Source organism: Pan paniscus, chromosome 4, assembly GCF_029289425.2.
Source record: "Pan paniscus chromosome 4, NHGRI_mPanPan1-v2.0_pri, whole genome shotgun sequence".
Classification (NCBI taxonomy): Eukaryota; Metazoa; Chordata; class Mammalia; order Primates; family Hominidae; genus Pan; species Pan paniscus.
In genome coordinates, this window is record NC_073253.2 from 1,573,675 (window position 1) to 1,858,501 (window position 284,827).

Here is a 284,827-nt window from a genome sequence, read left to right on the forward strand (position 1 = left end):
GACTGGAGTACTCCAAAGAGTCATCATGCCAAGATAATTGACGTTTGGGCTGGGCGTGGTGGCTCACGCCTGTAGTCCCATCACTTTGGGAGGCTGAGGTAGGTGGATCAGGATCACTTGAGCCCAGGAGTTTGAGACCAGCCTGGGCAACATGGTGCAACTCTGTCTCTACAAAAAATATAAAAATTAGCCACATGGGGTGGCATGTGCCTGTGGTCCCAGCTACTTGGGAGGCTGAGGTGAGAGGATCACCTGTGCCTGGGAAGGTCATAGCTGCAGTAAGCCAAGGTCGCACCCCTGTACTCCAGCCTTGGTGACAGTGAGACCCTGTCTCTGAGGCCAGGCTCTACTGAGTACTCCAGTCAATACCTGGTGAATTAGGGCTGGGGGCGGTGGCTCATGCCTGTAATCCCAGCACTTTGGGAGGCTGAGATGGGTGGATAACTTGAGGCCAAGAGTTTGAGACCAGCCTGGTCAACATGGTGAAACCCTGTCTCTACTAAAAATACAAAAATTAGCCAGGCATGGTAGCATGCACCTGTACTCCCAGCTACTCAGGAGGTTGAGGCAGGAGAATTGCTTGAACCTGGGAGGAAGACATTGCAGTGAGTCAAGATCGCACCACTGCACTCCAGCCTTAGCAACAGAGTAAGACCTTGTCTCAAAAACAAACGAACAAAAACAAAAACAAAACAAAATAAATAACAACAAAAAAACCTGGTGAATTAGAAGCTTTTCTACTCTGGCTAATTAGAACCGGCACTATTGTTGTGCGAGCACCATTCCTTCCAATCCTATTGGGTGGTTCTTATTTGGACCTTTTCCTGTAATCCAGTCCTTTTTCTGACACACATGCCGACCAGCCATCAGCCACATATCCTGAAGCCCAGTTTCCACACAGTTCACTCCTCCAGTGCTTTCTCAGACCTCAGCCACCTTGGCCTCCCTGGTCTCCAGCTCCATCTCCTCGCCCCAGGGAGACGACCAGGTCCAGCCTCAGGTGGACACCATTGCCCGGACAGTCTTCCCAGGTAAGTGATTGTAGGCTTGCAGCATTTGGCTCCTGCCTTTTGAGGTTCACCTTCTTTCCTTGGCCGAGCTTCAGGATCTTTAGGGCTGTGATTTCATACATTTTGTCTAGTCTATTGTTGGTGGTGTTGTCATGTCAAATGGGAGGACGAATCCCGTTCCTGTTGCTTCATTTTGTCCAGAAGTGAAAGTTCCTAGAACAAGGCTAAAGATTAATGAGCTCACTAACCAGCTCTAAAGGTACGAAATGAAATATGAAAATAGACCAATGAATGTACAAAGAAACAAGTAATGGATCTGAGCAGAAATTAGTGAAGGAGAAAACAAAATATCAACAATCAGCAAAGCTAAACATTTAACATTTACTCTTCTAAGAAAAACTAATAAAAATGAAAATGACAAAAACAGGTCATTCCAGAAAAATAAAGATACAAGTAACTATGTAAGTGATGCAGGACACGCAAGCCCCAAAGTGGGGCTTAGCAGGTGAGGGTTCTTGGCTTCACTCAAGGATGAGCCAGTGGTAGTGTTACCGGTGGAGGGTGTCCAGGTTCTTGGTGTTTTGAACTAAGAATTGGACAAAATCCACAAAGCAATGAAAAAAAAAAGCACAGATTTATTAAAACAAAAGTACACTCCACAGAGTGGGAGTGGGCTCAAGCAAGTGGCCCAAGAGCCCAGGTACAGAATTTTGGGGGTTTAAATACCCTCTAGAGGTTTCCCATTGGTTACTTGGTGTATGCCTATGTAAATGAAGTAGTGACCCACAGTTGGTTGGCTTGGTTGTGGGAAGCGAACAATCAGAGGCTGAAGTGAAGTTACAGCATTATATTCCCATACAAATGAAGACTTGGCCCACAACCAGTCTGATTGGTTGCAGGAGGGGACTCATCAGAGGTACTTTCAATTTTTCATCTGCCACTCAGAAAAAAGGGGGAGGTGTTGCAGAGGGAATAGCTTCTGGTTCTTTGGTAACTTGGGCATGGAAAGTTGGGGTTTTCCTTTTGATTTAGTTCTAGGAAGTCAGCATGAATCAGCCTTAGGTTCCCCACCTCCAGACCCTATTCTCCTGCCTCAGTAGGGTGGAAGGAAACAGCTGTATGGAAGCAGCAGGGTTACAGGTCAGGCAGTGTGACAGCCCCAGGACTGCTCCCGTGGGGCAGGGCTCCCCACAGGCGGCGCACCGAGGCCAGGGTTCCCGAAGTCAGTGCGTCCAGGGCAGGGCTCCCCACAGGTGGTGTGACAGCCCCGGGGCTGCTCCTGCCAGGCAGGGCTCCTCATAGGTGGTGTGCTGAGAGCAGCAGCTCAGGGCAGGTCTGCAGTCAGGTTTGTACCCACTTTTAATTACATGTAGACTAAGGGGCGGTTTATGCAGAAATTTCTAGGGAAGGGGTAGTAACCGTTGGGTAGTGGGGTCATTGCCATGGAAGTGGGTGGTAATGCCTGGGGGTTGCCACGGCAATGGTAAACACTGGTGGGCGTGTCTCATGGAAAGCCGCTTCCGCCCTGGCCGTGTTTCAGCTAGTCCTCAATTGGGTCCGGGTTCCAAGTCCCACCTCTGATCTCATAAGAAGTTGTTACGGATTGTACTGTGTCCTCCCCAAAATCTACGTGTTAAAGTCCTAACCCCCAGAACTTCAGAATGTGCCCTTATTTGGAAATAGGATCTTTGCACGTGTGATTAGTTAAGATGGGGTCATTAGGGTGGCCCTAAGCCAGTGACTGGTGTCCTTATAAGAAGGAGAAATCTGGACACAGAGACAGATGGGCATCAAGGGAAGGTGATGTGAGGACACAGGGAGAAGACGGCCATGTACAAGCCAAGGAGAGGCTGACACAGAGCATCACTCGCAGCCTCAGAGGGAGCCAGTCCTGCCCACACCTGATCTGGGACCGTGGCCTCCAGAACTGAGTTGGCCAATGTCTGCTATTGAAGCTGCCAGCCGCAGTGCTTTGTTGTGGCCGCCCCCACAAGCTCACACAGGGGTGGAGAAGCAGACGTTGCCACAGGTGTCACGTAAATCAAGAGAGTGCTATGCCAACGTCATGCCAAGGCAGTTGATATTTGGGCCAGGCGCAGTGGTGCACACCTGTAGTCCTAGCACTTTGGGAGGCCGAGGTGGGTGGTGGATTGCTTGAGCCCAGGAGTTCGAGATTAGCCTAAGCAACATGGCAAGACCCCATTGCTACAAAAAAATACAAAAATTGGCTGGGCATGGTGGCTCAGGCCTGTAATCCCAGCAATTTGGGGAGCTGAGGTGGACAGATCAATTGAGGTCAGGAGTTCAAGACCACCCTGGCCAATATGGTGAAACCGCCTCTACTAAAAATACAAAAATTAGCCCGGTGTGCCTGTAGTCCCAGCTACTCAGGAGGCTGAGGTGGGAGGATCACCTGTGCCCAGGGAGGCTGAGACTGCAGTGAGCCGAGATTGCACCACTGCACTCCAGCCTGGACAACAGAGTTAGACCTTGTCTTGAAAAAAAAAAAAAAGACAGTTGTCATTTTAGGTCAAACGGACAAATTCTTTAAACAAAATATAATAAAACATCAAGGGGAAATAGAAAATCTGCATGGTATTATTATCACAGAAGTTACAAAAATTAAAACAGTAGTGAAAAAAATATCCCACAAAGGAAACCGCAGACTTAGGCGGTTTCATCAGTTGCATCCACAAATGCCTTAGGGGATGATTTTAGACAACAGACAGGAGGAAATGGTCTCAGCCTCACCGTCCGTGGCCACGGCAGCTTCAGTGAGCCAGCCCTGCACAATCAGCTCTGCAAGGTGTGATTGGAGGGAACAGGAAACAGAAAACACAAAGAGAAGCCACCCAGATGGTTAGTGAGGATACAAAGGGTTTTCAACGCCGCTAGTCAGCAGGGAAATGCATATTTAAACCGCGAAAAGGCTCCACTACACACCCACCAGAGTGGCTAAAATTAGACAGCAGCATTGTGTGCTGGAGAAGGGGTGATGCCATGGGGCTCACATGCCACGGTGCACAGCCAGAGTGGCACAGACCCCTTAGAACACGGGTGACATGTACTGGAGCTCAGCACACACGCACAACAGCCATGTCCCCCCTGGGTCTGTGCCCAAAGGCAGGCACAGCCACGTGCATGATTTGATCCGTAACGGCCCCGGTTCGTGCCATGGAATGCCACATGGAAGAAAGTCACAATGAGCGCCGCTTGCGACAACACAGATGGACGCCAGACAGAGCCCAGCCGGAGAACCTGGGTACCAGAGCTCCCAGCATGACTGTTCATGTGTGGGACTTGGACCCGGTGTCCCATGGGCTGGGTTCACCCGCCTGGTTTCCACTGAGAGGGCCCCGTGGGGCCGGGGTCTGTCTGTAGCCTGACTCGGGTGCTTGGTGCTGGAGTCTGGAAGCATGCAGGGCTTGTTGAGCTGCACGGGGTGCATCTGCCATGACACTGTGTGGAAATTGTATAGCAACAAGTTTTTTAAAAGTGCCTGCCGGCCAGGTGCAGTAACTCATGCCTGTAATCCCAGCACGTTGGGAGGCCAAGGTGGGCAGATCACCTGAGGTCAGGAGTTCAATACCAGCCTGGCAACATAGTGAAACCCCATCTCTACTAAAAATACAAAAATGAGCTGGGCGTGGTGGCAGATGTCTGTAACCCCAGCTACTCGAGAGGCTGAGGCAGGAGAATCGCTTGAACCCGGGCGGCAGAGGTTGCAGTGCCAGCCTGGGTGACAGAACGAGACTCTGTCTCAAAAAAAAAAAAAAAAAAAAGTGTCTGCCTCTCAGTGCACCAGCTGAGTCCAGCCAGCAGGACAGAAGCCACTGGGACATCACAACTGAAGGTTCAACAAGGGAAATGGCAGGATGAGGGGGAGGTGGGCATGTCCCCCCAGACATCCCGGTTCAGCCCCAGAACCGCGGATGTGATCACACGTGCCAGAGTGGACTCGGTGGCCACCATCACACTTGGATCTTGGATGGGAGATGATGCTGGGTAATCGTCTGGGACTGATGGAACTACGGAGGGTCGGGGTGAGAATCAGGGATATGACCACGGAGGCAAAGGTTAGGGTGAGGCGAAGAAGGCCACAAGCCCGGGAATGCAAGGAGCACAGCTCTCGAGGTGATGAGCGCGAGGAACGGAGCACCTGGAGCCCCTGGAGGGCACGGCCTGCCCACACCCCAGCGGCCGCCCAGGGAGGTCTGGTCTGGACTCCTGGCCTCCAGAACCATCAGAGAACAAATATGCTGCTTGAAGCATGAAAGCTGTGGGGATTGTGGCCGTGGCTGGGGGACACTCAGGCGGTGGCTTTTCTGGGACCAGTGTCTCTGCAGAGGCTGCTGCTCTGAAAGCATGGTGGGCCACAGGGCGCCACGCCACCTTGGGTCCTGTGCCTGCTTCAGGAAAGGGGTAAGCAGTGTGGTATACGCCAAGACCTCCTCCTGGTTTCCCTCCTGTGCATGGATCACTCCTCTAACACAGCCCCTGCTTTGTCAGGGTTCCATAGCCTCACCTATTGCAGGCCGCACCCCATCCTTCCTCCAGACCCCTGGCCTGTGGGGCTTACCAGGGCCGAGGCCAACAGACTGATCTCGATGCCAAAGACCCGACAGCCACCAACCTGGCTTCAACAGGGCTATGTGTGGCAGGTACTTCACAGGGGGACGTGTTCTCATTTTCCTTGGCTTTCTAATAAACTCTGGTCTAAAGAAAATCTCTTCTATAAAATGAGTGGCCAGTGCCAAGGGGTAGAGACAGAAGCTCCTTCTGGACACTGGCTGCTCCAGTAGAGCCCGTCCTGCCCGGGTACGGAGCCCACCAGCTGCGATCAGGACACTACAGTTCCACCGTGGGGGACCCCGGGCCCTCGCCATGTCAGTCCTCTGTTTCAGCTTCGAGGGCTTTGACACATTCTAAAATCCACAGGTACTTAGCGCATTTCTAAGTCTCACCTCATGATCAATCATAAGACAGGGCTTTGATGGTATGCAGAAATATCAATGAAATCCAAGAGGAAAACAGAACTAAACTCATCGGGATGAATGACGGATAAACCCTTTAAGCATGTTTCAAGTCGCCCAGGTGGAGCCTCTGTTGGTCAGTGAAGCTTCAGGGTTCCCATGAGATGGATCTGCATGAGGCTCAGTCCTCTCTTGAAACACTGCCCATTTGCAGGAGCGCCGGCCCACAGGGCAGAAGTCAGACTGTCAGAGCAAGTGCTGGTCCTGAAGCTGGAAGGACTTTCAAGGCTCATTCCCCAAACTCATTTTTTTTTTTAAACCTCTGCTCATCTTAAAGAATGGAGAGGCAGGCGCCCCAGCAAGCTCTCAGGAGTAACTGACACACGTGACTTGCGGTGTCTTCAAAGGAACACTCTGCAACTTGCTACTGTTTAAACAGAGCAAGACTAACAGTCGCCAGCAGCTGGTTCACGCATTAAGGCCCTTTGCAGGTGAAAGAAAACGGCACTGGAGGGCCGACTGCAGAAGCAGACGCAGTGCATGGTGGACATCTGCCCCTTTGGGGGGCCTGCCACGGTGCTTCCTGAAAACTCAGGTTAAGCTGACTCTGCTGTCAGGCTGATGAGGCGCCTGCACCCACCTTTGCTCAGCACGCCAGCCCAAATGGAAGAGCAGGTGCTATGACAAAAATCAGTTCTTGTAGCAACTATTTTTGATACTGAAAGTGAAAAGCGAGAGCAGCAAAGCTGTCCACGGAGCTCCTGACAGTTAGGCCCGGCTTTGGCTGCTGATGCAGGGGCTGAATGACGCTATTTCAGCAGCAGCCGGCGGCAGGCGCTGACCCACCGCGGGATGTGCCCCAGGAGGCAAAAGAAACGCTGGGAACCGCACCTGACCTTGCCAGCATCCCCCAGGCAAAGCCAGGCACTTTGAGTTCATCGGTGGAGTTGGGCGATACTCCTTTCCCGTTTGTGTGCTTAGCTGCTGCCAACAGGATGTGCTGGGTGAAGCCTTACAGAACACAGCCAGTTGTGTGTTTTATAAAGCAAGGCTCCCCTCCCCCAAAGACAAATAAAACCACAGGTGTGGAAGGGACACCCTCCACCACACCCCGCCCTAGTAATCTGACACCGCAGGCAAAGATCCATTGTAAACGTTTAAAACTTCCTGTTCCCTGATGCCTCAACTTCCCCGCAGACCGACGCACCTGTGATGAGCAGGGCCGTATGACCTCGTGACCTTCACACACACCAATGAAGACCCTCACGCCTTCTGCTGTCTTTCCCCCACTGCTGACTTGCCTGCAGGCCCCCACTATCTGCCCTGCCTCTGGAGCCGCCTCCTGTGTGCCCCCCCAGGCCCCTTAAGGTGCTGTGCGTCCCATCTGGAACCGGCAGTTCACCCACTCTCCCAGCCACCCTTCCAGACCCCACTTACAACACACGACTAAGTAACACAGTACAGGCCGTGTATTCGTATTTGTTTTCCTGTGCCAACTCATCTGGTATCTTCGTATTTTAATGAATAAAACTGAAAGATGACAACTTGAAGCCCCAGTGCATTCCTCTCAAATCGAGTGAAGTTTACAACACCTTAATTATAAAAGATTTATCTGATCCGAAAGAAAGCAGAGTGTACAGAAACTTCACTGTCATCTGCGAATGGACTGAGAGCATCTGGATTTGGTTCTCAGCCTGAATGAGCATCCTGGAATGGTGTGTCTCGTCCATTTACGTGGAGACACATGGAACAGGCCTCCTGCAGGCTTGGGGCTCTGAGCAGGGCTCCCAAAGCCCCTCAGCTGCAAGGAAGCCAGGCCCATGAGAGGGGAGCCTGTTCCAGAAACACAAGAGGATGAAAGCTGTTATTGGCAAAGGAGACTTAGAGCAAGGAAATGACCAGGAATAAAAAAAGATTATATATTTAGAGGCCAGGTGTGGTGGCTCATGCCTGTACTCCCAGCACTTCAAAAGGCCGAGGCGGGTGATCACTTGAGATCAGGAGTTCGAGACCAGCCTGGACAACATGACAAAACCCCATCTCTACTAAAAATATTAATACAAAAAAGCTGGATGTGGTGGTGCACACTTGTAGTCGCAGCTACTCAGGAGGCTGAGGCAAGAGGATCAATTGTGTGAACATGGGAGGTGGAGGCTGCTGTGAGCTGAGAACAACAAACCCCACAAAAACTAACTTCAACAAACATTAAACTTCACTACACACTGAGTCCAGCAGTTCTCCACCCATCTTTCTATTCCATTTCTCTCTCTCTGCCTCAACCTAGGGCAAGATAAGCTTGACCTGATGGGTCATGGCTCTGTACAATAGTTTAGTCTTAAAAAACTGAGATGCTACGTATTTAAGAACACTCATGACTCAAAGGCTTGGGAAGGGCTCTTTAAATTTGCTCTTTTAATGCATAAATAAATCCATATCATGTATTACTTTCTGGAAAAGGGTTAAACTCAAATATCTGAAATACTTTCATTATACCAGGTCAAGAAAAATGCCACAGCCAGAAAAATTTATTTTAAAATAGAAACATACATTAAGCTTTAAAACAACCAACTCTCAAACAAAAGAGGAAAGAGCCTTTGATCCCAGAGTCCATGCGGAATGAATTCCATACGTGTTTGAAATTCACATAAGGAGCACTTAGAAAACCACCTGAAATGGAAATCCAACAGCCCCCTTGCCTGTGAGGGCTCCCACCCCTGCCTGCGTGAGGACATGGCCGAACCCCGGACACTCATGTGCCAGGAGCCACCACAGCTCAAGGTGACCGGCAGCACCCACCTCTGTGACCAAGACAGATGTTCACACGTGGGGGCATCGTAAGCGCTACCAGCTCCAAATCTGACGTGATGGGAACTTGGGAGATATCTGAGAAATGTCCGAAGGGATTTTGGCAACACAGAAAACGCAATGTCTAGGAGTTCCTCCAAATGCTTCCAAAAATACTCATTGACAATTCAAGTTGCACTTGGCTGGCGGCAGCCCGGGCGGCCTTCAGTCCGTGTGGGGCGCCCGCGTGGCCTTCTCCTCGTAGGACTCCCCAAACTCGTTCACTCTGCGTTTATCCACAGGATAAAGCCTGCAACGACACAAATGAGCACATCAGCAAACCCTACTGCAGGGGCTATTTTTCTAAGAGGAGGACTTGGCATCCTCGATTTATTTTCCAGTGAGCTGCCACAGTGAGCAAATTAACTAAAAAGTCGAATCCTCAGAAGTTTTACTGCCGAGGGCTGAGGAGGGATTTCTGAGTTGTGTTTTGTTCTGCATGGCCAGGCCAGCGCGCTGCTCTCAAGGAAAGGGAAGCTTGGCCGAAGGGGGGACCCGGAGGCCGCACGGGCTGCCACGGCTGAAGGGGGGACCCGGAGGCCGCACGGGCTGCCACGGCTGAAGGGGGGACCCGGAGGCCGCACGGGCTGCCACGGCTGAAGGGGGGACCCGGAGGCCGCACGGGCTGCCTTCTGGGAACGGTGGCATCACGGAGACTCGAGTGATCAGAACAGGAACTGCCGTGTTCAGGGACCGCGTCTCCTCAGCTGTGAACACTTGGCAGGACACTGCCGCCGCCTTTGGTCCTGAGCGCCCCGGAGGCCTTGCCAACATCACCCCTACGTATGGATGAGGAAGCTGTGGCGTAAGGGGCAGCTCTACACGGCCGCGAACAGAAGTACAGGGTTTCAGCTTAAAAACAGACCTGCTGCCCACCAAGGGCCCTGTGATCCTGGCCAAACACCCTTTGCAGGTCTGGAGCCAGAAACACAGAGCCTGAGTACAGCACAGTTTCAGGCACGCCCCGGGCCACCTGCGAGGACTTGGGAGCCACTCGAAGGGCTCACAGTTGAGACAACCACACCAGGCGCAGCAGCGTCCGGGGCTCCATGGCTTGGACAACTTCAAGCTCTGCAGGGGGCAGGAGACCAGCTGGGGGATCTGAGAATGGTGAACGGGGGACAGGAACCAAGCCCCGTGTGAGTGTGAGTGTTGCTTATGGTGAAATAGCCCTTCCCGCTGACACAAGCTGGAGCTCCAGTGCAGGGGCTGCACGAGACAGCAACAGGGTTGGGGGGCAGCCGGCGGCCAGGCCTGGAGAGCTAGGCAAGGGCGGCCATGAGCCACTGTGTGGATGTGCCAACTGCACCCGAACAAAGAGTTAAAACAGGCAGAACAATACCAGCCTCACATCGGCTGGGACAGAGGCTCTGAAACACCTGGCGAGGTTGAGTGTGGAGACAGGGCGGGGACGGGAGCACTGCGCTCCCCAAGGGCCGGCACCCCGGACCTAGACAGGACCCACCAGGATGGCCTGGGGGAAGAGGATCCCTCTCCTGCACTAGTAGGATGGCCCCAGGCCCTGAGGGGGGCCATGGCCTGGGAAGGGCACAGGGAAGTGTCACAGCCGTGGTGTGTGAGGTGGCCTCCTGGTCGGGGGAGGGAGATGGGAAAAGGGACCTCGAGGGCCAGAGAAAGGACATAGCCAGGAGGCTCTGAGACACTTGGCAGCAGGCCTTGGGGGTGACACACACTCCTTCCACCCCTGGACAAGGCCCTGGGGCCGGGACTGGAGGTGAGGGCAGTGCTTGCAGTGGTCCAGATGCAACCCTCCCGAGGGGAGCCCCAGATCCCTGGCTCCTACCCTGGCACAGCAGAGCTGGAGGGAGCTTTTGCTGACTGAGAGGGCAGATGTCAGCCCTGGAGGGAAGCGGGAGGCCCAGGGTGGGGCCTGAGCCTCCGCGTTTAGAAAATTCCGAGGCCCGGGGTGGGGCCTGAGCCTCCGCGTTTAGAAAATTCCACAAAGCCTTTTCCTCAGCCATCAGCCTTCAACCTGAAGGCCAAGCTGAGAGGTCAACACAATGTCGTCTTCAGAGGCCCTGGTGGCTGGTTTAAGGGGTGTGGCCAATGTTGGGGTGAGTGAGCTCCCCAGTGACATTCTGCCCTGCAGGTCCACACTGCTGGCTGGACACTTCAAGGCTAGCGCCAAGTATGGATTAGCCGTGCTACGGTCTCTGTTCTGCTCAATAGCAATGACTGTGAATAGGTAAATAAATCGCTTAAGGAGAGACATTTGCTTTCAGTGGCTCATCAATAATTCACATAGAAACGAGCATTTCTAAAGCACAATGAGGAGACAGAGCTGGAACAGTTTCTTGCCAGGACATATCATGGGCAACTGGAACCCAAGTTTAGGCAAGACAGGAAAAACCACCACCTGCAAATTATCTTTTCCCTCAAATGGATAAACAGGCGCAGGGTGCGGTGAAAGCCGTCATTCCGTTCAGCAGCAGCCACGCCGCTGAGACGGAGCAACGGCCGAGCATACGCAGCCACACTCACCACCGCTGGTACAGGTAGACCAGAAACACCACGTCGTCCCGGAAGCAGGCCAGCCGGTGAGACGTGGGCATGGTGATGATGAAGGCAAAGACGTCATCAATGAAGGTGTTGAAAGCCTGCAGGGCCAGACGGGAGGAGGGTGAACCCCAGTTGCTGGGGCTGGAATCCTACTGTTTTTGGTAACCTAACCAAGCAAACGGCTTTTGGCAGATGCTTGGAACTAACTGGAACTCCTCACAGCAACAACAAAAAGAGCAGAAAGCCGGCAAGTGGAGACACGGAGCTCTGTTCCCTCCTGGGCTCCCCACAGCTGCTGGCACCCGACACACTGCGGGTCTTGCCCAGGCTCCCACATCGGGGAACCCAAAGGGAATGGCCTGAAACCAGAGCCAAGGGCAGAGCCAAGGCTGGAGCCGCCCGAGACAGAGCCAAGGGCAGAGCCGCCCGAGATCACAGCCAAGGGGAGAGCCAAGGGCAGAGCCACCTGAGCATTGCCCTTTCCTCTGGGAGCTTGTAATTGACTTCAGAAAAGTGCAAATCATGTCCCATTAACTCAGCTCCGCCTGCAATGCTGAGGCACTTCTAATCCCACACGGAGCCAAGGGGGCCTCCACAGCTCTGCCAGCGGGGAATGGCCACGGCCCATGGGGGCTTCCATTCCTGCCTGGGAGGCCTGAATCCGTTGTCCCCAGACACCGGTTACTGGGCCACAGGGGGTCTGTGTCTTGACACATGTGCTAAGAAGAAACATAAACACTAAAAAAGAAAAAGAAAAAGAAAAAGAAAACCAAATCTGTGACAAGTGAGAGAACCACCCCAGTCTTTCAGGGTCTGAAGTTACTCTACAGCTCTTCGCTTTTTTTTAAAGGAGCCTCCTCAATATTCTTCAATGAAAGGGACAGCTGCAGATGCACTCTGGGCAGAGATGGCCCCAGTAATGCTGTTGGCTGGAAGACGCCCTTGCTCACGCTCTGCTCAGTGAGAAGGGACTCCTCACCGGCTGTCACACTCACCTTGTAGGTGAAGGCCTTCCAGGGCAGATGTGCCACTGACTTCAACTGCAACAGGAGAGACAGGCCCAGGTCAGCTGTGGGCAGCACAGGAGACGGGGGCCGGGCCGCGGGCAGCACACACCGCCTTACCTTGTAGTTCACAAAGAGCTGGGGCAGCATGAAGAGGAAACCAAAGGCATAGACCCCTGCAGAAAGACAGACAGCACTCACGAGGTGCGGAGGGCTGGGCTGCCACATCTACGCACAGACGGCACTCACGAGGCGTGGAGGGCCGAGCTGCCACGTCTATGCATAGTGGGCAGAAAACAAGGTCTGCTATCCAGACAACTTCAGAGTCTATCATGGTGTGAAGCAGCTTTCTGGCTGGTAAGTTTATCAAGAGTCTACGACAACTTTGGAGAGCAAAGCTCTTCTATTTATTTATCAGTGTAACTGCTGCCCACGGGGTCAAGTCAGTGAGAGCACTGGAGCACCCTGGGGCTATGAGGACACGGCCTCCTGACCCACAAGGTCCTGCCCCAGGGGTCAGGTGTGGGACTCCTACCAGGGAGGACGGCAGTGCAGGACCCACCTGCTCTGCACCAGACAGGCCCTCGCCCTTAATGCTCACGGGACCACTTCCCCAAGAGACCACAAAGCTGCGATCGGGGCTGGTCTGGTGGGGCCGGGGGATGGACACAGCAGCCCATGCAGCTGAAGGTGCCACCTGGGGCAGGCGGGCCTCCCAGGACATGTGGCCCCGAGCACAGGGCCCTGCAGGGTCCCCACACTGCATCGGCAGGAGGGGGTGCGCCGTGCACCAGAGCCTGGTGCTTCCATTTGCTCTAAGGAACCAGACGTGGATGGTGGTGTTTTAATGCTTAGGTTTCCTTGTTTCCATGAAGAAAACAGACAACAGTCATGCACCACACAACGCTGTTTTCATCAGTGATGGACACATATACCAGGCGGCTGCACCACACAGCCTGGCGTGGAGGGGCTGCCACAGCTGGTGTGAGCACTCCCTGTCGCTTGTACAAGGACCTGTTTCTCAGAACCAGTCACTGTTGTGAAGCCACGCAGGGCTTTATCTGCTCACAGCCTGGGGGGAGCCCTGGGCACCGCACATGTGCCAGAACAGGGTGGGGAGGGATTAGCCTCAAATCACAGGGGGGCTTGCCACACTGGGTTTCAATGCAAGAACAATTAAATCGGTGCCTGCTGGAAACACTATTACTGAAGCAGGGAAGCACATGGACTCACCGTTGACGAAGCTGTTGATTAACCAGGAGTACCAGCTGAAACGGAAAAAAAAGGAGAAGTCCCATTTCTCGCATAGCTTAATATCTGTATTAAATTGACGAAAAATAATTCTTTCATTAAAAATCCTCTGAAAATACCCAGGTGCTCTCACGGCAGCTCGGCAGCCAAGAGCAGCAGTGCTGAGCCTGGTTCTCAAGCTGGAGACAGCACTGAGCACCCCTGGCCAGGCAGCAGAGGCCGGGGGCTCCAGAACCCCTCTCAGCTCAAGGCCAGCACCCCACCTGGGCAGCAGAGGCTGGGGGCTCCAGGACCCCTCTCAGCTCAGGGCCAGCACCCCGCCCGGGCAGCAGAGGCCAGGCACTCCAGGAACCCCTCAGCTCAGGGCCAGCACCCCACCCAGGCAGCAAAGGCCAGGGACTCCGGGACACTTCTCAGCTCAGGGCCAGCACCCTGTCCGGGCAGCAGAGGCTGGAGGCTCCGGGATCCCTCTTGGCCCAGGGCCAGCACCCCACCCGGGCAACAGAGGCTGGGGGCTCCAGGACCCCTCTCAGCTCAGGCCCAAGCCTCCCATGAAGCCTGGTGGCTGGAGTCAGTCCTCTCAGCTACACCTTACCAGGGGGACACTGAGGCCCAGAGCCCACCGTGTGCAGCTGCAGGGGCAGGACCCCTCCCAGGCGCTCGCCCAAGTGCCCCGGCCCCGAGTTTGCCCTCTAGTCGCACCCTACTCTGGCTCAGTCATCCAAATGGCTTTCTCAGGGGAAAGACGCAGCAGGGGAAGCGTGTGCGGCCTCCTACCTCTTATATTTGATATTCAGGAGTGAATAGACAGCACCCCCGACACAGAGAGGGTACAGCAGGTATGACAAGTACTTCATGGCCTGCAGGGAACAAAGATGGCTTCCAGTTAGAGGCCCAAACGCCAAGCCTCTGTAAACACACTGCATGGAGCTCACCCCGACAGGGACAGACAGAACGAGCTACAGCACTCGGGGTGGCAGGGCTGTTCTGCAGGGGGCGGCGTGAGGGGCACAGGCAGGGCATCGCGCACTCGCCACAGCCCCAGGAGGCACCGCACACGCCAGAGCCCGGGTGTAACTTCAGGCGCTAGTTAACAATAATAGATCAATTCCGGTTGGTCAAAACCAACCAACCCACAACAGATCGATAAACATAATGGAAAGAAACCTGAAAAAACTGCCTACTAAGTAATGTAGTTACATCGCCAACGTATCTATTCTGATTTCAGCTTTACCACTCCATGAAAATTGGATGTAAGCTGGTGAAGATTAAACCAAACTAAAATCATTCCTGTGCAGAAATGTTCTATTAACTTGAACTGAGAATTCCAGCTCCCCCAACAGCAATGGGGAAAGGTGACGCCCTGTGCTGCTGGGGCCATTCCTCCAGGCCACTGTGCGGCCGCAGCCGTTATGCCCTTGGTGACAGCAAGTGCGTTCCCAGCAACCACAGCAGACACCATGGCCTGTGTCAGCTGCCTGGCGAATGTGACTTACAAACGATGAAAATATCCCTACTATACGGTGACACAGGCAGGCTGTGCCTGTAAGAACTGGGAAATGAGTCTCTGCGAGCCCCCGCCCTTCCCAGTAAGAAATTTGGGTTTTATATGTTCACTCTTGGGATCCCTGCTCAAGGCGGGCTGACCCGTACTCCAAGGAGACTTCCGCACTGAGCAATGACAGTAAAAGCCCCGTCTCTGAGGGTGTTGGATTTGCCTGGCATGCACGTGCCCTGAATCACACGTGACTTACCTGAGTATCGTACTCCTCGGTTTTCCTCTCAGATTCGCTGTAAGTGCCAAACTGTTGTGAAATTCAACACAGTGATATTAATAGACTCAGGGAGGATCTGAGCACAGCTGAGCTGTGACTAAGGGGCGTCACATATGGCTGCAGAGCTGACCCAGGCCTCACTACAGAGGGCGCTCAGGTCCCTACCGGGCGAGGAGAGGACCCAGAGGACAGGGATCCGCATGGATCCTTCCCGCCTCACCCTGGCCCTGGGTCCCGCAAGCCTGACGGGGGCAACGCGGCCTCACTGCTGTTCCTCGCTCAGGCGGCTCAGTTTTCAGTGCCACCGCTTCAGTGAGAACACTGCAGAGCACACAGGCACAGCCAACACTGCTCCCAACCAGCCGGCCAGGAGCCATGGGGCCAGGTGGAACACAGTGGCTGCGCTGCGTCTGCTGGGCTTCCCAACCCCCCTGCCCACAGCATGGAAAATCTCAGCCTGTGACTGCTGAGGGTCCCGCCTCAATCAAGGTCCATCCGTGGGCACTGAGATTCAACTCCAGCTGTGCCCCAGCCCTCATCTGCCTAGGGGCCTTATGAGCGCCCAGGCACTGGGGCAACCACCAGCTCAGGGCAGGGGCTCACTCACTTCAGGACTGCCAGGACTGTACGGACCCCAGTCAGCACCAGCCTCAGGAGCGCCTCTGGACAAGGTGCCAAAACGAAGCACCCACGCTGGCCAGCCAGCATCCTTCCTCCCAGAGGCCGGCTCAGGCCCAGAAGTGCTGCCGTCTGCACTGAAGACGGTCAGAACTAGGTATATGACCAGGGAATCCTCAGGCGAAGAGAGTGGCTGCGATCAGAAACCAGTGCTGCCTCCACCACGGAGGCTCCCCCGACAGAGGCCCGCAGTGACTCATCTGCAGGTGGCCATCGTACTCTTTGCGCAGGGGGCAAAACCACACTCTTCAGAGAGGCTTGGGGTTCAGCCACTACAACATAATCCTACCTGAAATTCGGGCATCAGGCCTCTCCAAAGAATAGTCATCTTCAATGCCTTCTTCACTTTCCACAGCTGAGGGGAGAAATCAGGAAATAGTTCCTTTCATATTCGAAGGCCAGGAGCCACGAATGAACGACCCAGACAGTAACGGGTAGGACCCGCTGCCCATGGCCCCGTGCAGCCCACTGTCCTCTTCCTGTCCCTCAAACAGCTCAGGCCAGAGCGCTGGACGCTGGACCTGGGCCTCTAATTCACACACGGGAGGCGTACCTGGTCAGCTGGGCTGCACACCCACCGCCCAGCAGACAACAAACACAGCATGTGAGTGCGGTTCTTTACGCCACACTACATGCACCCAAATAAGCCGCCACCTACTTCTGCCTGGCACTCGGACAGCCCTGGAGCCAGTTTTGGGACCGCTCTGAGAGCCGCCACCTCATGGCTAAATCCTTGGAAGGCATCACCCACGGAGCTCAGGACGGGTGCCAGAGCCGGGCATGGCACTGTGACTAGTACCTATGGAGGGACCCTGCCTGTGGAGCTCCAGCGTCATTCCATCCAGCTCCTCCTCCACAGACACATTCCATCCAGCTCCTCCTCTACAGACACATTCCATCCAGCTCCTCCTCTACAGGGACATTCCATCGAGCTCCTCCTCTACAGACACATTCCATCCAGCTCCTCCTCTACAGATACATTCCATCCAGCTCCTCCTCTACAGACACATTCCATCCAGCTCCTCCTCTACAGACACATTCCATCCAGCTCCTCCTCTACAGACACATTCCATCCAGCTCCTCCTCTACAGACACATTCCATCCAGCTCCTCCTCTACAGGGACATTCCATCCAGCTCCTCCTCTACAGACACATTCCATCCAGCTCCTCCTCTACAGACACATTCCATCCAGCTCCTCCTATACAGACACATTCCATCCAGCTCCTCCTCTACAGGGACATTCCATCCAGCTCCTCCTCTACAGACACATTCCATCCAGCTCCTCCTCTAGAGACACATTCCATCCAGTTCCTCCTCTACAGACACATTCCATCCAGCTCCTCCTCTACAGGGACATTCCATCCAGCTCCTCCTCTACAGACACATTCCATCCAGCTCCTCTACAGACACATTCCATCCAGCTCCTCCTCTACAGGGACATTCCATCCAGCTCCTCCTCTGCAGGCACATTCCATCCAGCTCCTCCTCTACAGACACATTCCATCCAGCTCCTCCTCTACAGACACATTCCATCCAGCTCCTCCTCTACAGGCACATTCCATCCAGCTCCTCCTCTACAGACACATTCCATCCAGCTCCTCCTCTACAGACACATTCCATCCAGCTCCTCCTCTACAGACACATTCCATCCAGCTCCTCCTCTATAGGGACATTCCATCCAGCTCCTCCTCTACAGACACATTCCATCCAGCTCCTCCTCTACAGACACACTTCATCCAGCTCCTCCTCTACAGACACACTTCATCCAGCTCCTCCTCTACAGACACACTTCATCCAGCTCCTCCTCTACAGACACATTCCATCCAGCTCCTCCTCTACAGACACATTCTATCCAGCTCCTCCTCTACAAGGACATTCCATCCAGCTCCTCCTCTACAGACACCTTCCATCCAGCTCCTCCTCTGCAGACACATTCCATCCAGCTCCTCCTCTACAGGGACATTCCATCCAGCTCCTCCTCTACAGACACATTTCATCCAGCTCCTCCTCTGCAAGCACATTCCATCCAGCTCCTCCTCTACAGGCACATTCCATCCAGCTCCTCCTCTACAGACACATTCCATCCAGCTCCTCCTCTACAGACACATTCCATCCAGCTCCACCTCTACAGACACATTCCATCCAGCTCCTCCTCTACAGACACATTCCATGCAGCTCCTCCTCTACAGACACATTCCATCCAGCTCCACCTCTACAGACACATTCCATCCAGCTCCACCTCTACAGGGACATTCCATCCAGCTCCTCCTCTACAGGGACATTCCATCCAGCTCCTCCTCTACAGGGACATTCCATCCAGCTCCTCCTCTACAGACACACTTCATCCAGCTCCTCCTCTACAGACACACTTCATCCAGCTCCTCCTCTACAGACACATTCCATCCAGCTCCTCCTCTACAGGGACATTCCATCCAGCTCCTCCTCTACAGGGACATTCCATCCAGCTCCTCCTCTACAGGCACATTCCATCCAGCTCCTCCTCTACAGACACATTCCATCCAGCTCCTCCTCTACAGGGACATTCCATCTAGCTCCTCCTCTACAGACACATTCCATCCAGCTCCTCCTCTACAGGGACATTCCATCCAGCTCCTCCTCTACAGGGACATTTCATCCAGCTCCTCCTCTACAGGGACATTCCATCCAGCTCCTCCTCTACAGAGACATTCCATCCAGCTCCTCCTCTACAGACACATTCCATCCAGCTCCTCCTCTACAGACACATTCCATCCAGCTCCTCCTCTACAGACACATTCCATCCAGCTCCTCCTCTACAGGGACATTCCATCCAGCTCCTCCTCTACAGGGACATTCCATCCAGCTCCTCCTCTACAGACACATTCCATCCAGCTCCTCCTCTACAGACACATTCCATCCAGCTCCTCCTCTACAGACACATTCCATCCAGCTCCTCCTCTACAGGGACATTTCATCCAGCTCCTCCTCTACAGACACATTCCATCCAGCTCCTCCTCTACAGGGACATTCCATCCAGCTCCTCCTCTACAGACACATTCCATCCAGCTCCTCCTCTACAGACACATTCCATCCAGCTCCTCCTCTACAGGGACATTCCATCCAGCTCCTCCTCTACAGACACATTCCATCCAGCTCCTCCTCTACAGAGACATTCCATCCAGCTCCTCCTCTACAGACACATTCCATCCAGCTCCTCCTCTACAGACACACTTCATCCAGCTCCTCCTCTACAGACACACTTCATCCAGCTCCTCCTCTACAGGGACATTCCATCCAGCTCCTCCTCTACAGACACATTCCATCCAGCTCCTCCTCTACAGACACATTCCATCCAGCTCCTCCTCTACAGACACATTCCATCCAGCTCCTCCTCTACAGGGACATTCCATCCAGCTCCTCCTCTACAGACACATTCCATCCAGCTCCTCCTCTACAAGGACATTCCATCCAGCTCCTCCTCTACAGGGACATTCCATCCAGCTCCTCCTCTACAGACACATTCCATCCAGCTCCTCCTCTACAGACACATTCCATCCAGCTCCTCCTCTAAAGACACATTCCATCCAGCTCCTCCTCTACAGGGACATTCCATCCAGCTCCTCCTCTACAGGGACATTCCATCCAGCTCCTCCTCTACAGGGACATTCCATCCAGCTCCTCCTCTACAGACACACTTCATCCAGCTCCTCCTCTACAGACACACTTCATCCAGCTCCTCCTCTACAGACACACTTCATCCAGCTCCTCCTCTACAGACACACTTCATCCAGCTCCTCCTCTACAGACACATTCCATCCAGCTCCTCCTCTACAGACACATTCCATCCAGCTCCTCCTCTACAGGGACATTCCATCCAGCTCCTCCTCTACAGACACATTCCATCCAGCTCCTCCTCTACAGACACATAACATCCAGCTCCTCCTCTACAGGGACATTCCATTCAGCTCCTCCTCTACAGACACATTTCATCCAGCTCCTCCTCTACAGGCACATTCCATCCAGCTCCTCCTCTACAGACACATTCCATCGAGCTCCTCCTCTACAGACACATTCCATCCAGCTCCTCCTCTACAGACACATTCCATCCAGCTCCTCCTCTACAGACACATTCCATCGAGCTCCTCCTCTACAGGGACATTCCATCCAGCTCCTCCTCCACAGACACATTCCATCCAGCTCCTCCTCCACAGACACATTCCATCCAGCTCCTCCTCCACAGACACATTCCATCCAGCTCCTCCTCTACAGACACATTCCATCCAGCTCCTCCTCTACAGACACATTCCATCCAGCTCCTCCTCTACAGACACATTCCATCCAGCTCCTCCTCTATAGGGACATTCCATCCAGCTCCTCCTCTACAGACACATTCCATCCAGCTCCTCCTCTACAGGGACATTCCATCCAGCTCCTCCTCTACAGACACACTTCATCCAGCTCCTCCTCTACAGACACACTTCATCCAGCTCCTCCTCTACAGACACATTCCATCCAGCTCCTCCTCTACAGACACATTCCATCCAGCTCCTCCTCTACAAGGACATTCCATCCAGCTCCTCCTCTACAGACACCTTCCATCCAGCTCCTCCTCTGCAGACACATTCCATCCAGCTCCTCCTCTACAGACACATTTCATCCAGCTCCTCCTCTACAGACACATTTCATCCAGCTCCTCCTCTGCAGGCACATTCCATCCAGCTCCTCCTATACAGGCACATTCCATCCAGCTCCTCCTCTACAGACACATTCCATCCAGCTCCACCTCTACAGACACATTCCATCCAGCTCCTCCTCTACAGACACATTCCATGCAGCTCCTCCTCTACAGACACATTCCATCCAGCTCCACCTCTACAGACACATTCCATCCAGCTCCTCCTCTACAGGGACATTCCATCCAGCTCCTCCTCTACAGGGACATTCCATCCAGCTCCTCCTCTACAGACACACTTCATCCAGCTCCTCCTCTACAGACACACTTCATCCAGCTCCTCCTCTACAGACACACTTCATCCAGCTCCTCCTCTACAGACACATTCCATCCAGCTCCTCCTCTACAGACACATTCCATCCAGCTCCTCCTCTACAGACACATTCCATCCAGCTCCTCCTCTACAGGCACATTCCATCCAGCTCCTCCTCTACAGACACATTCCATCCAGCTCCTCCTCTACAGGGACATTTCATCTAGCTCCTCCTCTACAGACACATTCCATCCAGCTCCTCCTCTACAGACACATTCCATCCAGCTCCTCCTCTACAGGGACATTTCATCCAGCTCCTCCTCTACAGGGACATTCCATCGAGCTCCTCCTCTACAGAGACATTCCATCCAGCTCCTCCTCTACAGACACATTCCATCCAGCTCCTCCTCTACAGACACATTCCATCCAGCTCCTCCTCTGCAGGGACATTTCATCCAGCTCCTCCTCTGCAGGGACATTCCATCCAGCTCCTCCTCTACAGGGACATTCCATCCAGCTCCTCCTCTACAGACACATTCCATCCAGCTCCTCCTCTACAGACACATTCCATCCAGCTCCTCCTCTACACGCACATTTCATCCAGCTCCTCCCCTACAGGCACATTCCACCCAGCTCCTCCTCTACAGACACATTCCACCCAGCTCCTCCTCTACAGACACATTCCATCCAGCTCCTCCTCTACACGCACATTTCATCCAGCTCCTCCTCTACAGGCACATTCCATCCAGCTCCTCCTCTACAGGCACATTCCATCCAGCTCCTCCTCTACAGACACATTCCATCCAGCTCCTCCTCTACAGACACATTCCATCCAGCTCCTCCTCTACAGACACATTCCATCCAGCTCCTCCTCTACAGACACATTCCATCCAGCTCCTCCTCTACAGACACATTCCATCCAGCTCCTCCTCTACAGACACATTCCATCCAGCTCCTCCTCTACAGACACATTCCATCCAGCTCCTCCTCTACAGACACATTCCATCCAGCTCCTCCTCTACAGACACATTCCATCCAGCTCCTCCTCTACAGACACATTCCATCCAGCTCCTCCTCTACAGACACATTCCATCCAGCTCCTCCTCTACAGACACATTCCATCCAGCTCCTCCTCTACAGACACATTCCATCCAGCTCCTCCTCTACAGACACATTCCATCCAGCTCCTCCTCTACAGACACATTCCATCCAGCTCCTCCTCTACAGACACATTCCATCCAGCTCCTCCTCTACAGACACATTCCATCCAGCTCCTCCTCTACAGACACATTCCATCCAGCTCCTCCTCTACAGACACATTCCATCCAGCTCCTCCTCTACAGACACATTCCATCCAGCTCCTCCTCTGCGGGTGTGTTTCATCCAGCTCGTTCTCTGTGGTTGCGTTTCATCCAGCTCCTCCACTGGGGGCGCGTTTCATCCAGCTTCTCCTCTGCCGGCACGTTTAATCCAGCTCCTTCTTTACAGGCATGACGGTCGCAGAGGCCCCCACCCACAGGTGGGCCACCAACTGTGGAGACCTCAGACTCCGGCTCCCGCCGGTGTGGCACAGAGCTCAGGGAGGAGCTAGGCTGAAGTCTGGGCCCTCTCACCCTGACGCCATCACCCCCCTCAAGGGTTTGCTCCTGAGCTGGTCTTGCCCCACGAGGCTCCCTTTTGGCCGGCTTTTCTGAGCTCTGGAACAACCAAGGCTGGACCACAGGGCACCGAGTGATTTCCGTCACTGCCTACCTGGCCGCTGTGCTCAGATCTCCAGCCACAGCACAAGCCTCTCAAGGCCCCACGGTTTACACCTCTGCTTTGCACATGGTGGGATTTCTCAAGCACATGAAAACACTCTGCTTGGTGGAGAGGGCCTCAGGACTCTCTGCTTGGAGGAAAGTGCCTCAGGACTCTCTGCTTGGAGGAAAGTGCCTCAGGACTCTCTGCTTGGTGGACAGGGCCTCAGGACTCTCTGCTTGGTGGAGAGGGCCTCAGGACTCTCTGCTTGAAGGAAAGTGCCTCAGGACTCTCTTGCTTGGAGGAAAGTGCCTCAGGACTCTCTGCTTGGAGGAAAGTGCCTCAGGACTCTCTGCTTGGTGGAGAGGGCCTCAGGACTCTCTTGCTTGGAGGAAAGTGCCTCAGGACTCTCTGCTTGGTGGAGAGGGCCTCAGGACTCTCTTGCTTGGAGGAAAGTGCCTCAGGACTCTCTGCTTGGTGGACAGGGCCTCAGGACTCTCTGCTTGAAGGAAAGTGCCTCAGGACTCTCTGCTTGGTGGACAGGGCCTCAGGACTCTCTGCTTGGAGGAAAGGGCCTCAGGACTCTCTGCTTGGTGGACAGGGCCTCAGGACTCTCTGCTTGGTGGACAGGGCCTCAGGACTCTCTGCTTGGTGGACAGGGCCTCAGGACTATCTGCCTGGTGGACAGGGCCTCAGGACACTCTGCTTGGTGGACAGGGCCTCATGAGCTGATACCATCCGAACACCCATTTCCTTGCTCTCCACTTGTTTAAAGCCTTTACACCCACTGCCTGCCCTCCCACAGCTTCCAGAACACTGAGGCCATCAGGAACAAGCACACAGGCTTCCACAGAAGGTCTCATGTCCCGGGGCTGAAAGCCTTTCCTGAGTGTGTGGAGGCACATGGACCTCAGACAGTTCAGGTCACTGCCTGGGACTCACCTCAATGGCGGCTCCAACGCCCGCCGGGACCAGCACCAGCAGGCTCGTCTGCTCGTCCAGCAGGAACAGGAAGATGACCACGGTGCTGAAGCAGCGCCAGAGCACTGAGGACAGGATGGTCGGGCTGGGAGGGGGTGCAGGGCAGACCCCACCTGTGTTCCCCAAGTCACACACATACCCCCAGTCCCCCATCCCAACCCACCACGCCCAAGAAGCTTCAGGTACTCCCCAGTCCACGTCACCCCGTTTAAAAAGAACAATGAGGCATTCAGCAGCTAGGAAAGTGTTTGGAAGGCTGCTGAACTGAACAGCTGGCCCCACACCAGCTCCACAAACACGTGTCTGAGCCACACTTGCAAATGAGCATGGAACGTGGGCAGAGGTCGGATGACGGGGCCAGCACAGCTTTGCTTCCGGGCGTGTCTTATGCCAGTTCTGTGATAAGCGCGTGGCTTTTCAAGTCTGGATTTGTTTCCTCCCCAGCTGTACCTCAAGAACCACTCCAGCTTATTCAACACGTCTCCTCCTCCTGCAAGCCCCGAGGGCACGCAGGGGAAGCAGATCCATGGAGCCACAGGACAAACAGTGGTCAAGGCCACAGCCGCTGTCTGCTGGCCACTCCAACCCGGGACGCCAGGAAAGGCATTAGGGTTAGGAGACAACAACACAGAACACGGCAGGGCCCCCAGGCAGCCAGGGCCACCTGCTTGGGCGTCTTTTCCATGCGAGAAAAACAACTTGTTCGGGTCTGATACTGGAGCCAAACGCTCCTCACTCCTAACCAACAGGACACACCCACTCCTCGTCCTCACACCCATCAACCCCTCACCCCTGTCCAGACCGCCGCTCCCCACCCCACTGTGACAACCTCCACCCCTGCAAGGTCAGGAGGACCCCTCACTCACTTGGGCCCCTTAAACCATGGCAGGCACCCTTGGCCAGGAACACTGGTCCCAGATCTTGGCAGGCCTCCTGCCTGGGCTGCCTGGCCTCAGGGGTCCCTGACTGCCCTACCTAACAGCTGCACACTGCCTGTCACTGCTGGGCACAGCACCACGGGCCTATCAACTGCCATCACCTGGCAGGCCCCACACGCCCAGGCCTGCGCTGGTCGGGGAAGGAACACCGGCAGGAGGACGGGGCGAGGGAACCAAGACAGGAGATGTGAGGCCCCAGCCCTGCTCAGCGCCCATGAGCAGCCAGGAAGGCTCGAGAGGTCCATGCATCTCACTCTCCACAGCCCAGACCCAGACCCCATGCACGCCAGAGTCCACAGCCAGGCCCTGAGCTGTGCAGCCTCTGGAAGCCCTGAGACGCGCAGCCGCTGGAGGCCCTGAGCCGTGCAGCCTCTGATGGTCCCACCACAATTGCCGCAACGGCTCCCTGGGCTTTACGGTGCCTGGTCTCAGAGGCTTCTCAAGTGCCAAGCACACACCCGGGGCTGTGTCTGCAGCCAGCAGCGAGGCAGGCAGCCCTCTACTGCGGGCTCCAGTGAGCTCCCCAGGGCAGAGTATCTGAGCAGGGCCACGCTCGGGGCGCCTACCTGCCTTGGTGGACATGCCGATCATGCTCTTCTTCTTCTTCCAGAAACTGATGTCATTTTTAAAGGCCAGGAAATCAAAGAGAAGCTAGAGAGAACACACACGACAGCAACTCACATCTCCTGCTGTTTCTATCTCCTGTGAGACAGAGATAGAGGCTTCGTGTGTGACCGTTGAGACTGCAGGTGTACTCAGCCTCAGAACGCATCAGGATAAGTGTCTACACTCGGGACCCATGCCTCTACGCACCTGGCCTGCCATGTCAGAACCTAGAGTGCCCAGGCGGGCTTTGCAGGGGCACTTCTGAAATAATATGTATCTTTGACTTGAACTGCTGGAAAGGCCCCCAGGCAATTGGAGGCTCTGGATTCCCCTGGATCATGGGCCTGGCTGGGCACCCCTGCTCTCGGGTTGTGCCCACTCAGGGCAGCCTCATCTCTCAACTGTGCTAAAAACGCAAGGGCTGGGCATGGTGGCCCATGCCTGTGGTCCCAGCTACTGCAAGGCCAAGGCCAGAGGACCACCTAAGCCCAGGGGTTTGAGACCAGCCTGGGCAACGTACTGAGACCTGTCTCCAAAAAAAACTTAAAAAAACCTAACCATGCATGAGCTCATCCTTAGAGACACTGACCTTTTAATAAAAATCGTTTAATTCTCTAGTACGGCTTTGGAAAGTTTTAGCTTGACTGGCAGCCAAACTCCCAGGCACTCAGAACCAGTGCCGGCCGCACTCCTGGGTGCCGCCTAACCACAGGCAAGCCTAACAGCCACAAGGATGGCTCTCCCTAGCAGCTCAGCTCCACGAACGACAGTAAGAGCACAGCAGCCTTGCTTTACCCATGGTTTACTGTCCATGGTTTCGGTTAGCACGGAGCAGTGCGATGAGATAGATATTCTGAGAGTGAGACCACACCCACGTAACTTTATCACACTGTCCTGTCCTGTTTCCGTTACCAGTTATTGTGGGTAATCTCTTACCGTGCTTAACTTATAAATTGAACTTTATCATAACCATTACATAATACATATATTCATTCATTACGTTATTTGATATATATCCAGACATCCAATGAGGGTCTTTGAACACACCCCCTGAGGATGAGGGACTACTGTATAACACCAGATGAGGATAAGGGGGGGACTACTGTATATACACCGGATGAGGATAAGGGGGGACTACTGTATACACACCGGATGAGGATAAGGGGGGACTACTGTATGCACATGGGATGAGGATGAGGGACTATTGTATACACACCGGATGAGGATAAGGGGGGACTACTGTATACACACCGGATGAGGATAAGGGGGGACTACTGTATACACACCGGATGAGGATAAGGGGGGACTACTGTATGCACACGGGATGAGGATGAGGGACTATTGTATACACACCGGATGAGGATAAGGGGGGACTACTGTATACACACCGGATGAGGATAGGGGGGACTACTGTATACACACCGGATGAGGATAAGGGGGGACTACTGTATACACACCAGATGAGAATAAGGGGGGACTACTGTATACACACGGGATGAGGATGAGGGACTATTGTATATACACCAGATGAGGATAAGGGGGGACTACTGTATACACACCGGATGAGGATAAGGGGGGACTACTGTATACACACCGGATGAGGATAAGGGGGGACTACTGTATACACATCGAGTAAGGGGGAACTACTGTATACACACAGGACTGACTTTTTACATTTAAAAATCAGTGTGTTAGAATTTATACAAGAGAACTACTTTCTGCTAGAGGCTGCCCAGCTCCGCCCCTGGCTCTGCATGGGGTCGGGGCCTGGGCAGGGGAGAGTGAGATGCCTGCACCTATTCATCTCCCTGGTGTGGACACTGCTCAGAGTACCCTGGATCCTTTTCAAAACCGCCCCCAAAGCCAGCACAGCCCAAGTCGCCAAGGCTGTGGATGGAGCTTTATGGTCCCTCCCTTTTCAGAACTGGAAGAAACCGCCCACTGGGACAATGGTCGCCTGGTATCAGGCGTGCTGGCTGCTGAGTGATGGGAGTGGACACTTGAGGGCCACAGGGCTAGACGGCGCCCACAAACCCCAGGTCCAGGACCCCTGCAGGAGGCCCGGGGCCCAGGGAGCCCCCCAAGTGCCTGCGGCAAGCCCCTCGGTGGACGACTCACATGGAACGCTGCGACAAAGAAGGTCAGCGCCAGGAAGTATAAGTTGGTATCTACAAAAATTCCTTTCACCTCATCAGCATCTTTCTCTGAAAACCCTGTCAAGGAAAAAAAACATACAATATAAAACAGGCAATGTCAATCTTACCTAACATTACAAATACAGTTTTCAATATAAAAATTTAGGCCGGGCGCAGTGGCTCATGCCTGTAAACCCAGCACTTTGGGAATCTCAGGCAGGCAGATCACTTGAAGTCAGGAGTTCAAGACCAGCCTGGTAAACACGGTGAAACTCCATCTCTACTAAAAATATAAAAATTAGCCAGGCGTGGGGGCACGCGCCTGTAATCCTAGCTACTGGGGGGACTGAGGAACGAGAATCGCTTGAATCCGGGGGACGGAGGCTGCAGTAAGCAGAGATTGCGCCACTGTACTCCAGCCTGGGCAACAGAGCGTGACTCTGTCTCAAAACAAACAAACAAACAAATAAAAGTCAATCTCGTCAACAGTTAAGGTTCATTTGACCAAACTCATGGCATTTCACATATTATGTTCTTAATAAAGCCAATTTCCAGACAATCAACAGGTCATCTCCAAGGAGAAAAGTGAGGCAGGCGCTACTAGCCTCTGATTCAACGTCTGTGCAAGGATCTGCAGCAGGAGGCGAGGAGGCCCCGGCCTGTGTCAGGATTCGCACTTGGACGCCCGAGTGGCTCCAGGGCGGCCTCACCCAGACGCCGGCTGTGTGCGGCACATACCGAACTGCTGCAGGGAGTACACGGCGTCCTGCATGTGGATCCAGAAGCGCAGCCGCCCCAGTGAGACCTTGTCATAGGACACGGTGAGGGGCAGCTCGGTGGTGGAGCGGTTTATGACCTGATGAAGAAAGCCACACTGAGGGCCCTGCCCTCATACCCTTGCACCCAGCTGCCTGGCAGCCCTCGCCAACCCTGCCATCCCCCTTCCCATCCCCGTGTGGCCCCAGGTCAGCCATGACTGGGCCCAGCAAGCGTTGTCCCCCGGTCCCTCCTTCTGTCACCACAGGCCTCAGGCCCCAGCGTGCTGCGTTCCAGCACAGGGAGGTTCCCACCCCCACCAGGACCCCGTGAGCTCAGCAGCGCTAGCAGTGCCTGGTCTGTTTTGCTGCACGTGCCCCTTCAATTTCAAGCCGCACAAGTCCTGGTGCTCCAGAGGTGGCGCCTGCCACCCAGCTGCTAGGAATCCATGGCGCAGCATACGGCGCTGAGCTTGGCCTGCAGAGCCCTGGCCTGTCCTAAGAGTTGGAGACCACGGGACAAGCACAGCCCTGCAGCACATGGGCAAAGTGCCCTCAGGGCCTAAAGCACAGAGCAGGGGGTGGCCGTGGGGAGAACAGAAAGCTTCTGGAATGCAAAGCTAGCACGGGCAGTAGGGTGGATGTGTAGGCCTCAGAACCACGAGCTTAGTCCTGCAGCCTGCCGGGGCCTCACGCACACAGGCTGCGGGCCAGGTCCCAGGGTGCCGAGGTAGGAGGGTGAGGAACGGGTTCACAAGCGCGAGCCCACACCCTACAGCACGTGGGCAGTGACCACACCCAGTGAGCACCACCCTCCACGTGCTAGAACATCCAGCGAGGGCTGTGCTCTAATCCGCCTGCTCTGCCATGGCAGGCACGGCTGGTGTCAGGGTGTGGTGGAATCAGAGCCACAACCAGCAGGTGCCAGGTTGTCCTGAGAGCGGCTGTCAGGGTGCCCCACGCAGCCAAGTGGCATCAGTGAACGTGGACGGTGGCCTCCAGGCACCCCTCGAGCTGCCAAGTGTGTCCGAAGGGTGTCACTGCCTCCTCCATCTGGCAGTGCTGGGCCCAGCCACAGAAGGTGCCGACTTCCTGCACCTGCTGCATCCCAGCTGCCTGCTTCCTCTCTCAAGACAGCACCTATCGAATCTGGCCCCAAGTGAGACACAGCAACAGCGACACATGAGACAGACTGTGATTCGGGGGAAAAGCTGCTATTGGCACACGTGTTTCCATAACCACTGGAGCGCAGGCCACCACTGGCACAGCTGCGCCGCAAAGCCTGCCCCGGGCCTCTAACGAGACAGATCTGCAGACAGACACACAGGGTAGCCTTCTGCAGCTGCCTGCCCCTGTCCACCATCTCCTGAATGCCTGCAAGGAGTCAGCGGCATGAGGCTTCACAAGAGGTGACCACGAGCTGGTGCCACAGCTCACACAGCTCTGTATGGGGCATTTTAGCAGAACTTGCTGTCCTGAGGTTTGTCAGCAGCACACCAGCAAACTCCAGCAAACAGAGAAAGAGGTTGGAATTGCAGGGGCCGACAGAGAAACTATTCAGGGACAGGCTGGAGTGCCAGACCTGCTCGCCAGCCACTGCCTGCGCAGCCCCCAGCCTGCAGGTTGTATAGGAGCAATCAGTGACCCCAGAAGTGAAGGAGTCAGTATGTTAGGGACTGCAAGGGGTCTGAGGGAACAGCAGTACAGAGGGACTGTTCTGAGAGCCGCAGTCAGCAGGAGGCAGCAGGGCCTGGGCACAGATCAAAGCAGCCAGGTGCTCGCTTCTCCGTTTCCCAGCTGCACCCCCCCGCCAGCAAGCAAGCCCTCTGCTCTCCCCAGGACTGTTTCCTCATCAACAAAAAAGGGGAAAGGGCCCGCCTCAGAGGTCACAGGTGCCGAGAGCCTTAAGTGGAAGTGGCCGGCTCCTAGTGGGTGGTCCGGAGTGACAGTGATGGCTTGAAGGCAGGCAGGGCAGGGCGGCGATCCTGCAGGGCCCCAGCTGAGCGTTCACCTCTGAACCCCAAATAACCTCATCCGTGAAACAACGCCACAGCTTCCAGCACCACGATTACAGAAAGGTTCACAAAGTGCTTAGCACAGTGCCTCATGTGCAGTAAGAGACATTAAATATTAACCGCTTCTGTGAGTCTCAATACTGGCCAAAGGTTGGCCACATTTCATCTCCTCTCAAAGCAACTCTGGGAGAGCAGGCGCTGTCACTGCCCGTAACCACAGGGCGCCAGAGCCCAGAGAGCAGCCACTTCTATTCGCATAGGCCTTCCGCCTTGCCAGGGGCCACCCCGGGGGCTCCAGCTCCGAGGAAGGGCTGTCACCCGCTCCTCTGGCCGCCTGTGCAGGACCAGCCCTGGTGGGGAAAGCAGGAGTTTGCTCAGGACACTGTGAATTAATCTACATGGCACACCAGGAACTCACACGCAGACGCTGTTTCACACGGTGCTCATGTGCCTGCCCTCTAAGCGCTGCCCTCTACGCGCTGCATAAACAATCTTCCAGGGGCCTTTCACCAGTGACAGTCCAGAGGTTCAGCAGGACCCCGCAGCCAGCCAACGGCAAACCCAGCGCACCACCAGGGCCCCCCGCGTCACAACCCTCGCACACTCGAAGGCAGTGCTTCCCAGCATGGGTAAAAGCTCCGTGTCAAATGTCAGCAGTGGCCTGGTCCATTAGGGTGCGGGGGCTGCGGGGCCAGTCTTGGGGTCAGTGTCTCGCCAGCTGCACGACCAGCGGGCAGAGGTGTCACTCACCATCAGGTCCTTCACGCGGTTGCTGAGCTGGTCGATGAACAGGATGGGCAGGTAATGCACGGTTTTCCCCAGCTGGATCCTGGGATTAAAGCACAACTTTCCAAAGTCAGCACCAAGGCTTTTACCTTTCAATGAATCAACACATCCAGACACTGGGTTTACCCCAGAGAAGTGCCCCCAGCACCACCCTCAACTGCTTCTCAGTCACAATGACCCCAGGGCACAGCCTCCCCAAACGGAAGCAGAGAGCCTGACAACATATGCACGCTTGTGAGACCCACTCCCCACGAAGTGATGGCCACAGGTGGGAAAATGCCTCCACGGCCACTAGGAGCGGGGGAATTACAGGGACACGGCCGTACAGCAGAACCCAGGGCCCTCTGCGCACTGACACGGAGCAATCCCAGGACGCACTGACACGGAGCAATCCCAGGATGTGGCCGCTACACTTGGAAGGGCGAGTCACCTGCAGCCACCTGGGAGGCAGAGCTGTGGCGTGGGAGTTGGGGGGGGATCCCCAACACATGGGAGAGACGAGGTGAGCTCAGGTGGCCAAACACGTGAATTCCAATAATTGTATTTAACTGATGGCAAGTAATACTAAATAATCTAAAGATTAACTTTTAAGTAAATCTAAATGAGCCAAGTTAAAAAATCACAAGGGGAGCAAAGCAACCCGTTCCCATCAGCGCCTTCCGTTTTCTCTCCATGGAAGCCTTCGCCAGCCAGGAGCAAAGGGCAGGATGCTCCAGCTTGAATTCCTTTCTTCCCCCTTCCAGCCCTGTGGTAGCAGCACAACCTCAACGAGGGAGTGGGAAAGAGCTGGGAGGCCCGGGCAGCAAGTGCCTCCCCACAGAGGGGACTCCAGGGTGCAGGAGTGGCCTGCTGGCGAGTTCTGGCCAGCCAGGGTCCCAGCACCCTCCCCCCGGCGCTCCAGCTCTGGGGCCCCACTTACATCTTCATGTACCGATGCACATCGGCAGGCAGGGAGGACCCGTCGAAGACAAAGTTGTCCGCCATCACGTTCAGCGCCAGCCGCGGTCGCCAGTGGGACACTGGCTCATCCAGGGCACTCGTCGGCTTCTTCTCCGCCTCGATCTGCTGTTAAGTGAGGAAAACAGAGGCCAATGCTGGGACAGAAAACCATGCCCGGGACAGCAGGGTCAGCACCCTAACCTGTGAACAGAACAGCCACACAGACGGGCAAACTGTGCCCGGGACAGCAGGGTCAGCGCCCTAACCTGTGAACAGACGGCCACGCACGGGCACAACTGGGGGAGAGTCCAGCAGAGAGGGCAGAGCGGCCCCACAGCTGCCAATTCCCCCAGACTCTCGCCAAACACCTCCCCCCATCCTTATCTCCACGGAAGCCAGGGGGTGCTGCTTTGCAACATGTGGTCACGGACTTCACCAATTCCTTTTTTGGGGTCCTCAAACTAAGTGGGCCCACTTCTCGGAAGTTGAGAGGGTGAGAGCCCCCTGACCTTGGCAGAAGACTGTGCAAGTCCAGAGCTCACACAGCCCTGTGGCTGTAAGGAGACTGAGAGGGAGTCAGCTTCTAAAACCAAGCATGTGGGACTGCCTAAAGGAGACACACTGAGGATTACGCATGGCTCTTACATGAAGTTAAACTTAAATGGGACACGGACTGACAGGGAAATCTTAGTTCGGTTCAGATCTGATACATCCTAGAAAACACTATCGCCTTACCCATTTCCTACCTAAAGATACAGTTTAGCAATAATTTACATTACAAACGGTTTTCCACACCTCCTCACATTTGCTACCTGCAAGGGAGGCTTCCTGCGCTACATGCTACATACCCATCACCCCACCCACTTTTCAGGACACTGGAGAGGAGGGATGGGGGCCCCAGATGAGGGGGACACGGAGAGGGGCAGGTGAGGGATGTTCCTAAGGAGACAGATGCAAACTGGGGAGAGGCAGGAGCAGGTGTTGGTAGGGCTTTCAAAACCCCATCAACTCCGAGAGACCTCTCTCTCTCTCTGTCTGGAACAATTTCACAGCCTCTTCCTGGAAAGCTGCCATCTTTCTTGTTTTGTAAATTTTTCTGAGGCAGAGTCTCCCTCTGTCGCCCAGGCTGGAATGCAGTGGCATCATCTCACCTCACAGGTTCAAACGATTCTCCTCCCTCAGCCTCCCGAGTAGCTGGGATTACAGGCGTGTGCCACCACGTCCAGCTAATTTTTGTATTTTTAGTAGAGACGGGGTTTCACCATGTTGGCCAGGCTAGTCTCGAACTCCTGACTGCAGGTGATCCACCTGCCTCAGCCTCCCAAAGTGCTGGGATTACAGGCATGAGCCGCTGCGCCCGGCCTTGTTTTGTAAATTATCTCACCTTCCACTCAACACAAAGGTGGGTGTCAGAATTCCCTTGCTTTATCCTTGGCCTGTATTCATGATCACTTAAGTGACTTCCAGTTTTTACTTGCGCATCCACCTTTCTACAGATGTACAAACTACAACTTGTACCTCTACCTTTTCCATAATCTCCAATTACATTCTTAGAATAAACATCTAGGAATAGTCCAGTCCTACACAGAGTGCAGAATGAGCCCAGCTCTCATCTCCAGAGCTCCTGGTGAGAAGCTGCAGGCCAGCTCTGCAGGACCAGCGCTCCATCCCACCAGGTGCAGTAGGTGCCCCCAGAGACTGAGAGGGCCCACTCCCCGAGGGACTCTGCATCAAGAATGCCAGCGATCACTTCAACTGTCCCTAATTTTAGATAAAACTTGTCTGCAAATTCATGGATATGATTCAGCTGAAAGTCAGAAATGCACGCCAGTAACATTCCAATGGCTTTTGGCTTTACTCCCAACAAAGTCACTGGAGCCCTAGACATCGCCCGCCTGTGTGGAGAAAGACATGTCCGTTCTGACAGAGAGGCACAGCCTGTTATCAGTAACCCATGAAGACCCTCACCTGTGTATCAGACTCCCCGGTGAGCAGGTTGATTTCTTCTGGCTTGGGGACCATGTAGGTGGTCAGAGGACTGACCAGGTGCACCTGTTTCCCGTCGTGCCACGGCAGGACCCCAGCGTGATGGAGGAAGATGTAGGCATACAGCGTCCCATTGTTTCTCGTTTTCTTTGGTACAGAAACATTAACTGTCCTGAAACAGAACAATCATTTCCACTACATACATATTATATTCTGGGTCTCTAGAGCCTATTCAAATACCTTTATAAAGCGGCTTCAATAAACTAATTTTAGCTCAGAAGTACTAAAAATGAAACCCACCTGCCCAGGGCTTCACGAGTCGTGTGTGCGTGTGCGTTGTGTGTGTGTGTCCTGAGAACTCGGCACAGGTGTGGGCGCCTACAGCCGAAAGCAAAACAGCCCGCACTTCCTGCCTCCATCTCAGGAGGCTGAGAGGTCAATAACCCACCTGAGGCCACAAGGCTGAAGCAGCCAGATGGAAAGCAGCTTCTGGGCCTGGCCAGGGTACCAGCTGACCACACACATTGAATCACCCAACTCCGAAGCGACAGAAGCGAAGAGCAGCAGCCGCGAGGGCTCCAGGTGCCTCGGCCCACACTACTGGAACCTCAGAAATTTAATGTGGGTAGTTTTTTTGGGTGTTGTAGTTTTAAGGATAGAAAGATGATCAGCCACAAAGGACTGACTTTCAAGGCTGTCCGTCCTGACTGTGCGGCATCCAGCACGAGCTGAGGAAAGGTCCGGCGAGCTGCTACAACTGTAGGCCTCGGACCAGGCGCCTGGCTCTTCACCCGCACACCAGGGCCTGAAGTCCATACTCCAGCCCCATGGAAAAACCTCGCATTCCACCTGTTTATGGTTACATGAGTTCTTCTTCCTCTTTAAAAGTCTCTTTTTTGAGACAAGGTCTCGCTGTCACCAGGCTGAAAGTGCAGGGGTGCAATCACAGCTCACTGCATCCTCAACCTCCCGAGCTCAAGTGACCTCCTGCCTCAGTCTCCCGAGCAGCTGGGGCTACAGGTGGGCGTGCCACCATGCCTTGCTAACTTGGAAAACTGTTGTAGAGATGGGGTTTTGTCACATTGCCTAGGCTGGTCTTGAACTGCTGGGCTCAAGTGATCCTCCCGCCTTGGCCTCCCGAACTGCTGGGATTATAGGCATGAGTCACTGTGCCCGGCCTCTCCTTAAAAATCTTACGGTTGGCCAGGTGCGGCGGCTCACGCATGTAATCCCAGCACTTTGGGAGGCCGAGCCGGGTGGATCACGAGGTCAGGAGTTTCAGACCAGCCCGGTCAACATGGTGAAACCCCGTCTCTACTAAAAATAAAAAAATTAGCCAGGCGTGGTGGCGGGTGCCTGTAGTCTCAGCTACTTTGGAGGCTAAGGCAGGAGAATCGCTTGAACCCGGGAACCGGAGGTTGCAGTGAGCAGAGATCGCGCCACTGCACTCCAGCCTGGCAACAGAGCAAGACTCCATCTCAAAAAAAAAAAAAAAAAAAAATCTTACGGCCAAGGTTGTAACGAAAAACACAAAGGCATCTATGGCTCCTCACTACCCAGGAAAGAGTACGTCTCCACCAGGACATCTTAAGTGTCTCTCTTCAGGCAGAGGGTGCAGGGCTGTGTATTTCTGGTGGAATGTGCACTTGGAGACACTTGAGGGGGAGCTGTGTTAGAGTGCTCATTCTCCCCACTTCCTCCAGGCTGACGCTGTGCCAGGTCAAATGGAAAACCTCACTAGCTGTCCTTGGTAACTGGTACAGGGCCCGGCACGGAAGAGGCAGTATTCATGTCTGGGAAATTAAACCCAGTGCAGATGAATCCTGAGCATTTTTGAAAGGTGTGGGCAGCCACAACCGAGCGGGCAGCTTGGTCACCAGCACTTCTGGCCTCCCTTTCATGGAGGCAGAGAGAGGGCAGGAACTGGCTTGAGGTCACAGGCCCAAAGAGGCCAGGCAGAAACCGGCTTGCCAGTGCCTCCAGCTACCCACAGGGACTGGCTGCCTAGAGGGCGTGGAGTCCAGCATGAGTCTCAAACTTTCATTATTCTCTCCTCAGATACCTCCCAGGCAATGAAGGGAAATGGTTGACTTGTGAGAAGCAAATCATATTTAAAATTATACTTATTCAATTAAAAAAAATTAGGCCATGTCAGATGTAATTTTTAAGGTATTCTACATATTTGGACATTGATCTATTCTAACGTCACATGTCATTCATTTACGATTTTCTACAAAATTGCTCCCTCTATCCTCATCTCTTTTCCCTCACAAGTAACTTAAGTGAACTACTTCCACCAGGAAAAGACAAGTTGGTCCCCGGTAGTGAAACTGCAGAGTTGTCTGCTCTCCACTGGTTCACCAAGCAAGCGTGGCCCCTGCTCCTTCGGAGCCTCCCCCTCCAGGACATCCCACTGCCATCACACTCTGCTGAGAACTACTTCTTAAACGACATTCATCACCTGTCACCTTCCAGGCTGAATGTTTACAGGCCACGCATAGGCCTCCAGTTACGATATTCTACCACTTCAAGACATTCGGTAAGACTAGTTCTCTAAAATAAACATGTTATGTACAGAAAGCCAACTTTTAAACAGTCTGAACATGAGTAATGTTTTCCCTTTCACTGGCATTTTGTCCTACGCCCATACCTTTCAAATTTGGACTCCACATCAAAGTCTTCCACATTCAAGACCAGGTCGATGTTGTTCTCAGCACCCAGGTGGGACCTCGTCGCGGTGTACACGCTCAGCTGGAAAGGAGGGGGCGTCGAGACTCAGCTCGGCCAGGCCCTGGCAGGACGCACTCGCATCCCACGGCCAGCTGGAGGGCGGAAGACCTGGCCGCTGGGGAACCAGGAAAGGTTCCATCTCGACTCGCGCGGCCACAGCTCCGAACTGGGACGGGACGGCGACGTCTGGGGCCTGGAGGAGAGGCCCCCACCCCAACCCGCCCGGCCCCCGGCCCCGCGGACGCTCACCTGCAGCTTGGGCCGCCGCGCCAGGTAGGGCTGGATGCAGTTGGCGTCGCCGGAGCACGGGCGGGTGTAGACGATGCCGTACATGACCCAGCAGGTGTGCACCACGTAGACCACGAACACGCCCACCACCAGGCTGGTGAAGGAGCTGCGGCCGCTCCACATGGCGGCCCCGCGCCCGGCGCCCCCGGCCCGCCCGCCTCTCAGCCGCGAGCCCCGCCCGCCCGGCGCCCAGCCCGCCGCTCCGGGCTCCGCCGCTCACTGGAGAGCCGCCGCGCGCCGCCGCCACCGCCGCGGGGGAACGAATGCGCCGCGCGCCGCAGACCGCCGGCCGCCCCGCATGCTCCGGCCCCGCTCCCACCTGGCGCCGCGGGATTCGCCGGCCCCGCGCGCCGCTTCCGGGCCCCGCCGCCTGCCGGAAGTGGACGCGCCGCGCGGCTCCCTGGGAAACGGAGTCTCGGGATGCGGCGCGTGTGTGACGTTACCCGCCCGCGCCGCCCTCCTGGCGTGCCTCTCAGGGACCCAGGCGCTCAGCTGCTGGGGCCGCGGAGGGCGTTCGCGGGGCGCCGGGGAAGGCTACGGCCGCGGGGTCCCCGGGGCGCCGTCCCCAACCGCCGACGCCTGCCAGACCACCAAGTGGGGGCCATGTGGACGTGTGGGGAGCCTGGTGGAAGGTGATACTGGAATTCCGGCACTGGGCCTGCAACCCTTCTAGTCCACAGTTGTCAGAATCAAAAGGGAAGAAAAACGAAGTGCTCAGAACCCTCACGGAAGCCGGGCACCTCATCCCGTGTGTGGGTTTTTTCCCCAGTACAAACCCATTGTGGGGACAGGCGCTTTTGAAGAAAAAAATTCAAATTCCCAGGCTGAAGTGGCTCCTCACAGCCTTGAACCTGACCCCCCAGCTCCCCGCTAAAGCCGAGCGTGCCCAGCACGGCGAGGTCAGCAGAGGCCCCTCGGAGGGCGGCCGGGGAAGTCAGTGGGAGGCCCTCGGGCAGCCGGTGGATGGGCCGGCGACCTCCCCGACTCCATCAGAAGCGCTCAGTCTGTGCCCTTCAGTTACTGGAGCAGCTCCCGTCCTTTGGCCAGTTCTCTGGAAGTTCGTTTCCGTTTCTGTGTCTGCCACACGTGCAGCACAATCGAAAAACCTTGTTCGACATTTCTAGAAAGAGTAGATGCTACTGAAGACCCAATAGATTGCTGAGGGTTTTCAGAGCAGGGACAATTGCATCAGGGTGCTGGGCTCCGGGAAGAACTCAGAGGACTTGGCTGACTGGCGGATGGGACAGTGATTGGTGCCGAGACTGGGCCAGAGAAGCAGGTCTGCCTGGAGCAGGCACCCGAGGCCGCGTGCAGGGGCGGTCCTGGGCCACCAACCCCTGGAAGCTGGGCCAGGAGCTTCGGAGCCATCCGAGGCTTTTTTCGCCCCTCTCACGCTCATGCACTTAGTTACCCTCCCCACAGAGTCTTCTCACGGCGCGGTTTTCGTCTACCATTGCAGTGGTGTCTGACTGCACCCAGTGCCTCTATCGTTCCCCCCTCAGTCTGTTCTCGCTTCTTGGCAAACCTGTCCTTGGAAAGCCCTCTGCTGACTCCTGTTACCCTGATCAAATGCATCCTCCTGAGGAGGCTCGTGAGCCCTTTGCAGGGTGGCCCGAGAGGCATCACGCCCTGCTCTCCAGCCACTCTTGGGGTCCCCTACAGGGCCAGGCGTCCCACACCGGCAGCGGGTGCTGGTCCTGCCACAGTCTGTGCGATGTGTGAATGAAGGCTATAGACGTGTGGTCTGCGGGAGGCAAATTCCAACTCCAGCTGTCAAACATAAGGGGACTGGTAGGCTATCCAGGGTGGATTGTCTCACGGCATCCAGAGGCAGGAACCGAGGCAGGGACCTAGCCAGGCCTCCGGAAGGAGCTGCAAACCCAGGAGCTCTGGGGTGTGGCTTCATCTCCCTCCCTCCCTACCACCCTACCCCCATCTCTCCGTGTTCTTCAGATGCCTCATTTTCCTGTCAGGCACCTGGCCAGCTCTAGGAGCTGGAATCAGGTTGGTGCCTCCTTGGTCAGTGTCCACCCCTAGTGTCATCCACAGTGACCAACGGAAGGGGTGGCCGGTGGTGCAGGACATTGGCCATCTTGGGAAAGATCACAGAGACAGGAAGGGCCTCTCCAGCTGAGCAGATGAGAGGTTCTGCAGTGGTCTGGACACATTTGCACACTCATGGCCGTCCCCCTGCCCTGTTGAGAGACCCGATGAGGAAAGGGAGCCCTGCATCTGTCGCCTTCCGACTCCGACCGCCTGAGGCTGGGCTGCCGGCAAGCCGCGGCAGCATATGACAGCACTTGAAAGAAAGTCCCTGGAAAGAATGTGGATCATTGCAGAACTCCCTCAAGAAAGCGCCAGAGGAGGACCCCATCCAGCACCCCGCAGAACTCCTCAAACTCCTGCGTCCACACTCCCCCAGCGTGGTGGCTGTCTCTATCTCCCCAGGCTTAGCTGGCCTGGGTCTTGAAGGCCTCTCCTCCTGCTGTCCCCACGCAGCATCCTCTCTGCCACTGCACAGCTGGATGCAGTGAAGGCCAGGCGGCTGCGGCTGCTTGGGCAACAGGAGCTGCTTGACCCTGTTCTGCTGGCCTTGTTGGCCTCACTCCTGTGGAGAGCCAAGGTTACCCACGTCTCTGAAGCTAAGGCTTTCTTTCTAGGCCTGGGGGAGTCACATCTTGCATTCGTACCCACTGAGCTCCACGTCTATGGTTAGAGAATTTATCAACATTTTATAATGCTTTTATCAATTCCATCATTTGAGGGCCCTCTGGCAAGGAACCTGTTAGTACATGGAGTGCCTGGAATGTTCCAGAAAGCTAACATGAACAGCTGGCCCTTGCTGTCTTTATACACTGAGGACTCCAAAGGCCACTAAGGATGACAGGAAATGCAGGCTCCAAAAGATTTGGTTCCTTTGTGAGGCCCTCGGGCAGTGGTCAGACACGAAGGAAATAGGAAATCACCCCCAAACCACACCTCTCCCTACGAGGCCACAGCTGCCGATGCAGCCTTAGGAGGGGGATGGAGGGAGAGAGGAGGGCATCTGAATGTGGACACACCCTGCTGTGAGGGCTGTGGGCGGTCCTCAGACTGGAGCCAGCCCCCAGGCTCAGCTCAGCTCAGGGACCTCGTGCCCAGGCTTTCCTGGGGAGGAAGGTGTTGGATCTCCTGCCTCTCTGTATTCATTCACACTTTGGGTTTCTCTCTCTTCCGCGCATTCTAACATCTGCAGGATTTTTTTTTTTTTTTTTTTGAGACAGTCTCGCTCTGTCGCCCAGGCTGGAGTGGAGTGGCGCGATCTCAGCTCGCTGCAAGCTCCGCCTCCTGGGTTCACGCCATTCTCGTGCCTCAGCCTCCAGAGTAACAGGGACCACAGGCGCCCGCCACCACGCCCAGGTAATTTTTTGTATTTTTAGTAGAGACGGGGTTTCACCGTGTTAGCCAGGATGGTCTCGAGCTCCTGACCTTGTGATCCACCCGCCTCGGCCTCCCAAAGTGCTGGGATTACAGGCGTGAGCCACCGGGCCTGGCACATCTGCAGGATTTATGGATGAAGGGCCACAAACCCACATTTGGTCTCATTCAACAGATGTTGTGTCAGCAGGGCGAGGTGGGACTCTGTCTCTGCCCACACTACCTGCCCCTGGGGTTGTAGTTCTAGGAAAGGAAGTCTCAGACTGAGTTTTGATCTGGATTAAATTCTGTCCCAGGTGCAGATATTTATAGGCAAGCAGGGACAAGAGCCCTCAGGCAAAGCTGGGTATCCTGCGATGGGTGCCTCTGGGAGTTCGCAGATAACAAGGCCTTTTCCTGGAGGCAAAGCAGAAGCGTTCTGTGGCAGACCAGTCAGCTTTCTAGCAGGTCAGGGGCAGGGACATCTAGGCCCAAGGTGTCACCCCTGTGCCCGGCTGCTGGCTCTCCTCTTGCAAGGACACAGCTCTTACAGGACTTCCTAGCCCACCCAAGAACATCTTTCCATCATCGAAAAGTTATTGATAAGATTTTTCCATCATTGAAAAGTTATTGATAAGTGCCACCATGTGCATGAGCAGCCCTCCAGGTGCTGGCTTGTGGGCCGGTGTTTGAGAATCTCGCCAGTTGAATGTGGGCATCTGTTGCGGGTTTCCCAAAGGCTAACCGTTCGTGCCAGAGGGAGGCCGTGGCTCATTCCTAGGGCCCTGGGTGAGACTGGGGCTCATGCACACACAGGTATCGATGGCATGGGCTGTAACGAGCTGAGTGCCTGCTGCCCTTTCCTAGTGGGCGGGGGGGGGGGGGGTCCTGGAGAAAGAGGGGAGGCTGCTACTCTCCAGGGCCACAGGGAGCCCAGAACGCCATCTCCTGGTGTCAGCAGCAGCAAATCCGTATAAGTCTGCAGCAACTTAGCTTTTGCCTCCTCAGAGGAAATAATTCATCCAGGGGGCACAAGGCAGGGTCAGAGACTGAGGTAAGTTTCAGAGCAAGAGTGAAAGTTTATTAAAAAAGTGTTAGAGCAGGAACGAAAGGAAGTAAAGTACACTTGCAGGAGGGCCAGGTGGGCATCTTGAGAGAGCAAGTACAGAGTTTTGACCTTTGACTTGGGGTTTATATGTTGGCATGCTTCTGGGGGGCTGCGTCCCTTCTCCCCTGATTCTTCCCTTGGGGTGGGCTGTCCGCATGCGCAGTGGCCTGCCGGCACTTGGGAGGGCCGCGTGCACAGTGTGCTTACTGGAGTTGTGCGGTGCCCTCTTGAGGCAGTCTTCCCTTACCAGTTCCTAGGGGAAGGTCACACGCTGGTTAAACTTTGCCACTTTGCCTCGTAGTGTGCATGCTTGACCTCACTCACCAACTCCTAAGATTTTTTTTTAATTTTTTAATTTAAGTTCTAGGGTACATGTACACAACGTGCAGGTTTGTTACATAGGTATGCATGTGCCATGTTGGTTTGCTGCACCCATTAACTCGTCATTTACATTAGGTATTTCTCCTAATGCTATCCCTCCCACCCCACGACAGGCCCTGGTGTGTGATGTTGCCCGCACTGTGTCCAAGTGTTCTCATTGTTCAATTCCCACCTGTGCCAACTCCTGAGATCTTATCGGGAAGTGGCTCATCACCAGCTTTAGGTGTTTTCTATCTATTGGGAGCCTGCCTTTCTCTGGCACCAGCTGCAACCAATAATTATTTTAGACAGTTTAACAACCGCTTGACCATCACCTGATGATCGCCTGACATTTCTGTTGGGGCGCGGGCCCATCTCCTGCCCTGCTCATGTGGGGCTCAGTCTGCCCAACCTTTCCCCAAGGGCCTGTCTTTACTTCATTTGTGGTAAGACCCAAGCAGAATGGACTCTTGTTATGATCCCAGGAACTGCTCACGGCCACCTCTGTGGATGAACACCTAGCGGCTGCTCTAAATACATGCTGTGAAAGTTGTCAGAATCAAAATGGAGTCACTAATGTTAAGAAAGCCCTGACAAAGAGTGGTGGGGAAGGCCATGAAGAGAGGACACTTATGCTTGCGTGCCTGATACCAGAAAGGACTACAAAAACCACAACCCGGCACAGAGGCCATCACACCCTTACACAAAAAAATATTTCTGCAGGGACAACTGCCCAGCAATTGCCTGTCCAACCTCAGACTGGAATGACCTTTGTTATTGATGTTTGTAGCCAAGGAGAATTATCTCAAAACCATTGTGATCCTGCTCATTTTTCCTTTAAAGACCTTTGTCTTCCTTGACCTCCCTGAATAGGCATATGGTTTACTATGGCGTGTGTACTCTCCTTGTAATGTTCTGTTCTCAAGCTAATATCTGTTCTTCTAGAGAACCTCTCTCTTAGGCTGACAACGCTGTGGATCTGGGCTCCCAGGAACTGGGGCTGACATCAGAGGGGTGGAAAGAGAACAGCAGCTCTCCCTGAGGGGATGCTTGCCAAGGATAAGGAGATGATGGTTCTCTAAGGATTATTTTATATTCATCTAAAAGGGTATTTTTGTTGTTACCCCTAGCCTTTTTTCCCTTTTAATTTTCTGATGAATAATTTATATAAAGAAAACCCATTCTAAGTGTGCAATTCTATGAGTTTTGACAAATGTCTTCACCCATGCAAATCCTGTTACAACGGAGATATAGAACATTTCCATTACTTAAAAACAGCCAGGTGCTGTAGCTCATGCCTGTAATCCCAGCACTTTGGGAGGTCAAGGCGAGAGGATTACTTGAGCCCAGGAGTTCAAGACCAGCCTGGGCAACATAGTGATGCCCCATCTCTACAAAAATAGAAGAAATTAGCTGGGCATGGTGGTACATGCCTGTGATCCCAGCTACTTGGGAGGCTGAGGTAAGAGGATTGCTTGAGCCTGGGAGGTGGAGGCTGCAGTGAGCCACAATCTCACCACTGCACTCCAGCCTGGGTGACAGAGTCAGACCCTGACTCCAAACAAAAACCAAAACTTCCTTCTTGCCCCTTTGCAGCCAGACTGTTTTCTGTCATTGTGGATGCATCTGTTCTAGAAATTTACATGGATGGAATCACTCAGTCTTTTGTATCTGGCTTCTTTTACTTGGCACAGTGTTTGTGAAACTCATCATTGTTCCACTTAACAGTAGTTCCTTTTAATTGCCAAGTGGCATTCCTTGGTGTGAATGCACCACAGCTGGGCTAGCCACCCAGATGCTGATGGGCAGTCGATAGGCAGTAGGATGTCCCCATTTTCAGTCACTATGAATTGGTCTGCTGTAAGCACTAGAGTAGAAATTTTTTTTTAGAGACAGGGTCTCGCACTGTCATCCAGGCTGGAGGGCAGTGGCTCATAGCTCACTGCAGCCCCAAACTCCTGAGCTCGGGCAATCCTCCCACCTCAGCCTCCCAAGTAACTGAAACTACAGGCACACACCACTACACTTGGCTAATTTTTAAACTTTTTGTAGAGACGGGGTCTTGCTGTGTTGCCCAGGCTGGTCTTGAACTCCTGGGCACAAGCAATCCTCCCACCTCTCAAGTAGCTGTAATAGGTGTGAGCCACTGCCCAGCACCATTTATTGAAGAATCTGTCCTTTCCACAGTGAGTGTGCTTAGCACCTTTGTTGGAAATCAGTCGGCTGTAGAAAGTGGATTAATTTCTGGGCCCTCTGTTCTGTTCCATTGGTCTGTGTGTCTGTTTTTATGCCAGTTCCATGCTGTTTTGGTTACTGTAGCTTTGTAGTATATTTTGAGTCTGGGAGTGTGATGCCTCCAGCTTTGTTCTTTTTGTTCAGGATGGCTTTGGCTGTTTGGGGTCTTTTGTGGTTCCATACAAATTTTAATATTATTTCTTTTTCTACAAAGAATGCCATTGGTATTTTGATAGGCATTGCCTTAAATGTGTAGATTACCTTGGGTAGCACAATCGTTTTAACAATATTAGATCTTCCGATCCTTGAGCATGAGATGTCTTCTCATTTGTTCATATCCTCTTCAGTTTCTTGCGTCAGTTTTTTGTAGTTTTCCTTGTAGAGGTCCTTCCCCTCTTTTGTTAAATTTATCCCTAGGTATTTTATATTTTTTGTTGCTATTGGAAATAGGATTGCCTTCTTGATCTCTTTTTCAGCTAGGTTTTTGTTTGTGTATAGAAATGCTACTAATTTTTGTATATCGCCAGGGGCAGCCTGTGGGACTTTTTCTTAGGCCCTTATTGGAGGCACAGAGCCATTGGGCAGGCCAGGGGCGTACCTGCAGGTGGGGGTGCTGTGGGGCTGATTTATCAGGCCCTGAGCTCCTGCTGTCAGTTGCTTGGAGGCTGGTGGGTCCTATGTGGGGAGACCTGCAGCTGTTTGGCTCAAGGGTGGGTTTGCTGCAGGTGGGAGGAGCAGACAGCTGGAAGAGCTGCGGTGGGGATGGGTTTCCCTGCTGTGCAGGACCAGAGCCACAGCTAAGCCTGGGCCCAAGCTCTATGCAGCTGGGGTTGTGGTGTTCAGCTGCTCACGTGGGCTTGGTGGCATGAAAGTGGAGCCCCAGTGCTGGAGAGGTGCAGGTGCTACTGGCCCCAGGGCAGAGCCCCTCCAGATGCAATAGCAGCTTGGCTCATGGCATGGGCGTGGGGTGGGAGGTGCACACCTTTTGCTCCTAATCGGGGGAACACTGCTGTGAGAATTCCCTGCAGTGCTCCCAACTGGGCTCAGGGCTTGCAAGGACTGTGCATTCTCCTGCAGCAAGGACTGCCAGCATTTGCTGTAGCAGTGGCAGCTGGTGGAGATCTGCTTACCTTTTCCTTGCCACAGGAAGTCCCTCTTTGCTTCTAGGTCAAACTGGTGGGTGAGAAAGACTGGGCAGCAGAGGCCACCTGGGCTTCCGAGCACCACAGGGGTGTCTCCGGCCTCTGCTGCAGTCCAGCACTCTGCCTTCGACGCTCCAGTCAAATTGTCACTGTCAACTTGTTGCCTTGATCCTTCCTTGTGGGGAGGAGGGGATGAGTGCCAGACAGTTCTAGTCAGCCCTGTTGCCAACACCACTCTCCTTCTGGTGACTTTCAAAGAGAAAAGCTGAACATTTTTACTACATCCAACGTAATCATGGTTCAGTGATAAAAGTTTTTGAATTTTGCTGTATGTGTTTTGAATTTCTGTTAGTAGGAGCATACTCATTTGGGGTCATTGTGTCCTCTTGATGACTTGACCCTGTTGTCTTTCTTTATCCCTGGTGATGTTCTTTGTTCTGACATCTGCTTTGTGTCGTGTCAACATAACTACTTCAGCTTTCTTTTGACAGTGCTTCCCTGGCATGCCCTTTTCTCTCCTTTAACTTTTAACCTACCTGTGTTTTAAATATACATATGTATCTATCTATCTATCTACACATTTTTTTTTGAGATGGAGTTTTGCTCTTGTCACCCAGGCTGGAGTGCAATGGCACTATCTCTCACTGCAACCTGTGCCTCTTAGGTTCAAGTGATTCTCCTGCCTCAGCCTCCCGAGTAGCTGGGATTATAGGCACCTGCCACCATGCCCAGCTAATTTTGTAGTTTTAGTAAAGTCAGGTTTTCACCATGTTGGCCAGGGTGGTCTCGAACTCCTGACCTCAGATGATCCACCTGCCTTGGCCTCCCAAAGTGCTGGGATTATAGGTGTGAGCCACCACGCCCAGCCTATTTTCTTTTTTTTTAAGTAAAATTTTGAGACAGGGTTTTGCTCTATCACCCAGGCTGGAGTGCAGTGGTGCCATCTTGGCTCACTGCAGCGTCACCCTCCCAGGCTCAAGCAATCCTCCCACCTCAGCCTCCCAAGTAGCTGGGACCACAGGGGTTCACCACCACACCCAGGTAATATTTGTATTTCTTGTAGAGATGGAGTTCCACCATGTTTCCCAGGCTGGTCTTGAACTCCTGGACTCAAGCAATCCTCCCACCTCAGCCTCCCAAAGTGCTGAGATTACAGGCATGAGCCACCATGCTTGGCCTTAACCTGTGTATTTATATTTAAAACGGGTTTCTGGTAGGCAGCTTAGAGTTAGTTCTGTATTTCAATCAACAATCTCTGCCATTTAATTAGAGTGTTACATCATTTAAATTTAATTTAATTATCAATGTTTTCTCATTTGTCCTATTCATTCTTTGTTCTTTTTCCTCTTTTTTCTTCCTTCTTTTAGAATTATAAATTTATCTTTTTTGGATTCAAATATGTCTTCTTATTGGCTTTTCAGCTAGATCTTTTTGCTTTACTTGTTCAGTGTTTTTTTCTACAATTGTCAATTTGCAGCTTAAACTTAAGCTAGTCTACTTCCAGATATTATAACACTTCATGTGGATTTTAATGACTTTAAACAGTAACGTTCCATTTCTGTTCTATTCCTTTCTTTATTGTCATACATTTCACTTTCACGTGAAATACAGCTGATATATACTCCTTTAGCCTCAATAACTTCCTTTAGCATTTTGTGTTATGCAGATCTACTGAAAATGGATTCTACCAATTGTCATTTGTATGGAAATATCCTTAATTTGCCCTCGTTTTTTGAAAGATATTTTCACTAATTCTCTAGGTTGATGGGCACTTTTTCTTCTGTCATGTTAAATCACATGTTCAGTCCATTGTCTTCTGACTTGCATTGCTTCTGATGACAGATTGGCAGCTGTTCTTCTGTGTTTCTTTGTGTTTTGTGTGTATTTGTCTGGCTGCTTTTGCCTTGTTTGTCCTGCTTGGGGCTTACTGGGCTTATCAATCTGTGAGATTCAAGTTTGAAAATGTTGCAGTGAAGGTTTCTTCAAATATTTCTCTGCCTGCCTCTTCCTTTTGGGACTCCAGTTATATGTATATGAGCTGCTTGATGCTGTTTCAATGTCAGTGAGGTTCTGTTTATTTTTATGTTGAAACTTTTCTCCCGTCTCCGTGCTTAGGTTTGAATACTTTCTAATGCTTGTATTCAAGTTCTCACTTTTATTCAAGTTCACTGGTATTTTTCTGCAGTTTTCAAACTGCTGCTCATTTTATGAATTTTTCATTTCAAAGGTATTTTTCATCTCAGAGGTTCCATTTAGTTATATACATACATAATATATTTTGCCAGAATATATCCTTTGGTTAAAAAAATGTCTGTAGGTATTAAAAGCAGGGTTACGTTGAATGACCTTGAACATCCATTTTCTGATATTTTGTGACTTTAAGGTAGCTGCTTAGAAGTGGAATTGAAGGATGCAGTTGTGAATGTACACAGGTCTTTCCGGGCATCTCTGAGCTTCTTCCCGCAGGGGCTGTGCTGTTTGCATCCCAGCAGCAAAGCATGAGGTTGTGTGTTTCCCTGCAGCCTCCCCATCAGGGTGTGCTGGTGACCTTGTGGAGTTTTGCCAACCTGATAGGGGAGATGTTGTAACTCAGTGTTTTCATTTCTAATTCTCGGATCATGAAAACTAACAGGCTTGGCTTGGTGTGGTGGCTCATGTCTGTAATCCCAGCACTTTAGGAGGCCAAGGCGGGTGTAACACCTGAGGTCAGGAGTTCAAGACCAGCCTGGCCAGCATGGTGAAACCCCGTCTCTACTAAAAAATACAAAAAATTAGCCGGGCGTGATGGTAGGCGCCTGTAATCCCAGCTACTCAGGAGACTGAGGCAGGAGAACTGCCTGAATCTGGAATGTGGAAGTTGCAGTGAGCCGAGATCGTGCCACTGCACTCCAGCCTGGGCAAGAGAGAGAGACTCCATCTCAAAAAAAAAAAAAGAAAAAAGAAAACAACGGGCTTATTTGCAGCAGGAGCTGTGTGTGGTGCCCTTGGGGGATGTGTGAGCTCCAGGGATGACAGCAACCATCATCTGTTCATCTCAGCACTTGGGAGACAAGCCCTGTAGGATTCATTCAGTAAAAATAAAATCCTACGAAGTGAATTTGTAGGCTTGGGGAAGTGTGGACAATGCAGTTTGGGCGTCACCTACGTACAAGCAGAATTCGCAGGAACAGCTCTTGGGCGTTGGGATGAAACACGGCCCCTGCCATCTGCGTCTTGGTGTCAGGCCGGCCTCCTGCTTCCCGCCTTTGTTGCCAGCGTGGAGGAAGCAGAGGTCAGGGAGGCAGTCACTGCTTGTCCCTGACACGGGACTCAGTCTCCAGACAAGGCGGCTGGTCTCAGTGTCCTGTCTCATGACTCCAGGAAGGCCCCTCTCTGTAGAGTGTCAGGAAGTGCCCACGACCCACAGAGCAGCTGAGCAGTGCCCAGCGCGCAGGGCAGGCCACACGGTGCCACCATCAGAGCACGAGGACAGAAGGGCTGGGAGGCGTGGGAGCCTGGGCGGGCCAGGGTAACAAAGAGCCCGCCGTCGGTCTCTGCATCCATCGGCTCACGTGGCCATGGAGCAGCACCGTGTTACAGCAAAGCGGTCCTGATCCAGAACCCAAGAGAGGGTTCTTGGATCTCGCACAAGGTAGAATTCAGGGGGAGTCCGCAGTACCATGTGAAAGTGAGTTTATTAAGAGAGTAAAGTGGTGAAAGGACGGCTGCTCCATAGACAGAGCAGGGCATTCCCGAAACTAAGAGGAGAAAGGCACCCACCTGGGGTACAATCCTGGTATATATGGGGAGATGTGCTCTGCTACGAGGGTTGATGATAAAGAATTAATTTTCTTAATTAGTATATTTTGCAAGAATCAATATTATTTATCTTTAAAGCAAAATTAGGAATGCCTTTGTTCTCTGGGTATCGGGGTATCTGGACTCCCAAGTCTGGGTCTGTTTAGTAAACATTATTTATTTGTTCCCTTATCCCTAAACGTCTAGAGGCTGGGAATGCCCGACTCTCTGGGAGTGGAGCCTAGCAAGCCCTAGCCTCGTTTTCCAGCCCTCACTCGAGGTGGAGTCGCTCTGGTTCCAGCGCCTCTGATGACCGCAGGCTGGGGCTTAGACAGGACATTTATTGCTCAAAGTACAGTCCATGAGGCTGGTGGTCCCAGATCGAGGTGTAGCAGGGCTACTTCCTCCTGAGGCCTCTCCTTGGCTTCCAGACACCGTCTTCTCCCTGAGTCCTCACTGGGTCGCCCCTCTCTGCATGTCCGCCTCCTGATCTCCTGTTCTTACAAGGACACCAGTCACAACGGGCCCACCCTCTTGATCTCATTTAACTGAAATCCTTTCTGTAAAGACCCCATCTCCAAATACCGTCACATTCTGAGGTCCTGGGGGTCAGGACTTGAACATCTAAACTTGGAGGCAGGCACAGTCCCACCCATCACAGCCCATTGTCCTCCACAGCCCTCCAATCTCACTTCGAGTCTTCCCCAAGGGTCAGCACAGGCTCTGCCCTTGTGAGCTTCGTGGGAATGAGGGTCAAGGGGGTAATGAGGGCCGGAAGTGATCGGAGGGAGGCAGGAAGAGGGAGGACCTTGGACTCCGCCCACGGGGTCCCCACCTGGGCATGGCTGTAGGGAGGGGCATCGTGCTGCCCTTGTCCTTACTGGGGGCCAGTGTCAGGAGGAGGAAGGGATGGGTGGCAGGCACTGCGGGGAGGAGAGGGCTCTCCAGCACTCATATTTTCATCCTTTGACCGTGCTGCCTGGGCAGTGAGCATAGGAGGATGTCGCTGGCTGGCAGGGCTGTCACCCTCATCGATGGCCCAGTTTCCCAGGAGGAAATGGATGAGATGGCAGGTTTCAGCAGAGAGCACACGAGCCCTGCTATTATCTTACAAAAAGCCAGGCCAGCCTCCCGCAGCTCTCCATGTGACTTAGCATCAATATTGGGGGTTTTGTAGTTACCTCAGGAAACCTACTTTTGAACAAATAATAGATTATGTTCTTTGGAACACAGGGGGAGCTAAATGCCTTTTGACAGCCAGCAGCTTATGGAAATAGCCCTTTTCCTGGCAGAAGAAGTCGGTTCCCCACGGCCGCGCCCGCTGCTTCATCCAGCTTCCCCTCGCTCTGTGCCGACGGGTGCCCCGGAGTTCAGCCCCTGGCCTGTTGCTGTCACTGCCCCCTTGACCACTGCAATGGTGACAGCTGTGATGTACGATTACAAAGCGGGACACAGAGCCCTCCCAGAGCAAGGCAGCTCCCCTGTGGGCCAAGCGGACCAGGCTACTGGGGGACCCTGGGCTCCTGGGACATGGGGTGCAGGTGCAGACAGGGCCTGAAGCGCTCCTAGGTGCATGCCAGTGGCAGGAAGCCCCATGTCACAGAGATGTGGCCCAAGCGCTTGACAAGAGATGGCGTCAGATGATGTAAAAGAAACCAATGGACCTAAGTGGGTGCCATCCTGAGCCCCGCTGGTGGATTAACTCAGTTCCATGCCCACGACTGCCCGAGGCGGAGCGATGGTCATGCCCGCTGCACAGATGAGGAGCCGAGGCCAGGAAGGGTTTTGCCAGATGCCTGGGCTGGGGCCAGGGCTCAGGACCACCCACTGAACTGCCTGCTCGGCCCACCCTGGCAAGTGTGTGCAAGGGCCCGGTGGTGCCGACGAGGAGGGCCGTGGGGAGGAGATGTTGTTGTCCTGAGACTCCCAGCCCCACCTGAGGGGGAAGAGGGTGGGAGAGCAAGGCTGGGAGCCACCCTTGGGGGCTGTGCATGTGCCCCCTGACGTTGGAGGACACAGGCCACGCCACACCTGTGCCATCCAGGGAGTGGGAAGGAAGCACGTGGCCGTGGAGAGGCCAGCAGGTGGCAGGAAGGGCTGCAAGCCCCCAACCACGGGGTCACATAGGGGACCCAGCACCCCATGCAGGAGCTGGGCTGTGCCCCTGCATCTGCACAGGCCGAGGCATGAACTCATCATCAGCACCGCCCTCCCATGGAGACAAGGACCCATGCCCGCGTGGTGCAGGAGCTGTGCACTGGGCAACCCCACGGGCAACTCCAGCCTGCAGTGCCAGGAGCAGGGCCAGGCCTTGCGGCAGGGGTGCAGGCTGGCTCCTGGCGGTCGCTCAGCTCTCGGGGATAGGTGAGGACGCGTGGAGAGGGGATAGCATGGGCATCAAGGCCGAGGCACTGGCCCCTCCCAGAATGACCTCTAGGACCACCCTGCCTGCCCCTGGGTGCCCTGCTGTGCCTGGGGAGGGCAAGGGTCACTTCGGGTTTACGGCTCCAGGGTCGCTGTCTTGAAATTCTTACCAATTTTATCACTAAGCTTATGTTTTTCAAGCAAGATAGGACGGGCATGGAGCCCCTGCAAGAGCAAGCCACGGGCGCCCTCTGAGCCCATCGCCGCTCAGAACCTGAACAGAGCACATAAGCAAGGCTCACGGCGGCCACAGGGCTGGTCGCAGCCAGGACGGGGTGAGGAGCTGCAGCCCCAGCCTCGCCTTCCCTTCAAGCCGAGCAGCTTCCAGTGGGAGGAAACGCCAGCGACCGGGCCCCCATCCTTCCTCCTCAGGCGGTCCTGTGGAGGGTGCGGTGCTGATGGAATGTGGCAACAGAGTGTGTGGAACGTGGTGACTGGGAGGTGGAATAAAAGCAGCCACTGCGCTGGTTTTGTGGGACCTTTCCTCCTTTCTGGGGGTCCCTGAGGACAGGTGCATGTGCGAACTGTGAAACAGAAACTGAGATTTCACCTTCTGGATGAGTTCCATGCTTTCTTTTTTGCATTTAAAACTGGACAATGTCATATTGGCAAAGATCTAGAGTTTTCTGCTGTCTTAGCTGGAAATGAGCTGCAAGTTTTTCTCAAGATGTAGCGCGTAATCGTTCAGAGCAAAACACGGAGAGCCCTTGGCAGAAGCCCACTTCAATGTATTTTCTTCATATCCCTGAAGTTCCTTGAAAATAGGTGACGATGTATTGGGAAGAGGAGAACTGAGGAGTAGAAGCTCCCTTGCAGGTTTTGTATCAGTGACATGTAAATGAGCAATTCACAGATGAGCGCGGGCAGAGCTGTGTGTGCTGCGTACATATGGGCCGGGCTATGATGTCTCACATTGGATGATATTCCACCTTCGGAATTTTAGTGTTTGAATACAGAAAATGGGTTTAATAACTCACCGTGGTTTTATCTTATATTCATTTCTTAAAACTCGTTTCTTATAAAATTTAAAGTAAAAAAAAAAAAAAAACTGGACAATATAAGATGGCAGATCCATGCTAATGATTCTAATTTTCAGAATTTCTTTACTTAGAATGACATAAAATAACTAAAAAATAACATTACAAGTTGAGAAACTGTGGAAAAAGAAAAAGCTAGGCCAGGCACGGTGGCTCATGCCTGTAATCCCAGCACTTTGAGAGGCCAAGGCGGGCAGATCACCTGAGGTCAGGAGTTCAAGACCAGCCTGACCAACATGGCGAAACCCCGTCTCTACTAAAAATACTAAAATTAGCTGGGCTTGGTGGCTCATGCCTGTAGTCCCAGCTACCTGGCAGGCTGAGGCAGGAGAATCGCTTGAACCCAGGAGGGAGAAGTTGCAGTGAGCTGAGATGGCGACATTGCAGTGCAGCCTGGGCGACAGAGCAAGACTCTGATAAAAAAGAAAAACTTGTATATTTTACTACCTTGCACAGCACTTTCCCCTGCTTTTTAATGAGGCACTCCACATTTTCACTTTGCACAGTGCCCTGAGTGGGCCAGATGGAGGGACCCTTCTTCTGGGGTCTGACCCTCATGTGGCTTCTGGTTCATGCGGGCCCTGACAGTGGCTCTCGGGGTGATCACAGCCTGAGGCTCCTTTCTCAGGCCCTGGTCACTCAAAGGATTCCTGGCAGGGTCCCTCCAGTCGACACCCAGCTCCTGCTTCAGAGCATGAGGGGTGTGAGAAGAGTTTCCCAAAGGCACCAGCTTTGGACAGATGGGGTGAGATGGTGGCCAAGGGGTCCCTGCAAGGGCCCCTCATGGTCCTGGTGACACCCTGGAATCTTCTGGCCGGGTGGCGCACAGCCCTAGCTACCTTTGCACTCTCCAAGGTCCCAGGGGCACCCAGGCTACTGAGTGTCCCAGACATCCACACGCAGGGATTGGGGGACCAGAAGCTGGGGAGCCCTAGGGGTTTTGAGGGCAGAGGGCAGGAGGAGGGTGTGGTTAATGGTGTCCAATGCAGGTGCTAAGCCACGGGAGGAGTGGGCTGTGGCGTGGATGATGCAGGTAGCTGCCAGCATCAATGAGATGTGCAGTGGGCTCATTGCGGGGTGGGGTTAAGAAAAAAGCCTCAGGGTGTGGCTGCTGGTGGGTCACCCTGTCAGAGAAGAGAAAGCTGGTGAGGACACAAGGCTGGCGTGCACAGGCCTGGGACCAATCAGGGCAGGGTGGAGGGCAGGTCTGCGGGTTCCAGTGGGCACACTGGAGGGGACACTCAGGGGCTGGACAGGGCTGGAGGCTGTCTTGGGACTGAGGCTGGTTTGGGGTCTTCTGCAGGCTGGGACTCATGGTGGGGCTGGGTTCAGGGGTGGGAAGTTGGAGGGGGATGCTGGGAATATCTGCTGTGAGAGTAGAAAATGTATATTCAGGATTGGCCTAGTGGCTCACGCCTGTAATCCCAGCACTTTGGGAGGCCGAGATGGGTGGATCACTTGAGGCCAGGAGTTTGAGACCAGCCTGGCCAACGTGGTGATACCCCGTCTCTACTAAAAAAATAATAAAATCAGCTGGGTGTGGTGGCACGCGCCTGTAATCCCAACTACTCCGAAAGCTGAAGCAGGAGAATTGCTTGAACCTGGGCGGTGGAAGTTGTAGTGAGCCGAGATTGCACCATTGCACTCCAGCCTGTGCAACAGAGCAACACCCCGTCTCAAAAAATATATATTTATTCTATTTTGTCCCCAGTTCCTGACACAGTGCTTCTCGGAATGTCCTGCATGGTAGGAGGTGAGTATTCATAACAAGCCCCTTTCAACCTCTCCTGAGCTTATGCTATGAGGGGACTCTTAGGTAGGCCCCTAGATAGCTTGAGGGTGCGGCTGGTTACTAGGGGAACCAGCCGTGTGATTGAAGGCTGAAACTTTCAGCCCCATTCCTCAATCTCTGGGGCCAGGGGTTGGAGATGGAGGCCAATGAACAATCACCAGTGATGTCACCAATTGTGTCCACGTGATGATACCTCCATCAGAAACCCTTGCCCATGGGATTTGGAGAGCTTCAGAGTTGGTGAACACGTCCGTGTGTGGGAAGGGGTGCACCCCAAGTCCACGGCAACAACGGAATCTCCTGTGCCAGGGACCCCTCCAGCCCTCGCCCCAGGCACCAGACCTTGGCCCAGGCACCTCCACATCTGGATGTTCGCTCGTATTCTTCACAATATCTTCTCCAAGAAAGCAGTAACGGTAAGCAAAGTGTTTCCCTGATTTCCACGAGCCATCCCAGCAAATTACTGAATTTAAGGAGGGGATGGTGGGACTCTCCATTTGCAGCCACGTTGGACAGACATGTGGGCGGCCTGGGGACACGATGCTTGTGACTGGCAGAGTGGGGGTAGCCTCGTGGGCAAAGCCTTCAACCTTCTGGGTCTGCGCTAGCGCCGGGCAGTGTTGGAGCTGAATTAAATTGCAGGACACTCGGGTGGTGTCTGCAGAGACCCGGAGAATTGGCTGGTGTGCAAAACCCACACGCTTGTTGTCGGCCGTGTCGTGAATCGAGGAACAGCTTTCCTTTATCCACAAAAAAAGCGAGTTTTCATTCCCTATTCTTAAGTGCGTGGCTCCAGCTTTTGCAATAATTCTAGTCCTTATCATGGTGAGGAGGGTAATGTGAGCGAGGCTGAGAAAGCTCCGGAGGAGTCCACACGGCCATCCTCTTTCTAGTTCAGCGACAAGAGCCAATATCAGGTTTCCACGGAAAGTGACTGGCGTTGGCTCTCCATAGGGAAATGAAAGTAAAAGCAGCAGTTTGGCCAGGCGCAGTGGCTCACACCTGTAATCCCAGCACTTCGGGAGGCTGAGGAGGGTGAATCACCTGAAGTCAGGAGTTTGAGACCAGCCTGGTAAACACGGGGGAAACCCTGTCTCTACTAAAAATACAAAAATTAGCCAGGCATGGTGGCGGGTGCCTGTAGTCCCAGCTACTCGGAAGGCTGAGGCAGGAGAGTCATTGGAACCGTGGAGGTAGAGGTTGCAAGTGAGCCGAGATCACACCACTGCACTCCAGCCTGGGCGACAGAGCAAGACTCTGTCTCAAAAGAAAAAGAAAAGCAGTTTGGGCCATGCAGTGAGCGCTCTGTGGACCAGTGGACTCATCTGCTGGGGTCCAGGCAGGCTGGGCTGCTCCTGGTTCTTCCCTCCTCCCTGCATGCACGGCCCTGCACTGCCCTCCCCAGGGGCTGCTGTGGGAGTTCTTGGGGCTCTCGCTGGTTGTCCTGCTGGCTGGGAAGGGCTGTGGTGTGTTGGGTGCTGCCTACCCTGAAGTACACGAATTAGGGCTGTGCTGTGTTGGGTGCTGCCCTCCCCAGGGGCTGCTGTGGTGTGGTGCTGGGTGCTGGCTGCCCTCAAGTACATGAATTAAAAATTGCTTCTCCTCTTGCCAGATGCAGGGAGGAGGCGGAGCAAAGCCCTAGCTCATTTACGTAGAGACAGACACAGAGAGTTTTTGCAGGAATTTAACGCACTCTGATTTTTCCGGAGATCTAACAATAGCGCACATCAAAGTGGGTGGCACTGTGCTCTGTTCAGAACATTCCAGCAACTGGTCGCTGTGCAGCAGCGCACTCACATGGCGATGGGCGCTTGGGCTGACCTCACCTTCTGGAAGGTGCACCTGGGTGCGCAGGCATCCGAGTCCATGTCACGTGCTGGCACGGCAATCGCCATCCTTTCAAAACAGATCACGAAGCCGATTGATTTTGAATGGCTGTGTGGGTAATACTGCCCATGACCTTCATTCCAGAGAGCAACAGGCATCAGGAAATGTCTGTCACAACAGGCAGGGCTGGAGCTTGACGCGGTTGAGAATCCCTGATGCTCAACCCGTATTTTCTGGCTACCAGTTGAAGGAAAGGGTGAGAGGATGCTTGGCTCCGAGCAGGTGTCTGAGAAGCGCAGCCGTAACATTCAGCTCCTTCTCACCAAATTCTTTACCCCAAAGAACCCGGGAGGAAGACACATTTGCTAGGAGCTGGGTACCTGAAATGAAGGTAAGGAAAGGACGCCAGGTTCTTTCCTCCAAACGGCGCTCTGGGCGTCTCCCCTACAATCAGAGAGAGGAACGAAACTTACACGGACCTTAAACTTCTGTTAGAGGTAAAATAGAATAATAATAATAAATCCTAGTTCAGTGAATTCAGGTTAACCACAAAGCTCATCTGTTTGGAGAGACGAGCTCTGACCTTTGTGAAATTTTGTGCACAAACAACCTGGAACACGGCTGTGAGAGAGAGGGCTGTGTCCTGGCCAGTGTCAGCCCCACCTGCAGGAAGTGCTTATCTGTTTCATCGGTGAGGTTTGCTGGCTGGGCTTGGGGAATAATGGGTTCCCACTTTCTCAATTGTCTCCATGGTTTGGAACACAGGGCTCTGCGCCTCTTTCTTCACTTGCTGTTCCACAGAGAGAAGGTGACCCGAGCTGCACAGTCCAAACCGAAGGACACTTAGCCCCCAACTGGATGAAACAGGGAAGAAGCGAAAGCATCTTCATCTATCGGTGTCAGTATTTGAAATTTTGCTTTTTAGATAGGCAGACCAACGGAATAGAACATAAAGTCTACAAATAGAACCAAATATATGTAGAGATTAGGTATACGATGAGGTGGAAAAAGACAGACTTTTGACAATAATTTTTGGGGACAGTTGGGTAGCCACATAGAAAATGATACAACTGGCCAGGCACAGTGGCTCACACCTGTAATCCCAGCACTTTGGGAGGCCGAGGAGGGCGGATCACGAGGTCAAGAATTCGAGACCAGCCTGGTCGATGTGGCGAAACCCATACGTCTACTAAAAATACAAAAGTGGCCAGGCACAGTGGCTCACACCTGTAATCCCAGCACTTTGGGAGGCCGAGGAGGGCGGATCACGAGGCCAGGAGTTTGAGACCATCCTGGCCAACACAGTGAAACCCCATTTCTACTAAAAATACAAAAATTAGCCGGGTGTGGTGGCGGGTGCCTGCAATCCTAGCTACTTGGGAGGCTGAGGCAGGAGAATTGCTTGAACCTGGGAAGCGGAGGTTGCAGTGAGCTGAGATCATGCCACTGCACTCCAGCCTGAGTGACAGAGCAAGACTATCTCGAAAAAAATAAAACTAAAAGATACAACTTAACCTTTAGCTTATTTTCCACACCAGAATAATCCCCAAAGACCAGAGATCTTCATGCGAGAAGAAAGTAAGGTCTGGCTGAAAACACAGCTGCAGGAAGTCACAGGAGAGGAAAAGGCTTTCTAACCATATCTTATAATTCAGAAGAACAAATACAAGATTGCCAAAATTTATCACTTAAAATAACGTATACTCAGGCCTGGCACAGTGGCTCACACCTATAATCCCAGCATTTTGGGAGGCCGGGGCAGGAGGATCAGCTGAGGTCAGCAGATTGAGACCAGCCTGGCCAACATTGTGAAACCGTATCTCTACTAAAAATACAAAAATTAGCCAGGCCTGGTGGCACACGCCTGTAACCCCAGCTACTAGGGAGGGCTGAGGCAGGAGAATTGCATGAATCCGGGAGGTGGAGGTTGCAGTGAGCCGAGATCGCATCACTGCACTCCAGGAGCATCTCAAATATATGTATGTGTGTGTGCGCGCGCACGCGCGTGTGTGTGTGTGTGTGTGTGTGTGTATACTCAATCAAAATCCTAGCAAGTTATTTTGTGGCTATTGAGAAATGATTCTGAAGTTTACATAGAGAAAGGAAAGACCCAGCACAACCAACACAAAATTGAAGAAGAACAAAGTCACGGGACTCATGCTGCCCGGCTCCTAGGCTCCTGATGAAGCTGCACTAATCAAAGCAGGGTGGTGAATGAAAGATGGATGAGGGAGCAGGTAGGGGGTGGATAAGGGGGCAGGTAGGGGGCGGATAAGGGGGCGGGTAGGGGCAGATAAGCGGGCGGGCGGGTAGGGGGCAGATAAGGGGGCAGGTAAGGGTGCAGATAAGGGGACGGGTAAGGGGCGTGGGTAAGGGGGTGGGTAAGGGGGCAGAGTGCAGAACCCAGAAACAGACCCATGTGGATGCAGTCAGAGGAGCAAAGCCAATTCCATGGGGCAAACAGTCTTTTCAACAAATGGTGCTGGGACAACAGGACACCCATGTGCAGGAAAGCAAATCCAGACACAGACTTCCCACCCTTCACAAAAACGAACTCAAAATGGATCACAGACCTCGATGTAAAACACAAAACTATAAAGCTCCTAGAAGATAACATAGAATAAAACCTAGGTGGCCTTGGGCATGAGATGACCTTTTAGATTCAACATTCAACATGCCTGTTGGATCTAAAAGGCATGATCCATGAGAGAAATAATGGGTAAGTTGGACTTGATTAATGTGAGAAACTTCTGCTCCGCAAGAGACTCTGTCAAGAGAAGACAAGCCACAGACTGGGAGAAAATACTTGCAAAAGACTTACCTGATAGAGGACAGTACTGAAAATATGCAAACAACTCTTAAAACTCAACAATAACAAATGGACAATAGATTTTAAAAGTGAGCAAAATACTGGAATGTAAATCTCACCGAAGAAGTTCTGCGCATGGCAATACGTGCGTGAGAATGTTCAGCGTCAAGCATCGTCGGAGAAATGCAAATTACACCAACACTGAGACACCACACACACCTACTAGCGTGGCCAAAACCCAGGGACTGGCAACATCAAATGCTGACAAGGATGCGGAACAGCAGGAACTCTTGTTCATCGCTGGTGGGAATGCAAAATGGGGCCGCCGCTGTGGAAGACAGTTTGGCGGTTTCTCACAAAACTAGACATGATCTCACCGTACGGTCCAGTAATCATGTTCCTCGGTATATACCCAAAGGGACTGAAAACTTCTGTCTGCACAAAACCTGTACATGGGTGTTTATAGCAGTTTTATTCCTAAGTTTCAAAACCTGGAAGCAACCGAGATGCCCTTCAGTAGGTGAATGGGTAAGCAAGCTGTGGCACATCCAGACAGTGGACTCAGCACTAAAAGGAAATGAGCTCCCAAACTATGAAAAGGCAGGGAAAGAACTTAAATACTTATCACTGAGTGAAAGTGGCCAATTTGAAAAGGCTACACCCTGTGGGGTTCCAACTCTAGGACATTTGGGAAACGGCAAAACCACGGAGACGTTAAATAGATCAGTGGTTGCCAGAGGCTGGGGGGAGGGAAGGTTGAACAAGAGGAACATAGAGGATTTTTAGGGCAGTGAAACTCCTCTATGTGATGCTATAATTGTAGACACGTGTTAGGTATTTGTCCAAACCCTTAGAGAGTACAGCACCGAGACTGAGCCTGAATGAATGTAGGCTTCAGGCGCTGGGTGATGACGACAGGGGTCAGTGCAGGAGAATCAGCTGTAACACATGCACCGCTGGTGGGGAAGTTCATCGTGGGGAGGCTGTAGTTGGGGAGGGGGGCTATAGGAAATCTCTGTACCTTCGTCTTAATTTTACTGTGAACCTAAAACTGCTCTAAAAAATAAAACATTAAAAATGAAATATACAGGCTGGGCACAGTGGCTCATGCCTGTAATACCAGCACTTTGGGAGGCCAAGGAGGGTGGATCACCTGAGGTGGGAATTCAAGACCAGCCTGGCCAACATGGTGAAACCCCGTCTCTACTAAAAATATAAAAATTAGCTGGGCATGGTGGCGCATGCCTGTAATCCCAGCTACTCAGGAGGCTGAGGCAGGAGAATTGTTTGAACCCAGGAGGCAGAGGTTGTGGTGAGCCAAGATGGTGCCATTGCACTCCAGCCTGGGCAACAAGAGCGAAACTCCGTCTCAAAAACAAAACAAAACAAAAAACCAAAAAATATACATTTTTGCATGAACAAAAGCCCATGAAGAAAATCAAAGGTGTAGCACATGGGGAAATGAAAGCCATAGCACATGAGAAAATGCTTCCAACTTATCGCACAAAGGATCAAGCTCTGCAAACTATAACAAGCTCCTAAAAATCAAGGCAAAAACCCAATTATCTGTTGGAAAAATGGGCAGAAAAAGAAAGGCAATGGGCTCTCCCCTGTGAAGACACACTCAGCCTCACTTACAGTAAAAGTGCACACCCCAGGTCCTCCGCACGCCATTTCCCACCCATCAGATAGTCCGAGAGGCAGACTTCCAACAGCGCCTCTGCATCCCCAAGGAGATGGGCGGCTCATCGGGCGCCGCTGCCTGGGAGGGGAGGTGGCTTTTGTTGGGGGGCCTCCCACTTACCCAGCTACAGCAACAAATGTGACATCTGTCCCTGAGATGGCCAGACACGCAGCAAGTGCTCCATGCTGTTCACCGTGGCATCACATGTAGTGGCAAAGGTTTGGAAACACCCAAATATCAAAGAGCAGAAGGTTTAATGAGTAACTGAGACACACCCACAAAATGCATCTGTAAAGAAGAATAAAAAAGGTATCTCTGTGCTGATAAGCAGTTATCTTCCAGAAGTGGCGTTAAGTGCAAGGGAGGTGGGAGAGTGGTGGGGTTTGTTTCTTGGTCACAGCCTTGCTGACCAAAGCCGGACCCGGTCCAGATGAGGTGAAGTGGAGAAGCTGGCAGAGACCAGCAGATGGTAAGAGGGCGAACCCTGGCTGCCCTTGTTGGTCACTAGCATAAGACATGCCTACCAGTGCCATGACAGTTTACAAATGCCATGGCAATGACCCAGAAATTACCACTGCTTTTTATGGCAATGACCTGGAAGTTATCACCCCTTTCCTAGAAAGTTCTATATAACCTGCCCCTCAATTTGCATTGACCTGTCCCTTAAGTTGCATGTAATTGAAAGTGGGTATAAATACAATTGCCAACAACCCATATGCTGTGGACTCTGAGCACGCTGCCTATGAGTCAGCCCCACTCTGCAAGGAACAGTGCTGGTCAATAAAATTTTGCTGCCTAACACTGCCGGATAGCCGTTGAATTCTTTCCTGGGCAAAGCCAAGAACCCTCCTGGGCTAAGCCCCAGTTTTGGCCTGCATCACCTGGCAGCCATGAAGATGAAACAGTGGGGATGGCAGTGGTGGGTGGAGGGGTGGTGAGACAGCAGAGAGGTGATGGTCCGCAGTGCGTAGGAGAACTGCCATCTCTTGAAAGAAGTGGTGAGGTGGCAATTGACAAGAAGGCTGGACAGTGGAGAGGTAGCAAGATGGCAACCAGCCATCTGGTGACTGGTGAGATGGGAAGAAGCAGCGATCAGAGAGATGGCAATTGGCTCTGCAGCGATCAAAGCAAATCAAAGTCATAGAGCAGCTATTGCAGCAGAGCTGTAACCTCAGCCAAAGGCTCTCTTCAGAGCCGTCATCTTTCCTGGTAGGCAGCAGAGCCAAGTGGTTGGGGAGTGGCCACAGTGCCACCACCACGCATGGGACTCCTGCCCTGGCCGGCAGGTCACCAGTCCATGTGCCAGTCCCCTCGCAGCAGCCGAGCCTGCCCAAGCTGGGGAAACCCTGGGAGGAGACCTTTACCTAGGGATTAAGGTGGAGAATGATCAGCACCATTTTGGCCCCTGCGGTTGGGTGAGTGTCCTCCCCTCTGCCCGCCCCTGCCAATATGAGCCAGGAAATTAGGCCTCTGGCTAGATGGTCAGTTTGAAGTCCCCGTAGCATGCCTGACCAGCCACATCCTTGTCATTCCTTCTCTCGATCCTTTCTCCTCTAATGCCATTTTATTGCCTGTTGGCCATTTTGTTTTAATTCCTGCTTTGAAATGTACGTTTCATCTGCAGTTTTTGCTTTGGCTCCCTGCTAACTCTACTTGGGCAGTTACTTAAGGCAGGACCCTTGGTTGTGGGAGGTTCCCTGTTGTGCTGACCCTAGGACAGCAGGGTCATGTTGTTCTGTGGCCCCAGCTTGCCCTTTGGGGTTCACTGTGGGCCACCAGCTAGATGCTCTGGGGTTTTCGACATTGGTGTGGGGACCCTTGTTGGCTGACACGCGACTGCTCTGGGTTTTTGGCATTTGGGATTGTAGGCCACCCCCCAGACGCTCCAGAGTTTTTGGCACTGGTATTCCCTCTAGGACTGTGGCGTTAGAGGCCACCCTAGGGGAATCTTGGCCTTGCCTTTTCTTGTTTCGTACCGAAAGTTATTTCCTAAAACAGCATTTTCTTATTGACACTTTATCTACACTTTTCCTTCTATGCTTTGCTTAGTAAAAATACTTGTTTTGTCGTATTTTGTTTGCCAGCACTTTTTTAATGACTTGCTACCTTGACTTATTCCTTCTCTGCAGGACATGGGAATCTGAAAGGGGATGACAGCAAAGGTCCAGCTGCTTCTGCTCTTGCTAGACTTAGAAAAATGCCTGTGCCCAGTAGAAATCCTTGCTAGACATAAGGATGATGATGAGCATCCCAGAACACTTGCAGCTGGAGTGTCTTTTATGCTGGCCAGTGTTTGATGTTCTTCAGGGTACTTAGTTCTAGCCCAAGAACCATTGGCATAAAGCTGTGGTTAGACCTGCAGATTTCTGAGCATTGGTCGTGGTAAAGGCCTGGTGGTGTAGACATTAAGGTTGCTTGGTTTCAATGTTCTGGAATTGCATCTGTTTTCAGGCCCGGTGACGGTACGGCTCATGAACGTAAAACGTCTTCTGATGAAATTAGTATATAAATGGATATTTCTATAGGGAAGACTACTCAATTGTCAACTTCATCATAGCTCATAGTAATCAATAGCTCTCCCGGCTTTAGATCTGTTGAGTATGGAAGAGTCAAAATTTAAGTCTTCATAATCTGCATATTCATAGCATCAGTGTCCTGTAGTTTTGATGGTAAGCGAAGGGCTGTTAATTTCATCTTTGATGTATAGAATATGTAATAGATGAAATTCGACTTAAATTCATTTTCTATTGCAAGACCATTTGGGTCCAATACAAAAATTAGAAAATCAAGAGAATTGGTCTAAACATGGTTCTACACATTATAATGCTATTTCACAATTGGACTTATTCCATAAAAAAGAAGAAAAGTGGGAGGAGGTCCTGCATGTACAGGCTTTTATGGCCCTTTACTGGCTCGTTACTTCCAGGCACCAGGAAGGCACATCTAAGGGAACCCCTCGTAGCTGCTCCCCCTAGAAGGCCTGTGCCCCCATTGGACCCTCCTCAGTTCCCCAATTCTGAGGGTTCAGCCAGCGCAGGATTCCACCCAGGGCCATCAGGCCCCCACTCCCCTTATCCAACTAGCCCCAGCCTATACCCCTGACTGCCAAGAAAGTCCAACAGGCACCCCCAGAAGCAGGGCCCCATATCAGCCCTTCAAGTCAAACTTGTGTCTGTGGCAAGAGGCAGCTGATGGAAATGGGGGCACTTGGAGTGCAGGTGCCATTTTCTATGTCTGACTTGGCTTCATGCAAGGAGGCATGTGGCCGGTTTTCAGATAATCCGGGGTTTTATGGAAGAATCAAGTCTACCATGCTCTTTCACTTGTCATGACTTACAAGCATTGTTGCTCACTTGCTGTGACGTGAGGGAGAAGCAGAGGGAGAAGTGTGAGATTAAGCCAGTCAGTTATGACAAGGTTAGAGAAATAACCCATGGAAGGATGAAAATCACACTGTTTCAAGGTAGTTTGGTTGAGGCACTCAGGAAACGTATTGACGCAGACCCCAACTCCCCCAGAAGGGCAAGGTCTCCTGGGTATATGTTTTATCCCTGAACCTGCCTCCGACACGAGGAGGAAGCTACAGAAAGCAGAAATGGGACCGGAAACCCCTATGAGCCAACTCCTAAACACGCCCTTTAAAGTTTGCAACAATACGAACAGGGCAAAAGAGTAGAATTAAAAGCAAGATAAATAGCCAAAATGTGCAATTGCTAACAGTTGCTGTCAGTGCCTTGCCCCTCAGCCTTACCCATCCTGAGAGTGTGTTTTAAGATTGGCATCTGACATGCCCAGACAAGAGCTCTTGACTTGCTGGCCCCTGGGTCAGAATCAGTGTGCCTACCATAAGCAAAAGGGCCATTGGCAATGAGAATGTCCTAACCCTCCCTGGTGAGAAAGATAAAAGCTGCCTGTCAATACTAGAGTTAACCTTCTGCTAGTCCCAACGAGGTGTTTTGAGATTTAGTCTCGCTCTGTCACCCAGGCTGGAGTGCAGTGGTGCAATCTTGGCTCACTGCAGCCTCCATCTCCTGGGTTCCAGCGATTCTCCTGCCTCAGCCTTCCAAGTAGCTGGGACTACAGGTGTGCGCCACCACGCCTGGCTAATATTTTGTATTTTTAGTAGAGACGGGGTTTCACCGTGTTAGCAAGGATGGTCTCTAACTCCTGACCCCAATGAGGTGTTCTGCTCAAGTCAGTGTACTGGGGACTGGGGGCCTCAGACCCTTGGCCTGGTGGATGGCTTCCTGCAGGCAGACAAGTGGCCACTTCAGCATTTTTCTTTGGTGTCTCTGCTGCTGGGTGAGCTCTCTGGTGGCTCAGGGACTGCAAGGTTTCACACTGAGCCATGTAATTCCCTCCCCCCCCCCTTTCCTACAGAATCTTTCTCCACTTCCCCTTGTCTTTCATACTTATCAGGGCAAATAAAATTTGGTCAGGTAAACAGGTCCCAATTTTATAAATAATTTGGGTCCAGCTGTCTTGTACGGGTCACTTCATTTGCATGATATGTGTTGTGACTAGCATGCTATCACACTGGCTTATAAATAAAAGAGTGCTCATAAATTAAACAAATAAGTCTAAACATGTTAGTTTGAAGGGAATATTGTGTCTTCTAAAATTTAACTTAATTTTTACCTAGGTAAACCACTGATGTTCATAGGTTTTGCAATGGTTAAAACGGCTTTAAGTAGTGAACTTTTTTGTATGCTTAAAAATCTTGAAACTGTAGAATGCTTCTCATCTACAGGATGCTAATGTCCGTTGGGCAGTTGAGGATTTCTTGCTTCCTACCTGTATATAAAATGTGCTAGAGAAGATATATTCTTTATTGGGAAAAGAATAACTTTTGTCCAGAAAGTATTAAATGAGAGGCTCAAAATATGAGGGAACCAGTACGAGTAGAAAAGAGAGAAGTGGGGAGAGTTATACATACATACATTTTTTTTTTCAGGAGGGATATGAAGGGTGACTTACAAGTGCCCGCCACCATGCCTGGCTAATTTTTGTATTTTTAGTGGAGACGGGGTTTCACCATGTTGGCCAGGCTGGTCTCAAACTCCTGACCTCAGGTGATCCACCCGCCCCAGCCTCCCAAAGTGTTGGGATTACAGGCGTGAGCCACTGCGCCCGGCCAAGAAAGAGTGACTTTGTATGAGAAAGGATCTCTGGTCCCAGAATAAAGAGACTGGTTGCGAGGGAGGTGTACAACAGGTCAGAGAGTGCAGGCATGTCATGGGTGGTCTGTGTGGGTTGTAATAGGGTTTGTGAAGGGGAACTTCTGAGAGTAGTTTTGTGTGCAATTAAGGCTGCTGTGATTAAAGAATTTTTTTTTTTTTGAGACAGTCTCACTCTGTCACCCAGGCTACAGTGCAGTGGCATGATCTAGGCTCACTGCAACCTCTGCCTCCCGGGTTCAAGTGATTCTCCTGCCTCAGCCTCCTGAGTAGCTGGGACTACAGGTGCCCACCACCACGCCTGGCTAATTTTTGTATTTTTAGTGGAGACAGAGTTGCACCATATTGGCCAGGCTGGTCTCGAACTTCTGACCTTGTGATCTGCCCGCCTTGGCCTCCTAAAGTGCTAGGATTACAGGCATGAGCCACTGCACCCTGCCGATTAAAGAAAAATGGTTTGTGGTAGACTTTCTAGGGAATGGTCTATGTATTGGAACTGGGTTTTCTTAAAGTATTGATTTATTAAGTTATGAGAATTTTTGCTTTTAATGCTATAACCAGCTTCTTCTAAAACTTCTTTGGGCTGAGTGCAGTGGCTCACGCCTGTAATCCCAGCACTTCGGGAGGCCAAGGCAGGTGGATCACTTGAGCCTAGGAGTTCACAACCAGCCTGGGCAACATGGCAAAAACCCATCTCTACAAAAACAAAACGAAACAAAAACAAACAAACAAACAAAAAAAACACTTAAAAAAAAAAATGTAGTGTGGATGTGGCGCACATCTGCAGTCCCAGCCACTTGGGAGGCTGAGGTGGGAAGATCACTTGAGGCCGGGAAGTCAAGGCTGCAGTGAGCTGTGATCACACCACTGCACTCCAGCCTGGGCGAGAGCGCGAAACCCTGTCCCACGAAACAAAAACTGCTTGGGTTGGTGTCCCAGAGGTTCAGCTGTTGTGTGTCTCTGCTGTCAGCTTTCTCCCTTTGAAAAGGTCTGGGATGGTGGCTCTTTCCTTTAGCTTCTTGGTCAGCTCCAGTAATTTTTCTCTTCCAGTTCTAACTGATGTTGTGGCCTGATGCTAAAGGTTTCATCTTAGAGGCTGTGGGAGCAGCGTCTTCCCCAGTACAGCCTGATGCTATGCTCCTGGATTTTCTTATAACCTTATTTTTGGCTTTTAGTTTTTAACTCTTATTGCTCTAAAGGGTTTTGAGGACTAATGCATGCCTGCCCCCCTCTATTCTTGTCTGGCCTAGAATGTTTTATTGGCTAGAAGTCTTTTGATTCTAAGTCCTTTGGTCAAAGGAAATGCCCTCCCTGCTCCCCCCACCAAAAAAAACCCCTAAAGAACTAATTCAGGCCATGACAGGAAACAGGGGTTGGACACGCCTCACTATGCTCCCCTGCCTGGCATTTAGGCCAGGCACAAAGGCCCTTCAAAAATTATAAGGCAGCCAGGAGCAGTGGCTCACGCCTGTAATCTCAGCACTCTGGGAGGGTGAGGAGGGCAGATCACCTGAAGTCAGGAGTTGGAGACCAGCCTAGACAACATGGTGAAACCCCATCTCTACAAAAAATACAAAAATTTGCCAGGCATGATGGCAGGCTAATGATGGCAAATAGCTCCCTGTTCAGCCAGAAGACTCAGTCTTATTAAAACCTTAAAGAGGATCCCGTAAGGATCAATTACAACCAAAATAAAAGGGCCTATGTCGGGCGTTAAGTGTTCCCACTGCTGTTAAACTGCAGGAAGTCACTCACTGGGTACACCTGTCCAGGGTTAAACCTGCGTCTTCTGCGTCCCTGCAGGCATGAGGGGAGGACAGCATGCCCTTCACCTGCGAGCCCCTGGAAGGCGTAAAGCTGTTTTGCAAATACACAAATCACATGGCGAGGAGCACGTGCAGTCGTCAGCCATACCGATTCTTCTCGCCTGGTTTTGACCTTTCTCAGGGCCTTTAATAACATCTCATCATTACTAACTTTTGGCTCCCTTATTGGATTTTGGGTTTCTTCCCACCCAACCTTCATTTCCCCCATGATCAGACCAATGGTAAAGCAGCCTCATCTTCCTTTTTGATGCAGGAAAGATGAGCCCTAAAATTGGGGTTTAGCCAGGAGGGTTCTTGGCTTCACCCAGGAACGAGTTACAGGGCAAGCTGGCGGTGTTAGCTGCTCCCTGTGGAGCGGGGCTGACTCACAGGCAGTGTGCGCCCAGAGTCCACGGCGTATGGGCTGTTGGCAACCATGTGGGCTGTAGGAAAGGCAAAGGAACTTTCCCAGGACCGTTAATAACTATCTTATCATTATTAACTTTTGGTTCCTACCAAAGCTCGAGTCCTATAGATTGCAACAATTCCACACAAAGACAACACTGGTACAGGCTTCAACCCATCCTATCGTCTGACCTGGAGAATTAAAGCGTCTGGCCTCTGGGGCCCTTAGATCAGAGATTTTCCCTACTCCAACGTTACGCAGGACCTATGCCCATGAACACAGCAGGAAGCAATCCCAGAAGACAGACCCTGCCCTTCTGCACCCCCTTAAGATTAAGGGGAACGATCTCATCTCTGAAGACAGGGGATGACGTAGGAAGGTGGCAGGACTTGTTTTCTGGTCACTGACCCACTGACCAAAACAGGATCTGGGCTGGATGGGATGAAGTGGAGACAGGAATCAGGGGACAGCGAGGAGGGTGATCCCTGGCTGCCATCATTGCTCATTGGCATAAGACCCTCCCACCAGGGCCATGATGGTTTGCAAATGCCATGGCAACGACCTGGAAGTTACCACTTTTCATTGCAACGACCCAGAAGTTGTCACTCCTTTCCTAGACAATTCTAAATAACCCACCCCTCAATTTGCATTGATCTCTACTTAATCTGCATGTAAAAGAAGTGGGTATAAATACAGTTGCCAACAGCCCATACACTGTGGACTCTGGGCGCACTGCCTGTGAGTCAACCCCGCTCCACAGGGAGCAGCTAATACCTCCAGCTTGCCCTCAAACTCTTTCCTGGGTGAAGTCAAGAACCCTCCCGGCAAAACCCCAATTTTAGGGTTCATCTTTCCTGCATTAAAGGACGAAGGGGTAGAAAGGGTGAGGCTGCCTTACCGTTGGTCTGATCATGGGGGAAATGAAGGTTGGGTGGGAAGGAACCTAAAATCTAATAAAGCAGTTATCTGTACAGCAGCTAGACCTCTCCGAAGGAATCCTGCTTTGTGGTTTTGGCTTCCGAGCATGTACGTCTTCCACGTCTGCAGAATGCCGTCCTCGCCATCGAAAGAAGAAGGTGAACTCTGAAGTGGAGACGTGAGCTGGTGATGTTGGTCTCCTGTGGCTGCCGTAACAAGGTGCTGCACACCACACGGCTCAGGACAACAGGCACCTGCCGTCTCAGAGACCACAGTCTGACAGTGACGCGTAGGCAGAGTGGGCTCCTCCCAACCCCTTCTGCCACACAGTGGCTGCTGGTGACCCTGGGTGTGCCCTGGCTGTTGGCTGCATGCCTCCGGTCTGCTCCCTCTTAGCGTGGGGCTCTTCCTCTGTGCTGGTCTGTCTGATATCTTCTCATAAGACATCAGCGATAGCATTTAGGGCCCACCCTAATCCAGAATGACTTCACTTTAAACTCATTGCATCTGCAAAGAGCCTGTTTCCAAACAAGTTCACATTCTGAAGTTGTGGGCGGACATGTGTTTGGAGGGCACCGTTTGCCACAGGACAACTACATATCACAGTGCTGGTGATGCAACCACACAAGTGAAATTATTTCAAGTAACTGTCTCAAAAAAACAAAACAAAACAAAAAAACAAAAAAGAACAAGGTGTCTCGCTCTGTTGCCCAGGCTGGAGTGCAGTGACGTGGTCTCGGCTCACGGCAACCTCCACCTCCCGGGTTCCAGCAATTCTGTTTCAGCCTCCTGAGTAGCTGGGATACCATGCCGGAATAATTTCTGCATTTTTAGTAGAGATGGGGTTTCACCACGTTGGTCAGGCTGGTCTTCAACTCCTGACCTCAGGTGACCCGCCCGCCTTAGCCTCCCGAAGTGCTGGGATTACAAGCGTGAGTCACCACGCCCAGCCTTCAGGTGACTTGTAAGCACAGCACTCACACTGTTTATACTTAGAAGGATATTCTCTGAGGACAAAAGATCTTGTTTTCATTTTTAATTTCTAAATAGTCATTTTGAAATGAGTTCAGTCATGAAAAAAGTTACAAAAAAACAAAAACAGTGCAAAGAATTCCAGCATATCCTGTAAGCAGTTTCCCTAGAAGTTATCTCATATAGAACCATGGTGCAATGTTCAAAATTAGGAAATTAACACCCACGCAATACTACTTTTAACAAATTATTTGAAATGCAATACTATTAACTATCTACAGGCCCCATCCCAGTGTCTTTCTGGCCCACAGCCCAGTCCAGGACCACACATTGCATTTGGTCGTCATTCTCCCTGGCTGGCTCCCAGTGGGGACAGCTTGGAGTGTGGGGCCATTGCCCAGCACACAGCTGCTTCTCATGACTGCGTTTAGGACACGTCCTCTGGGCAGGACCCACAGAAGCTATGCCAGGCTGACTTCAGGGCATCTCCTCAGGAGACCTACGACCTGGGCCTGTTACTGGTCTGTTAAGCTCGGGTGCTGGGAGCAGGGGCATCTGCCAGCCCTCTCTGCCACAGTTACATTTTCCCTTTAATTATCTTGTCGGGAGATAGTTCGAGGCCAAGAAATATCCCATTTCTCATCCTAATTTTGCCTACTAATCGCAACATCCCTCAATGATTCCTGTGTTGTTGGCCAAATGGCCATTCTCTGTTGCCATCATTCCTTCTACATTGACTGCAATTCGGAGGAGACGAGCATTTCACCCTCTTCCCCCTTATTTATCTATGCATTTATGTATGGACTTGTGGGCATTTAGCCTTATGAATTATCAACTATTATTATAATTTTCTTTTTTGAGACAGGGTCTCGCTCTGTCACCCAGACTGGAGTGCAGCGGCATGATCTCAGCTCACTGCAACCTCTGCCTCCTGGGTTCAGATGATCCTCCCACCTCAGCCTGCTGAGTAGCTGGGACCACAGGCATGCACCACCATGCCTAGCTAATTTTTTATTTCCTGTGAAGGCAAGGTTTCACCATGTGTCCAGGCTGGTCTAGAACTCCGGGACTCAAGCCATCTACCTGCCTCGGCCTCCCGAAGTGCTGGGATCACAGGCATGTGCCACTGCACCTGGCCCATTGGTATACTTATGTATTGTTTTGCTCCGATTGTCCCAGGTTTGGCTCTAGAGCCGTGTAGATTGGTCCTGCGTCCTTTTGGCCCCCCGCTGCCCTCTGAGCGCTCTGCCTTACTGACCGCCCCCCCGCCCCGCCCTTTGGGCGCTCTACCTTACTTTGTGGGACCACTCCACGTTCACCCAGGAACTCTCCCTGCCTCAGTGCTATCTGGGGGCCCCAGAGCCTGACCCTGGAGAAATATGTTAGTGCCCGAGATCCGGCTCTACAGCCCATGGCTGTAGGGTGTCCCTGCTCCGAGGTCCCCCAGTGGACACAGCTAAAGCCTCGGTGAGAACACACGGGCCCATGCCAGACTCACACCCGTCTACCCAGCCGTCTACCGACACTTCCGTGCTGAAACTACAAGCTCCTACTGCCGCCTCCCCTCCCAGCCTCTCATGCTCCTTACTGGTAGCTCCCTTCTCCAGCAGCGAGGCTCGTCACCCACAGCGCGGCCGCTGGAAGGTGACCTGAGCGGCCAGACAGGGCCTCCTGCTCAGAGAGTTTAAGGCTCTGCTGTCGCCATCCTTAAGTTCTTAATGAGTTTTGAACAAGGGCCCTGCAATCTCATTTTGCACCAGGTCCCGCAAATTATGTATCCGGCTCTAATTACCCACAATATGCTTGCTTGCTCAAGTCTGGAGCACACACAAAGTAATCTCATAATTGCTAACTCAGGTTGCTGTGCACAACAGCTTCACAAACTAGGGCACAGTGTCTGCACGCCATTCTTTTTGTCTTACAGCCCATGATACTGTCTTCCAAAGCATGTGGTAGGTTTTCTTTTCCCCACTCCCTTCGATGAAGTTCACCTGTTACTGCTTATATTCCATTTAGGCTTCAAGCCCCCATCCTGGTTGATTTTAATCACTTATTTACTTTGGGGGGTGTGTGGTATATTTCTGTGGTCCTGGAAGGAACACAAAAGCTGCAGCCTCCATAATAGGCAAGCCCACCAGCGCCTGTACCTTTGAGGACCATGAAGGGAAGGGCCTGTCTCCCTGTTCCCTCCACTGACTCCCCCCATCTCTCTGGCCCCCACTTCTCCTACAAAGTGGAAACAGAAGTGGGGAGGCAGAAGACCAGGGTGGCAGGACTGCAGGCAGACAGGGATTCCCGCCGCCCCATGGCTGGGTACCGCTGGTAGGCCACGCACACACTGGGTAAGTGTGCACTGGGCACTGACGTTAAGGGCCAGGCGTCCGTCCCTCCGTCTCACCTGGGCCAACCCAGCACAGGCAGAGGGCTGAGGCTCTGACAACGGTACAGGGCAGAGAGCAGGAAACAGCAGGGCTCAGGCTAGGGGTGGGAGCCCAGCTGCTCAGGAGTTGAAGTGCAGGCCCCCTGTGGGCACCTGGCGGACGGGAAAGGAAGGGGACTAAGGAGTGTGTTGTACTTTATCTGTACCTGGCTACGTGAGATCAGACTGTCACCCGGCATTAACTAAACCTCACAGTGGAGACAGTGGGTTGTATCACTCCCGAGAAAAAACCACAGAACGCTGTAGGAGTAATGCCTGCACCGGCTTCCCCCGCACCACACGGAGCGGCTGCCTACAGCTTTGTTAGGGGCTGAATGCAACCCCGATGCAGGCACCAGCCCTCCAGAGCAGCCTCCACGGAGGAATGCGGTTCCCCACTCTGCCCACATACCTCTCCTGCAGCAGTGCTGAACACCGTCTCCGGACGTCTGGAGCTATCACCATGGGCAACACTTTCGTGGTCTTTATTTTTAGCTCATCCTTTAGAAACTCACATTTTGGGGTGGTTTCGTGTCCAGAAGTTAGTGGGTTCTTAGTCTCGTCTTCAAGGATGAAGCCGCAGACCCTCGCAGTACATGTTACGGTTACCTAAAAACAGTGTGTCTGGAGTTTGTTCCTTCTGGTGCGTTCGTGGTCTGATTTCAGGAGTGAAACTGCAAACCTCCGCGGTGAGTGTCACAGCTCCTAAAATGCAGCATGTCCAGAGTTCTCTGCCCCTCCCAGTGGATTTACAGTCTCGCTGGCTTCAGGAGTGAAGCTGTAGACCTTTACCGTGAGCGTTGCAGCTCACAAACGCAGCACAGACGCAAACACTGAGCAGCAGTAAGATTTACTACAAAAACCAAACGAGGAAAACCTTCCATCAGCGCAAAAGCAGACCCTAACAGGTTGCCACCGTTGGTGGCCGCAGCCTGCTTTTATTCCCTTATCTGACCCCACCCACATCCTGCTGACTGGTCCATTTTACGGAGAACTGATTGGTCCATTTTACAGAGAGCTGATTGGTCCATTTTACAGAGAGCTGATTGGTCCATTTGGACAGGGTGCTCATTGGTGCATTTACAAACCTTTAGCTAGCTACAGAGTGCTGATTGGTGTGTTTACAATCCCTTAGCTAGACAGAAAAGTTCTCCAAGTCACCACGGGAGCCAGAAGCCCAGCCGGCCTCACCTCTCAGTGGCACTCCCCTTAGGACTTTGCAGCACCTACCCTGGGCACTCCGGCAGCCCAGAGGGAGCTCATCCCCAGATCAAGCCCAGCAGGCGTCGGCGGGCCAGCCAAGCCTGCACCCACCCGGAACCCGCGCCGCCCGCGAGCGCTGCGCTCAGCCCCCGCTCCCGCCCGCGCCTCTCCGCCAGCAGAGGGAGGTGGCTCCAGCCTCGGCCAGCCCCACAGAGGGGCCCCACAGCGCAGCGGCAGGCTGAAGGGCTCCTCAAGCACGGCCAGAGCCGACAAGGAGGCCCAGGAAGCGCCGAGAGCCAGCAAGGGCTGCTGGCACGTTGTCACCTTTCAGTTTCACAATATCCCAGGATGCATTAGTAGTTTCTGTAGCCTGAGTGTTAGTGGCCCCCAAAATTGATAGGTTGGAACCTAATACCCAATGTGATGGTGTTAACAGGTGGGACCTTTGGGAGGTGAGTAGATCACGAGGGCTGTGCTCTCACGAATGGCATGAGTGGCCCGGGTAGAAGAGGCTCCAGGGAGCTCCCTCGCTCTGTCCACCCTGAGCCTTGTCAAGAGGCGCCGTCTTGGAAGCAAGAGGGCGGCCTCATGGGACGCCACATCCGCCAGCACCCTGGTCTTGGACTTGCAGCCTCCAGGACTGTGAGCAATAAACGTCTGTTGTTGACAAGTGGCTCAGGCTTAGGCGTGTTGTCACAGCAGCCCGAATGGACTCCAGCAGCAGAGCAGCCAGGGCTGCACGTGGTGCGTGAACACACCGGCCGCCCTCCTCCTCCTGGGGCATATGACGGCTGCGCAGCTCTGTGTATCCAGTTTCTGGGCTGTTCCATGCCCCTGTTCCCCTGATTGCTATTGTTCTCCAGCTGAAACAGCACACTGATTTTGCCTTCAGCCCGCTCTCATTTTCCCCCAGATTTCTCTAAGTGATTTTGCTAAGTGATGGCTGTGCTTCCCCTGTGCGCTTCTCTGGCTGGTTTCTACTCCGGATCCACTAGTGGGGCCAGAAAGAGCAGTAGGAAGGAACCTGAGGTTCCTGTCCACCATCAGGCATGTGCACACCTACACCCACACACCCCTGCACTGTGCACACCCCACACCCACACACACTTGCACACCCACCTGTGCACACGTACATCCATACACACATGCTCACCCCTACATGGACACCCACACACAGGTGCACACACCCACACACGTGCACGTGCCCATACACATGCACACCCATGCACACACCTGTCTGTGCACACCCCACACCCATGCATGCCGGCACACACCCATGCACATCCACACACAGGCACATACCCCCACACACGTGCACACCTCACACCCATGCATACCTGCACACGCTTGCACACTCACCTGTGCACACACATCATGCATGCACACCCCACACGCACACCCACACACCTGTGCACACACCCATATGCATGCCCACACCCACATGTGCACACACCGTACATACCTACACACACCCACGTATGCACATGGTCAACACCCACCCACTCAGGCACTCTTACATGCACACACGCACACAGACATGGCCACTTTCATGGACACACACCCACACACGCCCACATATACACGCATGCCCACCTAAACCACTCACTTGACCAAATAGCTTTTCAGGAGAGTGCCTGGTCCTGAAGCTTTCTAGGCATTTCAGTAGCCAAACCCTCTTGATCGTGTGGTTCCAGAAAAAGCCAGTGCGGCACCCACTTCCCCGTACTGCAGCCACCGTGGTCCCGGGAAGAGGGCTTGCTTCTGCAGAGCTAATGAGGGAAGCGGTCTCTGAGAGTAGAAGGGAGGCCTTGGAGGGAGGTGGTCTCCAAGAGTAGCAGGGAGGCCTCGGAGGGTGGTGGTCTCTGAGAGTAGTAGGGAGGCCTGGGAGGGTGGTGGTCTCCGAGAGTAGCAGGGAGGCCTGGGAGGGTGGTGGTCTCTGACAGTAGCAGGGAGGCCTCGGAGGGAGGTGGCAGAGCAGGCTCTGCTCTCGGAAGTGCCCCGTGGGTGGCGACGGGCCGAGAGGCGCTCTGGGGGACGAGTTATGGCTCTGAGCTGCCCGTGCAAGGCAGGGAGGCTGTGTTTTCATGTGTTTACACCTCAGTCCTTGGGTAAGGACTTCCCAGGATGTACCTCCAGCACCCTGGTCGTGCAGAGGCCTGGGAAAGCCTGTTGAGGCTGGAGGGGTGGGGGCACACTGGTGTGTTGGGGGACCTGTGTCGTGGGCACAGCTCCCCGTTTAGGGAAGGCACTGCGGTGATCATGCACTACCCGTAAGTATTTCAGAGCCCAAAACGCGAAAAAAAATGGAAGAAGTTCCATGTCATAGTGAGTCTTGTCTGGGCGCAGAGGCTCACCTGTAATCCCAGCACTTTGGGAGGCTGAGGCGGGCAGATCACTTGAGGTCAGGAGTTTGAGACCAGCCTGGCCAACATGGTGAAACCCTGTCTCTATTAAAAATACAAAGCTACTCGGGAGGCTGAGGCAGAAGAATTGCTTGAACCTGGGAGGTGGAGGTTGCGGTGAGCCGAGATGGCGCCACTGCACTCCAGCTTGGGCAACAGAGTGAGACTCCATCTCAAAAACAAAAAACAAAAACAAATAAAAATACAAAAATTAGCTGGGTGTGGTGGCGGGCGCCTATAATCCCAGCTACTCCTGAGGCTGAGGCAGGAGAATCGCTTGATCCCAGGAGGTTGTAGTGAGCCAAGATGGCGACATTGCACTGTAGCCTGGGCGATGGGGTGAGACTCTGTCTCAAAACAAACAAATAAACACACACAGAAAACAGTGAATGTTTTTATTACAAATAATAAATGTTTGCTTTTACATACCACACCTCATTTCCCCAGGGGTTTCTGAGCACCCCCCCCCAACCCCCTGCTCACCCTCCTTCATTCTCTCCACAGTGTTTGAGGCATATTTTGCGCCAGGCCCCTCCCAGGGCTGCTAACAAGAAAATATAAAATAAAAATGGCAGAGAAGCGAGTGCCTCCCGCGTATGGCAATGCCAGCCATGAGCCAAACGGCTGAACACAGTCCACATCTCCCTCTGGGTTTCCGGGGTCCCCTGCTCAGGCCTCACCAGTGCAGCGCGGACGTCAGACCGCTACCGTCTCACTCAAGGCTCCCGTGGGCCAGGGTCCACCTGGGTTCTGCTCCTCGGGATATTGGCAGGATCCCGGGCCCTGCGGCTGTGGACTCGGGACTTCACTTCCTTGCTGGTCAGAGGCTGCGTGAGCTTCCAGAGGCCACCTGCTGTTCCTGTCACCTGGGGCTCCCCAGCCCAGCCATGTGCTTCCTCAAAGCCACAGGGGAGGGCCAGGTTCCAAAGAAATGGGCATTGCAATCCTGTGTAACGCAATCACATTCCTCCACTCCACTTTGCTGTGTTCTGTGGGTTAGAAGATGGTTATCGCCGGGACACCAAACAAGGGTGTCACCAACAGGAGGTGGGGGGCCTTGGGAGTACGGCTACCACACAGGAGGAAATGACAGCTCCACTCCATCACTGAACCTGAGCTCAGCAGTGGCTTTGAGTGTCCTGGCAGCCACGCAGGAGAGGGACTCTGCTCAGAACACACATGCAGAAGCAGGACACACTCCTGCTCTCAAGCCCAGCGCTGAGCCCATCAGCGCTGAGCCCATCAGCGCTGAGCCCATCAGGGGCAGGTGTCCTGGGCCTCCGGTCTCAAGGGCATCATTTCTGTGCAGGCAACAGTCACTGGGCTGTCCTTTCACGCCCTTTGGACACACAGACAACACAAGTGGTTCCCAGAAGCCCTCTGTGTCCTGTCAGGTGGTGACAGGTGGGGGTGGCTGTCCTGTGTCCTCTCAAGTGGTGACAGGTGGGGGTGGCTGTCCCCTCTGTCCTCCGAGGTGGTGACAGGTGTGGATGACTGTCCTGTATCCTGTCAGGTGGTGGCAGCTGCAGGTGGCTGTCCTGTGCATCATGACCCCACCTGTGTCATGGCAGGGCCAGGCTCATCTCCAGAAACCTCAGGTCAGCGATCCCCACGGATGCCTTTTTACATCATGTCAGAATCTGGAAAGTCTGTTTTATTTCATTATCTAAAATACTTTTAAGAGTGGTAACGGTAGCATTAGACTGATAGTTACATGGATCTGGGACATCTGTGGCACTGGTGCATAAACATCTGAGCCATTTCCATCATTTAACTTGTCCAATCCTTTCAACAACCTTCTGTGCTGGGCAAGATGACTGCTCTCTGCACAGATGAGTAAACTGAGGCACAGGTGCCTGGACCCTTGCCAAAAAGTGAGGGAGTCAGAGATTCTAACCCAGGGCCCCAGCCCCGAGTCTCGCCCTTGCCCTCTCCCATCTGCCTGCTCCCTCCACAACCCCGATGCCCTACCCTGGGTGGAGAAAGTACAGGGAGGGTCTGCAGCTGCCCAGCTGCAGTGTCCAGTGTCCTGGCGACAGGACCCGGAGCAAACCAGGCCTCGGCATGGGCACGGGATGAACTCAGGGCACCGGTGGGGTGTTGGCCGTTTCTGGGTAACAGACCTACAGGTGATGTCTTTTCCTCTTCTTTCTAAGCTTTAAAAATTACCATTGTGATTAATAGAACTTTTTAGAATTTTAGATACAGTTTCTCTGTGTGAACAAGGCTTAAAGGATATGAGAATGTTTCTGTAGCTTACAGGTCATAATACTATCTTTGAATACACATATTGAAAAGCCACTTAAATATTAACCTTTGATTCTGAACCAGGATGAGCTTAACGATGGGGACCTGCAAGGCGTGGCCGGCTGGAGCCCATGGCCGGCAGCCATGGCTGAGGGCATACTTCAAAACGGTCATTTCTGTCCCACTAATACTGTGTAAATATGTATGCCATCCAATTTTTAATCAAATAAAATGTTCTGTCTGACGGGTCCCTTCATCTATATGACAAACAGTTTTAAGTAAAGAGGATCTCAGCTTGCAGAATAAGTAAAATTGTTTAAATTCTAGATAAATGTGTTCAGTGCTTGATGGGCTAATGCTGGCTGGATTTGTGAAGGTCAGTCATATACAGGAAAATTCTTCTGCATTCACCTTAGAAGAGCGATATTTTTAGGCAAATAGAGCTTGCAATATTTTCTTTCCATGCCACCTGCCCGCTTGGTGTCTGGCCCTGCGTCCTCAGAGGACCATGGTGGGCTGGTGTCCTTGGAGAGGAGGCCTCTCCAGGACCACCAAGAGGGGGCTGTGGCCCAGGCTGGGCTCTTCTAGTGGCATGAGGGACGCGCTTTATTCATGTAAGCGATGTGAGGTGGGAAGGGAGGCCAGCCAGGGGAAGGGTAGAAGAATGCCTGTTGCTTGGGTCGGAGGCTCGATGGACTTTCACTGCTGGACATAGTGTGAACATGGGAGACGCAGGTTCAGCTACCACGTTTCACTTTCCCATTCCCCGGACCTCAAACTCAGGCCTGTGTAACTAAAGGTTCTGTGCTGCCAGGCTGGGCGTTTCCCCCAGGGAAGGCACGAGAGAGTGAATGCAGGGCCGGCCACGGGGCCTGGGGACTGTGCCGCTCAGCACCACCCACGGGGCGTTCCTTGGGGCGTGGCCTGGGCCGGGACGGTAGGATCCCTTGGACAGGGCCGTGTCTGGCTCACATGAAGCTGCCCTCATGGAACGGGGTGCACTGGGGTGTTCGTGGTCCTGCTGCCGTTGGCTGGGCGCAGCCATCCCTGCCGGCTCCCCCGCGCCTGTGCCCCGGGCCCTACTGCACCTGCACGGGCGGGGCTCTGGGGCCGGCGCGGGGAGTGAGGCCGCCGGTCTCCTCTGCTGTGGTCGGTGTGGGGGCCGGTGGGGCGCAGAGCTGCTCACCCGGCCGACTCCCCCTTGTGCCCTGCTGGCCTCTGAGCCGGTTCTCTGGGGCCTCTGTGAGCGCCTTGTGCCCCCCACACCCGCCATGAGTACCGTGTCTCTCTGCTCAGCCAGGTGGGCGCCCCTGCTGCTGCTGTTGCCACCGAGTGACTGACTGACGCAGCGACGCAGCCACCGACACCCAAACACTGGAGCGTTTTACCCAAATGTAAAAGTCTAAACTTCCGGCTTCTCAAACAAAAGAAAACAAAGGAAAACGTCAGACGCCCCGTTGACGCCGGGCGCGCGTGGCCGCGGCTGAGCCGCTCTTCAAAGCCGGCAGCGTCTGGTCTGGCCTGGCTCCGCCAGCTGCCCGCGGGTCCTGTCCTCGTGGCTTTCTGCCCTGTCCTCCCTGGCCGGCTGCACTGGCTTCTGTGACGCTCGCTCCTTGCTGCGGAAGTGCAGGTGCAGCACCTTAAAGGCTGAGTGCGTCCCACACAGCGGGGCTGGAGCTCGGCACCTTCAGTCCACCCCAAACACCGCCCTCCCGCTGTGCATGGCCACTGCTGCCCCTCCTGCACCCCGACACATGGGGAGCTGGTCTGAGCCTGCCCCACCTGCTCTCCTGTGATCTCCCCTCTGCCACCCCCATCTCGCGCTCCATACCCCTTCCTCAGACCTCCTTGCCTGGGGCTGCTCTCCCCAACTCAGCAGAGCAGGGCTGGCCAGTACTAAGGACAGGGGCGACCACTGGTCCCAGAAATCCTGAATCCAGGAAACCCCTCAGTCCGGGGCGGACCGGGATGGCCGACCACCCTGACTAGGGGAGGGCCGTCCAAAGTCTTTGACCCTGATCTAAGTTCTCTCTGCTTTGCTGAGTCTCTTTCTGTCTCTCTCCTCCTCTCCCTGTCTGAATGTCTGCCTGCCTCTCTCCCACACACATCTGAGACACAGGTCTCACAGAACCGCCCTTGGCCCTCTCTGCCAGGAGGGTGGTTCTCGGAGGTTCCCGTCCTCTGTGGGGATGCTGACAGCTGTGGGTCATGGCTGGTGCCGCGGTTCTCACTCTTGGCTGCAGAGAGCAGCTGAAAGGCCACACCTAGCTCCCCATGGTCCTGGTTCACTTAAGTGACAGGCTGGGGTGAGGGGAGGAGGAGGCCAGGGTGTGACCGTCGGTTCCATTTCTGCTTTCCCCCAGCTCCCCAAGTCAGGCACCGGCACAGTGGCAGTTGGTTTGTGGGACACCCATCTGTCAGTAGGGCATGAGTATCCTTGGCTCTGTCCTGCTGAATCATGCATGGGTCCTGGCTGGGGCGCCAGGGCCAGCTGTGTTTGTGATCTGGTGCATCCTCAGGAGAAGGAGAGCAGGCGAGGCGCCAGGGAATGTAGGATTTGCTGATGAATTGTGTTTCAAAAAAGGTGGCTTTTTTTCTGTTGTCAGACTTCAGGAAACAGGTAGAGGCTGTGACCTTTGGGCCAGTCAAATGAATCTACAGAGATTAAAGGGGGATTGTGGAGTGAAAACCAAAAAAAGCCAAACATAGAGGAATCCGTTTACCCTTTCAGCCACGGATTTCGCTGTTGCCAAACCTTTATTAAAATGCTTCTCTCAAAGGAAAAATCGTATAGTTTTTTCAGGCTTCAAAACCCCGGCCATGTGTCTGAAGGTCACTTGACGAACAGCACAAATCCGATGGTAAAGGGCAGGGTGCGGAGGGGTGAGCCTCCCGTCCAGCACCAAAGCGGGCTCTGCGGGCTCATCCCTCCCAGGGAGCTTGGGTTCTGCACAAACAGTGTCAGAAGAAAAGACTTCTTCAGACATTTTGAAATTAACATTTCATTTGTATTAAACAGCCCAACCCTCCTTGGAGAGCAAGTACTAAATACAGCATCCACACAGTCAGCCCTGTAGGGGAATTTGAGATTGGACCAGAATGGCAGACTTGTACATGTCATCCAGGACCTTCCACCCATCCATCTGCACATCTATCTATCCCTCCACCTACCCATCCACTCATCCATTCCTCCATCCATCCACCCATGCATCCATCTATCCATCCACCCATGCTTCCATGCATCCATCCATCCACACATCCATCTGTCCATCCACCCAAGCATCCATCCATCCATGCATCCATCTATCCATCCATTCATCCGTTCATCCATCTATCTATCCATCCCTCCAACTGTCCATAACCTACCCACACATCCATTCACCCATCTACCCATCCATCCATCCATCCATCCATCCATCCATCCATCCACAAATCCACTTGTCCATCCATCCATCCATCCATAACCTACTCACTCCCCACATCAACCCATCCACCCACACACCACCTATTCATTCATCCATCCATCACATACCCACCCACCCGTCTATCCATCCATCCATCATCAACCCATCCACTCACCTACCCATTCATCTATCCACCCATCCATGCATCTATTCATCCAGCCATCATCTGCCTGTCCATCCATCCAACTATCCATTTATCCATCCACCCAACCGTAATCAACCATCCATCCACCCAGCCATCTACACACCCCCTTTCCCTCTCACCCTCCCTCCCTATCTCACTTTCTTCTTTCTTTTGTCCATCAATACATCCATTCATTTACTCATCCATCTATCCAACTATCCACTCATCCATTTATTCATCCAACCATCCAGCACTCATCCATTAACCCACCTGTGCATTCATCAATCTATTTATCCCTTTCTCTCTCTCTCACCCTTTTCTCTCTCTCCTTTCATCCATCCCTCCCTTCTTCTGTCCATCCATCCAGCCTTCCATCTATCCATTCATCCCTTATCTATCCACCCATCTATCCATCCACCCGCCCCTTCACCCACCCATTCATTCATCCATCTGTAAACATATATTAAATGCCACTGCCTTCCATGTACCAGGCCTGTTCAAAACACTGGCAGAAGCGAGTGAGACTAACTCAGTTCCTGCTGGGACAAGAGACAATGGGCCATCTGCCTTCAATAGGACACCTGCTAGGGAAGACCTGGGGAGAATGGGGGTTTCAAGGAACACTGACCAAGGGCCAGAACCCAGAAGCTGGAGTGGGAACAGACTTTCAGCGGTGATGTCTATGGGAAGCTGACATGGCATAGGAGCTAGTGGGTTAAGGTTGGAAAATTCATGGTGAGAACAGAAAGAAGGTAGTTCCAGATGAGGGAACAAGAGGAAGTACAGGATGGGAAGGAGAGTGAAGCCTGGGAAGGCATCCCAAGGGCCGGGAATGTCTCAGGTACCCAAAGGCCCAGGCAAGATGGACCTGCTTTCTCTAATGCCCTGGGGATGCCCACCACAAACTGGGCACTTGAAACAACAGAAGTTTATAGTCTCACAGCTCTGGAGGCCAGAAGTTTGAAATCACAGTGTTGCCAGGGTTGGTTCCTGCTGGAGGTTCTGGGGCAGCATCTGTTCCATGTGTGTGTCTCCAGCCCCTGGTGACAGCTGGCAGCCCTCTGTGAGTCTTGGTTTGCAGGTGCATCTCTTGATGTCTGCCTCCGTAGTCACACAGAGGTCCTGTCCTGGTCTCTGTTTCACTGTGTCTCTTCTCCCCTTCCCAGGACACCAGTTGTGTTGGATTTAGGGTCTCAGTGTCTCTCCTCTCCTCTTATAGAGTCCCTGTCATATTGGATTTAGGGCCCACCCTACTCAGGTATGACCTCGTCTTATCTAATCGCATTTGCAACAACCTTATTTTCACATAAGGAGTCAGGACTTCAGCCTTCTCAGGGGATACAATTCGACCTTTCCCACCGCCCCACCAGCCGGTGCCACAGCTCACGGGCCCTTCCTGCCATGAGCGCCCACTCAGTGCTGGCCTTTCTGCTGCTCCCAGTCTCGGCTTTTATGGCCACTGCACACGCCTCTCCATGTGTCTCTGTCAGGCACACAGAGAGAACTGTGGGGCTTGTGATTGTCTCCCTTAGGCTGGAATCCTGCAGACTCTTGAGTGGAGATTGTTGTGCTCCTGACTCACTGGGACTCGCAGGAGAAAACCAGGAGAGAGCGGGAAACAGGCCAAGGGAAGGGAGAGGCCGGAGCAGACATGGTTTCAGGTGGGGTCCAGTGGTCCTAACGGGGACTCTGGACATACATCGGACTGCAGTTCAGGATGGGGGCTTTGACCTCAAGGTGGTCAGGGTCTGGCCCTGGGCCACCCTGGCACAGGCTTCAATCCCAGGGGCCCCTGGACGAGGGCCCAGCTGCCCAAGGCAGGCCCTGGGGGCTCCAGGTGTGAGCTGTTAGGGCGGCACCTGCAGCGGGGGTCGTGGCCACCCCCGAGGGTAAGGGGTATCCTATGTGACAATGGGGAGGGTGGGGGGCAGCAGTAAGGCTGCAGGCAGGTTCAGCCCTTGTCGTTTTCCTGCCATGGAGTTCACTCACCCACCTGAAAGCTGCGAGTGTCCTTCCTGTCCACACGCAGCCACACAGGGGCTCAGACTTTCCAAAGCCCAGCTGCGGTGATGGGTGTGCTGCCGCATTACGTGGTGGCTGACTGCATTTCCATGACAGCTGGTGAGGTTGGGCCTCTTTTCATAGGTTTGTTGGCCACTTGGGCACTTTCCCTTGCTGGCAGTCATTCAAGGTTTCTGTCCACTTTTCTGATGGGGTGTTTGCCTCTTCCCTATGGACTTGTGGAGTTCCTTCTACATTCAGGGTGTAAGTGCCCCTCCCTCACCTGCTCCCTCAGGCACTCCTTGAGTAAATCACTCGGCACGAGGACCCCGTGTGCACCTGCAGTATGCTGTTCCGGTTGCCTGCAGAGCCTGCAAGCTCGCCAGCGGCCAGCGGGCATGGGGCTGTTACCAGATGCCATCCACAGCTCACACGCCAGAGAGGCGGGATCCCACATGCGGCTCCTCACTCCTCCCTGCTCGGGGACTGCTGTGCCTTTGTTTTGGGGCTGGGGAATGTCCTCAGCTGGTTCTTCCCCCAATGCCCTGATCCTGGGCTCACATGTGACCGGTCCCTGCAGACCCCACACCTCTGAGAAAGGCTTCAGTGGCATGGGCCTAGGCTGGACCATGACGCACTCAGCAAAGCCCAGCTGTCTCTGTGACCAACGGCCATCTGGGCCGGCCCCTGCTGCCGAGCGGCTGGGACCACAGGCAGAGGAGACCCACCCGGCAGAGGAGACCCACCCAGCCCCGGAGCCCACCTCTCCAATTGCTGGGGCTTAATACAGTCGCCCATGAGGCTGTCGGAGTCCTTCAAGTCTCAGCCCACATAGTGACTTATGGCCACCCACACAGTATCTCCTGGACCCCAGACATGAGTGGTCAGCAGGGATCACACCTGGGGGCTCCAGGTGTGAGCTGTTAGGGCGGCACCTGTAGCAGGCGGGGGTGTAGCCACCCCCGAGGGTAAGGGGCATCCTATGTGACAATGGGGAGGGTGGGGGGCACTAGTAAGGCTGCAGGCAGGTTCAGCCCTTGTAGGCAGCCCAGCACTTTTCCTGCCACAGAGTTCACTTACCCAGCTGAAAGGTGTGAGCGTCCTTCCTGTCCACGCGCAGCCACGTGCTACGATGCAGCAGTAGCAGTGTCCCCACGTGCTGCCAGGCACAAAGCCCTCGGTGTGGGGTGTGCCCTCAGGCAGTTCTGGGCAGGGCTGCCAGGCACAAAGCCCTCGGTGTGGGGTGTGCCCTCAGGCAGTTCGGGGCAGGGCTGCCAGGCACAAAGCCCTCGGTGTGGGGTGTGCCCTCAGGCAGTTCGGGGCAGGGCTGCCAGGCACAAAGCCCTCGGTGTGGGGTGTGCCCTCAGGCAGTTCTGGGCAGGGCTGCCAGGCACAAAGCCCTCGGTGTGGGGTGTGCCCTCAGGCAGTTCTGGGCAGGGCTGCCAGGCACAAAGCCCTCGGTGTGGGGTGTGCCCTCAGGCAGTTCTGGGCAGGGCTGCCAGGCACAAAGCCCTTGGTGTGGGGTGTGCCCTCAGGCAGTTCGGGGCAGGGCTGCCAGGCACAAAGCCCTCGGTGTGGGGTGTGCCCTCAGGCAGTTCGGGGCAGGGCTGCAGGTGGGGCTGGCAGGAGTGACACTTGTCTTATCACAGGTCACTGCCTGGAAGGGGTGGCTGCCATCCTATCACAGGTCATGCTGAGGGCATTGGCATTTACTCCAAGCACCAGGATAACCCTGGGGTTTCCTTGGGCTGTGGCCTGATCTGTTGGTATCTAGAAGAATCCTTTAGGCCACAGAGCGACGAAAGACGCTTGGACTGAGGGCCAGGAGCCACTAAGATCTGGGATGGGGCTTGGAAGAGGCTCTTGGGTTGGGCAGCGGCAGTGGTCAGGCAGTGTGGTTGGAGTCTGGACACGGGGGGAGCCCACAAGAATGCTGACAGGCAGGTGAGGGGCTGGGGGAGAGCAGTGCAGGATGGCACGGAGGTCCAGCCTGAGCAAGTGGGCACGACATAAAGAAGGTGCCACAACCTGCCACAGGGGACCCTGCAGGAGTGCAGACCTGGGTGAGGGTCACCACTGCACCCAACACTGTGTGGGAGCCCAGGGAAGGGGAAACAGATCACACCCAGCACACCTGCGTGGGAGCCTGGGGAGGGGGACAGGTCACACCCAGCACACCTGCGTGGGAGCCTGGGGAGGGGGGACAGGTCACACCCAGCACACCTGCGTGGGAGCGTAGTGGATGTGTTATCCCTAACGTCTAGGCTTTAGGGGAGGCTGGAAGGAGAGATGGGCCAAGAGGCATCAGTTGAGGAAGCTTTGCTGTGGGTGGGCTGGGGTGGGGCAGAAGCTGACCTCGGGGTGTGAGCAGGTGAGCTGGGCCTGTGTAAATGGATGGGGCCCAGCGGAAACGAGACAAGGAGGCTGAGGCAGTTTTTCCATTGTGGATGTCTTTTATTGTGCTTAGGGACCCACACGATGCCGACTAGAGAGAGGTCAACAGACACGGACAACACCTGGGTTGCTACACGGAGCCCCTCCCCAGAAGGCGATGGGGAAGCCGCTCTCTGTGCTGACTGCAGCAGCCAGAAGGCGATGGGGAAGCTGTCCTCTGTGTCCCTCCCCAGAAGGCAATGGGGAAGCCGCTCTCTGTGCTGACTGCAGCGGCCAGAAGGCGATGGGGAAGCCGTCCTCTGTGTCCCTCCCCAGAAGGCAATGGGGAAGCCATCCTCTGTGCTAACTGCAGCTGCCTGGCAGTTCACAGGCTGATGGCTCCCACCGAGCATTACACTCCAGTCCCTGGAGCCCACGTCCACTTGCAGGGGACAGCCATGACTGGCCCTGCACGGCCCCTGCCCTCGGGCAGCACATAGGCAGGCCCACCGACTTGAGGCATGAATTCAAACTATGGCATCCACTTTCCTGTCAGTGGCAGAGGGCAGTGTGCCATGGAAAGCAGCTTTTGGCCAACATCCTTCACTCAGTATTGCTAATTATTCTTGTAAACAAAAACTGCAATATCAGCAAGCAGGCTCGCGGATACTGCATTCTTGAATTTGTTTTGATTTACAGGTAAATATGATTTTAAAAAGCCATTCGCAAACATAAAAACTGTTGTTATTGATGTGGCACGCACCTGAGAGAAATAAAATTCCAGTGGGGTCCCTTCCTGGAGGTCACGGCTCAAGGCCAGGCGGAGTGTGGTCTGCAGGCTGCCTGCATGGGGGCCCTGCATGCGTCCTGGGGTAGTACACGCTCCTGTCAGGCCGTTCCCTACACCGCAAGGACCCACAGGCTGCCTGAGTGGCAGTAGCCTGAGCTGGTTTCAAGGAGTTTTATTTCTCTCTGCTACAAGAACATAAACAGAATTTCCTGGTGAGACATACCAGGACCCCCATCCTCCAATGCCTCTGAACAGACTGCGTGTGCAATGTGTCAACTGAACGCTCAATTTACGGCCTCTGCTGGGAGCCACGCATCGGGAAAGGACTTTGCATGAATTTGTGGTTTCCTCCATTTCACCTTCTGCACAGCTAAACCAAGCGGGACACTTGGCTTTTTAATATGGGCAAAGTAAATGGTCTAGGAAGCTACTGTGAGCACGGGGATTCTCAGCAGGTGCGTCTACAAGGATCGTGATCCCCGCCTGAGAACACAGTGCCCTTGGGGCAGCCTCAGAGCCGGGAGCAGGGAGGGAGGGAGCCTCACACAGACAGCATGAAGTTAGACGTTTTTCTGCCCTGCAGGGACAAGAACGGGGTGGACCTCACTGCACAGATCTACGTCGTTATTACAGCAACACAAGACACGGCGAGGTGCGCTCCCGGCACGGAAAGGTGTAAACAGTCAAAAGAGAGGAGGCTTCTGCTTTGTTGTTTGTGTTTTCAGTAGAGGTTGAGGAGTAGAAGTTGCCCTCCTTTCTCTCGAAACTTAGATTTCCTTGGTTTGTTCGTGTCTCTCCCATTGAGGGATGACTTCCTGGGGTCTTCGTCTCTGCTCCCTCTACACCTTGAGCCAGTGGCGGAGCTGGAAAGAAAACAGGTTTAGTCAGAAACCCTGGGGCGATGCCCCATTTAAGAGCAGCTGAAGGTGGCTAAGAGCAGCTGAAGGCAGTAAGCAGACAGTTTGCAGCCTCCTGGCCATGTGCCCTGGGAGATGGGGAGGCTCACTGGGGGCCTGGACCAACACACCCTTGACAGGTGCCAGGGATCCGATGCCTCACTCAAACTTCTATAAATCAATTATTACTTGATTTTTTAAAAAGCCGTGAGACTGTGGTTGCCGTGGTGGCCATGGTGGCCTCTGGGGCATATTGATCAGCTGCTGAGTCTGAGAGATGCCGGGCACCCTCAGTCCGGGGCTGGTTCCAGATTGTACCCCAGTGACTTGGGTGTGACGTGTTGATGTCACCTCCCCCCCACGTCCCTCCACCTTCCTGGGGGCCTCAGATGCTCCATCTGAGTGACACGCTACCTCTGCAGCTCCATCTTGCTCTCTGCGACCCGCACAGGCGCAAGTGCAGCGTGTACTGACTGCTCAGGGACTGATGAGATAGACAAGAGCAGCTATTTACACTACCAGCAAATGTCATCGCCTGCTATTATGCAGCTGTTAGTTCAGCCTGTTTGTGAGCGTCAAAGCCCCTCGACAGCACTAAATGGCAAGAAGTGTGCTTCATAAACATTTCCAAACAGGGGCATGCGGGGCTTGCTTCTGACAAAACCACGCCGGCCATGGAAAGCCACTGAAGCTACCACTGGCCACACCACAGGCTCCTCCGGCCACTCCACCGAGAGCCTGCAGGGACTTCCTCAGCCAGGGTGGGATCACACTGCAGGCCAGGGGTCTACCGGGGGCCTGGAGCAGCCACAGCTGATGCCGGCACAGGCAGCATCCAGGTGCAGCTCGGGGCTCAGTGAAGGAAGCTGGGGTCAGGGAGCCCGGCCAGGACCCACAGCCACGGGTGGCCCAGCGGCCAGAGCCCTAGAGCAGAGACTCTGGGTGGCAGCCCCACTTCAGGCCAGCGATGAAGAAGCCATGCTTGGGACTTCAGCTGTGAGTCCTGTTCCCCCCAGGGTGAAGCAGTTCTCTGTCCTGCCCACTGACAGAAGCAGAAGGTCCCCTCTGGAGGGAGGTGTGCTTGGGGGCTCCCAGATTCCCACAGATTAAGATCAAGCCATAAATGTAAAATAAAGACTAGAAACAGAAGACAGCAGCCCACTCTAAGTGAGTCCCCAGAAACCAGACCTCAATTTGACCCCAAAGGACCAGATCTGTTGCAACAGATTACAGGATGGCCACATAGGGGACTCTCAGAAAAGTGACACACGCACATCACAGTGATGAGAATTTCACAAGAAACAGCAGAGCACACGCAGCTTCCAGAGATGAAGTAGAAAAGAGAATGGCTGGGCTGCAGACCAGGGGCAGGGCAGTGGAAGGCGGAGTGTCCATGGCTGAGCTGTGGTTTGTTCACGTGACGGACGGTCAGGGACCAGTCACGGTAGGTGAAACGTAGCTATGGACACAGACATTTCTGACCTAGATGGAATAATAGGGACCGAATTTACCCTACTGTCCGAAACAAGCCCCAAATAAACAAAACACGTGCCGATGACCTTCCGAACCATGGACACCAGACCGTAAGGGTCAGTGGTCCCTGAGGGAAGCCAACAAGGAGGCCCCCCTGCCACCCTGCTCACTGCCTCGAGGGAGTTTCTAGATTGCAGCACAGGGAGGGTGCAGCCTGGTGGACTCCCTGAGCTGAGAGGCTGGAAAGGAGAGCGAGGGAAACGGAGGTGGCTGCAGTTTGCAGGCCAGAGCGCCAGAGAGGAGGTGGCCACACAGAGAGAAGACCCGGGACAATGGCCCAGGACCCCTGCTGAGGGTTCAGACGAGCACATCCCGCTGTGAATGAGGAGGCTGGGGAGAGATCCACCGACAGGACCACAGGGAACCACCTCCGATGCCCACACAGGGCTGGGCACGGTGCCTGTTCCCCCAGCCAGGAGAATGTCATGATTCTCGGGGATTTGCATGGGGTGTGCATAAGGTCTTGCTTCAGTAGGGGTTGGTTAGGGCTACACCAAATGCTGAAGCCAAATAATACACTTTTTAGGAAGCTAGAAATATCTAGAGATGCAACAAATGAAATTGTAAGAAGGGCAAGGGAAAGATCAAGCTAGACGCAGATACAGAATGGGTGAGGGGCAGGCAGTTTCCACAGTGTCTAGTTTTCCTGCTGTGGGCTCACAAGGGTCTGTTTGTTACGGTGACAAATTAATAATTTAAAAATGGCCACATGTGGATTAATGATAAGATGCGTTACTCAACTGTGCACCTAAGATTCAAATGAAAACAAAATCTAAGTGAGGTAAGAGACCTGGAGGACCTGGGGCAAAGTGGACACACCAGAGCCTCATAATGGAAAACACAGAAAGGCAGAAGGCAATCTTTCAGTGTGTGGCTGCAAAATTCACAGAATGACAAGATTTGTGAATCCACAGATCTGGCCACAAAACATATCCAGAGAGGAAAAATAAAAAGAAACCAAATTAACGGTGGTGGGTGCCTGCAGTCCCAGCTACTCGGGAGGCTGAGGCAGGAGAATGGCGCGAACCCGGGAGGCGGAGAGCTTGCAGTGAGCCGAGATTGCGCCACTGCACTCCAGCCTGGGCTACAGAGCGAGACTCCGTCTCAAAACAAACAAACAAACAAACAAACAAAAAATAAACCCAGGTCCCGACACTCCGCAGTGAACCCGAGACACCGAAAGCAGAAGAAACTCGGCCAAGTGCAGGGGTGAGGACAGAGCCCACCACAGAGCAGGCTCACAGGCCACACGTCTCAGCACAGCCACGGAACACTGCTGCCTCCAAAACGCAGAGATAGTCCCTGTCAGCCTAGAGCCCTGAGCCCACAACGGTGCTTTCGTGAATGAGAGCAGCATAAAGATGTTCCCACACACCAATAGTGAGGGAGGTTAGCAAGAGACCTCCTCAAAGGAATGTCTGAAGGATGCTTTTTGAAAAGCAAGAAAATGGTCCTAGAAGAAAAGAAGTCTATAACAAAAGTATGGGAACCAACAAACACCAAGCATGCACATTAGTCCAAGGAACATGATGAGTCCGTACAAAATAATAACAGGAACGAGAACAATGACAGTGTCTAATTTGTGGGTTAAAAAGAGAGAAATAGATTTGAACAATCATAGCATGTTCATCAGTAGGAGGAAGATTTAAGTCCTTATAATGGGATGGGGTTAAAATATGGTTTCTCTGTAGAGTTTAAGTGAAATATGTATGGTACAACCTCAAGAGTAGCTATTAAAGGAATAGAATAAGTCCGGGCACAGTGGCTTACAGCTGTAATCCCAGCACTCTGGGAGGCAGAGGTGGGCAGATCACTTGAGATCAGGAGTTTGAGACCAGCCTGGCCAACATGGTCAAACCCTGTCTCTACTAAAAACACAAAAATTATCCAGGTGTGGTGCTGGGCACCTGTAATCCCAGCCACCGGAGAGGCTGAGGCAGGACAATTGCTTGAACCTGGGAGGTGGAGGTTGCAGTGAGCAGAGATCATGCCACTGCACTCCAGCCTGGGTGACAGAACAAGACTCCACCTCAAAAAAAAAAAAAAAAAAAAAAAAGAATAAAGTATGTAAGTTCTAAGCAAGTAGAGAGAAATAAACGGAATAATAAAAATGAGTGAACCAAGAAAAATCAATCTATAAAAAGACAATAAAGGAGAAAAACACTAAAAATGGGACAAATGGAATAGAAAGATAGTAGAATCAAGTTCAAATATATCAATAATCACAACAAATGTAAATGGATTAACCTGTCCAACTGTCAGCGTAAAAAATTCTAGGTGTATGCTGGGTTTGCAAAAGACACTTAAATCTTAAGGTTACTGCAAAGTTGAAAGTTAACAGATTGCAAAAGATATTTCAGGCAAACTCAAAAGACACCTTGGTGCAACTATGTTTGTCCCAGACAAGTCAGACTTTAAGACCAAAAGCATCATTAGGGAGTGAAGATGGGTTCATGTCACCAGGAAGAGATGATCATTCTGGACATGGATCAACCTCAGAAAATAGCCTCAGACTACAGAGAGCAAAACCTGATAGAACTGAGGGGAACAGCAAACAAATATACTATCGAGGAAGAATATGCCACAGGCATCTCTCAATTATTCATGGTCAAGCACCCCTAAAGTTGACAAAGTGTAGACAATGTGGGTAACACGATATATAAGCCTACTCAAATGGACAGAAGCAGAACTGTGTATTGACAATTAGAGAATAGCACATTCGTCTAAAAGATGTGCAACGTTTATCAAAGTTGATCAGGTACAAGGCCCTAAAGAAGTCTCAATACATTTTAAATAATAGGTATCATATGTGTTTGAGAACAATGAAATTAATTTGGAAATTAAAAACAAAAAGATGAGTAAAACATCCCCATATATTTGGCAATTTAAAAACAGACTTTTAAGCAAGTTATGAGTTGACGAAGTCACAATGGAAATTAAAATATACTTAGAACTAAAAGATAAAGAAAAATACTATGAAAAAAATGTGGAATGCAGCACATGGAGTATTTTGAGGGAAATTCATAGCCTTGAGTGCTTACATTAGAAAAGAACAAAGGATGCAAATTAATAACCTAAAGTCCAAATTAAAAAGTTAGCAAAACTACAACAGAGTAGATCCAAGAAAAAGAGAGGAAGAAATGATAAATACAGGAGCTGAGATTAATGTGACAGGAAGCACAGCAAGAATCTCACACGAAGTCAAAGTTGGATATTTGAGAAGACTAGCAAGATCCTGTACAAAGTGTAGGACCACCAGGTATAGGACTCTCAGAGGAGAGAGGCTCTGGTGGAGCAGGACCGGAGGCCCAATGGGGAGGGGCTGGCATCCTCTGGACGGATAGGATGGGAGGCCTGGACGCTCCTCCTGTGTTTGGAGCAGGCAAGTCACTGGGAGGACAGAGGAAAGGGTGCCAACGGAGGGAGGCAGAGCCCACACCAGAACCTGACTTGCAGGTAGGAGGAACAAGCTGTGCAGCTGTGTGCTCAGAGGCGGCTTCTCCCCACTGCCTCCCGGCCTGTTCCCTGCTCAGCGTCTTGTTCTGCCTGACGTCACCACCCACCTCCCAGGCACACAGAGCCCTTCCCTCTGCCTGCATCCTTGCTCCTGCCCCATGTGCAGGTCCATGCTGGGCTCCTCAGGCATGAGCTCATGAGACCCCTGCTGGGAGGACTGTTTACGAGAACCAGCCACAGAGAGGTGGCCAGAGGGAAGAGGCAGGTCCGAGGTGGGGCCGTGGTGCCCTCCACACTAGGGCCTTCTCTCCCTTTTGCTGTGCATTGGACTCTGCTGTCGGCATTAGGCTGACATTAGTGTCTGGAATCAGGTCGGGGCTGAGGCCACTCTGGGGTGGAGGAGGACAGTGCCACAGGCCCAGGGCACAGCCCAGGCTCCTCTCCTGCTGGCCAGCTCTGTGATCTTGGGCACATTCCAGGGCCTCTCTGGGTCTCAGGGACCCTGGTGTAGACAGAGTGCTGGGCTGCCTCTTAAGGTTGTGGGAGTAAAAACACGTCAAGTGTTTACTGTGTGCCCCCGGGAATGCACCTGCTCCACGGCATGTCATGAACATGTTCGCACACAGCTGGATGGCTCCCAGGGTGCAGGAAACACCTGGCGTGACCATCCTCTCACTCGAAGCCAGCCCCAGGCTCCCAGGCCTCTCCCAGCCCCTCCAGGGCTCCCTGTGGCTTCCCATGGCCAGGCCCAGGCCTCCCCTCCTGGCACTGTCCCTTGTGCCCCCGTGAGGTGGGGGGGGGGTGGTCCCTTGCTGGTCCTTAACCTGGCTCAGCTGGCCCCACAGGGCACTGCTCCCGTGGTCTGGGACATGCCCAGGTCTTTGCAGGGACCATGCTTTCCTCAGGCGTCTGTGCAGCTGCACCTCCCAGGGCCCCTGCGTCATGCGCCCCCCGTCCCGGGCACACGTTTTCACTGTCACCTGCCGCCGCTGGCTGCCTGTCCTCATAGAGCACATGCTGGCTGAGTAAATGAGCACCATCTACACCAGCCCTGTCTACACCAGCCTCAGAGCCCTCTGGGGGCTAAGAACACTGAGCTTGGGATCATTCTGAATTCCCCCGAGAGAGGCCCAGCAGGGACCTCGACCTCACCGTGAACTGGCGCACCTCCCCTCTGTCCACCAGCTCACGGTCCTTCTCGGGCGCAATGGCGTAGGCCAGTTTCTGAAAGAGAAAGAGAGTGCAGGGGTCAGTGCAGACCAGTACCCACTGCCAGCACCCACCACTGACTCACACTGCCAGGACCCTCACCTACCAGCACCCTCACCACCAGCTCTCCTCACCTGCCAATGCCCACCCGCTGGCGTCCATATCACCAGCGCCCACCACTGACTTACACTGCCAGTGCCCATGCCGACCAGACAGCCAGTCAGGCCCGAAGCCAACATCCTGACGGTCCCCTTAAAGTCTAGCGCAGAGCAGAACGTCAGCATTTGAGCACTCGCTTGAAAATAAAACGTGGTCTTGGAGATGGCTCTTGAGTCTAAGCTACCACGTGTGCTGGGCTCTGAGTAAGAAAGTGCCCACACCCAGGTGGGCTGCCTCGGGGCCACCTGCAGCTGACATCTTCCAGGAGCACTTGCTTTTTGTCACCTGCAGCTCCTGGGAGAGTGAACGCTGAACGTGCCTTCCTTCCGCTGCCTGCTGCGGCAGCTCCTGGGGCCTGGACGGCACCAAGTCCTCCCAGAGCAGGCAGCATCTTCAGGAGCTCACCCTCTCCGGCCCGGATGCCTGTATCTGGATCTCTGAGGCCAGGTGACCTCTTGCAGGGACCCTTGTGTGTGGCCCCACCCCACGTCATCACCACAATTCCACTCGTACCTGGCTCAGCTGCTGAGGTTTTACTTGGCTTACGTTCAGAGTTTGGCCGTGCAAGGGGTAAGGGCACTGGCTGTTCAGGTCCGCCAGGTTGTAGGCATCCTCCAGCTCTGCGCTGACCTGGGCCCCGCCTCCCAAGTCCATCCAGCCTCCCAGAGGAGCTGTCTCCCTGCAGAGACTGCCCGGCTGCCTGCTCTTCCCCTGTGCTGGGTCCTGGCAGGTCAGCCCATGGGGGTCTGAGAGGGACTGTCCACAGCAGGGTGCCATCAGCTTTCCTGGGGCCATGGCAGCCCCAGAGCTCCTCCCACTCCACAGAAGCCCCCAGCCACACACTGTGCTTTGCCTGCACTGGGCCCTGGCCTGGCCAGGCTGCTGGAGAGACTGGCTCAGTGCCAGCCTGACAGCATCTGCCACATGTCTGAGCCCAGGGGACACCGAGTGGCCCTAAGGTGGAATCCTTGAACACAGCTGGTGCTGCTCTGGGGTTTTGCTGCCCAGGGCCAAGCGACTTCTTTCTGAGAAAGGCTGGGATTTGAGGAAGCAGCTTCCGGGAGTTCCCAGTGGTGGGATCTCAGGTGAGGGCGACCCTCTTCCAAGGAGGGAGTGTCCTTGTCTCTTCCTGGAACCACAGAGCCAGGGTGTTAAACGGGGCCCTGTGACTGGTCCACCTGCCTTTCTTCTACACAAAGGCGGCAAAACCAAGCAGAGGAAAGGAGATGCATGTCAGTGACTCCGCGAAGCTTCCTCCACTGCCTGGGGCTCCGGCTGCCCCTGTTCAGCCAAAGTTGGGCTCGGCCCTGGGGGGACCTAGATCACCCCTGGTTCTACCGCCCTCAGATGGCTTCTGTGTCCACCACACCACATGCCATAGTGTGTAGGTGTGCATGCACTCAGTACACACAAACACTTGGACACGAATGTGAGCACAGACCCAGGCCCACACACACGTGCACACGGAGACAGCACATACACAGAGATACAGTGGATGTACACACAGGCACATGCACACACAGACACATGCACACATAGACACACACAGACATGTGGACATAAAGACACACACATGAATACACATATGGACGCACACCCATGGGCCCGGGCGTGCAGGTGGACACACACACACGCACACACACACACAGTGTTGTGGTGGCCACCTCCAGTCTCCTCTTCTTAGTCACAGATGACCCAGGCAGGTGAGGACTGGGGCCATGGACACCCACGGAGCCTTTCTGGTGGCCTCACACTCGGGTGAAGGCGCCCCGTCCAAATACCCACCTCTCGAAAGGACCCACGCAGGCTGCAGAACTTGTAGGCCGCATAGATGGGCACCATGGCCATGGAGGATGTGGCGATGACCCAGCCCAGCGCGTTGGCCCAGTCGGGGAAGATGTAGGCTCCGTAGTGGGGGGGTCTGAAGGTCACGATGCTGACCACGACCACGAACTGAAACCAGCAGATACGGAGGTCAGGCAGCTCTCAGCAGGCGGTGCCAGGACAAAGCAGGGAGGGGGCAGGCACTTCATGGCAGAGCGTCTCTCAGCCCCCACAGCTGTGCACGTGCAGACCCCGGCCAGGCCTGCAGACATGGCAGCTGGGCATCCCGGGCAAGCCGTGTCCTCCTGAAGCATGATCTAGCCTGTCCTGTCCTATCCTGTTCTCTCCCCTCCCCTCCCCTCCCATCCCATCCTGTTCCATCACCTCTCCTCCCCTCCCCTCCCATCCTGTTCTGTCTCCTCCCCTCCCCTCCCCTCCCATCCTGTTCTGTCCCCTCCCCTCCCCTCCCATCCCATCCTGTTCCATCCCCTCTCCTCCCTTCCCCTCCCATCCTGTTCTCTCCCCTCCCCTCCCCTCCCCTCCCATCCCATCCTGTTCCATCACCTCTCCTCCCCTCCCCTCCCATCCTGTTCTGTCTCCTCCCCTCCCCTCCCCTCCCATCCTGTTCTGTCCCCTCCCCTCCCCTCCCATCCCATCCTGTTCCATCCCCTCTCCTCCCTTCCCCTCCCATCCTGTTCTCTCCCCTCCCCTCCCCTCCCATCCCATCCTGTTCCATCACCTCTCCTCCCCTCCCCTCCCATCCTGTTCTGTCTCCTCCCCTCCCCTCCCCTCCCATCCTGTTCTGTCCCCTCCCCTCCCCTCCCCTCCCATCCCATCCTGTTCCATCCCCTCTCCTCCCTTCCCCTCCCATCCTGTTCTCTCCCCTCCCCTCCCCTCCCATCCCATCCTGTTCCATCACCTCTCCTCCCCTCCCCTCCCATCCTGTTCTGTCTCCTCCCCTCCCCTCCCCTCCCATCCTGTTCTGTCCCCTCCCCTCCCCTCCCCTCCCATCCCATCCTGTTCCATCCCCTCTCCTCCCTTCCCCTCCCATCCTGTTCTCTCCCCTCCCCTCCCCTCCCCTCCCATCCCATCCTGTTCCATCACCTCTCCTCCCCTCCCCTCCCATCCTGTTCTGTCTCCTCCCCTCCCCTCCCCTCCCATCCTGTTCTGTCCCCTCCCCTCCCCTCCCCTCCCATCCCATCCTGTTCCATCCCCTCTCCTCCCTTCCCCTCCCATCCTGTTCTCTCCCCTCCCCTCCCCTCCCATCCCATCCTGTTCCATCCCCTCTCCACCCCTCCCCTCCCATCCCATCCCATCATGTTCTATTCCATCCCATCCTGTTCTATTACATCACATCCGGCTCTATCCCATCCCATCTCATCCCATCCCATCCCTTCCTGCTGTATCCCACCTTGTTCTATTCCTTGCTTGAAATCACAACAAAAACAAAACTGACCACCACCCAGTACACTGAATCTATGATCATCCATGGCCTGCAGACACAACTGTGACCCATGCGGGACCACCCTAGGGCCATCTGAGCTCCGTATCTCTACTCATTCTAGAAGCAAATCTGATAAAGTCACAGACCTGTCTCAGAACCACCACCACAAAGGTAACAGAGGGTGGGGTGGATGCCACTTGGAGGGGAAGCTTCCCACTCTCCAGAGGCTTCTCCTGAGGCAGCTCATGCATTTGTTCATCCACTCCACAAACATGCACCACCAGCTAAAAAGGTCCTCCATGTGCCCACATATGCACCTCACACCTGAGTGTGTTCTGTGCACCCACATGTGTACTGCACGCCTACATATGTGTTCTGTGTACCTGGGTCCTTCCCAAGGACACAAGGGAAGCTCTGATAGATATGGTTTATGATGTAGCTTAAAATGCAATTTTTTCCCAATTGTCCACTTTTCCTCAATTTCAGAAAAGTTAAAACATCCAAGCCTTCCACCTGAAAAGCATGTTGGACGCGTGTCTCATGCCAGTCTCAGCATCTTCTTCACGCGCTACTTCGGGCCACTTGTAGGTTTGGAGCCGGCTGCCGGAGGACTGGGATGGGGGCTGGGGTTGTGTCTGTCACGTGACCAGAGCCAGGGTGAGCAGCACTTTGGCGAGCAAAGCCAGTGGCCTGCAGCATCTGGGATCAGGGGCGGCTGCCTTGGCTGCACAGAGAGCCCTGAGCATGCTTTAAAGAGCCACGCGTGCGTCCCTGGACATGTCGGGCTTGCCTATCTGACATGGAGGTATTGCTGTAATGTGCTTTCTGGTATTGTTCAACTTCTTGCTAGATACCACCTTTCTTAGAAAGAACTATGCCTCCCCAGGCCACAGTCTGCCCATGTAAGTTGCCTTTGCTCCGGCATAATTTCCCTTTAGCAGTGCCGTGGCGTCACCTGCCACAGAGTCATCTGAACAAGTCTGGGGCGTGTACACCCCTTACGACCAGAGGTTAGCACACGCCAGAGGGCAGGGGACTATGCCGCAGCCTGAAGAAACAGATGATAACACAGACGTTATTTTTCTGCTGAAATCAGAACTTCATAGGAATTGCGCTGTCATATTAAATACAAAATGACATAGAGCAATGAAATTGTCATGTTTCTCTCAACTTGGCAAAATGAAGTCCTGTTTCGTATAGTTTGTAGTTTTATCTAGAAGTCTACGAAGTGTGTTTCTGTATGAAGTTCGAAGATTTAGTCTAAGATCAGTAGAACATTTTATCTCCTAAGATCGAGGTCAGCGCTCTGGGTGTTAAGAGGAGACACCCCCTCAAGGGGAGCCGACGTCCTCATGCAAAACAGCTCAGTTTCAACTAATGGCGGGGGAGAGTGGGAGGTGGGCAGGAGGCTGACTTTCCAGGAGGGCTTCCTCACTTTCCCCTCTGAACAGCCATGTAGTCTGTGTGCTATTAAAAGCCCGCCCCGTGAATCCAGGAACCTTCAACAGGAGCCTTCACAAGCGCAGCTAACTGGACTTGGAACACTTACGTGCAGTCACACCACGCGGCCTGGAGCTCAGACACGGTGGAATTTCTACAAGATGCTGGGCAGGTTCTCTCACACTATGTTGAGCTCCTCCGGGATAGGGCCTGTCTCTCATCTCTTTCCTGTACCCCGGAACCCCTCTGCTAGCAACTACGGGGCTGTCCCACCTGCTGTGTGCAGGTGACGAGGGGTCTCCACGCACGCGGGCCCTGCTGACTCCGGGACCAGCCCTTGGTCCATGAGAGGGTGCGGCTTGAGTCCCCTGCCCTGTTCCAGTCCCCACCTCGTGCCTGCTGGACTCGGGAGGTGCTTCTCTATGTGAGCAGCTCACGGGACACTCTGCTTAGACTTGGACAGCTCTTAGGTTGCCTGCCCAGACCAGGCAGCACAGCTTTGCTTTGTGAGCCTCCAGGCCTCTGTGGTTCAGCGGGGGAAGCACTGCAGGCAATCCCTAATGAAAGTGTGCGGCCACCTTCCAACAAAACTCTATTTACAAACACCAGCGTCCGACGGCCTTGCCCGGCGGGCCCTGACTCGGTGGCGGATGACAGAAGCAAGTGCCTACTGGACACAGTGATGCTGCTGAGCCAGAGGGAGGCTTGCGTGAGCAACGGGACAGGGCCGAGGCCCCTGCTGCTCTCATCCAGCACTCGGCGTCCTTTGTCCCCACTGCCCCGGAAGCTCTAACTTCGACCTTGATCCTCACAGGCATAGGTGAGTAGACAGCCCGACTCACCTCCAGCTTCCCCTCCCAACACAGAGGCGCGGCCCAAGTGCAGGACTCACAACGGACCGTGACAGGGGTCCAAGACCATGTGAGGTTTTTTCGGTGGGTCTAGAAGGGAGGGTGGAAGCCACCTTCAGGAGACTATAGATGAGTTCAGGGATCAGCCTGTCCTTCTGGGCGGAGTCTTGAGGCCCCTGACTCCAGCCACAGTGACCTCAGTCTCAAAGCAGCCTTTAGGGGCCCACCCCAGGCCCTGCCCCCAGCCTCCTGTGCACTCAATTTGCTCAAGCGACAACCCACATGCGGGCGCTGGACCTCGGGGCAGGTGCCAGAGTGGGGGCAGTGGGCAGACGGGGGAAGGGCAGGTGGCCCGAGGTCCCTTACCAGGAGAAAGCAGGGGCTGACCAGCTTCCAGCACAGCCGCCAGTACAGGCTGGGCCGCTGCCCAGTCATCTGCTGGATGTCGTCACTGAACTGCCCAACACCTGAGGGAGAAGAGGTGGCATCAGTGCCCATCGGGGCAGCGCATTCCCCCGATGCTGGACACGTGTGGGGGTCCTCGCTGACTCCCAAGGGCCCCACCTACCGGCCCCAGGCTTCGGCTGCACCCAGCCTCCTGCAGAGGAGGCCAGGCCACACCCCAGCCCACTGGGTGCCTCGCTGACGGGTGGGAGCCCACGTGCCTGCTCCACCCTGGAGATGCACCAGGAAGAGCCGTGCCCCGGCGGGTGCTCCCCGCGCCCCGGCAACAGCCCCTCGGGTCCTCCTCCCCATCCCATGGCTCTCCCTGTCTCCCTCTGCTGCTGGTACTTCTTGTTCACTTAAAAAGATTATGGTAAAATACACATAACATAAAACTTACCATTTTAGCCATTTTTACGTGTAGAGTTCATAATGTATCAATACATTCACATACTGTGTAACCGTCACCACTGTCCATCTTCAGAACTCCATCCTCCAAAATGAAATTCTGCCCTCATGAAACGCCAACTCCTCCCGACCCCCAACCCCTGCCAGGCCCCGGCACCATCTGCTTTTTGTCTCAATGAATGTGACTCCTGTGGGAACCTCCCGTCAGTGGAGTCACGTGGCACGGGGCCTCTGCAACTGGTTTACTCCCTGTAGAGTGTCCCTGAGGCAACCTAAGCTGCGGCCCACATCAGCATTCCCTTTTGTTTTAAGGCCGAATCATATTCCCTCATGAGTATACCGTCACCGTGTCCTCAGAAAAGCTATTTCTAGAAACATAATAAACATTTTTTCTCCCCAAAAGCAAGTACCAGCAGTCCACTTTAGAAATGCATATTTTTCTTTCACTGGTATTATCTAACTTCTTCTAGGAACTGGCCCTAAGACCTTAAGAGTGGTTTCTCCCCCCACATCTGGCCTGGTCTGTGACTCGTGTGACCGCGGCTGATCTGCTGAGATTTGGGGCAAGTCTTGCGGTTGTCCCGTGTCCCGTCAGAAAGAAGCCTCCCCACAGAATCCCCTCTTCACACCCACCCGGCATCCGAGCTCTGAACATGAGAGATGGACGTGGGAGGCAGCGGGGATGCAGAGAGGTGAGGCCGGAAGAAGCCAAGAGGGGCGTCCCCAAGGCCCCTCGGCCCCCAGACCCTGCCTCCCAGCAGCAGGTCCCAGGGCCCCTGCCAGAGCAGGAGTCATCAGCTCCAAGACCTACAGGACCGCAGCGCGCTGGAAGCCCGGCGTATTCCGGCACATCTTATTAGAGCACAGGTTTTGTTTCATTTAGATGAGAGGGGCGTGGATTTCTCTTTGGAAAAATAACACAGATCTCGGTCTTCTGAGGCGCAGGTCGCCAGGGCCAGCTTCTCCCCATCTCCTGTGGTTCCGGAGGCCATGGCAATTCAAGGCACTTTCTCCCTTCCTCTGTGAAGGTCTATGTTTTGTTCAGGGAAGATGACAATGGAAGTGAGAGACAAAGTATTGATTCCAGACACCCGTGAAAGTACGAGGTTGATATTTCCCTTTTCTGTAGAGCGACACTGAAAACAATGTTCTCAGAATAGGAGCTATTTGTCCTATTTGTCTCAAAGTCAGGGCGTTTATCTGGCTATAAGTTCCATGGCTCTGAGGCAGAGAAAATGACCCCCTTGTTTGCAGGTGAGCCGGGCGTCCTCCAAAACCGGGGCTCACGCAGCACCACAGACGTTCAGCTTTCAGCCGGATCCACACATTTTTTTTTCTTTTTTGAGACGGAGTCTCACTCTGTTGCCCAGGCTGGAGTGCAGTGGCGCAATCTCGGGTGACTGCAACCTCCGCCTTCCGGGTTCAAGCTGAATCATATTCCATCGTAAGTATACCATCAGTGTCTTCAGAAAAGCTACAGCCTCCTGACTAGCTGGGACTATAGCCTTGTGCCACCACACCCGGCTAATTTTTTTTTTTTTTTTTTTAGTAAAGATGGGGTTTTACCATGTTGGCCAGGATGGTCTTGATCTCTTGACCTCGTGATCTGCCCGCCTCGGCCTCCCAAAGTGCTGGGATTACAGGCGTGAGTCACCGTGCCCGGACCACACATTCATGGCGAGATGCCCTGGCTCAGCCTCGCCACCTCCCTGGAAGTGAGCTCGCCAGGTAAGCGGAGCTGGCACTCCCGCCCATTTTACAGAAGAGAGAACTAAGGGGAGTCGAGGTGACTTGGCCAGGTCAGCATGCGGGGAAAGGGCAGCCCTGGCTCCAGGCTGGGTTTTCTGTTGCTGTTTAAACCACTGGTGGAAGTCCCAGGACACAGCTGGGGCAGCACAATGGGCCAGGAGCTGCACCCCGTTCGAGCGCCGCCCGCTGATCATCAGGCCCCGACTGCTCTGGAGCTCTGGTCAGCAGGGAAGGCGATGACGGCACCTTTGAAAGGCACCATGTCACATCCCTGCTGAAACCCAGCATGGATCTGACTGTGTTCCCCTGGGTGGGATGGGCTCACCGGTGCCTCTAGCATGGAGGAGGCAGAAGACGCCCAACGGCTGTGAACACCTCTGACCACAGTGTGCGTCTTCTGGCTGCCATCCAAGCTAAGCACCTCACTGATCCCATCAAAGGGACCAGTGCCAAGCCTCTCCCCTCTGTGGAGCTGTGATGACCACAACCCAGGCTTCCTGCCACTGAAAGGTGTTTCCTCACGGCGCCTTTTTCAGAAGGGGAGCGGCACAGCCACCAAACAAGAGGGTGCTGGCTTGGCTGCCTCCCCCCGGACTCACCATAGAACCAGGCCACTCCAATGGCTTCGATGAGCACTCCAAAGAGGATGGATGTGCCGGCTGCAAAATGGTCCAGGAGCGTGAAGACGTAGATGCCACCCTGGAAGAGAGGGGAGCCTGTGGACCTACAGAAGGGCTTTCCCCAGAGGTAAACCCAGCCTGGGGATTCACTGTGCACACAAATTGTTTCACTCACTGCAAAACTCTGGTTTGAGGCCCTAAAATTCAACCCACACGCAGCTTCTTAGGGCCACGTGTATTACAAAAAATAAAAATAAAAATGACCTCTCCTTTCCCTTCCTAGGGCTTCACGTGCAATTAGAAATGGAAGCAACCGAATGTGGAACTTGGCAGTGCCTCCCTTGGAGAGGGAGTGGCCTGGGCTCCCCCTCCCACATAGATAGGCTCTGCCACCACACCCCCAGCGTCCCCCAGTCCCCAAACCCTAGAAGGAGGCAGCTTCAGCCTGGGGTGCTTCTGGGGGAGCTGTCCAGGTGCTGAAGTGACTCTGGGACCAAGCTCTGGATGTGCAGTTACCCTGTGCACTGGTACGAGTCATTTTCTGGGGTGGGTGGGTTCGCAGCTCCCTGGAAGTGCTGTGGTTCTGTCTGGCCTGACAGTCCCAGCCAGGGCACCCCGTGCCACGTGCTAAGGAGACATGACCAGGAGAAGGCGAAGCCGGCGATGGTACGTACGTTGGTGACGCAGAACAGGGACAGAAGGAAGGTCGCCAGGACGATGAAGAGCGTGAAGAGCTCACGGTGTCTGTGCAGCAGCTGGAACTCATCGATGAGCCCGGTGATCACTGACTCCATACCGCCCATCTGCACACAGAGCACAGGGTCGGGCTGCAGGCTGGCGGCGCTCCTGACCGCAGCCTGGGCCAAGACCTACTTGTCACCCAGTGGACGCACACCCGGGGATGGACACGGAACAGGGGCCACATGGCCGTCCAGGGTGCAGGATGCCTGGTAGTGAGGACAGCTGTTGGCGAGGGCTTCTATGGCAGCACGACCGCAGGAGAGAGGACCCAGAGGGACCACTGTATCCACGGTAGGGGGTTTGCAGCCTCTTCGACGTCTCTGGGCGGGTAAGATGCGGCATGGCTAAAATAATGCCACCCCGTCCACTGCTGCTGCACGGGCTCAGCTTGGCCAGATTTTCCTGAGCAAGATGCGTCCCCCACACAAAGCTTTCGGCTGCACCTGGCCTTGTCATTGGCTACGCCTTCCCGACAGAGCCTCCTGACTCCCGGCATCCTCCTGTGGGACACCGTCCAGGCACCTGACTCCTGCTTAGTGACCTTCTTCACCTTGCTCGGTCCAGACCCCCCTTCATGCTCTCATGTCAGGAACATGAGGCCTGTGGTCAACCCAGGAGCCGTGGACGAGGTGGATAGGATATGAGTGGGGGGCCGGGTGCATGACCAGCGTTTATAAGGCAAGGGATTCTGAGTTCTTTGGTCCCAAGCAGCTGACAGGGAAGAAGGAGCCTGAGAAAGTGCAGCAGGCCCAGGGCCAATCAAGGGCTGGACCCGCCGCCCCCAGCAGCTGGAGGTGCAGGGGCCACACACAAAGCATTCAGGGCCAGGCCTGGGATTGGTGGGTGCCAGGAACTTCTGTTGCCCTCCTCATTCCTCGTGGGGTAGCTGAGGCTTCCAGGGAAAGCCATGAGATATGAAGGACCTGCTGTGTGCCCTCCAAGGCCCCACCACTCTGGTGTCCGGAGCCAAGTCTTTGGTGGCTGGGGCCCTGCTGCACGTGCATGCATGTCTGTGTGTATGTGTGTGTATGTATGTGTGCATGTGTGTGTGCATGTGTGTGTTCGTGTGTGTGTTCATGTATGTGTGTGCGTGCATGTGTGTGCATGCATGTGTGTGGTGGTGTGCATGTGTGTGTTCATGTGTGTGTGTGTTCATGTATGTGTGTGCATGTCTCTGTGTATGTGTGTGCATGTGTGTGTTCGTGTGTGTTCGTGTATGTGTGAGTGCGTGCATATGGGTATGTGTGTATGTGTGTGTATGTGCATGCATGTGCGTGGTGGTGTGCATGTGTGTGTTCGTGTATGTGTGTGTGTGCATGTGTGTGCACATTTCCAGGATCTGTAGGTGGCTCAGGGCAGGGCACACAGGTACCCCAGAGTAGGGGGATAAAGGGAAAGGTAAACTCCAGTCACCACTCACCCCAGCCCCGAGAAAGGTCTCCCAAATAATCACGGGGCTCGCCCAAGTCAAGGACAGGAGGTCTGGGGGCCGTCCGTGAGCCCAGGGATCTTGCCTAGCCCTGGGAGGGCAGGGCCCCCTCGGGTGGAAGGAACCCAACTGCCGAGGACAGGGCCGGGCGGTGCGGGTTACTCACGGCGCTGTCGATACCCAGGGTGAGCAGCATGATGAAGAAGACCACGGCCCAGGCCGAGGACAGAGGGAGCGTGGCGATGGCTTCCGGGTAGATGATGAAGATCAGCCCCGGCCCTGAAACAGAACCCGCCCTGCTTGCCACAGAGCCCACGCTGTGCTCTCCCACCCATCCTTCCCCACCCCGCCCCGAGAAGCATGGCCTGCCACAGGCCTGTAGAGACTAGGGCTGGTGCGGCTCTGCTGAAAAGCCCCCTTCTGTATGTCCAGCAGACCTGGCCTGGGACTCAGGAAAGCGGAAACCCAGAACTGATCAGAGGGCTTTGGTTCATGCCCACCACCCAGCAATGGGGCTCCTCCAAATTACCTGGGTCCTTTTGGGCTATGGGGGTGCTTGGGGAAGGAAGGGGCAGAAACAAGGAGGGGGCAGGAGGGGTTTCCAGGCTGGTCCTGCCCCTCATCCCAGGGACACCTGCTAATGTCCTTCTAGTTAGTTTTTCCTGCACATATCATGTAATATACACACACAGACACATGCGCGCACATGTATGAACACTCATTTGTGCATTCAAACTCATACATGCAAGAACACATCCACATGCACGCACACAGACCCATGCACGTGCATGCACACACACACACAAACACACACAAATCACACACGTCCACACTATTTAGTAGCCTAATTTCTAAAATTAGCAAAACATTTAGGGATACATTCCCGACCTCTGCCTTCCAGGCACACGAGGAAGCTGAGGTCCTCCCACCCTCCCGTGAGGTTAGACGTGGCTGCACTTGGCCAATGTGCTGTGAACCCACAGTGAGCGGGTCCCTGCGAGTGAAGCTCGGTAGAGGAGTGTGTGGCTCCTTCACCACCTCCCCTGCCGCGGGGTCCCGCAGGCCATATTGAGACAGGCTCCTGTCAGCTGGGGCCCTGAGGGCTCAGAGGAGCAGCACATCCTGACGGATACAGGGGCCCAGATGGTGGCTTCGGAGATAAGAGACAAACCTGCTACCTTGCTATCCCTGCAAGCGAGGGGCACGCCAGGCTGAGGGCGGCATGGCAAAGGCGGAGGAGGGGTTCCCCCACAGCTCTCTCGGGAAACGACACGCGCTTCCTGCTACCAGCAGGCAGACTCGGATGGAGGTGGAGGGGATGAGAGTGTGGCAGGCACGCGACCAAAAGTCAACGCAGTTTGGTCTCTGATGACCCCAAAGTAAAAACCAGTCCCATAGGCAATTGACCTTTGACCATTTCAGAAGCCTCACATCCTCCACTGGCTGGCACCATCTCCCGAGCCCAATCTGCCTGCAACAGAGTCCCCTGTCCTCAGCAGGCACGTGTCTGGCCCTAGCCTGCACGAATAGGCCTGCGCCTGGCCTTTTAAATAATCAAAGGCCAGAGCCAGGGGCCGTTCCTAAAGGTCTTTCAGGGGCCTCACTGTCAGCCAAGCAGCGGGGTCAGACCTGGGCTCTCGCAGCTCCCAGATACCCTGGTGGATGGGGACAGCCTCCGCGTGGGGTGGGGGAGGCAGGCTCGCCTGAGATGTTCCGGGGCTTAGATGGTACCAGCCAGGAGCCTGGGAAGATATTCATCAGCTCAGGGAATGTAATGTCAACACCCTTGCCTTCGTTTCTGTACCTAAGTTAACATTTCACCCTATTTTCTTGAGAATTAAGGCTGTAAATGACATTTACTTTGCTTGTCATGAAATGCACAGAAGAACATTCAACTTTATTTTCAGGGGTTAATAGAGGTTTTTGCAAACTATGCTCGTTATCATAATAAAGGGCAAAAAGAATGAAGAAAAGGCATAAATGCGGCACCGAGTAAATTTCACTGCTCTGCATTTATTTGCATGATGCTCCCTTTCTCCCGCTTTGACTGAATTTTTTTTTTTCTAGTGGAAAGAACATGGGCTTAGGAGGCCCACCTCTGAGCTGTGGCTCCAGCCCCGACCCTGGCTTTCTGTTGCAAGCATGGAGTGGGCCCTTTCAGGTCTCCGAGCGTGTTCCTACCTGCCGTGTGAGGGTCCTAGTGCCCCACTCTGTGAGACTCAGGTGCGGTCAAGGCTGCCCCCACTTGGTGCTTGTCGCTCCCCGCCTTCACTGAGCCCCAACATCCAGGCAGACATCAGTCAGCAACAACACCCACACGGGACAGGGGCTTTTCTGAGCACAATCATTCCTCACAAATGTAGTACCCCCACCCAACCCCCGGAGAAGACAGTCCAGAGGAAGCAAGGATGGGGACGCAGGATGGGAGCCCACCCAACCCAGGCCCGTGTCTGGAGGGAAAGGGCCTCCTTCACATCCATGTGGCAGAGCAGGCCGGGAGGCAGGCGGGGGCTCTGCTGGCTGACAGAGACCGAGAAGCCTTGGGACTCCCTGGAGCTCTCGGTTGGCCCAAGTTAGGGCTGCCAACGCCACAGCTTTCCACTGCAAGCACCGGAGCCAGGCACGTGGCCCCAAGTGCCTGGGCCCACTCTCAGGCCCTGCATCTGTGCCCGTCCTGCCAGCTCCATCCTGCCTGGCACACTTCTTGCTGTGGCCAAGGCCTCCCCCCACCACTCACCTGTGCCTGCCCGAGACCTGGACCCCTCCCCACCCTCTCGGAGACAACTCCAGGCGTGCAGGGACACTCAGCGTCATGCGTCGGCCTGGGGAGCGGGCAGGGACACCCTGTGCTGGAGGTCCCAGGGATCTCCCGGCTGCTCTGTGGCCAAGCTGATGTTTGCGGCATCCCAGCCTGCCTCCAGGTGTTGCTGGAACAGCTCATTCCTCCCCTTCCCTGAGCTGCATGTTCCCACACCGGGTGGCAAGCAAACATCTAGAGGGCCCTCAGTGACAGCATCTACGCCAGACCCTGGTGGGGCAGCCTCATGTGGCATCTGCAGGGAGCAGTTGAGGGACCGAGGCACCAACTGTGCTGCTCAGCTGCATTTGGGCTTGAGGTTCCCCAGCCCAGGGTGGGGGGCCCGGAGGGGCAGGGCGGGGAAGGCGCTGGGTGGGGGGCCCGGAGGGGCAGGGCGGGGAAGGCGCTGGGTGGGGGGCCCGGAGGGGCAGGGCGGGGAAGGCGCTGGGTGGGGGGCCCGGAGGGGCAGGGCGGGGAAGGCGCTGGGTGGGGGGCCCGGAGGGGCAGGGCCGGGAAGGCGCTGGGTGGGGGCAGGTCTGTACTGGGATGTGTACCGCCATCCTTCAAGAGTGAGGCAGCAACTCTCACTGAAGTCGCTCAGGGCCCCTGCGTCTCCTTCCTCTTTCACAAGGAAAAAGGCTTTGCTGAGAGCTCGGCGCTGGTGCTACACGGAGCAGGCCCAGGTACAGCAGGAGGGGCTCACCGTCCTTGGCCACGTCCCCGATGGGCACACTGTGCTTCTGTGCCATGTACCCCAGGAAGGAGAAGACGACGAAGCCGGAGGAGAAGCTCGTCAGGGAGTTGATGGAGGTGGTGACAATCGCGTCCCTGTAAGAACAAGACACGCCGTCTCAGGAACCAGCTGAGCTGCAGCAGCTGCAATTTTCCAGTCATTATTCTTAATTTACTGTGTCTGGGGAAGGGGGCGGGAGGTCTTCGGAGGGGCTACTTTTCCCAGTGAGCACGGCCAGCTCCTTAGCAGCCTGGCAGAGCTGTCCTTGGGCCACCTTGGTCCCCTAGCTGAGCTGCTCAAGGCTCAGCCATCAAGGCTCAGGGTGGGCAGAACAGACGGCCACCCCTGTGCCCCGCGAGTCTTGCTGTGGACACCTCACCCAGGGCAGATCTTCTAGAAGCTCTAGGAGCACACACCTCCCGGGGACCTCGCTAAGATGCAGATCCTGACTGGGCGGGTCTCATGGGGTCTCGGGGGCTGTGTTTCCTGTGAACTCCCAAGGGCGCTGGTGCTGCGGGCCTGGGGGCCCCACTCTGAGGGCTGAGAAACCAGAGGGCTGGAGGCAAGCGAAGGACGAAGAGGGAGGGTCCTGGGGTCGGTCAGGGCACCAGCGTCCTCCTCCTGGGTTCCTGTGTGGCCTGTCACTGGGGTGGAAGGACCACACACTTCATCTGCAGCACCTGGACCCAGGTGGACGCAGGTGGGCTGCGGGCAGGCGCTGCCTCGGGACCTGCCTTCCAGCGCCCACTCTCAGTGAAGCCTCTTGTGGTCTGCCTGGCCATTCTGCTGCACACACTGTCCTTGTATTTTTACCGTGTTTCTAGCCTCATGATGTGAAAGAAAGTAAGCACAAGTCCATAAAGGTCAAAGCAAGCAGATCCCGTATAAAATTCTGTTTCTGTTTTTAGAAGGATTTGGGGTCCGGCACGGGGCTTCAGGTGCCTGCCAGTAAGTAACACGGGGTGCATATGGGATGGGGGGACACACTCAGGGGGTTGTGAAGCTGGACCCTGAGCGAGGGAGGACAGAGACCCCCCGGGGCTGGTGTGAGGGAGGAGAGTGTGTCCTTGTGGAGGTAGGGGCTGGCCTTGCCACTCGGGGCCCTCAGTGGGGAATCTGGCCGCAGGTCAAACCTAGGCAGGTCCCTCCCAGGAGGCGACACACCCACTGGCTTCAGTGCCTTCTTTAAAGTTGAAATCAAAATCGTGTTGGGAGCTGCCTCGCTGTCGCTTCTGTCTGAAAGGCCACGCAGCTCACAGGTTTGCGGGTTCAGTGGATCCGCCCTGTTCTCATCCAGGGACACACTATTTCTGGAAGTCAGCGACCTCTCCCCAGTATTGATGAGGCCCCTGCCTGGCCCTGCTAGGGGCTCACCTGTAGCAGTTGTTGGTGAACTTGTTGTAGCTGGAGAAGGCGATCAGCACCCCGAACCCCACGCCCAGGGAGAAGCACACCTGGGTGGCCGCGTCGATCCAAACCTGCAGAGCCAGAGGGCGGTGAGAGGCTGTCCCAGGAGAACGCAGGCCACAGGCAAAGGACCTGAGCACCCTTCCTGTCCCAGCCCCACACTGAGGCCTCTAAACTCAACACCATCCTCAAGAAGTAAATGGCAGCAGACGACTGGTGGAAGACGCAGCCTCAGGAAGTGAACCCTCCCGGGCCAGCGGCCTGGAAGAGCCTGAGAAGCAGGGGGCTGTCTGTGTTCATTGATCTGGGATTCCCCATGGAGTATCAAGGCAGCGATTCCATAGAATCAGAGGTGCCCTGCTCCATAGCCCTCAGAACAGCATGGACTCATCCACACACGGCATGACCGCGGCGTCCTAATAACCCTCGGAACAGCGCGGCCTCATCCACACACAACATGACCGCAGCGTCCTAATAGCCCTCAGAAGAGCACGGACTCATCCACACACAACATGACCGCAGCGTCCTAATAGCCCTCGGAACAGCATGGCCTCATCCACACACAACATGACCGCAGCGTCCTAATAGCCCTCGGAACAGCACGGCCTCATCCACACATGACATGACTGCAGCGTCCTAACAACCCTCGGAACAGCACAGATTCATCCACATGCTGTATAATGGTGGCACCCTGATAACCCTCAGAAAGTCATGAACTTACCCACACACGACATGATGATGGCACCCTGATAACCCTCAGAGCAACATGGACTCATCCACGCACAACATGATGGCAGCACCCTAATAACCCTCAGAAAGTCATGAACTCATCCACACACAACATGACCGTGGCACCCTGATAACCCTCAGAACAGCATGGACTTATCCACACTCACACCAGCCCTAGAGGGGTCTCCATCCTCCCTTGATCAGGGTCCAGCTTCACAACCCCCTGAGTGTGTCCCCCCATCCCATGTGCGCCCTGCTGCATGATGGCAGTGCCCTGAAACCCTCAGAACAGCATAAACTCATCCACACACTACATGATGGTGGCGTCCTGATAACGCTCAGAACATCACAGACTCAACCACAGGCTACATGATGGCGGCTTCCTGATAACCCTCAGAACATCATGGATCATCCGCAAGCTGCATGATGGCGGCTTCCTGATAACCCTCAGAACATCATGGATCATCCACAAGCTGCATGATGGCGGCACCCTGATAACCCTCAGAACAACATAAACTCATCCTGAGGCTACATGATGGCGGCGCCCTGATAACCCTCAGAACAGCATGGATCATCCACATGCTGCATGATGGCAGCACCCTGATAACCCTCAGAAAGGCATGGACCCATCCACATGCTACATGATGATGGTGTCCTGATTGGACACGCACCAGCAATGCCTGCTTTGTATCTTTCCCAAAACATGAGCAGTACAGGTGCACAGTGGCACCTGGGCATGGCCAGGAGCCCACCTGCAGCTTAGACACTGGTGCTGTGCCTGCCCAACTCGGGGGATGGCACCCACAACTCTGGACGTGAAAGGAAAGGTGGGTGGGTCCACGATTGGACCATTGTGGTATTTTAAAAAGTCAGCCACAACCTGCTAAGGTGAGGGCACTGCGGAGACCATTCAGTGACTCAGATGTCCACCTTGGCTCTCCCTGGGCCTTGGATAGGGGAGAAGGAGCAGCCAACCCCCCCTTGGAGGCATTTGAGGGACTGGTCAGTTAGGGCTGTTCCTGCAAGTCCCTGGAGCCCATGGTATAGGCCTGTGGGCCAGGATGCTGAGGCAGAGACACCAGATGCTCCTGCTGGGGAGGCCAGGTGGGTCTCAGGGCATCCCAGGTCCCAGGTCAAGCTTGCCTGAGCTTGACTGAGCAAGGGAACTGGGTGCTGCAGAGGGGGCGGGGCCCTCTGTCCTTTGGGCAGCATGTCAGAGCCTCAAGGCAACCCCAGTTCCTGGGACAGTGTGTTTGGAGGCAGATGGCCAGGCCCCGCAGTCAGGACTCTGCAGGTGGCCAGTGTTTCAGCATGAGGGGAGGAGCCAAGCCGAGAGTGGCTGGGTGGGCAGTGGGTGGAGAGGCTCATACCCTGATGTGGCTTCCATGCTGATCATCAGCCACCTGCCTGGCCACGTAGCTGCAGGCTGGATCAGGTGTCACAGGGGAGCGCCTGCCTCCTCCTCACCCTGATCTGTGTGTGCAGCTCAGGCCTCTGCCCAGTGCCACCCCACAGCCAGTGCCCATGGCTGCCTCCCTGGGCCTCACCTCATGCACTTTCACTCCAGGACCTGCAATTGTCCTTTCCTTCCATTTCTTTCCTGATTTCTCTTCACTATACATCAATCCATCATCTATTACCTATCAATCAATCATCTATCTATCTATCATCTATCACTGTCATCTATCAATCCATCACCAATCTATCATCTATCTGTCATCTCTATAATCTATCAACTGTCTATCATCTATGAATATATGAAGTACATGTGTGTGTATGTATCTATCTCCATCCATCCTATTGTATATCCATCCTATCTACCTACCTATCATCCATCCATCCACCCATCCATCATCCATCCATCCACCCATCCATCATCGATCCATCCATCCATGCTATCCAGCTACCTATCATTCATCCATCCACCCATCTGTCCATCATCCACCAATCCACCCATCATCCATCCATCCATCCATCCACCCACCCATCCATCATCCATCCATCCATCCATGCTGTCCAGCTACCTACCTATCATTCATCCATCCACCCAAACATCCATCATCCAGCAATCCACCCATCATCCATCCACCCAAACATCCATCATCCATCCATTATCCATCCATCCATCCTATCTAGCTACCTACCTATCATTCATCCACCCATTCACCCATCCATCATCCATCCATCCATCCATCCATGCTATCCAGCTACCTACCTATCATTCATCCATCCACCCAGCCATCCATCATCCAGCAATCCACCCATCATCCATCCACCCATCCATCCCATCCATCATCCATCCATTATCCATCCGTCCATCCTATCTAGCTACCTTTCATCCACCCATTCACCCATGCATCATCCATTCATCATCCATCCATCCATCCATCCATCATCCATCCATCCATACTATCCAGCTACCTACCTATCATCCATTCCTCCATCCACCCATCCATTATCCATACATCCAGCCAGCCAGCCTTCCATCCACCCATCCTATCTATCCATTCTATCTACCCACCTATCATCCATCCATCCTATCCACCTACTTACCTAGCATTCATCCATCCATCCATCCATCCATCCATCCATCCATCCATCCATCCATCCAATCTATTCACTGTCTCCACCTAATTTTTGACATCTCATCTTTGTAATTTGTTCTCCAGTGAGCATCTTTTCACATGCACTGGTGTTTGTTTTGCCTCCTCCTGGGGCTGCCTATTCTTCCTAGCTGGAGCACTAGGCTCTACGTTGTCCTTGTGGTATTTTTCTTTGATTCTATAACATGCCATGGTCCTGCAAACACACCCCTTGGCTTCATTTTGGCCTTTCTGGGGTCCAGACGCCCTGCTGACTTCATGGTTTGTCCGGCTCTAGCTCTGCACTTGTGGGCCCCCGGCCACAGCTGATTTTGCTGCCCTGGTTGTCCTCCTCTCTCTTCCTTGGCTCCCGTGGGCCACACGCCTGCTGCACCCATGGCTCCTGTCTCCACAGGGCTTCCCCTTCAGTGCTGCAGACACACTTCCACCCCCACCCCCACCCAACTGCTTTGCAGGCTCATAGGTGCCATGTCCAGGTGCCCTCTCACTGCACCTGTCAGCTGCTGCCTCCCTGGGGCTTCCTGGGAGGCTTGCAGCCGTGCCCGCCCATCCCTTCTCCCCTTCCTTCCCACTTCTGCCTTGGGTTTACACTTGCCTCGTGACCCCCAGACCTGGCTCCACCGGCCCACCCACACAGGGCAGCACCTCTCAACGGCCTCCTGCCTCACACCCCAGCTGAGATGGCCCTTCCCCTCTTGCTGCATTGTCCTCCCACAGCAACATGGATGCCCCTGGGCGGCTTTGGGGCCTGCCACCTCCCCCACTTAGTCCACCTGATTTTCAACGATGCCCCAAGGGAGCTGCCATTTTTGTCATGCCAGCCTTCCACCAACAGCTGCTTCTGTTTCTGGGCCTGTTTGCCAGGAATGGTGCAGCCCTTTCTCCTCCCTTTCTGGACAAGGGACCCATCCCCTATGGCCCAGCTGAGTCTCCTCTCTCCGGGAGGCTTTCTCCAAATATTTTAACCCTGAATTATGTCTTCTTTTGCTGACCAAATCTGCAGCCTGAGTCTAGATGGAGTTTCTGATGTAATTTGATTTAGATGACTCGTGCTGTATCACAGGTACTTGGGATTTGGCTTCCCGATGAAAGAACCCTGGTGTCTGCAACTCTGACACCTCTCAGCCCTGGCAGGCAATGAATATGGAAACCTGGGAATGCCAGAGCCCCTGTGGACTGTGAAGCAGTGAGCAGACTGTACTCACAGACGCCTCGCAGAGCCGGTAGAAGTCAACGCTCAGGTATGCTCTGATGCCGTCTATGGCTCCAGGGAGGGTGACCCCACGCAGGAGCAGGGCAGTGAGGACCACGTATGGCATGGTGGCTGTGATCCATACCACCTGCAGGAGAGGACAGTGTCACCAGGCTGCACAGGCAGGGTCCTTGGTGGGAGCAGACACTGGCACAAGGGCACCGGGTTGCCCTGACGGCTTGTCCTCTGATTGGGAGGCCCAATTCCCAAACATTTCCTGGGACGCCAGCTCAGCAAATGCTCATCGGAGTGAGAAGGTCAGACACTTTCTGTCCTCCCCAGGGATGGAAAGGGAAGAACAACTTGGCAGGGAAAGCACATTCCTTTTCTGCATTCGGTCCGCCAGAGTAGCTGGGAGTGGCTGATGGGGGTTTTCTGATGAGTGGGACGTGAGTGGATTCACACTGGTGAACGACACTGTGGCACGATGAAGGGCAGCTCTGGGCTGTGTCCCTGCGGGAGGCTCCCATGGCTGGTGCCATACTACACGCACTATTCCAAGGGAGGGGTCGTATCTTGGTCAAAACTGGTTTTGGCCCATATAACAACCAAAGTTTTTTTTTTTTTTTTTGAGATGGAGTTTTGCTCTTTTTGCCCAGGCTGGAGTGCAGTGGCATGATCTTGGCTCACTGCAACCTCCGCCTCCTGGGTTCAAGCAATTCTCCTGCCTCAGCCTCCCACGTAGCTGGGATTATAGGCACGTGCCACCGTGCCTGGCTAATTTCGTATTTTTAGTAGAGATGGGGTTTCATCATGTTGGCCAGGCTGTTCTTGAACCCCTGACCTCAGGTGATCTGCCCGTCTCAGCCTCCCAAAATATTTTTATCAACAAAAAAATCATGTTGTGTGTGCCTTCCTGCCAGAAACACTGCTGTGAGTGCTTCCCTCCTGAGGCCCTTCCCCAAACACAGCCACATATGGACCCAAAACCCAACTGTGCCGTGTGTCCACCCAGCCCAGCCACGGCCACGTGTCCCCCCACCCACCCATGGCCACGCATCTACCCAAGCCAACCCGGCACAGCCACAGGTGTACCCTCAATCATGGCCACGTGTACACTCCCAACCTGATCATGGCCATATGAGTCTCCCAAACTCAACCATGGCCATGTGTCCACCCCAACCTGGCCATGGCCACATTTGTAGCACAAAACCCAACTGAGGCCACATGTGCACCTCCTGTCCAGCCACGGCCACATGTCCACTTGGTGGCCCCATGTCTACAGGCCCAATTGGTGACCCCCGAGCCTCACCTTCCCTGAGGTCTTCACACCCTTCCAGAGGCTGAAGTAGAGCAGCACGATGACCAGCACCAGGCAGGCTGTGAGCTGCCACCGCGGAGGCCCCAGGTCGTCGATGCCATGGCTCTGGTGGAGGTGCAGCACGCCACGTCTGCAGAGGGGAGTCAGCGGGGGACTCTGTGGGTGGCTGTCAACCCACCTGGAACTGGACGGCTGAGCTTGTCCGGGGACCTGCCCTCCCCATCTCAGCAGGGCAGAAAGCATCCAGTCTGATGGACAAGAGATGCCTTCCAGGGAGGTCTGGCCCACAGGCCCTGGCAGAGGTGTCAGGGCTGCCCTTGAAACCCGTGGAGCACATGGGAGGCCCAGGAAGCCCTGCCTCACCGTCTGCCCTTGGCACCCCTGCTCACTGGAGCTGGGGAGGGGAAGAGCACCTTGGGTCTTTGAAGAAAAGGAGCCACAGAAACCAAAAGGAAGTTGCTGAGCAATGCTGGGTACCCACCACTGCCCACAGTGCTGCCCACGGTGCTGGGTACCCACTGCTGCCCAGTGCTTCCCATGGTGCTGGGTACCCACCACTGCCCACAGTGCTGCCCACAGTGCTGGGTACCCACTGCTGCCCAGTGCTGCCCACGGTGCTGGGTACCCACTGCTGCCCATGGTGCTAGGTGCCCACCACTGCCCACAGTGCTGCCCACGGTGCTGGGTAACCACTGCTGCCCACAGTGCTGCCCATGGTGCTGGGTACCCACCGCTGCCCACAGGTGCTGCCCACAGTGCTGGGTACCCACCGCTGCCCACAGTGCTGGGTACCCACTGCTGCCCACAAGACAGCCCCAGGGTCCCTCTCCAGGGATGAGGCCGAGCAAACTCTAGCAATAATGCCAGGCACACAGGCGCCAGCCAGCACTGTTTTCTGAGGGGATGGCTCACGACACCTGCTCACAGCCCCTGCTGCTATGAGGATTCCACAAGGAACAGATTCAGTGGATGACTCTGCTCCAGCAGGAATCACTCGCAGTTCCACTGTTTTTTGAAGGATCCCTCAGAAAGGGCAGAACAGAGGGTGAGGGATGGAGCTGACCATCGGCTGTGCTCCTTGCCCCAGGCACAGATCCTGGGCCCCCTTTCTGTGGGAACTCATTCCATCCTGGTGACACTCTCTGTGGGAGAACATGCACCAGGCTACATGCAGTCAGCTGCGTCACCACTGCAGACTGTGACTTGGGGCCAAGGCAACTATAACAGCCGTGCCGCTGCCACCGTAAAGTCAGGAGCTGTGACAGACAGGAGCCGCGTTATGAAAGGAGCTCCCACTGCCCAGGTTTGCTTCTGTTGTGGGTCCACTGAGGTCCCCAGGAGATAACACCTGACACCCATGGTGGAGCCTGGCCGACTGCAGCCTTGGGGAGCTTTCCACCAGCTGCGAGGCATTCCAGGGCCATGTCCCAGGAATTCGGCTCTTCAAACTCCAGAATCATACCAGACACCCTGGCTGCTGCCAACAGGGAAGGCCCCACGAGCCCTGAAAGCACCGGACAGTGTCTCTGTCCTATCCTGGAGGGCGCCCAGGCAGAGGCCCCAGGTTGGCACAGGCCCCAGGTTGGCCGGGTGGGGAGATGGCTGCACCACTGAAACCATCGCCACCATTCTCTGCTCTTCTCCGAGGGCAAGCCGCTCAGTCAAGAGGCTGTCCGTCACCCGCACTGTGCAGGGAAAGTCGTCTGAGCTGGTGGAGGTCACGCCTGCCCTTCCTGGGGCAGTGGGGACTCCCAGGGCCTTCTTCTCACTCCTCCTGCCACACACCAGGCTCTGCCCCTGCTGGCCAGTCCCCGTTGCTCTGCTCCCCCAGCAAGGTCTCATCACTGAGAGCTTCTGAGGCCTCCCAGCAACTTTGTGCAGCCCGGACCACTCCTCCCTCACTGCCCATGGTGTCACTGACCCCAGCATGCCACCCGCCCACGCCTTGGCAGCCTCGGTGCCTCACACACACACGTGCATGAATTATACACCCAGACCAGACAGCACACCCTCTCCCCTTGCCCAGGTGCCTGGAGAAAAGGCAAACTCAGTCAATGCCCATACGTGGCACAGGCCCTCCTGGACCTGAGGGGGAGGCCCAGGGAAAGTGCGCTGCCCCACTCAGGGCCTTCTCACAAGGTTGCGTCCACAGCACACACAGCTGGCTCAGCATTAAACACGAAAGCAACTTCAGACGCAGCACCTTGACACACTGGGTCGAGCCTCTTCTCGAGATTAGAAAGTCACTGTGCTTTGAGGTTATTTGAAAACCCACAGACAATTTAGAGAACCGGACACTCCTGAGTGCTGTCAACCTGAGAAGAGGGGTCCCCAGAGCTGACCACAGCATGGGAACCAGCCATGCCAGGAGCAGGGGAAAGCCGTGCGTCTCCCAGCATGTCCATGCTTCTGAGGACAGGGCAGGCGAGACAATCAAAGGACATCTGGGAAGGGGCATAAGTGCAGTCCCACGTGCAGGCGTTTCATAAGCCATAATAGTTGGGAGGACCAGAAAAGCGTTGGCCCAGGATGTTCACCAGGCGTGGAAAAGGCACGGCACCTCCCAATTTCTACTGGGCTCTTTTTCCTGGTGAATTCCTGGCCATGATTCAATTGGGTGACAGTGGAGCCACTGGTGGCAATCCAGGCATGCTCAGGCCTCCCATGCATCATTGTGATGACCTCACAGCAGCCCTCTCACCCCGTTTTACCAAGAGGGAGCCAAGGCAGTGAGGTGGTGAAACAAGCTTCCAAAGGATAAAATTGTGCCAAAGCACATTAACTTCCTATTAGAACAAATCTAATACTCTCTAAACAAAGACGACAAGAGCTAAGTACCCATTAGTATAAAACTCATCAAGTCTAGCATCTAATAAAAAATTACTAGACATGACAAGAAGCAAGAAATGTGATCTAAAACCAGAGGAAAATCAGTGAACAGCTACTTCACATGATATAGAAAAATTAACCCAAAATGGATAAAAGAGCCAAATATAAGGGCTAAAACCATAAAACTCTTGGAAGAGAACATAGGGTAAATTTTCATGATCTTGGACTTGGCAATGGTTTCTTAGATATGACACAAAAGATGAATTAGACTTCATCAAAATTTAAAACTTTTGTGCACTGAAGGATGCTATCAACAGAGTAAAAAGGAACACTACAGAATGAAAGAAAATATTCGCAAATCACCTATTAATCTGAAAAGAGAATAATATCTAAAATATGTAAAGAACTCCTAAAACTCAACAACAAAAAAACTGACAGCCCAATTCAAAAACGGGCAAAGGACTTGAATAGACATTGCTCCAAAGACGGTATACAAATGGCCAATAAACACATGAAGAGATGCCCAACAGTCACTAATCATTAAGGAAATACAAATCAAAAATACAATGACAGACCACTTCACACCCATTAGGATGGCTATTATCAAAACAAACAAGCAGAAAGTAAGTGTTGTCAAGGATGTGGGGAAATCAGAACCCTTGTTCCGATTTGCATCCACTGTGGGAAACAGTGTGGTGGTTCCTCAAAAAATTAAACACAGAATTATCACATAGCTCCAGCAATTCAACTTCTGGGTATCTACTCAAAAGCAGGTACTCAATATTGAAGTTCATAGCAGCATGTTTTTACAGTAGCCAAAATGTGGAAGCAACCCAAATGTCCATCAAAAGATAAATAGATCTGGCCAGGTGTGGTGGCTCACATTTGTAATCGCAGTGCTCTGGGAGGCTGAGGCGGGAGGATTACTTGAGCCCAGGAGTTTAAGACAGGCCTGGGCAACATGGCAAGACCCCACTTTACAAAAAATTTTAAAAAATTAGCTGGATGTGGTGTCACATACCTGTAGTCCCAGCTACTTGGGAGTCTAAGGCAGGAGGATTGCTTGAGCCCAGAAGGTCAAGGCTGCAGTGAGCCGTGATCATACCACTGCACACTCCAGCCTGGACAACAGAGTGAGATCCTGTCTCTAAAAAGGAAAAAGATAAATGGATAAACAAAACATGATATATCCATACAATGGAATTGAAATATTATTTGGCCTTAAAAAGGAATGAAATTCTGGTTCTGAAATTCTTCAATAAACCTTGAAGACATATGCTAAGGAAAATAAGCCAGTCACAAAAAAATAAGTGATTCTACTCAGAGGAGGGACCTAGAGTAGACAAATTCACAGAGACAGAAAGTAGAATGGTAGCTGCCAGGGGCTGCGGTGAGGGAGGATGGGGACTTAGTATTTAATGGGGACAAAATTTCAGCTTTGGAGGAGGAGAAAGTTCCAATGGATGATGGTGATGGTTGCACAACATGTGATTGTACCTAATGCCACTGAACTGTGCACTGAAAAATGGCTAAGGTGGTAAAAGCAATGCTATGTATAGCTTACCACAATAGCCCCCCAAGAAGGCAAAATACTTTTGTGTAAAGCCCAAGCTGAATCACTGCCAGCAAGTCTACGCTATGAGAAATGTTAAAGGAAATTCTTTAGATGGAAGGAAGATGGTCTTAAATGGAAACCCCAATCTGCATACAGGATCGGACAGCACTAGAGATGGTGCCTATGCAGGTAAATATAAAACATCTCTTTGTTAGATTTATTTAAAATGTAAATGCTTAAAGCAGAAATAACAGCAAGGTATCATGGAGTTGATACATATTGTAGAAATAAAATCTCACAACAATTGCACGAAGGATGTGAGGAAAACAGAAGTCTACTGTTGTAGGCCCTTCTGTTCTGTGAAATGGTATCATGTCACTTGAAGGTCAATGTTGTAAACCCTATAAAATCCACGAAGAAATGAAAACAGAAAGCTATAGTTTATTAGCTAATAGTGTTGATAAAATGAAAGCCTAAAAAATTAATTCAAAACAGGGAAATAGAGGAAACAAGAAACAAAGAAGAGAGGGGGCAAAAAATTAGCACAATGAAAGACTTAAAGCCAGCCATGCTGACAATTATTGAATGGAAACTCTAATTAAAAAACAGAGATTGCCATATTGGATAAAAAGCACAACCAACTCGATGGTGTCTACAATAAATCCATTTTATATATAATGACACATATAGTTTAAAAATAAAAGGCTGGAAAAGATAATACCACACAAACAGTAATCATACGAAAGTTGGGGTGGCCATATTACTATCAGACAAAGTAGACTTCAGAATGAGAAATCTAACCCAGAAGGATAGTTCAAATGGTAAAGCGGTCAATTCAAAGACTAATAATAATAAACATGTATGCACTTCATAGCAGAGTTTCAAAATACGTGAATGAAGCAAATACTGATAGAAGTGAAAAGAAATAGACAAATCTACAATTATAGTTGAGATTTCAGTACCCCTTTCTCAGTAACTGATAGAGCAAGTAGACAGAAAACCAGTAAGGATGTAGAAAACCTGAAAAACACAGTGACCTAACATGACCTCTCTGACATTTATGCAACTCTCCAACCAAAGACAGCAGAATACATATTCTTTCTAGGTGCATGTGGAACATTCACCAGTGTAAACCATCTAGTAGGTCGTAAACAAGTCTCAATATATTTTAAAATATTAAAGATGTATAAGCATATCATCTTGCCAAAACAGAATTAAATTAGAAATCAATAACAAAAATATCTAGCAAACCTCCAAATATTTCAAATTAAACAACAAACTTCTAAAAATGCCCTGTTAGTCAAATAGAAATCAAAAGAAAGATTAGGGAATACTTTGAACTGAATGAAATGAAAACACAGCATATCAAACTTTGTGGGATGCAGCTAATGCAGTCCATTTGAGGCAAATTAATAGCTTTAATTTATAACTTTATAATTTATATTGGGCAGTGTCGATAAGTATTTATGGAAGTGGGGAAATTGTAAACTGGTCAGAGTTATGTGGTCCTGTGTTGGGGTTTTGAAATGAAAACACAGCATATCAAATGTGTGGGATGCAGCCAATCAATAATCTCCAGGTTCCTACAAGGAAGGGTTCCTTTCATTTCTCTCCAGGAACCATTTCTGCCACCCCCTCTGGTGGGTGGGCTGCTGCCCAAGAAGGAAGTGGCAATGCAGGAAGGCTGGCTGGGACCCCCAGGGGCCAGGGGTGCCAGCAACTCCCACAGGATACGTTTCATTTGCCAACCCCGAGGAACACTGGGTGTAGGAGCCAGCACTGCACACGGCATTCATGGCACATGGAGGAAGCACCGTCAGTGGGGCAGCTCAGCAGTCTTTTCTGACTTAGGGCCCAGAAGACACGGCCAGCGTCTCACCCAGGCCTCACGGTTACTTCCTGAGGACCTGTAGTAAAAACGCACGATAAAGCCCTTTCAGATCTACTCTTGCTAACATCTTAGTTGTCAAATTTATGACACGGCATGTTTCGTACATTGTGTAGGAAACTCAATCCCTTTTGTGGTTACTGACAAAGTCAGGCATGCCCATTATCTAGGACAAAGAGCTGCACTGTCACACATCACAGCCACTCTGGCCTTTATGGCCTTTCACAGTGAGGCATCCACTCCCTGATTACATGCGCTGGCAGGAACCTGACATCCTTTGTCCAGTGATCTGCTTTATAAAGCAGGTTTGAAATCCAGAAAACCCCTGGCAGACCTGAGCACGTTACGACTGTCCTCCCTGCTCCCCAAGAGTCACTGGAGCCTGTTTCAGGGGAACCTCAGTCCCACTGGTGGGAAAATCACCTTCAGAAGGTGTGGGAGGAGTGCCAAGCACCTCCGTGCCTTGGGTCATTAATCATTTGTGAATTGATCTTAAACCTTCTCCAACTCCCCACGTCTGCTCTTGAGCTGCCGCCAGCTAAAGTGTACCACGTGCCAGTGCGGACAGGGCTTCTGAGTGAAGGGCTGGGCACCTTTCTGTTTCCTTCCTTCCTTCCAGACTGAGAACTTCCAAATAGACTTCGCTAGTCTGATCGTTTAAAATAATAACACGTGTTCTTTCCTTCTAGCATTCTTAACAACGAATCACTGGACTAATCACTACACTGTTTTCCTCTCCAATTTTGTTATCTGAACATCACTTCAATGACTCAACATTTCCCACACTGCCCAAACAAAAGGAAGGCAGTCCCCACATGGCAGCACTTGGCAGCTTTAACAGGGCGTTGGGTACTGGGAACTCTCAGGCTCTTGCCCCGGTGGCACCTCTGCGGCCACTGCCCCTGGCTCTGTGTGCCCCCCACTTTCTGCTGCTGTCCCCTCTCTTTGATCACATGCTAACCCTGAGAGCTGGGCACACAGCAAGAGCACATGCAGCCCAGGCCTGGGGTGTTCGTAGGGTGTTTAATTAGGGAAACGTAGGTGTGAACAGGCCATCCACACGCAATGGGAGTTTTCTCCCTCGAGAATGTTAAAATCTACTTGGACAAATGGTGTGACTGTGCATTATTTGGACGATTTTATCATTTCCCGCTTGCCTGTCACCCACGAGAGTCCTGCCCAGACTCTCCCACGACCTTGCCTGCAGCTGCGCTTCCTATGGCGATGCTCGTCCAAGTGTCTTCAGGCAAACAACCAGGACTCATCCCGGGTGCATCTTCTCTCCCGCCTGCCCCACCTTCTGAAACCAGCCCTCCTCCCATGAGCGTCTTCCTGGCGCCCCAGCCTGGACTCTCTCTCCTCCTGCTGGGTACTTGGTGGGCCACTCTCTCCCATCGTGGCACCGTCCTCCTCAGAGTTCGTCACTCTTGTCCAACTCCCAAACCACAAGAAAGGCCCACACAACGCTCACCCCACGCGACCCATGGTCTTCCTCATGCTCTAAGAAAAACGCCGGGTGGCCCCCCCAAAACCTGCCTCCACCCCGGCTCCTCACCTCCGAGGCCAGGCCCGGCAATATGCTTCCATGCCCGAGGAGGAATTCTAGAACCAAGCACTTGGGTTCTGAATATCTGAGTGCAGAGCAGTTTGAGAGACCGAACGCCTGCCCACCATGAGAACTGGTCCCTTTCCGGCAGCATCAGCCCTACTTTCTCCAAGCCACACCCTCCGGCCTGCCCGAAGGCTCCATCTCAGCCGTCTCTGACGAGACCCCCAGGAGAGCGCGAAGGTCCCTTCCTTGCAGGAAAAGACCTCAGTGATGTCTGTTGATACGGTTTTCAGATATAGAAAGCATCTCTCTGGGAGGCTGTGCGCCCCGAAGGTGCCCTTGCAGACCAAGACCAAAGTTCTCGGGGATGATCCTCCCCCAGCAGAGGCGAGGCGGGGGCTTCTCTGCTCACCTCCCGCCTGGCTGTTCCTATCACCGTGACTTGTACAAACATAACATGAGATGCTTCATTTGCTTTCAAGCTCCCTGTTTTCTGACTCAAAACAAATTTTGCAAAGGCACCTACTGGCTGTTAAAACTGGAATTAGTCTTACTGGTCAGAGTTCCTTTTCCTACCTTGAAGTGGACTCATTTTGGCATAGAAACGTGAATAAGAGGCGTCTAACCAGGCAAGCGAGCCCCCCAAACAGGAGCGCCCTGGCTGACGGGAAACACCGGATCTGGGGAGAATCGCGCCAACGTCCTCTCCTCCTCTCCAAAATGGCCGCTGAGTGGAAGAGTCCGCCTGTCAGAACGGCGACCCGGCACGAGGCCCCAGGCCCGGCTGGCGAGGGCAGGAAGATGTGGATGGCACCCGCCAGGTCCGGATTCCGGGAGGGGTCCAGGGGAAACAGGGAACCCCTGGGTGTCAGTAACGGCCCTTCCAGGCTGGGCCAGGCCATTGGTGACGAGGGAGGGCCAGCAGGAGCTGGCACGGGGCCCAAAAGGACTTCATCGGAGACATCGGGGTCCAGGAAAGCAGGTGCTGCAGGTGGATGGTGAGGGGCGGGCCTGGCCTGGGTGGACAGTGAGGGACGGGCCTGGATGGGGTGGACTGTGCGGGTTGGGGCTGGCTGGGATGGACAGTGAGGATCAGGCCTGGCCGGGGTGGACAGTGAGGGGCAGGCCTGGCCGGGGTGGACGGTGTGGGGTGGGCCTGGCCGGGGTGGATGGTGTGGGGTGGGCCTGGCCGGGGTGGATGGTGTGGGGTGGGCCTGGCCGAGGTGGACAGTGTGGTTGGGCCTGGCCGGGGTGGACGGTGTGGGGTGGGCCTGGCCGAGGTGGACAGTGTGGTTGGGTCTGGCCGGGGTGGACGGTGAGGGGTGGGCCTGGCCAGGGTGGACCATGAGGGGCAGGCCTGGCCGGGGTGGACGGTGTGGGGTGGGCCTGGCCGGGGTGGATGGTGTGGGGTGGGCCTGGCCGGGGTGGATGGTGTGGGGTGGGCCTGGCCGAGGTGGACAGTGTGGTTGGGTCTGGCCGGGGTGGACGGTGTGGGGTGGGCCTGGCCGGGGTGGACAGTGAGGGAGGGGCCTGGATGGGGTGGACAGTGAGGGAGGGGCCTGACCAGGGTAGACAGTGTGGGTTGGGTCTGGCCGGGGTGGACCATGAGGGGCAGGCCTGGCCGGGGTGGACGGTGTGAGGTGGGCCTGGCCGGGGTGGACAGTGAGGGATGGGCCTGACCAGGGTAGACAGTGTGGGTTTGGTCTGGCTGGGGTGGACGGTGAGGGGTGGGCCTGGCTGGGGTGGACCATGAGGGGCGGGCCTGGCCGGGGTGGACGGTGTGAGGTGGGCCTGGCCGAGGTGGACAGTGAGTGAGGGGCCTGGCTGGGGTGGACTTTGTGGTTTGTGCCTGGCTGGGGTGGACAGTGAGGGTTGGGCCTGGCTGGGGTGGACAGTGAGGAACTGGCCTGGCTGTGGAGGACTGTGCAGGTCAGGCCTGGCCAGGGCAAAGGGAGAAGGAGACAGAGACCCAGGAGGCTGCTGGACATGGGATACGCTGGCATGGGAGGTGGAAAGAGGCCCAGAGACAGAAATAAAGCCATGCAGGTAAACAATAAAACAAAGTCTTGTGAAAAGCGGACGGCTGGGTCACCCTGGAGACAGGGGCTGCCTACTGAAGCCAGAGACTTCTTGCGCAGTGACACCCAGAAAGTTATCTTTTCTGGAGAGGGCAAGGGCCGGAGTGAGGCAGTTCGGCCCCATGCTATGCACAGAGGAAGGGTAGGGAGGAAGGGAGCCCAGACATGGGGCTGACTCACTCCAGAGGCGCCACTGCAGCTCCCAGAGACTGGAGCTTGCCCACCTTCTGCACAGGGTCTGCTGTGTTCCCCATCAGCCCCCTCATGCCCTGAGCTGCCGCTGGGAGCAGCCAAGGGAGCTGCTCAGTGCCCCATCCTTGCTGAGGGCTCGCCCTACAGGAGCTTTGCTGAGCTCCTGGAGACCACCACAGTGATTCAGAAATGTGCCCCTCCAGAGCACTAAAGGGATGGAGTGCAGGAACAGATTCCCCCTCCCCGCACCCTGGGAGTCAGCAAGGGCTGGTGTCCAACCAAGGGGCTACCATGGGGGACCTGGCTGCGCCATCTCTCCCGTTCCCAAGGACCCGACTCCCACTTACTCAAAGTACTCGGCAGCAGGTGTGGTCCCAAAAGTGTCGTTGAGGCCCGAGCTGTCTCCACTGGAGTCACCAGGATGGGCATCCGAGCAGTTGGGGCTGTTCCAGGAGTTGTTGCAGTGGATCCAGGGGAGCTCCGTGGTGAAGGAGGAGAAGAGATAGTGCAGCGCCCAGGCGATGATGACGTTGTAGAAGAAGCCGACATACAGTGAGATGAGGATGACCGTGAAGCCCACACCTAGCGGGAAGGGGGAGGCCATGGAGCCCACGCAGGTGGAGCACAGAGCCACCATCAGCAACGTGTCCCTTCCACCTTCCCTCACGGGAGACATTACCCTGAGCCCACAACTCCTGGACAGCCCTGATGCCAGACAGCATCTTCAAACATGCAGGGGAAGGCCCGTGAAAGGCCTGAGACCAGATTTCACACTGTGACCACAGAGAAGAAGCTGCCCACTCCCCAAAACCATGCACTCCTACACAAAGACTTTCAGGGTGTCTCTGAGAGACATCCAGAGCCAGCAAGGTCACCCAGAGCTATGGCGAGTATCCAGGGCCACCCTTATGCACCCAGAGACCCCCAGGGACACCAAGGTCACCCCCAGCCACATATGGTCATCCATCCCCACCACAGCCACTCAGGATCCATAAGAGTCATCCAGGATCATTGAGGCCATCTAGGGGGTACTCTGGGTAACCTAGGGCAACCCAACTCATGGTTAACCAGGGCTATCAGGCCCATGTGAAACCATCAGAATCATCCACGGCCACCCAGAAACACCCAGGGCTACCTAGGGAACCCATGCGAATAGGGCCATCAAAGGTCGTCTAGGGTTACCCAGGAACACCCAGTGTCTCCCAGAGCCATCAAGACTGCCAATAGTCACTAAGGGACACCTGGGGTCCTTGACAGCCATCCACAGCCACCAGGCTCATTCAGGACTATGGAGGGCACCCAGGACCACACATGGCCACCCAGGCTAATCCAGGGCCACTTTGAGTCGCAAAGGGCCATCCATGGCCATCCACAGCCATCCACAACCATCCATCCATCCACAGCCATCCACAGTCATCCATGGCCATCCACATCCACCCCTGGCCATCCACAACAATCCACTGTCATTCACAACCATCCACAGCCATCTACAGACATCCACAACTATCCACGGTCATCCATAGCCATCCACAACCATTCATGGCCATCCACATCCATCCACGGCCATCCACAACCATCCATCCATCCACAACCATCCACAGCCATCCACAGCCAACCGCAACCATCCACATCCATCCACAGCCATCCATAGTCATCCATGGCCGTCCACAACCTCCCACATCCACCCGGCCATCCACAACAATCCATTGCCATTCACAACCATCCACAGCCATCTACAGACATCCACAGCCATCCACAGCCATCTGCATTTGCCCATAACTATCTACGGCCACCCATGGCCATCCACAGCCACCCATGGCCATCCAGAGCCATCCATAGCCATCCGTGGCCATCTATAGCTGCTCATGCCTCTCCTGCAAGACTACTCAGAAGAGTCATCTGAGCTCATTTACAGCCATGTGGAGCCATCCAAGGTCACACTACCCATGCATGACATCCAGGTTTTCCTAGAATCACCCAGGGCCACATAAGACCACCAGGTCCACCCAGGGCAGGTAAGATCATCCAGGGCTTCCTTGGGCCACCCAGAGCCTTGCATGACTATGAGGGACTACTCAGGGCCATGTTTGACCTTCCAAGGCCTTCCAGGGCCATGCAAGACCATCAAGGACCAGCCAGGGCCATCCATGGCCATGCAATGCCATCCAGGGTCTTTTAGAGTGTCCTTTCCAGGATCACAGACCTGGAATTTGGGATCCATCATTTATGGGGTCTCCTGGTAAACTGGAACAGAACTCAGTGGTCAGCAGTCTTTGGAGTGGTGTCAGCCTGACTGGTGGGCAGATGGGCCTGGTGGTCAGATGACTTCCTCCTTGTTCACTGCTGGATGGGCACCATCACGTTCTTGCTACTGGGGTTCACTTTACTAAGCTCCAGGAAGAATTTTTTTCATTTCCACATTTCTTCTCAGTTTACTGACATGATTAGTTTGGGTACAACTTTGATTTACTTTATTAAAACCCAGTAGGGGCCATGCCCTGTCTTGCCTGTTCATGGCCGGGGTAGGAGCATACCTTCAAGGTGACTTTTGCAGGGAGTGGCCTGGGTTGCTTTTTATAGTCTCAATCCTTAGGAGAAGCTGTTCTCATGCTCAGGGCACCTCAGTAAAGTTCTCTTCCTACCTTGAAAGCAAAAAGAAGACTCAAAACTTTGTTTTAAACAGATCTAAGATCAGGAGTGCGGGTAATCCCTCTTGGAAAGCATGCTCAGTAGTGGTGATGATGAAAGCCAAGCTGCTGCCTTTGGAAGGTCTTCTCCTATGTGGATCTGGTCCATATTAAATAATTCTGTATTGCAGTCTGTCACGGATTGCCTTTGAAAAGCCTTCTCCCATATGGATCTGGTCCATATTAAATAATTCTGTATTGCAGTCTGTCACGGATTGCCTAAGGAAGGCCTTCTCCCACGTGGATCTGGTCCATATTAAATAATTCTATATTACCGTCTGTCCGGAGTCCCTTAGGAGAGAGGCTGGGTTGTGATCCACAGTGAACTCACCCAGGCAGCCAGGTTGGGAGCCACACTGTCGGTGAGCCACATTGTTTCCAGAGAGCACTGTGGAGGGTTTTCCATGGTGGTAACTGACAATGGATGCCCAATCTGAAAATTTTTCAAGGTTAAAACTTTCTGTATCAAGTCCTTAGCTTGAAACCCTGGGAAGTCCTTGATCAAACAACACCAGAGTGGATCCCAATCCAGAGTCCGAAGAAAGGGCTGACTGTACCCTGGGTCCTTCCAGAGCCACTGCTTTTGTTTCCTGCCCTGCACCACAGATTGGCAGGGCCACCATGGGATCATGACGTCACCATGGCCACTGTGCATGACATCACCATTGGCCACACTGGCTGACACGGCTCCCAGAGCAAATGGGCCTGCTCTGATCCATGGGACAGTGCAGCCCCCACACCAGAGTCCCCCTTACCAAGAGGACCCCTCCTGGTTGTGGATGCTTCCCTGGGCACCTGGGTGAGGAAACAGCCTTGAACGGTGGTGGCCAGTCCCCTCCTGGATGCTTCCCTGGGCACCTGGGTGAGGAAATGGCTCCCTTGAACAGTGGTGGCCACTGTCAGCACTGGCCAGGCATTTGGTTGCTCCAAGCCCTGCCCTTCAGGAAGGCAGAGCCCCTGACCTGGGCCACTGACGTGTAGCCCCTCACCAACCAGCCAACTTCACCACGAGCTCCTCAAGCTCACCGAAGGCCCAGACGCAGGAAACCCACTACCCTGTTTGCTACAGAACCTTCTAGTGATCTCTGCTCATGACATCACCGTGGGCTCCAGATGAAGCTTCACCTGACACATTTCTTAAACACCATTTAGTGACACGGGAGGCTCTCTCCCCAAGGAGGTGGCAGGCAAAGTCCCTGCTCGCGTTTCCAGGGAAAACATTCATGAGAACATGGCGCTTCCCTTCCCTCCTGTCTGACTCCCAGGAAGCTCGGCGCTAAGTGTGAATTTCAAGCATAGCTTTTAAGGTCCATTTCCTTAAATTTATTTTTGCTTAGTACCTTTTTTTTTTATATTAACCTTGTGTGTAGTTTGTTTTGTGTTTGAGAAATCACACTAAAATATGATTGACTATAAAATATTTTATATTCAATACAATCGAATGGTGGGGTTTCCAGGGCATCTGTAAAATGGGGTTGCCCTTGGCAATGAAACCGAAACCTGACAAACAGAAGCTGGCTGAGGGTCGTGCCTGCAAATGGTGCTTCGCCCACCAGAGCACGGCCACCCTGCCCCACCCCTGAACACCAGTACACCCCAGGGCACCCACGAGAGCTGGCTTCAGGAGAGGGTGTTGTCAACGCATGCACGGATCCCGCTGGAGGAAGCCTCTGGTGGAGCAGCCCCTCCACACCTCACAGGAGGCATCAAGCAGGTCTTTGGAAGAAAGACGGGAGAGGGCCGGGCACGGTGGCTCACTCCTGTAATCCCAGCACTTTGGGAGGCCAAGGCAGGCGGATCATGAGGTCAGGCAATCGAGACCATCCTGGCTAACACGATGAAACCCCATCTCTACTAAAAATACAAAAAATTAGCGGGGCATGGTGGCACGCACCTGTAGCCCCAGCTACTCGGGAGGCTGGGGCAGGAGAATCACTTGAACCCGGGATGCGCAGGTGACAGTGAGCCAAGATCGTGCCTTTGCACTCCAGCCTGGTGACAGAGCGAGATTCCGTCTCACAAAAAAAAAAAAAAAAAAAAACAAAAAAAAAAAGAAAAGAAAAGAAAAGAAAGAGGGGAGAGGACGCCTCTCTGTGTCAGTCTGGGTGTCTTTAGTATGTGCTTGCTGTGTGTGCATGTACCAGAGAGACAGAGAGGAGAAGAGACAGAACAGGAGAGAGACAGAGAGGAGAAGAGACAGAACAGGAGAGACACAGAGAGGAAAGGAGGGAGAGAGACAGAAAGAGACACAGGGAGAGGGAAAGAGAGCGAGGGGAAGGGAGGAGAGGGAGAGTTTTAAAGACCCACTTCTCAGGACCCTGGGGTGCACTGCGGGGCTGAAGGCCCCAGAGGCCCCTCTGGCTGTGGTGCCCATCCCAAGCTGCTCTGGCGAGACTATGGGAAATGCACGTGAGTCATGGCCGCTGAGCAGCTGGGCCTCACCATGAACTCCGCCCTCTGGCTTTCAAGGGTGGATCTTGGCTCCCAGTTAGGAGCAGGGAGCAGCTCGCAGGTCTGCAGGAGGGGAAGGGCCAGGAACAACCAGGCTTCCTGGAGAGCTGGCTTCATTTCCCCATGGAATTGCCACCTGCTCAGGGCTGGATGGCCTTTTAGCTCCACAATGATTGTTGTGGGCACTTTAGCTGATAATTTGCCACGTGGCACTTCTATTCAGTGAGACATGAAAATGCATGCATTTTTATTAACCAAATTTTTAAAAAGGACAAAGGCACATGTATCAGGGTGCCGGGGGTGCATGGTGTACATCTGATTTCATAAGCAATGTCAGTCTCCTCTAAACTGGCATCCTGCGCTTGACAGGTAGGCAGAACAAATGGGACGCTGGCACCGGAACCTGCAGCGTTACTGAGATTCAACAACTCAAGGTATCTCGTCTCTAAAAAGAAGTCCAGCTTTCTTGCACGGATTCATCTATCCCTTCCTGGGTCGAACAGTTCACTCTCTGTGATTTGCAATTTTCCTTCCTCACCAGGACTAGGTGAGTGTGAACAAGCTCTTCCCAAGATCCGCCCGCAGGGCCACGAGCCTTCCTTCCTGTGGCCACACTTTGCAGCCCTCCTCTGGGACTAGTCTTCAGAACGAAGCTGGTGGCATGGGATGCGGGATTGTGGGCACAGGGGCTGTGACAGAGGAGACGACTGCCCAGCTTACCCCGGCTGCGCATTGTGGAGAACACGACGATATGCCCACATCCGCCGGCTGCATTTCTTCAGAACGAGGTGCCACTGCTCACGCTGATGGAAGTCAGAGGTTCTCTACTAGCCCAAGTCGAGTTGGTGCTCTGAAATTCTTAGAAATTGCTTCTTGACATTTTATGGACTACGTCATGAAGACCCACAACGGCAGCTTTGTTGTGAACATCCTTTCTGTGTGACAGACAGAAGGAAATGAGCTCTTATCTGTGGACTCACAGGTCCCTTTTTCTCCTGCCCTCCTCACCTGAATCCTGCACGTGAAGAGGTGATTTAACTTGCTCCAACACCAGGCTCACTGGCGGGAGTGGGGCACAGGGCTGTGCCGTGTAAGACACTTGTGACAGACTCCGGGGTGGCTCTTGAAAATCCAGCAAAGCACAGTTGGATGTTGCTGCAGCCTGTGCCAGAGCACAATGTCATCTTTCCTCAGTTTCCCCTACCCCAGTGGGCCGGCTTCATCTCTGACTCAGCATCCCAAGGCTCTGAGCCCTCAGATACTCTCCAACATGGACCACGGTGCAAGCTCAGCGTCGCTTACGACTGCAGGCTCAGAGGCAGCACACCTCTCTGAAACATGTCCGTGCCGCTGGCCAGGGCCAGGGAGGACACAGGTAACACGTGTGTGTCTTGAACTGTTAGCCTGGGTTCACTGCAACGCCGGATGTGACACGCGCACCTGTCTGTCTGTAACAACAGGCCTGGGTCTTCCGTTAGCTGCTGCATTCTTCCATTGGGGACCTGATATCAGGGACCTGACGATGGGGACGGAGGCATGTTCTGAGCAATTCTTGTACGGTTTGACTTCTACCTGCAGATCCCGCCAAGGGGTCGTCTGGCACCAGTGCATGCCCAAAGCATCTGTCTCTCACTCTGAAGATGTGTGTGGGGTGGGGGTGGGGAGGGAGGCCTCTTTTTGTAGCTCCATTTCAGTGTAGTCCAGCGAATGTGGAGCCCAGGAAGAAATTACTGAAGTCATAAGATTCACTAAGCAGCCCATTAAGAACGAATGAGTCTCGTGCCTGGGAAGAGCCATCACACCTGTCTAGTCTCAGCATTTCCACGGCTGCGAGACTGACTTCTCCTCCTGGAGCCTGACCTCAGCAACTGTGAAATGCCATCTGTTCCCTCTCCTAAGGGAGGTCAGCGGCTCGCCTCTGAAGGCCCACCCCGACCCATTGGTAATGCGTCCTGGGGCCGCGCTGGGCTCGGCTGTCTTCTAAACACACAGCTTTTCCAGAACTTCTATGAGTATCCAGAGGCTGACCTTCTAGTAGTCATTTTCTTAATGCCAATTTTCTGAGTGGTGCCTCTGAGTAAATGCCTGAATCCTCCCTGAACCACCAGCCCCTGAGAGGTGGCTTTGGCCCACTGGGCAAGTGTGACCTGCGTGCAGGGATTGGGGAGTCAGAAACATCTGGGATCAAATCCCACTCTGCTCTGATGGGGACACCAGGGGGAACAACCCCAGCCCTCTGGTCCTCAGCATCTGCATCTCCAACACAGAGACATAGTGCGTGCCCTTCCCAGGGTCTCATGAAGATGGAGTCAGAAATGCCGGGAGAGGGCTTCGTGCTGGGCAGGCCACCTGCACTCAACACGAGGTGTGTCCATTTCATGGTGCCAGAGCAGGACATCAGCAGCTGGAAAGGTTCAGTGACAACTAGATGGATCAATAGCTAGTAGATAGGTGGATAGGTCGATAGGTGGATGGATGGATGAATCCATACATAGATGAATGGATGGATGGATGAATCCATACATAGATGAATGGATGGATGGATGAATCCATACATAGATGAATGGATGGATGGATGAATCCATACATAGATGAATGGATGGATGGATGAATCCATACATAGATGAATGGATGGATGGATGGAACAATGGATAACGGATGAATGGATAGATCAATAGATAGAAGATGGATGGATGGATAGATCCATAGATAGATGAATGGATGAATGAATGGATGGATGGATAGATAGATGGATCAATAGGTAGATGGATGGATCAATAGATAATGGATGGATGGATGGATGGATGATAGATCCATAGATAGATGAATGGATGGATGACTGGATGGGTGGATGAATGGATTGATAGATAGGTGGATGGATCAAAAGAAAATAGATGGATGAATGGGTAGATGACAGACGGGTGAATAGATGATTGACAGATAATAGATAGAATTGTGGGATGTGTCCCTCCCCCAAGTTCATCTGTTGAAGTTCTAACCCCCCAAACCTCAGAATGTGACTTTATTTAGAGACAAGGTCTTTACAGAGGTGATCAAGTTAAAGTGAGGTCATTAGGGTGTCCCTAATCCAACAGGACTTCTGGCCTCATAAAAAGGGGGAATTTGGTTACAGAGATATGCATAGAAGCAAGCAGTATAAAGAGGCACAGGGAGAAGACAATCTCTGAGCCAAGGAGAGAGGCTAGAACAGATGCTTCCTCACAGCCTCAGAAGAAATCACCCCTACAGACACCTTGATCTTGGATTTCCAGCCTCCAGAGCTGTGAGACAATAAACGTGTGCCTTTTAAGCCTCCCAGTTTGTGTCATTTGTTACAGCAGCCACAGGAAACAGATACAGATAGATGATGATGATAGATGGATGGATTAGGTAGATAGGTAGATAGATGGGTGAATGATTGATATAAAGACCAATAATAAAGATAGATAATGGATAGATAGATAACAGATGATTGACGGATGGACCGATGGATGATAGGTAGATGGCAGATCCATAGATAGACATGTGTTTTATCTTAACTACATTTTAGCATCTTGACAAAGTAACACCACAAATGAATTGCAGGACCCTCACCTAGAGCAAGGGAATGAACTATCCAGTCCTCGTCACCGCAGATCTTTAAGGTGGGACCCAAGTTCAAGTGGCGTGTGCCATGCCTGTGTCTTTAGCAAAGCAGGGCTGGATGCCCATGATGCGGCTGGCTTGCTTTGAAAGCTCCAGCGTCACCACCATGATCCGCGCTGCGCCAGGGTGAAGGGAGGCACCCGCACATTACCTTTCAGTATGGGGCAGATCTTCCAGACACCAGCGGCCCCTTCCCTGTTGAACTGGCCGAGGGCCAGCTCCATGTAGAAAAGTGGCATCCCAGCAATGACCATGAAGAGCAGGTAGGGGACCAGGAAGGCACCTGTGGGGCAGAAAAGCACCTTGAGTTTGGGGCCTCAGAAGGGCCCATCTCTCCTCATGGGAGCTCGGGCGGCTACCCCAGTCAACCATCCATGTCCTGGCCCGACCGTTTCACCCCACTCTCCAACGGGAAGTCCCAGGCTAGGGTAGATGAGTCCCGAAGCCCGCCCTCCACTGCTGTCAGCGCCTGACACGTCCCTCCTGGATCCCCTTGTCATTGCGCACCCCGAGGCATGAAGTCAAACCCAAGAGCAGCACAGGGAGGCCCTGCCCATGCTCAGCGGTGCTCTAGGTACTATCCTTCCCTGCGGTGGTTCGGGGTGCCCTTCCCTGGCCTGCTTCCCCCCACTTTGCCCTGATCCTCTTTGTCTCTTGAGTTGTGAATCCGTGACCCCCCAACTCTGCCCCTGAGCTGAGTGGGCCCTGCCGTCCTGTCCCCAGCTTCTGGGGCCCTCAGAGGCTGCCCCTATTGACTGTGGCTGAAGGTCTTTGCTGCCCCAGGTGCTGGGAGCCCCTCCAGGGTATGGCCTAGTTCCTCTGAAACCTGTACCTCCCCCGCCCCCAGCACAAAGCCCAGGGAACCCTGGTCTCAACCTCCTAAATTCCCTCTGCTCCCCTGGTCTGACTGGAGAGAGGGAGAGCTTTGCCACTCTCTCTCCTGGGGAAGGGGAGGGGGAGGCATGGGGCCCCTCAGCTCTGTCTTTGGGCAACTTCCTGTACCTGCTGAGGCCTCTGTCTTCCCCTCTTCAAGATGGGCATAAAAATGCCAGCCTCCTCGCAGGCATCCTGTGAGGCTTCCCCCCAAATTCTTCCCCAGGCCTCCCTTCCCAGACCTAGCATAGAGGCCAATGAGGGAGGCCAGGCAGGGAGGTTGGGAGGTCCAAAGAGGCTCCTGGGAAGGGATCACCAATGTTCTTGGACGTCCCAGGTGGCCCTGCCTCGATCTTTGCTTTCTGGCTCTGTGGCTGGGTTCCGGAGGGTGCAGGGGACACAGGCACTTTCCAGGGGCCTCCTCTGCCACTCCAGGCTCCAGGGCCTCCACATGCTTTGCAAAGGCTGCCAAAGTCAGCCACAGGCTGTTCTTTGGACCTTTGAGAATTTTCTTTCCAAAGCGAAAATAGCCTCTGGAAACAGGAGGCAGAGCCAAGCTGCTCCGTCTGCCGCCCCCCACCCCCCAGCTTCTTCGCTGGCCTCCCTTTCCTAAACTCTGAAATGCAGGCGTGGGACAAGGCAGCTCCGAGTCCTGCTCTATGGTTTTGTGACATCCTCTGGGAAGATCTGCACCGGCCGTGAGCTCTCACAGGGAGCTCCGTCTTCATGCATGGGAACAGCTTTATCTTGTTTGGGTGCGTGCCTTGGCCCCGGCTGCCCCCATGACCCCCGCCCGGCCAGCGTGCTCAGGGAGGCTGAGATGGGACTTACCGCCGCCATTTTTGTAGCACAGGTAGGGGAACCGCCAGACGTTGGCCAGGTCCACAGCAAAGCCAATGACGGACAGGAGAAAGTCGATCTTCTTGCCCCAGGTCTCCCGATCCTGGGCCTCCACGGGGCTCTGCCGTGGGTTGGTGAGGGTGGAGCTGGTGAGCTGCACTCCGTTCTGCTCCTTGACAAGGATGAGCTCCACCTCCTTCGGGCCCACGGCATTGGGCTCCTTAGCCGGGGCCACCACGGAAGACATGAGTCCCACGGAGCATTTGCTCTTACTCATGGGCACACTGGGAGTTGAGGAATTCTGTGCTTCTTCCCTCTTGGTCTTCAGCCAATATGAAAAATAAACACACAACAGGAATGCAACAATTCAGCAGCCAGGGCTAGGGACGCACCTGGTGTGGAGGGCAGAGCCCCGAGGCATTCACGGGCATTCCTCTGGGAAGGGATGGGTGCATTCTCAGCGCCCGAGATGGCACAGCTGGGGCACAGGAGCTGGGAAGTGCCAGCCCTCACCACAGGGCTGGGGCACTGGCCCATGGAGGCCTCAAGACAGACACTCTGGTTTGCCCCTCCTTTCCCTGCACCCCTCCTCACTCCTATCAAAGTGCAAGGCTGTGTGAGCTCTAGCGTGGCTTTCTAATAACAATGCATGGATATCACTTCCACCTTCCCCCACACTTCCAGAGAGCAATTTTACAATCTTCTAAGAGCATTCAATAATGTCTTTATGACTGTTCATCTGTATTCTTTTTTCTTTTTTTTTCTTTTTTAACATGAGGTCTCGCTCTGTCACCCAGGATGGAATACAGTTGTGATTACAACTCACTGCCTCAACCTTCTAGGTTCAAGTGATCCTTGCACCTCAGCCTCCTGAGTAGCTGAGACTACAGGTGTGCACCACAGCACTGGCTAAGTTATTTTTGTGTGTATTTTTTTTTTTTTTTTGTAGAGACAGGGTCTGACTATTGTTGCCAAGGCTGGTTTTGAACTCCTGGTCTCAAGCGATCCTCCTGCCTCAGCCTCCCAAAGTGCTGAGATGACAGGCATGAGCCACCAAGCCTGGGCTTGTATTGTTTATACTCAGTAATAAAGAGCAAAATTTATATAAGCAAAATCAGCCACTGTAAAGAGAGTTTAGACATAACCATCACAACTGCTTCCTCAAAAAGTGTCTGTACAAGCCACATCCACCTAGGGCAGGTGGCACCACCCCACGTGAGAGAGCTGGGCGGAGGATGGACAGGGCTTCATCGCGGGAACTAGCTCCTGGGCCAGCAGGGCAACCCGGGAAATCCTGTCCAAACGACTACATAAACCCCCCTGCAACGCTGAGCAGGAGAGCAGGAGCGTCTACACCGCCCCAGCCAGGGCGACTTCTGGCATTTGGATCCAGCAGCAGCGTGTTTCAGTCGAGCGCACGCACACACAGACACACAGACACACACAGACTCACAAACACACATACACACACACACAGGCGAGCACATACACTTACACACATACACACTCACACACACACACAGGTGCGCGCACACACACGACTGAAGCAGGTCGCAGGTGGAGGCTCTAACAGGCAACTTTCCCTGCATCCAAGTTTGCACAAAACCTCACCGATGAGCTATCACGAGCTATGCCACGCACCCGCTGACAACCTCAACCGGCACGACCCCTCCGGTGGGTAAAACACCCGACGAAGGGGTTCCGCGGCGCGAGCAGGAGGCCGCGTTGGGAGAGGGCGTCGGGTGCGGAGCTCGCGAGTCTCCGGCAAGCCGCCGCCGCCCTGGGGCCACCTGACCCCGCTCCTGAACGCGGGGCCTCAGGGGCGAGTTTTGGGTCTACACAGCAAAATGTGGCCCGTTAGAAAGCGCCCTTCCTCACCGCGCCCAGAACAAGAATTGGCGCTGCCTGGCGAGTCCTCGCCCGGCCTCCCCGCCCTGCCCAGAGCACCAGCGCGCAGCCCGCGCCCGCCACCACCCCCAAAACAGACAAAGCCCCCGCGAGATGGAGCGGCGGTGTACAAAACCCACTCCGATCGGATCTGGGATGCGCCGCACCCCTAGTAGGGTTAAGTTCCACGAGAAGAAACCAGGACCCCCGAGTCACAGCCATAGACACCCACGCGTCCCCTAAGCCGGTGACTGCACCAGGTGCCCACCCGGTTCTGAGCCTGGAGCGGGGCCGGGGGCAGCCCTGCACCCTCCTCGCGCCTCGGACGGCCTCAGGGTCCCATGCGGCGCTATCGGGGGGCGCTGGGCACCCGCGACTGTTGGCGACTTTGGAGACGGCGCGGTCTGCGGGACGCGGGGACCCCAGACTGTGCCCGGTCCCCGGCCCCCGCCCCTGCGCCCCACTTCGGGGTCTGCGGAAGGAGCGGCGGGCCCCGATGCCGCGAGCGACCCTGGCCTCACCTGGCCGCCCAGGCCTGGGCTTTGCACGCGAGTCCTGGCGCCGAGAGCGTTCCGCGAAGCCTCCCCTCCCGCTCCGCAGCGCTGGGCGGTCTCAGCCTCGGCCTCGGGCTCTTATCCAGTCGCCAGGGTCCGCCCCGCCCCGCCCTCCCGCCGTCGGGGTCGCCCTCGCGTCCTGGCTCCTCCTCCTCACCTCCCCGGGCCGCGCCCCCGCCCCCGCCCCCCGGACGCAGATGGCTGGAAGCAAGCGGCGGCCACGGCTCCAGTGTCCTGCGCGTTCCGGAGCCTCGGACACGGGGTGCGGGGGCCTGGGGGTCCGAGACGTCGCGGATCTAGACGGGCGCCTTCCACGCGGGAACTGTCTGGGCCGCCCTGCGCCCTCGCCCGCACCCCTGGGGGCTGCCCCGGGCACCCGCTATCTTCGGACGCCCAGGGCTGGCGGCTCCCAGCTGGACGGGGAGGGAGCCGAGCGGCTGCGCGCGGGGAACTGCTGGGACCCCGTTGGGCCGACCCTTCCCTCCCTCCCCATCCGGGGCCCCTACGGTGGCCCCGCGCTCTGGGGACCACGTCCCTCCCAACCCGCCGCTCCACGCTCTGACCAGCGGGCTCGGGACCCCGCCGAGGACTCTCCACGCTTCCCGGCGTGCGGGCTGCGGAGACGCGGGTCCTTCCGTGGCCTTGGGGTCTCCGCGACCTCGAGGCGACCGAGGTCCCCTAGGCCTAGTCCCCGCCTTGCCGGCATCTAGTGCGCCTGCATCGGAACCGAGGGGCCCGCCTCGCACTCGCCTAAGAAAACCATTTCCCGGGACGGGCCTGGAAAGCCCTGGCGGTTGGTATCCGGCTCCAGGGCCGAATGGACTCCGAGGCTTTCCTTCCGAGATGCCCGGGCGGGATTTCTTCCATTCAGCGCGCGGAGGAATGGAGACCCCGGGCCGCCAAGGCCCAGGATGTCCAGGTCCTTAGAAGGCACCGAGGTGAGTGGCCGCGCCCAGCTCTGTGCGTCGCCCCTAGGGTCGCCCAAACCCCGGCGTTCCTCCCCGTGTACCCTCGATGCTCCCGTGAGCACCCTGCCTTGGGCGCCCAGGCGAGCCCTGGGGCTCTCCAGCCATTCCAGCCTGCAGCCCGCGCTCAGCAGTGAGGGAGGCAGGGACCCTTGGTGCCTGACTCCGCAGTACCCGCCCGCAGCGCGGTGCCCCACCCCCTGCGCCCGCCCCGCACTCCCCGCACACCACCACTCCCCTCCCCGCCCCCCCTCCCCCGCTCCGGGGCTGGCACCCGGGCAGAAGGCACTCAGGGCTGTGACTTCGCGCTGAGTTGGAAACAAGTGGGAGCCTAGTAACCTCCTGGGGCTGCTATGACAAAAAACTCCACAGCCTGGGGGCTCACACAGAAGCCTTCAGTTCTAACAGTTCCGGTGTCCCGAGGCCAAGGCCTGGCCGACTCTGTGTCTGGTGAGGGCCGCTTCTGGGTTGCAGACAGTTCTCTCCCTGTATCTCCCCACGGTAGGGGCTGGGGAGAGCTCTCCGGGGTCTGTTTTATGAGGGCACTGGCCCCATTCCTCAGGGTGGAGCCCTCCTGGCCTGACCACCTGAAGGCCTCCTGACAGTGCCTCCCATCAGGGGTGGGACTTCATCGCCAGGGAGGTGAGGGGACTTCAGGAGAGGGGGATGTGCCACCTCGAAGCTGTAGTGTGTCAGTGGCTGCCACAGAAGGGATCTCTCTACCCCTTTAAGCTCCATGGCACAAGTTTCAATAAAAAGGAGTGAGCCAGGGCTTGGCCCCAGAGCAGCAGGGTTGAGGAAACAGTCTCCCAAGGAAAAGACTTTGCAGGTGACTAAGGGAGGCTGTTAACTAAAACACACAGAGAGAATGGATGTTCAGGTATATTAAAAATACACAGGCCAGGAGTGAGGGCTCACGCTTGTAATCCCAGCACTCTGGGAGGCTGAGGAAGGAGGATCTCTTGAGGCCAGGAGTTTGAGACCAGCCTGGGCCACATGGCAAAACCCTGACTTTGAAAAAAAATTAGCCAGGCATGGTGGCCCACACCTGTAGTCCCAGCTACTGGGGAGGCAGAGGTGGGAGAATAGCTTGAAGCTGGGAGGTGGAGGTTGTAGTGAGCTGAGATTGCGCCATGGGCCACAGGATGAGACCCTGTCTCGAAACAAAACAACACACAGGCAAACAGCGTTTGGGAAGGGATTGCAAGCGCTGCAGGAGTGCAGAATTGTGACCCAAAGCTAACAGGGTACAGGCAGGAAGGTGCAGGGACCAGAGGTCACACAGATCCAGGCAGCCACATCCTTACTGACCAGTAGCACACAGAGAATGCACCTGCCACACTCAGGAGGGGCCACTGAGTGATCACACGCATGTAACCTGCACTCTGTCAAGACAAAGAGCATTCCTCCACCCCTGCCTCAACCCCGACTTCCAACCACATGAATTAGGATAAAGGAGCTTTGGGTGCTCTAAGAACAAACTAACTGCGGGAGTTGGGCTCATGGATGACACAGAGAAAGTGCAGCTGCCAGACCCATGGGTCTCCATCCTCCCACAACAGGAATGCTCTGTGAACTGTGCAGGTAGAAGCAGTGTGGTTATGAGCTGATCAGACCTGATCAAACGGCCGACCTTTGCATGCTTGGAACTTTGCCCTAAATGCCAAGTCGGCTTTATTATCATTGTGGTTGCTGCTGTGGCTGCTGCGGGCTCAGGGCGTTGGGTGCAGGCAGGTGGAGCCCCCCTGCCTCTGCACTTCCTGCCCATGCTCGGCGCCTCTCCCCACTGGCTGGGACCGCAGCTGCAGAGCCCACAGGGAGCCCCTGGCCACTGACTGCTGTCTCCAAAGCAACCTTGCCCCACGGGTCCCCCCCTCCTTGGGTGCTGCCTCCTGGGAGGCCCTCAGTGCTGGATGTTGCGCCGTGTCTCGCCTGATTTGGAAGACAGCATGGATGCTCCCCCCATGAGTGCTGTATCTGAGAGGGGACAAGGACAGTGGCAGTGAGATGACAGTCATTTACCTGCCTGCGTATTTACTATATTGAGGGTGTCCTGTGTGCTTTCAGAGGAAGTCCCAGGGAGCCCAGCTCAGACTTTAAAGACCCTGACCTCTCACTGGTGCTGGGAAGGCCCTGGGGGTGGGAGGCTTGGGGAGGGCAAGGGTGAGGGGCCAGTAGGCAGGAGTGGCTTTTGTCCAGGGGTGTGGGAGGTCAGATCCCAGACCTTGTCTGTCCAGGTTCTGAGAATGATGGAAGGCGCTGGCTCCAGGCAGGAGGCCCTGCTCACTGCTGCACCCCTGTGCCCTCCCCGGGGGCCACCTCAGGAGGAAGATAGTTTCCTCTCGCATGGCAAGGACAGCAGTACACTTCCAATGTCTTCTCTCAGAGATGTATCATTTTCTGGCTCACTGCTGGTTTTAGTCACAGACATCTTGATGGTCTTGCCACTGCACAGCATGTCACAGTGGTCTGCCACACTGATGACATCAGGCTGAATCAACCTGGGGAGCAAAAAATGAAAAATGCCAAGATGCCTTGGTAAGACACGTGCTTGCTAAAAATTGAAAGAGAAAATAACACATTTTCAAAACCTGCCACCTTGGTGAACTTTCTGTGGGTCCATTGGTCTGATTGGTCAAAATATATATCCAAAATGAAAGAAAACACGCTGTCTCTGGCAAGCAAGACTACCACTAAGAAAGAAGTATCATACCTGGTGAGGCTCTTCCGATTTGCAAGGTGAGGTGCAAGACACTCGGGGATGCTTCTCTGGCCTGTTTTGTGTTATTCATAAAGCGTTTGGTTTCGAGTAGGGCCCAGAGTAAGAAAGATTCTGCTGCTGGTCTGGATGGGCAAACTGCTGCCCCAGGAGGTCACACAATCTGGTGTTGTTCTCAGACTTTAGCAGGCATCAGAGTCACCTACATAAACCTTTACATGCATAGGAGGCACAGATCACCTCGCTCCATCCTTAGAGACGCAGGTTCAGTAGGTCTGAGGTGGGACCTGAGGACCTGCGTTTCTAGAAAGTTCTCAGGTGACACTGACGCTGCTGGCCCAGGAACCACACTTTGAGAACACTGATCTGGCAGAACCAGTGGGAATTGGAGGGTCTGTGGCAGACGGAGATGTTGTAGGCAGCGCAGAAAATAACAGTTGAATAAGAGCTGAACGCTCTCCTGAAAATACGTCTTCTCCTTTTGAGTAAGAGCAGCCCTGAGCCATAGCAGAAACTCAGGGAGCTCTGTTACCATAGAAGCTGAGCGGTCCAGCAGAAGCTATTTGTTATCGGACCCACAGAGGTTGTGTAGACAGCATCCTGCCGTCCTCAGGTGGAATGTTTACGACACAAGGCTTGAGCAGGTCTGGAAGGCGCGGTAAGTTCTATGAACAAGCACCCACTCTTGCTGCATGGAGACCGCTTCCTTAACCCAGCCCTCTGGCTACATGAGAGTTTCTTATGACATTGAACGGAAAAAATGCATGCGTTGGGGCCTGGATTACATGTGTCTATACACAGCACACTGCCCCCACCAGAAAGTGAAAGGCTGTGTCATCATGGCCTTCTGTGAAAGACCAGTGAAAGAAAGCTTCCCAGTGGGCATATATTCAAACCATGCATCAGGTTCATCATCTAGCCAAGGAGGGATGGCCAGAGGATGGCCCTAAATGTAGTCATAGGCAGTGGCGAATGGTCTGGCTACAGAGCAGGAGGCTTCAAAAAAATTGAAATATTGATGACAAGATTTTTCTTGGTAGATTTCATGTTTGTAGAAAATCTTGAGGAATTTACAAAAAAAACTACTAGAATTTATAAATGAATTTAGCAAGGCCATGGGATCTGATGAAAACCAATTGTATTTCTATGTACTGGCAGCAAACAATTCTAAAATAAAACCTAAAATAATTTCACTTACAATAGCATCCGAAACAAAATGCTTGGGGATAAACCGTATCCGAGACTTGTGCACCGAAAACCTAGAATCCATTGCTGTGAGAAACTTTTGAAAGTCTAGACAAGCAGAGGAGTGTGCATGTTTATGACTGAAAGGCTCAATATTAATGAGATGTCAGTTCTTCATAAATTGACATACAGATTCAATGCAATCTCAATCAAAATTCTAACTTGCTTTTTTGAAGAAATTAACCAGCTGGTTCTAAAATGTGTTTGGAGATGTGGGTGACCTAGAGTAGCCAAAAGAATCTTGAAAAAGAACAACATTGGAGGACCTAGGAGATGCCTTTCATGATTCCACCATCCTAACAAAACTAATTGGCTTTTTTCTGTAATTATCTCGGCATTTGTGTCTTTTTAAAAACAGCCTTGCTGAGGCGTAATGGATATGCAATATTCCAAGTGTACGATTTGGTGAGTGACTGATGGGGTCATGGCAACGCGATCACACAGAAGATGATGGCGGTGCTCCTCCCTCGCTGACTTCCCTCTGTCTGTGTCTCTTTACCTCGCCCCATCCCCAGGCAACCACTGATTTGCTCTTTTTTTTTTCTTTTTGTGAGACGGAGTCTCACTCTGTCACCTAGGCTGGAGTGCAGTGGCACGATCTCAGCTCACTGCAGCCTTTGCCTCCTCAGTTCAAGCAATTCTCCTGCCTCAGCCTCCCAAGTAGCTGGGATTACAGATGCCCGCCACCACACCCAGCTAATTTTTGTATTTTTAGTAGAAACAGGGTTTCACTATGTTGGCCAGGCTGGTCTTGAACTCCCAACCTCAACTGATAAGCTCGCCTTGGCCTACCCAAATGCTGGAATGATTTGTTTTCTATGATTACAGAACAATGTGTTTTTAATAGAATTTTATATAAATAGAATTATACAGTAAGTACTGTTTTCTGGGTCTGTTCTCTTGCATTCAGCATATTTGAGAAGAATCCACATCATTGCATCGGCAGTTAATTCCCTTTTAGTTATTTGTAGTATCCATTGTGTGGATATGGGATATGATGTACTTGGCTTTTCCATCTGCCTATTGATGGACATCTAGCTGTTACAAATAAAGCTACTATGAACATTTGTGTGCAAGTCTTTGTCTGAACATAGGCTGTCATTACTTTGGGGTAGGTAAGAAGTACTTAGTTGTGGAATGGCTGGGTCATTTGGTAGATATATGTTTAACTATTTTTTTAAAACTGTTAAATTCTTTTGCAAAGTAGTTGTATCATTTTATATTTCCATGAACAGTGTATGATAATTTTAGTTACTTCATATTCTAATGAATACTTAGTATGGTCAGTCTTTTAAATTTTAGACATCCTAATATGTTTACAGTACTATCTCCTATACTGCTCTAACAAGCATGATCTTTGAACAATTTCTCATGTGTTAGCTGCATCAGTGCCACTTCGTGTCAAGTGTCTGTTCAAATCTTTTGCACCTTTGGGTTGTTTAATTGAGCTTTGAGAGTTCTTTACTATTCTGGATACCAGTCCCTTATCAGATGGGTACTTTGCAAATATTTTTCCCAGTCTTGGACTGTCTTTTCATTCTCTTAATAGATTATTTCAGAGAAGAGTTATTAATTTTGATGAAGTCTAATTTATCCATTTTTCTTTCACAAATTCTGCTTTTAGCATTGTATTTAAGAAATCTTTACCAAATTCATGATCATCAAGATTTTCTCCTAAGTTTTCCTCTAAATTTTTTAAAATTATAGATTGCATATTTACACATAGAATGCATTTTAAACTAGCTTGGTGTAAGACACCGATTGAAGTTCACCACTTTACCTCTGAAGAGCCAGTTGTTCAGTGTTCCACTGAGTTGCTTTTGCACCTTTGTTGAAAAGTCAGTTGTATGTATGTGTGTGGGTTTATTTCTGGGCTCCCTGTTTTATGATCTGTTAATCCATTTTGATGCTAATACCACACTTGCTGTGGACTGAATTGTTTACCCCCAAATTCATAGGTTAAAGCCATAACCCCCGCAAGGTGACTTTATCTGGAGATAGGGACTTTAGGAGGTGATTAGGTTAAATTAAATTGCAAGGGTGGGGTCATAACCCAGGAGGACTGTGACCTTATAAGAAGAGGAAGCTCTCTCTCTTTTACTTTCTGCCATGTGAAGATAGAGTAAGAAGGCGGCCATCTGCAAGCCAGGAAGAGAGGCCTCACCAGGAACTGAATCAGCTGGTGCCGTGATGTTGAATTTCCAGTCTCCAGAACTGTGAGAAACAAATGTCTGCTGTTAAGCCCCCAAATCTGGTGTATTTTGTTGTGGCAGCCTGAGGAGATTAAAATAGCACTATCTTCATTATGGTCCTTTTGTAATACATTTTAAAATCAGGTAATGTAAGTCAGACAACTTTGTTCATTTTCAAAGTTGTTTTGCATATTCTCGGTCCTGTGCTTTTTCATATGAATTTTGGAATCAACTTTTCAATTTCTTCCAAAGTCCCACATGGGATTTCTTCGGGTGGAGGCTGCCATCAATTTTTCATCATTATTCCTTTCGGAGGCAGGCTTCGTGTCTAGATTTTCTTCTAAGTTCTGATTTAGCCAAATTCCAAAAGGTTTGATATGTTGTTTTGTTTTCATTCAGTTCAAAATATTTTCTAATTTCCCTTTTGATGTCCTCTTTGACCCATTGTTATTTAGATATGTGATTAGTTTCCAAATATTAGAAGATTGTCTGGATATGCTTCTTTATTTTTTGCCAAATGTATTTTTCATTTTGGTATCAAATTTATTTGCCTCTTTGTTGGAGAACTTGCTTTACATGACCTGAATCCCTAAAGGGAATTTTATGGTCTGGACTGTGGTCGATCTTGGTAAGCTTTTCACATGCATTTGAAAAGAATGTGTGCTCTGCTATTATTGGATGAATTATTGTGTAAATATCAAATAGGTCATGTTAGTTCGTACTGTTTTTGAAGTCTTCTGTATCCTTCAAAGTTTCTGTGTATCTGTTCTATCAACTATTGGGAAAGAGGTATTGAAATCTCCAAGTATAATTGTGTGAACTGCTCTATGTCTCCTTGCAGTTCTATCAGTTTTTGCCGAGTTCATTATGAAGCTATGTTATTAGGTACGTAAACATTTGTCCTTTTGGTGAACTGATGCTATCATAAAATGACATTGTTTAGACATGATCTGTTTTGAGGATTCCTATGGCTTGCATATTAGGTGGCTTGAAGTCCCACAGTTCTCTGATGCTTGGTTCATTTTTTTGTCTTTTTTCTTTATTTCATTTTGAACAGTTTGCACTGCCATCTATGTCTTCAAGTTCATGTATCCTTTCTTCTGAGATGTTGAATCCACCCCTCCTCTCAGCCAGTGCATTTTGCATCTGAGACATTGTGGTTTTCATCTCTAGAATTTGGATTTGTGTCTTTTAAAAAATATCTGTCATGTCTCTATTAAACATATTCAGTCTGGCCTTTGGCTAGCTCTTGGAATGAGGTAACAGTTATGATTGTCAATGCCTCTCTAATTCTATCATTTGAGTCATCTCTGGGTCTGTTTCTATTGACTGTAGGTCACATTTTCCCACCTTTTTGCATTGTGCTAATTTCCAGTGGATGCCCGGCATTGTGAATTGAACCCTGTTGGTTTGTGGATAACACTGTACTAATGTGAATATTCTGGAAGTTTGTCTTTGGCCACTGGTAAGGTCCCTGTTGTAGTTTGGTCATTCTTTCAGGTTTTGCTTTTAAGCTCTGCCCAGGAGGACCAGAGCAGTGCTTTGCTCAGGGCTGATGCTTCTTCCCTGGTGGGGCAAAGCCCATCTTAGTTTCCTGCCTGATGACCATGTTTCCCAACGGAGGGTAAATCCAGTCTCTACTCTTCCATTTTGACTGGAAGCAAAAATTGTGGACCCATTCACTTTTCTTTTCTTTTCTTTTCTTTTCTTTGAGATGGAGTCTCACTCTGTTGCCCAGGCTGGAGTGCAGTGGTGCGATCTCAGCTCTCTGCAACTTCTGCCTCCTGGGTTCAGGCAATTCTCTTGCCTCAGCCTCCAGAGTACCTGGGATTACAGGCGTGCACCACCACACCCAGCTAATTTTCATATGTTTAGTAGAGACAGGGTTTCACTGTGATGGCCACACTGGTCTGGAACTCCTAACCTCAGGTGATCTACATGCCTCAGCCTCCCAAAGTGTTGGGATTACAGGCATGAGCCACTGCGTCTGGCCCCCATTCACTTTTCTTACATTTAAGGGAGTTAATCTGCACCTAGCCAGCCCTTGACAGTGTCACATGACAGACAGTGGCCTCCTAATCAGTATTGCTGTTTCTGTTGTCCTTCCTCAGCAAATGTTTTCCAGTTATTCTTGTAGCTTCTCGGCCAAGTAGCTCAGTTCTGCCCTGGGGAATATGGGCAGAATTCATGACATTTAGCTTCATTTAGATGAGAGAACATACTCTGTGTGATTTAAACATCTTGAAATTTATCTGTGGTCAAGCACATGGTCTATTTTGTCAACTGCTTCATGTGCACTTGAAATGGCACATCATTTGGTGAATAGAGCTGTTTTTCTATGTAACTACATTTTTCCCTGATGGTTATATCAGTTACTAAGAGATCTATGTTAAAATCTCCAACTATGTTTGCAGATTTATTTCTCCTTTAAATCCTGTCATTGATGCTTAATATATTTAAGCTATGTGATTAGATACATGCACTTTTAAACATTGTGTCTTCCAATTGAACTGAACTTTTGTCATCATGAAATGTCTGTCTTTAACTCTGCTAATTCTCCTAGTCTCTAAAGTACACTTAGTATGAAAATCTTGCCAAATAAACTTTCTTAAGCTTCTGTTTGCATGTTATAAATGTATTTCCTATTCTTTTACTTTCTTACCTTTTTGTTTTGTTTTTTTATGAGACAGAGTCTCGCTGTGTCACCCAGGCTGGAGTGCAGTGGCGCAATCTCAGCTCACTGCAACCTCCGCCTCCAGGGTTCACGTGATTCTCCTGCCTTAGCCTCCCAAGTAGCTGGGACCACAGGAGTGTGCCACAACGCCCGGCTAATTTTTTTGCATTTTTACTAGAGATGGGGTTTCACCATGTTGGACAGGCTGGTCTTGACCTCCTGACCTCAAATGATCTACCTGCCTCGGCCTCCCAAAGTGCTGGGATTATAGGCAGGAGCCACTGTGCCCAGCCTATTCTTCTACTTTCAATCTATATTTAAAGAGCATATAGTTAGGTATTTTATTTTTAATTTAGTCCAACAAATGTCATTTAGGAGTTTTTAGTCTATGTTTAATGTAACTACTAATATGATTGGATTTAAATTTACCATTTTGCTATTTGTTATATATTTCTATTCTCTGTCCTTTGTTCTTTCCCTCCCACCTTCCTTCTTAGTTTGGGTAAAATTTACATTTATATTAGTTATACTTCTTTGGTTCTGTTTTCTATGGGAGGGGGTCTTACTATGTGTATTTTTTTTTTAGATGAAGTTTTGCTTGGTCACCTCAGGCTGGAATGCAGTGGCGCAATATCAGCTCACTGCAACCTCCATCTCCAGGGTTCAAGAGATTCTCCCACGTCAGCCTCTCAAGTAGCTGGGATTACAGGCACCCACCATCATGCCCAGCTAATTTTCATACTTTTAGTAGAGATGGGGTTTTACCATGTTGGCCACAAGGTCTCCTGACCTCAGATGATCCACCCACTTCAGGCTCCCAAAGTGCTGGGATTACAGGCGTGAGCCACCATGCCTGGCCACTATGTGTATTTTTAACTTACCACAATCTACCTTCAAATGCCAAATTTCTGCATGGTATTCTCTTATTTCTGCCTGTAGAACTCTGAACATTGTTGGTTATTATGAACTACTGGCAGTGAATTATCTCAGCTTTTGCTGATTTCAAAATGTTTCTATTATGCCTTGATTTTTAAAAGATGTTTATTTTAGCATAGAATTCCAGGGTGGCCGCATTCGTCTTTAGTCTCTTTGAAGATGTCATCAGTCATCTGGATTGCATAGTTTCTGCAGAGAAGTCAGCTGTCATTCTTATCTCCGTTCCTTGACGTCTGGGTTGCATAGTTTCTGCAGAGAAGTCGGCTGTCAATCTTATCTCCGTTCCTTGACGTCTGGGTTGCATAGTTTCTGCAGAGAAGTCGGCTGTCATTCTTATCTCCGTTCCTTGACGTCTGGGTTGCATAGTTTCTGCAGAGAAGTCGGCTGTCGTTCTTATCTCCGTTCCTTGACGTCTGGGTTGCATAGTTTCTGCAGAGAAGTCGGCTGTCGTTCTTATCTCCGTTCCTTGACGTCTGGGTTGCATAGTTTCTGCAGAGAAGTCGGCTGTCGTTCTTTTTTTTTTTTTTTTAATTTTAAATCTTTAATTTCCGTTTTCACGTATTTTCTTCTTGCTTCCAAAAGGAAAGGAGTGCGTAGCTCTGTTGCCTGTACATCGTCCACAGCCCCTGGGTCGGGGCGGGGTCCCCTGGGCCGCCTGGGGGGTCCACATGCAGCCCCTGGGGGGCTGGCGCGGGGTGAGGTCCGGGGGCCGCCTTATTGCTGAGGTCTGGCCGGTTGGGGCCGCCGCTAGGCGCGCTGGCTGGGCAGCTCCTGGGAGATGAAGCAACGCAGGCGCTCCAAGTACTGGCTGTAGAGCTCGATGTCGTTGTGCCCGGCGCCCTCCACCCACAGCGGCTCCACCGCCTTGGGGCAGCGCTCGTAGAGCACCAGCCCGTGCAAGAAGTCGATCACCTCGTCCTCCGTGCCGTGGATGATGAGCACGGGCGATGTGATCTTGGACACCTTCTCGATGCTGCGGGAGGGTCGTGGAGCGGGTGAGACTTCGCACCCGGCCCGGGCCCCGCCCCGCCCCCGTCCCCGCCCAGGCCGCTCACTTAGGGAAGGCGTCGAAGCAGTAGGTCTTCTTGGTGTCGGGGAAGGCGACGCGCATGCCCGAGGTGAGCGGCGAGTGCAGCACCACCGCGGCACACTCGTAGCGCGAGGCCAGGTCCACGGTGGGCACCGTGCCGATGCTCTGCCCGTACAGGATGATGCTGTCCGGGCTGATGCCGTACCTGGCGGCGCCGGAGCAGGGTCAGCCGCGGCCTCGCGCGCGCACCCTTCCCACCAGCGGGCGTCCCCGGGCCCAGCTCCGGATGCGACCCTCCAGTCTCCCCACTCAGCCAAGTCAGTGGGTCAGGCCCAGGCTCCACACCAGTCCCGAGGGCCACCCCCAGCCCCCAACACCGCGGCGGTGGGCGAAGCCAGCAGCCCCGCCCCGTTCTCTGCGCTGCCGTTCACTGGTGTTTCCTAGCTAGGATCTGCAGGGATCCCGCCTACGGAGTGCCCCTGGGGCGGGGGTAGGGGAGGCCCTGGCGCCTCTCCTCCTCCTGGTCACCCCTAGGTGCACACTGGGAACTGTGTGGCCCCCACATCCTGAATGCTTCACACCTTCCTGCCCGGGTTAGAAAGCCGTTCCTGGTGCACTGGCCAGGGCAGCGGACACTCTTCCTCCCTGCAGCCCTTGCCCAGCCCCTTGGCCATGAGGAATTCAGGCAGCTGTGTCCCCAAATGTCTCCACCCAATTTTGGACTCTCGGAGTCCCCACGCCCAATGAGATGCCAGTGCAACCCAGGTCAGCATCAAGGGTGGTGGCTGCGGAGGTGGCACCCACTCCCACCAGCACCTTCCCTTGGGAGTGGACAAGTCCTCGGCCACCTCAGCACCACCAGCTCCCACCCAGGGCCACCCCCACCCCCAGGTCATTGGTGTGTGGCCCCTGACCCAGCTGATCCAGCACCAGTTACAAGGCCTCCTCGTGCCCAGTCCCAAGCACGCGGGACCCACCTGCCACCCTGCCCATGCCGGGACCCCACAACTCTCCTCCCACACGCTCTAGGCTCTGATCCCAGGCAGATGCCCTCTTGCAAGGCAGGAGCATGGGCAGGTGTGCGTCCCCTCTGCCTGGCATTCGGACTCCACCAGCAGGGCTGTCCCCGTCCCTGGCCTGGAATCTCAGCCTCCTGGCAGCACTCCACAGCTCACCACTCACCCATGCCCCAAAGGATGCTGCCTGGCTTGTGCCTGTGGCCCCAGCTCTGCCTCGGCCTCCCTGGCCTGCTCCCTGGCAGCCATGGTCAGTAGTGTGCTGAGCCAGCCCAGCCCTGCCACCTGCTACAGGCAGGAGCCCCCAGCTGCCACCTGGATGTCACCACTCAAACGAACAGGACACATCCCCAGTGGAGGCCCTAGGCACGCTCTGGCCTCCCCCTCACAGCTCTGGGCCTAGGTTCCTGCAGGACAAAGTGGCAGCAGGACAGATGACCTGAGACAGAGCTCAGAGCTGGCCATGGCGGGTGTGACTCTGCCAGTGGCCCAGGCAGTAGAGACAGGAGGGGCCAAGGAAGTCGCATGAAGTGGTGATTGGTGTCAGCGTCCCACACTGCTGGGAGGCCCCCAGAGCCAGGGTGGTGCCAGGGGACCAGCTTCCAGGCCCACAGCAGGGACTGCCTGCATATCACCAAGGCAACGACGACCCCACCTCCCTAGGGCCTCTGACTTCTCAGAGCTGTGCCTGGTCCCTACGGGAGCAGGTCAGACCAGTGGGCTGGGCAAGGCCAGGACGAGACAGCCCCAGTGGATGGCGAGCAGGAAAAGCCACCAGAGGCCCACCCGGGTCTCCTCGTCCAAAGCAGCACTGGCCCGGGCGGTGCTCAAACACCGGTGAAGGGCCCAGGCAAGCACAGGGCTGGGGACGTGGATGACTAGGAGGGCTGGATCTGGAATTGAGGCTGGCCCAGACCTCGGATGTGTGCTGCGGGTCTGCACCTTACCCTGTAGGCCCTGCCCCAGGATGGCCAAGCTCCGCAGCCACAGGGCCTCATGGGCCAGGCCTCCGGACCTGGATGCAGCAGCCTCGCCTCACTTGGCCCCAAGTGCTGCCTCGGCCGATGGGCTCCCAGCCACACGTGCACAGACCCCCAGACCACCACCCACTCCCTCCCGCCGGGTGGCATCCACGCCCCTGTGACAAGCTCAGCCCTGTCCCATCCTCAGGCCAGGGGTTCCCAGGGAGCCTGGCTCCACAGGCCGGGGTGTGGGAGGACCGCCTGGCCACACCTCAGCCATGTGGAGGTGGCACCTGCACACCCAAGCTCGCCTGTCCGGCTCTCTGGCCCTGTGCATCCACTGTGGCTCCCCTCCTGCAGGGCCACCCACCTTCCTCCCAGGGAAGCCTGCCCCCTGGCCCCCGGCCTGGTCCCCTCTCGGGTGTGCCCAGGCTGAGCTGCCCCCAGGGTCGCCCTCACCTGGTGCGCAGGGCCTGCCAGGCGGCGTCGATGTCGGCATAGAGGTTCCTCTCGGAAGGCCTGCTCGAGCTGGCACCGTAGCCGGAGTAGTCGTAGGAGAAGATGTTGCAGTGGAGGCGGGAGCCCAGGCCAATGTAGAAGCTGCTCATCTGGCCCAGGTCCACGGCATTGCCGTGCAAGAAGAGGACCGTGTACCTGGCACCAGGCACGCAGCGAACATACATGCAGGAGACACGGTTGCCGCGGGCGCTCTTGGTGGGGAAGACCTCGATGGTGTCCAGCTCGCGCTGGCTGTACTGGAAGTCGGCACGCTCCGTCAGGTGCAGCTTCCAGCGCCCGGGTGCACCCGAGGAGGCCCGCAGGGTCCCCAAGGGGGCGGCCCCGGCCCCACCAGGCCCCGGCTCAGGCTCAGGCACCAGGGAGTAGGTGGCCTCCGGTGGCAGGAAGGCGAGCTTGGCAGCGATGCAGCCGGGGCAGGGCGGGCAGCAGAAGAGGCAGCAGAACTCACTCAGCGACAGCCCGTTCATGGCGGGCGCCGCCCGGGCCGGGCCTCCACCGGGGCCCCCGCCAACAACGCCGCCCGGCCTGGCCCGGCAGGGGAGGGGTGGGGGTGCTCCGAGTCACGGGCAGGGGGGAGAGCGCCCCCCCAGCTACCGCCCCAGACAGCAGCCCCGTTAGGAGGCCAGGGCCCAGCCCCATCGCGGTCCAAGCCGAGCCCCAGGGAGCCTCGCAACCACAGGTCTCCATGTCGTGCCATGGGAAGCCCACCCCGGCCGGCGCCCCCGGGCCCCAGGGCCGCGCTCCATGGCTCCTGGCCGCCCGCCCGTGCGTCCGTCGGTCCCTCCGCACCCCTGCCCGGCCTCCTGCACCGCCACCGCCGCAGCTCCCCCCACGGACGGAAGTGAGCCTCGTTCTCACCACCGCCCCGGAAGTCCGGCTGTCGTTCTTATCTCCGTTCCTTGACGTCTGGGTTGCATAGTTTCTGCAGAGAAGTCGGCTGTCGTTCTTATCTCCATTCCTTGACGTCTGGGTTGCATAGTTTCTGCAGAGAAGTCGGCTGTCGTTCTTATCTCCGTTCCTTGACGTCTGGGTTGCATAGTTTCTGCAGAGAAGTCGGCTGTCGTTCTTATCTCCGTTCCTTGACGTCTGGGTTGCATAGTTTCTGCAGAGAAGTCGGCTGTCGTTCTTATCTCCGTTCCTTGACGTCTGGGTTGCATAGTTTCTGCAGAGAAGTCGGCTGTCGTTCTTATCTCCGTTCCTTGACGTCTGGGTTGCATAGTTTCTGCAGAGAAGTCGGCTGTCGTTCTTATCTCCGTTCCTTGGCGTCTGGGTTGCATAGTTTCTGCAGAGAAGTCGGCTGTCGTTCTTATCTCCATTCCTTGACGTCTGGGTTGCATAGTTTCTGCAGAGAAGTCGGCTGTCGTTCTTATCTCTGTTCCTTGACGTCTGGGTTGCATAGTTTCTGCAGAGAAGTTGGCTTTCATTCTTATCTCTGTTCCTTGATAGTATGTTGTTTTTCTCCAGCTGCTTTTAAGATTTTTCTCCTTTTCAGTGGCTTTCAGCAGTTTGTGATGTGTGTCTTGCTGTGTTTTTGTTGTATTTTTTCTGCTGGGTGCTTATTGAGCTTTTTGGGTATCTTAGTTTATAGATTTGGAAAAAAATTCTGGCCATTATTTCATCAAATAATTTTTCTGTCCTGTCCTCCTCCTTTTCTAGGGCTCCAGTCACATGTGATGGGCCTTGTGGCATTATTCCATGGCCACTTGTGCTTCATTTCTTTCTGTCTGTTTCTCCCTGTACATCACTGGGATCACATATAGCTCTATTTTCAGGTTCACTAATATTTTCTCTTGTCGGGTCTAATCTACTATAGTCTCTGCCAGGGCATGACACAGGCAGTTGATGTCAGCCTGTCTCTTTCCCAGCCAACCCAGTGTTTACCTAGTAGAACCATTCACAAACTGGCACTGGAAATAGGGATGGAGATGAGTGTGGATCAACAACAAAGAGCTGACCCATCAACAAAAGCCTAGGCTGATGCAGTTATCACTGGACTCCCAACATGTCGGAAGCAGGGTCCCATACTTAGCCCCAGGTACCATTCCTGGGAAAGGGACTAGCCAGCCCCCTGGAGGCAGGTTGATCACACTGGACTCTTCCATCATTGAGGGGAATATCTCTTGGTTTCAGTTTCCCTTATTCCAGATATGGATATGTCTTTGCTGTCAGTGTTTCTGCCAGCACCATCTGTGGGCTTGATGAATGGCTTATTCACTATTGCCCACCTCCTATGGCATTGTTAAGGAATTTACAGCAAAGGCAGCATGGGAACAGGTACACACTTGGAATCTCTACATTTCCCATCACCCAGAGGTGGCGAGTCTGATTAAGCATGAGGATGACTTCTTGAAGCTTCAGGTGTGCTGCCCATGGGGAGGCAGTGCCCTAGAACATTGGACTGCCGTCCTGATGGATGACATAGTGCCTCGAACTGTGGACCAAGACATGGCACCATTTCATAGCCAGAATAATGTCTGTAATGTCAATGGGTGGAATTAGGACTGGCCCTGCTCACCACCACATCCAACACTTACTGCAGGGTGGCTGGTGCTGCTGTTCAGAAGATCCTTCACCTCCTTTGAGGGACTCCCTTGCAGGACTGTACGTCTCTGGCTGTTGAATTCAGCTGTGACCACATGGCTTACTGTGGCCAATGAACCAGGAGTGGGCCTGCTGTATTTTGCATCTGTGCAGCAGATTTAGCATCTAGGCAGGCTTGCTTGTCACCTCTTCCCAAAGCCATCTGACTGGCCGAGTCCCAGGAGGGGCTGCTGTGCTGGGCTGGATGCAGATGGTGACGTGGAGCAGAGCTGCAACTGACCTGCCTGGGAGAGACGGGCGAGGACCACATCTATTTAGCTGACCCTGACATTTTATTGGTTTACATTTGTTACTGCAGCATCAAGGATCCCAGGTGGGCTGATAAACCCATTCACATATTTTTGCTTTTCTCGTCTGTGACGTTGGGCTCTTTTGCTTTCAAGGTCCTAGTTCCCAAGGCTGGAATGCTCTTACCTGGGACCTCAGTGATCTATCTGCTGCACTGAAAGTTCAGACGGTCATCAGCTATTTGGGGCTGCTCATGCCACTTAGCTAATAGTTCAAGAAAAGCGTGCTGTCTTGGTGGGGATGGCTAACCCCAATGAAAGGGCTATCTTGGAGCTCAGTGGATTCTCTAGGTACTTCTCAGTGCTTTCATGACTAATATTGTGACTAATAAAGGCAAGATGACAACTGCATCAGACACACTGGAATGAAAATTTGAGTCCTCTCACTGGGTAAAGAACCCTGACCATCCAAAGTACTGCTTAGGGTCAAGAAAACGTGGAATGGGTAGTGGAAGAAGGAAGGTGTAGCTGCTGATCACAGCCTCACAGCTAGCCACAGCATGAGGACAGTACCGGGCATGCAGGCTGTCCTCTTTGCTTGCTGTGTGTGTGTGAGCATGTGTGGGAGCATATAAGTGTGTGTGCATTAGTGTGAGCATGTGCATGCATGTGAATGTGTCTATGAAGACGTGTGCATGTGAATGTGCTCATGAGCATGTGTGTACATGTGTAAGCCTCAGCATGAGTGCATGTGAGCATGTGTGTACATGTGTAAGCCTCAGCATGAGTGCATGTGAGCATGTGTGTACATGTGTAAGCCTCAGCATGAGTGCATGTGAGCATGTGTGTACATGTGTAAGCCTCAGCATGAGTGCATGTGAGCATGTATCATTGTGTGAGCATGTGTGGATGTGAACATGTGTTGTGCATATGTGTGTATGCACGTGAGCCTGGGAGCACACAAGTCATTTGTTAATTGATTACTCCTTTTTCCACTTCTCAGCATCCCCACTATTTTACACAGGGAATATTAGTGGTGGTAGATGGTGAACTTTGAAACTTAGTTTTTCATGTCAGAGAATGTCCAGATGGGTTTGTGGCTGTACCAGAGAAACCATTAGTGGCGAGGAAGACTCATGGGTCTTTACTGTTTCTGGGGAAGGTAAAAGCACCTGTGTTGGGTGGTGTGAGTACAGCACTGTGTTGGAAGATGTGAGTGTGTGACTTACTTGTGGACACAGAGCAGCTATGGGTGGGCAGTGCTGGTCCTTCACTACCCCGTTTGCCCTCAGCCCCACTTCCCACATTCCCGAGCTCTGCTTCATGGCCCAGGGGGCCTCTCCTCCCAGCCAGCTTCCGGTTAGGATCAGCATACGGCAGCAGCAGGTGCAGCTGTGTCAACTCTTGCGTGAACACCGGGGGTGGGTTTGCTTTTCCCTGAGGGTCCCACCTTCATTTCTCCTGGCTCCAATGCTGAGTGGAGAACTGAACACACAGAAGCAGAGGCATGTTCGATGACAAACACGTGTGCTGCAAACCACAGGAGTTACCCTGCTGTGCACCTCCCTGGGTGCACCCGCCGGGCACGGCCACCCTGCCCACAGCCTGCACCTCAGCCAGACGCTCCTCCTTCTCGGTCTCACACCAGCCGCGTCTTAGCAGCAGCTGCCCCATCCAGTGCTGATGTGAGATGTGCAGATCTAGCTTTTGTTTTAACCCTTGCTTTACTTGAAAACTTGGACACAATCAATTTCAACGGCAGTATTCATTTATTAAAAATGGCAAATGCATACAAGCATGAAGAAGTAAAAATTGCTGTTGCTTGAAATAATGTCATTTTGGTGCACATTCTCTCTCACTGAGTGAGGTCAGACTGCACAGCTCACTGGTAGCCCATGTCTGAGACTTACCTTCCTGAACAACGTTAATGATTCATTTTTCACCCTCTCAGTATCCCCCATAATTGTACACAGGGAAATGAGTGGTGGTGGATGGTGAACTTTGAAACTTGGTTTTTCAAAGTATTAAAAAGGAGAAACACCTGCAGATTGGCCATTTGCAGGCTTTTCTCCTTAAGTTTTCTTCCATCCTTGACACTGGTGGAGACACAATCTTGATTCTTCACGTGCAGTTTTGGAGAGTGTAACAGGTGAGCTCGGTCTTTTACCTCTGGTTCCAAACCTTTCACTGACTCAGTAGGACTAAATGCCAGATCCATTTTTCTCTTTGCTTGACAAAACATGCTTAAGGTGCATGTGCTTAAAATTGAGAAATTACGTAAGTCAACCCACCAGGCAGGCAGACAGCCATCCATGTTTCAACTCTGTAAGATGTCTGCTACTGTCCGCAAAATACCAGAACACTCCAGAGCGTCCCTTTGCCACCAAGACAGCTTCTTCTACAGAATTTCAATTCTTGTGTTTTCCAAACATGCTAGAACCACACCAAGAAAATCTCATCTGGACTGGCTCTCCCCTCACAATGCCTGTTGTTGTCTTTCTAATAAAGAACCACACAAAACAACATCATTCCCAAGTATAGAAGACTTTATGTTTTATTTATTCCATTGAAAATCCCAAGTTCCTTCATGGCAACCCTCCCTCTGCCCTCACACCCCAGCAGGTCCCTGCAGGCCAGGGCCCATGCCCACCTGCCCATGGATCTGGCTCCCAGGCCACCAGGGGCCCGCTGCGTGCTGTCTCACACACAAGGGATTTAACTCAACGCTATGTACATTCACAGTTCTGAATATCCGCCAACTCTAAGTCGCCACAAAGAGAAAAGAGAATCAGGAGGAACAAACATCCATTCAAAGTCTGTTTATCAGAGATTTTTCTTCTGAAAATGCACAGTGGCATTTCATTCAAAAAACCCTTCATCTGCAGACCTGCGGAAGGGAGACGGCCTGGGTCCCTTCCCTCGGAATATCTTAGTTTATTTACCTCCTTCATTGGCCATTTGCAGGCTCTTCTCCTTGAAAAATGAATCTTTATGCATTCTCCAATTATAAAATCAGTGACTGTTAGCTACCAAAGGCTGCACTAGGATTTCTTCTGTGTCCAACACGCCAAGAGCCCTGAAATTGACTTCGGTTTACTCCATCCCTGTCTGTCCTGCTGGCAGTGTCCATGCTAGAAACAAGTCGAGGTGATTGATTGAAACGGAGCTGAAGGTTGTTTGTTTTTAAATGTCTGTCAGTGGAGAAACGCGTATCACGAATCTCTGAGGAAGTTAGTAAACATTTTTTCCTGTACTTACTGGCCTTGGTGGTCACTTTCTATAGAGATGCCCCAAATATAAAAATCAATTCATTTCAGAAATCAAAAAAATTTTCCAAACAAACCCGGAGCCTTTGCTTTAGGAAGCAAACTCAAGTCTGTGAGGATTATTGTGCTTGAAGGATGGGTTTCTAATTCTGTCATAAAAAATGATGAAACAAGGTGATGTCAGAGGGACTTCAGGTGACACCAAAATACCCCATCCAGGGCCTGGAAGCCCCTCTGCCTTTGACTCTAAGATGGGGCAGGACCCCCGCTCTCAGTGGGATGTGCCCGTGACCCTGGCGCTGGGAGGCAGTGCTGCAGAGAGGAGTGGTGTCCGCACGGCTGTCACCACACATCCTCATCACCCTCCGCACCGCACAGCCCAGCGTCTCCTTCCACAGGCAAAAGACTGCGGCTCCTCTCTCTGCAGGAAGGTCAGCCACACTCAGGTGGCTGCGTCACGCCAGTCACCATGGAAACCAGGGCTGAGAGGAAGATGCAGCCGCTTCCAGCAGGGACCTGGCCTGAGAGCAAGGGAGGAGCGGCACGGCGGCGGCTGCCTTGAGCTTCCAGCTCGGGCCCTGCTCATTTGAACAATATCCAACCTCGGACTGGAGTTTAGGCTACAGTGAAGTGGATTCCGTTATGCCGAAACAGAAACATCAAACTGCCAACGTTTATAAAAAAAGAGGGGACTGGAAAAGGATTAAGAAAAGCAGAAAAAGTGTATGGGGCTAGATCCTTGAGTTCACACCTCCCCAGGGGACCCAACGGAAGGAGAGGGATTACCTGCTGGAGAGAGGCCTGATGGAAATTTAAGTCAAAGCCCAAATAGCCTCAGATTCTATATTTAAAAAAAAAGGCCTATAAATAAATATCCTTTGACTCTAAAAGGAAAAATGAAGTAGAAAAACAATTTTCATTTTTTAAAAAATGCTGCATGTTTCCTGAAGTACCTAAATGGAGTTTATAAAATACTCATGAGCTCCAGCGCACAGGTAGAAACACTGAAAAATCAGGTGACGGCCCTGCCAGGCTGTGGATCCACAGAGGCAGACAGAGGTTTCGTGCCAGAGTGACACGCAAGCACATGCTCTGAGTGGCAGGCGTGTGCTGAGTGTGCACGGAGGCCCGCCCGGTGCACGCTGCCGCCGGAAGAGGCTGTGACAGAGACTCGAAACCAGGACCCCGTGGGAGAACACGGGGCGGCACCGGTGCCCCCCGCCTGGCAGGGGACCTGACCCCACGGGGTCCAGGCCAGGCGGGGGATCCGCGTGCGCGCCCTATTCTCGCACAGTAAGCGTCGGTTCTGCAACAGACTTCACAAAGGAACAAGATACAAACAGCCCCCGAGGCCCCTGGAACTCGGGCTGAAGACAGTGCCTGTACAGCAGGAGTGAGGAGCGGAGCCCAGAGGTCACTCGCAAAGAGGCTCACGGTGGTGATGTCCACGCGGGAGAGGCCGCGTCTCTCCGCAACCCTGGGTCCTAATCCAGCTTCTTGTGAACAGGCTTCCGCCCAGCGTCTGAGTTTTCCGGGCTGAAATCGGCACAGAAACCATTTGGGATCGGCGCAGGTGGGGTCTCTGCACAGCTTTCGAAATGTGTCTGATCCGGGTACAGGTATTCCTCTGCGAAGTCAGGGTACATTTCTGCAAACCTGTGGAAGTCAGCTGGAAAGACAAAGGCACCTGTGGTTATGGAATGGGGACGAGCAAATGTCTAGGATTTGGAGGCTCTTTTCCCAGGGCCCTGGTGGGTGTCCACCTCACGCCCTCCAGGGAGGGTTAGAATCGTCTGTGAAACGGATGCTTTCGGGGTGGAGAGAGGAACTTGCGCTTACTTTCTTTGCAGTGCATGAAGTCACCCTGACAACCAGGGTAATCTGGGTGTCCTCCTAGCTACTCCTACTTTTGGGAAACCCTACAGAAAGCTTCTGGTTTTGAATTCGACAGATATATCCTGGGGACTTAGCACTTCTGAGGCACTGTAACCAGAGGAGCTGGCTCAGGGACAAGACCAAGTGTCTGGACAGTGATCTGGCACTCTGAGGGGGTGCCCTCGTCCACACTGGGGGACCCCGTAGGCAGGGGTCCGTCCTCACAGAGCCTCGGACTGCACTTCCTGGCCGCTGTGCCTGGCTCTCATGTGAGCGCCCTGGGCTCCTACTGATGGCGCCGTGGAGGCTTCCGGCGGGGCTGGAAAGATGGTGCAGGGGGCTGGTCATGCTAGGCAGCTCCAGAAACACTCAGAACCTGGGCCACCCGGCGAGAAATCCAAGGATGGTTGTTACTGGAAATTGTCTGCAGCTGGTCGGTGCCCACCACAAACATCAAAGAGCCCGAACACACCAAGGAGCATTGCGCACTTTCAAATTGGAAACAAGCGCATGCATGCACACACGCAAACACACACACACACGGTAACCAAACACACATGTGCACACACACACAAAACAAGCACACACACACGGTAACCACACATGCGTGCACACACACACAAAAGAGCACACACACGGTAAACACACATGCACGCAGACACACACAAAACAAGCACACACACGGTAACCAAACACATGTGCACACACACACACAAGCACACACACGGTAATCACACATGCACATACACAAGTGTGCACACACAGTAAACACATACGTGTACACACAAAAGTGCACGCACACACGTAACTAAACACACATGCGTGCACACACAAAACAAGCACATGCACACACATGGTAACTACACACATGCACACACACACACAAAACAAGTGCAGGCACACAGTAACACACATGCACCACACAAAACAAGCGCACGCGCACACAGTAACTAAACACACATGCGCACGCACCCAAACAAGCGCATGCACACACATGCATGGTAACTAAACACACATGCGTGCACACACAAAACAAGCACATGCACACACGGTAACTAAACACACATGCACATACACAAGCACACACGGTAACTAAACGCACACACACAAAACAAGCTCACACACGGTAACTAAACACGCATGCACACACACACAAAACAAGCACACGCACACAGCAACTAAACACACATGCCCATGCACACACACAAAACAAGTGCACGCACACACACGCACGGTACTAAACACATGCACACATACACACAAAACAAGCACAAGAGCACAGACACGGTAACTAAACACACGTGCGCTTTCAAAATGGAAACAAGCATGCACATGCACGCACACAAACACACATGCACGCGTTCAATACTGAAACAAGCGTGCACATGTGTACACAAACGTGTGCACACACGGTAACTAAACACATGCACACTTTCAATACTAAAAGCACGCACATGCGTGCACACACGTATGCACACGCACGGTAACTAAACACACGTGCACTTTCAGTACTGAAACAAGCGCACACATGCGTGCACGCACACACACGGTAACTAAGCACACATACATGCTTTCAGTACTGAAACGAGTGCGCACATCCGCACTCCCGCCTCTGGCTCCCGCACAGACGCTGTGCACACAGCTCTCTCGCGGGTCTCCTCATTTGCTCTAAGACCACACTTCCAGGTGGGGATTGCGGCATCCACTGGGATGAGCCAGGCCAGGGCCTGCAGCCCTGGGAGCCTCGGGTGGATGCAGCGTGGCTCATTCACACTGCAGGGGAGGGAGGCGCCCCGGGCTCGGGTTTGCGGATTTTGCACAGCAATTTAAAAATATCAACCGCCATTACCGACAGCTCGTGCTCTGGAAACAGCCGTGTTACCAGTCACTTCATCAGATGTCCACAGACAGGTGAGTTTTCTCGGGAGGAAGTCGCCCTGGGCAGCACGGGGGTCTGCAGCGCCCGCCTCCTCGTCTCTCCTGACAGACCCCTCCCAGGAGAGGGGGGATGTGAGCCACACCCCGGCTGGCAGTGACAAAGCCCACAGCCAGTGGCCTCGAGGGCTGGGTGCAGGTATCCCCCACCTCCAGGCACCTGAATCCCAGCCTGAGGCCATGGAAGGCTCAGAGCTTCGGAACTGGGCTTGGAGTTTGGTTGTATAAATCGCCAAAACAAATCAGATTGGAAAGCTCCCTACGAACCCTGCCAGGTCTCCAGAACCTTCCTTCTCAGGGGTTTCTTTGTTACACAGGGCAGCCTGGTGAATGGAGGCATGGCGGGGACTCCACTCCTGTCCTGGGCTCCCACGGAGACTCGCCCCACACTCTGCCCAGCCCCCGCCCAAGGGTCGCGAGGACGACCCCACTCCTGCGGGCTCACCGAATGTGATCTTCCCCTTCTCCTCTTGGTCAATGGCTCGAAATAGGTCGGTCACGGTGAGCTCTGCCACCCCCAGGGCCGTCTTGAGGATGCAGGACAGGTCACCTTCGCCGACGCTGCCGTCCTCTTGCGCTCCGTACATCTGCAAGGCAAACTGGGTGTCACCTTGCGGCCTCCACCCCTGCCCACCAGGCCCCGCTGTCCAGGGACACCCCAGCGGCCCTGCCCCGCTTTGTCAGAGCTGCTGGGCACCTGCAGGGCCGGCGGCTGGACACGGGGGACTCGAACTTCCATGTGGAGCCATGCGGCAGGGCCCTGTGCCTTGGATCTGGCCCCTCCAGGTGCCCCGTGGACACACAGCAGATGCTTCTCGGGCAAGGACTCAGACGCTGCCCACCCCACCCGTGATAGCTCAGCAAAGCAACCAGCACCTGTGGCTGCCACTGGGAGGCCGCGGAAGGGTCCTGCCTGGGCCACGGGCGGGCGTGGCGCAAGCTTGGGCTGCAGAGTTCCCCCACGGCCCTCTGCCTCCGTGAGTGCAGGCTACAGCAGACGTGTTCACAAGCATCAGTAATAACATGAAAAAGCCCTGATGGTTAGAAATCGACAGGGCAGATCAGGAGCAGAAATGAGAAGGACCTGGCAGGGCCGGGAGGGCCCCAGCGGGGAGCGGGAACCAGGACCCGCGCTCTCTCCTGAGCTTCACACGTGACGCCTCCTCTCTTCCTCCTGCTCCAGGTGTGGAAGCGGCGGCTCCGGCTCTCTCTGTGCAGGGCCCAGTGCCGAGGCGCCTGCCGCCCGCTCCCCACAACTCCACGGCGCTCCCCTCCCTGGCTTCACAGACTCTGTGACCTGGGGATCCCCCAGACCCCTTGATCAGGGCCTGCCCATCCCTTTGTCCCTCTACCTCCTCGGAAACACTTCGGCTCCCTGTGGGGTGCAGGGTCCTGCCCCAGCCCTTGAGGCTCGAGCCTGGCCCACGCGCTCTGTGGCAGCACTTTCCTCTGAGGTCCCGACGCCGCCCGTGTCCTTCCGCTCCAACCCCTGGGCTCCCTCAGAGCCCTCCCTGCCCCCTCAGATGGGCCAGCTCTTCTACCTGGTTCTTCCCCGAGTCTACCTGGGGCTGCACCATCCCCCGCCGCCCTCTCTCTGCCTGGGGTCCATGGTTCCTGGGGCTCCCGACAGGGCCGTCGCCCTGACTCCGAGTCCCCTTCTCCTGCAGTGCGCTGTGATCTTGAGTGTTTGCTCCACCCTCCGAGAAGTGGGCTGCATGTGAGGGGGGTCGCCCTCTCTTCAGGGAGGGGCTGCGCCTTCACCTCGCCCGGCTCCTCCTTGTGGTGCTCAGGGAAGAAACGCTGACGCCTCCAGCCTTCTGGCCTGGCAAGCTGTCCCAGGGTTCACACCCTCTTCCCGGGGCTCTGCCTCTACCCCATGGACCGGGTCTGCTCCAGGCTCTGGAGACCCCATCCTCACCCTCCACTCTCCCTCCCCTGGGCCTCATCCCACAGCGCTGCTGCACGCGGCCACCCTGTCTTCTGTGGTCTACGTTTCTCTCCTGCTTTTAGATTTGCTGAATCAAACATCTGCAGACAAAATCCACGTTGGTGCTGCTGGAGCCTCAGAACAGGCCGGGTCAAAGCTTCAGGGCCACGGCCTCCAGCTCCTCGGTCGAACTGGATCCCACTCAGCCCCCAGAGAGCAGTGCCTCCTGCCCCCTAGCGGTTGCAAGGCTGCTTCAGAGGGGACGACCTGACATCTGTGTCCATTTGGACATGAGAACTGCAGAGGCAGACTTTCATCCTCGGAGCCTCGTGTAGATGCTGCACGGCAAACGCAGAGGTAGGACTGAGGCTACCACGGGCAACAGACTTCAGGTTCTCACTGTCCACTCTGAGCCGCTGGAAGTTTTACCAGGACCACATCTTAAGGTTTTACACAGTAATCGTAATGAAAAAGAACAAAAACAAGGGGCCCCAAGGCGTATGAAGCACATCGGTACGTTGCACATCTGGAAAGTCTTGAGCACCGGCGGATGCCTCTGGGGTCCTAGGTGCTAGGAGTTCTGTGTCCACAGTCAGCCTGGGGGGGCAGCTTCCTGGATCTCTATGTCCCAAGAGCAGCACGCTGGCGCACTTGCCACGCTCTCTCACACGAGACTGCTCCGTGGAAGCCCTTCCTGCTACATGCAGTCCCCCCAAAATGTGCCAGGCTCCCAGAGCAGCAGAAAAGCACAATGCCCATGACTTCAGGAAATGATGACACCATGAAAGGTATAGGATGCAGAAAGGGACATGGGGAAGCAGCCCGCAAGAAGGTGGGAGGAAGGCAGGGCATGTGCCATCACGGCGGAGCTGCTGAGGGTGGAGGTGAGGCGGGACCCTGGTGTCGCCGTGGGGACGCAGCCACATCAGCGGCCTGGAAGCCTGTGAGAAGTGATCACCCATCCTGCCCCCAGGTGGTCACTGTAGGGCAGCCTGGGCCTCACCCATCGCCTGGTTCACCTGAGAAAGACCTCCCAGTGGTACGTACCCCACCCCAAGCAGGGACCCGGTGCACACTGTCCTCCCCAGTGGGCGTCCTCAACCCTACCACAGTCAGTTACCCTGCCCACCTGCAGGTGGGGCCTCTGCAGGAGGAAGGTCGGGCTCCACAGCCCATTGTTCATGTTGAGAAACAAGGCAACTGCCACCCCACCGCTGCCGTCATTCGCTCCAGATTATACTCGGTGGCTTTAGAGCAGGGGCTGGTGGGGCCAGCAGAACGGGGGGCGGTGGCTCATGCCTGTAATCCCAGCACTTTGGGATGCTGAGGTGGGCGGATCACTTGAGGCCAGGAGTTTGACACCAGCCTGGCCAACATGGTAAAACCCTGTCTCTTCTAAAATTACAAAAATTAGCTGGGTGCCATGGCATGAGCCTGTAATCCCAGCTACTTGGGAGGCTGAGGCACGAGAATCACTTGAACCTGGGAGGCAGAGGTTGGTTGCAGTGAGCCAAGATTGCACCACTGCACTCCAGCCTGGACAACAGAGCGAGACTCCATCTCGCGAAAATTAAAAAACAACAACAGGGCACAGTGAAAGCTGGGCCAGCGGGGGCCGCAGGGCCACAGGGCCTGGCTCAGATCAGGGGCCCTGGGAGGCAGGCTGCCCAGGCCTGGAGGGGCGGAGGAGGTCAGGCTTTCTTACACAGGGCCTGGCTCAGATCAGGGACCCTAGGAGGCAGGCTGCCCAGGCCTGGAGGAGGCAGGGAGGTCAGGCTTTCTTACACAGAGCTGCCAAATGTTGAGGTCATCCAGTTCATCCTGCCTGGGGAGACCCCCACAAGCCACCTTTTCATGTGGGGACATTCCCCAGTGTTGCTATGGAGAGGGTGTGCTGGCGTCAGAAGCAAGAGAAGGGAGTTCTTGGAGTAGTGAGAGACATGCGGCTTCTTGACTCACACATCAGGCCCTTGAGAGTCTGGCTAATGTGAGTCACACCCTGTGAGAAGCCTTGGTAAAGTTGTGCCTCTGTACAGGCAAAGCCGGCCCAGCTCTATCCCAGATGAAATCCACATTGGTGCTGCTGGAGCCTCAGAATAGGCCAGGCCAAACCCTCAGGGTTACCTGGCCTCCCGCCCTCCAGGCCTGACCCAGACCCCACTCAGCCCCCAGGGAGCAGCGACTCCCTGCGGTGAGGCAAGTCCTGAGGGCTTCCCAGGAGTCTGCAGCTGGGCTGGGACCCCAGACTCCCCCAGTGGTGATGACTGGGCTCTGACATGTTGTAGCCCCTGGGGTCAGCTGAGGCGGGCAGCTCCTAAGCCATGCTTTCTTCACCAGTCCACAGTCTGAGGGGGAGAGAGGACAAGGTGTGTGGCCCCTGTGTTAGGTGCCCTGTAGTGTGTGATGGTGTGTGACACCACCAGCCCCACCCAGGTGCCCCAGGACCCAGGAAGAACCTCAGCCATGCTTTCTGATGAGTGTGGATTGCTAATCCAGGAAGAAATAAATCTGGGAGTTTTCTGGGCATTTTACAAACAACAGCTAGCATAAAAAGCTTATGTAAAAATAGCAGTTGGGCAAATGATCAATTAACTGATATTATAAGGAACTAGAGAAATGAACAATGGTGCTGACGTGACTGCACCGCCCTGTCCCCCAGTCAAACCCATGTGAACTCTGCACTCACCTTGAAAGCCAGCTGGATGGTGTCCAGGGTCCGGGCCGGCCGGCAGACGACAGACAGGGCAACCACACACTCTCGCAGGTCCACCTCGCCGCTGCCGCTCTGTGGGGAGAGACGCTCTCAGCCACAGCTCGGCCACCTTCGGCACTGGAGAAACGCCAGGGTTTCCCACGGGTGCTGGTGTTAATTAAAGGCCAGTCCCACTCTCGCTCGGGAACATCTGCCCACGTGAAAAGGGAATCTTGGAAGGACATTCCACCAAGTGGGTTCTCCAAGGTCACTGTGCTGTGTACACTTCTTGGGGCCATTACAGTGACTTCCCAAAGTTCACAAGGCTGCCACAGGAAGCACCTCAGCAAAGCACACGCGATGCAATGCCTGCCACCTGCCAAGACCTGCATTTGAGAAAACCCCCTAAGCACCAAGGCTGATTCTGGGCTCTAGGAATTTAGTCTGTTTATGGCAACCCATTCATCCTGCAGAAAGAAGGTGAACCCGGAGCTGTGACGTGGAGCTAAACACGCAGCCCGGGCCAGCTGTGGAAGCCAGTCAGCCCCGCGCTGACCATTCTCAGTAACTCCTCACACCCAGAGTCTCCAGGGACATGCTGATGTGAGTGAGAAGGGTGGTGAGAGGCACAGGTGGGGGCTGACAGGGTCTGCACTTCTGATGATGATGGGGACGGTCTGCACGTGGCTGCAGGGTGTGCCCAGGCCACAGGAAAGAACCTCCCAGGTCAGGGCGGGAGGAGGTGAGGAGCACCCTGGACAGGGGGAGGATTCTCTGGTCAGACAGCAGGAGATGAAGGGCAACAAGGAGTGGAGGGAGGACTCCCTGGTCAGAGAGCAGGAGGAGGTTCCAGGAGGAGAGCAGCAGGAGCATCCAGGGGTAGAGGGAGGGCTCCCAGGTTGGAGAAAACAGAAGGTGGGGAGCACACAGGATAGGGGGAGGACTCTGGCCAGACAGCAAGTGAGAAGCACTCAGGACAGGGGGAGGACTCTGGCCAGAGAGCAGGAGGTGAGGAGCACCCAGAGGCAAAGGAAGGACTCCCTGGTTGGAGAGAACAAGAGAAGATGAGGAGCACCCAGGGCAGGGGAAGGATTTTGGCCAGAGAGCAGGAGGTGAGGAGCACCCAGGACAGGGGGAGGACTCTGGCCAGACAGCAGGAGGTGAGGAGCACTCAGGAGCAGAGAGGACGCTAGTCAGAGAGCAGGAGGACGTGAGGAGCACCTGGGGCAGAGGGAGGACGCTCTGGTCAGAGAGCAGGAGGAAGTGAGGTGAGGAGCACCCGGGGCAGAAGGACTCCCTGATCAGAGAGCAGGAGATAATGAGCACCCAGGATGGGGGAGGACTCTGGCCAGAGAGCAGGTGAGGAGCACCCAAGGGCAGAGGGAGAACTCTGGTCAGAGCAGGAGGCGGCGAGGTGAGGAGCACCCAGGGGCGGAGGGAGGACTCCCTGTTCAGAGAGCTGGGGGTGAGGAGCACCCAGGGGCAGAGGGAGGACTCCCTGTTCAGAGAGCTGGGGGTGAGGAGCACCCAGGGGTGGAGGGAGGACTCCCTGTTCAGAGAGCTGGGGGTGAGGAGCACCCAGGGGCAGAGGGAGGACTTTGACCAGTAGTTGCCCCTCTACGCTTGTGTCAACCACAGGCTGTAGGTGCTGGGGTGAGACGCACACAGGTCCCTGAGGGTCTTCTGAGGGAACTGATAGCTTTCTTTGTGCTACGCCACACCCCTTGCAAGGCATGGGGTACTGGGACTGGGGCTTGGGTGTCTGGCAGGTGGAAATGACTGCAAGTCCCTGGCTCTGGGAAGGTCTCGGGCTGGGGGTCTGAGGTCCTGGGTGTAAATGGAGAATATTCCTATCTCATAAGATCATGTGCATCTGAAATTGGAGAAAATAAAACATTAACCGCACAGTGTCATAAGTTACCTCGGAACGCTGCCTGTGAATCCAGGAACGCTGCCTGTGAAACCAGTATTCACCATTTCGCGTTTCAATTCCAACACTGTGGTAAAGTGCCTGAGTGCAAACGCAGCTGCAGATGTAGCACGGACACCAGGAGGGACTCGCATCTGAGATGCTGTTTGCAGCTGCCCCGTAGCAGAGGGCCCGTGGCTGGGGGCCCCTTACGGACACCAGGCAGGACTCGCATCTGAGACACTGTTTCCAGCTGCCCTGTAGCAGAGGGCCCGTGGCTGGGGGCCCCTCTGGTGCGTGTGGGAGAATGCCCTGAGCCACACACTGTGATCCTTGGTTCACACTCTGCATACTTGCAGGGGGGCCTCCTTCCCCTGTCCTGGGTGCTCCTCATCTTCTCTTGCTCTCTCCAACCAGGGAGTCCTTCCTTTGCCTCTGGGTGCTCCTCTCTCCTCTCTCCTGCTCCTCCTGCTCTCTGGCCAGAGTCCTCCCCCTGTCCTGAGTGCTCCTCACATGCTCTCTGGCCAGAGAGGCCTCCTGCCTGCCCGGGTTCCACCCAGGGCCGCACTGCAGCTGCTCCGTGTTGGTGCAAAGCATATATGGCGCTGTCACACGGGACATCTCACGCTGTCACGGGACAGTCATGGCTGAAGGAGCCTTCTACACACACCCTGGCGTATCACCAGCTCCTCCAGGACCACAGTGTAAGTGTCCATGCTGTGGCACTGACACCCAGAAAAGACCAGGATTGGCTGACCTGTGGCTCGCCGTGGCAGCCTGTCCCGCCCCTGCGTGCCGCCTCGCACCTTCCTAAAACCCCGAGGCTGCCCGCCACGTTCAGGGCCACCTGGCGTGACTGTGGATGCCTCATCAATTACGACGAGGACCTGGGGATGACGTGCGGAGGGCGGAGGGGAGTGGGCGGCTGCACCAGGAGGAAGCCCTCCCACACCCACAGGCTGGCGGGGAGCCTCTAAGCCGATCATAGAGGACGGGCGTGTTATTAGAAACTCTGACGCCGCAAAGAGCAGCTCTGGTGAGCAGGGGCCCTGCAGGGGGTCCCTTGGAGACCCCAGGCTGGGTGTCACAGTTTGATATTGTTAGATTCCGTAATCAGACTGAAAAACCCCAAACCACAGGCACATTCATCAGTAAAGGGTAATTTAAACGTCAAATGTGTACACGTATTTAAAAGCATGGGAGGAAATACCTCAAAATGATAGGGTGGGGTGGTGATGGGTGGTTTTCCTTCTCTGCTTTCAAATTTGTGTGAAAATATATTTATATTAGAATGAGAAGAATTTATGCTTCAAAAAGCAGGAAGTTTTGCCGACACCCCGCTCCGCAGGCGACAGGCCCTACCTCATCGAACAGTGAAAACATGTCTTCCAGCAAGTCAGAGACGGGGACTTCCAGGGAGGCGGCAAACTCCGCAATACTTATCTTCTCTCCTCCCTTCATCCTGGCTCTTTCTGAGTATCTGTCCAGATCTTTTTCAAGCTTTTCTGGTTTTAGCCTAGACAAAAAAAGAGGGAAAGCTTTCTTTTTCAATAAAATGGCGGCACGCTAACACTAGATTTACTTCTAAGACTCATCAAAATATTAAAATTGACAGAAGTAGCAGCAAGCTAGTTTTCAAGAAAAGGCATTCTCCTAATTGGAAGGTGCGAGATGCATTCTGTCCAAGTGTCAAGCCAGGTGCCTGTGCCCCTGAGACCCGTTCCCTTCCCAGGGCAGATGTGGCAGGACACAGGGTGGCCCTCCTGGGGCGCCGTCCACACAGACAGCTGATGCCAGCATTAAGGGATTGAAAGACACTATGTGGGCTTAAGTTGATGTTTGAAAAAAGCCAGAATAAACATCATTAATAATTATCCCCTCAGTTCCCCACCCTGCAACCCCAGGCAGCCCCCACCAGACCTTGGCATCACGGCTTCTAGCTAATGCTCAAAGAAGAACCAGGTACTCACCCGAGGCCCCGCACGAGCCTGGCAAATTCTAAAAGGCAAGTGTCAGCGGGGAGACGGAGCTGTCCTTCCGCCAGGGCCAGCTGGCAGTCCTCGAACGTGTAGTCAGTCACGGAGACACCCAAGGCCCTACAAGGAGGGCAGCACCCCCGTCAGCCCAGCCTCGTGGCAGCCAGTTCCCACCGCCCCACCAGAATAACTGCCGATGGCTCAGGGGAGAGGAGGGCTGAGGAGAGGCAGTGAGACAGGGGAAGGGCCAGTTGGTGGGGCAGTCACACATTCATCGATCAGCTTCACCTCTCATCTGGGTGCTCTGAAACAATGACGGCAGCCACACCAAAGGTCATGACACAGACTGCCATCACGTGAGAACCGTGAAAAAGTTTGAAACAGCGTGAGAATGACCAACATGTGACATGGAGACACGAAGTGAGCTCATGGTGCGAGAATTACCAACATGTGACCCAGAGACGCCAAAGTGAGCTCACGGTGCTGGAAAACGGTGCTAATAGGCTTGCTCAACACAGGGTTGCCACAAACGTGAAGCAACTGTCTGTGAAGCACAGGATGAAGCAGAGTGAGGCGGGCTGTGCCCTCACTCCCAGAGCTGCCCTGACCGTGCCGTGTGTGCTCAGGTGATGAGAAATCGGTGCCTCTCTAGTCCTAGTTGAGAGCCGCTGAAGTTCCCCTTGGCAAACTTAGGCATCATCATTTGGAACAGCAGAGTCTCAGGCTATCCACAGGAAAGGATGAGGCCCAAATGAGGGGCTGCCTGTGAAGCTCACAGCAGTCCTGGCCCCGCCACGTGTGACTCCAGGTGAGCCAGGGACCAGGAGCCCTGGCTGGGAGAACCACCCACCTCCACCAGCCACACCTGGGGCCATCCCCGGCCTCTCCTGATGGCCCGTCCTGGATGGCACCTCTCTCCAGGCCAGCACTGCACACGTGCCATTCAACTCAGAACCCCAAATGACTCAGAGGCCAGCCCCATCCCAGATGAAAACCAAGGTCGGGGAAGGATGTGTGCGCTCGGCCACCCTGGGGTGCCACCATCCTTGCAGCGGGCAGGGGAGGAGAACGTGCTTCCAACACTGCCTCCTAGGACCCACTACGGGAGTGGGAAACCAGCCGGGAGGAGGCGCTGCCAGGGTCCCTCTGCTCATGATCAACTCCACTCCCCGAGTGGGGCTGCACGGCCCCGCCCAGGCCCAGGAGTCTGAAGCTGCTTCTCCCTCCCATCTCCACTCCCCGAGTGGGGCTGCACAGGCCCCGCCCAGGCCCAGGATTCCGAGGCTGTTTCTCCCTCCCATTTTCCTTGGTGGGGGGTTTTGCTGACGGTGGCAGACCCTCCAACAGCCCTGATGTGATGAAACATGGCTCCTGGTAATTTGGAGTGGGGTTTTAAGAGAATTCTGAATTACTACAATGGAAATGGCAGCACTCTCATACCCTAAAAAAGGTACAAGTTCCTCGGAGTCTGTTTGAAATGGAGGGTTCTAAAATAATCAGTGAGGCCCACAGGTGATCTCTCCTTGAGCTCTGTAAAATCTGTTCTCTTCCTCCTAAGTCCCCAAAAGTAGCCAGTATTGGCAGCAGTCCGGAGCACAGGTGCTGGGCTTGGAGGTGGGAATGCATTCCCCTGGCTCGGCGCCTACTCAGCTTTTTGTATTGTTCAGAGCTGCCTGTGGTGGGGGTTGAGTGGAGCTTTGCGGGACAGAGACTGCCGGGCCCATTTCTAACCTCGGACACATGCTTTGGGAGGGAGAGGATGGGAACGTGAGGGAACGGGCCGCCCAGCTGAATCTTCAGGGTGTCAGCGGAGTGTGAACAAAGTGGCTCGGAGGTCAGAGCCAGGCACACTCTGATGGGCCCGGCCGTGGCTGTGTTCCCCTCTGGGCTCTCTGGAGAGGCGAGTTCCCAGCCATGCCCCGACCTGCTGCAGCAGGAGCCTGGGGGTGGGGCCGGTGGACCGAGGCTGATGTGGCTTCCAGGTGGCTCCTGCAGCTCAGGTCTGGCAGCCGCCCGGTGGAGGGGAGGCTCTAGCTCTACTGGACAGGGCTTTGCAGGAGGAAGCACTAGGGAGGCATTCACGTGGGGTAAATCCAGGTGGGAGGACCTGGTTGCAAGGACAAGTGTGGGGGAATGGGACCCTGAGGGATGGAAGAGATGGGGAGGGCGTGTGAGCCGACGACACCGAGGGAGGGAGAGGGGGAGGGCGTGTGAGCCGACGACACCGAGGGAGGGAGAGGGGGAGGGCGTGTGAGCCGACGACACCGAGGGAGGGAGAGGGGGAGGGCGTGTGAGCCGACGACACCGAGGGAGGGAGAGGGGGAGGGCGTGTGAGCCGACGACACCGAGGGAGGGAGAGGGGGAGGGCGTGTGAGCCGACAGCACTGCCGGCCATGCAAGCAGGGGACCTGGGACCATGGGAAGTGAGGACATTCCCTCTTCCTAACTGCATGCACGACAACTGTGTAAGTAGCACAAGTCACCTTACAAGATTAAATGTGCAACCACCACTCCACCCTGCGAGATAGAGTAAGGGCACCGGTAAGTATCACACAGGCAGATGAGCAAAGGTAGGCGTGGAGGCCGCCGCACAGATGTAAAGTTGGCTCAGGCCAGTGCCCCGTTGGCTCATTTAGGGCATAGGGAACATAGGACCTGGGGTGACCAACGGCTGCAAGCAGGTCTGGAAGAACCAGTCATGCATCTTCCAAACGTCAAAGAGGGTGAAATGCCATCAGAAGGAAACAAGGGATGCACAGCACAAGGCCAAGCACACTTCACCAACATGCATGAAGCTGGTTCCTGAACTTTTGCAAGAATGCCTTTTCCTAACGCTGTTGCCTATTTTAAATATACAGAGAGCAGCACTCTGGGAGACACCCCTGACTCGGCGATGGGGGAAGGAGCTGCTCACTTACTCGGCCATGACTCGCCGCACGTTGCTGGCATACAGCGCGGGGTTCCTCTTCTCCTCCTCAGAAGGGCTGTACACAGGAAGGAACTGAGCACACAGAGAAGCTGCGTTAGTATCACAAGACGCTGACCTCAGCAACACCACCATAATGACAACTGGGAGGCTGACAAAATTAAGATCTGTCAAAGTAACGCCCATTAGAACCGTCTTCAAAGTTGTCATGTGCACGTGTGTACGCACACACACACCCCATGATGCATGAACTGCACACGTGTGCACCTGAACACTCACCCTCACCGGTGCTCCCTGGGAGCGCCTGCTGCCTACATCAGAACATCGGGCTCTCTGATCTACACTCACCCGTCAGTGCTCCCTGGGAGCGCCTGCTGCCTACATCAGAACATCTGGCTCTCTGATCTACACTCACCCCCGTCAGTGCTCCCTGGGAGCGCCTGCTGCCTACATCAGAACATCTGGCTCTCTGATCTACACTCACCCCCGTCAGTGCTCCCTGGGAGTGCCTGCTGCCTACATCAGAACATCTGGCTCTCTGATCTACACTCACCCCCGTCAGTGCTCCTAGGAGCGCCTGCTGCCTACATCAGAACATCTGGCTCTCTGATCTACACTCACCCCCGTCAGTGCTCCCTGGGAGCGCCTGCTGCCTACATCAGAACATCTGGCTCTCTGATCTACACTCACCCCCGTCAGTGCTCCCTGGGAGCGCCTGCTGCCTACATCAGAACATCTGGCTCTCTGATCTACACTCACCCCCGTCAGTGCTCCCTGGGAGCGCCTGCTGCCTACATCAGAACATCTGGCTCTCTGATCTACACTCACCCCCGTCAGTGCTCCTAGGAGCGCCTGCTGCCTACATTAGAACATCCAGCTCCCTGATGTCACAGAGGGGCTTACGCCCATTTCTGACAGAATCAGTTTTGTAATGGGGATAATGCAGCACGTTATTCCTACATTTGGAACAGATTATTGGCAGCGTTTTGCCACCTCTTGCATTTTGAAACTAAAAGAAATTGTCCAATGAATTTGTCCTTGCCTGAGTGACACTTACACAGCATTTTAAATGACTATGACCCACATTGCACACCGTGCAGGAAAGGGCACAAGATCACCCTGGATGTCCTTTTCTCTAATATGGAATATTTCAGAATACAGGAACATCCTGAAACCCCAATTCTCGCTGTTATTTCTAAAACTTCCGTAAACTGCCATGGTTCCTTGCATCAACATTTGCATCTTGTATGAACAACGTCAGTAAGGACAGAGCAGTTTTGCAAAACCATTCACTTTCTTTTCAACTCTTAAAATTAGAAACCAGGCCTGTAACACGGCCATTCAACACCAGGGAGCCCTCAGGAGCTCAAGCTCAGTCCCTGTGTTCTGTGCTCGAAGCCTGGCCTGCACCCTCCCGGCCACTGCCCATCCAGCCACATAATCCTGCTGGGTGGGGGGACTGCCGCCCTCAGGCCCGGGCCAAGGCCCTTCAGCCCAGTCCTCTGTAATGAGAGCAGCTTATCCTCTATGGAAGTGAACAGCCGGGAGTAAAGCCGGGCTTATCAGTATATTTCGTAGTGCTCTCCAATATTTACTGGAAGGCAGCAAATTGTTTTATTAAATATTTAAGTTGCATGTGACTCATCTTTTATTTCCAGATTCAAGAAGTGCATATTAATTCCCCTTTTAAACAAAAAAAGAACTACTCCTCATCGACTTAGATAAAACTGTGCAGGCTACACAGAGGTGACTACTTAGCCCAAGGTCTTGACTCTGGAGACCTGGGTCAGGCTGAGAAGGGGGATCTTTGACTATGTATTAAACAGAGCATGGTGCTATGACAAACTCAGCGGTATTAAATATGTAAAGTAAAACTAAGAGCCAAACAAATAATTATTTGCATGTGGGCCAGCTTCATATGCCCTTAAGCTACAATACCCATAATAATGAATGGTAGGTTTAAAAAATCCTTTCCAGCTGGGTGTGGTAGTTCACGCTTGTGATCCCAGCACTTTAGGAGGCCAAGGCGGGAGGACTGCTTGAGCCCAGGAGTTTGAGACCAGCCTAGGCAACAAAGTGAGACCCGTCTCTACAAAAATTAGCTAGGCATGGTGGCGTGTGCCTGTGGTCCAATTACGTGGGAGGCTGAGGTAGGGAGATCGCTTGGGCCCAGGAGGTCGAGGCTGCAGTGAGCCCATTGCTACACTCCAGCCTGGGCAACAGAGCAAGACAAAATGCTGTCTCAGAAAAACAAAAAACAAAAACCCAAATCTTATCCAAGTGGTTCAGACTCATAAAAGAGACATAAAGTCATTGAGGTAAAGCAACCAGAGGCTCCTCGAAGGGGCCCTGAGAAATGGAAAGATGGGAAAGCAAGACAGATGATATGTCACAGTGTACAAGGCTATCTGGGCATCCTGGTGTAACCTCGTGTCTGCATCAACCACTGTGAAGAGCGCTGTGTAACTCTGTATCCATACGAACCTCGATTTCCACGTGGTTGTGAAACTGACACAGCGTGAGCCACAGGATTTCCAGCCTTAAAAACAGATTGCACAACGTTGAGCAGATTTACGACATGGGTTAACAAGTAAATTACTCCCAATTCTGGAGCGAAACCTCCAGATGCGCCCTCCAGAGGGCGCTACTGGGCAGTCAACGCTCCCGCGGAGGGGGTGCCCTGCCCAACCAGCCCGAGCCCCAGTGTGACGTACAGCCGTGGGTGGAAATGCTGCTTTTCCGATTCAACACCTGCTTATGTCTTTGGTTCGTCTAGCAAGACACCATCTCCTGCTTGTTCTCCAGTTCAGGAGACCTCGTACAGCCCACACCTGTCCCTCCACACCTGTCCCTCCTCGCTGTCCCCAGGCAGCACAGGCCCTAAGTCATGCCACCCCTCCAGCCTGGATCCAGAGTTCCCAACCTCAGAACCAGGATCACCATGCCTTTGCCGCAGGAGTTGACATGGGAGACATTTGGAGCTGCTCCCAGGGCCACACTCACGCCCCCGACAGCCCACTGCCCCAACCCTGTTTCTGCCCTGTCATGCCAGCCCCAGCCCTAGGCCCCCGGGACCCCAGAACCCCTATACCCCCCACAGCCCCCTCCCAGCTCTGCTCCCAGCTGGGAGCCTCCACACGCCAGCCTGGGAAGCGCTGACCTCAACACCTTCACCTGAAAGCACCAGCGGACCCACATCCTCCCAAACGCCTGGAATGGAGCTGCTCTCTCTTGGACTTTCCCGCTCCCTCTGCCCTCCCGACGTCAGCTCAGACGTCAGCACCCAGGAGGCCCTGACCAGCCTGTGGCCCCGGGCTTCTCCTCTGGGGCTCGTTCCCGTTTCTGTGGGGTTGTTCATTGTTGCATAACTGACCTTCGGTGTCTCTGCTGGGGGGACAGGGACACTGACTCACAGCAGGGGCTGGCCTCCCACCCAGCACGACTCAGTCTCTGTGCCTGTGCAGACGGGGTCCCCCCAGACACCCCTAAATCTCCACTTTCCTTACCAGGGGCCACCAGGTAGACGATGGTAATTACTGAGCTGGCAAACTCGAGAGCGGAATGCAAGACTCACAGTTCCCTTCCTGCTGGTACTGAAGACGTGCAACTTAAGACCCCAGAATCCAGGAGTGTCAGGCCTGGGCCACATCTGTACGTTTAGTTTTCACAATGGGCTGAACCTAACAGCTGGCCCACACCTGCTTTCACAACTGCAAAAGTAACTAGCGTGCACAGCAGACCCCAAGCAGCCCCTACGTGTTCATGGAACAACAGGACAAAGAGAACGACACGGCGTTCAACTTACGCTCCAGGTCCTTGCCACGTCCATGTGATGGTGTCCTGGGGAGGAAGAGGCAGGGTCAGTCAGCATGGGGCCTGCACCCAGCACCTGCGTGTGCCGGCCTCTCCCTGCACCTCCCACCCCACAGAGGCGCTGCAGCCAGGGGGAAGGGAGGAGGGTGCTAGAGCTCCAGCTTCCCAGAGTCCCTGAGGATCCAGGACTCGGACCAGCCCCCCAGCCTGAGGTCCCCAGAGCCTCTAAGGACCCAGAGAACCACCTCCTTACAGGTCCCCAGAGGTCCCCCAAGATCCCCAGAGTCCCTGAGGACTCAGAGCCCCCTCTTGTAGGTTCCCAGAGCCCCTAGGACCTGGGAAAAGGGTCCTCCCTCCCTGCATGCTCTCCACTTTCCTCACCGACCTGGGGACACCAATTCCAGTGTGCACCTGGGACCCTGGCCCTCTCCTGCCCACCGCTCTCTCCAACTGCTCTGAGTGTTCCCCCAACCACGGTGCATGTGCAGGGCCCCCCCACCCCGGGTGCTCTGGAAGTCCCATCTTCAGCCTCAGTGCCGCCGGGCAGGGACCACACAGCAGGGGCCGTGACGGCAGAGGCCCGGACACCGTCACCCTGGGGTGGACCTTCTGCTCCCCTGACGGCTAAGCTAGTGCTTCTTGGTGCATCCAGTAATAGTGTGTTGCTTTAAACACACTGATGAAACAATCTTAAAAGTGGAAAATCTAGATGACTGCACAGATCGGAGTCTGTTGCCCTCGGGTTGACTTTTTTGCCCACAGGAGTTGCACTGGGGCATGGTTTCTGCAGCGGAGGCAGGAAGGGGCCCTTGGCCAGGAGCCTGGCTGACAAACGCACGCCTCAGTAAGAAGGATGAGGTCTGTCAGTCGTGTGACTACCGGCCCTGACTCCATTTTATTACCTGACCGTCAGCTCTCCGGGCAAAGTGAAGCCCGGCAGGCATCGGACGGGACAGGCCCTGAGGCGGATGGCCCAGAACCCTGGCACCCAGAGGCCACCTGTATTTCTGCCCCACTATGTCCTGACCCACGAGGTTTTTCTTTCAGTGCTTTCCTTTGCCATCACAAAAAGCAACTGCTATAGACGGGAAGCTCGCTGTGATGGGCAGGCCCTCCTCGGCGCTCTCCCAGGTGGGCGCTCCACCAGGAACCTGCAGTGAGCCCAGCACCAGTGGGCTGTGGGGACCTTGAGTCCGCCTGGGCCGTCTTTATGCTCCAGGAGCCCATGAAGGGGCAAGGACGTGCGGGAGTCACTGCCGTGGAAGGGGGAACACAGCTGGCACCAAATGAATGCCCTGAGCTCGGCGGCAGGCCTGTGAGGCAAGGTCGCCTAAGTGGGGAGGGCCGATGGAACCAGAAGTATTCTGAGCATCCAAGAGCACCTGGAGGAAGGTGCAGCAGCCACCTTACAGGTGTGGAAACTGAGGCAGGACATGGGCAGGGGCGGGGCCAGGGGCTGGGGCTGCGGCCAGGGGCAGGGATGGAACAGGGCCTGGGTCAGGGGTGGGGTGGGGCGGGGCAGAGCCAGGGCAGGCTGGGGTGGGGTGGGGCGGGGCAGAGCCAGGGCAGGCTGGGGTAAGATGGGGTGGTGTGGGCCAGGGCAGAGCCAGGGCAGGCTGGGGAGGGGTGGGCCAGGGCAGAGCCAGGGCAGGCTGGGGTGGGGTGGGGTGGGATGGGGTGGGGGGGTGGGATAGGGTTGGGGGGGCGTGGGGTAGGGTGGGGGGGTGGGATAGGGTTGGGGGGGCGTGGGGTAGGGAGGGTGGGGTGGGGCAGAGCCAGGGCAGGGTGGGGTGGGGTAGGGTGGGGCAGAGCCAGGGCAGGCTGGGGTGGGCTGGGGCGGGGCAGAGCCAGGGCAGGCTGGGGTGGGCTGGGGCGGGGCAGAGCCAGGGCAGGCTGGGGTGGGCTGGGGCGGGGCAGAGCCAGGGCAGGCTGGGGTGGGCTGGGGCGGGGCAGAGCCAGGGCAGGCTGGGGTGGGCTGGGGCGGGGCAGAGCCAGGGCAGGCTGGGGTGGGCTGGGGCGGGGCAGAGCCAGGGCAGGCTGGGGTGGGGTGGGGCGGGGCAGAGCCAGGGCAGGCTGGGGTGGGGTGGGCCAGGGCAGAGCCAGGGCAGGCTGGGGAGGGGTGGGCCAGGGCAGAGCCAGGGCAGGCTGGGGTAAGATGGGGTGGGGTGGGCCAGGGCAGAGCCAGGGCAGGCTGGGGTGGGGTGGGGTGGGATGGGGTGGGGGGGTGGGATAGGGTTGGGGGGGCATGGGGTAGGGTGGGGGGGTGGGATAGGCTTGGGGGGGCGTGGGGTAGGGTGGGTGGGGTGGGGCAGAGCCAGGGCAGGCTGGGGTGGGGTGGGCTGGGGTGGGGTGGGGTGGGGCAGAGCCAGGGCAGGCTGGGGTGGGCTGGGGTGGGGCAGAGCCAGGGCAGGCTAGGGTGGGCTGGGATGGGGGGAGTAGGGTGGGGCAGGGGGGTGTGGTGGGGTGTGATGGGCCAGGGCAGGCTGGGGTGGGGTGGGGTGGGGTGTGGTGTGGTGGGCCGGGGCAGAGCCAGGGCAGGCTAAGCCTCCTCCAGAGGCGGCAAGGCCCCATGGGGAACTGCTCTGAGGCCTCATCCAGACTTTCTCCCAAAGGTGGGGTCTACCACCTTCGCCCCAGGAGCTCTGGACCCCAAACGCCTTCTTAATTCTCTTAAACCAAACAAAACCTGAGCACTAAATGATAAAACCACAGAAATGACAAAGTCACCTCCTTTCTCTCCAGCTGCCTCCGCCTTCCAGAACTTAAATGTTCTTAATTTTTAAACTTCCTGGAGCATGAACTGGGTACTGAAAGCTGCTGGGGGCCCTGGCCGGTGATGTGGGGTAGAGGGGTTCCCTCTCCAAAATGTCAGGTTTGGCACACAGAGGAAAGGGCAGCTTTGTCAGGAGCTATGGAAGCAGGGCTCTGGAACACTGGGGACCACTGTGGAATCATGGGGTTGATCAGGGACACGTGCGTAGAACAGGCCGCACTCAGGAACGTGCCGAGCCCAGGGCCCGGGCCTGTCCTGCCCTCTCCAGCGCTGAGGCCGGATGGACTCAGCATGGCCAAGTGTGGGCTGTGGCGCAGATAAAGGGTGTGGAGAGACAGAGACACAGGTGCACAGAGGCAGCTCGCAGTTCCCGTTCCCAGAGAATTCCCCTGGAAGCTGACCCCAGGAAAACACAACTCACCAGTTTATTTGGATATCGTAAAACCACAGGCTGGACGGGCGCTCCAGGGATGAATGCACCTGCCGAGAAAGGAACAGCGGTGTTGCCCATGGCAGCCCACGCGGGACAGTGTCTGCTGCGTTTCTCATGCTGCCCTTGGGATAAAAGTGAGCTTTTCTGTCTAGGCCTTCCTGGTCAGCAAGGGCACTCCATGCCTGGACTATCTCAACATCTCTCCTGACCGTAAACACCCAGCGCCACAGCACGGATGGGCAGGAACATCGGCCAGGGGCGCTCCCCGGCCAAGGAACACTTTCTGTTATAACATCGCGCGCAAGCTGGAAGGCGTCTGTGGAGGGACACTTGCTATTATAACATTGCGCACGAGCTGGAAGACATCTGTGGAGGGACACTTTCTGCTATAACGTTGCGCACCAGCTGGAAGGCGTTGGTGGGAAGTGGGGGTCCTCATCACCGGCCATGCTCATCCACCTGATGGGGTTAGGGTCTGCCCTCACCAAGCACATACACCTGCTTCGGGGCCCCACCCACCGCCCTCACCTGCCCCTGGGGCTCAGCTCCAAGGACAGGCGGATTTGGTCACAGCTGCAGCAGGACTTGCCCGGGATCTGCCTCTCTCTCTGAGCGGCTGCCACCTGATGGGCTCCCAAGGAATCAGGAGGAGCCCCAGCGAGGCCCAGCTGAGCCACAGGCCGCAGAGGCTCAGGAACTTCCCCGTTCCCACTGGAATTGTGGCTGTACCCAGCAGCCGCTCCGCCTTCTCACTGGCCGGAGTTGTGCCCTTGCGGGCTGGAGCAAGGCACCATGGACTCTGTGGATGATTGTTTCTATTTTAAATTCTATTTCAATTTCTATTGAAAGAGTTTTTTTTTAACTGGAAAACTCAGGCATCAGAAGTACTCAAGTTTTAGAACAGGACAGGCGGTCTGAGAAGGGCTCCCCTGCCTGGCGACCTGAGGCCAGGCGAGCGAATCCCCAGGCAGCGCGTTCCTCCCAGGCTGCCAGCGAGTGCCACTATGTGGTCAGGAGTTTGCGGCTGGTCCTGGCTGCGGGATTCTGCACAATTCTGGGAGAATGGAGCCCATGCTTGCCCCTGGGGCTGCCAGGAGCATCTGTCCCTAGGGCCAATTCTCCTTTCACGGTGGCCTGAGGCCAGAGGCCCATGTCAGGGCTGAAACCTCGAGCTGACCGCCCAACCCACTCGGCTTTCGTCTCATGCAGGACATCCACCTGCAGCCTTGGTGTCCAGCTGGCACCCCAAGTCCCTGGGCCCGTGTGCCACAGCTTCCCCTGTGTCCAGGGCTGGGTTGCCCCCTTCCTGCTGTGGGCTCAGCAGCACCTGGGAGCGAGCTCATGCAGTTCACCCAGCACTTCTGTGTGCCCAGGTGGACGGGTGGCTGTGTCAGGGGAGGCGGAGAACGGCAGGGCTGGCACAGACCCAGGCTCAAGCCCCAGCTCCAATGCCCGGCAGCCGAGTCCCAGCCCCTGAGACACGCAGTGTGGAGGAAATAGTCCTCATTGCCTGGGACCGAGCCCAGGAGCTCGCGTGGAGTGCCGAGACCTGCTGTGGGTGATAATGGCTTTGCTGCTACAGCTCAGCCGACCATCTCGACCATGTGGCAAGGGGACATCACTGAAACTCAGTAAGAATCAAAGGAAACCTCAACACCCTGGGGACCTCTCAGGAAAGTCCCCAAGAGCACAGAAACCCCCCATGAGCCTGAAAGGTCAGTGACTTCATGGAAACCCCGGTGGGAAAGTCTGCAGGGGTCTCTGGCCTCCCTAGTCTCCCAGGGGCCCCTGAGGGTCAGCAGCACCCAGACCCCACCAGCACTGTGCACCCAAGGCAGGCTGCACAAGGGCCAGGCTGGGAGAAACCAAGATGAGGCAGTCAGAGCCCAGGGCTTCTGAATGCAGGAACAAGGCAGAGGGGAGGAGGCACGGGCTTCTAAACGGCACAGAAACCTCCATATTCACACATAGCTTGTGCTGGGCATGGGTCTAACTTCACTAGTTGCAACAATGAGGCTGGAAGATGGCTCAACAGGGACCCCTGAGGCCCCCAGAAGGCCATCACCCCTTATTCACCCTGACCATCCCCCACAGCCCACCCCACAGGAAGAAACAGTCCACCATGGTCCAGGGAGAGCCGTGTCCACATCTGCTCACAGCCCGTGCAGGGAGGCCAGGGAGAGCCACATCCATGTCTGCTCACAGCCCGTGCAGGGAGGCTGCTGCGGCCCAGGGACAGCCACATCCATGTCTGCTCACAGCCCGTGCAGGGAGGCTGCTGCGGCCCAGGGACAGCCACATCCATGTCTGCTCACAGCCCGTGCAGGGAGGCCAGGGAGAGCCACATCCATGTCTCCTCACAGCCCGTGCAGGGAGGCCACTGTGGCCCAGGGACAGCCACATCCATGTCTGTTCACAGCCCGTGCAGGGAGGCCACTGTGGCCCAGTGAGAGCTGCGTCCACTTCCAACAGCCACATTCGGCAGGCCCGCCTCTGCATCCTCGGGCTGTCAGTGCCATCGCTGGGCCCACGCAGCATCCTAGGGCCTTCTCACTGTCTTCGTTCTGCTCTGAGAGCTTGGAGCTGGCAGGCAGGTGGGGTGTGGGCATGTGGAGGGCGTGGGCCCAGGACCTTCCAGGAGGCGTCTCCAGGCACCCAGTCAGCCGATCCTGCTCTAGTGCCCTCTGACAAGGAGGGTGAGTGTGGGCACTGGAGAGGAAGGCCCCACATGGGCCTGTTTCAGGAGCAACTCAATCCCTGCAGAGCCCTGAGGGTCCCAGCCCTGCTGGAACCCACCACATCCAGCAGACCCCACAGGGCTCTGCTGAGCTCTGTCACCCCCGCCTCAGAGGCAGCACCCCTGGCCTGGGTCAGAACAGGGGGACTCAGGTGGACAGTGCAGCACAGACAAGAGACACTCAGGAGAAAGAAGGCACCTGGGCCCAGGAGGACCCTGCTGGAGGCTCCAGGAGCCTGAGGCTGGAGGCTGGGCCCAATGCGGGAAGGTCTCCGGGGATGAAGGTGGGGAGTCAGCAGTGGTGCCCAAACAGGGGTGACCCTAGCAACGTGACCCCAACATCAGGCGATGTGATGGAAGGTGGAGGGAGGGTCTGAGTGGGTGGGCCGCCATGGAGCTGGGGCAGCTGGAGCCCAAGACAGCAGGCAGGTTGTGGGTGCCTCTGTTGTCAGGCTCAAGGTAGGAGATGCTCACGGCTCTGGAGGGCTCCACCACGAGGCGTCAGGATCACGCACCACACACCAATTTCACCTCCAAACAGGAAGCTCCAAACCTCACTAAGAAGTACCCAGCTAAGACGCATGAGGGCCTGCGAGATTCCGAACACGTGACTCGAGGCAGCCGGAAACCCAGGCCTGCGGGTGACACGCGGAACTCATGGCTGGACCCACTGGAAATGGAGACGGGGAAAGGATCAAGCCACTGTGTCATCTCCCCAGACCCCGTGGAACCCACCTGGGGCACAGCGAGCGCCCTTCCTGGACTGCACACAGTGAGCTCCTGCTGGGCACCGCCATGACTCCCCTCAGTTTCGTGATATGCGTTGAGAGGTGCTCACACGCCCTCCTCACGTCTACACAAGGGCCGCCAGCTCCAAAGGGCAAGGCGATGGCCCTTCCCAGGGGCCTCCCTGCAGGCACGAGGCTCCACTCCCGAGGAACATCTGCCCTTGAAGACAGGGCCCGGCACTGACCCCAGCCCCACACCTTGCCAAGGAACAAGACCTGACGTACTTGCCAGCTGTCTTCTGCCTGGGGCCTTGGAAACATGGCCCACTTTCAGCCTTCACCAAGGTTGCCCACAGGCCATGCCCAGGCATGGACCCAGTGTGGTGGGGGCACGTGGATTTGTGGTCACTGGGTGCCACCGCCACCCTCTGCATCTCTGGTTCTGATCAGAATGACTCAGAACCACGCGTGGTGAAGACAACGGAACGGGAAGACCCAGTACCTTCCACTGAGCTGCACCTTGAAGCCTCTGGAAGCAAAACCTGCCATCTGCCTGCTGCACCAAGGAGGGTGGAGGGTGAAAGCACGCGCATCTGAGCCGGAGGAGGATGGCCACAGGCTCGGAAACCCCGGCGGCACACGTGGTGAGTGACTGCACACTTCCTCCACCCAGCTCCCATAAATGTCCAGACACTCAGGTTGTGCAGCCCCAGAGGCACGGCAGCCGGTGCCAGTGTGAGCGAGGAACTGGCTTTTCCATGTGGCTCTGATCCAACCCCAGAGAACAGGTCTGCATGCCCCAGTATGGACACAGTTGATGAAAGCGACTACTTTCTAAAGCAGCCCAAGGGAGACGACAGGATCCAGGTGGACCCTCTGACACGCTCAAGGGTGTGCAGAATTCCAAACAGACTCAGCGCAAAAAGAACAGTGGACTCTGCTGCCTGCTCACTGCCACACTTCCATGTCAGGGGTGCAGACACAACACTAGACCTGGGTGACCACCGCGGGAGAGAGCCAATGCCTGCTCACTGCCACACTTCCCACGTCAGGGGTGCAGGCACAACACTAGACCCGGGTAACCACCGCGGGAGAGAGCCAATGCCTGCTCACTGCCACACTTCCCACGTCAGGGGTGCAGACACAACACTAGACCCGGGTGACCACCGCGGCGGGAGAGGCCCAATGCCTGTTCACTGCCACACTTCCCACGTCAGGGGTGCAGACACAACACTAGACTCGGGTGACCACCACGGCGGGAGAGGCCCAATGCCTGCTCACTGCCACACTTCCCACGTCAGGGGTGCAGACACAACACTAGACCTGGGTGACCGCCGCGGGAGAGGCCCAATGCCTGCTCACTGCCACACTTCCACGTCAGGGGTGCAGACACAACAACAGACCGGGGTAACCACCGCGGGAGAGAGCCAATGCCTGCTCACTGCCACAATTCCCACGTCAGGGATGCAGACACAACACTAGACCCAGGTAACCGCCGCAGGAGAGACCCAAGTTCACACGCATTTGAGTCCCCCCTCCCCAGGGAGAAAGAACACTGTCTAACTGGGGACCTGGGGACCTGGGGACCTGGGCATCTGAGGATGGCTCGCAGGGATTTGCACCTGGGATTCCCAGGCGGGTGTGGGGCGTGAGCTGCAGGCCAAGAAGGGTACCCTGAGCCATTCAAAGGCAGGGAGGCCCCTTCTGCACCCAGGACCCCCCAGCCTGGACCTCAAAACAGAGGCAAACATCTATCTCCACCTCACTGGAAACGCCCTGAAACCATAACTTCTCCATCTTCCTGCAAACATGATAATCCTTGACTCACATTCTCAAATTTATTTTGTGACTTTTCTTAGGAATACCTCTAAGAACCCCAGCACACAGGATAAAAACAGAAACTGTTCTTATGTGCACAGCACATTATTAAAAAACATCTCTTTAATATTTTCCTTTTCTCTAGGAGAAAAATAAACAATTAAGAAAACTACATACCAGGTTTGAAGGTAATTAGGCAGGTCCTGTTTGTACAAGTTCCTTCTGGAAAAATCATTATCTGGAAGTGGGAGAAAAAAAAGGATCAGCATTAAACTGTACATAATTATAATTCAGAACTTACAGAAGCCAATCTTCACAATATATTTTCTTTTCTGCTGACATAATTTGGACACTGGAATCACATTCAGTATGTAAATTATTAAAATGCATGATGGAAGCACACACTGACTTCCGCTCTGCTGGTTTTATTAAAGTGTGGCAGCAGTATCAACACACAAACAGCATCTGTCTTCTTCAACTACAGCTCCTGGAAAGCAGGGTAGTCGCGGTGCCCACCTCTCAGACACTGTGAGAACCAGGTGCAACTAAATATAACCCACGGTTGGCACAACATAAGCACCTCCTGGGGGCAGCACTCATTCTCATCAGGAAGAAGGTGGGGAGGAGAGCAAAGACCCACAAATGGCAGTGCCTGGCTGATGGAGCCGAAGGAGGGCTGGGACCCCAGCAACGGGCTGGATGAGCAGGAGAGCCGAGCCCCAGTCAGGCAGCACCCTCCACACCGGGGTTTCAATTCCTCCGACTCACACTGGCCTGCAGTAGCAGAAACTGCCCTCAAACTCCCAGCCCCGCAGGCTGCTTTCAGTTCTGGGCCCTGCGAGGAAGACAGACCTCAGGTGGGCTGGCGTGGGCTCACCCTGGCAAGCCCAGGGCCAGGCAGGCCAAATGGGTGGGGGAGGAGACTGCCTGTGCTTGTGGGGACAGAGCTGGGGCACCCTGGAATTCACAGCCCTCTAAGAGGCTGCCCCCAGCCAGACCCTGCAAAGCTTCGTGAGCAATCAGATCCCAGACAGTTCTGTAAAATTTCCAGCTTCTAATGCTGGCTCAGCTGGAAAGAAGAAAAACAGCGTCCAAGCTAATGTCAGCCAGGCTGCCCCTACAGCTGGGTTCAGGGCTTCTGAATGCCTGGGAACCAGCTACAGACCAGGAAGTTTACTCCAGGACTTTCAGAAGCACCCAACACACAGCAGGCTGACACATCAACTCCAAAATCAGACTGCACCAGGAGGGCGGGTGAGCAATGCTCCATCTGAGTCAGAACTTAGTTCAGGAAAGATGATTCAGGAAGCTGAGATGCATTTGAGAATTGTTTTTCTTTACTTTAACTTTAAATTTCGGGCACCGAAACCAAATGCGCCTGACAGCACCCTCCTGCGTTCACGCACTCACTAGGAGAAGAGAATCAGAATCCAGCCCCAGAGGAAGGGCCCCAGTTTCTTTCTCCCCACTCTCGAAGTTCGCATCTTTTGGAATAAAACCACTGAAACACAATCAGGGCTATGTGCATTACCTGTGGCCACTTTCCGTTTGACTGCGCCCGTCTCTTGATTTCTTCTACTGTTTTCCTGCGAGAATCCTGGTCTGACCGGGACACGAACACAGGCCGTATATACCGGATCAGAGCTGGAAGAGAGGAGGGGAGACGGATCACGTGGAATGCATGGCTCCCGCCAGGCAGGGCTGAGGAACGAGGGGGCTGCTGCATGGCACCCAGTGGGGCAGGAGACTCCAGATGTCCCAGGGGCTGTGCCATGGGTGGGCTGTGAGTCCCTGCCTGAGGGAACGGGAACAGCACCCGGGCTTCCCATGTCTGTGACAGCAGGAAGCCCTGTAGCCTCAGTGCCACAAGTAACAAACACCAAGTCCATGGCACCCACTGAGGACACGGAGCACAGAACGGAGGTCAATGAAAGACAACCGCCAGGAAGCAGAAAGTCTTTAGACCCGGTCTTCACAGAGGACAGGGTTGAAGGTGCCAGGTCCTAGATGGGACCCCGCCCGCCCCCTGTGGGTTGAACTGCATCCCCTAAAAGACAAGCTGAAGTCCTCACTCCTGGTACCGGGAATGGGACCTCATTTCGAAACAGGTGGTAGCAGATGCTCAAGGTCCCGGATGAGGGTCCCTATGGGAGGAGGAGACAAAGCAGATGCTCAAGCTAAAATCCCAGATGAGGGTCCCTATGGGAAGAGGAGATGAAGAGGGGGAGAGAAGGCCAATGATGAAGGAGGCCATAGGAGGATGCGGCCACAGCCCCCACCAGGAGCCGGGAGGGCCGAGGGAGCTTTCAGAAGAGCCCAATGCGGCCAGCACTTTGTTCTGGCACTTCTGCTTCTAGACGGTGGGAGAATATGCTCCTGTTGCTCTAAGCCACCAGCTTTGCGGTGCTTTGTAGCACAGCCCCAGTTTAACCATGGCACCCCACAGCCTCCTGGAAGTTGTGGGGTTGGGGTACAAGGGACACCCCGCCATGAAGGCTGGTGCTCAACCAAGGCAATGTGGCCACGGCACCTGTCTTTATGCAAGAGGATTGAACGTGGAAACATACTTCTTAGAAAACTCTGAAGACTTTAAAATGAAACTATCCCTGAGTGGAGCTTCCTTTTTGAGGACGGTGAGCAGGATCCACGCTCGGCGCCCCCCAGGCCAACTGTGGGTGTCTCTGACCCCACCACGGGCTCCTAGGCTGCTGCAGGTCAGCCCCACCTCCCCACCCCAGTTCAGTTTCCAGTTTCTTTTCTTAGCGTTTTTATTACTTGTAAGGAGTAGCATTTCATGACTTTTATTCTTTCTTGGAGGTTCTTCCCTCCAAGAATGAGAAAATTGAAGCCAAAAAAAGAAAATTCCTTCTATCCTGTGGTTGCCTGTTGGGTCTCTGTGGTCTTTCCTATGTCCTGAATCATTTTGCTTTTTCACGATTCCAGTACTATTTCATCCTTGCTCATTGGTTATTCCCAACTCTGCTAAAAAGGACGAAATCAGAAGGAAGGGAAGAATGGCGGAGTCGTCTCGCAGGATGGCGCACGCGTGAAAGGAAGAAAGAATGGCGGAGTCGTCTCGCAGGATGGCGCACACGTGAAAGAAATGGTCCTGACTGCGTGGTCTTTCGGTGCCCACTGTTTTGGCCAAAGCGTCCCATGGTCATCCCGGGGCACACGGGGTCTGGAGATGCCACCCTGCCACCTTCGCAATCCTGTCAGCTGGTTTGTTTTGTGAACAGAGTAGAGATTTCAGAAGTTGTCTATAACTGCGAAGAACAGAACAGTGACATGGGGGCGTTTCACACTCAGATGGGTCCGGGGGTAAATGTGGGGGGTGCAGGGGGAGGAATGTGGGGGTGCAGGGGGAGGACTCTGAGCGAAGTCTTGGGCCGTGCGTCTTCATGTGGGTTGCCTGGTGTGCGTTTCACGCTGAGAACTGGGCAGTGAGGACAGCAAGTAGATGCAGCTCCTCCCCGGGAGCCCTGAGGAGGGAAGGGTGTCACCACGCCGTGTGCACAGCCACACTGAGACTGGCGCATTTTGCCAGCAAGAAGGTGACAGCGTTCTGCCGTCTTTTGGGCATTTGAGGCTCAAACTTTCCGTGACAAGGTTTGTAAATGGATGGTGCGGATATGAAGGTCACTGAAAGGAAATTAAGAATGTGAAAAGGAAAAAATCTACCTGGTTGATCACTCTCATTGGTATTGATACATCTAAAAATGAAAATATTTTGAACATTTTCAACATTCATCTCTCAACAAAGTTGTGAGCTTTCCGGTTTCCATGAAAGGAACCAGAAGTCACCACAAGCTGGGACCGGGGAGATGTCTCTGAGCTGGGAACCTGGGAGACGTCTCTGAGCTGGAAACCAGGGAGGCGTCTCTGAGCTGGGACCAGGGGAGATGTCTCTGAGCTGGAAACCAGGGAGATGTCTCTGAGCTGGGACCAGGGGAGATTATCTCTGAGCTGGGACCACGGGAGATGTCTCTGAACTGGAAACCTGGGAGATGTCTCTGAGCTGGGACGGGGGAAGATTATCTCTGAGCTGGGACAAGGGGAGATGTCTCTGAGCTGGGGCCAGGGGAGATGTCTCTGAGTTGGAACCTGGGGAGACATCTCTGAGCTGGAGCCTGGGTAGATGTCTCTGAGCTGGGGCCTGGGGAGACGTCTCTGAGCTGGGACCTGGGGAGATGGTTTTGAGCTGGAGCCTGGGGAGATGGTTCTGAGCTCCCGAATCAGAGGGTGCTCCAGGTGCGCAGTAGAGGAGTCGTCAGCCACGCCCCAGGACGATGGCCCTTTCAGGCCAGGACAGCAGGGAGCAAAATGTGGTTCCTGCTAAGTCTGAATTCTAACGAAAATTTCTGATAAGCTTGTTTGTCACTATCCTCTCCCTCGCAGGTCCGTGGATTATCTCTGAAATGACAAGAAACACGCAGGGCTCCATGAGGGCCCTGCACACAGCAGCATGGCTGTGGCCATTCTTCCTGCTGCGCCGAGATGAAGGTCAGTGCTGGGTCACCTGGGTTGGTCTGGAAGAGGTGGAATCCCGGGCCTCTAGAAAGTTAGGACTACAACGTCCAGCGTCACCGCACCAAACCCTCCTTCGTGTTGGTGATCTCCACAGGGAGGCACCAAGGGGCACAGGGAGAGCCCGGCCAACGCTCAGATTCACTCTGGGTGGGCCAGCCCCCCTGTCCAAGGACCCCTGCAGCTGCGAGGGTGCCTGGGCACACAGCTCCACAATCCCCCTCCCTGAGCGGATGACGAACGACCACGGGCCTCTGCCACAGTGGGGGCGCAAATGTGGTTTCCTGGGTGTGCCAGAACCACAGGATGCAAAGGGTGCTGAGTGGAGCTGGGGCTGCCCCGTGAGCCTGTGGAGCTTGCAGAGCGGGGAAACCTGCGTGTGAGAGCCAAGGCCATCACTCAGATGGTGCCTGCAGTCCAGTCTCGCCTCCAGTGCCGGCCTGTCCAGCCTCCTCCAGGCTTCCCCAGCCAGCCGAGTGCAGCGAGCCCTCCGGTCCCACCAAGGACCATCCCCGATTTCCAAGCCTGACCCAGGCAGACCCAGGCCACCCACAACTGCCCAGCTGCACGCACAGTCTGGACACCTTCTGGCTGCTGCAGGCCCAATCCCCCATGGGCCATGCCAGGGTTCCTCACCCCACTTCCAGCCTTCCTATCCCAGCTGTGGCCGCCACCCTCAGTGGTCAGCACCATAGAATGTGTCCCCACCCAGTCCATACTGAATGTGTCCCCCCAGATATTTTCTAGAAAACTGTCACATGAATGCTAACGTTAGGTGCTGCATGGAAACAGAGCCGGCAGGAGAGGCCAGGTGAGGGCCCCGGCCATAGGCGACGCCCCTCCTCCCAGCAGCTCCTTCCCTCAGCACCGCCCACTGCCAACCCAGGACCCGCTGTGCCCCAGAACATGCTGTGCTGTGCTGATGGCGGCTGTGAAGGAAGCACGAGGACAGAACGGGCCCAGCTGCCCTGAAGAGCACCAAGGACAGAGCTCTGGTGGGTCAGGGCTGCGCACAGGTGGGTGAGGGGCCACGCAGGGCTCCCTACAGTCCTCCCAGAGCAGCGGGTGCATGGGATGCGGCCCCCAAAGGTGGGTCCACATGCTGACCCTGGAACCTGTGAATGAGGCCTTATTTGGAAAAAGGTTTTTACAGAGGTAACTCGTTAAGGATCTCAAGATGAGAGCATCCTGGAGACGCCTTGATTTTGAACATCTGGTCCCCAGATGACAAGAAGGTGACTCTCTACTGGAGTGAGCCCCCGGCTTTGGGGAGGGGTCACGGCAGCACCAGGTGCTCAGGTCCCTGGGTTCACGGCACAGCCCCGGTGCACAGGCAGCCCTGCCGACCTGCTCCCAAAGACTTCCAGAACTGCCATCTGATAAAGGTGAGCCACCCTTGCCAAGCAGACCTGGAGCAAGCACTGTAGCCTGTTATGATAGTGAGGGCACTGAGGTACCAATAAAAATAACAATTACAACAATGAAAATTACACAGGAAACCCCAACACAGAAAATGGGGCACAAGGCCAATGTGCCCGGCGGTGGGGGCTCAATCACTCCCAGCAGCGTGGTGGGGGGGGGGGTCCCTCACTCCCGGCAGGGGGGTCTCACTCATTTCCAGCAAGTGGGGGTCCCTCATTCCTAGCAGGGAGGGATCTCTCATTCCTAGCAGGGAGGGATCTCTCATTCCCAGAAGGGGGGGTCCCTAAAAACCAGCAGGGAGTCCCTCACTCCCAGCAGCAGAGGGGGTCTCACTCATTCCCAACAGAGGGGGGACCCTCAATCCCAGCACGAGGGGAATCTCTTATTCTCAGCGGCAGGGGCATCTCTCACTCCCAGCAGGGCAGGGTCCCTCACTCCCGGCAGGGGGGTCTCACTCACTTCCCCAGATCGGGATGTCTCTGCTCTCTGCCTTCATCACGATGGAGGACATCGTCATGGTCACCGGGATGGCGTCGAAGTAGGACGAGTGAGGCGCGAGCGTGAGGATGGCCGCCTCGGTGGGCAGCGCCTGCCGCCCCTTCACGGCCACCCGGTGGAAGCCGCCGGCGAACCACATGGTGCGCATGAGGGCCTTCAGCAGGAAGTCCACAACCCTGCAAAAGAGGGCGCTGCGTCACGCGGGCACACGTCCGCAGTCCCGGAGTCTGTGTGAGGCACAGGGGCGGTCCCACGGGAGAGCCCTCCAGGGCGCAGTCCAGGCCACGGGCTTCCTGTGGTCGCCGCCGCTGGGACAGCTGCTTGAGGGAAGAAAAGACGCCGCGCCTTCCTGGCCTCCGCCTGTGTCCTCGCTGGCCGCGCTCCCGCCCACGGAGGAGGCCGCGGGGCCCTGTGTGGTGGTCACGGCCACGTGACAGGCAGCGCTAAGCCAACATGAGACTCCGGAACACAGACAGCACAAGTCCCAGGCCAGAAGACCTCCGGACCTTCATGTTAGCAACTTATGTATCAGCATCCTATCATTTTGAAATGGGAAAAACATTAAAACACCTAAAACGCATATCGCAATATGGGGGGGGGGCGCTCAGAGCTGAGGGCGGAAGCTGAGACCTGCGTGCGCACTTCCCCATCTCATCTCCACAGGAAGCCCGGGGTTCCCACAGCCGGGCGTTGTGTTATTACAGTGAGCTGTTTCTGGAAGAAATTAGATGGCCAATAAGTTTGGAAAATAAAGTAAAAATCAGCCTAGGTTAACTGAATTTGTGTACTCTTTATCTCTTTTTAAAATAGGTACAAATTTAGCCTTTTAAATGTGTGTATTCTCTTTCATATGAGGCTACAGATTAGGCTATTATTCCACACCTCAGGGAATTGACACGCGGCAGACAGCCACAGTGTGTGAGAAGCCACAGGCCAGGCACACAGAGAACATGATTCAGCCTCATGAAAAGCCACGTCTCACTTGGCCACTGGGTTAAGTGGGCGCATCACACTGGGTAAAACTACTGCACAGAGAAACAAGAGCCTGAAGCCTTACTGGATTCACATTCCCCTGGGACAGATGATCCTCCCAGAAGACTTCCAGGACAGGGGTCCCCATGGATCTGAGCCAAGGCGGTTGCTAGGAGGGCACAAAGCCTCCTCTTGTGGGGCCACCTTGGAATGGCCTTTGTGTATGCGGATGATAAACAATGGTGTAGTTACACATGGAGATGCTGGGGACCAACCTAGGGTGCTGCTTGTCTAGAGGAGGGGGGATTACACAGGCGTGCACTTCTTCACCACCTGTTCAGCTGCATATTTAAAAATGTACTTTTCTGGCCAGGCATGGTGGCTCACGCCTGTAATCACAGCACTTTGGGAGGCCAAGGCAGGTGGATCACTTGAGGTCAGGAGCTCAAGACCAGCCTGGCCAACATGGTGAAACCCTGTCTCTACTAAAAATACAAAAATTAGCTGGGCATGGTGGCAGGCGTCTGTAATCCCAGCCACTCAGGAGGCTGAGGCAGGAGAACTGCTTGAACCCAAGGGGCGGAGGTTGCAGTGAGCCGAGATTGCGCCACTGCACTCCAGCCTGGGCAACAGAGTGAGACTCCATCTCAAGAAAACTAATCTAAACTAAAAAATAAAGATATACTCTTCTGTACACATGTTATTTTCCACAAAAAAAAAAAAACAACAAGTACAAAAACAAAAGCCAAAAGACAGCAATTGATGCCTAAGATGGAAGAAACAAGGCAGCGGCGGAGGGAGAAGTGAGGCTGCAGAGGAGGCTGCGGTGGGCACAGGAGCCGGTCCCGGGCAGGCTCAGCTGCAGAGGCGGCTGCGGCAGGCACAGGAGCCAGTCCCGGGCAGGTTCAGGGGCAGGAGAGAGGACAGCAGGAAAAAAGGGATTAAAACCCGGGCGGCCCTTGGAGGAACACACCTGCCAGCCCCCAAATCGAATTGCAGGGACAGACGGTGCTCAGGAGAACTGTACTGGGTGTCGGGGCAGGGAAAAAGCAGCCTCAGCTCTTCTCTAAAGATCCTGGAGGAATTTTATACCCAAACTATCCACATGTGAAAACCCGGACTGCTGGTGTGGATGACAGCCTCAGAGAAAAGCTCCACTCGCTGTGGGGTTGGGGGCCCAGCACCCACTCACCCCAAGGCAAAGGGAGCCAGCACAAGCCCAAGGTGCTCAGGTGCCTGGGCAGCCCGTTCCCAGGGGAATGTGAATCAGGAGACAGATCTATCTGCATACACAGGAGCGGGGATCTCCATCAGCACCCCCAGGAAATCCACTCCGTCCTACCACCCTCACACGGACGACACCCAAGAATCCTGAGACGTGTGAGCAGAGCAGCTGCATGGCAGAGAAGCAGAGGACTGACCCCAAGGAGACAGAAAGGGTGGGCATCAGAAGAGGGGTGCAAAACATCCACCACGCTCGCCAAGAGTCAGGAAGAACAGGGCGCTGAGAAGCATCAAAGAACAAGAAAACACTCTCAGAAACCAAGACTGTCACTGTGGAGACAAGCAACTCACAGGAAAGACTGGGAAATGAGGAGGAGGAAATCTCCCAGAACATGCAGGGGGAAAAGGAGGAAGGCCGCTGAGGCCTGCATCTCCTCAAGCCAGCTGGCATGTGGAGGTGGGTGGGGGAGGCCCACACGTCTAAGCGTGAGGGGCAGGCGCAGGCCCCGGCTCTGCAGGTTCCAAATGTTCTGCTGTGAGCGGAGGCAAGAGGCAGAGCGAAGCCGGCCCTGGAGAGGACCTATACACATGTACACAGCCTGAGTGCTGGCTACGGTGCCAGGCCGGTGGGGCAGGGCAAAGGAAGGGGCCCTGGGGCCACGTCTGGCGGGGCTTCAAGGAGCCAAGTCTGGTGATCCACGTGGACTGGCTTAAGCTGGGTCAGGGACGGCCCCTGGGTGGCTGGTGGGAGGGCTGTGTTGGGCTGGCAGCCCCAGGCTGAGACGCAGGTGGCAGGAGCTGCTGGCTTCTGGGAGACCAGATAAAGTGGTTTGATGCTCAAGTTCAAGCTCCAACCTCCAGGCCAACATACGGGGAGTACCTAGAGTCATCATGGGGATGGCATCCCCAAACTTGGGAACAGGTGTTCCCATACAGAGCATTCAGGAAAGGGCACCATCAATCTGAACCATCCAGTCAGCCAAGGGGCAGCCCCTGGAGGACCTGGCCCAGCTCAGGACTTGGCCCGTGGTCAAGGATTCAGCGCCAGATGGTCGGGTTTTGCAAAACGATGCTACGGTTTTTACAACACTGTGTGTGTTGAAAGTAACCTAAAATAGTGCCTTTTGCGAAACTGTGTCATTCTCTCACTGAAAGCCTAAGATTTTTATTTTAGGAAGGTTTGAATGACACTAACTTACATTCAGCAAAAATGCTTTAACTCAACATCAATCTATTCAAAACTGCAGAGCAGTGCATAACGTGAGCCAACTTAAGTCCCAAACTGACTACGTAATTATTATTCAGCGGTACACTCTGAATCTGCTACTTCAAATTCAGTTTTCTCCTGATCCCTTGCGTCCCTAACTACGGTGCTTTTGTGACTAGGTTTCCCCTTGGGGAGTTCAGAATTCAGGGTTTGTTCTCTTTTCTGTTTGCCTTCAAGCACCAAGCCAAGCCCAGGACTGTGCACCAAGGGAGCTTTCATCAGTGCTGCTGAAGGAGACGCCAGGGGCTCCAGGGGTGGGATTCAATGCCAGGCAGCACGGGCAGCTTGAGTGCCCACAAGCATCCGTGCATACTCCCACACATGCATGCATTCACATACATACACAGACATCGCTCTCATATATACTCACATGCACACACACACTCATACATATGTACACACATACACTTGCACATATACACACATACACACATGTACACAGAGACAACACTCATACACATGTACATACTGTCATACACGTACATGTATGTGCACATGATACAGACATCCATCCATACACACATATATACATGCACTCACATGTACACACATGCAACACACACAGGTACACAGCACACACATATACACATTCTCATATATATACTTGCACGGGCGGCTCACATACACACACACACTAATGCAATCACACGCCTATGCACATGTACCTACTCCTGTGCATGCACATACACACGTATGCACACTCACATGCGCATATGTACACACATACACACACACCCTCTCTGCACACATACACAGAATGATGATACACAGTGAGTCTCCACAGACCCAGATGCCCAAAGATCTCATGAAGCAGAGGTGACAGAAACCCCAACGTGTCACTGTCACGGGACACTTTACACGTGCATGAGAGGTACATATGAAAGCGTCTCTGAAGTACAGCTGCTAGAATAAGAGTCCGTTGTGGTCCATTTATCGCCTGTTGAAGCCAAGTCAATTATTCACAGACAAGAAAAGCCACCAGGGTTAGCATGGGGAAACGGAAAATTGCCCCAAGCCATCTATTTTGAAAAGTGAGAGCCTGTGCTCGCATGGGGCTCCTGCCTCCTGAGACAGAACAGAGGAGGCGGGGAGCTCGGCCCAACAAGGGCACGGGGAGTAAAGAGAAAGGGTGCCAGGAAAGCACCATGAAGCCATTGCTACCCACAGCACCACATTCAGCCAGGTCACCTGCAGCCTGCTTCACACTACAGAACCCCCACTTTCTAGCTGTGGCTTCTCAACTCAGCAAAACTGAAAGCCTGACTTTGATTTGGCCTTGATTTACTTTGCTTGGTTATATATTTGATACCCAATTCCTATTTTGTGGTTAAAACGTTTCAAAAACAAACCAAGATAAAGCATAAGAGAATTTTAAAAATCTAGAAAGGCTAAATGAAGAACTAAAGCCAGTGATGATCCTGTTGCCCCTAAAGAACCCAGGCTGCCCCGGGTCACCACTACCCAGCAAGCTGCTCAACATCCACCCGCTCAGCAGGGCCCAGAGTGAGGGACCCCCAACGCCCAGGCTGCCCTCTACTATGACTGCACCATGTCTGCACGCAACGGTGCGGCAAACCCGGGACCCTAAGTGGCCGTCTTCCCCCTGCACCTAACTACGTGTCTGAGTGTGGCCCTGGGTATCGAGGAGAACCGAAGCTCAGGCAGATGTCAGCTCCCATCAGCCTCTTGGCCGTGAAAACTTTGCTGTACATACAGCCCACAGATCAGACACCTTCCAGAGAAAGGAGGGGCCTGGGCGTGCCCACTACACCTTTCGGAGGCCAGGCAGTGAATGCATTAGGCTCTACGGCCACACGGCCTCTGTCCCAACCACTTGGCCCGGTTCCCCACCAATGCAGCCCTGAACATCACGCAGGCCAGCGGGCGTGCCCGTGCTCCAGTAAAACTTTATTTACAGTCAGGCAGCAGCCTCCAATTAACTACTAATATTCCTGTTTCTGAATAAAAGATTCAGGGAGCCCCTCCAGAATGATGAGAGATGTTAACAACACATGGAAGGGTTGTCAGAGCTGTGGTTATAGGACATGAGTGATAACTTTTAAGATACTGAAAATATTTATCAAAGTATTTATGATATCTCAACATTTTCATTTGCTAATGGCAGATACTTTCAGTGAAAGCACAGCTTTAGGAATTTAAATGAAACAAGAAAATATTGTGATTTAGTTTAATTTTTTGTGGTCTGTTTTGGATCTTTAGTTTAGATGTATTCCTCATCGGGTAGGTGTGCTTTATTTATATTCCGTGCTTAAAAGCCAGGAAGAGTTTAGGTCCACAAAGCAAGGGAAAGACGGCCCTGGAGGGGTGGTGCCAGCAGGCAGTAGGCCAGGCCAACGTTGGCTGACATGCAGTCTCGGAGGGCAGGGGAGGACCCGAGCCTCCTGTCCGAAGGCAGGGCTGAGCCTGGCTCCAGCCAGTTGCTGGCCCTGGGGAGCAGGCCCACTGGCCAGAGCTTCTGCTTTTCCAAGACTGGCCAGAAGTGGGGATTTTGATGTCAAGTCACTGGGCCTTTATGATGCGGCAACCTGTTCCCACTTAGCCCAATTTTAATAAGACCAGGTTGGCAGGAGATGCCATGGTGGCCACCTGCCCCCCGAGCAGCCATTCCCCTCATTGCTGCTGCCCTTACACCTGGAAGACGGCCCCGCACCAGGTCCAGCTGCCTCTGCATGGGGGCCACTGAGGCAGGGACCTCCCTAGGCAGAAGGCCTGTGTCACTGTGGTGCCCTGTCACTGCAGCCCAAGAGGCCGTCCACTCACAGCCTGAGGGTCTGGGGGAGGCCACCATGGGCAGGGCCAGAGCTGAGGGTCTGAGGTGGGAGGGGTAAGGGGGCTGGCAGTCACAAAGCCAGGAGAGGGTGTCCAGAAGCCTGACTTTCGTCAGCAACAGGGAGCCCTGGCAGGTTCTGGAGCAGAGAAGGCCACGGCGTAGGGGGGTCTCTGTGCTCAAGGATGTGAAACAATGGCCACACATCCTGCAGAGCCCTGGAAAATGAAGCCTCAGAGCAGGACTGTGGCGGAGGCGTGGAAGACGGAGGCAACGGGGAGGTGGCCGAGTCCCCGCTGGCAGGGGGCAGCCCTGGTGGACGCTGGGCTCAGAAGGGAAGGACGGATGGGCTAGGGTGGAGACACACAACCCCACTGTGAGAATGGGTTCCCACTGTTTGGCCGCGTGACCCCCCCAGGAGGAGAGCACAGCACATGCGCAACTTACTTCCTCCACAGGGCCAGGGGCTGCTCGGGTTCCTTCTCCGCAGAGCCCAGGGATGCGACAAGTGCGAGGGGCCAGGCCAGCAGCATCATGGCAGCGGCAACCAGGAGCCGGACTGGGAAGAGCGTCAGTGTCATGAGGGCCACCTGCGGATAGAGGTGGGCATTATCCAGAGAATCCATGTAGGACACCAGGCAGCTCCCCACCTGGCAGAGGCCAGCCCAGGGGGACAGCGTGCCCCACAGAGTGGAGAGCTGGGGAGGGGCTGCAGCCGGCACACAGCTGACCAAGGCTGACCAGCACTGACCGAGGCTGACCGAGGCTGACCAGCGCTGACCAAGGCTAACCAACACTGACCAGCACTGACCAAGGCTAAACAACACTGACCAGCACTGACCAAGGCTGACTAGCACTGACCAAGGCTGACCAACATTGACTGGCACTGACCAAGGCTGACCGGTGCTGATGCTGACCAGCCCTCACCATGGCTGTGGACACTGACCAGTGCTAACTGACATGCTCCACGCCCACTGCCCGCTTTCTGCCTCCTTACTGGAGCTGCCATGCGAGTGGCTTGGGAAAGACACAGTGGAGCTTCCTCCTGCAAATTCAAGGGCCACTCTGACGCACAGCACACAACCCCAGGCAGCTCCACCCACCAGGACGCACCCCCAGGCAGCTCTGCCCCGCAGGACGCACCCCCAGGCAGCTCCACCCCCCATGACGCACCCCCAGGCAGCCCCGCCCCGCAGGACGCACCCCCAGGCAGCTCCACCCCCCAGGACGCACCCCCAGGCAGCTCCGCCCCCCAGGACACACACCCCAGACAGCTCCGCCCCCCAGGATGCACCCCCAGCCCCGCAGGCCTCACTCAGCAGTTTCCCCTGAAATCATTTATGTGGACATGAGAGTGCATACGCCACCCTAGGCAGTGTTGGTGACAGGGGGAGGTAGCTGGCCTGGAGTTTGTAAGGTTGTACCTCAGACCACAGAGAAGACGGCAGAATGAAGGTGTGACTTTCGAGTCAATGGAAGACCCGGCGCAGGAGAGTGAACTGGCGGGAGGGCAGGGGCGCAGGTCAATATGGGGGCTCAGGAAGGCCCCCCAAGCCAGGGCAGGCCCCCACGCCAGGGAAGGCCGAGGCTGCGGGATCCCAGGCAGCCCAGGGTCTGAGGATGGAGGTCCCTCCGGGAGGCGGGCAGAACTCCGTGTAGAGGGGCGGGAGGCTTTGGGTGAGGGGAAACACCAGTCCTGAGGTGCAGGTTTAGTGCAGAGACAGAAAAGACCCAGGAAACACAGGTCGCAGTTGGCTCCCCAAGCAGCAGCCATCCCTAATGTCTGATGCCTGTCATGAGAGCGCTCCCACTCTGTTTCCTTGGTTTGTCCCTAGATTCTTTTGGGTTCTCAACGGAGACCAGGATAGCCCAAGAGAAACATGCCTGCCACATGCGTCATTTTAAATTTTCGAGTGGCCACATTTAAAGGGAATGACAATTTAATATATAGCTCATTTCGCCCGGTATATCTGAAATACCATTTCGACACGTACTCAACGTAGAAGCTGCTACTGGCTAGTTTGCATTTTCTCCCGCTGTCTTGGATTGTGCAGTGTGCATTTCACTCTCACGGCTTTATGCCACCTGTGTCTCCACCCTGTCAGTGTCCAGTGGTCAGGTCAGCCTGTTGGGTACGCAGATCTAGATGATGTTTGCCTCCCCTTCCCCGCTTCTGGGGGCTGCTCCTCACCCCAGCTGGGTCCCCGCTTCAGCATCACACTCGCTGCACCAAGCAACCACAAATCTGTTATCCCGCCATTGGTGACGATCGTCACTATTCCACATCGTGTTACTGGCATTCAGCAAACGTTCTTTACTGCTGAGAAACCTTCCCAGGCCTCATCCTCCACGAGTTTTGTTTTGCTTTAAATCATGAACAGGTGCTGAGCTTTATCAGAGGTGCTTCCTGCATCTGTGGGGAGAGCCACGTGCTGCTCCCCACTTGAAACCACTAACGTGATGCCTCACGGCCACGGTCTCTCTAATACTGAAAGCTAGCTTCAGCACTGTGCAGCTCCCTGTTAGGATTGTTTTTTAAAAGGAATTGCTAGGTCTGTTGGGCACTGTCACCAGCTGTTAAGTAAGACGCGCCTGTCCGCTCCTGTCACTTCCTCCCAGCGGCTTCCTCGTGCAGTCGCCCTACGAAACCAGCGTGCACCCATGCCTGCCGGCAGCTCCTGACCATTGCTTCACTGTTTCCAACCCTACTGTTTATAGAGTACCTCTTTTTTCTTGGGTTGACTTCACAGTTTTTGTCAATGAGGAAGTCTCTTCCTGGAAGCTTTTGGCATATTTTTCCCTCCCGCTACCAAAGTCTCCTCCCAGCTGCCTTTAAGATAACTGAGTCAAGCTGCCTGCCACGCTCTCCTTGGGTTTACACCAAGCCTGCTCTCTGGTTTCATTTCTAATGTTATCTGTGTCTGCCAAAACTTCTAAACCTACGTTGCCAGATATTTTTCTATTTTATCAATCTTCTTACAGAACCATCTCAGATTTGTTCATTCTCTCTGTTCTGACCTAATCATATTAATTTTGGCTCTTATTAGTTCCTCTTTCTTCTGCTTTGAATTTAGTCAAATATTCTTTTCAACTTTTTGAGGGAAAAGCCCAATTTGTTATTTTCAGAAATACCTTATTTCTTGATAGTCACATTTAGAACACAGCTGCCCCTAAGGACCACCTTGGTTTAATCCCACAAGTCTAAGGGGCAGCCTTTTCCTTTATTTGTAAAATTTAGTTTTAAATATTTCGTCCATTCCCATCTACTGTTACTGTTTCATATTTTGTTGCAGTGGAGGAGAGCGTAGCCTCGGCCTTCAGCCCGCCTGGTCCCGGGACTCCAGGGCCACTGGCTGGGAAGAGGCCACTGCGGTGCACAAGCCTGGCTCTGCTGTTAAAGCCGACAGCTGGGCGGGGCGTGGTGGCTCACATCTGTAATCCCAGCACTTTGGGAGGCCAAGGTGGGAGGATCGCCTGCAGTCGGGAGTTCGAGACCAGCCTGACCAACATGGAGAACCCATCTCTACTAAAAATACAAAAGTAGCCGGGCGTGGTGGCGCATGCCTGTAATCCCAGCTACTCTGGAGGCTGAGGCAGGAGAATCACTTGGACCCGGGAGGCGGAGGTGATGGGGAGCTGAGATCGTGCCATTGCGCTCCAGCCTGGGCAACAAGAGCGAAACTCCGTCCCAAAAAAAAAAAAAAAAAAAAGCCGACAATAAGTTACTGGGTAAGTTTCTTCTTCCCATAAATTGTTCTTAGAACCTGTTGCCTCCCTGGGCAGACGCCATGAAGTGTGATAACCAGCACTAAGAGAAAGTCTCAGGAAGTTCCCCGGTCTGACCCTGCGGCCACGGCGGCCTCTGCCCACAGCCTGTTTCAGTCCACCTCTGGTGCTGCAGCCAACTCTGCTACAACACTGCTTCCACCAGAGTGCGGAATAAAATCACAGTAACCCACGCTGTTCCTGAAACAGCACCGGCTACAACACTGCTTCCACCAGAGTGCGGAATAAAATCACAGTAACCCACGCTGTTCCTGAAACAGCACCGGCTGCAACGCTGCTTCCACCAGAGTGTGGAATAAAATCACAGTAACCCACGCTGTTCCTGAAACAGCACCGGCTACAACACTGCTTCTACCAGAGTGTGGAATAAAATCACAGTAACCCACGCTGTTCCTGAAACAGCACCGGCTGCAACACTGCTTCCATCACAGAGTGCGGAATAAAATCACAGTAACCCACGCTGTTCCTGAAACAGCACCGGCTACAACACTGCTTCCACCAGAGTGTGGAATAAAATCACAGTAACCCACGCTGTTCCTGAAACAGCACCGGCTGCAACACTGCTTCCATCACAGAGTGCGGAATAAAATCACAGTAACCCACGCTGTTCCTGAAACAGCACCAGCTACAACACTGCTTCCACCAGAGTGTGGAATAAAATCACAGTAACCCACGCTGTTCCTGAAACAGCACCGGCTGCAACACTGCTTCCACCAGAGTGTGGAATAAAATCACAGTAACCCACGCTGTTCCTGAAACAGCACCGGCTACAACACTGCTTCCACCAGAGTGTGGAATAAAATCACAGTAACCCACGCTGTTCCTGAAACAGCACCGGCTGCAACACTGCTTCCACCACAGAGTGCGGAATAAAATCACAGTAACCCACGCTGTTCCTGAAACAGCACCGGCTACAACACTGCTTCCACCAGAGTGTGGAATAAAATCACAGTAACCCACGCTGTTCCTGAAACAGCACCGGCTGCAACACTGCTTCCACCACAGAGTGCGGAATAAAATCACAGTAACCCATGCTGTTCCTGAAACAGCACCGGCTACAACACTGCTTCCACCGGAGTGTGGAATAAAATCACAGTAACCCACGCTGTTCCTGAAACAGCACCGGCTGCAACACTGCTTCCACCAGAGTGTGGAATAAAATCACAGTAACCCACGCTGTTCCTGAAACAGCACTGGCTGCAACACTGCTTCCACCACAGAGTGTGGAATAAAATCACAGTAACCCACGCTGTTCCTGAAACAGCACCGGCTGCAACACTGCTTCCACCAGAGTGCAGAATAAAATCACAGCAACCCACGCTGTTCCTGAAACAGCACCGGCTACAACACTGCTTCCACCACAGAGTGTGGAATAAAATCACAGTAACCCACGCTGTTCCTGAAACAGCACCGGCTGCAACACTGCTTCCACCAGAGTGCGGAATAAAATCACAGTAACCCACGCTGTTCCTGAAACAGCACCGGCTACAACACTGCTTCCACCAGAGTGTGGAATAAAATCACAGTAACCCACGCTGTTCCTGAAACAGCACCGGCTGCAACACTGCTTCCACCAGAGTGTGGAATAAAATCACAGTAACCCATGCTGTTCTTGGAACAGCACCGACTGCCAGGCCATTCCATATGGGACCGCCCACTGGGAAAGGCTCCGGGGCTGGGGGAGCAGCGCCCCATCCCCAAACAACACGGGGCATGAATGAGCCCTGGGTGGGGAGGCCCCGCCTGCATCCCGGGTAGTCAGGCTGCTGGTTCCTTAGCACACAGGGTTCGCTGGGCCAGCCAGTGGGGGGATGCACTGTGCGACCACATGACCCACGGCCCGCGCATGCTCCTGCGCACATAGGGAAGACTGGGCGACCACCTGAGCCTCGACTTACACATTCCTGCACCTGCTCCTTCGTGCACGGGTTAGACTGCATGACCACCTGACCCTCGCCCCACACATCCATGCATCCATGCACCTGCTGCTTCGTGCACGGGGAGGACTGTGTGAACAAGTGACCCTCTGCACCAGCTCCTTCCTCTATGGGAAAGAATGCCTGACCACATGACCCTCCCCACCCGTCAGTGCACCTGCTCCTGTTGGCGTCCCAGAAGACTGCGTGACCATGTGACCCTCAGCCCATGCACTCTTATGCCTGCTCGTGGTGCATCAGGGAATGCGGCCCGCGCTTCTGAGCTTAGCGTCAGCAAGGAGAGGGGCCTGTGGGCCACAGTTGCAATTGCTGACCCTCGGCAAACAGGGCTGATGAGTGGAGGGTGGAGAGGGAACATGGCCAGGGAGGAGCTCCCCAGGCCTCCAGCAGATGGGGAGGGTGTGGCTCTGCTCTGCAGTGCTGTGAAAACTGCTTGGAGCGGGGGCCTCTGGGAGCCCCGGGCAGGAGGAGGAGCAGTGCTCCTGGTGAAGAGCCCGGGCATCTCCACCGATCTGCCTTCACCTTACCCAGCTCTGGGCCTGTGCGCTCTTTCTCTGCCAGGCTCGGCCCGCCCACAGGAGCCGGGAGCCCTCACCAAGGAGAACAGGACTTGAGTGACTGCTGTGGCTCCTTCCAGAAGCTTCTATGACCCCGCACCTTCTGCCCACCTGTCTCCACAGGCCCCACCCCTGCGTCCAGCCTCAGGCCCACCCATTGGGATCCCTCCATTCCTCATGCCCCCACGCCCTGGTGCAGATGGGTCTGGATGGACTCTAGCCCCCCAGGAGATGCCAGGATGGCAGAGCTGCAGAGAGAGAAGCTGGCTGGGGCAGCTGCGGCAGCCAAGCCCCTCAGCACTGGCAGGGGTGGCCAAGGGAGGTGCTGGGTAGGCAAAGAAATTCTTAGAAAATCCTGGCTAGACCAGAAACTCCCAGAAAAAAGGCCCTCTAAGGAAAGGGGGCTGGCAGTGCGGTCTCTCAGGCAGCGTCGCTGGAGACTCAGGTCGCTAAAGTGGAGGCACCGGGCACAGCCATTCCTCCCCAAGGCAGCTTTGCAGTGTCCACTGAGAGCAAGCGTGCGTTTACAGACCTGCAGCCACAGGGACACCTGGCAGAGAGGGCAGGTGTCTCTTCTCCTCACCCAAGCAAGGCCCAGCACCCTGGCTCAGAGGCTTCCACAGAAGCCCCCTTGGCACCTTCACCGGAGGCAGCAGGGGCAGCATGCGGAACCAAGACATCACTGCAAGTCGTCGACAGGGATAAGCGGGCTGTTGCGTGGACAAGGTGGGCAGATGTGGGGAGCGGGAGCAGCCTCCAGGCAGTGTGGCCAGAGGCTGAATGCGGGGAGGGGGAGGGACTCAGAGAGGAGAACACGGACCACACTCCTGGTCACCATAGGTCAGGCCTCCACGCGGCAGCCAACTGGGGAGGACACTGTGGACGCCTGCAGACGCTGAGACCTGCAACCTGGCCCTCCCAAGACAAGCTGCTGATGGCTGTGGGCCGGCTGTCACCACAGGACCCTGATCACCCTGAGAAATGCCAGTTGGAGGAAGCAATATGGTCACCCTGTGTGAGCCATAAATGAGGGTTTATAGCATAATCCTAATGAGGAACTTTGTCTGAAGTCTGAGGCTGAGTTACTTAAACTATTTGAAAGTTGGCTACGATAAACCAAGGCGTCCAGGCAGTGACCTGCCCACACACAGGGAGAGCTTTGGTGCGGACTGCGGCCGCTAAATACCACTTCCCAGCAGAAGGCCCAGGGCTCCTCAGCCGGGCTTGCTCCAGGTCACAGGTGGGAAATGCAGAGATGAAGATGGGACAGCACGGCACAGCCCACATCAGGGAAGCTGGCAGGGGCTGGACGCGGGCGCTCACGCCTGCAGTCCCAGGAGCACGGCGCGGCCCAAATCAAGGAAGCTGGCAGAGGCTCACGTCCTGAGGGATGGCTCGAGGCCTACCCAGCTCACACTCACGTGACAGGGATCCAGCAACAGCCAATGCCGAGCCTGGTGCAGGAGCAGCACAGCAGACCAGTGGGAACTGACCCTTTCTGGGTCTAGATGCAACCACCAGCTTCCAGAAAACCCCAATGACAACAAGGAGATGCAATCAATCAGAAAATGCAGAGAACTCCACAAAACACAAAACTCCACAAAACACAGCCCAAATCCATTGCAGCAAACAAGGAGGAGCTGGAGGACCCTCCTGATCCACACGCACCAGAGGCCCGAGGGAGCTCGTTCACCCCTCCACCTTGCGGGGACACAGAAGGTGCCATCTATTGACCCGGAGGGGGTCCTTGGCAGACACCAAATCTGCTGGCATCCTGGACTTCGGCCTCCAGAATGGTGAGAAGTCCGTGTCTGCTGTTTGGGAGGCACCTCGTCTGTGGTCCTTTGTGACAGCAGCCGCGCCAAGCAGGGCGGGCACAGTGGGAGTGCACGTGACCCCGGCCTGGCCACACACCGTCATTCTCCGGGCTGGGGGACGGGTCCCAGGCCCACTGTATTATCACTGCTTTGGTGTTCTGGGTTGTATTTTGCCCCCCCTTCCCCAATTCCTGTTGATGTCCTGACCCCCAGGACTCCAGAGGGTGACTGTATTTGGAGAAGGGGCCGTTACAGAGGTGATGAAGGTAGAATGAGATCATCTGGGGGCCCTGAGCCAACCTGCCTGGTGTCCTTATAAGAAGAGGAGATGAGGACACAGACACCCAGGGAGGGACGGCCCTGTGAGGACGCAGGGTGAAGGCGCCATCTGCAAGCCCAGGAGAGGCCTCAGGAGGAACCAGCCCTGCTGCGCCTCGGTCTCGGACTCCAGCCTCCAGGATGGTGAGACAACAATGTCTGTGGTTTAAGCCCCGTCTGAGGCACTTTATTATGGAAGCCGGGGCTGAGAAAGACATTTGACATATGTTTGAAATTTCCCATGATAAGAAGTATAAAAGTGATGACTCTTGGTTTAAATGTAAACAAGGCCATCCAAATGTTGGCCTGGAACTCTCTGGAAGTCTCTGAGTGAAGGCGCCGGTGGTCACAATGCCCAGGCCCAGGCTCTCTGATTTCAGGCAGCTGGCAAACCCCTCCCTCGTCTCTGCCAAGGCCACCAGGGCCATAAGCAGCCCCAGGCCCCAGCATCACCCGGCGTTTCACAATCAGTGCTGAACTCAAAGACACGAGGTCGCCAGAGAACATGTGGTCCCTCTCGTGTGCACTCACGCCATCGCGGTGCCCGACAGGGGTGCTCCGGTGAGGCCCACCAGGCGCAGGGATGCTGCGGCCCCTCCGAGCCCACTTGTTGGAGATGTCACACTGCAGTGCCCCAGCCAGTGAAGGCACCTGCAACGAGGCAGGGGTGGAGGGGAGGCTGCCCAAAGGATGGCGCCTGGAGACTCGAAGGACGCGAGGCTGCGTCACCCCGCACAGGCGGCCGGGGCAGATGCTCAGTGCCAGCCACCCCAAGCTCTACGGTTAGCGCGGTGGAGGCAGCTCACAGGAATGCTCCCTCCTGAAGGTGCATCCCAACATTGCTGCTTTAATTCTGGGGAAAAAATTATCCCGACTCCACAGGATATGCGACAGTGCGCTTGCAAATCCACGAGAGAACGTTCACTCCTCCCACGGTGAGAGGGCGAGCGGCAGCACACACAGGCGCCTGCTGTCCAAGGTCTAATTTTCTTTTGCTTTTTCCTTTTAGAGAAAGAACAACTTTTGAAAGCACAGCAGTTCTCTCAGGCATCCCATCGGACGGAGCCGGCACTTCCATCAGCAAACACCACCAGCCCGCCCTCGGCATCTGAGAGCTGGAGGGAGCTTCGGGAATCACCCACTCCCGTCCAGCACCCACAGACACAAACCGAGCAAGGCAGCAGCAGGAAACGCCCTCCTTTTCTGTCTCCCCAATCACCAAAACACCTTTATTCATGTAACATGACTTCTGGTCCAAACCAAACGCTGCATTCAAATATGGAATCCGCGATCACGCCCACAATGAATTCTCATAGTTAACGATACTAAAAGCAGACACGAAATGTGAAAAACTGGCACCGTGAACCATTGCCGTGGGCTCTCTCTGCACACACAACCACTCTTACCTTTGGAGCCCGAGGCACGGCCTGCACCCCAGGCGAGACCTGCAGGAGGGATGGGCTGCCAGGAGCGCAGGCCACATCACGGGGACGGTTTCATTGGGAGGAACATTTTATGTTTACTGGGTATTCCCATTTCTGTTTGTGTAATTTTCTCATTTATATAAATGTATATACATCTTGTGCCAAATTTATGGTGGGTTTGTCTTTTTCTCACCCCTGTGAACATCCATTGTCTCCCTGACCTTACATTTCAGTGAGGTCACACTCTGGAGCTTTTCACCCCCACCCCGTGTGACTGCAGGAGGATCTGTGCCTCCCCACGGGAACCCCTCTCCCCCAGAGCCCGTGCTTACTGCTATCTATAAAGCTGTTTCTTCTTCGCTCTCCCACTCAAATCTAAAATTAAATATAGCTTTTCTAAAACTGAACTATTTCTTTGCAAACCCTCAACCAGCCGTACCGCCTCCCGCTGCTGTCATCTCTACTCCACCGTCCTCACCAGAACCCTCGGCACCGTCACCTACCCGAGGCTCTTGCCTGCGGGATGACAGTGTGTTCAGTAATTCCCTTTGGATTTGCAAATCGGCCCCGCAGCCCCACAGCACAGTGATTCTCCTAGACCACTCCTTTACCATTTTCAACCCACTCCAGTCCACAGGCGTCTTACGAGGATGCTGCATGGTGTTGAATGGGATCAAAGCCAGTCTGGTCTTGGCCATGTCTAAACCATGACACCCTGTGACTGGGGAACCCCCATCAACACCCAACCAGCTCCCCTGTGAGCCAGCTTCCGGGATACAGGGAAGGCCCTGGGACCGCTGGCACCAGTGTAGTCACTGGGACTGGATGGTATCATGCAGGTAGCACCCTGGGGTGACACAAATGCCGCCTGGGCCGTGGTGCTGCATCTGTGGGACACTGGAACATGACCTGGAGGGCAGGCAGGCCTGGAGGAGTATGTGGTGTCTCTGGAGCAAGGGCCGCTGCTGGAGGGCAGGCGGGCCTGGAGGAGTGCAGTGTCTCTGGAGCAGGGGCCGCTCTCCGCAGCGTGGGTGGAGGCTGTCTCCCATGGCTTCTGCAGGCCCTGGCTAGTCCTGCTTTCTGGAAACAGCCATGGGGGAGCACACCTTCCTCCTGCGGGGCGTCCCCACCAGCGTCTGAGGGGCACTGGCTCTGAGAAAACCCTGGGCCCCTAAGACGGCACTGAAGCCCCATATCCCAGCAAGAAGAGACCAGGGAGTCACTGCGGTTACTTGCTCATGCCCACGCAGGCCTTTCTGTGGATCTCCACACACAGCACCTCCGACTGCGACCGCACAGCTCCTCACTTGCACCTGGGCTCACGGTTGGCTCTGCAGGGTTGACCTCCCCAGCGCGCGCTGTTTGTGTGTCCCAGTTACCTAGGTTCTGTAGCAGACGTGGCATCAGAGACCACGTGGCCCCAACCCCTCAGGGGACACCACCTGCACGCCTCGCTCACCCTACATGGGGATGCACCTGCTCACCTCGCTCACCCTACGTGGGGACGTCACCTGCTCACCTCGCTCACCCTACGTGGGGATGCACCTGCTCACCTCGGTCACCCTATGTGGGGACATCACCTGCTCACCTCGCTCACCCTACATGGGGATGCACCTGCTCACCTCGCTCACCCTATGTGGGGACATCACCTGCTCACCTCGCTCACCCTATGTGGGGACGTCACCTGCTCACCTCGCTCACCCTACGTGGGGACGTCACCTGCTCACCTCGCTCACCCTACTTGGGGATGCACCTGCTCACCTCTCTCACCCTACTTGGGGATGCACCTGCTCACCTCGCTCACCCTACGTGGGGACGTCACCTGCTCACCTCGCTCACCCTACTTGGGGATGCACCTGCTCACCTCGCTCACCCTACGTGGGGATGTCACCTGCTCACCTTGCTCACCCTACGTGGGGATGCACCTGTACGCCTCACTCACTCTGCCATCAGGACACCGCTTAAATTCCTCTCTTGAACACAGAGCTGCTTCCAGCAGACAGGGTCAGAGAACAGCCAGGGAATCCCTGAGTGGGATCAGGCCACTCCAGTCTCGGTTGGCCAGGAACCGAGCCCCTCCAGGAGGGAGGTCCATCCAGCAGCCTCATGCATCTGCACAGCAAAGCTGGGCATCGTCCTCTGCTCCCAGATGGTGGCACCCTCCTGCTTGCCACTCAGCCAACAACCCCAAGGAGGCAGCCTCATGGCTGGGGCTGGCTGTGTTGAGCTGCAGCCCCAGCTGCCCCTAAGCCCTGTGGCTTGGGAGGAGCATCACTTCCCGGTCTCAGCAGGTGTCTGGAGGGTGGGCTGGGTCCTGCTGAGGCCAGGCAAGGAGGCTCCACCTGGGCAGCCCCACATCACCACCAGGACATAGCAGGTGGCAGAGGGCGTACCACACTTAGAGCCCTGCTCATTTGCCAGTAGAGCGAGCCCCACGGCCACCCGGACAGGGCTTGGCAGGCACAGTAGTCTGAGCTCCTGTGTGGGGTGCGGCCCCGTGAGTGGCAGTGGGGCTATGTGCTGGGTGGTGCCACACGGGCAGGCCCTCCATGCCCCATGTTCAATCAGGAAGATATGGAGCCGCTGGGCCGGCCACACCCGCCTTCGGAGTCACTGTCAGCTCAGCATCATCATCCCACGGAGGCTCACAGGGTCACACGGCCCCGGCCCAAGAGCAGCCCCACACTAGAGCCTCCCTCTCACTCTATCCCTGAAGCACCCAGTGTCCGTGCTTCCCGTAGAATCAAGGGCCATAGACCCCCAACATCTGGGGCAAGCACCCTGCAGTCACTGGAGAAGACACAGCTTGCTGAAGTGCCCGCGGGGGGCCACATCTCAGACTTTTAACCTTGTGTACTACAAATGCAGATTCCTGGACACCTTGTGACCTTTGGAATGAGGCTGTGCCCTGTGGGCTGACTCCCTCAGGCCCCCTGAGCTATGTATGGCCCACGCCTTCACCTGGAGTCTTCCTCCCATCGGGGGGCTCTGATGTCTGGACTAAGAGCTCCCTGACGCCCTGGCTCACACCCGTGATGCCAGCACAGGGCACGGTGCTCACACATTGGTGCTGTTGGAAAGTAACTAGTAAAAAGGTGTGTGAAAGAAAACACGCTTACTCATTCTGCAGACACTTCCTGAGCACCTGCAATGTGCACTCTGGACAAATGGTGTCCAGGTGCAGGCAGAACGAGACCGACGGAGACCGCAGCACCGCCTGGCTCAGACGGCACAGGTGCAGTCCGTGTAAAGATGGCACGCGCAGGCGTCCAGGTGTGGGCCTGCGGGAAAAGGGCGTGGGGTGGAGGTGCAAGCTCAGCTGAGAAATCAGGAGTAGAGAGTGCAGAGCCCCATGGAGGGAGGGCCCAGGCAGGGTGGCTATGTGAGCATCACAGCCGATGCCCCAGTTCCTGCTTCAAGATGACCGATGGCAGGCAGGTGCCAGGGCCGCTCCTCTGGTCCCCAGGCTGGCCTCCGGGTCCTGCCCACACGCTCTCCCGGACAGTACTCATGCCTCCTCACCCGCAAAGCTCTGCACAAATCCCCCTTCCCTGAAGGGTTTGGGACACCCAGCCAGAGTTCTGTCCCTCTGGTCCCTACATATGAGGTCCCCCATGTCCAACCTGCAGCCCCACACTCTAGAGGAGAGATTCCACGACAATACAGGCTGCAGGCTGGGAGGCCCTTCCATTGCTGCCTGGTGACCCCGAGGGCTCAGCTCCTGCAAGGCCTGGCTCACGGCAGGTGCTCGCAAGAAGAATACAGGAGGGAAGGGAGCAGGAACTCAGAAGTGTAAGCTTCTGGGCTGCACACGTTCCACTGTGGGAACAGGCTAAGCTTCAAAAGCAGAAACTGGCTGCAGATTCCTATTTGGAGGCTGCGGGGACTCGGTTACACCTGACCCACTTCCACAGGCTCTCACCCGTGGGGCAGGACACCCTGCGATTACGTTTCCTCCATTTCCACAGGCTCTCACCTGTGGGGCGGGACACCCTGCAATTACATTTCCTCCATTTCCACAGGCTCTCACCCATGGGGCGGGACACCCTGCGATTACATTCTCACCCATGGGGGCGGGACACCCTGTGATTACATTTCCTCCATTTCCACAGGCTCTCACTGGTGAGGCGGGACACCCTGCGATTACATTCTCACCCGTGGGGCAGGACACCCTGTGATGACATTTCCTCCATTTCCACAGGCTCTCACCCTGGGGCGGGACACCCTGCGATTACATTTCCTCGGAAGGCAGCTTTCAAGGCAAAGCTCCCACGTGCAGAAACGGGCCCTGGAGGCGGGAGTCCCAGGAGCCGTGGAGAAGCTCCAATGAGAACGGGGCCAGATGGGCAGCCCGAGAGCAGAACCCCCACCACCAGCGGCTGTGGAGAGGCTGGAGATGCCAGGGCCCTCCTGGGAGGCACCAGCTTTGTCCTCGAGGCCGAGGGGAGGAGAAGCACAGAAGATGCTGGGCACAAGGGGCCCGGCACAGGCCAGGCACAGGGAGGCCCCAGCCTCATCTGCCCAGTGAGCGATATCCAAAAACAACAAACAGGGTCCACATGCCAGCACTGCAGCCACAGCAGCACGAGGGGCCATCGCAGGTGCACGGGCCTCACAGCTTCACAGAGCAGAGCCATGCCAAATGCTCGCGGTGAAAGGCAGCCTGTTTCTTCAGTACTGTTCCTTCAACAGGTCATTCCTGAGCCCCAGGCTGTGTCTCAGGACACTGGGGGTCTGCTCCGCACTGGGGAACTCAAAGTCCAGACGGGGCCCACATGTGGTCGAGTGAACCAAACGCCCCACACCCTGACCCCCAGGTGTACATTCTGCACATTTTAATTCCGAGGTTGGGAATGCACCCTACGCCGCCAGGCACGCCGCCAGGCACGCCGCCAGGCCGAGGTCTGCAGCAGCATTTCACTCTGTTGGTGTCCGAGGACCTCGGGGGCTGTGGACCATGCGGGGGCTGTGGACCATGCAGGCGCTGCAGACAGTGATACATCGTGGGGGGCTCAGGAGAAGCAGGCTCCTGGGATCATTCCAACAAAAAGGTCCCCCTGCGTGCTCCGCCAGGACCCCACCTTCCACCTCCAGCCAAAACAGGACCTTCACACATACCAGCACGCTTCCCATTCAGCCCAGGCCCTGAGACAGACCCTCCGGAGCTGTGGCCCAGGGAAACGCCAATCTCCCCGGACCTCCTGCATGGTCTGAGTAAAAAGAATCCTGAAATTCAGGATCCGTGGCATTTCTAGCTGCTTGCATTTGTTTAACAAACATCTGCAGAAAGCCAGTGGGGCCCTGATGGAGAGCACCTCCCAAGCCCCCTGTGGTGGGAGCCCCACCCCCAGCACATCCTGCATCAGGGGATCCTGCTACAAGAGTCCCCAGTCTGCCCGGCCCTTCCTACTCCGAACTGGCCGCAGATACAGGGAGCCCCCCAGCACATCCTGCATCAGGGGATCCTGCTACAAGAGTCCCCAGCCTGCCCGGCCCTTCCTACTCCGAACTGGCTGCAGATACAGGGAGCCCCCCCAGCACATCCTGGCCCAAACCCTCAAAAGCTGCAGGAGCCCACAGCCTGCCCTGTACACCCTGCCCCACACTACCCGCAAATACAAGGCTCCCCACCTCTCCCGCCAGCCCAGAACATCCTGGCCCAAGTCCCACCCCCAGCCTGCCCTGTACACCCTGCCCCACACTACCCGCAGATAAAGGGGCCCCCCAGAACATCTTGGCCCAACCCCCTGGCCTGCCCTGTATACCCTGCCCTGCACTATCTACAGATACTGGGACCCTCCCCCACCTCCCACTGCCACCCACACAGAATATCCTGGCCTAAGTCCCACCCCCTTAGCTGCAGGAGCCCCCAGCCTGCCCTGTACACCCTGCTCCACACTACGGGAAAATACAGGGGGACCCCCGGAACATCCTGGCTCACCCCCACTCCCCCGAGCTGCAGGAGTGCCTCTCTCCCCACAATTCTGGGTCTGCGCCACCATCTCCAGGGAGCCCACCAAGCACATCCTGGCCCTGTCCCTGGCTATGGGAGACCCTCCACCCAGGACATCCTGCTTCCCCCAGCTGCAGGGAGCCCCTGGCCCACCAGTAACGTCTGTGAGGCAAGGCTGACCCCTGCTCAGCCAGTGGGTAGAACGGGAGTGGGCAGGGGCTGTGGGCCCTGGCAAGTAAGTCCACTCCTCTGAGTGCAGGGAGGGACAGAGGTGACCAGCCTGACGTGCAGCTGTGGACAGAGAGGGAGGGCTGCTGGGGGCTGGAGGCCACTGCCCGGTGGCAGTTGTGGGGGAGGCAGAAATGACCTGATCGCTCTAAGGTGAGGGAGAGGAGAGCCCACTCTTTACAGAGACTTCCCCACCGGCACAGGCGCCACGTGGTCCTGGGGCCACTGACTGGGCAAAGACAGCCTGGCACAGGGACAGGACAGGTCTAGTCGGGGATGTGCTGAGCTTGATGGATGCATGGGACCCATGAGGATGTCACAATGATGATTCACATGGCACACAGGTGACCATGACTCTTCCCTGATGGAGACAATGACTCACTGCTGCAGAAAGGTGGATCTAACCCCTCCAGGGTAGCCTAGGAGAACAAACAGACTCCACTCTAAGGAGCCCAGGCATTCCATGCTGATCCACACTTGCCCAGCCCGGCGGCATCCCCACTGTCTGTGCTTGGACACCAGCCCTCCCTGGCTCCAGGGCCCTTGCCCTCCAGTACCTTGGCCCAGTTTTGGTTCTACCCCAAGGGTTTTAAAACATTTAGAACTGGGAGAGAAACTGTTTTCTTTCTTTCCTTTTTTTTTTTTTTAAGCTTGTATGTGGCAAATATCTTTAAGAGGAAATAACTCACTCCTCTGGCTCTAAGAGGGAAGTGTGAAATTCAAGAGTAAAATCCAGGTTTGGAAAAGGCTGCTGTCCCCAGGTACCAGTCCCCACCCCAGCAGTGTCTCCCCACACAGGGGACAAGGGCACAGGGGATGAGGTTGGAGGGCCACCAGTCACAGCAGAGGAAAGACCACACTGAGGGAAGCTGGGAGCTGACTGTGCTGGAAGTTCAAGAACAGCACCTCACCTTTAACACACCTAAGCTCATGCTGCCAGCACGTGGCTGAGAAGCCAGGGATGCATTGGTTTTAATACAGCAAAAAGTATACCCCAGGGTTGCAAAAGGACGTGGGTTTCAGAGGGACAAACACTGATCACATTAGAAAATAATGTTATTTCCAAACACAAGCCTAGCATCATGCTTTTTTCCGGGCTCATTTTCAGAATGATTCACAGCTAGATTAAAGGTTTACACTGGAAATGCTGGAAACAGTAACCGGGAATGGTAAGCATGCCCCAGCACCCACAGGAGGCCCACAGGACTGGGAGGGGACAGTCGCGGCTCCTGGCCATCCTGGGAACCATAGCACTTTTGTCATGGGCCGCGTGGGGGTGAGGGCCCTGGAAACAGGAAGAGGAAGGTCAGGAGGGCTCCTCCTGCAGTCTCTGTGTCAGAGGCAGGGACATGGCTTAGCAAGACAGGTGACCTCGTGGAAGCCTAGCTTGGACACTCCCAACCAGTCATGCCCAAGCAGTACAGCACAGGGCGCCTTCTCAGACAAGAGCGGTGAGACGGAGCGGGACAGGGAGCCACGTTCTCCGCTGCCTGGGCCCTCCCAGCACTCGAGGGCGCTCTGCCCCTGCGGGCACAGGAGGCACCGGGCATGGGCCAGACACCCAGCAAGTGTGGTAGTCGAGTCCCGCGCCCGGCTCCTGCAGCAGGGCTCCTGAGTGGCCACTTTTTCAGGCACAAAATCCTAACATGTTTATATGAGAAATAGATAATTCAACTGCAAAAAAAAAAGCCAATGTTAGGAAGAAACGATTTAAATAAAATGGAAGCAAGTAGTGACCATAGCTTGACATTTCCTAAAGACTACAGTTCATCTAGGAACAGAGGCGACGTGTCAAATTCAAGAGTAAAATCAAGGTTTGGAAAAGGCCGCTGTTCCCAGACAGGAGCCCCCACCCCTGGCAGTGCCTCCCCACATGGGGGACGAGGGGACAAGGGGACGAGGTCGGAGGGCTCAGGAGAGCTGCATCCGGAATGCATTCTGAACGCAGCTGTGGGCCGCCTGCCTCCTCTTACTAAAGAAAGTGGACATCAGAGAGGAAGCATTTGCAAAGTCTGATGACGGCTCACATGGACTAATGCAGAAGTGAACCCGCAGGGCTGACGGATGCCTCAGGGTTCTCGCCCCACTCTGAGCACGGCCCTGCGGCCTCTCTCGAGCCCACCCACTCCTGACCCTGGGTCCCACAGGGTGGGGGATGCACCGTGGCCCCATGCATGGGATGAAGGGCCTGGGCCGGGTGACTGGCTGGACGCCTTCCAGAGAAAAGGCAATGCGTGGTTTAAAGCGGAAAAAAAACACAGCTGAAAAAAGAGAAAAAAATATAAGACAGAGCTGATGTCTTACCCCAGGTTGCTTGTCCCGGGCACAGTAAAAACTTTTTCTTTATCTTTTTCTTTTTGGAGACGGAGTCCGGCTCAGTCGCCCAGGCTGGAGTGCAGAGGTGCGATCTCCGCTCACTGCGAGCTCCGCCTCCTGGGTTCACGCCATTCTCCTGCCTCAGCCTCCCCCGGGTGGCTGGGACTGCAGGCGCCTGCCATGACGCCCGTCTAATTTTTTGTATTTTTAGTAGAGACGGGGTTTCACCGTGTTAGCCAGGATGGTCTCGATCTCCCGACCTCATGATCTGCCCGCCTCGGCCTCCCAAAGTGCTGGGATTACAGGCGTGAGCCGTTGCGCCCGGCCCACAGTAAAAACTTAAAATGCACCTGCTGCGGCCAGCACCGACCGTGGCTGTGAACAGCAAGCAGAGGCAGGAGCAGAACCCACATGGCCCCGTGTTCCAGTGGGAGGAAGGAGCAGCCCTGAGTGCCAATGACGATAGGGGGCCGGACCCAGGCAAGAGGCCAGCATCATTCTGAAATGTGTAAAAACATGTGCTCCTTTAGAGTTCCGGAGCCACGACCACAGGCAGTGAAGGAGGCGCCCTGGGTGTCATCTCCTGTCTGGGAATGGAAAGGTGTTGTCTCACTTGGGCTGATGTGAGAAAGGAACCGTGCCTGCAGGAAGCGTGCAGAGCAGGGTGCATGAGTGGGGGAAGAAAGCAGCTCCCATGGCTCACGCCAGCCTGGCGTCCTGAAACAGACCCAGAAGCTGCAGAGTTTTAAAAGTTGGCACAGATGCGTGCTGACAATATAAGATAAAGGGCTCTTTCTCACGATGAAACAGGAGTGCAAAGACAGTGTCCGTTTAAGACGAACTTTGGGTCACAATCACGGGCTTCTGCATGAAACTGATGGTGCTTTGCTGTCAGCTGTAAAACAAAACTATGTGCGTGAGCTTCTGTGTGTATGTGGGTATGCTTATGTGGATGTTTGGGTACACTCGCATGTATATGCCTGTGTATGCCCTTATGTATATGTGTATGCGTGTGTGTACACACATATTCTCATACACACACTCATATTAGAAACCCAAGTTTTAGGACAGAATGCTATAAAAAATGAAAAGTAAAGTCTTTTCCAATTTTGAACCCCCCTTCCCATTTTGCAAAGTTAACCACAACTAAGTTTCACGAGTGCGTCATTCGGAAAATTCATTCGGAAAATTAGACAGGATTACAGGAACGCTCTCAATGACTTTGAGAAAAAAGCCAGTTCCCTAAGGTCAGGGCTCCTTGTGAGGCGAGGGCAGGCATCCATGCTAAGCCAGCCCACGCTGCCCTCCCTGCCTGGGAGACGGCACAGCAGCTGGGCCTCTGTGTCCTCACCTGTGCTTCCTGGGGCAAAGGATGACAGTGACCAGAGGCGAGGACACGGGAAAATGATGCTTGGGCCTCTACTGGGCCAAAACAGTTGGCACCATCACACCCAGGTCATCAGAAGGAAGCTGGGGGCCATGGGCCTGGCACCGTCTCCAAGGCCTCTGAGGCATCCAGGGAGACAGCAGGCCCTGTACAGCCCTGGCCTTCTCCATCCTCCCCAAGGGACAGGCACTCTCCTGCACATCCTCCACAGGGTGTGGCTGCCCTGCGCTCCCACCAGGTACACTGCCCAGGGCTCCTTGGCCCACCCCACCCCTCCACATCCACTGCCCGGCAATGGGGCTGAGCGAAGAGCCAGTCTTACTGAATCCAGGCAGGCAGCACCCAGGGACCCAGTGGGCAGCAGGAGCAGCTCAGAGAAGCTTGAGGAACCCCCATCCCCGTGCATGTGTGCCTGGAGGGCACCAAGGGTCAAGAACACACTGCAAACACAGCCATGCACGTGAGGAGCCCAGCAACGTGTGCAGGCACACGAATTCCTGTTCTGCAGTGGCCACGCTGGACTCAGGAGCGAGGCTGAGAGGGCGGAGTCCTGCTCCTGAGTTTTTAAAAAAAATCACAACTCAGGTATTTGTATAAAAATGTGGAGAAAAAGATGGCCCACTTTTGGGTAAATTCTATGCAGGGCCACCAGGCAGGGTGGGGCAGAATCTGTCCCTGGACTCAACCCTCATCATAATCCTCTCTGTGGATTAGCCAGCGTCGGCAGGCGGGCACCCAGCAGCCTCCTCCACTCTGAGACAGCAACGCCCGTCCAAGGACTCAGCTCCAAGGTGCACAGGAAGGCATTATGCTTTCCAGGATGTAAGTTCTTGCCAACTCTGGTTCCGAGCAGCAGAGACTTTAGAAATGGGGAAAATGGGCCGGGCGCGGTGGCTCACGCCTGTAATCCCAGCACTTTGGGAGGCCGAGGCGGGAGGATCACAAGGTCAGGAGATCAAGACCATCCTGGCTAACACGGTGAAACCCCGTCTCTACTAAAAATACAAAAAAAAATTAGCCGGGCATTGTGGCGGGCGCCTATAGTCCCAGCTATTCGGGAGGCTGAGGCGGGAGAATGGCGTGAACCCGGGAGGCGAAGCTTGTAGTGAGCCGATATCGCGCCTCTGCACTCCAGCCTGGGCGACAGAGAGAGACTGTCTCAAAAAAAAAAAAAAAAAAAAAGAAATGGGGAAAACGCATCAGAACCATAGTGGGAAATACTCATACCCACAGATTCCAAGGAAAGTACCGAGAAAACCCTGGGTGACAGAAACCACTTCATGACTCCAAAACGATACATGAATGTGTGACTATGAAGAACCTCAGCTGAACTCACTAAGATCCTGTACCATACTATTTACCGCTCTCTACTAAATCTATATCCTTGCTTTAGCCAGAGGATTAAAACATTGCACGTATTACAGACCCTGATGGCTTTGATACCTCTTTTCAGATCTTAATGTGCTGTTTTCTGTCCAAAGAGATACTTAAGCTCCTCACTAAATCTGTAGTTAAATGACAGATGGGCTGGCTGGAGGAGGAGGTGTCCCCGCATGGCGCTAATCCGAAGACACACAGCAGCCCCTCCCAGGCGGCAAATGCTCACAGGTAAATGCAGGTACTCACTGGTTTATCTCAACTGGGAACTTAGCTGGGTTTCTGCGGGTTCTTGAGTGTGTCAGCCACTACTGGACCCATTTCTTTCTTTGGGGAAGAAGGCTTTCTTGGCTTGAAAGATAGGCTATTTCACTCTGTGGAAACTTTACAAGAATATATCACATCAAAGTAAAAGCTTTGCAAAGCAATGCTTGGTGAAAAGCAAAATGTTTCTGCAGAGAACTTTGAGAACGTTTACAAACTGTATACCCTTGAGCCACACATTGCAGACATCCAGCAGAAACGACTGGATGTACAAACACACCTAATTCCTCAGATGGAGCCTCTGAAGTGGCAACAAAGCAAGCCCCCTCTCTGAGAGGCCCCAACACCTCAAGCCAGGATCTCTGCCTGGCTTCGGCCCTAGGGAGAACAGCTGCCCAAAGCCTTCAATCTCGGGACCAGGAGCCTCTCGGTGACCCCCTGCCCAAGAGCCACTGGGAGCAGCTTGCACCCTGAGGTCTCGGGGAGGAAAGCAGGCCCCCGTGGGCACTCTGGCTGTGCCCTGACATCTGTACCTACCCATGAGAGTCTCTGCCCTGCTTCTCGCCAGGGCAGTGGGTGCACACTTTTGGACAGAACACACCTCAACCGGGGGCTGCAACTATGACAGGGATGATGAAGTGGCCTCCGGGGACCTCCAGGGAGGGGCTTGATGTTTCCCCCACAGGGAGCCAGGAGGGAGTAGGAAAGGCAGGAAGAGGGAGCACACCTGAGGCAGCCATAGCTGGGGCAGGAGCAGGGCTGGGGAAGCCCTGGAAACCACAGCAGGGGTTCGAATTTCATCCGGGGGCGTCCCCGCTGAGGGCTTCCGAGCAGCAGGGAGGGCTTCCGAGCAGCAGAGTGCAGGAGGAAGAAAGCCTGCTGGGAGTGACTCAGGGAGAGTGACCAGGGAGAGAGCCTGGTGGCTGGGTGGGGGTGAGGATTGAAGAGGAGGAATGGTTGAGGGGCACAGAATGAGCGACCGTGTCCCAAGCCCTCCTTTGAGGGGCACAGCACACGGCAGCTGACAGCATGTGGCAGACAGAGGGCCAGGCAGAGCGGCGGCAGAGGGGCCGGCACCGCCCCAGCCCCAGAGTCCAGCTCCCGACACACAGGGAGACGGGGGCCAGGGCCTGGGAGCCAGGCTGGGGACGACCTCACCCTGTGTGTCACCAGGAGGGGCGGCACCATCGGGCTCTCCTGCTCCCCATCCCCTTCCATACCCTGAGGACCAGCCGCGTCAAGGGGCTTTGAGCAAAAGCAGGCGTCCTGGGAAAATGACAACCTCAAACTGGCCTCAAGAACTTTTCACTTCAGGGTTCTTTCAGATAAAGTACTTTATGCATTAACAAATCTCCATCTTCCCGGAAATCTATTCTCACAATTGGAAGCGTGCTCCCTACAAACCGGACAGCCCCATAGGCCCCGAAACAGTGCTTGCTTCTAGGAATTAGAGTCAAAAGTAAGGTCCTCTTGAGAGTGGATCTCAGGTAACTGCAAGCCCAGCTGGCAGCCAGGTAGCCGGAAAAGCCAGGCTGAGCCAGCACATCTCCGGTGCAGCTTCCTGCAGCGAGCGGCCCCCTCCCCACGACGTCCCCGGGTCTCCCCTCACCACTGTCCCATCGCAGGATCTCAGCAAACCGTTCCCTCCCACGTGGCAGCCCAGGTTGCATAAAGTTGATTCGGGTCAGACCAGCCCCGAGAAAGCATCCCTTAGGCAACGTGCGGCCGCAGAGCAGGGAGACCCGTGCGCCTACAGGGGACCCTACAGGGGACCCGCACCGCCTGCGCGCCCTGTCCCGGGCACCACCAGGCCCCGCACACGAGGCTCACCCAGCGCCGCGGTGCCCTCCCGCCCGCGGGCCGCCTCCAGGCAAAGCCGCTCCGGAGTCCCCGGGCTGCGCGCAGGGCCTGCCAAGGCGGGCGGGGCCCGGACCAGGGACGAGCGCGGGGACCGGGATGCGGGTCCAGGCTCCCGCGGGAGCCGAGGTCGGGGCTCTGGGAGGCAGAGAAAGGGTTGTGGGCCCGGTTCAGGGTGCAGGGGTCTGGGGGGAGGAGCAGAACGCGGGGCGGGGATGGGAAGCGGGGACCCCGAGGAAGGCGCTGAGGGACCAGGATGCGCGTGCGGGCGGCGGGAAGCCGGCGCAGGGACCGAGGCATCGGGTGCGGGCGGCGGGGACGCGAGCTGAGGGGCGGCCGCGGGGAGGGAAGGCGCCGCGGCTCGCAGGGCCGCGCCGCGCCCCAGGCCCCCTCCCCGGCTCCTCCTCGGCCGCGCCTCCCTGGCCCCAGCATCCCTGGCGTCCGCGCCGGCTCCCGGGGCCGCGCGCCCTGGGCACCCACCTGGGCCTTCTGCAGGGCGCTGAGGCGCAGCTCGTGCACGAAGGGGTTCCGCCCCGGGGGCGCCAGCAGCCGAGCGTCGCTGGCCCCTGCGCTGGAGGCAGGCGCGGCCCGGGGTCCGCATCCCCGCAGCCTCATGGCCGCGCCGTCCCGCGGCGAGCGCAGCCGAGCTGCCTGGGGCGCCGAGCGGGGCCGGGGCTAGCTGGGCGCGGGTCTCGGGGCGCGGGCCGAGGATGCGCGGCGGCTGGAGCGGGCCGGGCGCGCAGGCGCGGGAGGTGACGTGGGCGGAGCGGGAGCGCCGGCCGGGGCGGGGCCGGGGCGGGGCGTCCCTGGAAGCCTCGCCTCCCGCCGGCCGGCAGGGGCGGCACCAGCCGGAGTTCCGCTCCCTGGTGGTTTCTCTGGGGTCTGTCGGGGGCCGGGGCCGTTGGGGACCGGGGGCGCCTCCTGCAGCCACTGGAGCACAGGGATCCCCGGCAGGGTCTGCGCCAGGAGAAAGGGAGGTCGCCGGGGCCCGCGAGGCTGCCACGTCGTCCCCTTCCGCCGCTCGGCCCGCCTGCTCGCGGGGAGGGAGGAAGGGGCGGGCACGCGTCCAGCTTACGCGCAAGGCGGGCCAGGCCCTGGGTGCCGAGCCCCGGGCTGTTCCGGCCAAGGCCCCACGCCATTCTTCTTATTCGTTGGGCTCCTAGCTCGCACCGGCGACCCTGGAAGCTGCCCCGGGCTGAGGGAGCTTCTTCCAGCCGCGCCTCAGCCCAGGCGACTCCCGCCTGAGGTCCACTCGACCTTAGGACCCCCCAGACCTCGGGATCCCCTCAGATCTCAGGACCCCTCAAGCCTCAGGACCCCCTCAGACCTCAGGACCCCTCCGATCTCAGGACCTCTCAGGCCTCAGGCCCCGCAGGGATGGCCCAGGCAGGAGGCGCACATAGGGGCCCTGACTGTCCGTGCTGGTTGTGCAGGGGCTGCGATGAGATCCCAGCGCTTTCTCACCCGTAGCTGCTTTGGCTCGGGCATTGCCCTTGTGGTGCTCAGGAGCCGTGTGAGGAGCCCCAGGGTGGGGCCCATAGTTAGCCGGAGCGAGAGTAGGATGGGCTCCTGCCTCCGGGTGAACACGCGTGGATTTCAGAACTCACGCAGGCCTTCGGTCACAGTGCTCACGGCTTCCTCACCCCGGCCGGCCTGTTGGTTCCTTCATGGCCAACGGACCTCACCCAGACACAGCCGGTTTGGGCCACCTGGCCAACCCCCCAGGGTCCTGGCTCCTGGGGATGTCACTGCTGTGTTGGCCCCAGCTGGGCCCCATCCTCAGCAGACGCCAGGGAGTGCCCCGACCCCTCCAATGACCCTGCCTGCGCCCTTGTGGACCTCATAGTGCAGCGGGTTGGCAGAGACCCTTCTGTGTCTGAGACCTGGGTGCGGGCCAGGGGTCTGTGCCATCCACATATCATGCACAGAGAAGGCCCCGGCAGGCCAGACCCGCTGCATGGCCTTATTCCTGCCCCATAAGAGTCCCAGCCCATGCCTAGCAGCAGCACCTGTCCCAAGTGCCACACCCACGGGGATGGGGTGAGCCCTGTGTGCTGGTGGGCATTGGTGGCTCTGTGGCCCGGCCACCAGCGTTGCACCCACCTCCTGGGCTTTTAGTGGCCACTTGCTCTGATCCCCAAAACCAGAGCCCAGCACCCGAGGCCACCCAAGGCTCCTCACCGAACTGATCATCAAGAAAGCCCAGGACACAAAGCCTGCCAGCCACAGGGCAGCACCTGCACCCCAGCGATCCAGGCGGCCCCACCTGCTGCCTGAGTGCTCTGGAGAGGAGGGGCCCTAGGGTGTCCCAGTCCTGGGATGAGAGCAGCCTCAGGACTGGACTTGGAGAGCCATGAAAGTGGGGTCCTCCCAGAAGCACAGGCCAGGAAGCGGTGTGTGGTGGAGGGGAAACCTGCTGGAGATGGTGCAGAGCCAGATTCAATGGGGAGAGCTGCCAGAGAGTCATGGCTGTGTCCCCAGAAGATGCAAAAGTCCTAACTCACAGCACCTGTGGCCGTGACCTTATTTGGAAACAGGGTCTTTGCAGATGATCAGGTTAAGAGGAAGTCATTAGGGTGGGCCCTAGTCTGAAATGGCTTGTGTCCCTATAGAGAGGGAGATTCGGGCTCAGAGACAGACACAGAGAGAGCTCCACGGGAAGGCCAGGGTTCTGCTGCTACAGGCAAGCAGTTCCCAGGAGCTGGAGAGGCCTGGGGCAGGTCCTCTCTAGTGCCCTCAGTGGGAGCCTAGGCCTAGGGTGCCATGATTGCAGGCTTCTGGCCTCCAGACTGGGAGAGAATAAATTCCTTCTGCTTTAACCTGCAGAGTGCAAAGTGAGTTGGAACCCAGGGAAGGAGGTGGGGAGGCTGGGGGAAGAACCTCATACTGCCCGGCAATCTAAGCAGGTTCAGCAGGTTGTCCTTGAGCCAAGGTCGGTGGAAAGAGGAGTCCCTCTCCCAGAGGGGTCTTAGGTGGAGCCACTGTGGGCAGCGTGGCCTTGGTGTAGAAGCTCAGTGGATCCTTGGGTCACAGGCACCATTTGGAGGAGGCGCAGAGGCCCAGCTCTGGGGTCAGTACACAAGGGGGCACAGCTGGGAGGGTGGGTGTGACAGGGCCAAGGGCTGTGCAGAGCAGGGGGCAGGACTGGGGCACACTCGTCCTCACCAAGCAGAACCCAAGGAGGCCCCAGAGAGCGGCCAAGGAGCGGAGGCCCCCAGAGGGGCTGAGTCCACGGAACTGCCCCATCCAGGAGGACTGGCCAGGAGAGAACTGGGAAGGCCAGCCAGTGGTAGTAGCAAGGGTGGAGACCACCACCCTGCAGGGTGCTGTGGAGTGGGCAGGAGTTACAGAGGTTCTTTCCCAGCTACCTGAGAAAGGAGGAAGCGTGATGGGCAGGAGGAGGAAAATGGATGCTTGGCGGGAGGCTGGGATCCAGGGCAGCAGCTCAAGGAAGGGGCCCAGGACATGTTCCTGGGTGGAAGGCAACAGGCCAGACTCACAGGAGACGTTGAAAACCCCTGTGAGAGGGGGTGTCATGGGCCCATCTCAGTCTGGAAGGATCCTGCGCTCAGAGGAAGGAAAGGCCTGGGGCCCAGAGCGGGGACTCCTTCTCTGCTGCAGCTGGAAAGGGTTGGATGGTCCACAGGGCACGTGCCCAGGGGGTGGGGAGCTGGGGCACTCGTGTGTGGGAGTCAGTTTTCTCCTGGGGACTGCGAGGGGTGGGGGGGAGGGGCTGCTTATGGGGAAATCAGCGCAAGCGTGGAGGAGCAGCAAGGCAATTCCTCCGCCCACACTGGGCCTTCGCACTTAGGCTTTGGTTCTGCTATGTAATGGAACGTTCTTGAGACCTGGAGGGTCTGGAAGCTTGATGAAGAGAAGTTGGTCTTGGGTGGGGACGTATAAGCAGTTTTCTCTGTCTAGCAGGGGAAAAATGAGTTTCTCATTAGGACTTAGTTTTGGGAAAACCACCCTAAGGGCCCTTTAACTACCAAGGGAGCCCCCACTGTGGTTCTCAGGAACCTCCTGGAAACCCCCCACAGCTCCCTGGGGCTGGTAACCACACCCCTGAGGCTTCTTGCTCTGGTTTTGTCTCTGTTTTAAGAGTGTAAGCTCACAGAGAAGTGTTTCCTATACTCCAAGTGCATTGAGAACACGAGGTACCTGCTTGTTCTGGTAAGGCTGAGTATTTTTGTTTTGTTTGTTTAATTTTTGAATTTTAGAGTTATCTATAGGATAGAAAGAGAGATTCTCCTTCATTTTCTACTAACATCTTTTTTCAGTTCTGCCTTTCATGGTTGCATTTTATTCTATTTGAAGATTTTTTTCTCTGCATGGAGACCTGATATTCTCAACACCACGTATCAATCACAGACTCCCACTTGTGGGTCCACTTCCAGCATGAACAGAAAGAAGGGTTCCTGAAGCTCCTTCTGGCTGCCCCGTCTCACCCGCCGGTCCGCGTACTCCTTTACTCCCGTCTCACACCTTTCAACCGTCTGCCTTAGTAACTGTAGAGGGGGTTCCTTCCTGCTGGCGCTTCTTCCCAAGAATTGTAGTAGGAATTCAGGGAATTTTATTTTTCCATCCAAATTTTGGAAGCAGTTGTCCCCATTGCTAAAAATTCCCGCTGGAAGCTTCCTTTTGAATCACATTAATTGTACAGGGTACTTCAGTAAGAATGTTACTTCATTCTTACTGTTCATTCTCCCTGTTCCCTAAGAATGTTACTTCAGTAAGAGCTGGCTGGTCCTGGGAGGGGCCCTCGAAGGGCCGGCAAGGCTCCAAGGCTCCAAGGCTTCAAAGCACTAGAAAATACAAAAAAACATTTTTTAAATGGATGATGTGGCATGGACACTTTATAATTTTGAGAACGATTTTTCACCAACATGGTTATTCTACCATTTATTTAGATGTTCTTTCATGCCCTTTGATAGCATTTAAAATTTTTCTACATAAAGATTCTGTATTTTTGTTAATTCCTTGATGCTTCATACTTCTGCAGTGGTGTAATAATCGTTTCAAAAATTACCCCTGGGCCGGGCGCGGTGGCTCATGCCTGTCATCTCAGCGCTTTGGGAGGCCGAGGTGGGCGGATCATCTGAGGTCAGGAGTTCGAGACCAGCCTGGCCAACATGGCAAAACCCCATCTCTACTAAAAATATGACAGTTAGCCAGGTGTGGTGGCACACGCCTGTAGTCCCAGCTACTCGGGAGGCTGAGGCAGGAGGATTGCTTGAACCTGGGAGGCAGAGGTTGCAGTGAGCCAAGATCACGCCACTGTACTCCAGCCTGGGCAAGAACAGAGCGAGACTCTGTTTCAAAAAAAAAATTACTCTTGACAGTATGGATTATATGGAGAACCACTACTGATTGTGTAGTGGTTGTAAGGAAGACAGACCCCAGGGTACAAGAGGACCTGTGGATGTTCCAGATGAGGAGTGCACAGCCCCAGAGTGAGGGACTCCATCATGTACAGTGGATGGACTTCCTATTCAACCCACAATCACAACAAACAGAAAATTGTGGTGGTTTTCAGTCACTACAGACTGAGATGGTTTGTTAAGCAGTGATAGTGTCTTTCAAAGAGCAGATATTTTAAATTTTGATGAAGTCCGATTTATCAGCGTTTTCTTTTAGGGATCATGGTTTTGGTATCCTCTTTTATAAATATTTACCTGCATCAAGGTCATTCAGATTTTCTTCAGAAGTTTTACAGTTTTGGCTTTACCATTTAGGTCTGTATTCCATTTCAAGTTGACATTTGTACACGGCATAAAGTAAAGTGGAGGCAGAGGCTTTTTTAGTTTCAAATGTTTTCGTCTGAATATTCAACTGTTTCAGCACCATTTGCTGAAGAGAATATTCTTTCTCCATTGAACTACCTTGACAACTTTGTAAAAAAATTAAGTGGCCATATATGTATAGTTGAGTCTATTCCTGGACTCTGTATTTTGTTCCATGGATCTGTACGTCTGCAACTGCCAACATCACACTATCCTGATTACTAAAGCTTTCTGTTAGTCTTGAAATTAGACTGCACTGCACCGGAGTGCAGTGGCCCGATCTCGGCTCACTGCAGACTCCGCCTCCTGAGTTCAAGCGATTCTCCTGTCTCAGCCTTCGGAGTAGCTGAGACTACAGGCATGCACCACCACGCCCAGCTAATTTTTATATTTTTTTAGTAGAGACGGGGTTTCACCATGTTGGCCAGGCTGGTCTCGAACTCCTGACCTCAGGTAATCTGCCCGCCTCGACCTCCCAAAGTGCTGGGATTACAGATGTGAGCCACCATGCCCGGCCAAAATTTTAGAATCATTTTGTCAAGAAACTGAAGTATCCAGGAACAAACAAACAAAAGGTTGGTGGGATTTTTAATGAGATTGTGTTGAATCTATTGATCAATTTGGGAAAATTGCCATCTTAGCAATATTGAGTTATCCATCCATGAGCATGGTATACAGATCATTTATTTAGGTTTTCTTTAATTTCCCTCAGCAATGTTTTATAATTTTCACTGCATAGGTCTTACATAGGTTTTTCTAATTCTGCTCCTGTTTCATGTTTTGATGCTGTTATAAATGATACTGCTTCTTAATTTCAATTTCCAGAAGTGTGTTGCTCGTATATAGAACTACAACTGATTTTATATATTTACTTTGTAGGCATTAACCTTGCTAAATTCATTTATTAGTTCTAGTGACTTTTTTTGTAGATTCTTTAGGATTTTCCCCATTTCACAATCATAATACCTGTAAATAAGGAGCTTTATTTCTTCCTTCACCAGCAACACGTATGCCTTTCGTTGTTTGCATTTCCTCTTGTTCCACTGACTGTGACATCCTCTACAGAATGTTGGACAGAGTGCTGAGACTGGGCATCTTGTCTTGTTAACAATCTTGGGGATTGTTAGTACCCAGTGCCCAGTCTTGACGTGAGCTGTGGGTTTTCACAGATGCCCTGAAAAAGGATGAGGACGTTCCCTTCTATTGCTAGTTTACTGAGTAGTTTTTATCATTTTGGCCAAAAAGCTTGCTTGCGTCTATTGAGATTATCTTAAAATTTTCTTCTTAATCCTGTGAATATGGTGAATTGAATTGGTTCATATTCCAATTTTAAACCAACCTTGTTTTTCTGGATAGGCCTCACTTAACCATACTACACGATTGATTACTGAATTTAAATTGATACATTTATGTTAAAGATGTTTGTGTCTATGTTCATAAGAAATATTGGCCGTAGTTTCCCTTTCTTATAATGTCTTTGCCTGATTTCTAATGAGGATAATACTGTCTTTAAAACATGAGTTAGGAAGTATTCCAACTCTATTTCTAAATAAAGAGTGAGTAGGGTTGGTATTATATCTTCCTTAAATGTTTGTTAGAGTTCATCAGGGAAGCTATCTGGAATGAGAATTTTCTTTTTCAGAAAGATTTAAAGATTATGAATCTGAGTGCTTCATTAGATAGGTGTTATTCATCTTTTCTATTTCTTCCATCTAAAAACCTAAATTTTTTTTAGTAATTTAGATATTTTCAGGAATGTGTCCATTTTATCTAAGTTATTGATTTATTGGCATAAAATTGTTTATCATAATCCCTTTTATCCTTTTAATATCTATAGGATCTAGACTGATAGCTCTTGTTCACGTTTATAATATTGGTAATTTGTGTCTTCTTCCTTTTTCTTGATCACTTTGGCTAGAGGTGTATTTTGTTATTGATCTTTAGAAATAGCTGCCTTTTGAATTCATTGATTTTTTTCCTATTATTTTTCTGTTTTCTATTTTTGTTGATTTCTGTCTTTATCATTTTCTTTTCTCTCCTTATTTTAGGTTTAATTTGCTCCTCTGTTCCCACTTCCTTAAGTTGGAAGTATAGACCATTGATTTTAGACCTGCCTCATGTAACACCACAAATTTCCTTCTAAGTTCTGCCATATCTGCATTCCACAAATGGTGGCATGCTGATTTTTCATTTTCTTTCAGTTTTCAATGTACTTTCTCTTTTCCCATGTGGTTTCTTCGATTCCTGTGGCTTTTTTGTTATGTGTTAATTTCCAAATATTTGGAGAATTTCCAGTTAATTTTTATTATAATTTATTTGTGGTCACAATACATACTCTGTATGATTTCAATCCTTTTATAGTCTGTGTTTATGACTGTTCAGGTGCATATTATAAGAAAAGGTTCTCTTGTTTTTGTGTGGAGTGTTCTGTGAATGCCAGTTGACTCCATTGGTTGATAGTTTTGTTCAAGCTTCCTGTATCTTTGTGCTTTTCTGTTACTGTTATATGAATGACTGAAAGACCAACTATAATTGTGGATTTGTTTATTTCACCTTTCAATACTGTTAGTCTTTGCTTCATATATTTTGAAGCTATGTTATTAGGTACATATATATTTGAAATTATTCTGTCTTCCTGGTGAATCAACCTTTCCATCATTATGTTATGTCTCTCTTTTACTCTAGTAACATTTCTTTTTTTTTCTTTTCTTTTCTTTTCTTTTTTTTTTTTTGAGACAGAGTCAGTCTATCGCCCAGGCTGGAGTGCAGTGGCACAATCTCGGCTTACTGCAACCTCCACCTCCTGGCTTCAAGTGATTCTCCTGCCTCAGCCTCCCGAGTAGCTGGGATTACAGGTGTGCACCACCATGCCCAGCTAATTTTTGTATTTTTAGTAGAGATGGAGTTTCACCATGTTGGTCAGGCTGATCTTGAACTCCTGACCTTGTGATCCACCTGCCTCAGCCTCCCAAAGTGCTGGGATTACAGGTGTGAGCCACTGCGCCCAGCCTCTGGTAACATTTCTTGTTCTGAAGTCCACTTTGTCTGATATTCACATAGTCACTCCAGATTTCTTATGTTTAGTGTTTGCGTGGCATATTTTTCCATCCTTTTAATCTTTCTGTGGCTTTATATTTAAAGAAGGTTTCCTGTATACAGCATAGAGTTGGATCTTGCTTTATTATCTAATCTTAAAATCTTTGTCTTTTAATAGGCATGTTTAGATCATCCATATTTGATGTGTTAATATGGTTAGATTTAAATATACAACCTTGCTATTTGTTTTCTGTTGTCTTGTCTGGTCTTTTGGTTTACTCTTTAACTGCAGTCTTCTAGATTAATTTAGTATTTTATCTCAACCATTGGCTCATCAGCTATACCTCTTTGTTTTAACTTTTTAGTATCTGCTATTAATATGTGTATTATTGGAAGACGTTTTAAATAATACACTGCTTCACATATAATTGAAGACCTTTGCAGTATTACACTTCCACTTCCCTTTTCATCCTTTAGGCTAGTGCTTTCATACATTTCACTCTTATATATGCTGTAGGCCCCACAATATATAATTTTTTTGTCTTGAACAAAGTCTTTTCAAGCGATTTTTAAAAAATTAAGAGGTTTTTGTATTTATCTGTATGTTTGCCATTTCAAGCACTTTCATTGCTCTCTTGAGATTTGAGTTTCCTTCTTGTATCACTTTTCTGCCTTCTGAAGAAATTTTACTAATATTTTTTGCAGTGCAGAGCTATTTGCAACTAATCTTTTGGACTTGATCTGTATAAAAAACTTTTTTATTTTACCTTCGTTTTGTAGGATTTTTCCCCTGATAAATATAGAATTCTAACTCAACAAGTTTTTATTTTGTGTATTTATTTGCTTTCAAAATTTTGTCTTTATTACTGTTTTCCTGCAAATCAGTTATGATGTACCTGTGTGTGAGAAATCACTGAGCTTCTTTGATTTATGGGTTTATACTTTTAATAAAATTTAGAAAATTAATAGTCATTATTTCCTTTTTATCATGACTTTATTGAATTATAATTGATATATAATAAACCACATACATTTAAAGTGGACATTTTGCTGTTTTTATATATACACATATGTATGTACACACACACACACACACACACACACACATCCTACGAAATTGCCACTGTATTTAAGATAGGAAACATAGTTATTATTCCCAAAAGCTTTTTCACTCCCTTTTGTAATCCCTACATCCCCTACACATTTCATCCTCAGGCAACCCCTGTTCTACTTTCTGTCGCTGTAAGTTAGTTTGCATTTTCTGAAATTTTATACAAATAAAATCATACAGTTTCTTCTTTGGTTCCAATTATTTCACTCAGCATAACTATTTGAGGTTCACCTTTTTTTTTGTTTTTATCAATCATTTACTTGTTTTTATTGCTGAATAGTATTCCATTGTATGGATATTTGTTTATCCATTCTCCTGTTGATAAATATTTGGGTTGTTTCTCGTTTGGAACTATTACAAATAAAGATGCTGTGAGCATTTGAGTACAAGTCTTGGTATGGATGTATGGCTTTCATTTTTGTCGGATAAATACTTATCAGTGGGAAGCTGGGTGATACATTTTGAAAGAAACGTTCAAACTCTTGTCCACAGGGGTTGGACCATTTTACATCCCCCAACCCAGACTGTGTATGAGAGTTTCAGTTCTTACATATTTTTGCCTACACTTAGTATGGTAAGACTTTTAGGTTTTAGGCATTCCAATACATAATGCAGTGGCATCTCGTTATGATTTTAATTTGCTTTCCCTTTGAACAATGACCTAGAACATCCGTGCATGTGCTCATTTATCATCCATAAATCTTCCTGGATGATGTGTTCAAATATTTTTCTCATTACAGTATTTTTCTTTGTTTTATTATTAATGGGTCTAGAGAGTTTTTATATATTGTGAATACAATTTCTTTATAAGATAAGTGATTTGCAAATATTTTGTACCATTCTGTGGCTGCTTTTTCATTGTTTTAACAATATTTCTCAAAGAGAAGTTTTTAATTTTTTATGTTCAATTTACCTTTTTAAAAAACAATCACTCTTTTGATGTTATATCTAAAAATATATCTGCTTAATTCAAGGTTATGAATAGTTTCTCTTGTTTTCTTCAAGAAGTTTTATAGTTTATATTTTATAATTAGGTCTATAATCCATTGTGAGTTAATTTTTACATGGTATGAGGTATAGATACAAGTTTTTTATTTTTATTTTTTTACCTATAGATGTAGAATTGTTCCATATCATTTGTTGTAAGACTATCCCTTCTCCACTGAATTGCCTTTGCAGCTTGGTGAAAAATTGATTGACCACATCTGTGTGCTTCTGTTTCTGGGCTGACTATTCATTGCATTGACCTATTTATTCATTTGGATGCAAGTCTTGACTACTGTAGTTTTATAATATGTCTTAAGATCCGGTGACATTAGTTCTTAAACTTAGTTTTTCTTTTTGAAAGTTGTTCCAGTTTTTTGAGGTCCTTTTGATTTCCATATGAATCTTAGAATCAGTTTGTCAATTACTACAGAAAAAATTCTGCAATTTTGAGATTATGTTGGCACTGTGCACAAATTTTGGGAGAAATAACATCTTGACAATATTGAGTCTTTTGACCCCGTCATGGTACATCTCTCAGTTCATCCAGGCTTTCTTTAATTTCTCTCAACAGTGTTTTGTAGTTTCCAATGTGTAAATCTTACCCATCTTTTGTCAGATTTATTATTAAATATTTAACATTTTGTGCTACTGAAAATGGTACTTAAAAATTTTTGTGAACTTGTGGAGAACGTATATTCTGCATCTGTCAGGTGTAGTGTTTTATAAATGTCAATTAGCTCAAACTTGTGGATAATGATGTCATGTCTTCTATTTTTAACTGATATTTTTGTCTGATTGTCTTTACTGATGTGTTGTTCATATTGCGATATGGTTTACTTCTAATTCTTTTTTCTTTTTACCTTTGCTTTTGGTGATTTGAAGCTCTGTTTTTAGGTACACACATATTTAATTATGTCTTTCTGATGAGTTGAGCCTTTTAACATTATGAAATATCTCTATTTCTGGTAATACACTTCATTTTGAAGTCTGTTTTTTCCTGATATTAATAAACTCACTCTAGTCTTAGTTTTGCATGGTACATTTACTATCAACCTATTTGTGTCTTTATATTTAATATGGATCTTTTGTAGACAGCATATAGTTTTTTCTTAATTTTTCATTCTTTTTCTATCAGCCCATTTACCCCCATTCTTCATAGCACACTTTTAATGTGCCTTATATCTACATTGATTACCTACCCTACAAGAGAATATAATAATTTTTGCTTTTAACAGCCCTATGTATTTTAAAGAAATTAATAGTAAATTAATAATCACTTCATTTACTATTTCTGAAGCTCTTTATTCCTTTCTGAAGTTCCCTGTTTCCATAAGGTATAATATATGTTCATCCTGAAGAATTTCCTTTAACATTCCTTACAGTACCTGTCTGCTGCACGTGAATAGTTTTTTAAATCTGAGTTTTGAAATCTTTGTTGTGCTTTCACTATGGAAGGATATTTTAATGATTTTAGAAATCTAGGCTGACAGTTTATTTTCATTCCGCCCTTCAAAAATCTTGCTGCCCTGTCTTCTGGCATCTAAAAATGCTGGTGAGAAATCAGCAGTGATTTAAGTCTTCGTCTTGTGTGTGTCATGTGTCATTTTTACCTGGCTGCGCTCTCTTTTTATCTTGATCTTTGATCTTTGGCAGCTTGATGTTAATCTTCCTAATTGTGGTTTTCTTAGAGTGTATCCTGCTTGTAGGTTTTCTGAGATCCTTGAATCTGAAAATGTACATCTTTCACTACATTTGGGGACTTACCTGCTACTATATCTTCGGATTTTTTTTCTGCTACTTTTTTTTCTCATTTCTTCTTCTCGAGCTCCTGTTACAGATATATAAGCCTTTTGATATTGTCCCATAGGTTCCTGAGATTCTGTTCATTTTTTAAAAAATTTCCCTCTTTCTTCTTTATATTGAGCAATTTCGAATGATCTGTCTTCCATTTTAATTCATTTGTCATTGCCATTCTGCTGTTAAACCAACCCGGTACATTTGTATTTTCAGATATTGTATTTTTCAATGTTAGTTTCTCACTGGGTTCTTTTTAGTAGTTTCTTTTTCTCTGCTAATATGTCCCATCTTTTTATTTATTGTGAGTGTGTTTTCTTTGCTCTAAGCATAGGTGGAATGGCCGCCTTACGGCCCACATCTGCTGTCTCCGCACTGGCGCCTCAGGGCTTAGGTTGGTTGGTTGTCCTGTTCTTTAAGATTGGGTCACGTTTCTCTGTTCTTCATGTGGGACGTAGGAGGCTCTGGGGTGCACGTTCTCGCAGTGAATGCTGGTGGTTTCCCTTTGGTGCTGTCTGGTTGGGGCTGACTCACATGTGAACTCTGTCTCCTGGGTGGCAGCCTCTGTTTTGGTTCAGTTCAGTCCTTGGCTGAGCTGCTTTGGGTCACTCCACACCTGGTGATCCTGGTGTTAACCAGTGACGTGACATGGATAGAGCTTATGTACAGAATTTGGGGTTCCTCTTCATGTCTCTTCTCTTTTTAGGGTCCCCCCTTACCCTTCAGTGGATTTTCTGTCATAGTGTTTGCCACTCTGTGCTGTTCTAACCTCTGGCTCAAAGCTACAAAATGGGACAGTTCCCTGTGTATCTCTCTTCTTACAAGGTTTACCTCCCATCCCCAATTTGCCAGCTTTTGTTCATTCTCCAAGATAGGTCATCAAAACATAAAAAAAAAAAAAAAATTCTCAGAAATCTTGTCTAGTAGCAGCTTACACGGACACAGCCAAAGTGCAAAACTCCAAACTTATGTTTTTAAAAATGCCTGTTCTCTCTCCAGATATCTTAATGCACTTCACAAATTTTTAAAAAACGGAATCAATTGTAACTCTTTCACTTTCACTTTTAGTTCTCATCTAAGATAAACTACCATATGAATTGAGTTGAAAATCCACACTGATGAACTATTTAATAGCAAATAATATGGGTACTTGCCTACAATTTAGGCTTTTTCTGATTTCCAGAAAGGCTACAAATGAAAATGTTTGCTCAGACGTTTACTTTGTACCTGAAATAAGAAGGATGTGGTCCATCTGGTCACTGTGGCCCTGTTTGTGGTAGGGCTGGTGTCAGTATTCTAGCATCAGCGGTCACCTGGGTACTTTAACATGAATTATCTTCTTGTTTATTAACTCCATAAGGAAGTGTTAATCCCAGTTTTCAGAGGAGGACGTTGAATCTCTGCAGGTTGCACAACACAGCCCAAGGTGTCAGAGGAGGCCAGGAACAGCACTGAGGTTGGAAACCAGGTTTATGCCTCGAAATCCTGTGCCCGTCCCACCACAGGGACTACCTCTCAAACTTCCAGGTTCTAAATTTGTTGGTTTTGTTCACTGTATGAGAGTTGTAGATAGAAATTTAGAAAACGGAAAAGGTTGCCACAAAGCCCTCCTCATTTAATAAAATCTGTGACTCGAGTCTTCTCTTCTGAGCTGGGGTCGGAAGATGGCTCTTTCCCCAGGATGGAGCTCCTTTCAAGGGACACAGCTGCGGTTCCGGGGTCTGCCCGAGTGAGCCTCAGGGTTGGGGGATTCTGTAGTTTGTAGTTTGCTCGTGTTTGCATGGAACTCATGACAGAGTTTTCCCTTGGCCCGTGTACTCGCTGCTTAGGGCTGTTGTAACAAATTACCACAAAGCGGGGGTCTTAAAACAACAGAAATATGTCATCTCACAGTTCTGGAGGTCAGAAGTCTGAGATCGAGGTGTGGGCAGGGCTGGTTTCTTGAGGGCTCTAAGGGATGGTCTGACCCAGGCCTCTCCCAGCTCCCGCCGCCCCGCCACCCGAGTTCACGTGGCTGCTCTCCTGTGTCTGTGTCTACAGTTGCCCTCTTCTTTTTCGGATAAGGACCCCAGTCATGGGATTTAAGGCCCACCTTAAATCCAGGATGATCTCATCTCGAGATGCCCCTCCTAATTACAGCTGCAAAGACCCCGTTTCCAAATAAGGTCACATTCACAGGTACCAGAAGTTAGGACTTGGACACATCTTTGTGGGGCCACTCCCCAACTCTACAGCCATCCAATCTCGTACAATTTGGGCAAAATCCATGACAGATGTTAGCGATGAAGTGTGGTCCCTGCTGGCTGTCCATGCCCCCTTTGCCACTTACTTCTCCTTGCTGTGGAGGTCAGTGCTAAGGCTCCCTCCTCGTGGCGCTGGGGAGTTCTGATGGCGGTCCAGGGCCCTCGCCACCATCACCTGGGCGCTCATGTTGCCCACACAGCAGGCCTCGCTGCCAAAGCCTTTCTCCCTCGGACTTCAGGCGGAGAGGCTGCTGCGGTCTCTCCCCCTCCCTTTGGGCTCTGGCCTCTCCTCCTTGTCTTGGCTGATGGCTCCCCCTCATCCAGCTCTGAATGTGGCTCCCTCCACGCCCCTTCCCTCTCTTCTCTGCACACCCTCGTCCTGTGTGCTCTGGACCACGCCTGTGCCTTACACACTGCTTGCCCCTGGGTGACGCCTGCATCCACGTCTGACCTCCTTCTGAGCTCAGATGCACACGTCTGGCAGTGATTTCATGCTTCCGCTTGGAGGTCTGTCTTAGTCTGCTCAGGCTGCTGAAGTAGAAGCCACCATAGGCTTGTGGTTTAAACAACAGATGCTTTTGCTCACAGTTCTAGAGCCTGGAAGTCCAAGCTCAAGGCATGGTAGGTTTGCTGTCTGGTGAGGCTGTATCCTGGTTTATATACGGCGCCTTCTCCCTGTGTCCTCATGTGGTGAAAGGGGCGCGGGAGCTCTCTGGGTCTCTGTTATAAGGACACTCATCCTATTCATGAAGGATTAGGCACCGAATCACCTCCCAAAGTCCCTGCCTTCTAATAGCATCACCTTAGGGGTAAGAATTTCAGCGTAGGAATTGGTGGGGGAGGGGGGCGGTAAGGGGGGCACAGTTCAGTACGTAGTGGGGTCTAACAGGCATTTCAAATCTACAGCATCCGTGGCTGCACTCCCATCATCCTTCCCAAGCCTACATCCCCTGCTCCCGGGGCCACCCCAGGGAGGGCAGCCCATGCTGTGGCTGCTCAAGCCAAGACCCGGGTGCCCTCGGACTGCCCTGCCTCTGCCTCTCACCCTCACTTCCATTTGCATTTCCTCATGGCCCAACCTTGTTTGAAAACGCAGGTTTTATTATTATTCAGGTATGGCAAGGCCAATGTGTCAGGAGATGATGCCCACTGACAAAAGAGTTTCTTCCCCACAGTGCCCAAGATGGGGGACTGGAGGGACAGCATACCACGCATGGCCACACAGGCCACACGGGGTCACACAGAGTCACACAGGGTCACACGGGGTCACAGAGTCACACAGGCCACACAGGGCCACGCATGGCCACACAGGCCACATGGGGCCACACGGGGTCACACAGAGTCACATAGGGTCACACGGGGTCACAGAGTCACACAGGCCACACAGGGCCACACGGAGTCACACAGGGCCACACGGGGCCACACAGGGTCACAGGGGGTCACACAGGGTCACACAAGCTACACGGGGCCACACAGGGTTACACAGGTCACACAGGGCCACACGGGGCCACACAGGGTCACACAAGCTACACGGGGCCACACAGGGTTACACAGGCCACACAGGGTCACACATGGGATCACACAGGACCACACAGGGTCACACATGGGATCACACAGGCCACAGGGGGCCACACAGGGTCACACAGAGCTACATGGGACCACACGGGGCCACACAGGGCCACACAGGGTCACATGGCACCACACAGGGCCACACAGGGTCACACAGAGCTACACAGGGCTTCACAGGGCCATGTGGGAAGAACCCGTCAGGAGGCATTTCAGCTGGACAGGGCAAGCAGGCTTAGGGTTGGCTCACTGGATTAGTCTGTGGTTCCATGGGCTCCAGGGCACATGTAGAAGCTGCCCCCTGCTGTCCAATACCCGGCCTTGGGGTGGGCAGGGCAGGTGGAGAGCGGGAGGCAAGAGCACCCTGGCCTGTTTGGTTTCCACATGGAAAGTGATGTGGTTTGTCTGTGTCCCCACCCAAATCTCACCTTGAATTGTAATAATCCCCACATGTCAAGGGTGGGGCCAGGTGGAGATACTGAGTCATGGGGACTGCCTCCCCCATACTGTTCTCATGGTAGTGAATAAGTCTCACGAGATCTGATGGTTTTATGAATGGGAGTTCGCCTGTACAAACTCTCTTGCCTGCCGCCATGTAAGATGTGATTTTGCTCCTCATTCGCCTCCCGCCGTGTGTGAGGCCTCCTCAGCCACGTGGACCTCTTTAAACCATTAAACCTCTTGCCTGTGTAAATTACCCAGGCTCGGGCCTGTCTTTCTCAGCACGTGAGAACAGACTAATATGGAAGGTGTGCTCACAGGTAAGCAGCTTCCTGACTCTAGGTGCTGGCCAGGCCTGGGAGAGGTGATGGCTCCAGGGTCAGCAAAGCCCCAGAGTCAAAGCTCGGAACATAAAGACGACTGGGACCCATTCCCTCCTCGCCATGCCAGCACCTCCTGCCTGGGGAATCTCTAGGGCTTCCTGGCTGGCCCTGGCTGTGCCCTGGTTTTTCTTCTCTGTGGCCAGGGGATCCTTCCGGACATAAGTGGGTGGATGGGGCTTCCTTGACTGGGGCCACCAGTGGCACCCACCTCTCCAGCAGGGAGACGCCTCTGGGCCTGGCTGCCACTGTGGCCCCTCATTCCTGACCCCTCTGTCTCATCCCTGCCCTTCCTGAGGGTCCTCCCTGCCCCCCAGGCTGCTGTGCTCTGGCCAGTGGGCTCTTGCCCCTGCTGTTCCTGCAGCCACTTCTTTGGGTCTTGACCCAAAAGTCTGGCAGACAAGCCCTGGGCCCTGCTGTGTGCACAGCTCTTGTGAGTCCACGCATCCTGCCTGCATCTTAGAGAAGGTTTCATTGCTTGGTATAGAGTAGTTTCCAAGGCATCTCGGTGAGTGAGTTAGACCATTTTATAGACAGGGAAACTGAGGCACAAGAGACTGACCCGGGTCATAGCCAGGACCAGTGAAGGAAGGTGGTGACCTCATTCCCAGTCTTTGGGGTCTTTCTTCTGGGCATCATCCAGCGTCCCAGGTGGAGTGTGCCCTGTGACCGTCCATTTCTGCAGGTGACTTTCTAGAAGGAGGCTCTGGTTCATAACACTTGGTTCCCAGAAGAAATCATTTTTCTCAACTACGGTACATTTGACATCAAATAAGGATTTAGATACTTGACATTGTTTTTATATCTTATTAGGAAATTCTGACTTCATTTACTATATTGTGATAAACCTTCAAAGCCCACGGTAGTAATTCTGGCAGCAGAGCTGGCAGGCTGAAACCGCTTCTGTGGAGATGCATCTCACAGGGTCCCAAGTGATGTAAACAAAACTTGTGTAATGAACACAGCATCTCCCTCAGCGGCTGTGTCTGTCCCATTTTCTTTGACTTTAAATACGTGATACTCTGTGGGAAACATGAGCTGAAATAATGATCTCGTCAGTGGGTCTTTGTGAAAACTAAAAAGATTTTTGAAATCTAGAGGAACGCAGCTTTTTTTAGTATTTGAATGCATCTTTCTTCACACTTTGGGTTTGCAGAACAAACGTTTGCATGTAATTTTGCTTCCTAAAATGTCAAAAATAGCACAAATATGAAAACAAGTATTCTCAAAGAGTGATCTTTTATGGAAAGACTGCTTACAGTAACTCGTTCCAGTTGGCTTTGAAAAATGCTGCGTGGAATTATCTTCACATGCTTGGGAACAGGGAGTGTAAGGGAAACCCCTGCCTCACCGTCTCAGGAGCATTGTGACAAGGGCCTCTTCCTTTCCTGGCCTCCCACAAGCCCCAGCATCTGTTGACTGAATGAGGAAGGTGTATCTCCTATTTTAAAATCATGTGTAATTTTATATTGTCTAAAACATAAGCATGGCTAATTGTATGATCGCTTATGTCATTTGTAAGGAATTCAGCATAAAAAAATTTTTCTCAGCTGGGCGCGGTGGCTCACGCCTGTAATCCCAGAACTTTGGGAGGCCGAGGCGGGCAGATCACGAGGTCAGGAGTTCGAGACCAGCCTGACCAACATGGTGAAACCCCCGTCTCTACTAAAAATGCAAAAATCAGCCAGGCATGGTGGCACACACCTGTAATCCCAGCTACTCAGGAGGATGAGGCAGGAGAATCACTTGAACCTGGGAGGCGGAGGTTGCAGTGAGCCGAGAGCTCACCATTGCACTCCAGCCTCGGCGGCAGAGCAAGACTGTCTCAAATATATATATATATATATATATATTTTTTTTTTTTTTCTCAGAGTTGCAAAGACAGAGACCTCCTTTGGTTGAGAGGAGGGCAAGTTTCGAAAGGAGGAACTTTGCTGTGGGGAGGAGTCAGTGGCCAGGCCCCACAGAGTTTGACGGCCTCTCCTGGCATCCAGCCTCACCTCCTTCCTAATGATACAACCTGCATGTTTTAGCTGGATGTGTGGCTACCCAGGGTGAAGACTGTATTCCCAGCCTAGGTGTGGCTATGTGACTAATTCCTGGCAGCACATTGGATATGATCCCAAGATTGTGGAGCTTCTGGGAAGTGCCCTTGAGTAACTTCCTGTTGGCTGGAAGGTGGCTGTGTTGGCTAGAGCTCCAGCATCCATCTTGGCCTATAAAACAACTTCAGGAAGGGAAATTAGGCCAGCAGCAACTGGGGAGAAGGAGTCTGGGTCCTGGACCTTTGGAAGGGCCCTCTCAGTTCTGGACTGGCTACCTCTGGCCTTAATGAATGGGAGGGAGGAATGAATGGGGGGGGGAATGAATAGGAGGGGGGAATGAATGGGAGGGGGGAACGAATGGGAGGGGGGAATGAATGGGAGGGGGGAATGAATGGGAGGGGAATGAATGGGAGGGGGAATGGATGGGAGGGGGGAATGAATGGGACGGGGAATGAATGGGAGGGGGAATGAATGGGAGGGGGGAATGAAGTTCTATCTCATTTAGGTGATTACTGTTTTGGACATCTCTGCTGCTTGCAAGTACAGCTAATTCTATTGGACCTGCAGCTCCTGGAGACACTTAGACTGGAAAAGCAAAACCAAGGCCCATGACATCTATCTTTGCATATTGAAGTAGATTTAGAAAACCCTTTCTAATCCCTCTGAGTACTTTTATTTGCTGCTCCCTCTCAACCTCGATTTTGTTGCTCATCCCACTTTCTACTGGACATTTTGACCTGGCCCTTTGCCCTCCCTTCCCTTTGCCCTCTCTTCCTGCATGCTGCTGAGCTGTAGCTCTCTCGGGGGTGCCCAAAGACTCCTGCCCTCCCAGCCCCATCTCCCCACCCTCACCTCAGCCCTTCCTCCTCACTGAGCCCCCGTGCCTAGCTGTCTGCTGACCGTGGGTGCTGCCTCACACTCCAAAGCCCATCTCCTCCTCAGGTCACCCCTTGGCATCCGACACCCCTAGAACCTTATTCACCTTCTCTGCAGGTCCAGAGCCCAGCAGAGCTCTATGCCATGGCAGGAGAGCGGGAGGCATTTCCTAAGAATGCTGCCTTTGGCTCTGAATTCCCAGGACATTTTGGTTGCATAACATTCATTGTCTGAGAAAAGAAAGAAAAGACACTCATTTGGAGAATTAAAAAAATTATTGTAGAAAGATTTCATTTAATAAATCCTCATTCTCATTAGTATCTAAGTAGCCCTTTTACTGTCCTAAATAGATGCCAGGGCAGGAACCAGGGTGCAGAGGGCTCTGGGCCTGGCGGCAGCCTGGGACTCACATTGCTATAGGTGGGCCCAGAGGCTTCAGGGAGAAGCCTGTCCCCTTCTATCTTCCCCCTTCTCTTGTGGAGAGGCAGCTCCTTCCTGCCTGGGAGTCCCAGGAGATCTTCGAGGAGGGGACATTTGAGAAGGATGGGGGAAGAGGCCAGGAGAAAAGCAGGGAGCATTGGCTCCTCAGAAGGGCCTCTCACTCAGTTGGATGGTGATGCATTCCCCACTCATGCCTGGAAGTAAGCGGGTGCAGCCACTGTGGATGAGTTGCCAGTGGAACCATGAGTGTTCCTGCGTGGGGCCTGCACCTGCACACACACCTGCACACATGGGCACCTATACACACACTTGTCCCTGTGTGCACATACCTGCACCTGCACACACACCTGCACACACACCTGTACCTCTGCACACACACCTACACACGCCTGCATCTATACACACACCTGCACCTGCACTCACACCTGCACGCACACCTGTTCCTCTGCACACAGCTGTCTATGTCACCCCACATGTGCACTCTCACCTAAGCTGGAGCAGCCCAGAGGGTTTGCTCATTTGCTCATTAAGTGGTTCTTGCTTGAGCAAACCGGGAAGTCATCTTGAGTGGAAGCACCTGGTCTCTGGTAACACACGCTGAGAATCACCTGATTCGACCCTTCGACAGTGAGATGATTGTCAGAACAGAACCCTTGTGCATATTTTCAATATGAGTTGATGAGGCCAAGAGCTCTTATTGGATGGGAGGTTTATTTCATAAGCCACTTGATTTTAAAGACTCAACAGAGAGGACATATTTCTTAGTACACTGAGTAAGACATTAACATTTGTGTTTGAGGGAGGACATTTGAGCCAGGATTTTGCAAACATAATTGGTTTGCAGTCCTTGACTCCTTGGAGTGTTTGTGTCAGTTGGGATTGAAACGGCATGTATTTAACTTTATCAGTATGTTTTCAGAATGATCTTCATTTAGAAAACGCATTGATAACCCAGAATGAACATATTTTTTGCAGTGATATTCTTTAAGCTGAAAATGAAATATTTGCTTCTACACCATTTAGTTGTGCCAGTCGCCTTTGATTTAGCAGACGATTTTGCTCTGGCTAAGTTGCTCTTTTAGACAGACGTTTATATGGGCGATGTTTTCCACCAATGTGTTTAGCAATTCTCCTTTTCTCCACGTTCACATTTAAAGGGTTGTCTTAGACACCCATTTGCAGCCAACATGATCCCTAAGCTGGGACAAATGCAGCAAGTCAGGCCCTTGTGTTCAGGAAGTTACTCGTCGTGACCCAGGAAGGCAGTGACACAGGGAATGACAGGGCTCTGGGCTCTGCCCTGTGATCTTGGGAAGTGACTCGACTTTTCTGCCTCACCTTCCATCCTCTGCAAAGCAGGGGCGAGGTGGAACTTACCTGTAGGACCGTGGCGTCTGGAGGGCGCGCAGCTGTCCGGAGACCCGGCCTGGCCCACAGCGCGTGCTTACTCAATGCTGATGTCTCGGCACGTGCGTCATGTTCCGTTCTGGAGTCAGTCGTCTTTCATGAACACGCGGGAAATTTTGGGGTGGGCAGGGGCCCATCACCGGATCTTGGTAGGGTTTGAGCCGATGTGACTGGTTAGCTGGAAAACATTGATTATTTTATGGGGGTGAAGAACCAGCCACACTTTTTACAGTGTTGGATCTTAGATTGCAAACTGCGTTTTGTGAAAAGCTGGGAATTTCAGCTTCAGCTACTGATTAAATTACCACAAAAAAGCACTGCCAATTTAGGGTATTTCAGTAGAACTCCGGGTTTGAATATTTCTGATTTCTAGAGGAAGAGACAGCATATTGCGTCTTGGACAAGTCAACACCTTCTCTTTGAGCAAATTATTTCTTCTATATTCACAGTTGATTCAGAATTAGATGGACCCAGCAACGATGTGTCCTCAGTTCTTCATTTTGACAGTCTGGGTTTGTTACTGCTCAGAGCGCACATGTATGTCTCCAGACATACATCCCTCGTACATCTGTGCAGTGACAGGACTTTAATGTATCAATGTGCACACATCGGGCCCTAGAACCAGAGGCTGTCCACTCTGCTCTGCGGCTACCCTTGCCCTTCAGGGTCTCCGGGGAGACAGTGACACCGTAGGGTGTGGGGCAGGCACGAGGACTCTGCAGCTAGAAAGGCCTGGGTTCAAACCCCCGTACTGTTTTTTACCACTGGGATAACTTTGGAAAGGGATTTCCACTTCTAAGCCTTGGCGTCTCCTCTATAGAAAGGGGTGAATAAGAAGACCTGTCTTCAGGGCTATTGGAAGAGCATCGTGGTAGAATGCTCTTAGTCAACAGTCACTGCCATCGTTAGCTCCCTAAGTGTGGGTCTCCTCTAACCTAAACATAAAATTCTGGTCTTTCTCCCTCACTGTGCCAGCAAAGGGAATGTACTCTTCACCACCCATCAGGTTTGAAGCCGTGGCTTCTTCTCGTCCGGGAGTCTGCTTGGTGCTTGCAGCTGAGCTCCTCCAGCATCCTTGTCAACACGGCCTTCTGACAGTGGTGCTCTCCAGAAACCAAGTGCGCTGGTGTTCTGCTGTCTTTTTCTTATTAACCATGAACTCAGAGAATGTTTCAGCAGTTGGTATCATGTCTTTCAAGGCGATGCTTACTTTTTTTTTTTTTTTTTTTTTGGAGATGGACTTTCGCTCTTGTTGCCCAGGCTGGAGTGCAATGGGGCAATCTCAGCTCACCGCAAACTCCACCTCCCGGGTTCAAGCGATTCTCCTGCCTCAGCCTCCCTAGTAGCTGGGATTACAGGCGCATGCCACAACACTCGTCTAATTTTGTATTTTTAGTAGAGATGGGGTTTCTCCATGTTGGTCAGGCTGGTCTCGAACTTCCGACCTCAGGTGACCCACCCACCTCGGCCTCCCAAAGTGCTGGGATTACAAGCATGAGCCACCGCACCCGGCCAGTGATGCTTACTTTTATTAGAACACGTTAGCTGGCATCTGAGTGTCACAGGGATGCTGTGTGGCAGCCAGCCCGGTGCTTGAGTCACAGCTCAGCTCTGCTTCTCAATTCTCATTCCATCCTTGTTCCCTGGAGTCCTGCGGGAGTGGCTGCTGCTGGATGTTGTCTCTTCTTTGGTAGCTGTCAAAAGAGATTCATGAAAAAAGTGAGTAGGTAAACGGCCCAACTACCTTACTGACCTGTAACCCTAGGAAATAAGCTTGGGTGGTTGGGGGCACAGGATCCTCTAACGGAGACCCCAGGGACCCAGGCGTGTGTGTATAAAACCAGCCAACAACAAATCAATCTGTAATAGGCAAGAAGATCTAAGGAAATGTTCTCTTTTCCGTTTTTAAGAAGAACGGTGGGAAAGCGATGCACATGGCAAAACGGTGCAATCGGAGGGGCTGATAAAGGTGCGATCGGAGGGACTGATAAACGGCGTGATCGGAGGGGCTGATAAACGGCGTGATCGGAGGGGCTGATAAAGGTGTGATGGGAGGGGCTGATAAAGGTGTGATGGGAGGGGCTGATAAAGGTGTGATCGGAGGGGCTGATAAAGGTGTGATCGGAGGGGCTGATAAAGGTGTGATGGGAGGAGCTGATAAAGGTGTGATGGGAGGAGCTGATAAAGGTGTGATCGGAGGGGCTGATAAAGGTGTGATTGGAGGGGCTGATAAACGGTGTGATGGGAGGGGCTGATAAACGGTGTGATGGGAGGAGCTGATAAAGGTGTGATGGGAGGAGCTGATAAAGGTGTGATCGGAGGGGCTGATAAAGGTGTGATGGGAGGGGCTGATAAAGGTGTGATGGGAGGGGCTGATAAACGGTGTGATCAGAGGGGCTGATAAACGCTGTGATCGGAGGGGCTGATAAACGGTGTGATGGGAGGGGCTGATAAACGGTGTGATCGGAGGGGCTGATAAAGGTGTGATGGGAGGGGTTGATAAACGCTGTGATGGGAGGGGCTGATAAATTGTGTGATTGGAGGGGCTGATAAACGGTGTGATCGGAGGGGCTGATAAATTGTGTGATTGGAGGGGCTGACAAACGTTGCACAATGTTGCCTGTTGTTCTACATTGTGGCTGTTTCTCAGAAAGTGCCCTCAGGCGATGACACTCAGTGCCCTCCTCACTGCAGGCCACAGGTGTCTCCCTGGAGAACTGCGGAGGGGCTCTACAGCATGGACCCTGCCCGTGTCATGGGCATACAGAAGAATCCGTGCAGGCTTCCCAACGGGCAGGATCCTGATGAGGGGCTGGTTCTTCTGAAGCAGGAGCAGTTGAGCATGCAGGGAGGCTGCTGACCGTCCTGCCCTGGAGTCTTCCGCAGCCACGGTTGCCTTGAGCAGGCAGAAAGGAGAAATATCTGAAAATGGGACTCCTTGTGCAGGAACCCACATTTGCAAATGGGACAGGTCCACCCCAGAAGGTTGCTGAGCAAGCTTACATGTCTGGGACTGGCCTGTCCTGCTGTCTGAGGGGTCCTTTTTCAGGGCCAGGCTCAGTGGGGAGAGGACGCCGGGTGGGGCTGCCTGCATGGGTGGGCCAGTGACGGTTGGGCTGTCTGCACAGGTGGGCCGGTGCAGCCCGCAAGCGGACAGCCTGCCCGTTGGAACAAAGAGTCATCTAATTTGTTTAAAGTCCAAGTGTAAAGAGACACGGCAACTTTAATGCTGAGGGGCCGGCATTCTTCAGAAGACAAATCCAGAAATAACTTCCTTCCTTAGAACGGAATCCTGCCTTACAATAGGAACTCGGTAAAATCTGTGAGCAGAAGACTTGCAAACTTTTACTCTTAACATCCTTGCAATGGCCATTTCTCCTTTTGGTCCACCTCTCAAGCTGCACTGCACATAGCATGTTTCCAGCCCCAACGCAGGCTGCCGTGGGATGTGCCAGGTCTCGGCAGGTCAGTGACAGCTGCAGGCAGAGTCTTCCTCCCGGGTGATGTAGCTTTGAAGCACCTGCCATCGGCGGCCATCTCTCCTCATTTCCATTTCATATCGATTTAGCATTTGTGATTGTGTACCATTTTTCTTAAAGAAAACCCCTGAAGTTATCTGAGGCCCAGGCCCTGTGAAATGTGGACCAGAGTGGGAGCAGATCACAGGGAGCCACCACCTTCTCCTAGAGTCCCCACAGCTTTCAAGGGTGACAGCCCTGGGCGTGTTCTGCAGAGGCAGGAGGAGACAGTTTTTGAGGGCAGCAGGGCAGGGCGCTGATGGAGCCTGCCGGCCTCAGCCGTGGACCCGTGGGGTTGCCTTCCTGAGGCCAGCACCTCCGCTCTCCAGCCACGTGGCCATAGGCCGGCTGCTGACTTCGCGGGTCCTTGGTGTTCTCATTTGGAAAATGGGGCATAAGAGCTGCTTCGTGGGGTCATGGGAACGTCAGAAGCCCCTGCCCAGCGTGTGGCACTGAGCATGTGGGTGGCTTTCTCCCTCTGCCCCTGGGCCTGAGTGCTGTCAGGAGTGTGACCAGCACCCCGTCCTTTTTGTCCCGCGTCCTCCACCCCTACCTACGGCGACGGTCGTCCTGTCCCCTTGGGCTCAAGATGGCCTTGGGCTTGCGTTTAACCTGAGTGTGCCTCTTCCCAGGTGAGAACGCAGCTACACAGAAAACCACAGTTCCTGGAGAGGAGCTTTGACCTCTGACCTCTGCTCTGCTCCTGCCCCAGGGCCTTTGCCCGGGCTGCCCCTCCTACAGAAGGTTCTCAAGGCTCGTGGACTCCCGCTGTCCTTGCTAAGACCAGCTCTGCCTCCACCCCACCCTGTAGGCTCCCTGCCTTTTCCCTGGGGCCAAGCTGTTTCCGTCCGCACTAGAAATGGGCCCTGTGCAGGCAGGGATGAGGGCTCCGTGGGTACCTGGCGTGGTCATCCCTCCGCAAATGTCAGTGGAGGCAATGAGCTCAGTTTTAATAACACGAGTTCTTTCTTTAGAAGTCTGCACAACGGCCCCGTCTTGTGCCTCTTCCTTACCACCTGGAACGGGAGTCTCATCGCTACACCCAGGAGAACAAACATCATGAGAACTGGGGCTGAGGAGCACAGCTGGGGGTGGACACGCAGCACAGTCACCACCCTGGGGAACAAAGGTTCCCTCTGCAAAGCCATCCAGGCTGCCCTTGCCCAGCCCCAGGCCCTCTCATTCACTTGTTTGCTGCACCCACTGTGCCTGTCTGTCTGCCTCCCCTGCTAGACAGCAATCCCCCTGAGGGCAAGGCCCGGCCATTAGGAGATGCTCAGCCAGTGCCACTGAATATCGGGTTAGAAAGTGAATGAGTCTGTTCAGGTGATAAGGAGCTCTGGAAATAGAAACGGTGATGGTTGCACAACATCGTGAATGCCACTGACGGGTAACTCAAAGACAGCTAAAATGGCAAATTTTATGTTATACATATTTGATATTCCATAGTTCATAAAAACCCAAAAGAAGGAATGACTAAATGTAAAAAGTGTAATCTTAAAGTTAAAAACTAGGAGATTTTCTTAATGCCTGAGATAGAAAAGGATTTCTTAATAACTAAAAGCATAGAGAAAAACATTGGCAAATTGAAACAAGGCAACATTGTTAAAGTCACCATAAACCAATGGAAAATAAAAGCTGTGAACTGGCCAAATAGTAGTTACAGTGAATAAAATTGGAAAAGGATTGGCATCCACAGACTAAAGAAGTTCCTCGTAGCTGTAGGAAAGCAAAACACCAAAAAACAGGCACAGCTCATGAACAGGAGACTCGCTGAGAGGAGACCTACCGGGCCACGGAGACAGGGCACCTGCCGTGCTGGAGATGGCTGGGGTACCGAAGCTGCAAAGGGCGCCCGGCCTGGAGCTGGCTGGGGTACCGGAGCTGCAGCGGGTGCCCCGCTGGGGATGGATGCACCTTTCTCCCCTCGACTGAGGAAGGGAGCAGGTCTGACCAGGCCTAGAGCCCGTGACTGCCGGGCAGTCACACTGAATACAGAGACTGGAGGCTCTACTCAGGAAGGCAATTTGCAAATCTTCAGCGAGGGAAGCTGCGAGGCTGAGATTCAGGAACAACACTTGCAGGAATATGCCCTGGAGGAACTGACACTCAAGAAGAATTTTTGTTTTGGAATTGTGAGAAACTGAAAATGCCCATCTGCAAGGAAAGTGATAAATGAAGTGGAAGGAGTGATAAGAGTTTTGTACAGTAGTATACGGAACACTCAGTCGAGCCGGATGCGTGACCATGACTGCCCGCACCTGCTCCTGTTGGCAGCATCACCGCGCAGCCCAAGCCGGACAGTGGGATGGGGGTCACTTCAGAGGCCCTGCAGTAACTGTGTTGTGCAACTGGAGAGGAGAGACACGGGTTCTGGGGGACTTTGAAGGCAGCGCTTTTCAGCAGGGGCTCTGGATCTTCGTAAGAGACGGAGTAGAGACGGCAGAGAAAACACCACTTGGAAAGAAGGAGCAATAGCAGATAAACCCTGTGTGGCTGAGCCTGGGGACATGGTGCACAGAAAGGGAACTGGGTGACCTGGTGGACCCTCAGGGTCTCACACGCCAGGCTGGGTGGGACTCGGGAGAGGGACTGAGAGGGGTGAGATGCTACGATACTTCACAAGTGTTCAATTATGACTTTAAGTTTTATCCATTTAGTTTTGTTTTATTTGACAATTAAATTATGGTTTTATATTTTTATTGTAATATTGCTTTTTTCAATTCATTTTAAATTTCAAAGTAAAACCATTTGCCTAATCATCAGTCATTTTACTGCTAACAGCATTGATGGGCATCTGGTTTTAGCTTCAGTTCGCAGCCAACCCTTTCGCTTTCAGAGTGAGGCTTCAGTTCATTGGCGCGGTTGTGTCTGGCACCGTCAGCACCTCTGTGACAGGCGGCCTTTCTCCGGGCTTAGAGCGTCAGCGAAGGGATTATTTCAGGCCGACACTTGGCATGGAGAGTTGTCAGGCAAATGCATTTTTGAAGAGTTGGATTTGATCTCAATTATTCCATTTGGCTTTGTGAAAGGAGAGGGTTGGAAAACAGTTTACCCAGCTTCTGGCTCTGTCATATTTTCATTTTAAATCTAAAGGCAACGACGCTGGCAGGCAACCAGCTCTCGGTGTGGACTGACACTTCAGCTACTCTGGGAAAAGCAACCTCATTCAAACAAGCCAGAGCCTTAGTAGCAGCCACCCCACTTTCCCGCCGGGCTGGGCCGCGATGCTGACCCAGCGACACACAGCTCCCTTGTGTTCCCGCTGGACGCTGGCCCGGCGGCCGTGGCCTATAGAGCAGGCCCCTCGGTGCATGAAGCCAGCACAGCCCTGGAAATCCCATGCAACAAAAAGCCTCTGTTCCACCCAGAAGAGCTCTGAGCAGAGAGGGCCCCGCCGAGGCCTGCCGCGATGGACTCACAGATGGGCGCCTGGAGAGAGTGGGCTTTCATTAGGTCAGCCCAGGGGTGGGGGGAGCAGACAGCACCGCTGGGCTTGGCTTGGGAAAGAGGCGCCCCGAACCCGGAGGAACTTCAAGAGTTTACGGGACGCTCAGGAGCCTCCTTCACTCCGCCTTTTCTTCACGTCCTAAAGTGCACGGAGCTGGTCTTTAGTTTCCAGGCAGTGAGCACTGGCCCAGGTGGGCTCTCCTCTGCCAAAGAGGGTCCTGAGGACCCCCGCGACTTAGAGCCCCCACCACTAGAGCCCCCATGACTTGGAGACCCCATGGCTTAGAGCCCCCACCACTAGAGCCCCCACGACTTAGAGCCCCCACGACTTAGAGCCCAACCACTTAGAGTCCCCACCGCTTACAGACCCTACAGCTTAGAGCTCCCACCACTAGAGCCCCCGCAACTTAGAGCCCCCACCACTAGAGCCCCCATGACTTGGAGACCCCATGGCTTAGAGCCCCCGCAGCTTAGAGCCCAACCACTTAGAGTCCCCACCGCTTACAGACCCCACAGCTTAGAGCTCCCACCACTAGAGCCCCCACGACTTAGAGCCCCCATGACGTGGAGACCCCAAGTCTTAGAGCTCCCACCACTAGAGCCCTCACCACTTAGAGCCCGACCACTTAGAGCCGCCGTGACTTAGAGCCCCCCACTCCTTTGGATTGTGGGGAGTTGCCCCGCCAGCTCCCCGTCTTTGTGGCTCTGTAACCTGAGATCTCCGGATGGTCCTCTGATAGAAAAGCCCAGCCCTGCGGTTTCCTCTGCAGCCCATTGATGGGGGAAGTGGGGTCCTGCAAGGCTCTGGTGGGCCTGCAAGCTGGGCCTGCTGAGCCACAGGGGCTATTCTGATCACCTCCTTCCTCTCTACCCTATTGGTGAGGGGGACCCGCTGCCCTCAATGGCACCAGATGCCTGAGTGCCCAGCACCCAACCCTGGACAGCTGAGAGCGACAGCAGGCCACGGTCACAGGTGCTGATGTGCGGGTGGAAGGCGGCCCACTCCACTCGGGGACAGGGTGGGCTCTCAGGGGCTGCATGGCTTTGCAGTGGCCGCCCACAGGGTGAGGGGACCCTGGCTCTGTGGGGCTTGGGGCAGGGTGTTGGGAGAACCCTGTGGGCTGGCAGGGATCTGAAGCCCAGCGGGCTGAGGACCGGATGGGTGCTGCTGGTCCCGCTGGTGGAGGAACTGGCAGGGTGGGGAGCCTTTCCCCCTGGGGGACACATCCTATGAGGACAGCGGCTCCCAGGAGGCCTCCAGAGGCTGGGAGGCCTTTCAACGCGAGGATCTTACTGGCCACAGGTGCTGCTCAAACGAACGCTCCGAAAGTCTCAGCAGGTGAGAGCGCAAGTCTCAGTGCCGGAAACTGCTGTGCTGGGGGTGAGGAGGGGTGGACCCAAGGGCAGCCAAGGGCTTTGTGGGGGCACCTGGGGCCCAGGGGCACAGGAAGAGCCATGCCCCATATCCAGTGCCCCCAAGTGTAACCCTGCTCCTCATGGCCCAAGAGGTTTTACGCATGGATGGGTTTTAATTGGGTGTCTGGAAGCAGGTAAAGTTGTGTCTGAGCTTGGTAATGAGAGGCAGGGTAAAAGGGAGGGACATCTTGGAGGTGACATGCCTGATGCAAGGTCTTTACCAAACAGAAACTCCACAGGCCTGACCACACCTGACCAGGGCACAGGGCAGCCGAGGCCAAGGGACAGGTCCTGGTTTGGGGCCACTGCATGTCCTTGATCAAGGCATTGGGTGTTCAGCACCTCATCTTCCTTCTCTGCAAGGTGAGGGGCTTGGTCCCCCAAAACCCCAGTGCATTTATGAATTTTAACTGTTCTACAAGGCTACGGCCAACATGTGTGCCTCCGAGGCTCAGCCTGAAGGCAACATGCGGGGAGCCTGGTGGAAACCAGCCGTGTGGCCGAGGGCAGGCGCATGCCGGGAAGTGCCCCTGTGTTGCGCTCATTAAGTTGTGATGGTGGCTTGTTAGCAGCTTGTTTTACTTCAAGATACTTCACTACATAAAGATTTTCAATTATGAGACAGATTGAATTGAAAACTGACTTTTCTAAAAACAAGGATTATTCCACATTGCAGAAATGATCCTCAGCTTCAAAGCTTTGTTTTTTAATGAGTGCACCCTTTAGGCATTTGGCACGTCTGGGATCCAAACCCTTGTGTTCATCCTGTGGACTCTGCAAAACGCACAGTGCCTCATGTCTCTTTCTGAACCTGGTCTGGTGTGAGCAGTGAGGAGGGAGTGTCTCAGGCTCCCATGGGGCTGAGGATGGGCTCCACGATGTCCCTCAGCCCACAGAGACAGAGACACACCCAGAATCTCCAAGCCATGGGTCTTGTCTGCAGCTGGGCCAGGTGGACTGCACCTGCCAAGGAAGCCTCCAGGGTGGGTGCTGGCTGGCCGGGCGCCCTCCTCACACACGAGGGCAGGCCAACTTGAGTGGAGCCGTGTCTGCATGCAATGCTGTCTCTGCCCCCAGCAGCTGAATGCCACCTGCTGAGCTAATATTTGCTGAACCATCGAGTCATGGATTCCTTCCTGACAACGTTGCTTAAGTGTTTATCCGAGCAAGAGCTTGGGTCAAGGTTGCCCTCGTCTCCCTGCCTCCCTCTGCAAACACCATTCAACTGCCAGCAGTGCCCTTGATGTCCTGTGTCCAGCTCCTCTGAGTGTGGTTTCCTGGCTCATAGTTGCCCAATGTGCAGCATTCCTTGTGGTGAACCACAGGGCTGGCCCAGGCTTCTTAGATGTCGGAGGAGGCGAAGATGCCACGTCCAGCAGAAAGAGCTGCACAGTGGCAGCCGCGCGTCAGAACGGCAGCTGTGGGGTGGCTGTGGAGCAGGGCGCTGGCGGTGGGTTGTTTACCATGAGGTCTGCAACCAGTGCCTGTGTCTGGTTTTTTTTTCTTCAATGGAATGAAGCAAACACAGGAGTGCCATGTCCCTGCAAGGATACAGTAGGGGTCTGGGTGATTTAGGGCCCTGGTGAATTCACATCCTCCAGGACATGAAGCCCTGTTTTCTGCACCATTTTACTGATGAGAAGCTTGAGGCTGAGAGAGGCCACTGGAGCAATCTGAGGGGAGGCCAGATCAATGCTGAGCCCTGCGGGCCTCACCATGCAGGCCACAGCCTCCCTTATCATCTCTCCAACCCCAGCCGAGGCCCTAGGTCCACCCCATGTCCGGGTCATGATCCAGGAAGGGGTCAGTGGTGATCTAGAGCCTGGCGACAGAGCCCCTGGCCCGAGGCCTCCAGGAAGGAGTTTATCTCCAGCTTGCTGCCCATTGGCTGAGGACAGCGGGCCAGGGCATGAATCCCACGTGCACACAAGTGCCGTTTTGCTCTGTGCTCCATGAACACAGGTGCCCCGAGCGCCTCCTGAGTGCCATGTGCAGAGTGGGAGGTGCCAGATGGGGCCCGCCGTCGTCCACAGGGCTTGTGGAGGTGCTGCCGTGCCTCCCAGATGCCCTGTCTGGGCCTGTACCGCTTTGCCGAGCTGAGGAGGCTGTGTGCCTCTTTGGGAGATGCCTGGGAGGTCACGAGCACAGACTATGGGTGGCCCAGAGCCAATGACTGACAGTGGCGGGTGCCATGGCCACCCTGGCCTCCCCAGGGCCAGCAGTGGGGTGCGGGTCACCGCCCAGAGCCCCCGGGGCACTGGCTGACAGGGACCCCCTCCTGACGCCTGGTCCTGCCCTATCCTGCTCGCCTCGCCCCTCACCCTCAGGTTTCTCCTGCAGGAATCCCCATGGGAGTGCTGGCTGCTGAGGGACGGAGCTTCCCTCCTGGTGGGGCTACAGGGTGAGGAGGGCTTCGCATGGCGGCGGCGGCAGAGGGAACGGTGCTGTGAAGGCCCTGGCAGCATGAGAACAGGTCCACGGAGTGGGGGGGCATCGGAATAAATGGAAGAAGAATCGATATGATACAATTTAGCGCTTTAAATTATGCACTTTTATGACATGGAATCGTCTTAAGAAAATACCACGTGACAATGAAGGACGCAGAACTGTGCGATGTCAGCCCTGAGTAGACGCGAACACACAGGAAAGTCCCAGAAGGCCTGTGGCCATGGTTTTCAGTTTCTTCCTTTCCTTCAATGCCTCTTCCAGTTTTGTAGGGTGAGCACGCATTGCTTTCATAAATAAATACAAAATAATAATGTGTGACATAGAAGGGCCGACTTCTTGAAATGCTGAACTCAGGTAACTGTTTGACTCTAAACTGGTTTCTGGAAATGGTTTTCCTGTTTCTCATGAACTGCTCAGGTGGGCAGAGGCCACTTACAGTTGGCAAACGGCAGAGGGCCTGGGTGTGGAGCTGTGGCCCAGGCTGGTAACGGGGAAGTTCCTCTGATTCGGGGTGAGGTTGTTCCCAGTGCATTTCCAGGCACACCCACCTCTGTGAGTTGCTGAAACCTTTGCGCCTCCTCCTCAGGTGGAGCCCACACTACACTCCCCTGTCAGCTCAGATCCTGTGTTTTTTACCTGGGGTGAGCAGGGCCCAGCCCACCGCGTGGGTGAGAACTCGGTGAATTCCCTGTGTGCGGGTTTCTGCGTGCCCCACGTGCGTGCACCAGGGCCAGGTGCTGTTTCACTCACAGCCGGGAGCTCCATGGCCCTGGATGGTAAAAGCGTGTTTCTCCCCAGGGCCTGACTCTGCCTTGAGATGCTGCCTTCCTCTAGGGACCTCTTGGAGCGTCTGGCTGGGTCCCCGCGTCCAGCTGTGGATGAGAGAGCTGGGGGCTCAGTGGACAAGTGGGGGCATGGTGGGGTGGGAGACAGCGCCGGGGAGCGTGGCATCCTTGCCCCCTATCCTCCCAAGCAGGAGCAGTCATGTGGTCATGTCTGAGTGTAAGGGCACAGAAGCCAGTGGCCCCGTGCTGTGGGAGGGAGTTGGCTTGGCCAGCACGCTGCCTTGTTGCTGCACTGGTGCCTGAAGCATGGCTCCTGATCGGCGTAATAAATGCCAGCTGCCATGGGGAAATGTCTCTCAAAGTGTGTGCATTGCTACATCCAAGAACAAGCCACTTTCTAAGACAAAAGGAGCATATCCCAGGCATTTTAGCAGTAATTGGTCTCACATCTATTCCTATTACATCTGCAGTGACTTCCTTCACTGAAGGCTGGAATCCCTGAAAGTCATCCATGAGGATTGGAATGAACCTCTTCCAAATGCCTGTTCATGCTGACACTTTGACCTCCTCCCATGAATCATGAATGTTCTTAGTGGCATCTAGAATAGTGAATCCTTTCCAGAAGGTTTACAATTTACTTTTCCCAAATCCATCAGAGGAATCACTAACTATGGCAGATACAGCCTTAAAAAATGTATTCCTTAAATAATAAGGCTTGAAAGTTGAAATGAGTCCTTGGGCTGTGGAATGGGTGTTGAGTTAGCAGGCATGGAAACAAGATTCATCTCCTTGTTCATTTCTATCAGAGCTCTTGGGTGACCAGGTGCATTGTCGGTGAGCAGTAATATTTTGAAAGGAATCTTTTTTTCTGAGCGGTAGTTCTCAACAGTGGGCTTAACATAGTCAGTAAACCGTGCTGTAAACAGACATGCTGACATCCAGGTTTTCTCGTTGCATCTATAGAGCAAGGCAGGGTAGACTGAGCATGGTTTTTAGGGGCCCTGGGATGTTCAGAATGGTCCATAAGCATCGGCTTCCAATGAAAGTCACCACTGCACCAGCTCCTAACAAGAGCGTCAGCCTGTCTTTGAAGCTTTGAAGCCAGGCACTGACTTGGCCTCTCTAGGTAGGAAAGTCCTAAATGGTGTTCTTCCAATAGAAGGCTGTTCTATCTACATTGAAAATCTGTTGTTAAGCGCAACCACCTTCATCAGTGATCTTAGCCAGATCTTCTGGACGCGGAAGGTAACTTGCTGCAGCTTCTCCATCAGCACCTGCCGCATCACCTTGCGTTTTTATGTTATGGAGACGACTTCTTTCCTTAAACCTCATGAACCCACCTCTGCCAGCTTCCACTCTTCCTCTGCAGGTTCCTCGCCTGTCTCAGCCTTCACAGAATTGAAGAAAGTTAGGGCCCTGCTCTGGACTAGGGTTTGGCTTAAGGGAATGGTGTTGCTGTTTTGATTGTCTATCCAGAAAACAAAAGCTTTCTCTGTGTTAGCAACAAGGCTGGTTCACTTCCCATCATTCATGCACTCTCTAGAACAGCACTTGTGATCTCCCTTAAGAACTTTTCCTTTGTCTTCTTTACTTGTCTCACTGGTGCAGGCCTCGCTTAGCTTTCAGCCTATCGCAGCTTTCAACCTGCCTTCCTTGCTAAGCTGAATCATTTCTGGGTTTTGATTTAAAGTGAGGCGTGGTGGCTCTTCCTTTGAGCACTCTGCGGCCATGGAAGGGTTACTAACCGGGCGAATTTCAATATTGTTGTGTGTCAGGGGACAGGAACGCTTGGGAAGAGGGAGAGAGGTGGGGGAACAGCTGACTGGAGGGGCAGCTAGAACACACCAAACATTTATTAAGTTTGTGTCTTATATGGGTGCAGTTCATAGCACCCAAAACAATTACGTCGGTAACTTTGAAGATCCCTGATCACAGATTGCCACTGCGTATATAATACTAATGAAGAAGTTTGAACTGTGGCAAGAATCACCAAAATGTGACCCAGAGCCACGAAGGTGGCACACGCTGCTGGGAAAACTGCGCCCGTGGAATTGCTCCACGTCGGTTACCACAAACCTTCAATTTGTAAAAAAAGTAACATCCATGGAGCAAAATCAAGCAAAACACCACAAGACAAAGTACACCTGTATAGCTCTCTATAGATCTACATTTTAAAATACATAGATCTATATAATTTATATAATACTTACATAATATCTCTATATAGTATATATTAGGCATGCAATATTGATTATACAGAGCTACATGTAGATCTATAAATTATATACATAGCCAATATTTTAAAACATATAAGAATGACTCTTTATAATGGCAGAAGACATAAATGTCCCCTCCTTTTCTATCTATGAATCTGGAATCTGACAGAGAAACCAACCCTCACAAGCTTTCGTCGTACGATGGGCCTGGCTTCACTGAATCTGCATCTTACATAACACTTACTGCCAGCAGGACCTGCCTAGTGACATTTAGCTGCCCTTCGAGTGGGCTGGCACCAGACGGAAATTGGACATAAGCTTTCGTGAGAGATTGTGTGCAGTTCCTGAGCTTTGTGTTACCAGATACTGTCTCTTCTCAGATGAGGGTCAAATTGAAATTTCATTACAGAAACCACCAGTCGCCACTGTTGAAGTTCAGAAGGGGTCCACCTAGTAAGGAAGGAGACCACTACTACTCCTGCTGCCCACCTTGCCTAGTTCACAAGACAGGAGGAAAGAGAGAAAGCAAAGAGTTGGAAAGAAACAAAAGTAAGATAAATAGCTAGACGACCTTGGCACCACCACCCAGCCCTAGGAATTAAAAAATAATAATAATAACATCAACCCCTGACCTAAACTATTTGTGTTATCTGTAAATTCCAGACATTGTATGAAAATGCATCGCAAAACTCTGTTCTGTTAGCTGATGCATGTAGCCCCCAGTCACGTTCCCCACACTTGCTTGATTTATCATGACCCTTTCACGTGGACCCCTTAGAGTGTAAGCCTTTAAAAAGGCCAAGAATTTCTTTTTCAGGGAGCTCGGCTCTTAAGATGCAAGTCTGCTGATGCTCCCGGCTGAATAAACCTCTTCCTTCTTTTTTTTTTTTTTTTTGAGACAGAGTCTTGCTCTGTCACCCAGGCTGGAGTGCAGTGGCATGATCTCGGCTTACTGCAAGCTCCATCTCCCGGGTTCACATCATTCTCCTGCCTCAGCCTCCCAAGCAGCTGGGACTACAGGTGCCCACCACCACGCCCAGCTATTTTGTATTTTTAGTAGAAAGGGGGTTTCACCATGTTAGCCAGGACGGTCTTGATGCCCTGACCTCGTGATCCACCCATCTCGGCCTCCCAAAGTGCTGGGATTACAGGCATGAGCCACTGCACCCAGCCAAACCTCTTCCTTCTTTAAGCTGGTGTCTGAGGAATTTTGTCTGCGGCTCGTCCTGCTACACTGGGATAGCCTTTCCTGGATCCATGAAATGAGAATTCAGTGAGTCAACTTTCAGGGTAACAGGATTTTAAGACATCTTCATTTATGTAAAAGAAATCCCATTCACAAACATTCCATTCTCAGTAACTGTGTTAATTGTAAATGACTCTTGTACAGTCACTAGAGCAGGCATCGCAAAAACATTGGTGCCTCGTTTTCTCATTGATAAATATGCATGAAAGTCGTCTGTTTCAACGACGCAGACAAAGATACAATGTTCCCTAATCCAGATTACATCTTTTAGCCTGATTGATGGATTATCACTAATTAGATTTATTCTTAGTTTTGTTACATGCAAATTTATCTCAGTGAAAAATAAACTCAGCTAAATACTGTTCTTTACTTGCTCTCTTGGATAATAAGAATGTGGAGGGAAGGGTGAGGTTGCAGTGATGTGAGGATAAGGGGAAGGCGGAGGACAGACCTGGACCTGGCAGAGGAGGAAGAGGAGGAGGGCGAGGTGAGAGAGGCCCCTCATCTTCCCTGGTGTCGTGCACGCGACCTCAACTCTCGGCTCCTGTGGTCTGGGTGGATCCTGGGTGCACAGAGAGCCTGGGACAGAGGTCCCAGGGACAGAAGGTCCTTGTTTCAGAGGATCCAGGGTGAGTGTGCAGTGAGTTTGCAGCAGCTCACCCAGCACGTTGGGGGACGGCAGGGCTGGGTCCCTTTCTTGGGTTGCAGCTTTTCCAGGTCATGACATTGGCTCACTGAGCACAGCTCACACAGAGGAACGGCCAAGGCTCCAGGAACACGGCTGGGCACTGGGTCATTCCGTGTTTGGGAAAATATCTTTCTTTTCACAAGGAACGTGGCATACATGCACACACACACACAAACTGATTAACACACATATATGCATAAACTAATAAACACATATACACACGTGCACACACTCACATATTTACCAACATACAAACATGCATACACTCACACACACACACTGACACACACATATGCAGAAATTCATAACAGACACACACCAACGCAATACCATACATCTACAAACTTATAAACGCACACACACACACCCCAGCAATACACGTGTGTTAATCTGTTTGTGCTGCTATAACGAAATGCTTCTTGCTGGGTAACTGATGAAGAACAGGTTTTTTTCTTGCACAGTTCTGGGGGCTGTGAAGTCCCACATCGCGGCACCAGCCTTAATCCACCCTCCGCCCTCATGACCTAAGCTCCTCCCAAAGGCCCCACCCCCCAACACTGTTGTACTGGATATTAAGGTTCCAACACATGGATTCTGGGGGACCCATTCAGACCATAGCAACATTCATACACACAAACTCTTACCCTTGAAAATTAAAACCCTCACACTGAACTTAGGTCCCGAATCCTCCTCTCTATTCCAGACTCCACTCAGCTCAGCCTCAGCCCCAGGACTCCTCGCTCCCGGGGAGTTCAGTTCCCCGCAGCAGCTCCAGCTGGGCCTCCTCGCCCAGAATGGGCTGGGTCGCTTCAGGGCCTCAACATGCTCGGCCATCACCACGCTTTAAGGGGTCTCAGGAGGTAGCAGGATGCATCGTGCCATTGGTCACGCAGGCTGCACGCTCCTCAGCCCCTAGAGCAGCGGTCCTAAACCACACTCTGTGCCGGCCGCAGGCCGGGTGAGCACAGAACAGAGGCAGCTCTCGGGACGAGAAGGAAGCTTTCTGGAAATGCCTCCCTGGCTGAGCCTGGTCAAGCGGCTGTGAGCCCACACCAGGCAGCTTCCAGGGCCCAGGAACTGATGCCGCATCGGGGACCCCTCCTGTCAGGAGGCTGATGCGGCCCCACACGCTGGCTGGCCACGTGCGGGTCTCCGGGGGCTGCTGCCTCATGTCTCTGCCTCTGCTTTTCTGGAGGACAGCCCCTAGACAGGCTCCTGAGATGTGGCCGCTGCTGCTGCTCCCCTCACTCACTGGAAGCGCATGGTCTGGAGCTCACCCCAGAATCCTTGGGTGGTTTTCACCCACAGCCTGTAGAAAAGCCACATGGATTCAAGGCCATGCCTCTGCACCATGTCCTCTGTCCCTGAAGGCAGAGGGGACTTGGAGCTGGCCCCAGCATGGCCATCCCAGCTGTGCCCAGGAGCCACCTTCTCACACCCAGTTGAGGGCCTGGTAAAGCAGCACCCCCAGCAACAGCTATACAAAGAGCCCCTCTGGCCAGCCCTGCCCCCCACCTTTCCTTGTGGAGGGTCCTCAGGTCCAAGGTCCTCAGGGGTTTGCTAAGGCCCATCGGGGGCCCTGCTCTGCAGAAGCAGTCTCCTCCTGTGGACAAGGCTACAGGCACTCACAATGCCAAAAAGCAGCAGAGCCTGCAGGCCACAGAAGCCACGAGCCAGGACAGCTGCAGGCACTCACCTGGTGACTGGCACCCTGGCCCACCGGCATCCGAGATTCTCCTCCGCACCTCCCCCTGTCCTCCTCACCTCCCCTATGTCCTCCTCACCGTCCCCCACAACCCCATCCTCTGGGCTGTGACTTCCCACCCTCCGGGTCCTGGCACAGTGTCTGGCCTCCCAGAGAGGGGTGAGGTTGAGAGAGGCTGACAGGCATCTCTGACATGAGTCAGCCCATTCAGTTCCTTTTCCAGGGGCCACACTGAGTCGGCCCATTCGGTTCCTTTCCCAGGAGCCACACTCGAAGTCACAAGAGCCTTGATATGTTGCGGTGACCACCTGCTGCCGGGGCTGACTGGCTTGTGACCCTGGCACCTGGAGGCCTGTCTCAGATCCAACCCATCCTGCCCACATTTTCTGGACAAACCCTTGTCCCCAGGGAGACAGTGGCTACTGGTCCCTGAGTTTCTCAGGGAGTTGGGCCTGCCCCTTGGGATCTGGAGGCCCCTGCAGTGTGGGGAGGAGGGGCCACTCCTGGTGTCACAGGGGAGGGAGCTCAGCAGGCAGGGGAGAACCTCGCAGAGGCTCAGAGCTGGGATGGGACGGGCGACGTGCGGCTCTTCAAAGGTGACTGTGGCTGTTTGTTCATTTCAGAATATCCCTTAAGCCAACCCTCCCCAGCAGGTGAATTATAGAATCAACACAGTGCTTGAAATATCTAAACCTTTGAAGAAATCCCTAAAAGGATGACATGAAAGTATTAAGTTTATTTTAATCAATTCTGCTAAATATGTGGATGGATAGAGGCCATGCTTTAAGACAACCTCCGGCAAATTAAGGTGAACAGTTCTGCAGAGTAATGAAGATCATGCCTAGAGTATACCTCCGAGGTCCTGGGAGTCCTGGGCACAGGCGGGACCCAGAGGGCAAGGGTGAGTCCATCCACAGGCGGGTCTGTGCGCTGGTGAACTTAGAGAGTGCAGGATGTTCCCGGTGTTGTCTGGATTTCCAGGCTTTGCTTTGCATCTTGCCTCCCTCTGGCCCTCTTGCTCCTGGCCTGGCTCTGGCTGCCCCTCCATGCAGCGCCGCCCTCTGTCCAAGGCTTTGAGTGGGGCTGCCTGGAAGAGGAGCCCAAGGCCTCCTCACCCCTCCTGGAGCCGGTAGCTGGGGGTCCCACCCAACATCGCCCTGTGGCATCTGCCCAAACGTCCCATGGGCATCCTGCCTCCCTGCACCTGGTGAAAGTTCTGTGGGAGGCGCTCTCCATTCCTGCCAGGTCTTTATCATACCATGCCCTGGGCAATGTTTTTGTTAAATAAGATAACGTGAGCCCTCTCCAAGTTACCTGTCCTGCAGGGTGCAGGGTGGCGACTCATGCCCAGGCGAGTGACCTTCACCAACCTGTCCTGGATTAGCCGGTGACTATGCAGGACATCCGATTGTGCAGCTTAGAGCCAGAGCTGCTGTGCAGGGTGCTGCCCCTGAGCCATCCCAGCGCATCCTGGCGTGGAGCAGGGTCACGGCTGGATTAAGGGGAAGGTGAAGTGGGGTCAGTGCCCTGCCCCCTGGACACACAGCAGGGGGCTGCTCCTGGGCATGGCCTTGGGGCGTGAGGTGCAGCTGGCTACACACACTGGCCAGGGGAGGACCCCTCTTCGCCTCCACACTGCACGCCCCTTCCCTGGTTTTCCTGCTTTTGCTTCCTGACCTGTGTCCGCCAGCACACACCCATCAGCTGGAGGGCAGAGGAGCCCTCTCCCCAGTAAGGACTCACCCAGGCCGAGGAGCCCAGGTGGACAGCAAGGTTGCCATGAGCCAGGACCGTCCTGAGTCCAGTCCAGTCCCCCCTCGGGGCATGTCAGCCTGGTGGGCAGAGCTCTGTGCCCTTGAGGCCCACCAGGTTTGGAGGCTGGACAGGTGAAGACACCCCGGTGCCATGTGGCTGAGCGGACGTGGCAGGCAGAGCGAGGACGGAGGGAGGGGCACGTGCTAGTGCCAGAAGGAGGCTGCCCATGGCCAAGTGGCCGACACTGGTCTTCCCAGCCAGCATGGAGAGTGCCAGAGGCATCGGGTGGCCCCTGGGGAACACAACTGGCCAGACAACGGGCTGAAGCCAGGGAAGGCCTGGGCGCCTGCCAGACCACCCTGGCACTTCCTGTCACTGTGGCCTCCACTGCTGCATACTGGGCCCCCAGGGTGCCACGACCATGGCCATGGCCAGCCCCGGAGGATGGCCAGGGGCGGCCCACACTGTGGGCTCATGTCCCCTGTCCTGGAGGCAGCAACCGTGTGCCGGGACCCACCTCAGGGGAGGCTGTGGGGGGCAGCGGGGCAAGGTTTTAGATGCAGGTCGAGGGACCCACCTGCCTCCAGACACACACTTTGGGGAATTCCTCTCGCCCACTGGCTTGTGTGGCTGGGCAGTCTTGTCTGTGTCTTGCCGTGTGGGACGGGACCAAGAACACTGGGCACCAACTCACCGTCAGCCAGCCACCTCCCCGTAGCTGGCGGTGCAAACCTGACTGGAAGGCACCAGCTGTTGTGATGCCCAGAGCCGGGCTCAGGAGGCGTCTCCACCTTTCTCTCGGGCTCCCCGTGCAGTGCAGCCTGACTCTGAAGGGGGCTGCAGGCACGGCTTTCCCAGCACCCACAGCCCAGCTCATTTTCCCTGCCTGGGTGATGCAGGGTGCGTGTGGCTCTGTTTTTTCGGAAGCTTTGGTGCTGGCCGATTCAGCTCATCATAAAAGGCTTGAGACACTGGTTTGGGAGAGTGCCTGTGGACCTCCCCTCGCTCCCCTCGGACTAAAATAGCAACTTGGGGGTTTAGCCCCGTGCCATCGACCCCCAGGCCTACATGTTCTCCTCTCTGCCAGTGGCCGTGCCATCGACCCCCAGGCCTACATGTTCTCCTCTCTGCCAGTGGCCGTGCCATCGACCCCCAGGCCTACATGTTCTCCTCTCTGCCAGTGGCCGTGCCATCGACCCCCAGGCCTACATGTTCTCCTGTCTGCCAGTGGCCGTGCCATCGACCCCCAGGCCTACATGTTCTCCTGTCTGCCAGTGGCCGTGCCATCGACCCCCAGGCCTACATGTTCTCCTCTCTGCCAGTGGCCGTGCCATCGACCCCCAGGCCTACATGTTCTCCTCTCTGCCAGTGGCCGTGCCATCGACCCCCAGGCCTACATGTTCTCCTCTCTGCCAGTGGCCGTGCCATCGACCCCCAGGCCTACATGTTCTCCTCTCTGCCAGTGGCCGTGCCATCGACCCCCAGGCCTACATGTTCTCCTGTCTGCCAGTGGCCGTGCCATCGACCCCCAGGCCTACATGTTCTCCTGTCTGCCAGTGGCCGTGCCATCGACCCCCAGGCCTACATGTTCTCCTCTCTGCCAGTGGCCGTGCCATCGACCCCCAGGCCTACATGTTCTCCTCTCTGCCAGTGGCCGTGCCATCGACCCCCAGGCCTACATGTTCTCCTGTCTGCCAGTGGCCGTGCCATCGACCCCCAGGCCTACATGTTCTCCTCTCTGCCAGTGGCCGTGCCATCGACCCCCAGGCCTACATGTTCTCCTCTCTGCCAGTGGCCGTGCCATCGACCCCCAGGCCTACATGTTCTCCTCTCTGCCAGTGGCCGTGCCATCGACCCCCAGGCCTACATGTTCTCCTCTCTGCCAGTGGCCGTGCCATCGACCCCCAGGCCTACATGTTCTCCTCTCTGCCAGTGGCCGTGCCATCGACCCCCAGGCCTACATGTTCTCCTCTCTGCCAGTGGCCGTGCCATCGACCCCCAGGCCTACATGTTCTCCTCTCTGCCAGTGGCCGTGCCATCGACCCCCAGGCCTACATGTTCTCCTCTCTGCCAGTGGCCGTGCCATCGACCCCCAGGCCTACATGTTCTCCTCTCTGCCAGTGGCCGTGCCATCGACCCCCAGGCCTACATGTTCTCCTCTCTGCCAGTGGCCGTGCCATCGACCCCCAGGCCTACATGTTCTCCTGTCTGCCAGTGGCCGTGCCATCGACCCCCAGGCCTACATGTTCTCCTGTCTGCCAGTGGCCGTGCCATCGACCCCCAGGCCTACATGTTCTCCTCTCTGCCAGTGGCCGTGCCATCGACCCCCAGGCCTACATGTTCTCCTCTCTGCCAGTGGCCGTGCCATCGACCCCCAGGCCTACATGTTCTCCTCTCTGCCAGTGGCCGTGCCATCGACCCCCAGGCCTACATGTTCTCCTCTCTGCCAGTGGCCGTGCCATCGACCCCCAGGCCTACATGTTCTCCTCTCTGCCAGTGGCCGTGCCATCGACCCCCAGGCCTACATGTTCTCCTCTCTGCCAGTGGCCGTGCCATCGACCCCCAGGCCTACATGTTCTCCTCTCTGCCAGTGGCCGTGCCATCGACCCCCAGGCCTACATGTTCTCCTCTCTGCCAGTGGCCGTGCCATCGACCCCCAGGCCTACATGTTCTCCTCTCTGCCAGTGGCCGTGCCATCGACCCCCAGGCCTACATGTTCTCCTCTCTGCCAGTGGCCGTGCCATCGACCCCCAGGCCTACATGTTCTCCTCTCTGCCAGTGGCCGTGCCATCGACCCCCAGGCCTACATGTTCTCCTCTCTGCCAGTGGCCGTGCCATCGACCCCCAGGCCTACATGTTCTCCTCTCTGCCAGTGGCCGTGCCATCGACCCCCAGGCCTACATGTTCTCCTCTCTGCCAGTGGCCGTGCCATCGACCCCCAGGCCTACATGTTCTCCTCTCTGCCAGTGGCCGTGCCATCGACCCCCAGGCCTACATGTTCTCCTCTCTGCCAGTGGCCGTGCCATCGACCCCCAGGCCTACATGTTCTCCTCTCTGCCAGTGGCCGTGCCATCGACCCCCAGGCCTACATGTTCTCCTCTCTGCCAGTGGCCGTGCCATCGACCCCCAGGCCTACATGTTCTCCTCTCTGCCAGTGGCCGTGCCATCGACCCCCAGGCCTACATGTTCTCCTCTCTGCCAGTGGCCGTGCCATCGACCCCCAGGCCTACATGTTCTCCTCTCTGCCAGTGGCCGTGCCATCGACCCCCAGGCCTACATGTTCTCCTCTCTGCCAGTGGCCGTGCCATCGACCCCCAGGCCTACATGTTCTCCTCTCTGCCAGTGGCCGTGCCATCGACCCCCAGGCCTACATGTTCTCCTCTCTGCCAGTGGCCGTGCCATCGACCCCCAGGCCTACATGTTCTCCTCTCTGCCAGTGGCCGTGCCATCGACCCCCAGGCCTACATGTTCTCCTCTCTGCCAGTGGCCGTGCCATCGACCCCCAGGCCTACATGTTCTCCTCTCTGCCAGTGGCCGTGCCATCGACCCCCAGGCCTACATGTTCTCCTCTCTGCCAGTGGCCGTGCCATCGACCCCCAGGCCTACATGTTCTCCTCTCTGCCAGTGGCCGTGCCATCGACCCCCAGGCCTACATGTTCTCCTCTCTGCCAGTGGCCGTGCCATCGACCCCCAGGCCTACATGTTCTCCTCTCTGCCAGTGGCCGTGCCATCGACCCCCAGGCCTACATGTTCTCCTCTCTGCCAGTGGCCGTGCCATCGACCCCCAGGCCTACATGTTCTCCTCTCTGCCAGTGGCCGTGCCATCGACCCCCAGGCCTACATGTTCTCCTCTCTGCCAGTGGCCGTGCCATCGACCCCCAGGCCTACATGTTCTCCTCTCTGCCAGTGGCCGTGCCATCGACCCCCAGGCCTACATGTTCTCCTCTCTGCCAGTGGCCGTGCCATCGACCCCCAGGCCTACATGTTCTCCTCTCTGCCAGTGGCCGTGCCATCGACCCCCAGGCCTACATGTTCTCCTCTCTGCCAGTGGCCGTGCCATCGACCCCCAGGCCTACATGTTCTCCTCTCTGCCAGTGGCCGTGCCATCGACCCCCAGGCCTACATGTTCTCCTCTCTGCCAGTGGCCGTGCCATCGACCCCCAGGCCTACATGTTCTCCTCTCTGCCAGTGGCCGTGCCATCGACCCCCAGGCCTACATGTTCTCCTCTCTGCCAGTGGCCGTGCCATCGACCCCCAGGCCTACATGTTCTCCTCTCTGCCAGTGGCCGTGCCATCGACCCCCAGGCCTACATGTTCTCCTCTCTGCCAGTGGCCGTGCCATCGACCCCCAGGCCTACATGTTCTCCTCTCTGCCAGTGGCCGTGCCATCGACCCCCAGGCCTACATGTTCTCCTCTCTGCCAGTGGCCGTGCCATCGACCCCCAGGCCTACATGTTCTCCTCTCTGCCAGTGGCCGTGCCATCGACCCCCAGGCCTACATGTTCTCCTCTCTGCCAGTGGCCGTGCCATCGACCCCCAGGCCTACATGTTCTCCTCTCTGCCAGTGGCCGTGCCATCGACCCCCAGGCCTACATGTTCTCCTCTCTGCCAGTGGCCGTGCCATCGACCCCCAGGCCTACATGTTCTCCTCTCTGCCAGTGGCCGTGCCATCGACCCCCAGGCCTACATGTTCTCCTCTCTGCCAGTGGCCGTGCCATCGACCCCCAGGCCTACATGTTCTCCTCTCTGCCAGTGGCCGTGCCATCGACCCCCAGGCCTACATGTTCTCCTCTCTGCCAGTGGCCGTGCCATCGACCCCCAGGCCTACATGTTCTCCTCTCTGCCAGTGGCCGTGCCATCGACCCCCAGGCCTACATGTTCTCCTCTCTGCCAGTGGCCGTGCCATCGACCCCCAGGCCTACATGTTCTCCTCTCTGCCAGTGGCCGTGCCATCGACCCCCAGGCCTACATGTTCTCCTCTCTGCCAGTGGCCGTGCCATCGACCCCCAGGCCTACATGTTCTCCTCTCTGCCAGTGGCCGTGCCATCGACCCCCAGGCCTACATGTTCTCCTCTCTGCCAGTGGCCGTGCCATCGACCCCCAGGCCTACATGTTCTCCTCTCTGCCAGTGGCCGTGCCATCGACCCCCAGGCCTACATGTTCTCCTCTCTGCCAGTGGCCGTGCCATCGACCCCCAGGCCTACATGTTCTCCTCTCTGCCAGTGGCCGTGCCATCGACCCCCAGGCCTACATGTTCTCCTCTCTGCCAGTGGCCGTGCCATCGACCCCCAGGCCTACATGTTCTCCTCTCTGCCAGTGGCCGTGCCATCGACCCCCAGGCCTACATGTTCTCCTCTCTGCCAGTGGCCGTGCCATCGACCCCCAGGCCTACATGTTCTCCTCTCTGCCAGTGGCCGTGCCATCGACCCCCAGGCCTACATGTTCTCCTCTCTGCCAGTGGCCGTGCCATCGACCCCCAGGCCTACATGTTCTCCTCTCTGCCAGTGGCCGTGCCATCGACCCCCAGGCCTACATGTTCTCCTCTCTGCCAGTGGCCGTGCCATCGACCCCCAGGCCTACATGTTCTCCTCTCTGCCAGTGGCCGTGCCATCGACCCCCAGGCCTACATGTTCTCCTCTCTGCCAGTGGCCGTGCCATCGACCCCCAGGCCTACATGTTCTCCTCTCTGCCAGTGGCCGTGCCATCGACCCCCAGGCCTACATGTTCTCCTCTCTGCCAGTGGCCGTGCCATCGACCCCCAGGCCTACATGTTCTCCTCTCTGCCAGTGGCCGTGCCATCGACCCCCAGGCCTACATGTTCTCCTCTCTGCCAGTGGCCGTGCCATCGACCCCCAGGCCTACATGTTCTCCTCTCTGCCAGTGGCCGTGCCATCGACCCCCAGGCCTACATGTTCTCCTCTCTGCCAGTGGCCGTGCCATCGACCCCCAGGCCTACATGTTCTCCTCTCTGCCAGTGGCCGTGCCATCGACCCCCAGGCCTACATGTTCTCCTCTCTGCCAGTGGCCGTGCCATCGACCCCCAGGCCTACATGTTCTCCTCTCTGCCAGTGGCCGTGCCATCGACCCCCAGGCCTACATGTTCTCCTCTCTGCCAGTGGCCGTGCCATCGACCCCCAGGCCTACATGTTCTCCTCTCTGCCAGTGGCCGTGCCATCGACCCCCAGGCCTACATGTTCTCCTCTCTGCCAGTGGCCGTGCCATCGACCCCCAGGCCTACATGTTCTCCTCTCTGCCAGTGGCCGTGCCATCGACCCCCAGGCCTACATGTTCTCCTCTCTGCCAGTGGCCGTGCCATCGACCCCCAGGCCTACATGTTCTCCTCTCTGCCAGTGGCCGTGCCATCGACCCCCAGGCCTACATGTTCTCCTCTCTGCCAGTGGCCGTGCCATCGACCCCCAGGCCTACATGTTCTCCTCTCTGCCAGTGGCCGTGCCATCGACCCCCAGGCCTACATGTTCTCCTCTCTGCCAGTGGCCGTGCCATCGACCCCCAGGCCTACATGTTCTCCTCTCTGCCAGTGGCCGTGCCATCGACCCCCAGGCCTACATGTTCTCCTCTCTGCCAGTGGCCGTGCCATCGACCCCCAGGCCTACATGTTCTCCTCTCTGCCAGTGGCCGTGCCATCGACCCCCAGGCCTACATGTTCTCCTCTCTGCCAGTGGCCGTGCCATCGACCCCCAGGCCTACATGTTCTCCTCTCTGCCAGTGGCCGTGCCATCGACCCCCAGGCCTACATGTTCTCCTCTCTGCCAGTGGCCGTGCCATCGACCCCCAGGCCTACATGTTCTCCTCTCTGCCAGTGGCCGTGCCATCGACCCCCAGGCCTACATGTTCTCCTCTCTGCCAGTGGCCGTGCCATCGACCCCCAGGCCTACATGTTCTCCTCTCTGCCAGTGGCCGTGCCATCGACCCCCAGGCCTACATGTTCTCCTCTCTGCCAGTGGCCGTGCCATCGACCCCCAGGCCTACATGTTCTCCTCTCTGCCAGTGGCCGTGCCATCGACCCCCAGGCCTACATGTTCTCCTCTCTGCCAGTGGCCGTGCCATCGACCCCCAGGCCTACATGTTCTCCTCTCTGCCAGTGGCCGTGCCATCGACCCCCAGGCCTACATGTTCTCCTCTCTGCCAGTGGCCGTGCCATCGACCCCCAGGCCTACATGTTCTCCTCTCTGCCAGTGGCCGTGCCATCGACCCCCAGGCCTACATGTTCTCCTCTCTGCCAGTGGCCGTGCCATCGACCCCCAGGCCTACATGTTCTCCTCTCTGCCAGTGGCCGTGCCATCGACCCCCAGGCCTACATGTTCTCCTCTCTGCCAGTGGCCGTGCCATCGACCCCCAGGCCTACATGTTCTCCTCTCTGCCAGTGGCCGTGCCATCGACCCCCAGGCCTACATGTTCTCCTCTCTGCCAGTGGCCGTGCCATCGACCCCCAGGCCTACATGTTCTCCTCTCTGCCAGTGGCCGTGCCATCGACCCCCAGGCCTACATGTTCTCCTCTCTGCCAGTGGCCGTGCCATCGACCCCCAGGCCTACATGTTCTCCTCTCTGCCAGTGGCCGTGCCATCGACCCCCAGGCCTACATGTTCTCCTCTCTGCCAGTGGCCGTGCCATCGACCCCCAGGCCTACATGTTCTCCTCTCTGCCAGTGGCCGTGCCATCGACCCCCAGGCCTACATGTTCTCCTCTCTGCCAGTGGCCGTGCCATCGACCCCCAGGCCTACATGTTCTCCTCTCTGCCAGTGGCCGTGCCATCGACCCCCAGGCCTACATGTTCTCCTCTCTGCCAGTGGCCGTGCCATCGACCCCCAGGCCTACATGTTCTCCTCTCTGCCAGTGGCCGTGCCATCGACCCCCAGGCCTACATGTTCTCCTCTCTGCCAGTGGCCGTGCCATCGACCCCCAGGCCTACATGTTCTCCTCTCTGCCAGTGGCCGTGCCATCGACCCCCAGGCCTACATGTTCTCCTCTCTGCCAGTGGCCGTGCCATCGACCCCCAGGCCTACATGTTCTCCTCTCTGCCAGTGGCCGTGCCATCGACCCCCAGGCCTACATGTTCTCCTCTCTGCCAGTGGCCGTGCCATCGACCCCCAGGCCTACATGTTCTCCTCTCTGCCAGTGGCCGTGCCATCGACCCCCAGGCCTACATGTTCTCCTCTCTGCCAGTGGCCGTGCCATCGACCCCCAGGCCTACATGTTCTCCTCTCTGCCAGTGGCCGTGCCATCGACCCCCAGGCCTACATGTTCTCCTCTCTGCCAGTGGCCGTGCCATCGACCCCCAGGCCTACATGTTCTCCTCTCTGCCAGTGGCCGTGCCATCGACCCCCAGGCCTACATGTTCTCCTCTCTGCCAGTGGCCGTGCCATCGACCCCCAGGCCTACATGTTCTCCTCTCTGCCAGTGGCCGTGCCATCGACCCCCAGGCCTACATGTTCTCCTCTCTGCCAGTGGCCGTGCCATCGACCCCCAGGCCTACATGTTCTCCTCTCTGCCAGTGGCCGTGCCATCGACCCCCAGGCCTACATGTTCTCCTCTCTGCCAGTGGCCGTGCCATCGACCCCCAGGCCTACATGTTCTCCTCTCTGCCAGTGGCCGTGCCATCGACCCCCAGGCCTACATGTTCTCCTCTCTGCCAGTGGCCGTGCCATCGACCCCCAGGCCTACATGTTCTCCTCTCTGCCAGTGGCCGTGCCATCGACCCCCAGGCCTACATGTTCTCCTCTCTGCCAGTGGCCGTGCCATCGACCCCCAGGCCTACATGTTCTCCTCTCTGCCAGTGGCCGTGCCATCGACCCCCAGGCCTACATGTTCTCCTCTCTGCCAGTGGCCGTGCCATCGACCCCCAGGCCTACATGTTCTCCTCTCTGCCAGTGGCCGTGCCATCGACCCCCAGGCCTACATGTTCTCCTCTCTGCCAGTGGCCGTGCCATCGACCCCCAGGCCTACATGTTCTCCTCTCTGCCAGTGGCCGTGCCATCGACCCCCAGGCCTACATGTTCTCCTCTCTGCCAGTGGCCGTGCCATCGACCCCCAGGCCTACATGTTCTCCTCTCTGCCAGTGGCCGTGCCATCGACCCCCAGGCCTACATGTTCTCCTCTCTGCCAGTGGCCGTGCCATCGACCCCCAGGCCTACATGTTCTCCTCTCTGCCAGTGGCCGTGCCATCGACCCCCAGGCCTACATGTTCTCCTCTCTGCCAGTGGCCGTGCCATCGACCCCCAGGCCTACATGTTCTCCTCTCTGCCAGTGGCCGTGCCATCGACCCCCAGGCCTACATGTTCTCCTCTCTGCCAGTGGCCGTGCCATCGACCCCCAGGCCTACATGTTCTCCTCTCTGCCAGTGGCCGTGCCATCGACCCCCAGGCCTACATGTTCTCCTCTCTGCCAGTGGCCGTGCCATCGACCCCCAGGCCTACATGTTCTCCTCTCTGCCAGTGGCCGTGCCATCGACCCCCAGGCCTACATGTTCTCCTCTCTGCCAGTGGCCGTGCCATCGACCCCCAGGCCTACATGTTCTCCTCTCTGCCAGTGGCCGTGCCATCGACCCCCAGGCCTACATGTTCTCCTCTCTGCCAGTGGCCGTGCCATCGACCCCCAGGCCTACATGTTCTCCTCTCTGCCAGTGGCCGTGCCATCGACCCCCAGGCCTACATGTTCTCCTCTCTGCCAGTGGCCGTGCCATCGACCCCCAGGCCTACATGTTCTCCTCTCTGCCAGTGGCCGTGCCATCGACCCCCAGGCCTACATGTTCTCCTCTCTGCCAGTGGCCGTGCCATCGACCCCCAGGCCTACATGTTCTCCTCTCTGCCAGTGGCCGTGCCATCGACCCCCAGGCCTACATGTTCTCCTCTCTGCCAGTGGCCGTGCCATCGACCCCCAGGCCTACATGTTCTCCTCTCTGCCAGTGGCCGTGCCATCGACCCCCAGGCCTACATGTTCTCCTCTCTGCCAGTGGCCGTGCCATCGACCCCCAGGCCTACATGTTCTCCTCTCTGCCAGTGGCCGTGCCATCGACCCCCAGGCCTACATGTTCTCCTCTCTGCCAGTGGCCGTGCCATCGACCCCCAGGCCTACATGTTCTCCTCTCTGCCAGTGGCCGTGCCATCGACCCCCAGGCCTACATGTTCTCCTCTCTGCCAGTGGCCGTGCCATCGACCCCCAGGCCTACATGTTCTCCTCTCTGCCAGTGGCCGTGCCATCGACCCCCAGGCCTACATGTTCTCCTCTCTGCCAGTGGCCGTGCCATCGACCCCCAGGCCTACATGTTCTCCTCTCTGCCAGTGGCCGTGCCATCGACCCCCAGGCCTACATGTTCTCCTCTCTGCCAGTGGCCGTGCCATCGACCCCCAGGCCTACATGTTCTCCTCTCTGCCAGTGGCCGTGCCATCGACCCCCAGGCCTACATGTTCTCCTCTCTGCCAGTGGCCGTGCCATCGACCCCCAGGCCTACATGTTCTCCTCTCTGCCAGTGGCCGTGCCATCGACCCCCAGGCCTACATGTTCTCCTCTCTGCCAGTGGCCGTGCCATCGACCCCCAGGCCTACATGTTCTCCTCTCTGCCAGTGGCCGTGCCATCGACCCCCAGGCCTACATGTTCTCCTCTCTGCCAGTGGCCGTGCCATCGACCCCCAGGCCTACATGTTCTCCTCTCTGCCAGTGGCCGTGCCATCGACCCCCAGGCCTACATGTTCTCCTCTCTGCCAGTGGCCGTGCCATCGACCCCCAGGCCTACATGTTCTCCTCTCTGCCAGTGGCCGTGCCATCGACCCCCAGGCCTACATGTTCTCCTCTCTGCCAGTGGCCGTGCCATCGACCCCCAGGCCTACATGTTCTCCTCTCTGCCAGTGGCCGTGCCATCGACCCCCAGGCCTACATGTTCTCCTCTCTGCCAGTGGCCGTGCCATCGACCCCCAGGCCTACATGTTCTCCTCTCTGCCAGTGGCCGTGCCATCGACCCCCAGGCCTACATGTTCTCCTCTCTGCCAGTGGCCGTGCCATCGACCCCCAGGCCTACATGTTCTCCTCTCTGCCAGTGGCCGTGCCATCGACCCCCAGGCCTACATGTTCTCCTCTCTGCCAGTGGCCGTGCCATCGACCCCCAGGCCTACATGTTCTCCTCTCTGCCAGTGGCCGTGCCATCGACCCCCAGGCCTACATGTTCTCCTCTCTGCCAGTGGCCGTGCCATCGACCCCCAGGCCTACATGTTCTCCTCTCTGCCAGTGGCCGTGCCATCGACCCCCAGGCCTACATGTTCTCCTCTCTGCCAGTGGCCGTGCCATCGACCCCCAGGCCTACATGTTCTCCTCTCTGCCAGTGGCCGTGCCATCGACCCCCAGGCCTACATGTTCTCCTCTCTGCCAGTGGCCGTGCCATCGACCCCCAGGCCTACATGTTCTCCTCTCTGCCAGTGGCCGTGCCATCGACCCCCAGGCCTACATGTTCTCCTCTCTGCCAGTGGCCGTGCCATCGACCCCCAGGCCTACATGTTCTCCTCTCTGCCAGTGGCCGTGCCATCGACCCCCAGGCCTACATGTTCTCCTCTCTGCCAGTGGCCGTGCCATCGACCCCCAGGCCTACATGTTCTCCTCTCTGCCAGTGGCCGTGCCATCGACCCCCAGGCCTACATGTTCTCCTCTCTGCCAGTGGCCGTGCCATCGACCCCCAGGCCTACATGTTCTCCTCTCTGCCAGTGGCCGTGCCATCGACCCCCAGGCCTACATGTTCTCCTCTCTGCCAGTGGCCGTGCCATCGACCCCCAGGCCTACATGTTCTCCTCTCTGCCAGTGGCCGTGCCATCGACCCCCAGGCCTACATGTTCTCCTCTCTGCCAGTGGCCGTGCCATCGACCCCCAGGCCTACATGTTCTCCTCTCTGCCAGTGGCCGTGCCATCGACCCCCAGGCCTACATGTTCTCCTCTCTGCCAGTGGCCGTGCCATCGACCCCCAGGCCTACATGTTCTCCTCTCTGCCAGTGGCCGTGCCATCGACCCCCAGGCCTACATGTTCTCCTCTCTGCCAGTGGCCGTGCCATCGACCCCCAGGCCTACATGTTCTCCTCTCTGCCAGTGGCCGTGCCATCGACCCCCAGGCCTACATGTTCTCCTCTCTGCCAGTGGCCGTGCCATCGACCCCCAGGCCTACATGTTCTCCTCTCTGCCAGTGGCCGTGCCATCGACCCCCAGGCCTACATGTTCTCCTCTCTGCCAGTGGCCGTGCCATCGACCCCCAGGCCTACATGTTCTCCTCTCTGCCAGTGGCCGTGCCATCGACCCCCAGGCCTACATGTTCTCCTCTCTGCCAGTGGCCGTGCCATCGACCCCCAGGCCTACATGTTCTCCTCTCTGCCAGTGGCCGTGCCATCGACCCCCAGGCCTACATGTTCTCCTCTCTGCCAGTGGCCGTGCCATCGACCCCCAGGCCTACATGTTCTCCTCTCTGCCAGTGGCCGTGCCATCGACCCCCAGGCCTACATGTTCTCCTCTCTGCCAGTGGCCGTGCCATCGACCCCCAGGCCTACATGTTCTCCTCTCTGCCAGTGGCCGTGCCATCGACCCCCAGGCCTACATGTTCTCCTCTCTGCCAGTGGCCGTGCCATCGACCCCCAGGCCTACATGTTCTCCTCTCTGCCAGTGGCCGTGCCATCGACCCCCAGGCCTACATGTTCTCCTCTCTGCCAGTGGCCGTGCCATCGACCCCCAGGCCTACATGTTCTCCTCTCTGCCAGTGGCCGTGCCATCGACCCCCAGGCCTACATGTTCTCCTCTCTGCCAGTGGCCGTGCCATCGACCCCCAGGCCTACATGTTCTCCTCTCTGCCAGTGGCCGTGCCATCGACCCCCAGGCCTACATGTTCTCCTCTCTGCCAGTGGCCGTGCCATCGACCCCCAGGCCTACATGTTCTCCTCTCTGCCAGTGGCCGTGCCATCGACCCCCAGGCCTACATGTTCTCCTCTCTGCCAGTGGCCGTGCCATCGACCCCCAGGCCTACATGTTCTCCTCTCTGCCAGTGGCCGTGCCATCGACCCCCAGGCCTACATGTTCTCCTCTCTGCCAGTGGCCGTGCCATCGACCCCCAGGCCTACATGTTCTCCTCTCTGCCAGTGGCCGTGCCATCGACCCCCAGGCCTACATGTTCTCCTCTCTGCCAGTGGCCGTGCCATCGACCCCCAGGCCTACATGTTCTCCTCTCTGCCAGTGGCCGTGCCATCGACCCCCAGGCCTACATGTTCTCCTCTCTGCCAGTGGCCGTGCCATCGACCCCCAGGCCTACATGTTCTCCTCTCTGCCAGTGGCCGTGCCATCGACCCCCAGGCCTACATGTTCTCCTCTCTGCCAGTGGCCGTGCCATCGACCCCCAGGCCTACATGTTCTCCTCTCTGCCAGTGGCCGTGCCATCGACCCCCAGGCCTACATGTTCTCCTCTCTGCCAGTGGCCGTGCCATCGACCCCCAGGCCTACATGTTCTCCTCTCTGCCAGTGGCCGTGCCATCGACCCCCAGGCCTACATGTTCTCCTCTCTGCCAGTGGCCGTGCCATCGACCCCCAGGCCTACATGTTCTCCTCTCTGCCAGTGGCCGTGCCATCGACCCCCAGGCCTACATGTTCTCCTCTCTGCCAGTGGCCGTGCCATCGACCCCCAGGCCTACATGTTCTCCTCTCTGCCAGTGGCCGTGCCATCGACCCCCAGGCCTACATGTTCTCCTCTCTGCCAGTGGCCGTGCCATCGACCCCCAGGCCTACATGTTCTCCTCTCTGCCAGTGGCCGTGCCATCGACCCCCAGGCCTACATGTTCTCCTCTCTGCCAGTGGCCGTGCCATCGACCCCCAGGCCTACATGTTCTCCTCTCTGCCAGTGGCCGTGCCATCGACCCCCAGGCCTACATGTTCTCCTCTCTGCCAGTGGCCGTGCCATCGACCCCCAGGCCTACATGTTCTCCTCTCTGCCAGTGGCCGTGCCATCGACCCCCAGGCCTACATGTTCTCCTCTCTGCCAGTGGCCGTGCCATCGACCCCCAGGCCTACATGTTCTCCTCTCTGCCAGTGGCCGTGCCATCGACCCCCAGGCCTACATGTTCTCCTCTCTGCCAGTGGCCGTGCCATCGACCCCCAGGCCTACATGTTCTCCTCTCTGCCAGTGGCCGTGCCATCGACCCCCAGGCCTACATGTTCTCCTCTCTGCCAGTGGCCGTGCCATCGACCCCCAGGCCTACATGTTCTCCTCTCTGCCAGTGGCCGTGCCATCGACCCCCAGGCCTACATGTTCTCCTCTCTGCCAGTGGCCGTGCCATCGACCCCCAGGCCTACATGTTCTCCTCTCTGCCAGTGGCCGTGCCATCGACCCCCAGGCCTACATGTTCTCCTCTCTGCCAGTGGCCGTGCCATCGACCCCCAGGCCTACATGTTCTCCTCTCTGCCAGTGGCCGTGCCATCGACCCCCAGGCCTACATGTTCTCCTCTCTGCCAGTGGCCGTGCCATCGACCCCCAGGCCTACATGTTCTCCTCTCTGCCAGTGGCCGTGCCATCGACCCCCAGGCCTACATGTTCTCCTCTCTGCCAGTGGCCGTGCCATCGACCCCCAGGCCTACATGTTCTCCTCTCTGCCAGTGGCCGTGCCATCGACCCCCAGGCCTACATGTTCTCCTCTCTGCCAGTGGCCGTGCCATCGACCCCCAGGCCTACATGTTCTCCTCTCTGCCAGTGGCCGTGCCATCGACCCCCAGGCCTACATGTTCTCCTCTCTGCCAGTGGCCGTGCCATCGACCCCCAGGCCTACATGTTCTCCTCTCTGCCAGTGGCCGTGCCATCGACCCCCAGGCCTACATGTTCTCCTCTCTGCCAGTGGCCGTGCCATCGACCCCCAGGCCTACATGTTCTCCTCTCTGCCAGTGGCCGTGCCATCGACCCCCAGGCCTACATGTTCTCCTCTCTGCCAGTGGCCGTGCCATCGACCCCCAGGCCTACATGTTCTCCTCTCTGCCAGTGGCCGTGCCATCGACCCCCAGGCCTACATGTTCTCCTCTCTGCCAGTGGCCGTGCCATCGACCCCCAGGCCTACATGTTCTCCTCTCTGCCAGTGGCCGTGCCATCGACCCCCAGGCCTACATGTTCTCCTCTCTGCCAGTGGCCGTGCCATCGACCCCCAGGCCTACATGTTCTCCTCTCTGCCAGTGGCCGTGCCATCGACCCCCAGGCCTACATGTTCTCCTCTCTGCCAGTGGCCGTGCCATCGACCCCCAGGCCTACATGTTCTCCTCTCTGCCAGTGGCCGTGCCATCGACCCCCAGGCCTACATGTTCTCCTCTCTGCCAGTGGCCGTGCCATCGACCCCCAGGCCTACATGTTCTCCTCTCTGCCAGTGGCCGTGCCATCGACCCCCAGGCCTACATGTTCTCCTCTCTGCCAGTGGCCGTGCCATCGACCCCCAGGCCTACATGTTCTCCTCTCTGCCAGTGGCCGTGCCATCGACCCCCAGGCCTACATGTTCTCCTCTCTGCCAGTGGCCGTGCCATCGACCCCCAGGCCTACATGTTCTCCTCTCTGCCAGTGGCCGTGCCATCGACCCCCAGGCCTACATGTTCTCCTCTCTGCCAGTGGCCGTGCCATCGACCCCCAGGCCTACATGTTCTCCTCTCTGCCAGTGGCCGTGCCATCGACCCCCAGGCCTACATGTTCTCCTCTCTGCCAGTGGCCGTGCCATCGACCCCCAGGCCTACATGTTCTCCTCTCTGCCAGTGGCCGTGCCATCGACCCCCAGGCCTACATGTTCTCCTCTCTGCCAGTGGCCGTGCCATCGACCCCCAGGCCTACATGTTCTCCTCTCTGCCAGTGGCCGTGCCATCGACCCCCAGGCCTACATGTTCTCCTGTCTGCCAGTGGCCGTGCCATCGACCCCCAGGCCTACATGTTCTCCTCTCTGCCAGTGGCCGTGCCATCGACCCCCAGGCCTACATGTTCTCCTCTCTGCCAGTGGCCGTGCCATCGACCCCCAGGCCTACATGTTCTCCTGTCTGCCAGTGGCCGTGCCATCGACCCCCAGGCCTACATGTTCTCCTCTCTGCCAGTGGCCGTGCCATCGACCCCCAGGCCTACATGTTCTCCTCTCTGCCAGTGGCCGTGCCATCGACCCCCAGGCCTACATGTTCTCCTGTCTGCCAGTGGCCGTGCCATCGACCCCCAGGCCTACATGTTCTCCTCTCTGCCAGTGGCCGTGCCATCGACCCCCAGGCCTACATGTTCTCCTGTCTGCCAGTGGCCGTGCCATCGACCCCCAGGCCTACATGTTCTCCTCTCTGCCAGTGGCCGTGCCATCGACCCCCAGGCCTACATGTTCTCCTCTCTGCCAGTGGCCGTGCCATCGACCCCCAGGCCTACATGTTCTCCTCTCTGCCAGTGGCCGTGCCATCGACCCCCAGGCCTACATGTTCTCCTCTCTGCCAGTGGCCGTGCCATCGACCCCCAGGCCTACATGTTCTCCTCTCTGCCAGTGGCCGTGCCATCGACCCCCAGGCCTACATGTTCTCCTCTCTGCCAGTGGCCGTGCCATCGACCCCCAGGCCTACATGTTCTCCTCTCTGCCAGTGGCCGTGCCATCGACCCCCAGGCCTACATGTTCTCCTCTCTGCCAGTGGCCGTGCCATCGACCCCCAGGCCTACATGTTCTCCTCTCTGCCAGTGGCCGTGCCATCGACCCCCAGGCCTACATGTTCTCCTCTCTGCCAGTGGCCGTGCCATCGACCCCCAGGCCTACATGTTCTCCTCTCTGCCAGTGGCCGTGCCATCGACCCCCAGGCCTACATGTTCTCCTCTCTGCCAGTGGCCGTGCCATCGACCCCCAGGCCTACATGTTCTCCTCTCTGCCAGTGGCCGTGCCATCGACCCCCAGGCCTACATGTTCTCCTCTCTGCCAGTGGCCGTGCCATCGACCCCCAGGCCTACATGTTCTCCTCTCTGCCAGTGGCCGTGCCATCGACCCCCAGGCCTACATGTTCTCCTCTCTGCCAGTGGCCGTGCCATCGACCCCCAGGCCTACATGTTCTCCTCTCTGCCAGTGGCCGTGCCATCGACCCCCAGGCCTACATGTTCTCCTCTCTGCCAGTGGCCGTGCCATCGACCCCCAGGCCTACATGTTCTCCTCTCTGCCAGTGGCCGTGCCATCGACCCCCAGGCCTACATGTTCTCCTCTCTGCCAGTGGCCGTGCCATCGACCCCCAGGCCTACATGTTCTCCTCTCTGCCAGTGGCCGTGCCATCGACCCCCAGGCCTACATGTTCTCCTCTCTGCCAGTGGCCGTGCCATCGACCCCCAGGCCTACATGTTCTCCTCTCTGCCAGTGGCCGTGCCATCGACCCCCAGGCCTACATGTTCTCCTCTCTGCCAGTGGCCGTGCCATCGACCCCCAGGCCTACATGTTCTCCTCTCTGCCAGTGGCCGTGCCATCGACCCCCAGGCCTACATGTTCTCCTCTCTGCCAGTGGCCGTGCCATCGACCCCCAGGCCTACATGTTCTCCTCTCTGCCAGTGGCCGTGCCATCGACCCCCAGGCCTACATGTTCTCCTCTCTGCCAGTGGCCGTGCCATCGACCCCCAGGCCTACATGTTCTCCTCTCTGCCAGTGGCCGTGCCATCGACCCCCAGGCCTACATGTTCTCCTTTCTGCCAGTGGCCGTGCCATCGACCCCCAGGCCTACATGTTCTCCTCTCTGCCAGTGGGGGTCTAGGGGATTCGAGATTATTAGTTCTAGCGGGTTACAGTGACCGGCAGCACGGGAGAGATTGGCTTCCCCTTTCTGAAGGTGAACTGGGTCTTTTTTGTCCTTTTTTTAAGTAGCCTAAATAACACGTGGCCAAGAGGCACAATTTTCACAGATCCTTGACTTATGACAAACATATTTATTTTTTACTGTGTAGCTCTTTTCCTAAGTAAGAGAACTCCATTTTATTCTAGCTTGTTACCATTAATGGCTGCACAAGCATCAAATTTTAAAGTTACTTGTTTGGGAATTTCTTTTTCTTCTCTTCTAGTTATTATTTTACTTGTATCACCAAGGAAAGGACCAGTTTTTTATTTTAAAAACGGTGGTTGCAGGGGGCTTGGATGGGTTATAACACCCATCAGATTGGTCATTTCCTGGGCTACGTACCTTGTACTGTGACATTATACAAACAAGTTCCTTTTAATGTTCCTGTACATTTATAATAACTATAGAATGAAGGGGGCCAGCCCCTCCACAGCTGTGGGTATTTCTCATCAGGCGGGATGAGAGACTGAGAAAAGAAATAAGACACAGAGACAAAGTATAGAGAAAGAAAAGTGGGCCCAGGGGACCGGCGCTCAGCATACAGAGGACCCGCACCGGCACCGGCCTCTGAGTTCCCTCAGTATTTATTGATTACTATTTTCACTATCTCAGCAAGAGGAATGTGGCAGGAGAACAGGGTGACAGTGGGGAGAAGGTCAGCAAGAAAACATGTGAGCAAAGGAATCTGTGTCACAAATAAGTTCAAGGGAAGGTACTATGTCTGGATGTGCACGTAGGCCAGATTTATGCTTCTCTCCACCCAAACATCTCAGTGGAGTAGAGTAACAGCAGCATTGCGGCCAACATGTCTCGCCTCCCACCACAGGGCGGTTTTTCTCCTATCTCAGAATTGAACAAATGTACGATCAGTTTTATACTGAGACATTCCGTTCCCAGGGGAAGGCAGGAGACAGAGGCCTTCCTCTTTTACTAATCCTACTCAGCACAGACCCTTCACGGGTGTCGGGCTGGTGGATGGTCAGGTCTTTCCCATCCCACGAGGCCACATCTCAGTGGGGAGAAACCTTGGATGGTACCCGGCTTTCCTGGGCAGAGGCCCCTGCGGCTTTCCGCAGTGCATTGTGCCCCTGGTTTATCGAGAATGGAGAATGGCGATAACTTTCACCAAGCGTACTGCCTGTAAGCATTTTCTTAACAAGGCACGTCCTGCACAGCCCTAGATCCCTGAAACCTTGATTCCATACAACACAGGTTTCTGTGAGCTCAAGGTTGGGGCTAAAGTTACAGATTAACAGCATCTCAGGGCAAAACAATCGCTCGGGGTACAGATCAAAATGGAGTTTCTTACGCCCTCCTTTTCTACACAGACACAGTACCAGCCCGATCTCTCTTTTCCCCACATTTACAAACGCCACAGTGAAGAACTTTGTTGCAAACACATTCAGGCTGTGAAAAGAACTCTGTGCCTAAAGTCCTTTCATTTCTTTGCCGGAGTTTTTTTGAGGCAGATTCTAGAATTGCTGAGTCAAAGGGCAAATGCCATGTAGTTTTGTTAGATGCTGCCAAATCCTCTTCCATGAGGCTGCAATATTCTGCATTCCACAGTGACGTATGAGAGTCCTTGTATCCCACAGCTTCATAAACAATGCATGACGGCACATCTGCACGTTTACCAATCACACAGGTGAGAAATCTTCTCCTAGTTTCACCTTTGTTTTTGGTTTGCATTTTTGTGACCAGCTTTTTTATGGTGTAATGCACAGAAGGTAATGAACACATTCTACCCACAAGCTTCTTCCTGTGCCTTTGGAATCTGCTCCTGCCAGTCTGCAGGCAACCATGGATCTACTTTCCGTCACGTAGGAGGCATTCTTGACACCCTCTGTACACGGCATGCACTTTTTAAATTTGGCTTCTCTTACGCAGCGTAGTGACTTTCAGATTTATTCAAGCTGCTGCATGTGCCAATAGTCCACTCCTTCCTAGTGCTGAGGCCCCCATCACATGAGCACAACTGTTTCCTGTGTGTGATGTGTTGTTCTCTGGCTGTGCACTGCCAAAAAAGACATCATTAAAAAAAAATCTAAATATAATGTAAAACCTGCCTTGTCTTAGGAAAAATTTTTCTGGCAGTGGCTCACACCTATAATCCCAATACTCTGGGAGGCTGAGGCAGGAGGACTGCTTGAGCCCAGGAGTTTGAGACCAGCCTGGGCAAGATGGTGAAACCCTGTCTCTGTAAAAAATATAAAAATTAGCCAGGCATGGTGGCTCATGCCTGTAGTCTCAGCTCCTTGGGAGGCTGAGGTGGGAGGATTGCTGGAGCCCGGGAGGTGGAGGTTGCAGTGAGCCGAGATCACAGCACTGCACTCCAGCCTGGGCGGCATGGCAAGACTCTGTCTCTACCAAGACAAAAACAAAAAATTAATAGAAGAAAAACAAAGGTTTTTCTTACCAAAAATACACTTTAAGGAACAAATTTATCATATTAAGTTCGTGCAACAGTAATCGTGGCTTTTACCATTGAAAGTAATGGCAAACACCACAATTACTTTTGCACCAACCTAATATTATTTTCTAATGACAAACTTGGAAATAATTGTCATTGTTCTCTAAAAAGAACAGTCTAAAAATAAAGCAGCAGCCCATTTACTTCTATGCCGTTCTTTTAGTATTTGGTTATTTAAACTGGTGGTCCCTAACCTTGTTGGCACCAGGGACTGGTTTCATGGAAGACACTTTTTCCACGGACAAGTGTGGGGATGGTGGGGATGGTTTGGAGATGAAACGGTTCCACCTCAGATGAGCAGCATTAGATTCTCATAAGTGGTGCATAACCTAGATCCTTCACATGCGCAGTTCACAACAGGGTTCCACTCCTATGAGAATCTAATGCCACCACTGATCTGACAGGAGGCGGAGCTCACACAGTAATGATGACACGAGGCGGAGCTCACACGGTAATGCCCTGGCAGGGGGTGGAGCTCACCCAGTAATGCCCTCGCAGGAGGTGGAGCTCACACAGTAATGCCCTGGCAGGGGGCGGAGCTCACACAGTAATGCTGTGACAGGAGG

At 54.3% G+C, this 284,827-nt stretch overlaps 4 protein-coding genes across 6 annotated transcripts; all 4 read right to left on the reverse strand.

Moving 5' to 3' along the window:
* Nucleotides 1–8,375: 8,375 nt before the first annotated feature.
* On the reverse strand, nucleotides 8,376–37,301 carry CLPTM1L (CLPTM1 like). Of its 2 annotated transcripts, none has more exons than XM_063604162.1 (17): nucleotides 36,881–37,301; nucleotides 36,552–36,652; nucleotides 33,884–34,073; nucleotides 31,896–32,041; nucleotides 30,941–31,019; nucleotides 28,159–28,276; nucleotides 27,404–27,498; nucleotides 25,246–25,330; nucleotides 23,703–23,806; nucleotides 16,345–16,410; nucleotides 15,357–15,407; nucleotides 14,380–14,462; nucleotides 13,585–13,619; nucleotides 12,472–12,527; nucleotides 12,343–12,387; nucleotides 11,330–11,445; nucleotides 8,376–9,077 (listed from the first exon to the last, which is right to left on the reverse strand). In XM_063604162.1, the coding sequence occupies exons 1-17, from the start codon at nucleotides 37,040–37,042 to the stop codon at nucleotides 8,993–8,995; spliced, it is 1,617 nt and encodes a 538-aa protein (XP_063460232.1). In that variant the 5' UTR covers nucleotides 37,043–37,301; the 3' UTR covers nucleotides 8,376–8,992. The 2 variants fall into 2 exon arrangements, with proteins under 2 accessions (XP_063460232.1, XP_063460233.1); XM_063604163.1 differs by having other exon boundaries at nucleotides 31,896–32,038; nucleotides 36,881–37,098.
* Nucleotides 37,302–86,077: 48,776 nt separating this feature from the next.
* Nucleotides 86,078–138,925, reverse strand: SLC6A3 (solute carrier family 6 member 3). 2 transcript variants are annotated; one of them, XM_063604164.1, is made up of 15 exons: nucleotides 138,792–138,925; nucleotides 136,375–136,705; nucleotides 134,822–134,953; nucleotides 126,235–126,469; nucleotides 115,788–115,926; nucleotides 114,489–114,623; nucleotides 109,919–110,022; nucleotides 108,515–108,639; nucleotides 105,181–105,293; nucleotides 103,519–103,647; nucleotides 102,824–102,923; nucleotides 99,990–100,090; nucleotides 95,850–96,017; nucleotides 93,849–93,920; nucleotides 86,078–87,674 (listed from the first exon to the last, which is right to left on the reverse strand). In XM_063604164.1, exons 2-15 carry the CDS (start codon nucleotides 136,658–136,660, stop codon nucleotides 87,651–87,653), a joined length of 1,863 nt encoding a protein of 620 aa, XP_063460234.1. In that variant the 5' UTR covers nucleotides 136,661–136,705; nucleotides 138,792–138,925; the 3' UTR covers nucleotides 86,078–87,650. The 2 variants fall into 2 exon arrangements, with proteins under 2 accessions (XP_063460234.1, XP_063460235.1); XM_063604165.1 differs by lacking the exons at nucleotides 126,235–126,469; nucleotides 134,822–134,953; nucleotides 136,375–136,705; nucleotides 138,792–138,925 and adding an exon at nucleotides 124,194–124,553.
* Nucleotides 138,926–150,065: 11,140 nt separating this feature from the next.
* On the reverse strand, nucleotides 150,066–153,926 carry LOC134730414 (alpha/beta hydrolase domain-containing protein 17A-like). Its single transcript, XM_063604366.1, has 3 exons — nucleotides 153,023–153,926; nucleotides 150,611–150,790; nucleotides 150,066–150,528 (listed from the first exon to the last, which is right to left on the reverse strand). The coding sequence occupies exons 1-3, from the start codon at nucleotides 153,547–153,549 to the stop codon at nucleotides 150,303–150,305; spliced, it is 933 nt and encodes a 310-aa protein (XP_063460436.1). The 5' UTR covers nucleotides 153,550–153,926; the 3' UTR covers nucleotides 150,066–150,302.
* A 4,512-nt stretch (nucleotides 153,927–158,438) lies between these two features.
* LPCAT1 (lysophosphatidylcholine acyltransferase 1) lies at nucleotides 158,439–223,394 on the reverse strand. The gene is made up of 14 exons (XM_063604166.1): nucleotides 223,118–223,394; nucleotides 199,864–200,006; nucleotides 193,127–193,341; nucleotides 188,250–188,362; nucleotides 186,896–186,956; nucleotides 181,424–181,482; nucleotides 178,222–178,256; nucleotides 176,901–176,955; nucleotides 174,409–174,491; nucleotides 171,485–171,610; nucleotides 170,877–171,030; nucleotides 167,600–167,698; nucleotides 163,432–163,573; nucleotides 158,439–160,845 (listed from the first exon to the last, which is right to left on the reverse strand). The coding sequence occupies exons 1-14, from the start codon at nucleotides 223,250–223,252 to the stop codon at nucleotides 160,661–160,663; spliced, it is 1,605 nt and encodes a 534-aa protein (XP_063460236.1). The 5' UTR covers nucleotides 223,253–223,394; the 3' UTR covers nucleotides 158,439–160,660.
* Nucleotides 223,395–284,827: the final 61,433 nt, after the last annotated feature.

What these genes read in the sequence shown, in the direction of transcription:
- LOC134730414 (XM_063604366.1), bottom strand. Translation starts at nt 153,549, where the DNA reads ATGAACGGGCTGTCGCTGAGTGAGTTCTGCTGCCTCTTCTGCTGCCCG. An exon ending in TGGCAGGCCCTGCGCACCAG is followed by an intron (nt 150,791 to 153,022) that starts GTGAGGGCGACC and finishes CGGCGCCGCCAG; the next exon opens with GTACGGCATCAGCCCGGACA. An exon ending in TGCTTCGACGCCTTCCCTAA is followed by an intron (nt 150,529 to 150,610) that starts GTGAGCGGCCTG and finishes ACCCTCCCGCAG; the next exon opens with CATCGAGAAGGTGTCCAAGA.
- CLPTM1L (XM_063604162.1), bottom strand. Translation starts at nt 37,042, where the DNA reads ATGTGGAGCGGCCGCAGCTCCTTCACCAGCCTGGTGGTGGGCGTGTTC. An exon ending in GTACTCCCTGCAGCAGTTCG is followed by an intron (nt 27,499 to 28,158) that starts GTATGTGCCGCA and finishes TTTCCTTGACAG; the next exon opens with GGTTTTCAGAGAAAGATGCT. An exon ending in GTCTACCTGTACCAGCGGTG is followed by an intron (nt 9,078 to 11,329) that starts GTGAGTGTGGCT and finishes GTGTCGTTGCAG; the next exon opens with GCTTTATCCTGTGGATAAAC.
- SLC6A3 (XM_063604164.1), bottom strand. Translation starts at nt 136,660, where the DNA reads ATGAGTAAGAGCAAATGCTCCGTGGGACTCATGTCTTCCGTGGTGGCC. An exon ending in ACCGGCTCTGCGAGGCGTCT is followed by an intron (nt 110,023 to 114,488) that starts GTGAGTACAGTC and finishes CTGGCTCTGCAG; the next exon opens with GTTTGGATCGACGCGGCCAC. An exon ending in TCAGCCCCTGCTTTCTCCTG is followed by an intron (nt 96,018 to 99,989) that starts GTAAGGGACCTC and finishes TGCTGGTTTCAG; the next exon opens with TTCGTGGTCGTGGTCAGCAT.
- LPCAT1 (XM_063604166.1), bottom strand. Translation starts at nt 223,252, where the DNA reads ATGAGGCTGCGGGGATGCGGACCCCGGGCCGCGCCTGCCTCCAGCGCA. An exon ending in GCGCCCTGCAGAAGGCCCAG is followed by an intron (nt 200,007 to 223,117) that starts GTGGGTGCCCAG and finishes CTCTATCCGCAG; the next exon opens with GTGGCCCTCATGACACTGAC. An exon ending in CCTAATTACCTTCAAACCTG is followed by an intron (nt 181,483 to 186,895) that starts GTATGTAGTTTT and finishes CTTTCTCGGCAG; the next exon opens with GTGCATTCATCCCTGGAGCG.